Source organism: Carica papaya, chromosome 4 (assembly GCF_054855325.1).
Source record: "Carica papaya isolate Zhongbai chromosome 4, ASM5485532v1, whole genome shotgun sequence".
Classification (NCBI taxonomy): Eukaryota; Viridiplantae; Streptophyta; class Magnoliopsida; order Brassicales; family Caricaceae; genus Carica; species Carica papaya.
Window position 1 is genome coordinate 4,790,132 of NC_142312.1, and position 237,820 is coordinate 5,027,951.

The window sequence follows — 237,820 nt, forward strand, 5'->3', positions numbered from 1 at the left end:
AACAAATCCCAGGTTTGATTTTTCTTAATAGCTAACAACTCATTTTCCATAGCTTTATACCATTCCTTGTTTTTTGCAGCTTCTTCAAAGTGAATAGGATTTGAGATAAGCAGAGCAAAAATACAAGAATTATAAATTTCTTACAAGGATCTATATTTCTTTGGAGGAGTTTCACTTGATGAACTTGAAGATGACGATTCATTGCTTGTAGGAACAAATGAATTGGTACTTACAGGAGTGCTGGAGCTGGAAATTGTTGGTGTTGAATTCAGCGATGATGCAACATTATCTTCTAACACTTCAACGTGCTGCTCTTTGTTTTCTTCATTCCAAATCCATTTTGCATCTTCATTAAAAACTACATCTCTGCTAATGGTGATCTTGCCACTAGTGGGGTTATAGAGCTTAAATGCTTTGGATTGTGAGCAGTAACCAACAAAAATATATTTTTCAGATTTTTCATCAAATTTTCTAGAATGGATTTTAACCAAAGCATAAGCTATACAACCAAAAACTTTTTAAGTGGCTTATCGTTGGTTTTCTACCTGTCCAAGCCTCAACAGGTGTTTGATTACGAACAGCTTTTGTAGGAGACAACTTGAGAATATACACCGCAGTTGCAACAGTTTCTGCTAAAAAATAAATAGGAAGACCTTTTGCTTGCATCATACTTCTAGCCATCTCCACTACTGTTCTGTTCTTTCTTTCAGCTATACCGTTTTGTTGTGGTGTATATGGCGCTGCAAACTTTCTGCGAATTCTATTTTCCTCACAATAAGTATTAAAATCAGTTGAAACAAATTCACCTCCTCTATCTGTTCGCAATATCTTTATTAAAAGACTTTTGTTTCTTTCTACAAGTACTTTAAACTTCTTAAATATGTCAAAAGCTTCAGACCTACTTTCTAAAAAATAAACCCAACTCATACGGCTATAATCATCTGTAAACAGCAGAAAATATAGACTATCACCAAGAGATTTTGTATTCATAGGCCCACACAAGTCTGCATTCACTAACTCAAGGCAATTAGAGGCTCTCCAGGCCTTTCCTACAGGAAAAGACTTTTTGCTCTGTTTTCCATAGACACAACCTTCACAAAAACCAAAATTCTCAAGTTTTGGCAAACCAAAAACCATTTCCTTTTGACTCAATAATTTTAACCCATTAATATTTAAATGCTCATAACGTAAATGCCACAATCGAGTCTCACTATCACCACTAGCAACCATAGCACAATTCTCAATCATTGAAACTTCTAATGGAAACATTTTATTTTTAGCCATCGGAACTTTAGCAGTGATTTGCCCAGATTTCTTATCTCTAATAGTGCAACAATCATCATCAAATAGAATTGAGTATCCACTAATCATTAATTGCCCAATGCTAAACAGATTATAAGATAAATCAGGAACAAGCATCACATCTTGTAAAATCTTAGCATTCCCTTAACTAGTTTTAATGCTTATGGTACCTTTGCCTTCAACTCGAATCTTCTTGCTGTCTCCTAGCGTCACATCTGTTTTATCGGACTCATCAAGTTCCTTAAATAATGATTTTATTCCACACATATGGTTAGAACAACCACTGTCCAAAAACCAGACGTTGTTAAACTACTCTCTTTCACAAAAAAGAGGCATGAATAACTTACTTTCTTCATCAGGTTCCTCTGCAAAACTTGGTTGTTTGTTCTCATCTTTTTGTTTTTTCAAACAATAAGCCTCTCTATGACCTGGTTTGTTACAGTAGTAACATTTAAAGATCTTTCTTTGCCTCTCTTCATTAGATGCACTTCTGCCTGCACCTTTTCCTCGGCCTCTTTCATGAAAGCCACCTCTGCTACTGCCATTGCCACTGCCAGATCCAGCAGCATTTTCATGCATCTCCCCCTGCGCCTAAAAGGCTTTTTCTTCATTCTTTTCATATAACCTGAGCAATCTGTCTTCATGAGCTTGTAAGGAACTCATTAACTCATCAAATGAATAATTTGATAAATCATGGGCTTCCTCAATAGCAGCAACAATATGTTCAAATTTAGGAGTAAGACTCCTTAATACTTTTGCAACAATCGTTTCTTCAGAAATCACTTCACCATACGACTTCGTTTGATTAATCAGAGAAGAAACTCTAGACAAATAAACTTAAACAGATTCATCATTTTTCATAGACAGAGTTTCAAATTCACGACGGTATGTTTGCAACTTTACCATGATTACCTTCGAGGAGCCTTGGAACTCCTTCTTCAAAATTTGCCAGGCCTCCAAAGATGTTGCTGTTGTTGCAATTCTTGAGAAAATTGTTTCATGGACAGCTTGCTGAATTAGGAATAAAGCTTTGGCATCCTTCTTTTTGGTTTCTTTCAATCTCTCTTCTGCCTCTTCATCTGGGTCTTCTAAATCCACGAAACCATATTCAACCAAATCCCAAAGACCCTGAGACTTGAAAAGAGTCTTCATCTTAATACTCCAAAACCCATACTTTTCACCTATGAAAATCAGTACGAGCAGCTGTGAGGATGATGAAAAAACGTTTGCTGCCATTCTCTGCACTTTCTCTCGTGTTTCCCTACACTCCCCAAAACCTTTTATTCAATTGCCCAAAGGACCAGAGCCTGGCTCTAATACCAGATTTGATGGAAAAAGATAAAAGCAAAAAAAAACCAGAGCAGGAAAAGCAAACGTAGCAGAACCTGTAAACCTTTTCTTCTAATTCCAGTTTGTGTAAAACAAGCAAAAAGAGCCTCTATATATAGGCTTACATAAAACAAACAGAGATAAAAAAAGCCGTCATCAAATCCCACAACTAATCCCACTACTCTGCTACTTATTTCCAACTGTAAAATAAACTTACTTAAATCTAGGAAACTAACAGATAAGAAAAAGACTCATATAAGCTTTGAATTACATTTCAACAGCAACAATAAAAACAAGTGAAATTTGTCCAAGTTCCATCAACAGAGAAGGAAACATTATTTCTGTTTCCACAACCACAATACGGAAAAGTGAAATAAAGAGAAATGCAAACACCCCATCAACATCAAACATGCTTGAGTTTGACTATTTGAAGTCTATAACTCCAGTATAGAAGTCAACCCAGAAAGTTCCTTAAGAAAAAAAAAAAGTCAAGCCCCAGACACAGAAAAGTAAAGGACCAAAGAAGGTTCAAGTGCTGACTTAATACAGAAATCAAATTTCCTAATAAATTACTCATAAATTAAAATCCTGAAATACATTCCCATCCCAATCCATCTACACTGTCACAATTGATTGAATAAGAGAAAATTAGGGTAAAAAATTCTCACCGTTTGCGTCTCACCAGTTGGGTATAGCACATCCATTTTGAGATGGTGATTTCTTGAAGACTGGATGGGTTTTTGGATCATCAGCCAACCCAAGGAACTCATCCTTCAAGAGCATAAATTTGGTCTCTCCGTCATGCTCGTCGCTTTTTCTTTTCGTACTTTTCCAAATTTTGCACCCTCCTTGAACGATTACGTTAGCTCATGTTTTTGGATTTTTCTTCTTTTACTCACAAAATTCATCATCCCCATCAAATCTCTCTCCTCCGTAGCTTTGCATTCTTCCTGCCAAAGACCCTGCAATAAAAACCTCGTCTCTGAATTTTGTAGTGTACAATCAATGTACGCTACAGTGATATTAGAAAACAAATAGAATTTCATCATTCAAACATCATACTATAAATTAATTTATCACGAAATACTACCGTCCAAATAAAGGGGCAGCAAAACTAAATAGAGAGAGGAGAATGATATCCTGGTTTTTGGCATGTTTGTGAAGGAGAACAGAATTTATTAACGGGTTGATGAGTTTTTTTTTTTTGTTAAATAATAATAATTATTTATTTAATTTTATATTTTTTAAATATCAAGTAATATTTAATGTAATATTCAACTCACATTTAGATAAATATAAAATTTTTATATCTTAATAAGTTTAACACGTGATATTTTAAATTAATATTAATTAAATAAAATGATTAATTTAACTAAAAATTGAGACAAATGTTAATTTAAGTAAAAATTAAACTATTATTTTAATAATAAAAAAATATCAGCAATATAAAAACAGGAGACAGATTGAATCAGAATATTCATCAGTATGTATGTAGTTATTAAATTGCAAAGTTTCTTTTGGGGCATTCCATGTCAAATCCATACACCTGCCCCCAGGAGAAATCAAGACCCACAAAATATATATATATATATATATATTAACCGAAAACATTAATAATATATATATATATATGTAAATGTATATATAAAAGAGACAAAAAATATGGGTGATTTGCATGCAAATGGCAGTTTGGGTGATCATCAAGTATCCCATCTTCACTTTCAGAACTATTAGTCACATTGTATATTATAATGTATAATATATGATTGATCATTCGAGAGGCTAAATAGCGGAGAAGAGGACGTTGACGTGATAAATCTAATATAATATGCATGGAACTGGAAACTTCGGTATGAGGAGGTAGATTTTTAGTAGAGAAGATTGATCGCGTGTTGGAAAACATTTGATCCGACGGCACGTGCTAAACCACCTATAAAACAGACGTTGTCACCATGGAAATGCCTCCTTCGCTCCTTTTTCAACTCATCTCTCTCGCAAATCTCTCTGAGGTGCGGCTTTTTTTTTTTTTTTTTTTCTTCCATTCTTTCTGTTCGCTTTATCGTCTTCAAGCTGTCGGTTCAGTCATTGCGGAAAGAGTTGCCGTCTCGTCTCTTAAACTGAGTCTTGCAGGTGTTCTTTTATTGACTTTCAAGAAACCGAGAGAGAGCGACCGTGATTGCCGTCTCTTAAACTGAGTCTTGCAGGTGTTCTTTCATTGACTTTCAAGAAACCGAGAGAGTGATCCCGATCAATTGTTTCTTTCTGAAACAAAATCCAAGGTAATGGGGATATCATATAAAGATTTGGTTTCTTTTATCTTTTGAAACAAAATTAAAGAGTTTCTTGCATTTCAAGATGAGAATCGAGCATAGGGTTGGCTAAGAGAAGTTGTTGTTGAAGACGCTTGCGGGCGTTTTTATGTGTTTACATTTCTCGTAATTTACTCCCATTAGTTACCAGATCACTATTTCTTGTTCTACAGTTAAACTGAGAACATGTGCATGTTTGGAGGTCTCTTCTCCTTTTTCTTTGTTTATGCGAATCTTTTTTCTTTTTTTAAAGATAAATTTCTCTTAACTGCAATGATGTGATGCTTTTAATTATGAGAAATAATCTTTTAGGTTGCAAAGGAAGCTTCCCTGAATTTTCAATCGGAACGATATATAAAATTACTACTTGTGATTTTTAATTTGTCTAGATTGGAAAGAGAAGAAAATGTCGGCGTGCGCTGCCTGCAGGTTTCATAAACGAAAATGCGAAGAGGAGTGCGTACTTGCGCCTTATTTTCCAGCAGATCAGCGTCAGAAGTTCGATTGTATCAATAAAGTTTTTGGAACGAGCAGGGTAACCAAAATTCTCAACCGGCTGGACGCATCACAGCGTGAAGCCGCTGTAAAGTCTATCGTGTACGAGGCCGAGGCTCGTCTCCGAGATCCTGTCCACGGCTGTGCTGGTCTCGTCTCGAAGCTACTGAACAGGCTTCAGCTGGTGGAGGCTGAACTGTTAAACGCCAGGAGATTGTTGGATACTGTCATCGCCCCACAGGCTATCCTTCCCATGCAACAACCTCTTGGCATGGGCAGCTCGATCCATTATAATATTGTGCCCATAATGGGTAACCCTCCGGTGCATTCACATACGGGCGGCCAGCTGGTGATAAGAGAGCCACAGCATCAACAACAACAACATCGTCATCCCGACCAAATGTTTTGATGCTGTTTCTTGTTTCTCCTTCTGTTTTGTGCAGCTAGTATTTGGCGCATACATCGAGAGACTGAGAGTAGTTAATGTGGGTAGGTTTTAGAGAGATTTACATCTGATATTAGTTTTTTGGGTTTTGGTGAAGAATGTATTGGTTGACAAAAAAATAGAAACCTTTTTTTTTTTTTTTTAGTGCAGGATCTGCATCGTTTTCCCAGTACACTTCTTTTTCTATTTTTCCTATCATCTATATGCGTGTGTGTGTATATACATATACATATACATTATATATATATATATATATATATATTCTTATAATTTTATTTTCCACCAAATAAAACGTTAAACACAGTTCACATGCATGCTAATCAGTATTTGCCGGGGGAAATTCTTTCATTAGAAGCAAATTTACGAGTTAGCATCGTCTCTTTCTCATTTTCGTTGCGGTGCTTTATAACACCAACATTGGATGGTTTTTGTATTAGCTTTTTGTTCTGAATCTCGAAGTCTCATTGTCTACTTGAACAAGTCTGCGTACATTTATCTCTGACTACGAAGATGATAGATAGCAGGTTATACAGGACTTGTTTATTAGCTCATCAACTCCCCAGTGTGTATGTATATATCATGTTATGGAGGTGGGATTGATGTTGTTGTTGTTGATGCTGCGGTTCGAGTATGACCAGCTGTCCACCACCATGAGAAGGCACCACAGGGATATCCATCACGGCCATCATATTATCGTGGAGCATTGAAGAGGAAGACGTTTGCATTAATAGTTGATAACAGAGGAAGAATTTTTGTCATTAATTAGTGTAATTAATTTGTAATAATAAATAGTCCAATTATAAACCACTATCTATCATTTTATATACATTCCAATTATATATTCTTATAATAAAATCTTTCACCTCATTCTAAGAATCTACATACCTTGCACTGGTTTCTGAAACTCCAACCACATCGAAAATACAAAAATTCATCATATCACCAATGCTGTATTTTTATTCTTTCTGGCTTGAAAACTTAAGACTGGCATTAAAAAGAAAATCACTTTTTGAACTGACTAAATATTTAGTCATGGAATACCCCCCCTTAAGATTCAGGAGTCGACGAGGAAGAAGGTATTTCAGGATAATATGGCATCAAACTGAGGTGCAATCTCTTTCTTTGGAATTCATCTCAAACTTGGAAACCTTCACTTTTTCCATTTACAAGAATTCAAAACAAAAACATAGAGAGTACAACAAACACCAAGATCGAAAATTATCTTCTAGAAAAGAGGCATCTGCTTACCAAATGTCTCTCCACCGCCCCATCTGCCATACTCGTCATCTTTCAGTCATGTTCCTAAATGTCCACCTGCATCGTACTTCCATAATCCTACCAACACTAATAATTCCATTCAAACATTAGGAATCAACAACTTGCTGCAAGTTCTCAGATCAAATATGGGGATCAAGTTCCAGTAAAGGGCAAGAGAAGAGAGAGGCACAACTTAGCATCTGCACTTACCTAATCTGAATCTGAGGACACTTGAGAGTAAGGATCCAATGCTGCAACCATTTTAGACACTGCCTCTCTCATGTCCTCTACATCGTCGTTTCCAAATCCCCAACTCCTAAGCAACTCAGCCCCAGGGGCTCCTCTTTCTATACCAAATCGACAAAGATTCCCTAACCTATTCTGCAAAAATGGCAAGATAGCACTACTAGAACGCAGTCTAGCTGCAATGGGGATCGAATTGACGTCAAGTGAGCTCCTTGGACAAGAACCTACAATTGGGCTGTCCAACAGTTCACCATGTTGCCCCACAAGATTCCCAAAAATTGAAGGAAATGGCAAGGGTATTGGAAGGGGACAACGAGCAACAGATAATTGGCAAATCATTGGCCTTATTATTGCATGTTCATATGAAGCATGAATTGCGTTCCTTACTTCAGACACTAAAGCTTGATCACCGCCTGCAGAAAATAAATACCATCTTTGTCACTCAAATTGCTAAAAAACTACAAGGCAAACCGGTATACATGGAGAGAATTTGTAGATAATAGCAACACATGCTCTCATCTTTGGCCTACTATTTTTCTCTTTTAATTCTTTTGAAGATTTTTTCTGTAAAGCTCAGTAGGCAAGAAGTATTGTTCCCCAAGAGTCTGGTGATTCAACTAAATAAACTTTTCTAATAACGCAGCCCAACTTCAGACAAAGAGAAGAAGCCCGAGGGCTTTCTCTTTTAAAATATATTACTAAATTCTGAAGCCAAGTCTGCCAACACAGTATAATGCATTTATCTGCTGATCAGTACATGCTAGAGAAGAATATGGAAAACTAGGATACACAAATTAATTTTACCTGATGCAAGGGCTCCATGAATGGTCATCAATTCCAGTGCCTGTGAGTCCTCCACATCCTCAGCCACTTCTGGTGTCAATGGATGCAAGTTCCCAAGAAGGAAGTGTGCTCCTTGTTTCCCTGGATATCAGAATCCCAAGTGATTCATTAAATTCACAGTTGTAACTGATATGGCTTGGATTTAAAATGCATTCACATAACTGCAGTCAAATCTTGTTACCAGTCAAAGCAGGTGCCGGCATTGCAATGTCCAGAATAGTCACTTTGTTCTGCCTAGCTTGCTCTCCCAACAGTTGTGTGACACCATTTACATCAACAGCACCTGAAACATCACCAAAATCGGCAGCAGGTCCAAGTGGTTCCATTCGGAAAGGAATGCTATTTGAGTGCAGAGCAGCAGCATAAACTGCACTCGAGTAGTAAGGTTTCTCATCCTTGATGCAAAAGAATGATGATGCTTTACCTTGCAAACCAAAGGAACAAAAAAATAAAAGATTAATCAATATGAATCTTTAACACAAATAAGAAAAGAAGAAGACCATATTAAAGTTATAGGTTTATGAGGAACTGCAAATATAAAACCAAGCCAGCTAGTTGTCATAAATAAACATGTCAAAATCAAACTGTTTTAGAACAAAGAACCATTGTTAACAAAATGCAGCTTTCATCAACAACACAAAACTCGTAATAGATTTACATCATATACTCTGCTATCTAGAGATGGTTATTAACTCAATTTGAGAATATGTGAAACATTACAGGGCATCAGATAACAAAGAAGGCCATAAAACCATTATTATACCAAAAGGCAACACTGCTTACTTCTACTCAAGAAAGGTAGACCAATGGGCACAATTAATTTGCAAGATGATGATAGTCTAGTAAATGAAACAGCATCATGAAGATCCCTAGGCACCATCTGCTTCCGGCTCCTAAAAGTCATATGAGAACTAGGACTCCTTACGGAATACAGCAAAACTGGAGTGCTTGTGTAGTCATCTACAATATTCTCCAGAAAATCTGCAGCTACAGGTGAAAATCCTCCTGAGTCATCAACAATGAATTGAAAACCCTGTTAAAATCAGCACAGCAAAAAAAATTAAAAGAGATAACAAAGGATAATATATTCAATATTGAGGATCTCGATTCTCAGCATTTGAAAGGGTACACATTAAGGGGGAGCCCTGTCCAAATATAATGAATTACCACACAGTTTTCGAAGTTAAAGAAGTCTAAACATTAATAACAGAAACCCTTGGATGACAAGCCTTAGATAGTTACTCTGTAATTAAAACACATGTTCTCTACTGGATCATCATGCAAAGAGATTCAAACCTACCAAACAAATCCTCTCCACATTATCTGAGCTGCCAGCAGGATTATACCGAAACTTGCTCAAGATTTTAAAATTGATGGAAAATGATGCATATTCTCAGCCCTAATATATTTACTTCCACTGTAAAGCAAACCAGGCTATTGGTAATGAGTAAAAATGGACGGTTAAGATGCTGATTTAGTCCTTCAGAAGCATGTTATGTTCACAGCATTCTCTGGGGAAATTAGAATGCAGTTTTAAGTCTCTCACCAGGTAAGCATTTCAAAACCGTAGGCCCTCCCCCCAAGCACAAGAAGCAGACTCCTGTATCTTCCTTCTTGAAGATCAGAAAATTATCTAAACTAAATTAAAAAATATAATACTGAAGTTTCTCCATAAATCTTCCATATTACCTGTACAATCTTCAATCATTTCTTCATCAAGACACAGGCACAGAGCAAAGAGGGAAGTGTAATATAGTTTATTTTTCATAAGAATATAACTAATATTCTTTTTTCGGTTGAGGGGCTAGCCCTTGCTTATGGGGGGAGTAGCGAAATGTTTGACTCATAGGGAGGAAGACAAATGAGCTCAAAGGCTCTTGCTTTATAATATAATTTATTTTTCAGTCGAATAAGCACAACCTTGTAGTAAATAAATCATATGCTATGTGAAAATAAAGTTGCACCAACTTCCTAAAATTCAGGCGAGACACAGTAAGCAATCATTAATCTTTAACTTCACCGGAGTAAAGAGTTAGAAACAAACAAAAACGATACGAAGACGTACATTGCCCGTTAGTACCCTGAAAATCATCACAAGTCCAGACATTTAAAATTTACCTGAATATGATCGCACTCTTCCACAAAAAAACGAAGTCTCTCGCATATTTCTTCCCCCCTTGAACCTTTAGAAAAAACATCTCTTCCAATACCATAACTGTCAAACTCCTGACTGTCCACCCACAATCCACTCAATTCGTATAAACTCTGAGGATGATAGTGCACTTTTGAGTAATCTGTCCAACATTTGACACCATTATCTAAACATTCAACAATATCCTTATCCTGAATTTCTCTTCCAGAATTGCTCTTCTCAGTGCTACCATTTTTCCCCTGTTCTTCATCTTCCAAACTCTGCAAGAACAAATTCTTCTTCTGAGGCTCAGATGTATGAGTGGAAATAGTACCAGACCTGCACATTAGTTTACAAGAATTCAATTCAATGCAAGTTTAACAAAATAAGAGACATGCAGAAATTACAAATGTAGAATTTAGAATTATTTTCGTATACTTAACGAATAAGCCTTAGGGAGTGTTACTAATATCACCCTTTTAATGTCTAAAACTTATCAAATTCTGCTTCACCAATTGCTTTGAGATAGATCTCATCATGCTACTCTAAATATTATACCAGAGGTTGGAGAAGCTCATATTAACATTAGAATAACCAATTCTCACCATGTAACATCTGATGGTGCTGATAAGTCCTCATTATACAATGTGCCACATGAACCCATAGATCCAAGGGATCCTGCAATGACATAAGCTCTGTTTAATATAAGGAAAAAAAAAACACGCGATTAAACATGGTTATAGACTAAAGAAGTTCTGTTTGTTGATTGAGTTCATCCCCACAACATGGGCACCATAAAGAACAAGTGAAAGTGGTCCAAGTTCCATCAACAGAAAAGGAAATATTATTTCTGTTTACAATACCACAAAGTGAAATAAAGAGATAAATACAAACACCCCATTAAAACCAAAAATGCTTGAGTTTGACTATGAATCTACCACCCCAATATAGAAGCAAACCTAGACAGTTCTTAAATGAAAAAAAAAAAAAAAAAAAAGTTAAGCCCCAGACACAGAAAAGTAAAATACAAAAGAAGGTTCAAGTGCTGAATTAATACATAAATCAAATTTCCTAATAAAATATTTATAAATTAAAATCCTGAAAAATATTCCCACTCCAATCCATCTATAATGTCACAAATGAGTCTTAAAGTGAATGGAACAAGAGGATGAGAACATGTAAGTTATTGCCTAGAGCAGATGAAACTGCAAAAAGTATTTATTAGCACTGCATTAAAGCCAAGTACCTTGGAGTCCTACTGAAACCAAGCGAGGAGTGTATGTAAGAGTGCCCTGCATGCATTAGCCATTAAGCATCAATTCAACAAATTAATAGAAAGTTAAAGTTAGAGATTAGTAGTTAACTACCTTGAGAGCATAAATAAACAACCAGAATTAGATGGGAAGATGGTTCGAATTGACTCTTTGTGTAAATGGCTTCGAAATGCTCCAGGAAGGAGCAAGTAGATTTAGGAGAGAACCCAAGAGCACCATGATAACATGAAAAATTTCTCCTAGGAGCCAGAAGTAAGTCGCTCTTCAGTCATTCTTTTAAGTTCATCGGATCCAAACTAAGGAAAGTAAGCACAGATATGGGCTGAAAACATTATTATCAAATTGGAGATGGCTCCCCCATGTTCAGTCATGGTGATTAGAGGGTTCTTTATACTTAAGTGCTGAAGCAGAATAGTTCTAATATTGTTGCTGACTGAAAGCAATTAAGCCAAATTCGGTGGTGGTAGTAGCTTCAAAGGAATTGGAAGTATGTTCTTTACGTCAAACTATGCATAGTGACTCCACTCAGTGACAAATATATTCAAACATTTTCAACAAAATTCAACAGGCTTTCACTTACACAAAACTATAAGAACAGTAATCTAGGGAACAACTGATTGAATAAGAAAAAATTAGGGTAAAAAATTCTCACCTTCAGTGTCTCGCCAGTTCGGTATAGCACATCCATATTGAGATGCTGATTCTTGAAGATTGGATCGCTTTGTGGATCATCAGCCAACCCAAGCAACTCATCCTTCAAGAACATAACACGTTCCCTCAATAAAATTATAATTGAGTTGGTGGTACCGAACACAAAAGTAGAAGGGGCATGTGTTAAATGAGAGAAGCAAACTTACCCACTTTCTGTAATTCTATTTCTTTTCTCAACTTCTCATTCAATCAAAATATCATGTATTAATTATATTTCTTTGATTGAGTAGTAGAGGAATCTTCCGCTTTCCATCACCCCATGAAATATTTGTAATGGACAAACAAAATTGCAAGGATTTTGAATTGTTTTTCGTTGTTTACTAAGATTTAATAAACCAGTTCCAAAAAATGCATTAATATCACTAAATTCCCTTAACTGCAGCAGCATAAGATAATCATTTTAATAAACTCAAGCTTTTAAAAAGAACTGCATAAGCATGATATGGAAAGGTTAAGTTAAATTCAAAGGACTTTACAGATTGAAATGAGCATTAACCTGAAAATTCCAGAAATGAGAGCCAACAAAGTTTGCGAATTCTCCAACTTGAATAGTCACGAGTTCTCTCATAATTCCACGCAAAAACCGATAAGTTATGCCAATTACAGATGACGAGTGAGTTTATTAAGAAAGATTGTACCTTGGAAAAGTAATGGGATTTTATTCTTTTGGGAGGAAAGAACAAGGGTTTTTGGTGTGGCTTAAACCCTACTAAGAGAGCTGTTCCTAACAGGCGCAAAAGATAAAAGGAATGGAAAATAAAGGAGAAGCAGAAATATATTTCAACTTTGTAAAGGAGTTCTAGGGAGATGTTGATTCCCTCTAGAATGCAGAAACTTGAAGCTAAAAAACTCAGAAGCTTCCACCCTAAAAAAACAGAAAGCCTCACCAGCTCTTCAACAATTTATGACCTAATACAGTTTATAAATTATATTAATTTATTTATATAGTTCATAAATATTAATTTTATTAAAATAATACAAATTTTTAATAAATATAACTCTTAGAATATAGTTTTCCCATTAATTTATTTCTTCAAATTTTTTTAAACAAATTAAATATGAACCTTATAATACTAATTTTACTTTTTGATTTATTTTTTATCTACTTATTGAAAAATATCTCAATCTTTCTAAAAATTGAATATAAATTAGGAAATCTTACTAATCTATAGATTTAATTTGATTTATTTTAAATTAGTTTCCTATTTTTCAATAATAAGTGTATATATAGCTGTATTCATTTTAAATATACAAAAAATTCAGTTTTTTATTCTAAAAAATATATCTCACTGACTTATAAATGATACTCAGAATAATACAGAGTCTAAAATTTTTGAAGTTTTTACTTAAAAAGAGAAAGTTGTGAAATAGGGAAATGGTTTATTAAATTCGCAAAAGTTATAAACTTTTAATGAAAATATATATCTTATTGTTAGTTTTATTCACGAAAAGTAATTTTTTGTTTTCAAATTTTTTTTAATTTTTTAATAGTATTACTGTTAATATTTAATACGTCATTTTCATGTCATTTGCAAAATAAAAATTTAATAAATTAATAATATTTCTCCGTTAGATAAGAAAATAAAATCAAGAAAATTTATGACGGACAATAATTCTTATTTGAATTTGCTGCGTTATCTTTGTGAAATTAAAATGATTGTAACGCTCACTAATTTTTATAATTTTTATTATTATTAATTTTATTTAGTTTATTTTATAATTTTATTATTTTAATTGATTTATTTAATTTAATTTTTAATAATAATAATAATAATGATAAAATTGGGTAAAAATATTATTTGGATTTAATTGAAATTGATTTTAGAAAAAATGAGTGAAAATTAGGATTCTGGGGGTATTTTTGAAAAGAAAATCGGAAACCGGTGGTCAAAACGCAATTTAGAAAAATTGTGCTCCGTCAGCGCACGGACGGCTCAGATTTAATCAAGATGGACGGCTGTGATTAGAAGGCAAAAGGGTATAAATAAAACCCCCACACCTGACCACAAAAACCCTAGCCGCCTGCCCTTGCCGGAGAAGATGAACCAGACGCCGGAGGAGCCGGCCGCCGCCACCTGCCGTCGCACCGGAGAGTTTTCTGACCGCCGATCGAGGCAAATTTCATACCCCCGGCTCGTTTTTCAATGCTGAGTTCCCCTGTGGCCAAATCGGAGCCAAAATTCCGGCCAAACGGCCGGAAAACACGGCCGAAACCCAGCGGCGCCGCCGCGCCCCTCCTCGATTTTTGCCTCCGATGAGGCCCTTTCCGGCCTCCGTTTGATACAATTTTTATATCACCGTGATCACCATTATTTTCTCTACAGGTTGATCGAAGCCAAATCACCAAAACACGAATCTCGCCGAAGAGCCGCCGCACCCGAGAGTACCGCCGCCGGTAAACTTCAGTTTTTCGTATTTTTTTTGCCCCTCGAGGGCCCTAGGGTTGTTTTATCGCAAGGACCGATGCAAATGTGGTCGAATTCGGCCGAAAACGGTCAACCCGAGGCGAATCGCCGCCGCTTGCGGAGCCGCCGTCGCCGGAGCACGGCGGAGCCGCCGTCGCCGGAGTACGGCGGAGCCGCCGTCGCCGGAGCACAGCGGAGCCGCTGTGCCGAAATTGCGATATTGGCTGAAAGGGGCCCTGGGTCTAATTTGGGATTTTTTGGGACACGTGCAGATACCAGTAGTGCGTTTCAGTTCCCCGGAAAAAAATTTAGGAAAAATTAGGGACAGCCTATAGGCGCACTGTAGAGCCGTATTCGGACCCCGAAACAAGTAAGGACCCCTCACCCTATTTCCTATCACGGTATTAAAGTTCAATAAATAATAAAACGGTATTTCATGAATTAATAGATGTGTGAAATTATTTAAGGTCGCTAATGGAGTCCGAGTCTGGTGTGTTTGTCGGTTAGCTGTTGTTTGACCTATTTTACAGTTTTAAGTGCAATATAAGGTCTGATGTTTTCATTTCATAGTTTCGTGTGCATATATTACTGTTTTATTGATTATGGGTTGAATGACTGAGAACCCGATGTTGTATGTTGTCTTGTTTGGCATAAATTATTAGTTTGCTTGTTTGTGTGTGAATTGATGATGCTGACTGAGGAAAAGGGGAATGAAAGGTTATGTAAATTGCTAATTATATAATGTGGTCAACCTGACTAGATATTCTGGGAGATGGTGAACGGACCGGGTCCGTAGGGAACCCTATCGAGATTGTGGTCTCTCATACCGGACGGGGTATGGGGACGGCTCGTTTCACCCTCATACCGGACGGGGTATTGAGGTTTATAGTTTTGGCGCCCATACCGGACGGGGTATGGGGACGACCCTAGAATCTGATTACAAGTGTTAAGGGTTCACGGGTAGCGGGATCCTTATGGATCCCCATGGATACTAGTAGGCTGGTAAATGAGGAAAAATATGTTGTGTAATGATTGAATTGCAAAAGGCGTGATAAGTATTATGTTATACAGCTCATATGATTTCATGATGATGATAATGTTATTGCTTTCGTATATTGTTTTATAAATTTCGCCGAGGTAAGTGGATAGTAAAGGATTTTATTATTGATAAAAGAATTTGTTGTAAATTATGCTCCATTGGTCTTTTGTATTTTCTACCCACATTTACCTCCGTGACGGTGAGATAGTGTGATGTCTTTACTGGGCTGGTGTAACTCATTCCTTATTTAATCATTTCATATCAGAAAGACATTGTTCCCGAGTCTGTTCCGCAAGAAGACGGCGAAAGGGACGTCTGAAAACTCCGTAGTTATATTTATAGTTTTTATTTTCGAGTTTCTCTTTTAGTTAGTTTGTTCTTTTATAATTTGAACACGTTTTTGGTTTTAGTGTAAGGGATATTAATCAAAATTTTTATTACGCTTCCGCATTTGACATTTTTAATACACATATTCAAAGTATACAAGATATATTTAATATGGTAAAACTCAAGATAATGAACATGGATGAAACAGGAACATGAAGTGATTGACAAACTCAGTTTCTGTGAAAAAAGAAAGAAAGAAAAAGAGATTGGAATGAAGTGGGCATAATTTTGAAACATTCAATGGCTCAGAAGCCAAAAAATCTGAACGTGGGCTCACCGTATCTTCTCATAACTTTGTTGTTTTATTGTATGAGAAAGCGATTCTTTTGTCCTCCATTTCTGGTTTGCTTAATTGAGTATTAAACACCACCCACCTGATTGATCTGTCAACCAGATAATCTAAACAATACAATCCATCTGCATTATTAGATCTTTTGATTAATTTATTAATTAATTCACCGATCACTATAACTTTTTGTTGTTTTTTTTTTTGATTAAAATATAAGCTTAATAAATAATTGAACTTGGGAGAATCTGTGAAAGTGGTCTCCTGGGTTACAGTTCTCAAATCAATCATTTCATGTATCTTTGAGGAAAATACTGAAACTTACTAGTCCTGCAAAAACTTGGAAAATATTTGCCAAAAGTACTACTACAGATACTATGCTTGATGCAAAGCTCATGATCTATTCAAGGGATCGTGATTATAAACCAACGAGGTTGCGGGAGGGAAGATAGAAGCTGCTTTTTTTTTGTGTTGCAGAAAGCAAGGTCAATGGTTGCAGAAGTTTGGAGCTGGAATGCAAGTGAAGGGATATGGCCAGTTTTAATGTGTGGCTAAATGCCCATACATGACAGTGTTTAGAAATATATCGGTTTGAATATTAATGAATAGCAGGAAAATACACCAGAATAAAAATCTAAGAGTAGTTGGTCCTACATCAAATCATGTAGGAGGGAAATTCCATGAAACCCAGAAAGAATTGGTTCAGTCCTCTTCTCGAGAAAACCAGAAAGAATTGGTTCAGTCCACTGCACCAACAGGAAAATGCATCCTAATATCCCCAAGACATGGTACTATATATATACATATCTCCTCCTAAGGAATGGTAAATCAAAGATAATAGAAATTTTGCAATTCAGGTTTTACCCATCACCAGTCAGCAGAGAATGCATAACATGAAGATATTTTACCTGGAGCAGCGAGGAATTCGACAATATAGCCAATACAAACTATCAAGTTCAGGAAAGAAAAGGTTGATCATGATCGAGCGAGCAATCGTTTGAAGCTGTAAATATCTATCATTCATTGATGCTGAAAAGCCAAAAACCTCAATCGAATTACAGACGCAGACAACATATGAATCTGGTGTAATCCGCAGTTTTGTTTCACAAACAAAAACCAAAAAATGAAACCTTATATTCAGGTGTTAGAACAAAACAATTTTAGGACAACCTCCTACTTTGTCACAAAATCAACTATCTAACCATAGCAAAGAAACTCAAGTCACTAACAGAGAACTATTTGTCCATGACACCTGCAAAATCTCATAATCTCTAAGTACTGGCCTTGATACGAATCTCCTGATATAAAATCCCTCTTTTTTATCAAGTATTTGTGTTTGTATGCCTACAATTGGAATCCCCCATGACTATGTTTGTATCAGAAAAAATCATGGAGATCAGTTATATACATGGATCTCTTCTGGCCTGTGAATCCTCCCTCTCCAACTACGGCCATCTGATTTCTCATCCTCTTCGGTCTCCATACTATCAGCTCCATTACTATCAGCTCCATGTGAAAGGAGAGGACCTTGTGGAGAACCAGATGGTGAAATGCTTGGTTTTGAGCTGTCTCCAGAATGGTTTCCGGCTGACCAATGGCTGGTCGCTGCAGCAGACGAAGAAGCTGGAACTTTTCGGATATGAAGCCTGTATTTCTGCGTAAAAGCAAAGAATTCAAGTAAATCAAAAAGCAGAAGCCTAAATAAAGCAAATGAAAGAAGAATAAGTTGTGTAACAGGAACTTTACCTGCAAATGGCTCTTCACTTCATCATTGGTGAGCCCATCTACTTGCATCAGTTCTCTAATTTGCTTAGGAGTGGCCACTAGAAGAATAAATAATCAAACCCATCAAATTTTCATCACCAAAAGACAAATATAGTATTCAATTTTAGAAAAATAGCACACATCACAAGTCTATAAATTAAAATTCCTTGACACTTTGGAATAAAGACACATGGTAAAAGCTAAAAACTCTACAAACACTATATTCTCTTAGCAAATTATCACAGTAAAAGCCTCACAAGAACAAACCAAAACCCTTGGAATCATCCTAGGAAAACAATATTAACTGGTCCCGAAGTAATTTGCTCAGAGGAGATAGGACTAACCTTTTGATCCTCCCAGCTTTTGAAGCGCCTCCACAAACCGCCGATGAAGCTCCGGTGACCAGCACCGCCTCTGCTTCCTGGAATTTTGTTGTTGTTGGTGTTGCGGTTTGCTTTGCAACTCAACTGGATTTTGGTCGGCGCACAAAGATGAACCAAAACCAACTCTGCAACTCATAATACTCGCAGAAACTGTAGTGCAAGAACTCAATTCAGAGATAGGAGTCATGAGAGAAAGAGAAGGAACCCCTTTCTCTTGAAATCCAGATTTTCCCTTAAATGGCCCAATTGCGCCTCCTCTGCTACTGTGGTTGCTGGGTTGAACTGGGTGCTCCTCCGCAAAGGACCCATCTTCTTCACTTGTCTGTTATGAAGAAAAAAAAAAAAAGAATCAGAATTTCTATTCCGCAAAAATTTTCACTCTTGACTTGGAAAAAAAAGAGTTGAAGCTAGTTTCAGGAGTACCGATTTCAGTCGTGAGATTGAGTGTTGCTCCGGATCCGGGTTGACATTGTTGCTCCAGAGCTGAACAGAGCTCATCCAGTTCTTCTTATCGCACCCATCTCTTTCTCTATTTGCCGCTCCATCTTCTTCCGAAATTCTCTTCAATGGCAGGATTTCTTCAACCGCAGATCGATCATTTAACTCCGCATACTGCACTTTCTCCTCTTCTAACCTCGCAATCACTGCAACAAACCCATAAAAATTAAACCCAGAAACAAAAAAAGTAAAAAAGCAAATAAAAGAATAAAAACCCACCTCCAAAATCATAAAAGTAAATGGAAAAGAAAAGAAAAAAAAAAAAAGAAAAGAAGCCGGAAAATACCATCGGTTAAAAGGAGCATGCATAGAGGGAGTTCGCGCCTAAAAGCATCGATTTTTCTTCTCTCATCCTCCAATCTCTTAACGAAATCATCGATTTTTGAGACTTTAGCAGAAATATTCTTCGTCTTCGATATGTCTCTCGTAAATTCAGACATGGTTTTAGGGACATAAACCAAACTCAAATCCAAGCTCAGGTCCATATTTTGGTCCTTCACTCTCTCTCGAAAAGATTATCCCTTTCTCTCTCTCTCTCTCTGTCTCTCTCTGTGTGTGTATATATGTGTCTGTAATCTATATATATCTATCGACGTCTATCTACCTATCTTCTTTGTCCGTGACATTGCCCAGATAAGAACGATAAGAAAAGAAGGCGTTGTATATTTATAGAGGAGGGGACACATTGGGAGATTCACGGACGCGGAGATTCGGTGCTTTGCATTCGGGTCGTCGCATAACAAACAAGACGATATATATGAGAACCGGGCTAACTCGGTGGCTCGCGAGGCTAACTCAGTCATTTTCTATGCGGAAACTCGGTGAGTTGTCCGTATTAAACGTATTGGAATCTTTGGATTCCGTACATCACGCGGCGAATTGTAATTACCAAAATTTTATTTTTGGAATTTAATTAAATAATTTTTTTTTCGTTTATTTAGAAAGTAAATAAACGGTTTATTTGGGTAAAATCAGTTTTAAAAAGAAATTATATCTACACTACCTGTAGAATAAATAAATTATTTTTTATAAAGTTTATTTAAAATTTTAAACTATTTTTTTTATTAATTTTCAACTTTATTCAATTTTTTTAAAAAATTAAATTAAATTTTTTCAAAAAATTCTCTTTAAATTGACATCGAATTATTTAAAATCCTCTTAAATCCTAAAGCAAAATAAATAAATAAAATTTCCTATTTTATCAAGAATATATTTTTAAATTATAAAAATAATAAATCATATAACTAAATAGTGGAATATAATAATAAAAAATGTATATACTTTTTATATAAAGGTTTTGATTACTTATTTTTTAATTAACAAAAGTATAATACTTTTTTGTGAATATAAAAGGTACATTGCTTGGTGATTTTTTTTTTTTAAATATTTTAAAAACATTAAAAATGAATATTATTAATTTTAAAAAAACTAATAGTATATATAATAAATATATAGATATTTATTAAAGATAACAAAAATAATTGTTTAAGTAAAATTTTATATAATTTAAAAGATCATAACTAATCATATGACTTTAAAACATATTTATAATTAATATTTTTAACTTTATACCGTAATACGATGAATCTATTAAAATTTAATTAATAACTAATTATTCATTTATCAGTACTAAATCAAGTGAAAGATATTAAGTATCTATATACAGCGTATATATATATATACACACACAATTAATTACTAGAGAATTAGAGTAAAATAAATAATTAATTAAAATTATTTTATTATGCACTATTAGAACAAAACTTATTTTGATGACGTGTATTTCTCCGATCACTTTTAAAGATATTTACGATATAAATCTTTCTTTTGCAACCATAATATGTATATAAAAAATATATATAACTATTTACAAATTATTTAATATATAAATAGGAAATAAATAATAATTTATATATTTAAGGAAGAATGCGTTAATGTATTGGCATGTGAAAGATTCCTGATGACGAGAAAAAGCAACTTTATTATTATTATTATTAATTTAATTTTTTTTTAACTCCTTACCACAGAATCAGATTGCTTGTTCCGATGGATGATCGTGTGTTGTGCGGTGTTAAAATAAAGGATCTACCCGCAGAAACAACAGACCAGCTGTCACCACCAACCGGATGCCAACACGTGGCACGAAAAAATCATCACATGGGTGAGATTCTTCGAGCCGGGTACACCAAAATCGTTTGTTCCAGAACCGCTCGATTTTTACTTTTTTGGATTGCTATATTTTTGTTTTGTACTCTCCTGTGGGTAGCTGACACGTGTCGAGAAATTTCCCCACGTGGGATTTAAATTTTATTTTGTGTGTTATTAAAAAAATGTTGGATAAGGATTCTCGGGCTTTATAGATGAAAATGAACAAGAAGAAGATGCTCTTACATGCATAATGACAACCGTCAACTCTGTCTCTTTTGTTTTCTTTAAAATAACTAATTGAAAAAAATAATGGAGAAGTATGAAAAAGAAAAATTGAGAGGGCAAGACGAGACTTTGTGTGCGGTCTCAAATTATAATTCTTTATTTATTGGTTGTCCTTTGCTTGTGGATACGAACCCATGGCTCTAAATCATAAATGTGCCTTACTATATTTATCAATTAACATACATATATATATATACACACATACCCTTTTTGTTTTTTGTTTTTTTTTAAAAAAAAAAAAACTCATTTTTGAAATTTATTTTCTTTGTATACACTCTAACACAATAATATAAAATTTATTTTCTTATGTGGGATTATTTTCTTATTTCAAAGTACTCAACATAATTAATAATAAGTTGATTCGACTCAAGCTAACATCAATTCCGTTGTCGTCCAGCGGTTAGGATATCTGGCTTTCACCCAGGAGACCCGGGTTCGATTCCCGGCAACGGAAGCTTTTTAGTATCTTTCAATTTTTTTTTTATGCTTTTGAGGCCTTGAAAAAGAACATTTCGTTCTTTAACCAGTGTAAACCAACAATATCATGAATTAACCTAAAAATTAAATTTCAAATATGTAAACTTACAAGATATTAAATCCAAGATTATATACCATCAACATTTTCTTCTTCCATGAAAAACATTACTTTTAGCACTTTATTTCTGTCAAAAGTGATACCTGCTTCCATAAACTATCAAAATAGTGCAAGATATCGACTTTTGCGGCATTGTCGTTGTCCTCAAAATTTACCAGTGATGTGAGAAATGATGCCTTTAACCTACATTTTGACTCATTCTTACCGACGCCGTTCCCTTCCATGAAATTCAAGTGGAAAAGTGCAGATGGGGAATAATATTGAGAACTAGAGATACTCACAACTTGCAAGCAAAACAATGCTGAAATGACTTGAAACTTAAATTCCCCATTTATAAAACAAAAGGGGTTTTTGACTGGATATCAGAAGCATCAGAACTCCCAAAATTCTCTACTATTTAATGATAATTTGATAAGATTGATGTAATAATCACTTGAAATAGTATAGTTTGATAACCAAACAACTACGCAATGTTTCTGATTATTATATAAAACTATTAAATTAGTATATAAAAGATTAAAAAATTTAGCAATTAGAACCATGCAAATGACCAAGTTGTCAAGTATGATTCCTTCAATTAATTTAATAAATTCACAATTGAGATTTTATCGTAATGGACCAAAACAAAGTTAACATAAGCAACAGATGTTAGAGACTTGGTAACAGAACCTTCCATTTCTCTCTCTGAGGGTTTAAGGGCAGGCACTGCTAGGTCTTCACGAGCTTGGAAACAGTGAAGCCATCAAAAAGAGTCAACATCAAACAGTTGGTTTAGCATCTCATCAATAAGCAAATAGAACTGTTCAGCTACAGATTCACAGAGCCAAATCCAGAAAATCAAGTTTGTGTGTTTGTACAGCATAAAAATTTGAATGAAACAACTTGAAGTTTCCCTACAATTGTTTCCGTTTGTCGGTATTATATGTTATCAGAATACAGAACAAGCATCAACCCAATAATTGCTTATAATCTTCATGATTCAATCAATCCATGTTATGTCTTTGCTATGTATTTAGTGCCGGTGCGCTCATATACATCTAACATCCCTCCCTCCTTTTGTTAATTAATAAAAATTGACAAGATATAGAAAAGTTAAAAGAAGTATGTATTAATCAGAGTTAGCCAACCAAATGTCGGATTTACATTTACAGAGAGATAATCAGACACAATCTTGAATTGACGAAAGATGTCTTTGCAAGTGACAAATAACTCAGAACTCTTTTGAGTGGATGACAGATAGAGGAAAACAGGAAACACTGTTTAAAAGAAGGAGAATATTATGCGGGGGTGCATGCATGTTTATGTCAGTGAAATCCTTAGGTAACTGTGCATTAGCAATTTCTATAGTTTAGATTCGCCCCAATTAGCCACTGTTGTAAGTAGATATTCATAGAGGTGATAACAATATATCAATTCTCCCGTCCCAAAGGAATTTCACTAGGGCATCGGAGGAGGAGCAAGAAACCCTGATGAAGGGAGTATTAGTAACACCACACTTTGCTCATCAGAATTGATGTAACCAAAAATAATAGTCAATTCATAATAAGCCAAATTAGCAACATGTATTGTCGAGTGCTATTACACTACCTCCAGAAGGCTTAAAAAGGGAAAGGCTTTTCAAACTGCTTTGGAAAAGCTACTTAAGTATAGAAGGTAATTTAACCCATAGAAGCAACATGCTAAATCTGACGCAAGGGAATATAAATAACAACAGTGAAAATAAGGAAAAAAATTAAAAACTTTTGTCCAGTAAACAACCAGAGAAGCTTACTTTAATCCACGAAGAAAAAACGAGTCTGAAATAGACATGAGAATGCTAATTATGCATATCAAGACTTATACAACTGGACTATGCAAGAAATGGGGGAAAATATCTATTAGGTCCACGGATTGACACATATTCAACTTCTATGATTAAACATATCAAAATTCTCTAGGCATTTAGCTCACTGTTTTTACCTTCATTTCTCTCTTGCTTACTTTGCCTCTCCTTCTCGGCTGCCTGGACTCGAACAACAGTAAACATAAGAATAGCATAAGCTATTTGTAATAGGAAAAATGCTCAGAGTAAATTTTAATTGTACTTCAAAACAGGAAGATACGAAAATCCTTCTCAGAATTTAACAGTACCATTAAATTCCAGGAGATCAGTGTAGCATCAGTTTTGTAGGAATTGCAAAGATATTATTACATCTTTGAAAGGAGCATGTACATTTTTAAGGCAATGACAGTTTATTTTTGTTGACCCTAACAGAAGAGAAATGTGGCCTGTTGGTACTAGCAAATTATTTGTGAAAACAAGATCATAATGCCCTACACAATCAAAACCCAGTAACTTTTTTAACTGGAACTGCAAGCAAGCACTTAAATGATAACTACTACAGAAACCATCAGAAAACAATATCATTGTGGTAATCCAATGGCAAGATATACTTTGCTAGTGCCCTATTCGTTTGAAACATATCAATGAAGTCAACACGACAAAGGGAATTCAATGGTTTATTGCAAATTATATTCTGCCTATTATTTGGGTCTTGCAATTTTTTCTCTCTTATGAATGCCCATATTTGCTTGACGACCTAGAAAAAAGATGTAACAGACAATTTAAATATATAAGATTTCCTCACGTAATGATAGGGTAAGGAATAAAAGCCCAAAAATATCTAGATTTACTTCTGTTCTGGTTAATTCAGGCACCTGAATGAATTCTTGGAGTTGTGGAGACAAGTTACATAATTTGCTAAAACCACCTCCTCTTTTCTTCATTATTAAGCTCATTAGACCTGAACTATAAAATAAAGAAACTATAAGTTTCATTGAGATTCAGTTTATTTTAATTTCGATTCCATTGAATATGAATAAAAATGAATATATAATACAACCGAAAGAGAAATTTGAATGAAAATAAAATTTGGAGCGGTTCCTTCGTCATGAGTTATGGAACAGAATACCACCACTCTCTCTTTTAAAACCAAAATGAAAAAGAAAATTGTCACTTTCCAATCCAAATGAGAAAAAACAAAACTTCAAGATTTTATGTAACCAGATCTTCAAAAAATTGTCACTATAACAACTGAATTTCTTATGGCTGAATAAGAAAATCATCACTTTTCAAATTCAAGTGGAAAATGCAGAATCTTCATGAGTTAATCATATCTTCAAAAAATTGTCACTATGATAACGTTATTTCTATGGCTGTCATGAAAAGGCTCCTTTCACAGTGATTATAAATATCCAAGGCCTCTTTTGCGAAGATTAGAAATACCCAACGAGGCACATCTACAATCATTTCTGATGGCAACCCAAGAAAGTGATAAAAGGTCTTTCCTGTGAACCAAGGTTAGCAATATCAGAAACAAACTCCATTTTCTAAGAATAAAGCCTATATTTTATAATTAAAGGGGATTCGATCCAGGGAGCTATTGGCACTTCTAATTGTAAATAGTTTCTCTTTTCTTCTTTCAAATGAATGGTTATGAAGAAAAAGAGGAGAGCCAGCAACAACTGGAAGAGGAGAATAGCACCCCCTTAAGACAAATTCCTTTATCCTTATCATCGCAAACATTTCTGTTCTTTCTACAATGTGTATGGTAATTAGTAAACCTTGTAGTGTTGTATTCCACGGCATTGACAGAAACTGGAATGGATTAGTTTAAGGACCTGTTTTCAGATTAAAACATTTTGACAGGAGCAGGGAAATGCAAGCGATCACCAACAGAGCAAACATAACTTGCATATTTTCGGATGTACGAATTGCATATAAATTTTACCCGAAGAAAAAAACCAAGAACTACAGATAACTCTAGCAAATAAACATACATAAAAGATTCAAAAAATATATAAATCACAAGTTATGTAACTTAATGTTATTCCTAAATTCAATGGCCACAAACATGAAACTCAGTCATCATCAACTAACCGTCTTTTGTTGATAGTCTTCACATCACTCTCTCCCTCATCTTCCCGTCTCTCATCACCATCCTCCACCTCCCCCGAATTAGAATCGCTCATTTCCTCTTATTTAACCTTTTTCGTCTGACCATCACCTTCCTCATTTTCAAAATCTTCTTCAGCATTCTATATCTGATTTTTTAGGTAACGTCGACCCGTTCCCTAATTAATGAACCGCGAACTCCTCTTCCAGTTTCCGGCTCAAAAAACCAGTAGTCGTCGTCTACAGATCAGAATCGGAGAATCTCACAGAGAAGGGCGATAAACTCCTCTAATGAATATTTTTGTTATGTATTAAATAACAAAAATGGAAATGTAATTAGATGTGTATTAATTAAAATAAATAAATAAATAATTTGTGTATAATTAATTAATATTACATATCAAATACTCTTTTTTTCTATTATATAATTTATAAATTAAATAAAAATACATTGATTAAACATATTTTTCAGTGGCTCACAAATATTTTGATAAGCTTATAATTCTCAAATATACTTATAAACTAAACGACCCCATAATATATATATATATATAGCAAAACCAACAAAGCAAAGGTATTATTAATTAATAATTATACATTTTTGTATTAATAATTAATAATTATACATGTTTACAATTTATCGAGGTATTATGCGATATACTAATGTATTTTTATTCGTTTGCATGACTTATTTTTTATTATGAGCAGTTTTTAGTTTTATTTCTCTATTATAATATCGATGTTAGGTATAAATTATTTTTTTAAAAGAATAATTTTAAAGATTCAAATGAATTATAATTTTAAATTTTTTTAATTGTAATTATGAAATTAAATTTTTATAAGTAAAGACATATATGTATCAAAAAATTAATAATTCACATAGAAATATATATAATTTCTAAATAAATTCTTAAAACTTTCCTCCTATTACTTGTCTATTTTATGAATTATATTATACATTTTATAAATATATAATTAGGTTAATATGTTCGAAAAATCTATAATTTGGTTATTAAGTTCACAAGAGAATACAAAAAATCTTTTCTACTAGGGTATGCACAAAATTAATGTTGATTTTTTTTTTTAATTATATCCTTGATGAGTTTTGAAATTATTGATTTCCAAAATGTAAAAATTTTAAAAAAAGAAATTAATGTGACTTTACTTTTTTTTGGGTTAATTTGAGTAAAAAGTTAAAATTATTTTTAAAATATCTTCAACCGTTAAAAAAAAAAATTTGTTTGAGTCAACTAGTACTCGCGCGTTTGTTATGATACTAATTTAAGCCTCTATATGTATGCATTGTACTCGGACAAATTATATACAATGGACTCGTTTATTAAATGTATTTGGACCATATATATTACGTAGCTCTCATTCCTTATTTTGTGTTTATAATGAATATTTAAAATATTTTATTGTAATAATATTTAGTTTGTCATTAATTTTTTTTATCTCGTCACATAATTAAAAAGTTTGTTTAAGATTATCAAACATCTAAAACTTTAAGCTTAGACAAAAATATCCAATCAATTTTTTTAATTTTGTATAATCAACAATATTTTGATAATTTCTCTCTATATTAATTTATACGCATTAGTATATTGATTTCTTAGAATTATAATGTATCTCTTATCAGACCCATTTATCTTTTCTTACGCTATATTTAAATTAAATAAAAATTTTAATTTATATTATTTACCTCAAATAGTTTTCTTTATGGAGTTAATTAACATATAATTTAAGCTAATATAAAAATTGAAGCATTTTTTTTAATGTAAATATAAAAAGTTGATACACATTTTTAGAAGCAAATTGTAAGTTTCTATAAATTGTAGAAAGATAGAGAGGGACAAGTTTATTTTATAATTATATTTGTTGGTTCAAGAATAATTAATAGAAAAATTATCTAAAAAAAAAGGCTTAAAATCTCATAAATGTTTCTTTTTTTTTTATAAGAAATTATAACTGTGAGTGAAATTATACAATTTTTTTTTTATATTAATTAGAAAGTTGTATTATAATTATTATATAAATATATAGATGTTACTTAATTAATTAAATATATAAATTTTTATTAAAAATAAATAAAAAATAACTTAAATCTAATAATTAACTAATCATAAAAGTCAACAAAATCAACGGTGTGAATCGGTTTTGCTTTCTACAACACATACACCATTATGTCCTCTCTTCCTTGTTTGGCACAGTGTCGCTAGAAAGTCGGAAACTTTCCTTCGCTCAAAAGGCTGTGTGTGAATGGATAGACTTCATGTTACTTAATTGACGAAAAAACCCCTAATAATCAGTCTAATATCCATTTTACCCTCATCTGTTTGTCACGAAAGTCAAGGTGTTGACGCGCGAACCCCAACGTGACTGGATGCAACATCACCTTATGATGGACTGCGCCGCAGATAATTATCCTCTCCCTCGCACCAATCACGTGACTCGACAAAATTATCCCATTAAGAATATTTAAAAAAAAGGTAAAAGGTCAATTTGATCGACAAGATGCAGCATAGCAAGACAAGCAAAGCCAGCCATGGAGCTTAGTTACTTACAAACGCCGTCGTTTTGTACACTGGATTGGCTGATGTTAACGGCGCCGCTCTTGTCTTGCCATTATCCTTTTCCTCCTCCTCAAAACGTCCCGCATCCCTTCCCTGTTGCAGAAACAGAAACCGCATGTCGCTGATCATACCAGAAAATATTCATGTGAAATTTCGGTTACGACTACGGCGCACACTCTTCATCGGCTTTTAACATCCTCTTGCAACTCATTCAGTCCTGTCTGCGAGTTGCTTAGTCTCTATCGATCTATTGGACTGACTCGAGGATCTTTGTCCAGTGCTTGGCCGCTGGCGGCTCTGTTTTGATTATTGATTGAGCCAAGCCGGCACTAGCTCCGGCTCTCTGATGTCATCGCCAGTTTTGGTTCTTGTCAGGGCATAGCCGGAAACTTAGGAGAATGGATCGGTCGGTGATGACTGCGGGGCTTGGCATGGAGATGCCGATCATGCACGACAGTGACCGGTACGATTTTGTCCGAGATATCGGTTCAGGGAATTTTGGGGTTGCCCGGCTTATGAGAGACAAGGTCACCCAGGAGCTTGTTGCTGTCAAGTACATCGAGAGAGGCGATAAGGTCAGCTGTCAAATTTCCATCTGGACTCATAGTGCAGCCTCTTCGATAGTATTGTTTTGTAATGATTTTTGTTATCCATCTATTAAAAATCAGTGTGCTGTCGGTATTGATGGTCTTTAATGCGTAAGCGTTTTTGGTATTCTTTTGTTTCCCAAATACACCTCTTGCTGTGTTTATTATCTGTTGGCGTTGCTGAATTTAGTTTGAAAATTCGTGATAACTTAACCTTTTCTGTTTATTTAATCGTTTATAACTTCAATTTTGTTCAGTTTGGGAAAACAAGTTATCCTTTGTTTTTTGCTGGGAGTATTTTTTGTGGAATGGATATTACTTAACGAGTGTGTGTTTAATCCACTGGATAAATTCCAATTTTGGAAAGTGTTGCTCTGTCTCTTCCAGGCACTTAAATTCTTCCATTTTATATAATTGGAAAGATAAATTTTCTAAAAGGAAGATATCAGGAGTTTCAAGACTTCAGTGATGGTTTTTGATGGAAACAAGATGCGAACATTTAAGAAAGATACTGTTAAAACTAAGTAGAGAGATGGAATTCCCTTATAACACCTTTTGTTGAGGTTGCTATGATAAGCTTCGATAGAAGTTTTGTGAAAGTCAAAGGAGGGGTCTATATGAATAGGATTTGGTAGGAGTCATAACACACTTTTGTGCAGTCTGTAAATAAGCTCCGCTTTAAGTGACTTGATGGGCTCTGGGCTCTGAGGGCACTAATGTTGTCAAATGGCTAAAGGGTGAATGCTGGGTTTTAGAGTTTAAAGTTGCGCTTCAGTACTGAAACGAAAGGATTGGTGGTTTTAAGATGGGTAAGTGTTGTTTTTGGCAATCAACTTGGAAAGTTAAGGTGGAGACTTTTATGTTCCATTTCGTTCTATTAAGTTTGAATTCGAGAATGACAGGAGCACCAAGGATGCCTTGCGTTCTCATCATGGTGATATCTTCTGCAGATAGATGAAAATGTACAGAGAGAAATCATCAACCATAGGTCGTTGAGGCATCCCAATATTGTCAGGTTCAAGGAGGTGAGCTACGTCAATAATTTCTGAGAAATATCCCGTCAAATGGGATAATGGCATAATTTGCTTTATCTTCTCATTTGCAGGTCATTTTAACACCTACCCATCTTGCCATTGTAATGGAATATGCATCTGGAGGAGAGCTTTTTGACCGGATCTGCAAAGCTGGACGTTTTAGTGAGGACGAAGTTTGTACCCTAGTAATTACATCCATTTAATTTCCCGTGCATGTGTCTCTATATGATTTGTATGTGTTCTGTTGTCTGCTGCAGGCTCGTTTCTTCTTTCAGCAACTCATATCTGGAGTCAGCTATTGCCATGCAATGGTACTTGAAAAAGTTATTTCTATCTTTTGCACTTTCTGACTTTGTTCTTTGCCTTTCTGTGTTGGTGAATTAAATGAATTATGTTGCTACTCCAAATGTTGTGCCTTGGTGAAGCAAGTATGTCACCGTGACTTGAAGTTGGAAAACACTTTGTTGGATGGAAGCCCTGCTCCTCGGTTAAAGATCTGTGATTTTGGGTATTCCAAGGTACTAGTTTGTCTCTCTTTGTCTTCTCTTGTTGTTAAATCATGGTTGTTTGTCCAACCAGATCTATGGATCTCATGGTTGAGATAAAAGTTTCCTGGACTGTGTCACTCTCTTGCACTAGTTTGCAATTTTGGCTCATAAGGTGATACTCTTGCTTTAGATTCAAGATCTTTGCTTTGTCTACAAATTGTAAAATTGTTGCTGGGAACCTTCTATTATGATGGAACCTTGACTGCTTCTGATGCCCAAAACAATTTGTTTTATGATGAAATGATCGTTCAATTTTATGATAATTTGCGTTTTCATGGAAACATTGTCAATATCATATTTAAACGATGTATTTCATTTATGTTTTTCATGTTCATCTGCTCCAATTCTTGAAGTTGTTTTCTCTTAATTTGAGTTTTCTGCTTCTGATGTAAATTTTGTAATCTTCATTGCATCAATCCACTATTTGGGTTTTTTGGTTTTTACCATCTTCTCTTTCGTGTGCTTTGTTGAGGTTCTATTCCTTTGGTCCTTTGTCAAGAAACTTGTTAGTTCTCCATTGACTCTCACTTTTAAATTGTTTCACCATGGGACATAGGATTTTTTGGGTATAACCTTATCTTTTTTTTTTTTATTGTTGATAATTGTGTATACATGTTTTCAGTCTTCTGTGCTTCATTCACAACCGAAGTCAACTGTCGGCACTCCTGCATATATTGCCCCTGAGGTGTTATTGAGGCAAGAATATGATGGCAAGGTATAACCTTAAAATGTAACACATATTTACTTTTATGTTTTGAGTTTTGGTATGTAAGGAGCTTCACGTTGAACTAGCTATGGAAAGGGAGGTTATCCTCCCCCAATCCTTTTCTTTCAAATCTCTAACATGAGAGGATTTAAGTCCAAGTCTACTGCACCAACTAAACTAGCAGGCACCTGCAATTTATGGATTACTTTTTCCAGTGAAATCATAAAAAATTGTTCCTAGAGGGTGGAGACTTGGTGTTCTTTTGCTTGGACAACTAACTTCATTCGAGAGGGCTTGTGAGGTGCCCAAGAGCATTTCCAAATGGGTAGGAGCAGAACCGTGGAGATGCTATGGTGGGAAATAGTTATAGCAATAATTGGATAAGACTGTGTCTACCTTTAAGCTACTGTCATCAACTGGTTAAAGTTAGTTCCGTAGCCACTAAGATAGTCAAGAGGGTGACAGTATGCAAAAGTAGTTAGAGATGGAATTCATCAAGTGTGCTGGGGCAAATAATTGGTGCTCACACCAATTGAGGATATTGTCAGTTTGCCATTTAACATTTTATTTGTTTATTCTTTTTGGTATGTTGCAATTCTGATGGGCTTAATAATCTGTAAAAGGGAATAGGACTTACATCTGCGCTGCTAAACATCATTTCTATCATATCCATGGTCTTTATGATCCTTGACTCTGGTTGCTGGTCAAAACTACCAATTTCTCTGATATTAACTCAGTGTGGCAGTTGGTTACCATTAAAAGAGAGTTGAAGAGTTGCCTATAGATGAGTACCAGTTGCCTGAGTGTTGTTTGTTCTAATTTTATGAAATAGGAATGATACAATACAAGTATGATAAAAATTGAATGGAAATAACAGTCTAATTCTAAAGTCAGTTTCATGTTTAATTCATTAGGTTTTTGTTGTGATTTCTTACTTGACAGATTGGAATACAAAATTCAAGGTTGTAGAGTTGAAGATAGAGCGAAATCAATTAATTGTGTATCAAATGTGTAAATTATGACTAGCTACATATGAAATAACTAAGATTTAGGAATTAAATGAGAATAGAATAACTTTGAATCAACTGCAACGCAAGAGTCTGACCCAGCCTTTAGTTGGTGGCTTGGTACAGTCAGTGTCTTGATCTTGGCCACTTGGGATCTTAAACAGTTCCTTGTTTATCGAAGTTATATATTTTGCTGCCTAATTGACTCCAAGTAAGCACGGCTGTCTTAATATGGTGTTATTACCAGATTGCAGATGTGTGGTCATGTGGTGTAACCTTATATGTGATGCTGGTTGGAGCATATCCATTTGAAGATCCAGATGAACCGAAGGACTTTGGGAAGACAATACAAGTATATTAGCGGAACTTGCTATATACCATTACTTCCCTTACTTGGCTATTCTAATTCAAACATGCTTTACATGGGTTCCTTTTGCAGAGAATCCATACCGTCCAGTATGCCATTCCAGATTTTGTTCAAATATCTCCTGAGTGTCGGCACCTGATATCCAGGATTTTTGTTGCAGATCCCTCAGCGGTGAGTTTTTTTTTGTTTGTCTTTCTGAGAATTTTTGCTGATGCTTTAATTGTCCCTTAACATATTCCATATTGATGGTTAAGAGAGTTAACCATAACGAGATCAAATTTCAAACACCCTACTTTTTGGTGATATCATGCAACAGAGAATTACCATTCCTGAAATCAGGAACCATGAGTGGTTTCTGAAGAATCTTCCTGCAGACCTAATGGATGAAAGAACAAGTAACCAGTATGAAGAGCCTGATCATCCTATGCAAAGCACAGATACAATCATGCAGATAATTGCCGAAGCCACCATACCACCTGCTGGGACCCAATGCCTTAACCATTACATGATAGACAACCTCGACATGGATGAGGACATGGACGACTGGGATTCTGAATCTGAGCTTGATGTTGACAGCAGTGGGGAGATAGTATATGCACTGTACTAAGAAGAACATTTTAGCAAATGGATGCACGAAGGATCTGGCTAAGTGCTTGGTAAGAGTGCGTGATGCCATCGTCGACACTGTAAGGAAATGCTCAGCATTGATCTCATGTAGCATGATATGTTGTTGTTGCTGTAAGTCTGGTCATGTTCATGCGTTGTAGCTTGTGCACCATTTATGTGTTGACAACTTGATCTTTAAATGATTTGATGGTTGAGAGGGACGATAATTGAAAAATATTCTACATGTTTTCCCCTTTCTGTTGAAGTCTTTATGTTCTTGTGACTGGTGTGTGTGTGTGTGTATCTTGGCATAATATATATATATATACTTTGAATGAGAATTACCTTGGAAGCTTTGCGGAGTTTGATAATTCCTGTTTGCAGCAATGCTAAATGGCCAATCTGGTAGACGGCTACCTGATTTGAAGCTGTCAAATTTCTTCTACTCTTTTGGGCGGACAACGTAAATCCAAAATTGATCTGCTTTTTTCTGTTTAGCCGAAAAGGAAGTGCCTCATGGGATTGCAAGCTTATTGGGTGCTTTTAAGCGGGCATCTCTGTAGCCAATGCTTCTTCAGAATTTCACGAACTTCTTTCATTAGTTAGAAAATAATTTCTCTGTCTTAAAACTACTTTCGTTTTCACTTTGAATTTCTCTAAGAATTCTTTTCTACCTTTCGAGTTTAGCAGTTTAACTTTTTGTTATCAAATAATTTAAAGTGGGAATGATGTTCGTTTTAATAAAGCAAATTATGTTTTTACTAAATATTAGCAGAAAATTGAAGAGAGAAACCAAACTAAACTGAGCTTTAAGCATGCGGTATTAAGTTTATATATCTCTTCCACAAAATAGAATTTTTTTTTTTTAACTTTATCACAACAATAAATTATTCTCGTTGAATAATCATTAAAATAATAATAAGATAATAATTAATTTATAATATTTTATTTAATAAAATTAAAAATATGTCGAGACGAAAAAAAAAAAATTGTGACGGATAGATTTCTTTCGTTAGAGTATTAGATTAATATCATCGCTTAATCTTTTATTCTAATTAATTAAATTAGGCATATCTTTTATTGTTATTAATTTAATTAATTTTTAAAGTAAAAAAATATAATCTAATCATTTTATACTTTTTCATTAAAAATTATTATAAATCATATTATAATAAAAAAAATATTAATAATCTAATAAAAATAAATATTAAATTAATTTAATAATTTAAACAAAATAAAATAAAATAAAAAGTAACAATAATAAACATGAATAGGTAATAAAAAGACATGAACGAACATAATAGAAATAAACAAGAAAGTGCTTAGACGTTGATTTTCTTTTTCCTATTTCTTCTCTCCTTCTCTTCACCAGCGCAGCCATTTGTCAATGTCTGAACTTGCATTTGTAAACCATGGAGATTACTAGCTCGAGCCTTTCACGCTCCTTGTATCTACTTTATCTCAACAGAAGACTCTCGTCTTCTTCTTTCCCCAGAACCAACCTCCATAAACCCATTGTTGAAAGATCGTCTTTGAGGTCAAACGCCAGAGACGTTCTCATAAACCGCCTATGCAGAGACGACAGATACAAAGAAGCCATTGACATTTTATGTGAGCAAAACTGCTTAGCAGAAGCGCTTCAAATACTCAGTCACATCGAACAACCCATTGCATCCGTGTACTCGTCCCTTATCCAAGTTTGTTCCCGAAACAGAGCTCTCGCAGAGGGGAGGAAGGTCCACGAACATATACAGATTTCCGGTTTCTCGCCTGGGATTGTTATATCAAATCGTCTTCTTGACATGTATGTGAAATGTGATAGTTTGGTTGATGCACAGGAGCTGTTTGACGTAATGGTTGATAGGGATTTGTGTTCCTGGAATACTTTGCTCTCTGGGTACGCGAAAGTGGGGTTGCTCGAACAGGCAAGAAAGATATTCGACGAAATGCCTAAGAGAGATAGCTTTTCTTGGACTGCAATGATATCGGGATATTCTCGCCATGATCGGCCCGTGCAAGCTTTAGAGTTGTATGGGATGATGCAGATATGTCCAAGTTCAAAACCCAACAAATTCACCATCTCCAGTGCTCTGACTGCTTCCGCTGCGATTCCATGTTTACATGTTGGGAGGGAGATTCATGGTCACATGTTGCGAAGTGGTTTGGACTCTGATGAGGTGGTTTGGAGTGCTTTGATTGATATGTATGGAAAATGTGGAAGTTTAAATGAGGCAAAGAACATTTTTGATAGAATGGTGAATAGAGATGTAGTTACATGGACGGCAATGATCGACAGGTATTTTAGGGATGGAAGGTGGCAGGAGGGTTTCAGATTGTTCTCGGACTTAATCAGGTCAGGTGTAAGGCCAAATGATTTTACGTTTTCTGGCGTTTTGAATGCATGTGCTGATCGTGCTGCAGAGCAGCTGGGCAAGCAGGTTCACGGATACATGATTCGAACTGGATTTGATCCATTTTCATTTGCGTCAAGCACCCTAGTTCATATGTATTCTAAGTGTGGAAATTGTGAGAGTGCGAAAAGGGTTTTTAAAGGGAGTCCTTCACCTCATTTGGTTTCGTGGACTTCCTTGATTGTGGGATATGCTCAAAATGGTCAACCGGATGAGGCACTCGAGTACTTTGAGTTGCTGCTTAAGTCTGGCACTCAGCCTGATCACATTACTTTCGTAGGTGTCCTTTCTGCATGTTCTCATGCTGGGTTAGTTGACAAAGGGTTAGAATATTTTCACTCAATAAAGGAAAAGCATGGGTTAACACATACTCCTGATCATTATGCATGTATAATCGATCTGCTGGCTCGATGTGGTAGATTTAAGGAAGCTGAGGACATTATTAGTAAAATGCCCACGAGGCCTGATAAATTTTTGTGGGCTTCGCTACTCGGTGGTTGTAGAATTCATGGAAATCTTGAACTAGCAGAACAGGCAGCACAAGAACTATTTGAAATAGAACCTGAGAATCCAGCTACCTACGTCAGTATGGCTAATATTTATGCCAGTGCTGGAATGTGGGATGAAGTAGCAAAAACCAGGAAGACCATGCATGAGAGAGGAGTGGTAAAGAAGCCAGGATTTAGCTGGATTGAGATCAAGAGAAAGGTGCATGTGTTCTTAGTGGGAGATACTTCCCACCCGAGGTCTAAGGAAATACATGAGTTCCTGGGAGAACTCTCAAAGAGAATGAAGGAAGAAGGATATGTTCCTGACACCAATTTTGTGCTACATGACGTTGAGGAGGAGCAGAAGGAACAAAACCTCTCCTATCACAGTGAGAAGCTTGCAGTTGCTCTTGGAATCATCGCTACTTCTCCAGAAACTCCAATCAAGGTCTTTAAGAATTTAAGAACTTGTGTAGATTGCCACACTGCCATTAAATTTATCTCGAAGATTGCCAAGAGAAAAATTATTGTGAGGGATTCAAATCGGTTTCATTGCTTTGAGGATGGAAAGTGTTCTTGTGGAGACTATTGGTGATTCATACCACCTACTAGTCCTTCGGCTATTTATGACATGACCATACAAAGATAAAATGCACCCAGCCACGGAACCTGTGTCATCTTTGTCAACATTCAGGAAACTTCACATAAATCAATTTGAGCGAAGAAAGAGGTGTTTAACATCTTTTTAACTCTGAATCAGGATTTCCACGCATTCCAGCAGAGACGAGGGTCTCTGTGGTGCCTAGTGTTGTCTGCATGGGATCTTGTACGTGAACAAGAACATCAGTGTTTCCAGTTGATTTTCTTCGCAGCTGGGGCAAGCCATGCAGCAAAAGATATAAAGGTTTCGGTATTTTATAGTTTTTCTTTTCCTGAGCTCTCCATGAAAAATGGTTTAGCTTCTGAGGATGGAAAGGAATATTGTATTTGCTTTATTATTATGCAATTCTTTGCGAAGAGTTTTTCCAAATTATGCAATTCATCAAATCTGGATTGCAATTCGCTCGAGCTTCATGTAGATGGGCTTAATGAGTGATGAATGGAAATATTTTTTCCTTTCATGATCTAGATTTGTATATCTTCATATGAAAATATTTATAATGATAAAAAAAAAGGATTCTCAAAAATGATGAGAATTAAGCGGAAGCCAGTTCAAATTCGTATCTTCTTGAATCACCGTGATCTTCAAATTCTTGAAATATGCCTCCAGATTTGCCCACTGAAGTGCTGTCTCTTCATCACATAGCACTTCCAGGTGCTCAAGCTTCCCAATTGACAGAGGCAACTCACAATTTGTGCAATTGTTCATGAACAGCCTTCTCAAACTACACATTTCCCCAATCTGTGTTGGCAATTTGCCAATGCTTACACAGTCAGATATGTTTAGATGTCTCAAGTTTCTGAGTCTTCCAATGGTGTCAGGCAACTCTGACAAATCGATACAAGAACTTAGCCTTAATGTTTCCAAGTTCATCAGATTCCCAATTCGACCTGGCAGTGTAGAAATCTTATGGCAATTTGTGATGCTGAGCTTTTTCAGTTGGATGAGGTCACAGAATCCATCTGGGAATTCTTTCATGGCATTGCAATAATCAATGTCAATCTCCACCAAATTTGGAAATGAATCAGAAATCTCACTGAAACCCTCACCAGTATCACACATGACTAGACATATCTTCTGTAGATTCTTGAGACGTAAACTGTTGAAAGAAAATGAAGGGACTGAAATCTTCTCTAATCTGATTCTCTTCAGATTAGATAAGGATCCAACTAGTGGAAAATTACAAATTTGTGTGGGGAAGAAACCGTAATTTGTGACCACCAGAACTTTTAGTTCATCCAATTTTTCAATGAATACAGGTAACTTATAATTCTTTGACTGAAAATTTAGAACCAAAGCTTCAACGTGAGGCAGTTGAATCTTGTGCCATCTCGATGAGAATGCTTCATCCGTGGAGATAGACATGAGGCAGGCACTGGTGGATTGCTTTTGTTCTAACCACCATTCTGGAAATTTGTTTCCATTTATATATGCAATCAATCTTCTCCTCTCTGCTACAGGTTCCAAGCTGCTCTCCAGGATAATCAGCTCTCTCAGAAGATCATGCTGTGTGACAAAATGCTCATTGTAGAATCCATCTTCTTCGATTTCCTCGTTCCTTGTAGACAAACAGAAAAGCATAAATATCATTATGAAAAAAAGAAAACAAAAAACACAGAAGGTCAAGGTCTGGCACATACCCTAGGCTGATAAGATTTAGCAGATTCTGCAGAGAGAGTCTATGCAGGTTGGCCATGGCGTGGATACCATCTTCGTCTAGCTCATATAATTCGGTCCATATGTCAATAAGGGCAGAGGCTGGTATCCTTTGGTCTTCAGGAAATGCTCCTAGATCCAAATAACACTCCTTAAGATTCATATCAATATCCTTCAAGGCTTCAATGCTGCTTTTTAGGCAATTGCGTAGAATGTTGCTGGAATCAAAAACTGATGTACCTGTGATAACACTGATTCTTGAAAGAACTTTGGATATTTTATTCTTAGATGTAGTTACATTTATGGGGTTCAAACATACAATTCGAAGGAACGGAACATAAATCAGATTAAGAGTTCAAAAACAGAACAAAAGACAAGACAAGAATCCTAACAAATATTTTCTGGGTTTTTCTTGGCAGTTTCTGCTAGACTTCATTCCACATTAGGACTCTGGTTTCTGAAGCTGAACATAGAGTCTTGGGTTTCTGATTTAGTTTAATTTTTGTGTAATTGTGGGACAAATCCACATCTATATCCATTACAGTACCTTTGGACAATTTCAAAGCTTGACTCCTCCAGACAGCTCGAGGCTGCCCGCGGAGTGACCCGCCAACAACTTTAAGAGCAAGTGGGAATCCATTACAGGCTTTCACTATCTGCATTTTCAAAATATCACCAAATCAAAACTAGTCTCAAGATGTTAAACAAAAAACTTTGTTAATGTTACAAAACAGTTTGAAGATCAAGAAGAGTTACCTTTTCGACTGTGTCTTTATCTGGGAGATACGAGTTGCCATCGTTCAAGATTGCCGAGTGACTAAACAGATTCATAGCATCGTCATGATTCAATGGCTTCAGATTATATGGTGGACCAAATTTTGGAAAATCAGATCTTGATGTCACCAGAATTTTGGAATTATGGGGCAACTGACATACAAACTCATCGAGAAGAGACTGTGATCTATCCCAAACATCATCCAGAACCAGCAATATAGGACACTCTCCTATTTTCTGCAGCAATAATCCCAACTGGTTGATCGCGTCATTCTCATCAACAAGTTCAGGTACTTCCCAATTTTTATGTTGGAATAATCTTTGCACAATCACCTCTATATTGGGTAATTCTGAAAAAGTTAGAAAAAATATGTTCTGATTCCCAAATTTTTCTTTAACCTCTTCATCTTGACAAAGCTTCTTAACCAATGTCGTCTTCCCACAACCTGCTGGAGCAGACACTACAATCACTGATTTTTCACTCCCAAAAATCTCCATCTTCAATTCCTCCAAGGGTAAATCTAATCCAACTGTTAGTGGCGGAGGTAGAGGAGCAGAGCAGAGGAACCCACCTCCATTTTTTTGCTTATTGAAATCTTTCAAAACCAGTAGAGTCTCCTTCTGATCCCTGGCTTGCTGAAGTTGCAGATTTACCTGTAAGAGCTTAGTTATATTCTCATCTAGCTTTTCAAGCTTCTTTGCGTAATGGGCCTTCCTGAAGAAATCAAAGCTGCGAACTTTTGAGCACTTTCGAATAAGTTCTTCAGCTTCTTTGATCTTGTCTGTTAAAGCTTTCAGTTCTTCCTCCCGTTCCAACTTTTGGTTGATTGATTCTATTCTCTTGATCAATGGGTCTACTGCCCTGGTCGTGGACTCAAAGCGCTTGAAAGTGGATTTGAACTTGGAAGCAGAGTTTGCTTCCTCAAGTATTGCTGTTAGTGCCTCGCCGAACACTGCACCAACTGCTGCTCCTCCAAAGAGGTCCGCCATGAACGACACCTTCAATCTTTACCACCAAACCAGGAAATAGAACCCAAGTTTTTTCTTTTGTGCTTCAATCTGAATTCTGAGATAATGTTAACCAGACCAATAGATCAATATAACTATAAAAATTTCCTAGACAGTAAGTTTGGAAATTTTCTAACGTGAAAAACAAGGTGGTGGGGAGTTGTAAGAAATTTGTGGAAGGTGGTCTTAATGCTTGTTTGTAAAGTTTTAAACTTTTAATCTAATGATGATTTTGCACACTTTCATCACCAATGAAAAAGAATGGAAGAGAATGAAGATGAATATTGAAACAGAAGCCCTCTTGCTTGCTGAGCTGCATAACGTCTCTACTTTTGCTAATTTCCAGCATCGCAGTAAGAATTCATAGCCGATTATTATTATTTTTTTACTTGTAAAATTTTTTATTTTAATTTTATTTACTCCAACAATGATTATATAGTAAATTGCAAAATTTGGATATGTTTGGAACAAGATTTAATTTCTATTTTTCAGAATACTTTATAAAAATTACATTTAATTAATTAAAATAGCTACTTATTATGAAAAGCTAAATGTATAAAGTTTATAATTAATGATAATCAACAAAATGTTTAAATGTGTTGTAAAAACGCAAATTACTCATATAATCCCTTGATTAAATGAGCTTAAGTCAAATACGCAAGTTCATAAATTTGAAATTCAATTAATTCTAAGTTTATCAAATATTTGGATCTATTAATTCATTATATATTAAGATTCAAACAATATGATCCTACTATTAATTATAAAAATTAACAGTGATTTTAATATTTATCGAACAACTTTTTGTAATAATATTTTTTTAAAAAAATAAAAAAATAAAAAGAACAACTCTTCATATCCACTTATATGCATATAGAATCAGAAAAAAGTATTTTGTCAAAATATAAAAATTTATAATGTTTAATGCACCTATTAAATTGTTCTTTTATGAGGGTGTCTGATTTTGTTTTAGAATTTAGTGGATTTGTTCTAAGTTTTAATGAAATTCTATCAATTTGTTGAGTGTTTGAACTTTTAATATTCATTTTGCATTTGATCTACTAAAAGTTTTAATCATGAATATGTACATTTGATGTGTTGAATAACTTAGGTTTTGAATTCTCCTGCTTAACTGCTAGGAGATTTTGACCACGAATTTGAATACTTAATTGTTTTGAAACGATTCAAGAAATTGTGTCTTCTTGATTAAGAAATTGACAATTTTAATCACTTGATTGCTTAATATCCTGTTTGAATATATTTTAATGATAAATAATTCACGTATGACAATGACAGTAAGTAAACGATAATGACACATGATGAAAATGACAAAATTTTTTTATGTTTAAATAATTATATATTAATATATGTTAATGATAACTATTTGTTTGGATGATAGGATGATATAATTGTATTTTCAGTCAAATTACTAATTTATTTCTATCTATTATAAGTAACAGGAAATGATATATAAAAAGCATATAATGAAAAAAAAAATTATATAAGAATATAATTAAATTTGTATTTAAATAAATAATTATTATACATAATTAAATTAAAATTTTATATTTAATAAAATAAATAATTATTATTTATATTATTACATTAATTTAATTTTAATAAAAATAAAATTATTTATATATTAAAAATAAATAGATTAATTATATATTATTATATTAAATTTAATTATTCTAATAAATAAAAAATTAAAATATATTTGAAATAATCATGAATTAATTTGAAGAAATGAGAAGAAAAAAGAAGTTTTTATTTGAGGGTGTAACTGAAATTATGTATATTTTATGAGGGTATAATAAGAAAAAAAATTACATGCCGATCACGTACCGTCGATTTAATAGTTTTAAAACTCATTCTAAATTTACCGGTCGGATACTATTTATTACTATCTCATCTGGTTGAAAGTTGAAATAAACATAATTTTTTTATGCTTTTGAAATACCATACGTTAATTAATTATTATTTACTATGATTCAAATATGTCATAAAAATTTGATTCATGAACTCGCTTTTTTTAATCATAAGTTCATTTTTTCTGTTTAATTCAAACCTGCATCATGATATTTTGTTTGAATGCTCAAACGAAGATATGAGACAGATGATCCTTCTCGCTCTCTTTTTGCCATCGCCGTAAGAATGGCAAAGTTTCATAATAACATTCATTAATTATAAATTTTTTTTTTTTAGACTGAACTTTTTAGTAAATAATAACACAATTTTTTATTTAATTCAAACATTTCTTTTGACTGATTCAATGAAAGATTGTAAAGAAAATGTGATGTCTACAAGTTTGTTTGCCATATCTACATGACTTACTGGCCTAAAGATTACAGTGACGTAATAACTAAAAGGGTTACTTCCCTCCAAATAAAAGAAATAAACATGGTGCTGTAATATGTGGATGCGGATTAGGAATAGTAATTTAGGATTCTGAAAAATCATCACTCAAGCTAAAGCCAGTTTAAATTAATGTCTTCTTCAATTACCCTTATCTGCAGATTTTTAAAATAAGCCTCCGAACTTTTCCACACAAGGGCTGTCTCTTCGTCACATACAACTTCTAGATGCTGAAGCTTCATTATTGACAAAGGTAACTTACATTTTGTGCAGTCCTTCATGAAGAGCCTTCTCAAACTGTGCAATTCACCAATCTGTGTTGGCAATTCATTGATGCTTACACAGTCAGATATGTTAAGATGTCGTAACTTAACAAGTCTTCCGATGGTGCTGGGCAGTTCTAACAAATCAATGCAGTAACTCAACCTTAACGTTTCCAAATTCACCAGATTGCCAATACGAACTGGGAGGGTAGAAAGCTTGTGGCAATTGGTGATACTAAGTTTTCTCAGTTGGATGATGTCACAGAATCCATCAGGGAATTCCTTCATATCATTGCAGGATTCGATGTCAATCTCCACCAAATTTGGAAATGCATCAGAAATATTGATGGGGCAGTTCTGAAAAGCCTCGTTGATATCACACATAACAAAAGATATCTTCTGTAGATTCTTCAGTTGTTGATCGTTCATGCTTAGTGAAGGGATTGAAATCTTCTCTAATCGGATTCTCTTCAGATTAGATAAGGAGCTAACATGTGAAAAATTGCTCACTTCTGAAGGGAAAAAACCGTAACTAGTGACCACCAAAACCTTTAATTTATCCATCTTCTCCATGAATTCAGGTAATTTATAATTCTTTGACTGAAAATTTAGAATCAGAGCTTCAGCTTCGGGTAGTTGAATATTGTGCCATCTAGATAAGAACACCTCATCTGCAATCACCAATCTATATAATGTTACTGGGTGGGCTAGGAAGGAAGCACTTAACGTTATTCCTATATCCACTACGTGCATTTGACCCTGAACTTAAGTTTGTAAGGGAGTGAAATAAGTAAGGACATTGATTTTAATAACCTGTAAAGACAGAAAAGAGCCGGGCACTTATGGGCTGCTTCTGTCCTAACCACCACTGCGGAAATTTATTTTGTCTTATGTCTGCAAACAGTCTTCTCCTTCCTACTACTGATTCCGAGCTGCTCTGAAGGATAGTCAGCTCTCTCAAAAGATCATGCTGTGTGACAAAATACCCATTATAGAAGCCATCTTCTTCGGTTTCTTCTTTCCTGAAAATGGACAAAAGTGCATAAACATCATTATAAAAGTTTAATGGAAGCGAAGTGAGATATGAAGGTGTCGTACCCAAGGTTGATAAGATTAAGCAGATTTTGGGAGAAAAGTCTATGGAGGCTGGCCATAGCGTGGATGCCATCTTCATCTAGCTCGTACAATTCCACCCACATATCAATAAGGGCAGAGGCTGGTATCCTTTGGTCTTCAGGGAATGATCCAAGGTCCAAGTAACACTCTTTAAGCTTTGTATTTACAACATCCAAGATGTCTATGCTGCTTTGCAGACAATTACGCAGCCTTATGTTGGAATCCAAAATTGATTCATCTTTACACCATTTTAACAATTGACTTTTCCAGATAGCTAGAGGCTGTCCACAGAGTGATCTACCTACCACTTGGAGAGCAAGAGGGAATCCATTACAGGCTTTCAGTATCTGCATTTCAATACTACCAAATCAAAATTATGTCCAGTAGTCTAAAGAAGGAACATTATTATGTTAGACCATTTTTAATATTTCATTTCAGTTTTTGTGACAAAGGATGAAGCAGAAGTAAATTAATATTGACATACATTAACACAAATAGGCAGGCATGTACATAAACAGTGTGCGGTCATTTTTGCATAGATGAATGCTTCACAGAAAGGTGAATATTATAAGAAGAGTTTACGTAGATGCTTATTTGTTGCAGGTTGAAAATTGAGAACCGACCTTTTCAACAATATCTTTGGGAACGTAAAAGTTTGCATTTTGTGGAAATGCTGAGTGATGGAAAAGATTCTTAGCATCTTCATAATTTAATGGCTTCAAATGATATGCTGGACCAAACTTAGGAAAATCAAATCTTGATGTCACCAGAACTCTGCAATTATGTGGCACCTGGAACACAAACTCGTCAAGAAGAGATTCTGAGCTACACCAAACATCATCAAGGACCAACAATATAGGATATTGTCCGATTCTCCATAGTAGTTGTCCCAACTGGTTGATTGCATCCTTTTCATTCTTAAGTTCAGGTACTGCCCAACCGTTATCGTTGAATAACTTTTGTAGAATGACCGCTATGTCGGGTGTTTTTGAAAAAGTGACAAACAATATATCCCTAAATTTTACTGAAAAAAAAAAAAAAACATATAAGAGAGTTGGCTACGAAAGTTCTTGAAGAAAAACTATCTACTGTGTGCCTAAAGAAAGGAGGCTAACGCTCTAGTGAATAAATTTGCGAAAACTGATTTAACCAATCTTTTGAGACAGAAGTCTAAACAGATGTACAGCCTAAAATAATAATTGTCAGGACCTGCATCATGACAGAAAGGTCGATGTACTTGAATCATTTTGTTACCTTCTAAATCTTTAAACAGAAGAAAATTAGTTATCAATTATTCATCAAATGTAAAGTTTTAATCCACATGCATTTATACTCTTCAAGAGTCGAGTTTTCCAGAGAGTCTACTCCTATTGCTCTACATGGTTGGTATCACCTAGGAGGGTCACATACCCACCATGAAGAGTTTTCATATATGAAAAAATCTTCAACTTACTAGCCACAGGGAAGAATTTAGAGTCTGAAAATGATAGGCATATCATGTCACATATCCTTTATAGAGGCAAAAAGAATTGTGTATATACCTTTAATTTCATCATCTTGGCAAAGCTTTTTAACCAATGTTGTCTTCCCACAACCTCCTGGAGCAGACACAACGATCACTGATTTCCCACCCTCAAACAGCTCCATCTTCAATTCCTTCAATGGCACATCCAATCCAATAGTAAAATCGGAAGGTGCGGGAGCAGGGCATAACCCTGTGAACTCCATCTCACAGAAACCACCACCATTGTTGTCCTTCAAATTTAATCTCCTAATCTCCATACGCATATCTTTGACCTCCAAAAGAATCTCCTTCTGATCTCTGGCTTGCTGCAGCTGCAGATCGAGGTGGAAGAACTTACTGATCATCCGATCTAACTTGTCAAGCTTCCTCGAATAACGAACCTTCTTGTAAAAATCATAACGGCGAACTTCTGAACATTTACTAATCAGTTTTTCTCCTTCCCTCATACTGTCAATCAAAATTTTGAGATCTTCTGGGCGATCCAACTGTTGGTTCATTGATGCTATCTTGTCTACGATTGGGTTTATTCCCGTAAGCGTGGATTTCAGGCGCTTGAAACTGGATTTGAAATGCGAAGCGTGATTTGCCTCGCTAATTATTGCCTTCAGTAATTCACCAAATACTGCACCAACAGCAGCTCCCCCGACGAGGTCCGCCATGAACTCCCTTCACCCAAAAGACGAGATTGAGTCTGCAGGTCGGCCAAGGCAAGCCCTTAGTCCGCCCTTACTGAGTTCACCTCGAGTTCCTTGTAAAACTGCCAATAATTATATCTAACAATTCTTCTCAAGACAAACTCTGGTCAATTACAGTGAAAATTCATGAAATCAAACCTCTAATTACAAAATAAACTAACAGTTGAGAGTATGCTTTCTTATTAAAATCTAATAATCAACAAACAAACATAATTACGTACCGTCATTTGACATTAACTTGATTCTACTTGAGTAGACCGATGATTCAAACGATAAGAAATTTGTTTGAATCCACAATAATATCACCGAAGAAATTAATTATTTTTCAAAACGAAAACAGAAAACTGAGCTCCATGAAGTTTCCTTTTTCCCGGTTGGCTAATTGGCGAGTTGGACTTCGACGACGACTTCCAACAAATTAACGCCCGTCAATGAAAACAGATATGCTTCTACTTGTGTAACAAAAAACAGAATGTTATTCCTGACGTTTATCTAACGTGTCGTTACTGTTCCTGGCTTTTCTAGAATTATTATAAATGATTAGACTACGTCGTGCGCTTAAATTTCCAAAATTGAATTGCAAAAAAAAAAAAAAAAGTGTCTTCTTAATCAGTTTCGTCTCTGTACAAATTAATGCTGAAGGACCCAAGAAATTAAATCTTAAAAAATAGAACTCTTAAAATTTGTTTTCAATAATTTCACTTCATTAATTTTAAAAATAAATTTATTATTCCCAAATCCAATTTTTATATATTTATATAAATTAGAGAGATTTAGGAAAATGGTTTTTTGTTTCTACTGTGTGTGGAAGGGGTTGGTGGGTACGGTCCGTCGAAAAATGGAAAATACCAAATCGACTTTTCGATTCGTTCTGACTGGCTAATAATGGAGCGTGTATGAGGAAAGTAAAAAAATAAAAAATAAAAAAGGAATTTGAACCCGACGTGAATCGAACACGCAACCTTCTGATCTGGAGTCAGACGCGCTACCATTGCGCCACGGATCCTCGCTTGCTTATGATGTAATGTTATTTTAATTAATTATTTAGGAGAATTAAGAATGTAGATATAAAGGTTTTAGAAACTTGGGGATGGTACATATTCGTTGTCCATAAAATTATTTCATACTATTACACAAAATGAAATATTAACAAAGAAAAAAATATATATTTACATTAATTTTTTGTTAGAATTGTTCTTTTAATTTTACCATTTTTAGATTTTGAAAAAATTAAATACAACATCTCATATATGCATAATAAACTCCATTAACCATGTGTTTATAGTGAAAGTAAAATATTAAAATATAAGAAAAATTTTCCTCAAAATTTGAAGTCCCATGTTAGTTTTACCCAAAAGAAAGAAAAATATGGAAGGTCACTTTAGCATCCTTCCCTAAAAACCATGGTTTTTAAATAGATATGATGCGATTAAATCATAAAAAATAACACCCATTTTGTTCGAAGTAAAAAATTTACAAACCATGAAATATATGTTCAATTAAACTATACGTGTATAATTTGTCTTTAAAAACTTATAGTTTTAATATAAACATTTTAATTTATACCCGTTAAAATCATTCTTTTTTATATTATGTACTTAATTTTTTATTATCCAATTTAAAACAAAATAATTTTTTATATCCTTTTGCTAATTACTATATAATTAATTAAATATTTAAATATTCTAGTGAAATGATTATTTTTATATATACGCGAGATAAAAATATATTTTAATAGCAATTGATGAACAATAAAATTGTACTTCCCTTTTATGCGAAAGCAAAAGCGGCATTTAAAAAATGGCACCAAAAAACAGAGGGATTTGAACCCGACGTGAATCGAACACGCAACCTTCTGATCTGGAGTCAGACGCGCTACCATTGCGCCACGGATCCACTTGCTCCTTTAGGTGAGAGCAATCGTATCTATTAAATCGTAATATATTGACAACAAGAACATTCGTTGCTAAGGAGTCAAATATGTATTTTCTGTAGTTAATTATGAAAGGAAATCGAGCAAAGTTCCATCAAAACCCCCAAAAAAAAAAAAAAAAGAAAAAGAAAGAAAGAAAAGGAAACTGAAGCAAACTACTCCTTCTTCTTCTCCTTCTTATGCTCTCTGACAAGCTTCCTTTTCATGTTCATAATTACCTTCTCATCAACCATATGATAAACTCTTTTTGATTTCGCCTTCATCCATTCCCACCCCTTGTTTATTCTCTCCTCATTCTTCACATAAATTGCCGGCACCGTCATGCCCACAACGACACCTTCAACAGTACGAAGAAGCTTTCTTATATACCCATTGTTGTGTCTGTTAATTACATATATATGTATATATACGGGTTGATTATATAGAGTTATTAAGAGAACTTTACCTAGGTAAAAAAGTGTTAAGATATCAAAGAAGCTTCCCACGTAGGCTACAAACCACAAGGCAACAATCGTCCTCACGAACAAAAACCATTCTCGTTCAGCACTCACCCAAAACATCCATCTTATTGTATCTTCAATAAGCTCTCGGCAATAATTTGCAAACTCAATGTCAAATTGCTCGCTAAGCTCCAATCTAGACAGCTTCTGTTCTTCTCTGCGCAACCAGAACGTAAGACTTTTCAATTCTCATTTTCCACATATATATAAAATATCATAAATGTGTGATGCCCGGACAAGGAAATTAATATAATAGTGAAGAAGTTGGTGTATAATATATATATATGTATATATTACTTTCCAAGAAGTCTCCTTATGTTCCCCCAAAGGAACAGTAAAATAACAATGGACATGTATAGCCATGAAACGACAGTAAGGAAGTTGAATTGATAAACATCCAGCAAAATCCATGTGGCGGTTGACACGACGAGAACCGTGAACGCCACCTTCTTTCTCCTCCATATGATTGCGTCTCTCACAATATCTGCACATGATACTTGTGTGATTAGTCAACTTGGAAATTCAACTACATACATATATATGTAGATGCAATTAAGAAAAACGTTGAAGGAGACCTGATTTGGGAGGTCGGCGATGCGAAGTACTATCAGACATGTTGAGGATGAGTGAAAATTGAGAAAGTAGGATGTGGAGAGGCTGAAGTTTTTTGTGGTTGAAGATCGAGGTGGATGTAGGGAGTGGAATTGTTGTTATATTTCCACGTGTGGAGGTAAAAAGCAACGTGGAAGCCATGCAGTCCAGGTTGCAGACACGAACATCTCTTGCATGGGTTTACTCTCTCTCTCTCTCTCTCTCTCTCTCTCTCTCTCTCTCTCTGTTTTTTTCCCGTAAATCAACCAAATAGTTTACGTGTGGGCTTGGGTATACATTTAGAAAACTACCCGTTTCAAAGAACGAGGCCTGATTATTTAAGAATAAAAAGGACAATAATTAAGGACTAATTAATCAGAATTGAATGATTAAATTAGTTTTAAAAAAGATTATGTGATTAAATTGGCCGAATCATGAAGTTGATACCTTTGTGATGGCACGCGTAAATCATCTAAATGATTTCACTGATGTAATCATAAATTTTGGGGTAATAATTTGCACACATCATATCGGTTCACTTAAAAACGAGCTTTTTCTCATTTTGTGTCCTAGAGACACATCTGAGAAACAGCTCCAATCCCCTGAGAACAAGCTCTTTCTCGTTTTCTTATGGCTTCAATTACTGGAGACATGTTGCGAGCTCCATTTACGACGGAGATGCTTTCTCTCTATAAACACGATGGTAGATGAATAGGGAAAGATGATGGTGGAAATATATGTTTTAACCCACAGTAATATGTTGAAGCCTTAAAAGTGAATCACGACTAAACATCATTATGAAAACAAGAATTCTGTTCTCAACTGTATTGCATTTGGGAGTAGCTCATACGGAAGTTGACCGCAGTGAGCAACTAATATAATAGATGTATATAATACAGTTTCCTTTTTGGGTAGAGAGTGAAAAGACCATAAAAGAGGAGAAAGAGTATCACCGGCAAGGACAGGGAGAACATCATCATCAGAACCGATTAATTACATTTCCTTATCATGGCCACCAACTCAGCATACAGAACATCTGGATGGTTAATAGTTGAATTTGAGTCCGGGACTGTGTACCATAATCTTAGGACAAAGGATAAAGAAAGTAAAAATTTAGTACCAGAAAAAGAGAATGGCAAGTCAAATTGAGTAGGAATGGTGCACCGATCTGCCGTATTGGCAGCCATGGCTCTTACGTAGAGCCAACTTCTGGCTGCCCATCATTTGCAGGCCCTACTGGGCCACTACCACGTTCTCACCACACTTCTCTCTCTCATCTATAATTATAGCATTAACTCCATTCTTAAGCTTTGTTCATCTTAAGATGCTGCATATATACCACTACTGCATATAAACAAATATAATTTGTTTATACATATATATATATATATATAGAGAGAGAGAGAGAGAGAGAGAGAGAGAGAGAGAGAGAGAGAGAGAGAGAAATCTCACTACCATATTCATAATCGTGAAGCCAATAGTGGGTCAGTTACTAGCCCTTAAAAACTGATATATTTTTTGAAAACTAATTACTTACATATATATATATATATTCAATTTGGCAATAAAAAGTGAACCCACAACCAACTACTGAGGGGTCTCCCTCGTGGAAGACAGATTGTACATGTAGAAGGGAAGATTCGTTGACTTTGTTTAAATTTATCCACTTCATTGTCCAATAAATATATAAGCTAATATAAATTCTCTCGGTTAATATAAAATTATTATTGTCTAAAATCATATTATATTATATTACACAATTAGGATACGTAGATAGATCAGTTGATAAATTATAATATCATATAAAAAATTTTATTCTAAATTATGTAATGTTAGAATGTAAATTAGTTCAAATTTTCATTTTTTATCATATTTAATTATGAATTATCGATTGTTTGTTAAATTTTATAAATTACATGAAAATATAAATATTCTAAATTCGAGAATTCAAGATTTTTATAAAATATTTTTAATGAAAAAATGTGAGTGAAGAGTCTCACTAAATTGAATTGGTGCATGAATTTTAATGAATAGTGAAAATTCTTAATCTCTCCTAATATTTATCACACTTTAAAAATTCATGATTTAAATTGATATGATAAAAATTGAGATTTCTTATTAAATTGAGATTTCTTATTAAATTGTATTAATTTATCTTAAAAATTTTCATTTCAATTAGAATTTAATTATTCATCACGTACAAAAATTTTTACTAAATATCACAGTTAAATGGTTAAAAGGTTAAATTCATAATTGGTGAATTCATAAGTTCAATTTTTACTAAATGCATATCAATGAGATCATCTAATAAGTCCATTAGAATTGATTTTGTATCAATATAATCTTATTATCTATATGTAATGAATTCGTGCGATATATTCATTTCATAATACTAAAAGTTTATAAGCAAAAAAATAAATTCGTAGATTGAAATCAAATATATAGTATTTACAGACAAAAATTTTAGAGAAAAAAAATCAATATAATTCTAATTAAACACATTACATGTTTGTTTGGACTCAAACAAGTTGTAGCTGGATTCCAATGTAGAAAAACGAATTAAACAGATTGAGATTGGATAGATATTCCTTCTCCAAGATAAGACGATCATTTATTTGATTTCTGTTTCTCATTTTTTTTTCGATTAACGAGCTTTTTTTTTGTTTTTTGGTAAATTATAGCTGTTACCCATTTCTTAAGATTTCAGCGTCGTCATCATCATTCTTTTTGGAAGAAATGAAAGGTGAAATTAATTAGTTTGGATAGGAGATGTTCATGGGATGGTACTTTGTTCATATTGAATGTATATTCAAGCAATATTTGTCTCCTGCCTTCTGCTTGCCGGCTTTATTAAACATACCCATCTGCCATTTCCATCACTTGTTTTTTATAATTAGATCTTGTCGAATACTCAGAAAGTTAAGATCAACAACAGGCAACCCAGATTCGTTGGTTAGTCAAAGAAAAAAAAAGGAAGGATTTTTATTAAAAGGAAAAAGAATAATTGGCGCCGAAATTAGAGGATTTTTTTCTCACCTTTATTTAGTTTTTTGTTTAATGAAAGAGTGAGTAGGAACAGTTTATTAATTTTAAATGGGTAAAATGAAGTGTTAAAGCTTAAAACAATGCTTAAGTTTGAAGCAATTATCATAACGCGGAAACGCGTGAAGTGGGATCAATAAGAAGGGAAAAGTAAAAAAAAAAAAAATCCAATTTTGATTCCATCCAACCAAACACTCCCCACTGACACTGTTGTTGCTTTCTCCCGCTTTTCTGTTGTTATAAAACCTGGTTTTGGTACTGTCTTGAACTGTAACCGGGAGTGGCAGAATCCTTGATCTACAGGTAAATCTATTTATGCTTATGTTTTTATCAAGAAAATTAAAGAGCGTGTGATCTTGATATCCCTCACCATTTTCCTTTTCTCTTACGAGAATATTGATCTAGTGGGTTCATGGGTTATTGTCATGTTTTTAACAGGGAGCAGTAATGGGAAGGGAAGTCATGCTCCTCCCGCTCATTTTTGGAGTTCTGGCTATTTTCGATGGCGTATCGCTGGTTAAAGCAGATGACCCATATAGGTACTACACATGGACTGTCACCTACGGCAATGTTTTTCCTCTTGGTGTTCCTCAGCAGGTAATGTAATACAATTTTGTTCTTTGGGGAGCAGAATCTGATGTTCTAATGAATGCCACGTGTTTGATGTATTGCTGAATCTAAAGTTAAGGTTTTGGTATTTGGTTTTTGAAGGTTATTCTTATCAATGGTCAGTTTCCTGGACCAAGACTTGATGTGGTCACCAATGACAACATTGTCCTCAACCTCATTAACAAGCTGGACCAGCCTTTTCTCTTGACATGGTGAGTTTTAGCTTTCTCTGTTACTAAAATCTTTGGATCTGCTCAAACTTGACTGGTTGATTTTGTTGTCACTCATATTTTCTTTGCCCACAAGATACAAAGTTCCTAAGGGGAGGAAAAACCTTATGGCTAGATTGCCAAGACGCCCATCTACTGAATACAAATCTATTTCTTATGTCCTCTTGAATCTTTATACTTTTGAAACTTCTGGAGTGGGTGTTATTTTTCTCAGTTCTTTTGGGGCCTTTGGCGCCTTTCTCCAAATCTGTGTGTCACTCTTTGTAGCTCATTTTATTATTTCCTAGTGACATGTAATTGGACTCTTTTGACATGGTTTATTAAGAGTTTATTCTGTTACTTTTAGGAATGGAATTAAACAAAGGAAGAATTCATGGCAAGATGGAGTAGTGGGCACCAATTGTCCCATTCCTCCAAACGCAAACTTCACCTACAAGTTTCAGACCAAGGATCAGATTGGTTCCTACACTTATTTTCCATCAACTTCAATGCATAGAGCTGCTGGAGGATATGGAGCTATCAATGTCTATGAGAGACCTAAAATACCAATCCCGTTCCCCAACCCTGAAGGAGATTTCACTTTGCTTATTGGAGATTGGTACAAGAGTACCAGCCATAAGGTAAGATTTCCTCTATATTTCTTCGAGGCTTCAGTAAATGATCAATTGAGCAAAATTTTTGTGCTCTTTTATACTCTTAGAATGGTTTATTTGTGTATTGTTGTTCTGATGCTTCTGAACTCCTCAGAATTTGGAGCTAGAGGTTGTGCTTCCAATTGTGAAGTAGGCTAGCATGGAATTGAAACAGAAATGCTAAATATGACCTTGTTTCTTGTAATTTGATTCCAATTTGCTATCAAAGATACAATCTTTGTCTGTGTTTTTATGAAAACTTGGGAACTTGGAAAGATGGTTGAAGTGGCTGTCTTAGGTCTCCTAGTGAATTTGAAATATCACCCATGATACTAGAACGATGATTCTTGGCTGCATGTTACATGTATGATGTTGCTCCTATGGATTTTTTGATATTCTTGCTGCACTCACTAAGGTATTCGGACATGTTTTAATCAGTATTTACATAATTCATCCCAATGTTTTCAGACATTACAGCAATATTTGGACTCGGGGAAGCCTCTCCCATTTCCTGATGGGGTCCTCATAAATGGTCAGGCCCATACTACATTTAATGGTGATCAAGGTAATATGTCGTTATATTTATAATCCTTGAATGATCTTAGAATTCTGAACTGTTTTTGGTCGTCCTGCAATGTCTTACAACTGCTTTTCTTTAATACTTCCAGGTAAGACCTACATGTTCAGAATCTCAAATGTGGGTTTATCAACCTCTTTAAACTTCAGGATTCAGGGCCATACTCTGAAACTAGTTGAGGTTGAGGGATCTCATACAGTCCAGAATATATATGATTCACTTGATGTACATGTTGGTCAATCTGTGGCCGTCTTGATAACCTTGAATCAGCCTCCAAAAGACTATTATATTGTTGCATCAACCAGATTTATGCGGCGTGTTCTTACTGCAACAGCTGTATTACACTACACAAACTCTCATAGCCCAGCTTCTGGGGCCCTGCCACCTGCTCCAGCAGGCCAGTTCCACTGGTCTATGATGCAAGCCAGAACTTACAGGTACTAAAATTTTAGAAGATTTGACCTTCCTAACATGTGTGAAAATTTTGTAATTTAAATAAACAAGGTATAAACACGTTCTTCTGAGGCTTAAAAGTTAATTATCTGATTTCAAGGTGTTAGGTTCTCTAATATCTGCCCTTTTCTGAGTATTGATTGATGCAGTTCTCTCTCGAGATGAATATCTGTCTAACCATAAAGAGAACTGGATTAGAATTAAGTAATCCGACTGATCCTTTTAACTTCTGTCTTAAAGGTGGAATTTGACAGCTAGTGCAGCCAGACCAAATCCTCAGGGCTCCTTCCATTATGGAAAGATAATACCAACAAAGACAATTGTATTGGAAAATTCAGCACCTTTGATAAATGGAAAGCAGCGTTATGCAGTTAATAGCGTCTCCTACATTAATTCTGATACCCCAGTAAAGCTTGCTGATTACTTTAACATCCCTGGAGTTTTCAGTGTGAATTCCATCCAAGCCCTTCCTTCTAATGGCCCTGCAACTGTAGCTACCTCAGTTATGCAAGCTTCTCTCCATGATTTTGTTGAAATTATTTTTCAGAACAATGAAAAGACCATGCAATCTTGGCACCTGGATGGTTATGATTTTTGGGTGGTTGGGTAAGTTTCTTCTTTTACTCTAGTTGTCCGTGCTTCTGGACATTGACATTTCTGTCTAATTCTTCCTGTTTGGGACATGCACAGTTACGGATCAGGACAGTGGACACCAGCCAAGAGAAGAATGTACAATCTGGTGGATGCGCTAACAAGGCATACTGCTCAGGTAATGTATCAAAGTTGTAAGTTTCATTCGTTCCAGCTCAAAGTGGACATGGCCATATTGTTAATCTTTTTAATGTAAAATTATAGGATCCTTCATCCGTCCTCTAAGGAGCCAAGCTTTTGCTTTAACATGTTTTCATAGAAAACCTACAGTTCTAGTAACTTGGATCAATTGATTTCCATTTCTCCCGACTCTCAATTCCAAATACTATCATAAAAAATCCTCATAACTATTGGATTTGTTATAGGAAATGTCTCTGTTTCCAGTTCTTCAAGATTCTTGCTTGCTTCTTGTTCACTTCACTGATTCATGTTACTTGTTTGCAGGTCTATCCACAATCTTGGACCAGTATATTGGTTTCCTTGGACAACCAAGGTATGTGGAACATGAGATCTGCAGTATGGGACAAGCAGTATCTTGGACAACAGTTTTATCTCCGGGTATGGAATCCGGTCCGGAGTCTGGCCAACGAATATGACATTCCTCCTAATGTTCTGCTCTGTGGACGAGCTCTTGGTCGGCATTCTTAGTTTGGTAACAATATTTATGCGGACTATATATAGAGTTCAAGTCATGAGAGTTTGACTGAGAGAAAAAAGATCACAGGGAAGATTAGAAAAAGAAGGGATGAAATAGAAACAGAAGAGAGAAAAAAAAAAGTAAGAATTGTCAACATTTGGCTTTAAAAAACTGGCTTCTGCTGGGATTCTGCTCAATGATTATGCATGAATTCTTATATCTCTCTCTGTCTTTTTCTTTTTTTTTTTTGGGTGTGGTTTTATCATTTCATATTATCGTGTTTACTCAAAGAGTCTGTGTAAATAGTCATTATTTCGATCAGTAATGTCATAGTTCAAACTTATTGCTAGTAAAAGTCAGATTGCAGAACAGATTGAGGTTTTGATTATGAGCTTTGATCAAATTATTCTGATGAGAGGGATGATCAACTATTGAAATCAACATTGGTAATGAGATGAAAATTGTTTCAAAATACCAGCACAGTATCCTGAGATTACTAAAAGCAGTAATGTTGGCTCTGTGATTCTTCTCCAATTCAATCAGCCTCCTTGCATCAGTCACAACAGACACAAGGAAGAAGAAGATCATCATTGAGGCGACTTTCATGATTAATGCTTGATAAACCTGAAAAAAAGAAAAACACAATTTAATTGCATGCAGTAAATTATGATAATAATATTTGTAAGTGCATATTTTATATTATATTATATTATTATATATATATATATATATGTATATATATGGCGGGAATAATTTTTCTGTGTGTAAGTACATGAAGCAACTAAAGTGGGAAAGCCTCGCTATTATATATATAGGCGCCATGCACGCCAGCTAGCTCCAGTTGTTATTATTATTATTTTTTTAAATCTAGCAAATTGTCTGAGATGTAATTATGAATAAAAATTATAGTTTATATAGATAAGAATAATTAATAAGGTAAAAGTTTATTTTAATGCTTATAATTTTAGTTCATTAGCTATAAAAAAAATTTAAATAATAACATATAATTTAGTCTAAAGAATATAATTCATACAATTAAATAATACACATATATCAACTATATAACCCAATAAAATTAACTTCCAATTCGAGATATTTATATTTTGAACATAAGTGGTGCACCTACAACATACTCGCTCTTTGTTGCTCATATATATATATATAATATAATATATATATATATATATACAATATAATATATATATATATATGTAATATAATATCATATTATTTTAAATCTTAATTAGACTTGTATTTAAAATTTAATAACATATCATAGTCCACGCTCATAACCTTGTTAAATGCAATGTGTTAAGAGAAATAATTATGATAATAAAAATTTATTTTTATTCTTATTAATGGATCATATTTCTATTAGAGAAATTATTATTTATATTATTATTTTATGATTGGTAATATATATATCATTTAATTAATAAATATATGAATCTAATTAAAAAAAATATTTCAATAAAATTACTAATTGATAAAGCAAATTAAAAACATAATGAAGGCTTTAATGTAACACCCATTAATTTTATCATTTTTATTATTATTATTATTAATTATTAATTTATTTTATTTAGTTTATTTTGTAATTATTAAATTTTAATTGATTGATTTAATTTAATTTAATAAAAATAAAAATGATAATAATGATAAAATTGGGTAAAAATATTATTTGGATTTAATTGAAATTGATTTTGGAAAAAATGGGTGAAAATTTGGATTCTAGGGGTATTTTTGAAAAGAAAATCGAAAACCGGAGGTCAAAACGTAATTTAGAAAAGTTGTGCCCCGTCAGCGCCATGTCAGCAGCCACGTCAGCGGCCCATTCAGCAGCCCTGGCCAACCAGGACCTGCTGCGTGGCAAGGCCACGCCGACCCGGGAACGGGCCACGTGGGCGATCCGCGTGTGCGCGATCGGACGGTCCAGATGCGTCCCCGTGCGCACGGACGACCCAGATCAAGCATGCGCACGGACGGCCCAGATGCACGCGCACGGACGACCCAAATGCACGCGCACGGACAACCCAGATTTAATCCAAATTAAATCGCGATCGAACAGCTCAGATTAAATCAAGATGGACGACTGTGATTAAAAGGCAAAGGGTATAAATAAACCCCCCACACCTGACCACAAAAACCCTAGCCGCCAGCCCTCGTCGGAGAAGACGAACCAGACGCCGGAGAAGCCGGCCGCCGCCACCCGCTGTCGCACCGGGGAGTTTTTCGACCGCCGATCGAGGTAAATTTCATACTCCCGGCTCGTTTTTCAATGCTGAGTTCCCCTGTGGCCAAATCGGAGCCAAACTCCCGGCTAAACGGCCGAAACTCAGCGGCGCCGCCGCGCCCCTCTTCAGTTTTTGCCTCCGATGAGGCCCTTCCCGGCCTCCGTTTGATACAATTTTTATATCACCGTGATCACCATTCTTTTCTCTACAGGTTGATCGGAGCCAAATCACCAAAACACAAACCTCGCCGGAGAGCCGCCGCACCCGAGAGTACCGCCGTCGGTAAGCTTCGATTTTTCGTAATTTTTTTGGCCCCCCGAGGGCCCTAGGGTTGTTTTATCGCAGGGACTGATGTAAGTGTGGCCAAATTCGGCCAAAAACGGCCAACCCGAGGCGAATCACCGCCGCAAGCGGCGGCGCCGTCGCGGGAGCACGACGGAGTCGCCGTGCCGGAATTGCGATATTGGCCGAAAAGAGCCCCGGGTCTAATTTGGAATTTTTTGGGACACGTACAGGTACCAGTAGTGCGTTTCAGTTCCCCGAGAAAAATTCAGGAAAAATTAGGAACAAGCTGTAGGCGCACTGTAGAGCCGTATTCAGACTCCGAAAACAAGTAAGGATTCTTCACCCTATTTCCTATCACGGTATTGAAGTGCAATAAATGATAAAATGGTATTTCATGAATCAATAGCTGTGTGAAATTATTTAAGGTTGCTAATGGAGCCCGAGTCTAGTGTATTTGTCGGTCAGTTGTTGTTTGTTCTATTTTACAGTTTTAAATGTAGTATGATGTCTGATGTTTTTATTTCATAGTTTCGTGTGCATGTATCACTGTTTCATTGATTATGGACTGAATGACTGATAACCCGATGTTGTGTGTTGTCTTGTTGGCGTGAATTACCGGTTTGCATATTTGTGTGTGACTTGATGATGGTGGCTAAAGAAAAAGGAATAAAAAGTTATGTGAATTGGTAAACGAATAATGTGGACAGCTTGACTAGGTATCTTGGGAGATGGTGGACGGACCGAGTCCGTAGGGAACCCTATCGGGAACGTGGTTTCTCATACCGGACGGGGTATGGAGACCTTATGTGTTTTGGCGCCCATACCGGACGGGGTATGGGGACGGCCCTGGAATCAGGTTATAAATGTTAAGGGTTCACGGGTAGCGGGACTCCTATGGATCCCCATGGATACTAGTAGGCTGGTAAAGAGGAATTATGTTGTTTAAAGATTGAAATGCAAACGCGTGATAAATGTTGTATTATAAAGTCTATGTGATAACGTGATGATGATAATGTGTTGCTTGTGTATTGTTTTATGGATCTCACCTGGTAAATGGAAAGTAAACATTTTTATGAACAAATGGGTTTATTACAAATTATGCTCCATTGGTCGTTTTTGTTTTCTACCCATCCTTACTCCTGTGACAGTGAGGTAGAGTGATGTCTTTAATGGGTTAGTGTAGCTCACTTCTTACTTAACCATTTCAGATCAGGAAGACGTGGTTCCCGAGCCCGTTCCGCAGGAAGACGGCGAAGGGGACGCCTGAAGACTCTGTAGTTATATTTATAGTTTTTATTTTCGAGTTTCTCTTTTAATTAGTTTGTTCTTTTATACTTTGAGCACGTTTTTTGTTTTAATGTAAGGAATATTAATCAAAAATTTTATTATGCTTTCGCATTTGACCTTTTTAATACAAATATTTCATTTTAAAATTCCGGAATCGTTACATTTAAATTCTAGTCAAGCACTCTTTTACGAGGAAGAAGAGTCATACATAACACATAATATATATATATATGTATGTATATATAACAAATGAGATTAGTAGGAATTTTGCAATAATCACGTGACCGAAATTTAATTCCACATGGTGGAATGGAATTTCATAAACTTGGTTAATGATATTTTGCACATATCATGTTTAAATTTTAAACGTTGACTATTTGTTAACTTGTTATATATATATATATATATATGTATATGTATATTATACATATGCATGTGTGTATGAGATCTATTATTGGGATCCATTCTAATGTGCAATGACTTACCATGAAAACGAGTATGTACAATTACAAACGCACACCATCTCATATGTATGTATATATGCATACATTTCTCATGCAGGGTTAGAGAATTTTACATGCAAAAACAAACACAAAGGTGGAAATTTTCAAAAAATTCTGAAAAATTTACAGTTTAATAATGGTTAAAAATTAAATAATTAAACTGAATAATTAATATATTTATTTTTTTATAAGACGTCGTTGATTAATATTATATATTATATATGTATATTATTTAATTAGTAAATATAAAAATTAAAAATAAATACTATTTGATTTTCTATTGGGTTGTAAATTAATTAATTTTTATTAATTTTTTATGTGCTGAATTAGCTAGTTTTGAGATTCACAATTATTTTTAAATAAAGAAAATAGATAAGCTTCGTCTTCATTAAATTTCACATATAATATTTATATTGTGAGCTGGAAACAATCAACTATTTCTTGAAACTTTGAAAGTTGTGGATGTACGTAAACTAACGAGTATGAAGTAGCAGGATTTGCTGGATCTTGGTTTTCAAAGAAGAAGAAGAAGAAAAACCAGGAGTTTCTTATTTTCATGCGAACTAACCATCTTTCCCTAATTTCTTATTATATATTATTTATGTGTATATATATGTCCTTTTTGTTGAAGTAAACTCATCACGCTCACATCCAGTTCCTCTACGCGTTTAGTTCCATTACTTAAACTAAAAAATCAAGTTGGAGTTTTCCATTAAATGACGATCCGTTCTTGGCTGCGCCATCCGCGCTTCTTCAGATCTTTCTTCCTTCTCAGGTTCCCGCCGACGAGTTTAAGTAGAAACCAATTTTGAAGTCAAATCGATAATTATGTATTTTAAAATTAATTTTCTTCTGTATAATAATATTTTTTAATCAGAGCTCCAATGGAGAAGCATGTTAAGTTAAGCATTAAGTGCGCCGCAAATGACCTTCTGCTTGCATGGCTGTCATGGCTATCTCCCTCACCGCTCCTCTATCTTCTTTCTGTATATAAATAAAATCCGTTCTCCTTGTTTCTCATCCCACATTTTCCTGGAAAAGTGGAATTTACTAGACTTTTTACTTGCTATCTTCTGGTATGAGTAAGTAACTGAACAAAAAGCAGAGTAATCTGTTTTAGCTCTGTGTTTTCCTTGTGAAATTCTTGGAGCAGAATATCTGAATTTGGAGAAATGAAGCGAGATATTTCAATTCAATTTTTAGTTGGGTTAGTGGGTTGGTTGAGTTTTTTTGTATGGGTGAATAATGCAGAAGATCCATATAGATATTACGATTGGGCAGTTACATATGGTACAATTGCCCCTCTTGGTGTTTCTCAAAAGGTTGATTCTTACTTCTGTCTCAATTTCCCTGTTTTACCCTCAAAAGCTTATCACATAATCCATTGTTGGCTTCCCATTTTTACAGGGAATCCTGATTAATGGAATGTTTCCTGGTCCTCCAATTGAAGCAGTCACCAACGACAATTTAATTGTGAATGTTATCAACAAATTGGATGAACCTATTCTCATTACCTGGTTAGTTTTTGCTCTCAATTTGTGAAATTCTTTCTTTAATGGGTTTGTTTTGTTGTAGAATTAAAATTAGTGGGTTGATTTGAATTAGGAATGGGGTTAAACAGAGAAGAACTTCATGGCAAGATGGAGTTCTGGGAACCAACTGCCCAATCCCTCCAAATTCAAACTGGACATACAAATTCCAGTTGAAAGATCAGATTGGAACTTTCACATATTTCCTCTCAACTTTAATGCACAGAGCTTCTGGTGGGTTTGGAGCTCTCAATATCAATCAACGTTCTGTCATATCAATTCCATATCCCACTCCTGATGGAGATTTCACACTACTTGTTAGTGATTGGTTCAATGCTGGCCACAAGGTTAGTAACAAATATATTCATCATCAATTCATGATCATATTCATCTCCCTTCCTCACTTGCAAATTTTTAAATTTTCACCAACATATAGAGTTTTATTCTTGATGTGCCAAGGAATTACAAAGACAACTAGACGCAGGCAATCCTCTTCCGAACCCAGATGTCCTTCTCATCAATGGTGTTCAGAAATCTTTATCCTTCACCGGTATAAAAGGTAATAATTATAGATGTTTTAGTACTGTCTTTTTAGCTTTGAATTTTCCATAAATGTAACATGTATATCAATGAAATGTTTCAGGCAAAACCTACAAGTTTAGGATCTCAAATGTTGGAATTGCAACATCAATCAACTTCAAGATCCAAGGCCATACCATGACACTTATTGAAGTTGAAGGAGCTCATACTTTGCAAGAAGTTTACGAATCACTCGACGTTCATGTTGGCCAATCTGTGACAGTCTTAGTTACCTTAAATGGAAATCCACAAGATTATTACATTATTGCTTCTTCACGTTTCACAAAGCCAGTCTTCACAGCTACAGCAGTTCTTCATTATGCTGGTTCTAATACTCCAGTCTCGGCCCTCCCTCCTGTCGATCCAAATTTCAGACTACATTGGTCTATGAAGCAAGCTAGAACAATTAGGTACTACACCAATTAATCATTTTTCTTTTTTACTATATATTTTACACAAGTTTTTAGAATAATTGATCGTAATCTACAACTCATTTATAAAGTTAATTTGTACTAATTTCTCATTTCGTTTCAACAAGGTTGAACTTGACAGCAAATGCAGCTAGGCCTAACCCACAAGGGTCATACCATTATGGGACTATACCGATTGTTAGGACACTTATTTTGGCCAATGCAGCAACTAAGATCAATGACAAACTCCGATATACTGTTAATAGAGTATCGTATGTAGATCCAACGACACCATTGAAGCTTGCTGATTGGTTCAACATCTCCGGTGTGTTTAACTTTAACACAATTAAGGATACTCCAACTGCCGGTCCTTCATTCCTTGGCACCTCAGTTATTGGAGTCATACTTCATGATTTTGTCGAAATCGTCTTCCAGAATTATGAGGATACAGTCCAATCTTGGCATACTGACGGAACTAGTTTCTACGTTGTCGGGTATGATTCTAATCTATTCAGTATCCGATTAGAATTAGATCACTCGTATTTCTTGGATTAAACACTAATTGATATGAATTTTGTTGTACAAAAATTTCAGATATGGTAATGGAACATGGACACCTTCCATGAAAAAACGTTACAACTTGGTTGATGGTATTAACAGGCACACAGTTCAGGTAAAGACTGATCTCTTTTTTTCAAAAACAAAATTATTTTAGTACAAATATTTGTTTTTTTTTTCAAAAAAGAAAAAGAAAAATTGGGTTTGTGGATTTGGCACTAACAGATTATGTATATGTATACGTATGTGTGGTGTATGTATAGGTGTATCCAAAATCATGGACGGCTATATTGGTGGCATTAGACAACAAAGGAATGTGGAATTTCAGGTCTCAGAATTGGTCAAGAAGGTACCTTGGCCAACAGCTGTATGTGAGAGTTTGGAACGACGAGCGCAGCCTGTTCACGGAGACTGATGTGCCGCCCAATGCGCTATTTTGTGGAAAAGCTAAGAAGCCTTAAAATATATATATATAATATTTTCTTTCATTTTTCTAATTAAAATTTTAATTATTATTCTTTTGAATGTTGAAAATTTCAGTTACTAAGGGGTGACTGTTTGTCATTTGGTCTAAGAAATGTATTTTTATTTATTTTTTTAATGTTTATAGGAAGAGTCTGCTTCTACAATCACTGTTCTTAGATCTAACTATATTATAGTTCACAAATAAGAAATTCCCATTTCAATAATCTCATCTGATATTAATATTCAATTCTTCATCTTCTTCTTCCTCCTCCTCCTCACAAAATATATATGTATAAATATGTTAATGGGTATATGCACATACTGGGTTCGACTGGAATGGAGATGGGTTTCAGCCCATTGTGTATATAGATATATATATATATATATATTTACTTCGATTTATTAGCTGTTTGAAATTAGGAAGATTTTTTAAATTTGGTTTTATACTCACCTCACTGAGTTTCCACTTAGATAGAACTCAATTCAACTAGCTGCAATGAGTTTGAGGAAGTAAATTAATATGCAATTGATCAAAATTAATCACCTAATTAATATTCCCCATTTCACCAACTAATCTCGGACCTTTGATACATTATCTTTAGGTAACACACCTTAAATCACACATTAGAAAAAACAAAAACAAAAAAAAAGAAAACTTGAATTAACCTACAGCCATGTTCATATACCAGACCCCTACATACCCACAATGGAAATGTCAAAAAAAAAAAATTCTAAAAAAAAAAAAAAAAACTCAAGATTAGCATATGAACGTAATGAAATACTAAAATCATACTAGAATAAAGTGGAAAAAGGCAAATTGAAGGCTCCTCCTATAATGGATATGCACCATTAGTTGTTGAAAGATCAGCCCAAGAAAAGGCAGGATTGTTCCAGGTGTAACCCAGTTCAGTTGGAGCCATTGGAGCTGACTCCAATGTGTATGATGATGAAGAAGACGAAGTTGAAGATGAAGAACAAGCCATATTGCTGAGATGAACCGCTGCTGAATTATCGTTGTAGTAAGTACTTGCTGATGATCTGAGCCTCTGATACAGTTCTTGAATCCCACTACTGGTCTGTTCTTCCCCAGATAAAAACCCGTTTTGTTGGGTCTGATTTTGACTAGGGTTCTTCCACAAGGAGCTGGAAAGACCTAGAGAAGGAACCTGGCTAAGTGGGTCAACACCCAAGGCTCGAGAACTTAGCACAGCAGCAGCTGGTTCAGTACTTATCATGGGTGAATGTGATCCAATAAAACCCACCTCCTCCTTCACACTGCTAACTTGGTTGGATAATAATGTAGTAGTATTAGGGTTTTGAGGTTGTCTAAGCAAGGCTAGAAGATGGGAATTGTGTGGTGAGGCGGTCCATAGAAAAGGAGTTGATGGAAGCTGATCGTGATCGAACCCATTTGCAAGACCGCCTGATCTTCCAATCTCAGAAACCACGGATTTTAACTTGGCAGCTGCATTTGATTTTGTAATGGAAGTTGATAAAGTGGTGTTCTTGTTCTTCCTGCATCCACCTCCAATGGGAACATTTCTCAAGGCGCCTCCTTTAGTCCAGTAACGACGACAAGTTTTGCAGAAATGGCGAGGCTGAGTGAGATTATAGTTGTTGTAGTAGCAGAACTTGGTGTTTGAAGAATCACATCTGGGGCACCTCAAGTTTTGGTTTTCGGAGGTTGTGGAATTAGAATTAGTAGTAACAGAAGTAGTAGTAGTACTGCAACTATTATTTACAGTGGTAACTGTTGTTGTAGCTCCAGAGGAAGAAGAAGAAGAAGAAGAAGAAGAAGAAGAAGAGGGAGAAGGAGAAGAAGAAGGGGAAAGAGCGGCTTCTAAAATGGTAGGATTAAAGGATATCTTGTGCCTGTGATGATCTAGTCCTCCATTGATAAGACCAGTAGCTCCCAAGAGTTCTTGAATCATCTTTGAACCTAGATCTACTAACCACAACAATCTAAAAACAAGGGGAGAATGTTATTGGGTTTAGAGGAGAAAAGGTAAGAGATGGAGAAAGAATGGAGGATGGGGAATGGAGATGCTTTAATATAGATGTAGTAAGTAAAAAAAAAGTAATGGATGAATACATATATATATTTAGTGTAAAAGAAAAATAATAATTAATACCCACTAAAATTTTACATCCCTAAATCACTATTTGTAATTGAACCACACACACCCATGTTCATTAGGAGAAATGTATGATTTAATAGATTCTATGAATATAAATATATATATATATATATTTTTTTTTTCAAAAAAAATTTATAATTATGTTTCTGAAACAAGTAATAATTTGGCGTGAGAGAGAGGTGGAGGAGACACCGTATAGTTTCCTTACAAGATAATGTACGGGTGTATTGAGTAATTTAGAGGGTATTGACCACATTGTATCTCCATTTAATTATTTGAGTTTTTTTATACTGTAGAAACCTATATATATATATATGTATTATGATGATGGGTGTATATATATATATGTGTGTGTATATATATATATATATATATGGATAAAGGAGTGAATTAATGATGTGTGGAGTAGTGGGAGAATATATACGAATGATGGGTATATAGTTAGGATGATTAGGAGACGGGAGGTAATCACGTGGGAAAACGTGTAAAGTTCGAGGGCCCCACTTCGCATTTGTCCGAGACTTGTGGCTTCAATCTTGCTCTCAACCCCCTCGCACGCTCTCATTCACACGTGCGAACCCCTTCAATTTCCAATCAAATTAATTTATAATTAATCTATTAGGAGAAATTAACAAAAGGGATTAATAGAGAAGAAGATTCCCATGACTCATAAACAAGATTAGGGCAAGGCATGCGAGTGAAGAGAAATTAAAGAAGAGATTTTTTAACCAAATAATTACGAAATTAATCGAGTAAAATTACAGTCGAATAATTTTAAGTTAAACACAAACATGGGTTAGGATTAAACCAATTAAACAAGACTAAGTTTTGATTTGACAAAACAATCATAAAAGAATTTTGTTCACACTTGAAGATGAATGAACTTCATGATCGTGAGGGTAAATTTGGATTTCACCAAAAGATCCAAAAAAGAAAACCTCCCCGGCTGGTACTGAAACTGAGACCATAAACCTATTCTCATATTGAATACTGTTTAGAGAGAGAGAGAGAGACTGTGTGTATAAACACACACACACACACACATATATGTATATGTATATGTATATTATATAAGACAATTTAGAAATCAAGTTGATGTAATGTAATTCTTATCTGTTTCCCACCCAAAAAAAATTGCTAATAATGGGGTGGCAGGAATAGTTTTGAAGTATTGTGAGTGTGTGGAATTAAGTTGAAGTAGATAATATAAAAGAGATAGAAAGAAAGAAATGAAGGATTGTAATTGAATGAGAAGGTTAGGAGGGATGAGGGGTCTACATGTCTCATACTTTAGGGGACAATTGGTCAATCATAATCTTGGTCTGGGGATTGTTGATTATCTTCAACTTAATCTTTCTCTAAATTTTAATCTTACCTTAATAATCCTAATTAATCATTCATAATCTTTTAACTCTTCTCCTTTCGTTTCTCATTATTGCTACCCTCTTGGTAGTTGAATCATGGACCCAATTTACTATCAATTACCATCTTTTTTTTTTTTATTTTTATTACTAATTAAACCCAACTAAATTTATCAAACACTTTAATTCATTTCAAAACATTAAAATACAATGTCACATTTTATAAATAATTATTTTATACTAATCTTTTACGACATAATATCTCTCATAAGTGATTATTCTACATTGATCGTGTTATTAACATGAGTATTCTTAATAAGATTAACTTGTATCTTATACTTGGTGTTAAAACTACGGTGCATAAGCATATATATATTTGAGTAAATTATCATGTCACGAGTTATGGACGTAATTGGTTTGTATCAAATTCATTGGAAGATTGATGGGTTGGAGTATGTGTGATGAAATGAAATGAAATATTAAAGGAAGGTTGTTGGATGAATGTTTATGACATGAAAGTAAAAGCTGTGTAAATCAACATGAACACGATCAAGTTAGTTGTTGGAAGGGAGACAAAGTTGATGAATTTGACAAATGATTTGTGTTTATGATCTTAAAATTTCTCCAACAATTATAAAAAGAAAGGTTTTCCTTTTAAATTATTATTTTTTACAAAAAAGAAAAAAAATGCAAACCGAGAAAGATTTTTAATTTTTAATTTTTTTAGCTTAAAAATAGTTGGGTCGAGTTTTTACATTTAGATTATACGGTCTAACATTGATATTTTTTTAAAAAAAGTTTTATCGTTATCAATATAATAGAATTCATGATATTTTAATGAATTTTGGTGAGAAAGATTTTTAAAGTTAGTTTGTAACGATCCCGGAAATATCCAAATGAAATAAAATATAATTAAAATGTGGAAGCGTAATAAAAATTTAGGATTTACATTCTTTACACAAATAATTTAAAGTATCAAACAGTGTTACGAAATTCACTATTTTGAAAGAAATACAAGAAATAAGGAAATAAACGAAAAATAAAAAAATCTACCATCTACTCGTAATTCTCTTGCGGATCGGACTCTGAAATCTGACCCTCTTGATTTGAAATTATTAAATAAGGGATGAGCTGCACTAGATCTGTAATGGCCTCGAAAATTAAATGAAGATGTATGTATTAAAAATCTTAAATGCGGAAGCGTAATAAAAATTTTTTGATTAACATCCCTTACACAATAACAAAAAACGTATTCAACGTATGAAAGAATAAACTAACTAAAAGAGATACTCGAAATAAAAACTATAAATAGAACTATAAAATCTTTAGGTGTCTAACTCGCCGTCTTCCTGCGGAATGGGCTCGGGAACCCCGTCTTCCTGATCTGAAATGGTTAAGTAAGGAATGAGCTACACTAGCCCAGTAAAGACATCATACTATTTCACTGCCACAGAAGTAAAGGTCGGTAAAAAATAAAAATGACCAATGGAGCATAATTCATAACAAACTCATTTATTAACATAAAAACTTTTACTGTTCACTTACCTCGGTGAGATTCATGAAAATAACATATGAAAACAATAACATTATAACCATCATAAAATCATATCGACTTTGTAACAGAACACATGTCATACTTTTGCACTTCAATAATCAGACAACAAATTTCATCTTTTACCAGCCTACTAGTATTCATGGGGATCCATAGGGGGTCCCCGCTATACGTGAACCATTAACATTAATAACCTGATTCCAGGGCCGTCCCCATACCCCGTCCGGTATGGGCGCCAAAACTATAAACCTCAATACCCTGTCCGGTATGAAGGTGAAACGGGCCGTCCCTATACCCCGTCCAGTATGAGCACCAAAACACATAAGGTCTCCATAACCCGTCCGGTACGAGAGACCACGTTCTCGGTGGGGTTCCTTACGGACCTGGTCCGTCCACCGTCTCCTAGGATATCTAGTCAGGCTGTCCACATTATCTACTTATCAATTCACATAACCTTTTTGTATTTTTTTTTTAATCTCAATCATCCAATCATATACAAATATGTAAACTAGTAATTGACACCAAACAAGACAAAATAACATCGGGTTCACCATAATACAAACCATAATAAAAAAAAAACCATGATTCATGGATACGAGACCATAAAATAATTACATCAAATATCATGCTGTATTTAATACTGGAAATTAAATCAAACAACAACAGACCAACACTGTATCAGACTTGGGCTCCATTGGCAACCTCAATCAATTATACATATTTATAAAGTCACAAAATACCGTTTAATTATTTATTAAGCTTTAATGCCATGATAGGAGGTAGGGTGAGGGGTCCTTACTTATTTGGGGTCTGAAATCGGCTCTACAGTGCACCTACGGGCTGTCCCTAAATTTTCTGAATTTTTTTCGGGAAACTAAAATACACTACCGGTACCTACACGTGTCCCAAAAAATCCCAAATTAGACCTAGGACCCCTTTCGGCCAATATCGGAATTTTAGCACGGCGGCTCCGCTGTGCTCCGGCGACGGCGCCGCCACCTGCGGCGTCTGGTGGCGACGGTCGGCTCCTCCGACGAGGCACTGGCGGCTAGGGTTTATGGTCGGGTGTGGGTGAGGTTATTTATACCATTCTCCTTTTAATCTCAACCGTTCATCAAGATTTAATCTGTACCGTTCGATCGCGATTTATTTAGGATTAAATCTGGGCTGTCCATCGCGATGCGATCTGGGCCGTCCGTGCCTGATTGAATTTGGATTGTCCGTACGCGTGAGATCTGGGCCGTCCGTGCGCACATTTGATCTGGGCTGTCTGTGCGCGCGAGAACGGATCTGGGCTGTCCAATCGCGCGCACATGGATCGCCCACGTGGCCCCGTCCCACGTCAGCATTTCTTGCCACGCGGCGTGTTCTGGTTGGCCGGGGTTGCTGATTTGGCACAACTTTTCTAAATTGTATTTTGACCCCCCGATTTTCGATTTTCTTTTTAAAAACACCATCAGAATATAAATTTTCACACTTTTTTTTCAAAATCAATTTCAATTAAATCCAAAAATAAATTTTACTCTATTTTATCATTATTATTATTTTTATTTTCACTAAATTAATTTAAATTAAATTAAAATCTTATAAATTAAATATATATAAAATTAAACTAAAATTCTAATATAAATTAAAATAAATTAAAAAATAAAAATAAAAATAATAATTTTTTTGGGTGTTACAAGATCAGTAAGGATATCGCACTGTATCACTGACACAGAAGTAAAAATTGATATAAACTCAAAAATCATTAAAATGGTACTAAATTTAACAAATTCATTTATCAATCATAAAAATTATTTATGATGAAAATAAAAATAAAATTTAATAAATTTTAGTCAGAAAAATTTTTAGAGTTAGTTCAAATTGAATGTGACATATATATATATATATATATATATGTCATGTCATTTTCATATCCAAGAGGTACCGTCTTTCTCTAAAACCCACTTTAAAAAAAAAAAAAACAAGAAAAAAACAAAAGAAAAAGTTGAAACAACTAATCCGAAATTTTGCAGTGGAATTGTTTCACCTAATATTTTGAACTCGGTGATTAACATAATTAATACCAAAACAAAATGTATTTATGATATGTGAAATCTGAAGAAACCTTAATTTCGTTGTTGAACTACATACACATACACATACATACACATACACATACATGTATATGTATATGTATATGTATGACGTAAAGATGGCAATTTGTGGAGGTGTCACTATATTGGGTTCATGAATCTTATCACATATACACATTGAAAATGACGAGAGAGAAAATGCATACAGAAAAGAAAGAACACATGATGGCAGTGCTCAGAAAATAGAAAAACGTTATATAAAAAAAGAAAAAAGTTGTAGTACGTATAATATACTGGATATTTGTGCCCGTGCCCCCAGGAAAAAAACACACGTTACTGCTTCTCAAAACCAGGAAAACGAAATATGAATGCAGAAAAAGGAAAGCGTGTAAAATTGAAACTTCATTTTTTTGTTTTACAGGTATGTATATATATATATATATATATATTTCTCGTAAGTTGATGGGAATGCGGGGGTGGGGGCTGGAGCAGTAGAATCCATAAACGAAGCTGACCGCGCGTGCCGTCCGGAGCGCGAGAGCTGTCCGAAAAGAGACAAGAGGACTGCCCGGCTTTCTCTGGGGCAGCAGACCTTGCATGATATTTCTTGTCGGGTAGCTCGGGCAGTACGGGAAACCCAATCTAGTCGCCGTCAATGTTGGTGTGGGACACAAAAATTCTCCGCAATAATTTTATTTATTTATTTAAATTTCTTTTCCTTGTGCTTTATTCATACGATTCTCCACCAACTCGGTCATCAGAAGTTTCAGAACTTAGCATTTCGAGTAAAGAAAAGCTTTTGAGGCCGCCTTGTTTCTATTACATATATATATATATATGTATGTATGTATGTGTGTGTAAGTAATGGTATAGTAAGATTTACACATCTAATTTATACTTACATTTGCTAAACTGGGTCTTTCATTGTATTACATCTTAATGATGATGGTAAATTTTCATTTGAACATAAAAGATAAAAATGTTCAACAAAAATTTACCCAATCACAAAATTCAAACTTCTCTAATGTTTAAATTCGTAATGTTTTATGTTCAAGAATCAATGATCCACCAACTTTCAAATTTAAAGTGACATTTATTTCTAACATAATATCAAATATCACAATTTTTAACGGTATAATAATGTCTGCTTATTAAAGATTATATATTAAAATTATAAATTACAATCTAATAACTCACGTAACATATAAGATGTTACTAACATAAAATTATTAACCTGATACGTATTATGATTTTATTTGTAACGTTACATGCAAAAAAAAAACTTAAGATTCAATAATTTTTAAATCCAAATAATTGATTTTAAAAAATTTAAAATCAAATTATTAGTGTCACTTAATAATTACATATTTTTTAATATAATATTAGTTATAAAAATCACAATTCAGATGCTCATAAAGTTCAAAAATCACCGAGCTGACACATATTTTGATATCATTTATAATACCTTAGACCTAAAAATTAATAGTGTAAAAACTTCTAGACTTAAATCATTATCTATGAAAAGATCAAGTTCAATTTAATGATAGTATATAATTTGAGTTTTATATGTAACTCAACAATCACATGTTTTTTTGTTTTTTTAATTTAAGAATGGTATAACAAAAATCACCTTACAAATTTTTCTCAAAGCATACTGAGAATTTATTTTATAAGCAATTATATATTTTAATATTTAATCTCAAAATTTTCTAAATAACTAAATTTATAATTTAATTTCAAGATTTTTTTGAACAAATAACTCTACGACACACATAAATCATCAGTTCATCAATATGTAATAAAATATGTTATTAGATCAAACATATATATTATATATAAGTTTTATATATCAAGTATTCGTTATTTATTAAATAAAAATAAAATGTTTTTGAATTAAATGGAAAATAAGATTTTTTTTTGAATCAATAAAAAAAAAAAATCGATTTATCTAGAAAAATAAATAACTTTAAGGGATGTTCTCGTAAACTTTATTAATTACATCAATAGATGAATGGCATACTTATAGTGTTCCTTACACTCATCCAAAAAAGGGAGGGGGAAAAAACAATTGTTGAAAAGAAGAAAACTAATTAAGAAAAGTTTAACCCACCTAATCCATCACATTCTAGACTAATTAAATCAATAACCAAACCAATAATGATTTGAGAGAAGTAAATCAATAATAATAATAGTAATCAAACTTATAATCAAATTAGAAACTAAAAGTAGAAACAAATTATAACTAATTAAAGAAACATAAACAAACCTATTCCAGACATATTATAAAGGGGTAGGTAATGTGGTTAGTGAGAAAAATGTACTTAAAATAAAAGTGAGGAAAAGAGAAAGTGAACTCAACTTACATTTATACTATTTGTATTTAACATTATATTTCAAATACGTTACGTTAAGTTATTGTGTAATTGAATATATTATTTGAGTTTAAAGAGTCGTGTTAAAACTTGAATATATAAGTCTTTTAATATTTTTGAAAAGATTATGTTTTAGTTGAATAATGCCAAAACCGAAATTTCAGTACTTGGTTTTAGTATTGTGTTGAATAGAAAGTAAAAAATTTTGTATATGAGTTGAATTATAGTTACAAAAAGTTGAGCGTCATAATCTGGTAAGCAATTTTAAAGAGTTAGTACTAGTAACAACCATAGTTAAAGAAAACGAAAGTGAATATAAGAGGAAAGGGGTTTTTTGTACAACCCACAAGTTTATGTTCAGTAAGCATGAGAGAGAGAGAGAGGAAAAAAAGAAAGAATCTTGGTGGATGAAGACAGAGAATGTGTATGCATATATGATGCGTAGAGGATGATATGACATGACACCCATGCATGGAATGTGATACATTCTACATGGACCCCGCCTCATGTCTCCCCTTATGCGGCAAATACAGCTTTTGTAAGGCTTCTCACGTTTCGTCTTCTTTCATTTTTCAAGTGGGATTGCTACGTTTTTGGTGATGGAATATTTGTCAATAATGGAAATTGGTTGGTTTTTAGCTGCTCCAATAATTCCATCTCTCATCCCATTACCAATACCTTCTCCTCTCTCACTTCCCCTACTCAAACTGACAACCAAACAATTATCATCACATACATAGTTTTTCTCTTTTAGAAACAGAAAAAGAAATTTCTAATGGAGCTCTCTCCTGTGATCTATAGAATAGTTTTATGTGGGGGTTTTAGTTTCCTGTCTTCATAATCATGTTAATGAGCAATGAAAGTAACATGTCAACTAATCAGCACCCACTCAAAGTAACTACTGAAAACTAAGCTTCAATGGCATCTTAGTTAACTTCCTCAATACTTTATACCATACAAGATTCCCTACACAGTTTTAAATTTCTATGGCAAAAAATTTTCTATAAAATGCTAGTGTGCAGACAAGGTAAAACACTGAACTTAAACTTTTAACAGTCTTGAATTCCACTCTTATACAATATGTCCTATAAAATCTTTAAAGGACATTTTTTCACATTCGAATGGAACTGATTACAACTTATTACCTATCTCTCTATCAAACTCATAACTACACTTAATAATATGTTATTCAAAAACTTCAACAACTTATCTGTAAAATATACTTTAGACTGTGAATTCCCAGATCAGTTTTTGAGGGTAATTTCTCCATTCCAGGGCCCACTCTATATGAGCAACACAAGGAAGTATATATAGTAGGTGAGCAACAACGGGAAGCCCAATGGAGGTTTGAATTGAACCTGACAAAAGCTACCATGAACAAGATTCTTCCTGCAGGACTACCACAGATCATGTCTCTGTAAAAAGCTAAAATGCGGGATGATTCTTATTGGAGAGCTCCAACTTACGAAAAGTTTAGTGATGATGAGCTTCTTGGAACACACTATTTTTCACTGGGGACCCTCACATGACATGTCCAAACTTCGTCAATCCAAAATTTTCTGTTACCAAGGCAAGATTTGATTCTATATGTAACTAGAGCTTACCACTAAATAATAATAAAAGGTAGTATTTAATTGGGTTTTGCTCCGGCTTCACCATGACTGTAACATTCTAGTAATCTACATGGGAATCCCCAAATAAAATGAGTGAATGCATATTATCATATACTAGAAATTCATGTGCTAACAGTTTTAGAACAATGAGCTCTTGGGATGCCAAACTAATATTTATAATTTTACAAGGTCAAGTATTTTTCAAACATACTACTTTATTGATATAAGAGCAATCACAAGTATCATTACCAGACCCCACACAACCTAATTTGATGCTAACTAATATAATAAGGTTTTATAATTTTTTAAAGTTATTATCTTTTTTACTTTTGATTTTGGTTTCACTCAGTTTTGAACTTCTAAATTTTCATGTTTAGAAAATAAGACACATGCAATTGTAGTCCAAGAAGTAACAATATATCTAAAGATGAGAACAGGATACTGAAATGTCAAAAAACAAAACACAAGATTAAATTATAATTAGGTCCATCCATCCACAAGTAATGTGAAGTCTGCTGCTGTCCTAAAATTAACAGGAACAAGAAATTGTATTAAGCATGACTGTTAACATAGTACATAGGATATAGGACATATGCAAAACAAAAAACTAAAATTCTTTATTCCAAAACCATCTGAAATATCTGATTTTGTATATAGACCTCGAGTAGTGATGAGGTTAGAATGCAATGATGTTGAAATGTAGATTGTCAGAAAGAAATAAAATCCACATGAAGATCATAACCTCAGATTATGTCCCACTCTGCATAAAACTGGCTGTAACCAATAATATGCAATTTTTTTTTGTCATTTTCTTTTTCTGCCAGGAAAAGATTAAATAAAAAGACAAGCACCATTTTACAAGTTCAAAATTGAGTGCAAGAAAGTTGGCACAGAACCAATACTTCAATCAAAGAGAGAGAGAGAGAGAGAGAGAGAGGGAGAGAGAGGGAGAGAGAGAGAGAGGGAGAGGGAAAGAGAGAGAGAGGGAGAGAGAGGGAGAGGGAGAGGGAGAGAGAGAGAGAGAGAGAGAGAAAGAGAGAGAGAGAGAGAGAAGAATGAAATATGTTTGTTTAGACATTACATATACCATAAAGAACCCTTCTTCAGTTAGTTCCAAAGTCCCAGTTTTTTTCTATACCCTTTCTTACTACAGTTACCAAGCAAGGAAATACGAGTACAAGACCTAATGTGCGTGCTTGATTTGACAACATTCTAGACACATGGGTTTTCACTATGGAGCAGTACATTTAACCGCATACAAATTTATGGTGGTGGAAAGGTAGAAGTTCCTCGTCAAGAAGAGATAAAATTTTTACCCAAAATAAAACAAGATATGGGAATTCTTTTCTGAATTGATGGGACTAAATGACAGAATCCTATGAAGGATTAATTCTCTTTCACAAATTAGATTTGATTGCGTGATTAACTTTGCTTATACCATATTTCTACCATGATTAGATCCACTCCAACAACTTCCACGAACAAATCCAAATTCTACCATAATTTTCAAATCTGCAGTGTCTCCTTCCGGACATTGTTCTTCTTTTAAGATGAAAAAACAATACTATAATCCCAATTCTTGGTAATAAAGTAAGGAGAAATGTGGACTATCAACTTGACTACCTCACAAGCTTTTTCTGTTTTAGATATTTGGAATTATTTATTTTCTACTTATAAATGCTTTATTTTTTATATTACATTTGGTAATACAAGTACTAAAATAATGACTTAATTTCTGTACTTTTTTCATCTGTTTTAAATTAATTTTTAATTAAATAAATTTTTATATATTTTTTCTAAAATTTTTAATTTAATTTCTCTCGGTCATCAGCCGTTTTTATTGTTAAATTTATTTACACGTAACACCTTCTAATTAGTCCAAATAATAATTAGATACTATATCAAATGATACATAAATTAGTCTTTCAAATTATTCAACTTAGCACCTCTTGCTTAAAATACTAACTTGATACCACTTGATTATCACTTATTTAATAGCACTATAGTCACATTAACCAAAACAAAAGAACACTACTTTCTTGTTTGCCGAGGTGCCTTGGATCAATTTCAAGTCGTGATACGAACCCTTTAAACACAACATCACATACATAGAAAAAAAAAAGAGGCACAGCTGATTACTGATAAATTTAAATCGCTATAAAAAATAAATTTCATCTTGCAACTACAACAATAACAAACAAATAAATTCAGTTTTTTGACGAAATATATTCATCCAAAAAATAATTTAGAGCTATATTAAAATTAAGAGACATTACTATGTCATTCTAATTTAATAAATGTAAACAATTGACACAGTGATCTAATTATTAAAATTCTAAGACTGTACTTAAATATCACGAACTAGAATTTTAATAAAAATGTAGAGTTTATCACTTTGTGAATGTATCATTGATTAACGGTGATTAGATCACAATATTTTATACAACATTTCTAAAATTTGACTTATTATGTTTGGTGGGACTATTCTCTTAGTTGGAGTAAGTACAACAAGTTGATATTCAACCTAATTTATTATTTTAAAAAAGAGTTGGTGAATATAAAATTTTCTTCACCATGGCTGCTCAGCATATGCAGAACCCTACAGATAATTTCAAACACGAACTTCATTTGGAATTAGCATAATCACTTCTAATCTCAGCTTTTAATGGAAAAAAAAACATCTATATACACAGACACACACACACACACTATAATGCTCCTGCCATACCATATAATTCATTTCAACCATGCCTCGTCAAACTACCAAATACAAATGTCTGACCATGAGAAATCCTGCTCGATCTTAAAAGCACATCAGAAGCATAAATCTTTTCCTATTCAATCAATATAATTTTAATGGACACCCTGCCTGCATCATCATGATCAAGTTACAGATTATTCATCCTTTGTAAAGGCATCAGGCCTGTTGTGCTATTCTACTATCTCCTTACACATTGATGCCTAAAAATGTCACGAATAACTCCCATACAAGGAAAAATGACACTAGCACATGGAACACTGCGAGTTAGGTACATAATTGTTGGTAAACAGAAAGGTTGTGCAAATGAAGGCAGTCACATTGAATCAAGAATTCAAGAATCACCTGTGGGTCCCTTTTGAAAAACTGATTAGCAAATCACTGAACAGTACCTTGTCTCATGAAGGAAATTAATACTAAGAAAGCGAGAATGGTGTTAGGGTGGTAGTGGCTGTCACCTCCATTCATCAATGGTAGATTACTTTATTCTAGCATAATGATTGCTATCAATTTGAATAGCATATGTTAATTGTTATTTTATACTTTTCTCTCATTTGGAAGACTGTGCCATACCTAATGGTATCAAACTAAGCATCCACAAAAGTATTTAAGACGTAAAGAAAATGAAGGATTTGGCTCTGTGAATTACTTCACCTGTGTTTGGAGTGAGGGAAGTGGTGGAAAAAGAAAAGTATGAGTAACTCAGAATCACCAGTTTGGATAAAAAAAAAAATTAAAATATAATAACATAAATGGATGTCGGGAAAGAAAGAGTTCAAAGTTTTAATTAAACATTTTCCTTCCTTTTCCTCTAAAGACCCCTTCTTTTCCTTTCACTTCCTGTTCTAATTTTTATTTAACCATGAGATTAGTCACTAGGAGCTTATCCATTTTTCTTAAGAATCTCTAGAATAGGAAGAATTATCAGAAAGGTAATCTATAACTTGTTCGGTTCAGAGTCTTCAAGTTTTACATGAAGTAAGCAGATGCTTCGAACATTTCAAACTTTTTTTTTTCTCTGGGGACAGATGAAGATCAAGTTCATCAAAGGAAATCTACTTAAGCACAAAAATACCCGCTAACCAAAGACCAAAAAAGAAGCTAAAATTGAAGACTTGTCCTTCGAATAGAGGAAATAGCACAAGTTCACAAATTTCTATCAGATATAAGGGTTTGCAATCTTCTTCCATCCTGGAATCTACAGTTCATACCTACATCCCCAGTAAATAAGAACCAAGAGACCATACTAATACATAAATATATATATTCAAAATGAAACTAAAGTCATTCATGAGGCACCAAGGCTGTCCGACCCCTGTACAAAATATATACTATTGCACCGAGTTAATCAAAACCTCTACAATATCCATTAATTCTTTCTTCTAATCTATCCCCAAAAGATTTTAATAATAAATGATTCAGACCAAGAAATGTCAGAAGCATATTATAAAAGAATTTTAGTGGTTTCCGTTTCAGATGCTATGCAAGCTATTCCTCAGAGAAAAGCACCAGCAAAAATGGCATCCACCTCAGATACAGTATTTGGAATAGCCGTTGAAACTTAAAACCTTCAACACATGGCTAACCTTTAAATACATAGCACAGCTTCTTGTTTATCGGGTAAAGCAAATAGCTTTCTCCAACCTAGAAGATGAAGTTGGCAAATATGTCATTATCATCAAATAATCCATGAAAATTCCCTGAACCTGATGATTAGCTTTCATTTGGTTGTGATTGGCAGACAAAACTATTCAAGGAATCAGACTCCTTCAAGAATTATTATTTAAATAACTCCAAGTATTATAAAATGATAACAATAACACTACAAAAGAAAAAAGTAACGGACTCCTCTGACTCCAGTGAGGATAGATTATTCTGTTTTCCTTTTCAAAATCCACAAGGCATTACACAGCAATCACATCCAAAAACAGTAAGCTTTCACCCTAAATAGCAATCAGGTCCTTGAGTTAATTTCTAGTGGGTCATACGCACATTTTGCAACCAGAGAAGTACTCTAGCAATCAGTGATCTCAACCCCCAGGAGAAAAGAGACTAGGTATCATAATATGCAGTAATCGAATAGATGAAAGACATACTCGATCTGAACGCCCAAAAATTGAGATGAATTTGTGATCTCAAAACTCTGACCAACTGCTCGATTGCAATTACTTGAAAGCCACATCCAGCTAGCAAATTAGTTTTTGAATTCTTTTGGAGTTATTACGGCATTTGCAGATGATTTTTGAATGAGGCAAAATGATTTCACTTGAACAGCACAAGCACTTTGGTTGGTCCCTCATGGGAGTTACTAAATCTCAAAATGTACAGGCAAGTGTCTTCCTTATTGTGACTGGAGGACTATTCGATGCGAAAATTGGGATCAACAGCAGAATTTAAAATCTCGCATATACATTAATAATTAGAAACTCAAAATTCTAAGTAAATCTTCCTTACTTGACCTGCACTCCAAAAGAGAGTGAAAACCAAGATAATCGGGGTAAATATATTAATTACAACGTCACGAGAAACACCTTGATAAGGTAAAATTGATTCAAGAAAAGTATTGATGAAAATGTCATAAATTACTTTGATAAGTAAATATTAATTTTCCATTCAACAAGAAGGTTGAAGAAAATCTCAATAGTTAAAATTAAAACTTTATAATTCTATTATTCTCAAAACTTCAATTGAATAAAGCTGTGAACTGATGACTTATTTATAGGGTATGACATGTGAATAATAAGAAAAATAATCTCCTAAATTAATTACAAAATTACATAAGAAAATAAATATAAAATAGAATAGAAAACTTGCAACAATTAAAATAATTATTTTTTAAAATATGATAAATATGATCTCCTTATGAAAAAATCTTTTTAAATAGAAAGATCTTAATATCATTGTGACTGATTTAGGATAAATAATTGTAGAAGATTAAGGCCCCCCACAATCTTTCCAAAATCCATGAGATTCAATCTTCTATTAAGGCATGTGATTTGTTTTCTTCTTTCTCTTGATTTCCTATGTAGTTTAGGAAGGAAATCCACCGTTTGGTTGATTCTCCCTTTAAGAAGAAATTTTTTTCTCTTTACTTGCTCACATCATCCCCTTTCAACTGAATTGTAGTGTGTTTACAGTTTATGGTTAAAGGTCTTTATATAAGCTTTTCCTAAGATAGTTTTAGATAATTACAAACACTTAAAAAAATAATAACATAATATTATATCCTAATTTAGAATTTAAATTAAATAATTAAATAAATATAGGGCTATAATTTATATCAAACATTATCATAAAAAAATATTAAAATATGCAATATAAAAATATTAAAAGGAAGCCAAAGCCGGGCCGACCGAACGGCCCAGCAGCCCGGCAGCAGCAGACGACCCAGCAGCAGGTGGGTGAACTGGGCAGGCCGCGGATCTGTGAGGTGCGTGGGCCACGCGCACAGGCCCAGTCCATGTGTCGCGTGCGCACGTGTGCGAGCTCCCTTTGGCCGCATGGTTGAATTGTGTGGAGATAAGGCATTGGCAAAATTTTGGGACTCTTTCCACCATTTTTTCATGTGCTTTTTAAGGTAAAATTCTGCAGCAACTTATTTCACATTCAGCACATGGGAAAAAGGAATAATTATTCCTTAATTAATATTTTTAATGTATTTTAACTTTAAATTTTATCCCAGAATTAAATTATGTAATATTTTAATCTTAGCATTAACCTACTTAATTAATTTATTATGTAATTTTTATCTTATGATTTTATCAACATATTATTTTATCACTTTTCAAGTGTCTGTAACCATCTAAAACTATTTCGGGAAAAACTTATATAAAGACATTTGTCCATAGGTTATAAACACATTACAATTCAGTTGAGAAATAAATCAAAGCTTAGACTTTCTTCTTTAGTTTGCAATTTGCTAATTTTTTTAACTTCTTCAAATTCTTCAAGACGCAGAAGTCTTATCGGAGAGGAGATCAACTTATCGGTAAGTCCGTGATATTTTTCATTTCCTTATTTTTAATTCTATACTTCTTGTTTATGCATGCCTATTAGGTGTTGTAAATTCAAATAGAAAAAAAAATTTTATAAGTGGTTAAGTTTCTATATTAAATATGTTGTGTGGGTTATAAAAGTTAATTCGATCCTCCCGATATTCTCCTACATCATTTGGTATCAGAGTTTAGACTCCTAAAACCCAAAACTATCTTTATTATTCTTCAACATTTTTGTTATAAATTAACATTCCAAATTTATTTTGATTATTAATTCATTTGCATGTTACTTGAATCTATTCTATCAGTTCATTTCAAGTAATTGTGTGTTTGTTTCAATATTCAAAACAAATCTCTAAAAAAAATATCTCAATTGTACCTATAAGACAATTGACACACTATTTGCATATCAAAAGTAGAGTAACCAACAAAATAGATTGTTGGAAAACCGTCTGAGTGAAAGAGTAAGGCATCTACTAAGTGAGAGAGAAAACTTTTGTGTCCACATTTTGTTTGTATCATCCATTCTGCATTGCATAAAACACTCGTGCATGCACTCTTTGGGCTTCTAGAGTTTGTTAGGAATTTTTGCAAAAAATTTTCTAACTCGCAGGGACTCGATTAAGGAAAATTCCAACCCCGACGCTCAATCTGATAGAGAGATTGAGTGTGAATAGCATACACGAGTGGAGTGAGACAAAATGAGTTATGGAACCAAGACACTAGCTAAATTTCACTTACGGATGTGACCACGGTATCAACCAAATGCCTTCTATTATTTCTTAGCTTTTTTATTGTATTCAAAATCATTAAGCAACAGCGAAATGGATTCGAGAATGAATTCTTTGGAAGACAGGGGAGATGACATGACCATGGAAAAACTTTCAGGATATCCGGTAAACGGCAAGCAAAGTTCGCACGAGTCAATCGTGCAGGCAAGGGAGCCCACACGCGTGCGTAGGGGACGTGGGCTGGGCTTGCGTGCGAGGCCTGCACGCCTCACGGATCTGCAGCCTGCCCAGTTCGCGCACCTACTGCTATGCCAACTACTACTGCCAGGCTACTGGGCCATTCGATCGGCCCGGTTTTGGCTTCCTTGGGCTTGGGTTGAGGGCCAGTGTCCGAGCCTTTCCGAATGGGCCTCTCACGTCTGTCTCCTCGAGTGTGCAGCATGGGCTGCACGCTGGCTTGGTGTGAACGACCTACTAGTCCGCGGCTTGGGCCTAGCAGGTCAGGGAGCGGGTCAAGCAGCTTGGGTACCTGCCTGCAAGGTCTCCACCCATTCAGGCACGTGTTCTCAGGTGGAGCACGTGTGCGGCCCGTTTTCCTCCATCATGAGTGGTTTTGTGCGCATGGGCTTCAGGTCAGGTCTCTGGGTTTCCAGTCGACCATGGACTGGGATCTTTGGCTTCCTGGATTATTCTAAAGGCCCATGATTCGTCCTCTTCTGTGCTCCCTTGGGCTGATTGTCTTTACGGCTCACATGGTCTCCCTTCTTTGATGGCATTCAGGATCCATCTTACTCGATCTAGGCTTGCTCAGTCAGGATCTTTGGGCTTCAATGGACTAGACTTTAATCCCGGGTTTCAAATCCGTTTTATTGGTTGAGGCTTCTTCCTCATTTTGTTTTCGAGTTGGTGCAAACTTTGATTGTCACTTACCGGATATCTTGAAAGCCTTCCCACGGTCATATCATCATCCCTTTCTTCAAAAAGATTCATTCTCAAATTCATCTAGCTATTGCTTAATGATCTTGGATACAACAGAGAAGTTAAAAAATAATGGAAGGCGTTAGGTTGATGCTGCGGACTGACGGAACTCATATGTTAGTGAAATTGAGTTAGTGTCTCGGTTTCATAACTCATTTTGTTTCATTCCACTTGTGTATGCTATTCACACTCAATCTCTCTGTCAAGTTGAGCATTAAAATTGGGATCTTCCCTAATCGAGTCCCTGCGAGTTAGAAAATTTTTCACAAAAATTCCTAACAAACTCTAGATGCCCAAAATGCGCATACACGGAGTGTTTTATGCAAGCAGAGTGAACGATCCAAACAAAATACACAAAAATTTTCACTCTCATCTAGTAGATGACTTATTTTTCCACTTGATAGTTTTCCAATAATCTATTTAGGTAGTTACTCTACTTTTGATATGCAAAATGTAAATAACGTGTCAATTGCTTTATGGCGTGCAGTTGAGATTTTTTCTATACAAATTTTTTTTTTTTTTTTTAATATTGGAACAAATACAAAATTACTTGAAACGAACTGATAGAATGGATTCGAGTAACATACAAATGAATTAATAATCAAAATAAAATTTGAATGTTAATTTGAAACAAGAATGTTGAAGAACAATAAAGATAGTTTTGGATATTAGGAGCCTAAACTCTGACACTAGATGATGCGGGAGGATATGGGGAAGATCGAATCAACTGCTATAACCCACACAGTGTATGCAATATAGAAAGTTAACCGTCTAAAAAGCTCCTTCATCTACTTGAATCTACAACACCTAATAGCCATGCATAAACAAAAAATAGGGAATTAGAAACAAAAAAAGAAAAAATGTCACGGACTTACCAATAAGTTGATTCAAGCTTATTATCTCAACAAAACTTCTGAAAACTCTTACTTCTTAAAAAACTTGAAGAAATTCAAAAAAATTAACAAACAGCTACCTGAAGAAGAAAACCTAAGCTTTGATTTATTTGTCAATTGAGTTATAATGTGCTTACAAACTATGGGCAAAAACCTTTATATAGGCTTTTCCCGAGATAGTTTTACATGGTTACAAACACTTAAAAAATAATAAAATAATATATTGATAAAATCCTAGGATAACAATAACATAATAAATTAATTGTTTAGGTTAATCCTAATACTAAAATATTACATAATTTAATATCGGAATAAAAATTGCAGAAATTCCCATTAACTTTTTATCTAAGGTATCTGAAAGTATTTCCTTTTGCTTGTTAGCTTTACGTTAATCCTTCTGGTGGCCACTCAACGTCAATGCTACCCAGAAGCAAAGTGAAGCTTGAATACTGTGGAAATGAATGGACAAGGACATCTAGGGTTATGTTTGCTAATGCCCTGTTTGCCAACAACATCAACCAGAAAATGTAGCTTCCCCATGCCTCCTACAACCCCTGCCTATTCCTGAGAATATAAAGGACTAGTATCAGCATGAATTTCATCAACGGATTTCCAATCTCATGGCAAGGATTCCATTTTTCTTGTGGTGGACCATTTGACCAAATATGTTAGTTTCATGCCCCTGAACATCTTTATTTGGCCACCAAGTATGCTCAATGTTATTTGGATAATGCTTTTAACCTCCAAGGTCTCCCTACCAGCAACAACGGTGAACAGGAACCATCTTTCTAAACAAGTTTTTGAAAGACTTCTTTTGGTTATAGGGCATTGAACTCCTGAACTCCACAGCTTAATATATTCAAAAAGATGGCCAAATTAAAATCGTGAACAGCTGTTTAGGCACTTGTATAAGTTGTATGGTTAATGAGGATCCTAACCACCATCGGGATTTCCCCTGCAGAATGATGATATAACACCTATTCCCCATAACTAAGCCCATACAGTTCGAGATCCTATATCTTCCATATTTCCTGGGGATTCCACCACTAAAGCAGTGAACCTCTTCATCACGAACAGTGAATGCACTTTAAACCTTCTCAAACATTATGTGACCAATGCTTAGAATCATATGAAACAGCAACCAGAAAAGGTTTGGTCTGATCAGCCGCATTCCCCTGGCGACTATGTCTACATTAAACTTCAATGGTACCACCAATTATCTCTCCACAAACGACTCAGCGATAGACTATTTCCTATCTACTATGGTCCCTACCACATCTTAGCTAAAATCAGCCATGCTGCTGTCAAAAGCTCTGGACATTAGCTCCGACAGCATAGAGAACAGACCACAAAGCTAGAGAGAGATATAGAGAAGAGAGATAGATTCAAGGGAGGAATTAAGAAGGAGATTGAGAGAATTTGGAGATGGACTGTTTTAAGTTTTTTTGAATGTGAGATTACATGCTACTACCATCCAAGATCAACCTATTTATATTGTTCATTTGGAATCCTAATCTGTTAACAGAATAACAGATTGTTGGGCCCAAAATTTATTCCTTGTATACAACGGTAAAGTCACACATGTCCCACATGCATACCTCTAACTTCACAACACAGCCCTACATCTCTAATAAACTGTTAACGGCTTACTATTGGCATTGATAATACCCTCCCCTTGAACAGCAACCTTGTCCCTAAGGTTGAGATGTGGAAATTGCTGACATAGAAACTCCCGGTCTTTCCAAGTGCAATTAGTCCACAACCGTTCCCATCCATTACAGTAGTACTTGTTCTACTTCTTTTCCATTCCTGATAACTTTCCTGCTTTGCAAAATTCTTTCCGGAGTTACCACAATAGTCCCTTCTGAATCCATAATAGGAAGTTCTACAAAATATATATGCTTGCCTGACATTTCTTCAGTTGTGACATATGGAACATTTGGTGGAATCGAGAATTATCGGGCAGTTTCAGATTATATGTGACCTCTTCGATCTTCTGCAAAATCTCAAAAGACCTAGAGAAATAGGGAGATAGCTTGGATGTGTTCCCCTTTCAAACTGACCCTTGGAAAAAAGGCTACGTCGTCAATAACGCTAGTTTTTGTTCATTGAAATGCCTCCCACTGTGGTTGCTATTTGAAAACTGATTGATTCTCTGCTAAGCTTTAAATAATAGTTGCTTCCCCGGCTTATCCGCTGTCTTTCCATCAAAAACTCTTCCACTGTCTGAGATGGGGTTTGGATATACACAGTATCCAAGAATTGAAGAGGAGCATAATCATACAGTGCCTGGAAAAGAGTCATCTTTAAACTAGAATGATAAGTTTTGTTGTACCACCATTTCATTAGTGCCAAACACTTAGCCCAACCCTTCAACTTTTGATGAGCCATACATCTCAAATACATTTCCAAATATTGGTTCAAGCATTCTGTTGGCCCATTTGTTTGCAGATAGCATGCCAAACAGAAATGCAAGGCTGTCCCTGAAAGTTTCATTAATTCCGTCCAAAACAGGCTTGTAAAAATTTTATCCCAATCTGATGCTAACACCTTAGGAATCCCATGAAGTTGGTGAACATTCTCTAGGTAAATTAAAGCCTTAGGCAGTTGTTCAGTGAATCCAAAAAGACATGCATCCAAGCCTAGGTGGGAACAGTGTGGGGCTGCAACAGTCCTGTCAGGGGTACTTCTTCCGCTGGCAAAGCTCACAGCATTGTATCCATTCCATAAGTTGTTGCTTGCCAATAGAAATGTTGCTTAAGACGTTCATAAGTAGGCTTAAGGCAGAATGCTCCTGCATCACCAAGTTATAACGTGTTGCATGATTATCTCTCTGAGGTCCGGACTGGATCCTATCACCATCATGCTTTTATACCTTAGAATACCATTTGTAGAAAAGCGGTCGGCTCATGGAGCATAAGTAGTTTGAATGTGAGACTACATGCTACTGCCTTCCAAGATCAACCTATTTAGTGTTGACTTGGAATCATAATCTGTTAACAGAATAATAGATTGATGGGCCTTACATTTATTTTTTGTATACAACATTAAACACACATATTATGTATGCACATCCTCTAACTTCACAACACAGTTCTACGTCTCTGGTAAACCTTTAACAGCTTACTGTTGGCACTGACAGCTGCTTACCACCTTGACTTTCCCTCTTCGACATCAATCCACCTAGCTTCCATATGCAACCTTAATCCAAACCAGTCACCCACACTTACTCTACCCCTTCCAGAAGCCATAGGCAAACCCCAACCTACGAGGCCAAGTAGCTGCTATTCAACTTCTGGACTGCTATCCCTATCGAAGATGCCACATTGTCTATTTGTATGATCTACAAAAGATTATCCCAACTTCCATACCCTTGAGGACAAGGGTGTTTCCAACAGAGGGAGATCTGATGGGCAGGAATTGGAGTTATAAATAACAAACTGATTGTTGCTCAGGAAATAACAGGATTACTTACAACAGTTAAGAGGATTAATGAAATTTGACATTGTAATCGTTGAGTATAATACTGAACTAAAGCATATAAACAGCAAATCTATCAAAAAAAAAAGAATCCTCTTGCCTTTGTTGTCTTCTTCCTCTCTCTCCCTCCCTGCTCTCTCTTTTCTCCGGTTTCTGTTTGCTCCTACTAGCATCATAATACAAAGTAGCTGTATCGGTAACTTGGGATGGTATTTGCGAACACATAGGGTATTTTAGCTTTTTAAAAATAAAAATTAGAAAAAAGTTCTTCCTTTTATAGACTCCATCTCTTTTGAAAATCTAAAAACAATACCCAAAACATTTTTGTTATTAGGTTAAACCATTTTTTTAGAAGGAAAAACAGAAACAAACCAAAAATTAATAATGCTTAAAGCAAAAACTGTGAAAATAACCAATAATTGAACCGATTTAACTGAATAATCACGATTCATTTCGGTTTACCAGAACCAAATTCACACCATTAACAACATCTCCAATGCGGTAGATTCTCAATTTCTACGAAAACTAGAACGATCGTTCATTTAGAAAGAATAAGGGGAAAATCAACGATTATCTGAATTGATTAACAAAAAGAAGGCAACAACTCGAAGGCGGTGATATTCAAAATTTCTGCTACTAAACGAACCTCAAAGCGGTTTAATATCTTAACATAATTAGCTAAGCAGCTGGAATTAAGAGGCATGGCGAAAAACGCTTGCCTGGATCGCAAACGGAAGAGGAGGAGGTAGTATTTCTCTCACTCTTTCTCATTCCTCATCACCAAAACGTAGAAGAAGACCAACCAGGTTGGAACCCTGAAAAAAAAAAAAAAGCGCCGTTTAATGGAAAGGAGGGGATAGGAAGGGTAAAACAGTAACTTCACCTTCAACAAAGTCTAAAGCGGAAAGCTGGGCGGCGTATAAATGTATTAGAAAAAGGAATCTAACTCCAAATGAAGGATTATTAGCTTTAGGAGACCTTCAAGTTTTAATACTCCGATTAGAGGAAAACTTCCACAACCACTAGAATTTCTTAAATCTCTCAGCATCTGCAATTAAGGATCGATCCAGTAATCTGTGATCGTAAGTTTCAGATAATTTTCTTTTTGCCCGGTAGCAATCATGAACTGCGAAGCCTGCCAACTCAAAGAACTGGTAACCAAAATCAACGTCTCAATTTAACCTCAGATACGCTTTAATTACTTTCCTTCTTCTCAATTAAAGCTTTTTCTTCATTGATCATAAATACTCAATTAAATCATTTTTTTTAATTGTTTGTAGGAAGTAGAACACTTCGAGATACGCGAGGTTTTACGCTGTAAGTTCATATCTGACTGTTGGCTCTTTTGTTTTTGCTTTTTATCAACCAAGTTGTTCTTTTGTTGCTTCATAGTAGTTGCTTTTTTGAGTTTGTTATTGGTTCCCCTTCTACTTATATTTGAGCAACTGGAACCTGCTTGAACCCCAATTTAATAGTTTCTCTTTTTGGGTATCATTTTCTTAAGTGAAGAGGTTTCGTAGTTTTGTTTCTATTTTAGTAGCAACAATAATTTGCTTTGTTTCACTGCCTTATACATCATTTTGGCTGTATGATTTTTAAGGCTATCCAGTAGAATTGGATCCGTCGCGTGTAAGTCATGGCTTGTAGGCCTTCTAAATCACCTATCTGAACTTTTCTTTTCATTGTTGTAATCCTTCCATTTCCTTCATAATTTCACAGATTCATATTTGTTTGACATAATAAATTCTTGCAAGTAAACTGAGAAAGTGAAATTGGTTGCAGGCATACTGCACACGATTGTCTTTCACCGGGCTTTAGGTCTTGTGCGGCCCAAAGATATTGATTTAGAACTTTTTGAAATTACATATGTAAGTGGTTTCACTTCCTGACTCGTTGATGTAATGTTTGCCTACAGGTAAAAGTGAATACCTGTAACAACAATATATTTATATTCTACATTGTAATTTCTTATGATAGGTACAATGTGGTGATGCAGAACTTGAGAAGAAGATAGATGAAAAGATTGAGCAGTTTATAAGTTGGGTTGATAAACACCCAAACAAGAAAAGTCAGGTTTGCTGTTTGTTTATGCCTTTTGTTAACGATATCTTTCCTCTGCTTCAACACCAGATTCTGGTTTCTGTGTGTTATTTTTAGTGAAAATTTGAGATGTTGCTACTTTCAATTGATGTTGAAATTTTTTTGAAATTATCCTTAAAAAGAGGAGTATTATAAGTACCTCCCCTTTTTCTTTTGCTTGCTTTCTGAAACTTCGGTGTCCATCTCACATGGCAAAGGTGCCATTTCATACTTACATATCTATGATTCCTGTGTCAGGAAAATGGAAGTATTTTATCTTGGATTTGCCTTATTTGAAAAGTTCTGGTTCACAATCTGTTTTAACAGGTGACACATTAGTGTCTGCAGCTGATTTGATTATCTGTTTCTGACTTGGGCACTGATGATGCAGATATGTTTATCATTCTATGAAGTGAAAAGCAAACAACCTTCTTGGTTCACTAACAAAATTGAGCGGCTATATTGGGAACAGTGGTATATTAACTTGAATGTAACTCAACATCCAAAAGCACATTCTGGCAAGTTTCATCATTCCAAAATAGTAGTTGACCCAGGAGGTAGTGCAGATCTCATGGACAAATTGAATCATTGTTGAGATTTAATTGTTTTCTAATAAATTGTTTTCTTGTCGTTTTGTTCTCATGTCAATTGTAGAGAGTGCATCTGAGGAGAGAATTGCTCGTAGAGCTGCACTCGAGGCATCACTTCGTGAGGTTTTATTTCAAATTGTAAAATTTGTGAATGAGAAAAAGGACCATGTTCCACCCATAACTGATGCTACACATTTCCCCTATGAAATTACCATCCCAAGGTCAGCTCTCTTTTCAGATTATTTATCATTGATGGAGCGGATCTTATTGTGCTTCTTTTCAGTTTTTTGGTTCCAATTGCCTGCACAATGCTTTTCAGTATTACCTGCACGAACATTCTATGTAGTAGACCTGATTTAATTTGGATGATTTTTGTGGTGGTAAGCGGGAATCTTACACCTTAGAGTTTTGAGCTATACTGATGAGAAGTTTTCATTTGAGTTTGTTTCATTTAGACAGGTTTATGTCAATCAGGAGAAAGGCATGGATGAGTAAGTATCTAAGAGATGTGATGAAGATCTATTGGATGTCAATTCTATAAAGGAAAAGGGTACACTAGGATAGTTCTGCAGAAAATTCCTTTGATGCCATAAAAGAAACTTCATTGATATAAATGACATATTAGAAAAGGTTGGCGGTCTTGCTATTTTCTATTCGTCTTATATGAAGAAAGCTAGGAAATAATATGTTGATGAGATTGAATAGGGTTAATCAACTTGAGACAAGCTTTTAGAGGGGTGTTTTCTGGAGGATACCTGCAAAGTTGCGAATACCCAAGGATGAAACCTGTGTTTAGCGGGAAGGAGGATTGGATCTCTGTCAGCAAAATGTCTGTGAAAGTTTTAATATGGGGAAAGGCCTGTGAATGTCATAGAGGCAGATACTGAACCCACGTGATCCAGAAGTTAATTGAAGAAACAAGTAATTCACAGATATAAAAAAGGGGTTAAGTGTGCAAATTCCGGATAATTGAGACAAAGGCTCCTACTCTGATTGTTAGAAGAACATATATGACGGTCTTAATATAGAGGCTGGCCCCAATAATGAGCATGTAGGGAAACAAAAGTTTAGCTGAAGATACAGAGACAGATACAAACGCGGTAAAGGAGCTAGGAACTTACAGATGGAGAACTAAATCATTAGACCAAAAGTCTTCTTGAATGGGGTGCTGGAATCTTTGGAGTAAATTAAGTATATATTAGCATTTAAAAAAAATTATTGACTAGCCAGATCTGCCCTGGCCAACCACCAACAAGGCTGAATCTGGCCTTACCAGGCACCATAAGGTTTGATGATGCTTGGCCAGGAACCCAGCTAGCAAGGCCTTGGCGAAGCCAACCTGATTTCAAATGCTAGGTCAGCTAGGTCAAATGTCAGGTGTCAACCTGCTGGTCAAGTGGACTAGGTTTCCAATGATAAGGCCGAATGCCAATAGTCAGCCTAGCGTTCGAGTGTCCAAGCAGATTGTGATTGCATTTGTTTGGCTGCAGGGGGTAGGTGGATAAATGTAGATTTAAGATTAAAATAAGGGGATTTGCTTTGCTCATGTTATAAAGTTGGGGTTATGCTAGGGCAAAAGTCATGGGGCTTCTGCAGCTTACTTCGAAATGTTTTTTACCCTCCATTAATATGTGTAGCTTGTACTTGTGCTTTGATTTTGTATAAGGCCAAATCTTGACGTTGCTGTTAGGTTTCTTTAAGCAAACTACATGCACATCCCTGAGTTTTAAGGATAATTGCAGTGTGGTTCACTTGTCTCTAAAACAATTGATTTCTTTTTATTTATATACTATTATAAAACAGAAACTATTTAAAAGATCTCTGTTAATGGATGCACAATAGTAGAAACATCAGCCTTCAAGAAATATATGACTATTTGCTTTAGTGTGAGTTCGGAGATCTACAGTGAATTCAGAACACATTGAAGATTATTGATTTTATGTTATAATTACACATTATTTATGTTACTTTTTAGCAAGAGATATATGATTTAACAGTTTCACACAAGTTTCAAATTGTTGAAAGATAAGCAAGCTAAATATTCGTTTATGACCTAAACATCGTTGGAATAAAGATTCATCTATTGAAGACTCAGTTGATATTTTAAACAATAGTAGACTGAATTTATGCTCAAAGTTCAACGGTCTGCATGTAATTCATTTTATTTATTTATTTTGAACATCAGCATTAGTTTTCTTTCTTTTCTTTGCTAAATGAATCAGCTTTTTGGAATTTATCATCAAATATTAAGATGGTAAACGTAGACTAGAATAATGACTCTAATTTGATGTTTCAGTCAACAAAAACCTATTTCCTTTTGGTTAAGAGAATACCTTTTTTTTGTGGAGGGGACTATTGTACAATTAAAGCCTTTTGTCTATACTTGTAGAGAGACGGTGGTCTTTTAATGAGACGAACTTAGACTTTGTTTTCCTTGTATCAGAGACCTTAATGTGTATAGTTTCTTTAGTATTTTCCATTTTCTTAGAGTTGGTTTTAACTAGATACAAAACATAAAATCAATTTACAGTCGAGGCAAGGAACATCATTAATGTCCTTGATGCAAGTATGGCTACATTAACTACTTTGCTGCCCTAGCTAGGAGAAAACAGCCACTTCTTGTTCTCTGGCTACCTGGTTTAGAACGTTGAAGTAGAATGAGAACAATAACCGTTATGTTTGCTATCTATTTACATTTTAGTTTGCTCTCAAGTACGATGCACATAGTGTAGCAAACAAAGGAATAAATGAGGTCGGTTTTGCCTTTCCACTTCTGTTTGTTAGGTAATTTGTCTGAAGCTCATGATCTGACTGCTGAGTTAACATTCTGCTGCCCATGACTCAGTTCATCAGATTCTGCTTTTGGAATGGATATGTTCAAGAGGATGCTACAGACTGGCCATCCAACTATGCTCAGCTGATTCTCAGAATTTGGAACTTGAAGCAATTCGTAAACGAGTAAGATGGTTCCTTCTCTGGGCTCTAGTTATAGAACAATATTATAATGGTATTGGGGGTAAGAAGCAAGATGGTAGGGGTACTGGTTGCACACTTTGTAAAAGACATTACTCCTACATATGTGTAATTCCATTCTCTCTGTAAATATATCTTCCTTTTGTATATCAAGTTATTTTTTTTTTTACACAAATCTCTTTTTAGTCCTCAAATACAAATATTTGAAACCCATCCATTCGAATGGGACTCTTAAAGAGTGCTGCATTTCTTATTTTTGTGTTTGGGTTTTACTTGAAACACAGTAGAGTGACATTTCTGCCTAACTATAGCCTTATAGAAATTTTATCTTTCATTTTTGTTTTCAAATTGAAATTTATACATTTCATAGATATGTGATATATATATACATCTATGATAATATAACTTTTTTTTTAGTACATACAGAATCGAAATTATAATCTTTTAACACTAACCACCACTTGGTATAATATACCTCTTCCTTTTTGACACATGCTTCTATACATATATATATATATATATATATCCACATTGATCTGAACCTCCATAAACATTCTTCAATCTCAATGCTGCAAAAACGACACTTAAAAATTATTATTATTAATTTTTGTTCAAAAGAACTTTATTCATATATTTGCAAAATTTACCATCTCATCTTTGGAAGAATTAATCAAATTTTAAGTATGTTGAGCTTTTGATTCAATTTACCTCAGAATTAGGAACATGGTAAGTCTCTCTTCTTTGTTTAATCATACAATTTTTCCATAATAAATATTTTATTAGTCTTGCGGATATTTAATCATTAAAAAAAAATATATACAAACTATTTAGTTTTCTAATTCTTTTGTTTATTTTTAATTTAAATTATTTATTTTTTAGTTCTTTAGAATTATGTTTTTATTTTCAAATATTATGTATATTATATTTTAACGTCACGTCTATTTTAATAATATACTGAATTATGATAATTTGAGTTTCTGATATTTTAACCCCCAGGAAAATTGAATTTCCAATTCTAATAATTCAAACAAGGAGGGCATTCATGTAATTTCAAGAAAAAATCATCCCCAACTGTGAAGATAAAACCCAAATTTCTCATCTGACAAACCCTAAACTGCCTCGCTCAAGCTCCCGTTACAATCCCCTGCCCGTCTCCCAACCATGGGTCTTCTTTCCTGGTTCAAAGGAAAACCCCAACAAACTCAACCAAACAAGCAAAACCCAAAACAGGAAACACCAGCACCGGGCATGAACGGAGCCGTGGAGGTGCCCCGACCCGACAGCGTCACGGTTTTCGAGTTCGGCTCGGTGGCTAGCACCGCGGACAAGGTCACTCTCGCTGGCTACTGCCCCGTATCGGACGACCTGGAACCCTGCCGCTGGGAGATCCTTCCTGCAAATAGCTCTGATGCGCCACAGTTTCGGGTGGTCTTTTGAGCAGTTAAAAAGAAATTGCTTGTACGAAATTTTAGGAAATTGAAAAGCCCTACTACTAGTTGTATGTACGTTTAATTCAAAACTAATTCTTGCCCTGAATGGAAATGGAAAACAATCCTGTTTAAAAATTTAGCTGCTTTCTATTAATTTTCACTTCAAAAATAATTGGCAGCTTAGGCAGGAGAACAATTTGCTGGTCTCCTTGTGTATTTATTGTTGTTCATCTAGGTTTTTGAGTGATGGGTTTGGTACAACTAGTGGTATTTATGCGGATTATTTGGGTTAAAAGTGGGTTTGTTGCAATGAGTTTTGTGTAAAGATGACGTTGTTGCTATCCCTGCTTTGAAAATAATAAGCAACTGAGCTTTTGTTTGTTCTACAGAAAGATTTTGCCAGCTTTGTATTTCTTTTTCTGTAATGCGTTCTTTAGCTTCTATAGTTTGATTTAATCTCTTATTGCCTTGTGTTAGATATTGAATGCTGTTGAAAATAATAAGCAACCGACCCATGTGGGGTTCTGTAGCTTCTATGGTTTGATTAGTCGCTTATTGCTCTGTGTTAGATATTAGAAGCTGTTCTTTTGTTGAATTTTAGTTGTTGAGCTCGTGCTAGCTAATATGGTTTTTATTCCCTTGAAGGGTTCTTAGCTATGGGATTTGATCTCTTGTTGGACCTAACCTGGGTGTTGGCCTGGCTGGTTTACAAGTGACATTCCCGCAAACACCTTTTTTAGATGGCAGTGAATTATAAGATTTTAATGAATGGTATTTCACATGTATAAAAAAATTATATTTATAGCAGACAGTGTATTATCAAATTATTTTTTTTCTCTTTATATTTTTATAAAATATATTTAATTTAATTTTTATTTTTATAAATTATTATTAAATATAAAATTTTAATTTAATTATGTATAATAATTATTTATTTAAATATAGAGTACTTTTATTGATAAATAAATTTTTTTTTTATTACATATTTTTTATATATTATTTATTATTACATGTAATAAATATAAGTAAATTAGTAATTTGATTGAAAATATAATCATATTATCTTATCATTCAAATAAAAATATGTCATTAATATACAATTATTCAAATATAAATTTTTTTTTTTATCATTCTCATCTTATATCATTGTTATTCAATTACTGTTATTATCATATATTAATTAATTATCATTTAAATAAAAATATGTCATTAATATATAATAATCTAAATATAAATTTTTTTTGTTATTTTCGTCTTATATTATTGTTATCCAATCACTGTTATTATCATACATTAATTAACAATTACTAAAATTTATTTAAACTAAGTGTAAGTACTTCTTGTTAGTGTATCTGAGATATTTGTCAAGAGCTAAAGAGCCTCGTTATGCTGTGCATAGAGTGTGATTGCATGTTGTTCCTGGGTAATGAATGTCAACAATGAGAGGATGCGGCTGGAGTTGGCTGATGAAACACTTGATATCTCGAGGAAATGTGAAGCTCAAGTATAGCTCTTTCTTGAGGTTGAGAGTAAATTGGCCTACGAGCTCAATTTTAATTGTAAAATTAAATTTTATAAACAAGTTGAAGATGAATGAACGTTTCTCTTAATGATTATGTTTAATGGAATCATGTTAATAGAGCAGGAAACACAATATTTCAAGACTGGTTCAACATTGCTTGCTGAACATAAAAGTTTATGTAATTCAAACATATAAAAGTTTATGTAATTTCACATATAAAAATAATTTGCCAAAAGGACAAAATATAAATAGAATAAGGGTTTATCCAAATGGAACCTTAGGCGGTTTACAATTCTCTACAAGAAACATTTATCCCCAATCACACATAATAACACCCTCTTGAATAAAAAGCCTCATTTTTTCAATAGAAGATGTCTAGGAGCATCACAGAGGCATCAATGCACTCATGATATGGACAAAATATCACTCACTCGGCAGCAGAAATGAATAAATTTACTCTACAATACACACGTGTGCATACAAAGTGAGGCTCAGAAAATCAAGAATGTGAAAGCCTCAAGTAATGCACTAATATCCAGTCTGTTACATCAATCACGCCAGGCCCTTAGCCTGATCTCAGAGGATACTGTAATAAGAATCTTCATCTCCCATTCCAACGTAACACATTATGGCCAGCACAAACACAAAAAAAGAGGATAAGTCCATTGCTAGTGCTCCCCATCCGATAACTCCAGCGTGCTTTAAAATTACCGGTATGGCAACGCTCCCAACTGCTGAAGCTCCCGTCAAGAACTTGGTTATGTTGACCCAGCTATTAGCCATTTATTAAGAAGCAATAACACAAGAGTATTTCAGTTCCCAATCTTAGAACAAAACCATCAAATTTCACTGCCAAATAAGTTCAACAAGGAAATGTTCTGACCTATTCCCAGAATCAGAAATCAGAGCAGAAGTACCAGATCCGGTAAAGAATAATAAGGGCATTGGAAGAAGCACATATGTTATTACTGCAAATGACAATAAGCCATCATTGAAACCATTCATGAAATAAGCATATCATCACCATTATATATAGAGGGCTCTCACTTGCTTTCACTATCAACTGACTTAAGTTACGAATGAACTAGTAGAGGGATTCAAGGAAATAGGATAATCTGCTCTTTGTGATGACATGAGATTATTAAGCCATCAAAACACTTTCAATGAACATAAGCAAGTATAGATTAAAAGTCCCATTTAAAGTCCAAAACAGGCAAAAAGATATGCTTAATTCCAGAAATGAACATAAGCAAGTATGGATTAATAAATATTTATTAATAGCAAGAAGAACTCATCATCTGTTTTCACATCAGTTAATTCTTGAAATTTAGCCACCACTAATTGGCAGAAGTATTCTCTAAAAAGTAAAAAGAAAATAATCAACAAAAGTATTTTTGAGTTTCAGAGTTATATGAAACACTGAAAGATCCATTGACAAGAACTTAATGGCAGTGTATAGAAGTAAAAAGTTTAGATTCACCTACAAGTTAGCATTGGCCACCAATTATTGTACAAAGCACAGGCCTGGCATATAACAAAGAAAGAATGAGAAAAAGAGCAAAACTGGCTCATCAGAAGAATTGCAGATTTTTTTTTTTTTTTAAAAAAAAGAAATTCAAAGGTGATTAACAGGAAAGTACTAGTTACCAGAACTTGCAGTACAATCCCTCCAGAGACCAAAATTGCCAGAGAGGCAAGTTTTCCAGTTTGCAAGCAGAAACGCATATGACCAGGTAAGTCTGCCATCATCCAAGTTGTCTCACCTCATTGAGAGAAACAACTGAATAAAAATGATGCCAGAAAATATGCAAATGACAGGTCTTCCTAGAAAGTGAAAGAACCAAAAAAGCTGTCAAGGCAAATGGGGAGAATGCATCATAATCATGACCACAATGAAAAGTTCCTATGAAGTGGAATGCATTCGGTGACACAATCAAATTTCATGTTTCTGGTTCTAAAGTAGGTAAAAGAATTGAATGCATTCAGTGAAACAACCAGCTGTAGTTTAATACAAAGGACATATTGTAACCGTCATAAATCATCAATGCATTTCTTTCGTTTATATGAATTAGATCATCCAAAATCATAAAACATACTTTTTCTGCCACCTTCACCTTGTTACCAGAAGTTATCATCATCAAATTAAAGTCACTCTAATCTTGCAATGTCATTCATGGGTCACAATTAGATCCCTAGTTCCATGCTTTAAAAAAATATTCAACCAAAAACTTCTACCATATTGCTAAATTGATCAACTAACGTATTTTAAAAGGGAAATACTAGAACCATGCATCACTACCAAATTAAGTATCCTCTATATACTAGTCAAAATAGTAACTTGATGAGCTTGTGGTCATCCTGACCAATTACAGATATCAGATCACCTCCCAAGTCCCTGCCTCAAAAGCTTTCATTTGTAAAAGCAACGAAAATCATCACCTTTCCTAGACGTTTGTGCATATATAAGACGTAAATAAATTATGTGGATTCAACAAACAGGTTTTTGCAGAACATTTTAATAAGATCAATTTAGATTGAAAAAAATTTTAAACTTTAACAACAATCCAGGGAAGAGATCATTCTCCCTTCCAAATCGATTCACTTTAATCTCGAACTAATCCCTAGCTAAATTGTAGCATAATCCAAGATACTTCCTCACAAGTCAAGATTCAAGAGATATTATCTTACTAAAGATTTCAAACCCTATTCGTTGTTTTTCCAGCGAAAACATAATTAGGAACCATAAATAAACAACTAAATCTCAAAGGATGACATAATTCAAGGGAAATTCGTGAAGACCGAAGATAATTCAAAGGAGATTTCAATGGATTAGTTACCAGAGAAAAAGCTCGATAGGGTTCCAGGAACCGACGATGATTTTCAGGGTAGTATCTGTTGGGCTCTAAACTGCGGCCATTGAATTTTGCCAGAGAGCTTCTGCAAGCTGTTAAACTACCCTTCCATGCGTTTATGGAATTTCCTCTTTACTATTTTTTTTTTTTTAACTTCAACAAAGTTTATGTTTGAAAATATTTTAAATAACTTTTTTTTTTTCTGTTCAATTAAAAAAACGTTTTATTTCTCTCTCTATATATAATACATACATGTTTAACATTAAACTTTTAAATATAAAATAATTAAAAATAATTTTATTTATTTATAATCAAATTTTAATTTAAATAAATTATAAATTACAAATATTAAATATTATTTCATGTTAATAAAATAAATTCTAAATAGTAATTAAATATAAATTTAGATTTAGTCTTGATAGGAGTAAAATTCACGACAATTTAATAAAATATACAAATAAAAATTTAATGAAATTAACACTAATATAAATTATTATTTATATTTATAATTATTCTATATTGATTAAATACATTTTATCAATTTTTTTTTTAAGAAAAAGAAGATAACACTTAGAAATAATCACACACCCGGGTTTGAGCCGGTCTGGGCCGGTTTGGGCCGGCCATTAGCTCGGTACTGTGTGCTCTCTTGCATCAACTCTTCTAAAGGGAACTGAAAATGGGAGGAAAATGAATTTAATACTGAAGCGATCCGTCAGTAACTTCTCTCAGCATTCACGCATTCTCCCGTACAATTCCGGACCAGATCAATGGATCCGAGACCCAGGAAACGGCCGAAAGCTTCCCCAAACCGGCCCAGTCCCTCCTCCTCTTCTTTTCCGAGCTCAATTATGGAACCACCCGCTAGCTTGTTTCCTTCCAAGGGGGAGTTGTTGAGACTGATACCTGTGCTGGCTATCGCATACTCGGTCGCTTTCGCCTGCCATTTCGTGCTCAACTTCATTAACACCAGCCCGAAACCTTTCTGCAATAGCAACGTGGACTACGTTGATTCTGTCTCCGGTAAATTCACGTTCCATTTTAGTTCATTTTATCTTTTATTTTTGTTGGATTTTTCGCCTGCAAGAACAAAATCTTCGACAAGGAAAGAGAAGAAACGAGATTATGGATGCTTCTTAATTTGCTGTTTATCGAGCTAATTATGTGGCTTTTAAAGCTTTTTATTTTTGTTTGTTTGCTTGTTTACTAGTTGCTTGTTGGATTTTTATTTTAAACCTTATAGTTGGTTATGAAGAGATAACATTTTCTATCTATGGTTTTATTTTTATATGATCTCAGCTTGCATTTTCATGACATTCTTTGTAGACTAAACCTGTGTGCATTTGGTGAAGGAATGTTGGCTGTGTTTTCGAATCCAATGTGAATGGTTGAATTTGTCTTTGGAGTTGTAGCAAAAGCTAATTCTTTCTGTAGAATGTGTTTTTTTCCATTTGTTCAGTTGATGAGCAATTTAGCATTGTGATTGATCTTGGTTTAAGAAATCATGTGACTTATTAGGAGGTTGGGATTAATCTCTCCATCCAGAAATTGGGATTAGATCAAGGTATCACACCTAGCAGTTGTTAGGTATCATATAAAAGAAGTTTATATTAGGGTTTGACCGGTAGAAAATGATTGGAGAAGTAAATAGACATCATACCTATGATCTTTTAAACATCCAAGCTAAGGTGGTCCGTTAACCATTTGGCCGTTATTGCCTTGTCGAAGTCACCGAGATTCTAATGCCTAGGTCCTCTTCCCTCCTCTTAGGTCCCATAATATTGCTCATTCCTTTTTCCTGCTTGAGAGTCTTGTCACGGAAGATACGCTCGCCCTCCTCGGGAACTGCAAAATGTGTATTGTAGTGACCCAACTAAACAAACTGTCAACATACTACTTCCTGGAAAACTATTTCTAACAATACCTGAACCCTGAACTTAGCCAAATTTATTCTAGGTCTATGTTCAGTCATTTGCCTGCACTTCCATGTTTCAGTTGGCTAGTTTTGTACCGAAGATTTTGCAGAAGGCTCCTTTGTGAACTTGAAAGTAGGAAAAAAGAAAGCAGGCCGAAGAACATAGATTATGTAAATTATTACAAGGTTGTCTGTCTGTGGTCCAAAGTGATTTTAGTCTACTAGCTGGATTCAAGCAAAATGGTCACCAATTTTATGTCGATCTATTGTTTTGTTTCATCTTATCAGAGTCCTGAATACTATTTGTGTGTGTGTGTGTTTTTTGTTCTGCTTTATTTTATATATTTACTGGTTTTGCCCTTCTATTTTTTTTTTCTATATAAGTGTTCAATCTTTAACTTGATAGCTTGCAACCAATGGATCGGTATTCTAAATGACTTATATTATTAAGAAAAAGAAATCATGTTTTATGAATGATCCAGTTCATGAAATATAACTACCTGTCTGTTTCTCATTACCTGCAACCGTCACAATTAATCTGTGCTCAGCATTACAGATTTTTGTCAGCCTTGTCCAAGTAATGGAGAGTGTTATGAAGGCAAGCTGATATGTGCTCATGGATATAGAAAGCTTGGGAGCTTGTGTGTAGAAGATGGAGATATTAATGAAACAGCTAAGCAACTTGTGTGTTCTTATATTTAGCTCAATCTGACATATTGAATTTTTGTGAGACTGAAATGCGTGATTTTCTTCCTTGTCAGCTTGATTACATTTTTGTAATTTTCCATTTATATATGATAACATGATGCAACTACAGTCCAAGCAGATTGAAGTTCGTCTATGTTCAGCTTATGCTCAAGTTTTGTGCACTGGGATTGGGTCAATTTGGGTATGTTACTTTTTGGAAACTAACTTTGTGAGAGTTATTTCAAGATGATTTCTAAGTGTATATGCTGCCGACTGATCCTTCAGGATCATATGGGGCCAACTTTCTAATCCAAATTTTTACACCGGTCTTCAGATTCTAGAGGATGCTATATGGAAGGATTTAGATTGGTCTGACTTGAAGGTAAACACTGAACCAGACAGTGCTATCTACCAACATGTGAGAAACAGAACAGTGGAGAATGTTAGTAAATTTCTGGAGATGAGAACTAATTCTAACGGGTATGGCATTTTACCCCAAGCCTAATGTTCAAATTTGTCAAAGTTTCCAGCAAGTCCGCTGGTTGTATGTGAATTTAAGTAGTATAATTTGTGCAGTACAAAAAATTTTCTTGTCTTTTTTCTTTTTCTGATAAGATTGTTTTCTTATCTTTCTAAAGGACCAAAGAGCTGAAGTGCCCAGATTTGCTAGTAGAACATTACAAGCCCCTTGCTTGTTGTATCCGTCAGTGGATCTCCAAGCATGTTTTCATTATTTTTCCTGTTTGCACATTGGTACTCTATTCTAAGAAGCAGCCTTTGACTGATTTTAGTTTTAGTATCAACATCTTGAAGCTTGTTGACAATGTTGAGATCTACAGCTTGTGGGCTGTACATTGGTACTCCAGAGGGTTTCTCGTAGACGATATTTGTCAACTAGAGTTGAAGAGCTTTACCACCAGGTATACAAGAGGCATTTTGTTCCTTGTGCACATAATTAGTCTCTTTCTCTACGTGTCATTAGAATCAAAGTTACTTTTAACTTCTACTTGATTTTTAGATAATCATTTTCTTTTGGTGTTTAATCTTTTATTTATATTATAACTTGAAAAATTACTTTCTTTTGTTTAAGAATAAGAACATGTCATTCACAAGGCAACAAGAGGATACTGCCCTCGCATAAAGGAATTTGCAAGAGAGGATGAGTCAAAAACATTTAAAAAGTCCTTTTAAATCATATGACATAGAGTATGGCCTTTGAAACAGAATACACAAGGTTTTGAACTAGTGATCTCTAATCTTTTCAAAAGGTGAGCAAATGCCTGAAAGGTGTGGAGAATGAAGTATGAATTTTATTGGATAATAGGACCCTATATATACAGATGTCCTATTACATCTAGAATACTAGAAAATATTAAATAAGATCTTAGCTAAATAAGAAATAATAAACCTGTACTAATACAAAGGATATGCTGAATAGTTCCTAAACAAAGTACATATCCTTAATCATGCATAAAAGATTATAACTACATCAATATCATTAATATTGAAATAATCCCAATCTAGTATCTTCCTGTTCTATTCACTCAAATACTGGAATTGCTAACTGCTTTTGATTTTCATTTATTTGCATGTAGGTAAACAAATTACTTTTTATCATTGTTGATAAGTTATTGAAAATGAAAATGCGCAAATCGATTTGCTACCAACTTGACAGGTATGCGACACACTTGAGGAGAATGCTTTGACATCAAAAAGTAGAGGTGGTGAATTTGAACCCTGGGTTGTTGCATCGCGGTTACGGGATCATCTTCTTTTGCCCAGAGAAAGGAAGGATGTGGAGTTATGGAAAAAGGTTTTTTTTTTTGTTTTTTGTTTTTTTTTGCCTTCTTGATGAGCCATTTACTTCAAATAAACCGTAACTAACTTTTGATATCTATTTTGATATTTCCACCCTGTAAATTAGTGCATGCTTCATTTTTTAGTGTGGATCTAATCATGCTGCAGTCAATCTCATGTGGGATGACATAGTAAAATTCATTCATTATGACTTGTTGCAATGGCCATCATCATTGACATCCATGTTGCAGGCTAATATATTTTAGATACTTAGATTTGTTCTATCTGTATTTATGGCTTCTTATAATTGCAAATCAAGTAGTTAACCTCCATTTTGCCTCTGAATGGTTAGTGTCTTATATGCAAGTTTTAAGTTAGCTTGTATTTCTTTTTTTTTTTTCTGAGGGAAACTAATTCTTGCTAACCCGTAATTGATCCAGTTGGGTTATATACTTTTGGTATCTACTTTTTTCTTGCCACCTTGAGGCCTTAACCTATGTGTATGTTGGCCTTCTTCACTTGTTCTCTGGATGTTATCAACTTGCACCATTCTTCTGTATTTGTGCATCTCTTCCTTGTAGATTATCTGAGATTTCTATTTATTTTTTATTTTTGTTTTATAACTTTTTTCCCTACCTAATTAGAAGGCCTGACAAAGAATGTTCAGAAGGATCTGGATTTTGGTGTTTACAACAGCGCTTTTCATTCTAAAAAAAAAGTTTTGTGCTTACAATAGCATCAACTGTTTTTCTTTTCTCTTTTGACTCCCTCTTTTGTTTGCTATATTCCTTTTTTATATTCATTTAGCTTGTCCTCTAGTTAAAGCTATGTACATGATAAATTTCTGTTTTATGCTTCTTTAGGTTGAAGATTTGGTACAGGAAGACTCCCGAGTAGATCGTCATCCAAAGATTGTCAAGGGAGAATCAAAGGTGGTATGGGAATGGCAAGGTACATGAGGTGGCTGGTTGTTTTCACTTAATAAATCTACTGCCTGGTGGTTTTCCATTATTGTCATCATGAAGTTACAGATTAACATGTGAAATAAAAAGGTTTATGAAAATCCTTAAATCTGAGTTATACTTGTGATAATTGTCCATTCTGTTGAGAACTAACTGACTGTCAAATTGGCCACATAAATGATTCCATGTTTAGACATCTTCTTCTTCCAGTTTCTTATTCTCTCTGTAGAAGTGGTATAATCGACTTTCCTCTTCTTGTTTCAATTCTAATGTAAGTTTTTTCTTCTTTCTCTAGTTGAAGGATGTTTGAGTTCTTCCAGGTTAAAGAAAAAGAGAGAAAGTAAATTGAAGTCCAGTGAAGGCATGGACTTGAATTCGGAAGAAAAAAAATGCACAGTGATGGCTTGTGAGCTACAGATCTATCTTATCTTTGTTTATCATCCTTTGATATTTTGACTCATTGAAAAAATCTCTGCTTTCTGTGATCTTCTTCAGTTGCATCTTGCAGGTGGCAGTCCTAATATTGCTGAACTGATTTGTCGATTGTTGGTGTTTTTGCAGAGCCTAACAAACAGATGTTGATATGAGAATGTTTCTGAGTGATCAGTACAATCCTTTCTCAATCCCATGTCCCCATGCAAATTCTTAGTTCTTACCATTTCCATGTGCAGTGATTACGAGGGTATCCGATAAATGCAAGGCATGCAAGGAGACAGACAATCTGACTTCTTCACTGAAGCTGAAAAATGGAGAGTTTTAGAGATGACCGAAGTCGTCATGGAGACATCCTATGCATGAAACCTGTGGACGACATGAAAACATTTTCTGATTGGAGTACCTAACCAACTTGGAAGTAAAACGTTTTAGAAGTAAGAAATGGTGCACAGCTTTTCTTAACCCGGATTAATGCAGCTTCGTGGCGTGATTATCAGTAAATCTCGTTCTCTCACCCAAAACAAAAAAGGTAGGTACAGGAATTCTGGACTCTTTCTGCGAGAATTTGGAGCAATTCTTAGTTATGCTTTTGTGATGTCTACCAAATCCTAAACAGGTATTAGGATATCTGTGTTGCATAATAGATATGGTTGGGTTATAGATGCAGTGTTTAAAATATTTGGCAGTCTGGAATGATACTATCATAAAAAATAATAATTCTAGTCAGTAAAAATTGCGTAAATATAACAAATCCAGATTTCCACACTATTTGCAAGTGACTTCAATTAGTGGTCACCCTGACCTCACCCATGCCATGCACTATCATGTAGTTGTGAATTTATTCTGGCTTGTCTCCACAGAGCTTAAATTTTCTTCTTCTGCTGCTATTATTATCTTCTTGAAGCAACATTTTTTTTTTTCTTCTGCTATTTGAATTTGACATTTATGGGCAGGAGTTATATCTGTGTTGCAGGCAATTTAGCATAAAACCATTAATTTTTCTGCCTATTATCAGTAATTATTTGGTTACCCTTTTTAACGCTTATTTGTTTGTATTTGAAAAAGCTTAAACATGCAGGCGCATCTAACTAGTTTTCCTTTTCTGCTGCTGGTTTTGTGTCTGCTGTTATTTAATTTTATCAATAGACTATATATACTTTTTCAGAAAAAAGAAAATATGTACGACCATCATCCAAACATTCATGGTTTCATATAAAATAAGAAATCATTAAATCATATGTTATTAAATCATCACAAAGAACTTCAAAAAAAAAAAAAATTGTCAATATCAGACTGATACTATAATGTTATTATACGGGTACGAAACTATTCGAGTTTGAGTTATATCGTTTCTTTGTAGATTAATTAAGTGAAAGTTTATTCTAGTTTTATTTATTTACTTGAAAAGTAATTAAATAAAAAGATTGCTTATTTATTTGAATAATTTACATTCTGATTTTTCAATTATTAAATCTTTGATATTTAAAATAATTTTTATACATACTATGAGAAGATATATTTATATTTATATATATATATATATATATATAGGTCGTTGATAAACTTATGAATTGACAATTGGAAGGTGGGAAGCTACAAATTAATAATCAAAATAAATATTATTTATTTATGAACACATCACACAGTCACACAGTCTTTAGTCCTCGCCGACACTCACTACCATTGAGTTTGTAAATTTAAAATAAAATATGTTAATTTATATACGTTAGATTCTCCATAATAAATTGTGGGTAGATCTCTAAATTTAAGTAAAAACACAGATATAACCACGGGTATGTATATACATATATATATATATATATTTACCCACATGCAAGCACAGAATTTTAGTCACATGGTGATGCAACTAAAATTTGCAGTCCGATCTAGAAAGGTGGTAATGGTAATTTGCTACTCACGAGAATGTCCAGTGGATCCTTCGTTTGATGAGTTCGTTTTTTTTTAATAATATTATTTTTGACTACTAATAGATTGTTGTCGGCGGCAACCCTTATTAGTTATTAATTAGGACTAAATTTGTAAATTCATAATTAAATATTATCAGATTGAACAACGACTTACCCTGCTAAACTTAACCAGATATATGCCGAATTTACAGCGAAAGAGATATTTATCCACCCATCATTTCAGTTATTAAAGCTTCAACCTTTATGTTTTAAAAAGCTTGCTCTCTCTCTCTCTCTCTCTCTTCATACTACTCGAGCTGACTCCTCTACTTCGTTTTCCAACACCCTGTACAGATCTGCAGAGATACCCAATCTCAGAGTACTGAAAGAGCTCCTCAATCACCAGGTCATTTCTCATTACTTTCAATTTGTTCCGTCCTTCTTTCTCTTTCTTTTTTTTTTTTTTTTTTGACTTGGTCTGAGTTTTGCTTTTTTATGCTTACTCTCTGTTACCTTGTGATCTGTTTGTCTAATTGGAACTGTTTTAAATTCCCTTTTTATGTCTGTCTACGACTCTACGGTAGATTTAGCTGTTTGTTTCACTTTTGGTTCATGTCATGCCTGTTCTGAGTCTCCTCCCCCTTTTCAAGTAAAAACCAGTTGCTTACTTCTACACCCATTAATCCCTACTTGTGTGTTTTGAAGGCCAAGCTCTCAGATTATTTGTTACCATCTTTTGTCATGAGCAAAAGGGAATTATTTTTTTTTTGCATTCACTTCAGAAATCTTGATCCTAAGTTGTCAAATCTAGTATATCTTTAAATAAATATGTACACATTACAATTCAAGAAAGGATTCGCGAAAGGAAAAGCACTCTTTTCCCCAAGTAAAATGGAAACACTTGGGTGGATTATTAAGAGCAGACTTTTTATTGCCTAATTAATATTGATTATTATAGCAACATATTCGCTCAATTTTGATCCATGCTCTTTTTTCCATCAACGATCTGTGTGTACACAGATCCTTTTTATGCTATATTATGTGTCAATTGTTTCATCTTTTCTCCCGCCTTAACTAATCTCCTTGGGGATCTTATCTTATGCTTCTCTTCTAAAATGGAATCTTTAAACTTAATTATTGACTTTCTGATTAGTTCCCATTATTTGTCTACGATCTATCTGTCATATACTCCGCTAATATCTGGGAGTTCATGTGGCAAGGATCTATACATTTAGTTTTGCAGACTACTTTAACAAAAAAGTTATACTTTAAACCTTATAAGTTATCAGGTGTTCCATCCATGAATCCATATGAATCCTTTATCTTCTCTTTATCTTAGTTCTCACAAATCTTAGTAATCCATTACTGCTCAATGATGGGCCATTTTATTTACTCATAATTAAACTTAGTGAGAAATTATCTAAGTTTTTTCTTCCAATTGGCATCCTAATTAATTTAGGAAACCTATTTATTATGTCTGTTGAGGTTAAGATTAATTCATCCATATCGTTTCACAATATTAATAGAATTTCATCACATTTATTTTCATTGGCGTATATACAGTGTAATAATGGATGCTGAAATTGCTAAAAGATTATGATAAAATTCTCTGGAGATAAATGCTTTACAATAAGTGATAATGAGTTAGTGATTGCTAACTACACTGCATCTTACAGGACACTTCAGGGAGTTTCTCCCAACCATACTATGGGCTCTAAGCATAATTCACCTGGCAACAGAACACGTCCACTATCTATATTCGTGGTGATAGGTTTATGCTGTTTCTTTTACCTACTGGGAGCATGGCAGAAGAGTGGTTTTGGAAAGGGAGATGGTATAGCAATGCAAATAACAAAGCAGACAGACTGTAATGTCTTCACCAATTTGAACTTTGAAACTCATCACAACAACGTAGAGATTGTTGAACCTCCCAAGCAAAATACTGTAGTGTTCAAGCCATGTGATGCTAAATACACTGATTACACTCCTTGTCAAGAACAAGACCGGGCCATGAAATTTCCAAGAGAGGATATGATATATAGAGAAAGACACTGTCCACCTGAGGAGGAAAAATTGCATTGTCTAGTTCCTGCACCAAAAGGATATATGACACCATTTCCATGGCCAAAGGGTCGCGACTATATCCACTACTCTAATGTTCCTTATAAAAGCTTGACAGTAGAAAAGGCTGTACAGAACTGGGTGCAGTTTCAGGGAAATGTGTTCAAATTTCCCGGTGGAGGAACGATGTTCCCTCAAGGTGCAGATGCATATATTGACGAATTAGCTACAGTTATACCGATTGCAGATGGCTCTGTTAGGACTGCACTGGATACCGGTTGTGGAGTATGTTAATTCAAGAATTATTTTACCTTTATCTCATTGGTATTGCTGACATTTCTCTGCAAGCCTGCATCCGTGCTTGTCACGTCTTTATCCTCGATTATTTTTTAAAGCTCGATTCTTTTACTTTACTTTCACCTTCATTCCGTTTGCTATTTTTAAAGCTGTAATTTTTTTTTGGGTGACCCTTGAGAGTCCAATTAGTTAAATCCATTGTGGTTCAGTTTTTATTCACCTATGGTCGTGTGCACATGAGATGTCTTTGTCATCATCATCCTCCTAACTGTTGTTTTATAGTCACCTTATTTGAGATATTTATGGCTTTGGATAACATTTCATATAAGATAGTGAAGCAAGGTATCTCTTTGTGTGCACTGTTTCCCATAAGGAAACATATATGATGAATATTCCTTTAATCAATAGCCAAAAACAACTGATTTTTAGTTGTCTGGCTTCTTTGTTCACTAGGGTTTTATTGGAACTGATACGATAATAATGATGCAGGTCGCAAGCTGGGGTGCATACCTGCTTAAAAGAAATGTGTTGGCTATGTCATTTGCACCACGGGACAATCATGAAGCACAGGTGCAGTTTGCGTTGGAGCGAGGTGTACCTGCTGTCATTGGAGTTCTTGGATCAATACGCCTTCCATACCCATCAAGATCATTTGATATGGCTCAGTGCTCTCGATGTTTAATACCATGGACGTCAAATGGTGAGTGCATAAAATCACATTTTTCTTTTATATTCTCATGCTTTTTGGTAGCAAGATTTGCTTTAACACGAATTTCATGACACTTCCAAGCAATGTTTGAGTAGGGGAGAGGGATGGAAAATTATAGAAATTGTACAGGTTAAATATTTAACCTTAATCGGGAAGGATTTTGGTAACAAAATGGAAGGATTATTTGGGGGAGGATGGGTAGAAAGTATAATGGGAGTTAAATGTTAATCTTTTGATGACTGATTAACCCTGGATAAATTCTTTAAACCCAATTATTTTCCGAACTCTGTTCTCCTTTTGTTAACCTCCTATCCAAACAAGATACAGACTCTGTTTGGTTCTACTTCTTGGGTAAGTTTTTTTTCAATAATATTACTTTTAGAAAATTAATGTTTGGCAATTTATCTCTTACTTGTTTTTTTCTAATTTTCAATAGGAAAAAAAGATCTGAATGCTTTCGCTAAGTAACCAAAATTTTCAATTAACGTATTACATGGTTACTTTCTCAAATCAACAAAATTTTGCTCCAAGGAAAGCAAGTAACAATTATTTAAGAGGTTTAATTACTTATACCTGCAATCTTTCCAAAAGAGTAATATGGAATGTAGAATTATATTTTAATCTAGAAAATAAAAACTTTTCCTTAAACATAATGTAAATTATATTTAATTGTATTCTCATAATATTTTTAAATGTATTGTTAACAAGCACAAACATCTTGTACAGTCTCCAATAGTACTTTACCAAAAACATTTTACCAAACACTACCATTAGTTTTAATGACAACATCTCATTATTACTGGTACTGCTACCCTATTCAAACAACCTGAGCTTAAACATTCTGCTTCATTCCATTTCATTACTTACACCCTGTCCCAATAAAATCTCAAATTCTAGAGGAATCTTTCATATACAATGTTGAAATTACCTATAGTATTTACTCAAGAGGGCGAGGGATGCTACCAAATTGTCAATTTGGCAGTTCCTGCAAGAATGCAGGAGTAAAAATTCCTAGTTACTGCATGTATCTACCACTACCATTGTTGGCATTCTGATACCATGTTACAATTATTTGTTAATTACACATGACTTTAACTTCCTCAAACAAACAAAAGAATTTGAATAATGAGACCTAAATCCTGCTGCAAATTCTTTATACCTGCTGTGTGACGATGGTGTTTTCATCTCTGGATTTCTTATATAGATGGGAAGTATCTAATGGAAGTTGACCGGGTTCTCAGACCTGGTGGATACTGGATATTGTCGGGTCCTCCAATTAATTGGAAAACCTACTACCAAACATGGAAGCGCACCAAGAAGGATCTCCAGGCTGAACAGAATAAAATTGAAGAGCTTGCAGAGCTCTTGTGCTGGGAGAAAAAATATGAAAAGGGAGATATTGCCATATGGAGAAAGAAAATAAATGACAAGTCCTGCAAGAGGAAGTCCTCAGATATGTGCCAAACTGAGGACACTGATGATGTCTGGTGAGTGCTTTCCTGTGATTGATTTAGACTGTATTTCTATTTTTTGCTTATATTCTATTCATTGCCAAGTAGTTCACAAAGTAGTCTTTTAAATAAGATCCTGGTGCTGTGTTCATTAGTTTCTATTTTATTGATACTTATTCTGATGTTCGTGGATTACTTTGTGCGGCTTCCTTAGTAGCATGTATTGGGGGGCTTCCGCCAGGAGTTGATGTCTTAAATTACAATGTATTGATTTGTTACTTTGGTTTAGAATATAGGATGTAGGGACTGGTTGTTAGGAAGTGTAATTCAAGAAAAAATGAAGTAAAATTAAGAAATACTGAATAAAACAGTTTGACCCCTAATATCGTTAGTCATCTTCGAATGTCCATTCCCTGTTATTCTCTGTTTTCTAATATATTGGATGCTAAATAATATAATGGTTCGGTTGAGTATAGAAAGTTTTGTGGTTAAACTATAAGAAGATCATATTTCCATGTTATCAAACAAAGAATGTTCGTATTTTAGTAATTTTTTATTCTTAGTCTTTTAGTATTTCCATCCTAAGTTTTCTTGGTGATGTATCATAGGTACAAAGAAATGGACACGTGCATAACACCTTTCCCTGAGGTAACCAGTCGAAATGAAGTTGCAGGAGGTGAACTAAAGAAGTTTCCAGCAAGGCTTTTTGCAGTCCCTCCTCGGATATCTGGTGGATTGGTTGAAGGTGTCACAACTGAATCCTTCCAAGAGGACAATAAAATTTGGAAAAAGCATGTAAGTGCGTACAAAAGGATCAATAGATTGATTGGCACTACAAGATACCGGAATGTTATGGATATGAATGCCAATCTTGGGGGATTTGCGGCAGCACTTGAATCACCAAAGTCTTGGGTGATGAATGTTGTGCCTACAATTGCAAAGAATACTTTAGGCATTGTTTACGAGAGAGGTCTAATAGGAATCTATCATGATTGGTACGTTCCCTTCTTTCTATTATTTAAAATCTCCTTGTTGCATATCCTTTTTCTTGTGTTGGTGCCATTAATCACAAAATAAGCTAAAAAATTCTAAATTTTTAATCTATAAAGTTCAGATTCTTGCAAGCTTACTATATCTCCCTCTTCAATTAAAAAAGAGTGGTACAATTTGGGAGAAAACTTAAATTTTAAGATTACAAACTTGCTTTTGGCCTTTGTACTGATTCTACTCTATCATAAAGTCAAAAAGACCATACGGGAACCAAGGAAATAAATGAATCCTTATTGATTCAATTTGTTTTATATCACAGGTGTGAAGGTTTCTCTACGTATCCTAGGACCTACGACCTTATCCATGCTAATGGTGTATTTAGCTTGTACCAAAATACGTAAGCCTCTTAACTCGTGCACTGCTATGCTGTTGTCATTGTCTTCTTACATGCTATCATAAATTTATTTTTGGAGTCCTATAGTGCAATAATATAGAGTTTATCACTGTTTTGATCCTTGATGAAAATATTTTCCCGGAATGTATTGTTCAGGTGCAAAATGGAAGACATCCTTCTGGAAATGGACCGCATCCTGCGGCCTGAAGGGTCAGTCATCTTCCGAGATGACGTAGATGTTCTGAACAACGTTAGAAAAATCGCAGCAGGCATGAGATGGGATACCAAAATGGTGGATCACGAGGATGGTCCCCTAGTGTCGGAAAAGATACTGGTTGCTGTCAAGCAGTATTGGGTTGGAAGCGGGGGAAACAGCACGTCTAATGATGAATAAAGTGTTGTTTTACATTGGTTTACAGGTGAAATCTGTTGAAAATGATGATTAAATTGGTATGGCAAGAGAGGAACTGAAGAGTTCTGATCCCTGCAAAGATAGTTGTAAGTGATATAGAGCTCATATATACTTGGGGATGAAAGTAGGGTTATGGCATGTAACATTTTATTCAGAAGCTGCTTAAATAATTAGCAATTAGCAAGGAGCATATATTCTCATGTGTTCTGTTTATTTCACTAAAAATAAAATCAAAGAAGAAAACTGATAATTGATGTTATAAGCTTGAGCTTATAGAATTTACACATATTATTGAATTCAGTGGGTTTTAATGCAAACTACTTAATCCCTTATTCAACAGAAATTGAAAAGAGACACCTTATAATATAAACAAATAATTTTTTATATTTTATATAATATTTCATTACATTGAACAATATATTCATTGTTATTTAGATTGAACATATTATATGTATTAAAAAAAAAAATTAGATATATTCATAGTTGAATTTATAGTCTCAAATATAAAAATATGGTACCCCCATCTAAATCCTGGAGTTGTCAAATTATGATTTAATTAAAAAACAATAATTAAAGTATCCATTTATAGAGAAATTCTTTTTCTAAAAGAAAAAAGGTGTATATACATATATATATATATATATATATATATATAAACACACATATTTGAATTATGTAACTTGCACTAAACACATTTAGTATTGGAAAGTAGTGCAAATCAAGAAAAAGAAAAAGTTAATTGAAGCTTCTTTACGAGACAAGACAAATCAGATTTTTGTTAATAAAAATGTGTTTCATTTATTAAGTGATATATATATATATACACACACACACACACACATTAATTATAATATAATATTTTAATAAAAATATAAAACTTACTTAAATTCATATTTTTTTTATGAAAAAAATAAAAATAACATTCATCTAATTTTTTTTTAAAAAAAAAGTTAGTTGAACAGTTGAAGATTAGTAGTTGATGTTATAAGTTGAAGGTTAGATTATTGACTTAATGTTAAGAAGATTAGGTTGCTTAATTGTGGATTTCTAAGAATTTTAAAAATAATATCTGCAACAAACTGTGGATTTATGAATTAATATCCTTAAAACAATATGTTGATTAAAAAAACATTAATCAATAAATCCACTTTTAGAAAAGGCGTGAAAAAGTAAAAGAAGATACACTCAGAAAAAAATTATTAAATAATATATTTATAATATAATTTTTTAATTAAAATATTTGAAACTATAATTTTTTATTTTTTATTTTTTAAAAAGGAAATAAATGCTGGTAAGGAAAAGAAAAAGTTAATTGAAGCTTTCCTTAGCAGACAAGACAATCCGCCTAACTCCATCCATGACGACACTCTCAACTCAAAACCGTATATATATATATATATATAGATATATAATATCGAATTATATGCATAAGTATTCAGCATCCACTTACTACAAATATATATATATATATATAATTTCCAATACAAACGACGCCATTATTACTACTCCACTTCCTTCAGACAGATATCTGTAACATCTGCAGATTCTACACGTTTTAGGCTATATATAGAGATATATGTATGCACGTATGTATGTTTTTAAGGTATAGGTGAGACCTGCAATTAAGACGATGATGGGAGGAGCAGGAGCTGGCGTAGCTTACGCCATGTGGAAGTTGCATCAGGAGCAAATAAATAGGGAGCAAGAGAATTTGGGAAATGCTACTCGTCGTCCTCGCAAACCAAGCCCTAAGCCTGGCTGTTTCTTCTTCTGGATTTTTCGAATGACTGGTGCCGCTAAGGTTTCCTCCATTGATTCTCATCATCAACAACCGTAGAGAAACATTAACGCTGCGATTGATCCAGATCGTCCACATATCATTTTCGATCTTTGTTTCTGTAGAAGTTGGATTTGTGTTTTCCTCTTCCTTTTTCATTAAAGCTGAATATTTGTAAATACTGCTCCCCCTTTGAAACAGCTCATAGGTCTCTAGTAAATCTAAATTGTACAAAATGGTTTGATTATTTTTTTGTTTAGCATCCAAACCATACCTTCCTTTTCAAACTTTCACCACCAAACATTCAAGGGCCACAAATATATAACACAGTATCTATCTTAATCTCTTTATCAAGATAACAGGATCCTTAATCAACTTTGAAATCCTATGTTGAAACATGGAGAGGTCGAAGAAAATTCCACATAATTAGACACTAATTTTTATCATTCAAACTCAGGATTACCATAGTATCTTCCGCAGACAAACTGATTATGTTTGTCCTCAGTGCATCGCCGAAACGATGTTATATCAAATCAAACGTAACTGTCAATTAATGATTTCCTCATCTCATCCACAATCGCGCTCGGCTGTGCTTCTCTCAACTTGAAGATGGTTTCCACCACAGAAAGTTCTGTTGCCGTGGTGTCTGAACCGCAGAAAGCCGTCCAGTCATTTACTGTCATTCCAGCAGCTATTACTTCGCTACCCCGGTTAACAGTGCCAGCCACTAATGGAACCTGAAGAAGAGTTGAAAGTTCATCCAAATCTTCTACTGAGGTATGCGGATGAACCTGCTCAAATGCAAGAATTTTAAGGGGCAAGTTAAACAACGCTCAAATGCAAGAATTTTAAGGACCAAGTTAAACAACGATTATTGCTGGACAAGTTATAAAACAAACAAAATCTTTCCTATTGGAGGGACTTACCAAGCCACCTCTGTTGGAGAAGGCACAGTAGCTGCCCACAAGAATATTGCCAGCAATTGTCTGCCGGAAAACTTCCACACCGAGGACATCTGCAATTATCTCCTCGGTTTCCTGAGCATATTTGACACAGAATAATAGCATACTTTAACATCTCAAGTAACAATTTCAATGAGATCATGCTAATTTGCCATAGAAAGTTTTGCCAAAAGAATCTCAGAGCAGACAAACATTACACTCAAAATAAAAATCAAATACTGCCAAATTGTCTCCGACATATCTCAGAAGGTTCTTGACGGAAAATATCAAAATGCATATTACTTAGCATCCATTTCCAGAGCACAAGAGATGTGATGAACTGGCATACCCAAGATAAAGAAAATACAAACCAGTAGCCTGGGTAAACCGAAGTTAGTGGCAAAACTGAAGTTGTTATGATTAGATAAGTGAGATTAAAAGATTTAATACAAGGATTTCCAGTAACCAAGTCAAAACCCGTTTCACATGCTCAGGAATAACACAGCAATAATTTTATCAGTTCTTTAAAATAACATACTAAAGATTAATCTTAAGGAATAACAGAAATTTACCCGGTCCAGATCAGTGTGTGCAAGAGCAACATGGTCATTGCAAGCAATACAATTCCCTAGAGCAGATAGTCTCTCCTCTATCCGCTGAACAACAACTTGATCAGGTAGACTGTTCCTTAAGTGTTGAAGCTCTTCAATAAGAAAAATGCAAAAATAATCCTATCAACATCATGAAAAAAAAAATCCAAGTATGATACATATATACACACATATATCAAAACTAGATTAATTTTTTAGTAAAAATTTATACATTTTATTAATTAAATGATACACACACATTAATCATAATACAACCTCTTAATGAGAACACACAGGGAAATACAACCGACTTAAACCTACAACTTCTCATAGAGGGACAGAAGTACTAATTATCCAACCAAGGTAGTCATTGGCTGAACAGGTCATCACATATAGCAATACCAAGCTTTGTGCCATGGTAGTCACTGGTTCATAGTGAAATTTTCTTTTCAAGAGAGCTAATCAGAAAGTCAAATCTATAGCTACAGTGGGATTTAAATTCTTTTCAAGAGAGCTTTAATCGGTCTCTCTCCAACTTTAGGAACCATAGTTGGACAACATCTCAAAGGCAGAAAGAGGCCAAGCTCACCTCGTCTTCTTCGGCTGTCTTCTAATGTCGGAAGAAGTGTTTGTACCTGTTAATCCACCCCAACAGATCAACTGGGCAATTATATCTAGAAAAGTCTAACCTTGCAAATTTTAGCAACATACTTCCACCTTCTGTATCATTGTTGGAGTCAGCTAACTTCTTGTCTTTTCTTTTTTTGTTGAGCCAGTGGTGTCAAGAGTCTCCCTCCTTGTTGCCAACAATTTCTCAGATAAGCTTTCAACCTGGGCAGCGAGCTCGCGTTGCCTCTCTTCTGAGCGAGCACAGTCCTCCTGGTATTGCTTCATAAACATCTCAAACTGCTGCTAGAAATTTTTGAAGTCCTCCAAGACCACCTTGCTCCGGCACCAATTAGATACGGTCCTGGGATTTGGATCTGGTCATGGGGCCCGCTAGCGCGAATCCTAAAGCAAGCATTCCACTTGCTTCCCAGTTTTCCGACCTTGCCAACCTATAGTGAGACTCATTTAAGAGAACCTCTAATATTTTATAGAGAAACTAGTTGCATTAATAGTTTGTTGGTTTTATTTACGATAATAAATGTGTTTATAGGAAAGCTAATTGAATTACATCCTTATTACAATTCTAGGAATCATAATCTTAACTTTACTCCAGTTAGGTGGGGGGGGGGGGGGAGGGATTTTAGCCTAAAATGATCCATTTGACTGTTTTCTGAGTCATTGTAAGAGTAATAGTATAACACTAGATAGTGTTGAGAGTAGCTTAAATAGAATTAAAAATACGTGGATACATTTTTTTAGGTCAATTTTGTTAGGTCATGACATTAATAATGAGGTGGATTTTGAAAATATCACCGATACTTTAACATCATTATAAATGATTTTGTACATGGGGTGGCACCCCTGTCTTCTTGATACAAATTGGTAGATACTTAACACTTTTTATATAAAAAAAAAATCTTAGCTTTACTCCAAATCCTAATCTAAATCTAATTATAATTTTAGAAATCCCAATCGTAGTTTTATTCCAATTTCCCCTCATTTAAATCTATAACTAAATAATTACTATAAACCTTTAAATAATTGTAAATCCTACTAGTTCCTTAAAGAAACCAATTTTCTACTAGACTCAAAACTATTTCCTTTTGCTACTTCCACGGGTCCCACACCCTATTATTTTTTGTATTGTAACAACTGCCCACAACGGTTCCTACTCCGCTTATATTGCGTTTTATGCATTTCTATTTCCTAGGGAATTCTGTAGCAAAGAATAAAAAGTGCAGCAATATATTAATAGAATTCAAAACAGTTAATATATATATTGCAAATAATCATGGTACCGTTCAATTTCCAAGAAACACCTCAAAGCCAAATGCTAAGGGACAGAAAAGATCAAAAGAAGATAAACACTGACTTCACTAGACGACCTCAGGAACATTGTCTAACTAAAACAGAACGGTGGTCTCCAAACCAACATTGAAAGTAACAATTCTGAGATGAGAAGAAGTGGTGAAAGTAACACTGCTGAGATGAGCAGAAGTAGTGAATGGGCCACATGATACAAAATGGAGATAAAAAAATTAACTCCTAAAACATAAAATTTCCAGGTTCAGTGAAAGAAGAGAAAAGAAAGAAAGAATAAATTTCACGAACATCATCTACCTAAAATAGAAAGGAGGTTTCCTAACCAACATGAAAAGTAGTATTTTAGGATGAGAAAAAATGATGAATGTGCCACACAGGAAAAAAAAGGAGACAGAAAATAAACTCCTGATACACACTTTTTGAGTTCAATGGAAGAAAAGAAAAGAAGCTTTCTAAACATCATCTAGCTAAAATAGAAAACGGTTTTCAAACCAACATCGAAAGTAACAATTTTGAGATGAAATTGGTGAATGCACCTCACCCATAGAAAACGGAGATCAGAAACTAAACTCTTGATCCAGTAACTTTTTGTGTTCAATTAAAGAAAAGAGAAGAAGAGGAGATCAGATCTTCAGTAGTTCATAATATTACAAAGACATTTTTACACTGATTAGACCTGTATTAGAGTATACGAAGGTAAATAGTTTTGTAAATAAAAGAGTTGTAATATTATTTCTGTAAAGTTGGGAATTATTTTGTAAATACACATTAGTTCCATGTATAAATACCATCAATTAATGAGAAGAATAAACACTTCTCCCTCATTTTCTCCCACTCAATAGCACGACTCACACTAGATCTCTCTCAATGTTTACTGATTTAGTTGTTTTCTTCATCAACTATGTACATTGATAGATGTTAGATTGTAATATAGTATCAGAGCTCAAAGATTTCTTCCGATCATGTTTTTTTTTTTTGTTGAAACCAAAACCCTAGGTTCGTGATTTTGCAAAGAAATTTCTCCAGCTTCAAGTTCTCACGTCGATAGTCATGGATACAACTACTGCTAGCACAGAGCCGTCAACGTCTGAAGAAACTATAGCGAATCCATTCTATTTGCACCCGAGCGAGAATCCATCGCTTCAGCTGACTTCAACCATTCTCACAGGTAACAATTTTCATTCGTGGTCGAGGTCAATGAGAATAGCCTTGATTACTAAAAATAAGATGAAGTTCGTGGATGGTACAATACTAGTCCCGAGTAAAGACGATCCTATGTACAATACATGGAAGCGGTGTAATATGATTGTTGTTTCTTGGATAATAAAGTTGATTTCTCCATCTATTGCTCAGAACCAAATCAGGATAGATTGTGAGAGAGACTTATGGAAAGACCTCCATGATAGATATTCTCAAGGTGATGCAGTTAGAATAGCTAATCTCCAAGAGGAGATTTCACTGATGAAACAAGGAACCTATTCAGTCACAGAATATTATACACATTTGAAGATAATGTGGGATGAGTTTTCGAACGTGAGGCCTCTGCCTCCTTGTGACAGACCTTCTTGTGACAGTAAAACACAATGTTTGTGTAGTGTTGGAACAACAATTAGAAAATACTATGAGGAGGATAAAACCATTAGGTTTTTGAGAGGACTAAATGAGTTTTTCAGCGTTATAAAGTCACGGATCCTAATTCAAGATCCTTTACCTCCACTGAGTAGGGTATTTGCACTTGCCATAGAGCATCAGAGAAACCTTGACACGGGACTTTCAGAACAGAATTTTGATTCAAATGTTTTACATGTAAACAAGACTTTAGTTCCTCGACAAAATGTCAATCTTCTGGACAGAATGTTAGCAATAATATAAGAGGAAAGAAAAAGTATAATTCTGGAACTGATGGATTCAATAATGGTAAGAGGCTGACATGCACCTATTGTGGTTTCACTAGATATAGAGTAGAGAAGTGTTATAAGAAGCATGAGTATCCACCGGGGTATAAACCTAACCCTTGGAACATTCCAAGTGTGAGTCAAGCTAGCACTCAAATTGGTGAATTAGAATCTGGTGTAGCTAATTCTCATGTAAGAATTAATGCACAGTGCGGTGGTCCAGATGCATTGCCATACTCATTTACAAAAGATCAATATCACAAGATACTATCTCTTATTCAACCGTCAACAGCTCCAAATATTTCAACCATTACTCCTCAAATCAACACCCTCTCTGCTACATCCCAACCTTCCACTGAACCAGGTAACACTACTTTCTCCTCCGTTCCATCTACACTAGTTGACTGGATCATTGATTCTGGAGCTAGCGATCATATAGTGAGCTCGATTGAGCTGCTTACTTTACACATGCTTGTTGAATATACGTTCATTAGATTACCAAATTCATAGATACTTAAAGTCACATACATTGGTACAGTACATATTACACCAAACCTCATCCTTCACAATACTTGCTTTGTTCCCCAGTTTACACTCAATTTGATTTCCATTAGTCAGCTATTAAAACACTCACAATTTTTACTGACATTCATCCGTCATTATTGTGTCATTCAGGATGTTCAGAGCCAGAAGAAGATTGGTTTAGCTAGGGCAAGACATGGGTTGTATCATTTTGAAGTGCTAAAATTCAAGAATATATATAATGTAAATTATGCTGTAAAACCAATCTCTTGTATTGGTTCTGTTGTAAAGTCAATCTCTTGTTCGCTCTGTTGATAAATTGAACCTTCGTTACTGTTCTTCCCTTGTAAACAAAAATAATATGTGGTATTTCCGTCTTGGCCTTTTCCACCAAGACTACAAGTGTTGCATCAGCTGAATAATTCAATAACTCCTTGTTCTTCATTTGTTTGTGATGTATGTCATTTTGCTGAACAAAGAAAACCTTCATTTCTCACAAGTGTTTCTACAAGTTATTGTTATTTCGACTTAATACGTGTTGATATTTGGAGTCCCTTTTCTGTTGCCTCATTCTATGGTCATCATTATTTCTTGACCGTTATTGATGATAAGAGTCGTTATACATGGGTATACCCCATGAAGGCAAAAGGAGAAGCAATTGATAATTAATTTTTTTGTCAATGTTGAAACATAATTTCAAACCAAAATCAAATGTTTGAGATTTGATAATGGCAAGGAATTCAATTTACACGAATTTTATGCTAGTAAGTGCGCTATACATCAATTTTCTTGTCCATATACACCACAATAAAATAGTGTGGTTGAAAGAAAGCACTAGCATATCTTGAATGTGCCGAGATCGTTGCGATTTCAAGCCAATTTACCCATCAAATTCTGGGCAAATTGTGTTTTACATGCGGTATACCTCATCAATCGTATTCCGTCTCCAATCATCAACAATCAAACACCTTATGAACCTTTATTCCATACCATCCCTACATATCATCATCTCAAGGTATTTGGTTGCTTATGTTATGCTTCCACCTTAGACTCCAACCGTTGAAAGTTTGCTTCGCGCGCTATCAAACGTATTTTTCTTAGTTACCCTTCTCATATCAAAGGATATCGAATCTATGATCTTTATTCTCATAAAGTTTTTGTATCCAGAAATGTCAATTTTGTTGAACATGTCTTTCCATTCCATTCCATACCTTCCAATGATTCGGATAACTTTGTTCTACCCCATTCTGATAGTTTTACAACAGAGTTGTATAATGATACAAGTAAACATTTTGTACAACAAAATGATACAGACCATGGAAGTTTGTCTGAGTCAATCGCTTCTGGTCCTGTCTCTTCTCCCATTCTTACTTCGCCCTTAAATGCTTCTCTTATATACAATGAATCCACATTTACCACTTGTACACCAGAGGAGCTGACACATCCAGAGACATAACCTGATCTGCCAAAGAGAAAATCAGCTAGGCAAGTAAAGCAACCGGTTTAACTTAAAGACTATCATGTGTATGGTCTGAACTCCGGAATCAATGTATCCTCACCAGATTATATTTCTAATGTCCTATCATATGACCATATTCCACACAAACAACAAGCCTTTATCTTCGCCTTAAGCCAAGATCAGGAACCAAAATCATATAACCAAGCTGTTGTTTCTCTAGGCAATACAGGCTAAGATTAATGCACTTGTAGAAAATCAAACATGGGATTTGGTTACATTGCCTCCGAACAAACAGCCTATTGGATGTAAATAGGTTTTTAAAATCAAGAAGAAGGCTTATGGATCTACTGAACAGTATAAAGCTTGGTTAGTAGCCAAGGGATATACTCAACAGTCTGGTATAAATTATTTTCCTGTTGCTAAGGTCACTACTGTGCGCACTTTGCTAGCTGTGGCTGCAGCTAAAGGATGGCTGTTACACCAGTTGGATATTAATAATGCTTTTCTCCACGGTGATTTGTTTGAGGAGGTTTACATAACTCTTCCACCAGGTTTTAATTCCACTCAACAGAATCAGGTTTGTAAGCTTAGGAAGAGTCTCTATGGGTTGAAGCAGAGAAGTAGACAATGGAATTTCAAGTTAACTGATGTTTTGAAGCAACAAGGCTTCATTCAAGCTCATTCAGATTTTTCTTTGTTTATCATATCTACTGGCTCTTCCTTCATTGCTCTTATTATCTATGTTGATGATGTGATATTAGCTAGTAACAACATGGAAGAAATACAATCTGTCAAAGATTTTCTACATGATCAGTTTAAAATAAAAGATTTGGGGGAGCTCAAATTCTTCTTAGGTCTTGAGGTTGCAAGGTCTGAGGAAGGAATTAATATTTGCCAATACAAATATACCTTGGATTTACTTCAGGATAATGGATGTTTGAACAGTAAACCCACCCCAACTCCTATGGTTCCTTCTGTCCAGTTAGTGAAAGATCATGGCTCACCCAAAGTTGATTCAACTGCATATCAGCAGCTTGTGGGTAAGCTTTTGTATCTTACCACTACACGGCCAGACATGCTTTGCTGTTCAACAGCTTTCTCAATTTCTTGAAGCTCCTACTTAGACACATTTACAAGCTGCTCATCGGATTTTGAGATACTTAAAAGGCATGTCTGGGCAAGGTTTGTTTTATCCTGCACAGAATTCTTTGAAATTGAAAGGTTTTAGCGATTCTGATTGGGCCACTTGTCCCGATTCACGGAAATCTGTTACCAACTTTTGTGTCTTTTTCGGAAATGCTCTTATTTCCTAGAAAACAAAAAAACAATCAACTATATCTCGATCTTCCTCTGAAGTGGAATACAAGGCTCTTGCTGCCATCAGTTGTGAGCTGTAATGGCTCCGTTTTTTGCTTATTGATCTACTTGTGAATCTTCATCCAGTTATAGTTTTTTGCGATAATCTGTCAGCAATAAAAATTGCTGAAAATTAGATTTTTCATGAGCGGATGAAGCATATAGAAATTGATTGTCATCTCGTTCGACAGAAAGTTGCAGAAGGTATCATTTGTTTGTTCTCTGTTTCTTCCTTTCATCAGCTGGCTGACTGTTTCACCAAGCCACTTTCCATTTCAAAGTTTAAAGCACTGGTATCCAAGCTGAGTATACAAAATTTGTATACTCCAGCTTGAGAGATGGGTATTAGAGTATACGAAGGTAAGTAGTTTTGTAAATAAAAGGGTTGTAATATTATTTCTGTAAAGTTGGGTGTTATTTTGTAAATACACATTAGTTCCATGTATAAATACCTTCAATTAATGGGAAGAATAAACACTTTTGTTTTTCTAGATTCTTCTACTCTCTCTTCTTCCTCATTTTCTCCCACTCAATAGCATGACTCATACACTAGATCTGTCTCAATGTTTACTGATCTAGTTGTTTTCTTCATCAACTATGTACATTGATGGATGTTAGATTGTAATAACCTGAATTTATCAAATGAAAAGCCAAGGTACATTTTATATGCATGTTGCAGAGCAAGCAGTAGCTACAAACTTTTGATGATAAAGAATCAAATATTAGAAATAAGAAAATACTTCCCAAGAAAGGCTGGTTGCTTAAGCAAATATGAACAAGATTTGCACATAATGTCATAATAAGCAGAATGATGTTCGTACTTCAAGATCATAAATTACCTTGATCAGTTGTGGTGTGAGGAACAAGAAGACCATTTTTGTTCCCTGTCAACACAAAGCAAATTGTCATTTTGAGCAAAACCGGAAGCATTAGAAAGCTTATAAATTAGATAGGAACGAGAAGAATGCCCACCAGCACATAACCGCCCTATAATTCTAGTGCCTGCAATCGAGGTCTTAACCACAGGAATAACATCTGATAACTCTGCCTCAAAAGTACTAGAAGACACTCATAAAACCGTAATCCATTTAGAAGGATAGGAATAGATACATGGGTGTATAAATTGTGAACAAAAGAATACCTATAGAAATTTTCAGAACCTCCAATCGCAACCAGGCAATATGCATTTGTAAGCTTGGAGAAAACCCCAACTTCACATGAATTCTCAAACTGAAGTCCTGCATCCAGTCAAACTTCATTAAACATAAGCACAGAAAAGTATTCTGAATTAAAATTGACAAATGAAGATCCAGACAAAAATCCTTTACAAATCCAAACAGATATATTTGCATGTATATGTACAATCTGAGCACACACTCATATATGTATATAAGGACATTGATTCCTGTGTGCACGGACATATCAAGGAGAGAAAATATACATACATGCGTATATCAAGAGAGAGATAAAGTGAAAGAGAGTTTGATAAGCTGCTAAGAACGTACTAGTTGCCATGATAAAAAGGAAAATGGCCGAGCAAAAACAAAGACCTGTAGCAACAGAATTTCAATAGGGATCAGGAATTAACAGAACAAATATACCAACCTGAACAGTAACAAATCAAGAATAAATCTCCCAGTTGATATAGAAGTATAAAACACAAGATCCTAGAAAATATTGCAAAAGAAATAAATAAGCCCAAATCTTCAAGCCATATCACAAATTCTGAATAGTCCCGAAAGCCTACAAACACTAATCTATAGAAATATTTCTGGCACCATAAATCCTAGGATCAACAATTAAATTGAAGCGGACCAACCTTACCGCCTGTTGCATCCAAAATCAAAGCAAAATTTTCAACTCACAAGCACTAATTTCATAAATAGATAGTCTCAGTTCTCACAGACAAATTGAAACTTGAAACCATGAAAGGAAAAATTTAACATGTAATTTAAATAAATTTGTAAAGCATCCATCGGGATATTGAAACTCGAAAATCAACTCAACTGGGTTTCAAAAGATGGAGAATCAGTGAATCCGAAGCTAGATACTGATGATGCTGATGAGGGACCGGTGACTACAGAGAACAGCAGCAACTAGCGACGCCTATGGAGGTGAAAGTGAAGCAAAAAGGCTGAAGGGGGGCCGGAGAGGAGCAATTCAGGGATGACAAAGGAGAGAATTTATATTTTAGCGAAAAGGGATGCATGATATTTGTGTATTTTCAAAAAAAATTTGTATTTCATTTATTTAATATTCGGATAAATTTTAATTAATATCTGACAGTAATTAAATAATAATAATATAAAATTTTATATTAATATAAATTAATGATAATTATTTATTTAAATAATAAAATAATATAATTTTAACTTTAATTAAATTATTAATTTATTTTTATTTTATTATATGTAATAATAAATAACATATAATAAAAAAATATAATATATATAAATGTAATTAAATTTATATTTAAATAAATAATTATTATATATTATTATATTAAATTTAAAATTATTTTAAAAAATAAAAAATAAAAAAGTATTTAAAATAATTATTTATCATGAATTAATTTATTAATTAATTTTATTTAAATTTATATTTTTTTATTAATTTTTAACTTCTAAATTTATTTTTTTTAACAAAAATATATGGGATATATATGCATATGTACATATCTCATATTTATATTTAATGAGAAACTATTTATATTTTATTACCAAATTACTTAAAAATTAAATAATTATCATATTAAATCAAAACCACTTCAAAATATAAGTAGTAAAAAATATTGTCTACAAACAATTAAAGAAAGACAAAAGAAATTATAAATTTAAAATAAATTAATCAATCCAAAACAATAAATTAGTCCATTAGAATAATAAAATTCATCAATTTTCTTAATTATCTATTAAACATCCAACATAATTTAATAAATGTTTATAAATCCATAATATAGTTTTGCATTTTGACAACATCAATCTCTATTTGAAAATTCGAAAAAAATAATGAATCAAAATCAGCAAAATAACAAGTATAAAATATTCGAACTTGAGATTTAATATTAGTCATTACTTGATAAATGAAGCAAATTGATCATGAAAAAACTACAACGATCAAGAAAGCAAATCATTAAAACTTTAGTCATGTTTGATCTATTTATAAGTAGCATAAAAGCTTTTGTTTGTAAAAGGAAATCTAATTTTATATGAGAAATTTCTTAATATAGTTCTTCTACTAAAACAGACACTTTTGAAATTGTTAATATTTTTTTCACTGAATTTGAAATAATTCGAACTTTAGCCAGATATTCTTCTTCATATACTGTTGTCAAACGTCTCACTTTCTTCTGCATTGAAGACTATTGTATCTCAGGTTCGAGTTCTAAAGTAAGAGTTTCAGGTGTTGGAGCCTCACATGAAGTATTCAGACCATGAAAATTAAAATTACCACTTAAATCTTGAGTAAGTGGTGTCTCACTTGTAGCATTCAGACCATGTTCATCACCACTTATCGTCTTTTATCTTTGAGAGTTTAGGGGTGTCTCACTTGTAAACTCACTAGCTCTATCCCTTCCATACATTTACGACATTTTCTCATAATTTCTCACGCATTTATTTTTCAATTTCGATGCTTCGGATTGAGTCTAAGATTAATAACTATATTAATATTTGAACAGTATAAAATATGGCAAACAATATATGATAAAGTAAAAGATTGACTTTTATTAGTTGCACCCAAACTTCTTCTATTTCGAATCATTCAGCTGTTGGATTCTTGGCAAAACTACTCATTCCATATTTGAAAACATCATAACATATTGAGAATTGACTTTTTAAATTTTTATGTATTGTGTATCCGCTCTTTATCAATGTCCATATCTGGAAATGCATTCCTCAATTCTTTAAGTACACAATCGACGACGTGTGATGTGAATATCCTACCCAATCTATGACCACACAAATGTAGCGCGTAAAAAGAGTCTACTAAGGCGTCATCCACAAAATCTGTCTGCTGGATAGTTTTACTTCCTCTATTTGCATGTCTATTCCTCCTGACCATCTTTTAAAACACATGAAAATACTAAATATAATCATATGCAAAAAAAAATATAATATGATTACAACAAAATAAATTTCAAATTGTAACATTCAATTAAGATATTAAAGTTACACAAATATCATAAGTCATACAAATGTCATACATCATAAATTATACAAATGTTATAAACTCCACAAAATGTAATAAGCCCACATATCAATTGATATTGTATCTCTAATTACTTCACCTTTTCTCATTTCCTCAATATTATCCCTAAAATTACATGTACTTTATTCGTCTGGAGAAACGTTTTAGAGTTCTTCATCAACCTCTAAAAGAAGTTCATCAGTTTAATCTTCTTCGCGTAAATAATTATGCAAAATACAACAAGCAACTATAATGGTATTAATAGTCTTAATCTGATAATGAGGTTCAGTCGAGTTTTGAATAATTGGAGAACATTTCTTTAGAACTCCAAAGACACATTCAATCGCATTATACAAAGAATCATGTCGTAGATTAAATAGCTCATGAGCATTGCGTGGTGAATTCCTAGAGTATTCACTCAAATAGTAACGTTCTCCTCTATATGGTGCAATTAGTCCACCCTGCAACATGAACCCAGCATTTATAAGGTAAAACTTACCTACAAGCAATGAATAAATTAAATTATAATATTTTTTTTCAAAATATACATTAAATATTGAAGTTAAATATATTTTAATTACCTTCAAAAATTACTAGATAATCATCAATTTTGTTTACTCCATCTTTTATTATTCTTGAATCTGATGCGGTCCCCAAGCTGCCAACAGGTTTTGGGTGGAGAAATCTTTTCTCCCGCAAAACTGTGGAACATCTTTTCTAGACACTTTAACACATATATGTTTTCCATTAATCATATCAACACAATCCTGAAATTAATTATTTACTAATTAAGTAAACATACACTTATGTTAAAAGAATTAATTAAACGTATTTAACTTATATATATCTTTAAAAAATGAAAGAATCTAGGATTGTTAGCTATTTCTGGAGGCACTTGTAATATATTTAGCTGACCAATAAATTTATCGGCCATATGTATTATACATCATAGCACATTGTGAAAATTGCGACTTGTCGTCTCTCTAAATCGTCGAAAAATATAAGATATGACCCGATTTCTCTCATTGTGTCATAATAGGTAAAATATCTTAAGTACTTGTTTTTTTACAGTTACACGAATGGTATGTCTAAGTTCACCATCTATAACTAGTAAATGACATAAATTCATAAAAACTGAAGCTCTCATCCTAATTATATGCCGATAAAACTTACTTAATATCAAATTTTCAATAAGCTTATCTCGAGCTTTCTTTCCCTCTAATATTATTTCATGAGTAAGCTTATAACTTATCTTGCACCTTCTATGAACTACTAGCCCATGAACTATGATAAACTGGCATACTAAAATAACTACAAGTCTCAAAATATTAATTCTTTTACCTAATGTGTGATCAGAAATGATACCAAATACATAGAACAAAACTAAACAATGAGTAGAATATTATACAGCAAAAACATGCAATCATTTTATATGAAAACAATTCATCAATGAAATGCATTAATATGTAGAATATTGTATAATAAAAACATGAAGAAAAAAGATTTATAAGAGGCTAAGAACCAACGACATAAATATCAAAGGTACAACTTTACTACACCCAGTTAGCTTTCTAGAAATGACACAGGCAAATATAATTAAACCAAGACTTCAAAAGGCATCAAACTGGTACATGTTACCTAGCGTCAATATATAAAAAAAAATTGGAAAAGACTATAATCTATAAGTCTACGAAGCCTTAAACCCTACCATTACTTTAACCTCCACATATACTATAATCAGCTTAAAGAATCCACCATCCTCCCAATAAAACAAAACATGGTAAAATAACAGAGTCACTGCTCCACTATTTTTTTTGAAATAAAAGTAAGACAATATTATTAACAAGGTACCAAATAAGTATACCTATATACAAGTAATTACAAGCCAATCCAAATATTAAAGATAGCTCTAAAATCCTTGAGCTCTCTAATATCATAACCCAAAAACATAGAACCAAAAGACTAATAGTAATAAACTCTTTCTCAATACCCTCAAATGCTCCCAAGTTTCTTTCCTTCTAAACCACCCAAAAAATAGAAAGTGGAATTAACCGTAACAATTTGTTCTTTTTACACACCTCATCCCAAGCCCATAACTCCTCCCTCACACTCCCAGCCACCACCCAGTTTAACCCCAATAATTTATAAACCATAAACCAAATGTCAGAGGCAGTAGGGCACCACAGCAAAATATGATTACAAATCTCCTCCTATTTTTTGCACAAGAAGCATCTATTAGTCAGAATGTTCCCCCTCCTTCTAAGCATATTAACAATTAAAATACATTTCCTGATAGCTTCCCATGGAAAAAAAACCACTCTAGGTGGAGTAATGGCACCAAAATGATAAGTCCTTTCAATCTATAAGTTATGACACCTCAAATCTTATCATTACCTTATCCGTCACAGATACACCTAGCAGTTTAAAGAAATTATCATCCACCCAACAAAACATGGTAAAAGAACTAAGTGAAAACCTATAAACTACAAGATGATAAACAAAAAATTCAGAGCTTCCAGAACACAATATATATCATATTCTACAATATATAAAAACAAGCACATCTAAGAAATTAATGAAGAAGGTGAACAAATAATGCCAGCGAAGTAAACTTAACCCAGAAAGATTATGTAACACCCAAATAAAAATTAAAATTTTATTTATTTATTTTTATTTTTAATTATTTATTTGATTTTTAATTTAATTTAATTTAATTTAATAAAAATAAAAATAATAATAATGATAAAATTGGGTAAATATATTATTTAGATTTAATTGAAATTTATTTTGAAAAAAATGGGTCGAAATTTGGATTCTGATGGTATTTTTGAAAAGAAAATCGGAAACTGGGGGTCAAAACGTAATTTAGAAAAGTTGCACCACGTCAGCAGCCACATCAGCAGCCCGGTCAGCAGCCCCGGCCAACCAGAACGCGCCGCGTGGCAAGGCAAACGCTGACTAGGGAACGGGTCACGTGGGCGATCCGCGTGCGCGCGATCGGACGGCATAGATTCGTTCCCGCACACACGGACGGCCCAGATTGCATCGCGATGAACGGTCCAGATTTAAACCCAATTAAATCGTGATCGAACGGTCCAGATTTAATCTTGATGGACGGTTGAGATTAAAAGGCAAATGTTATAAATAACCCCACCCACACCTAACCAAAGAAACCCTAGCCGCCAGTGCTCGCCGGAGAAGAAGAACCAGACGCCGGAGGAGCCGGCCGCCGCCACCCGCCGCCGCACCGGGGAAGTTTCCGACCGCCGATCGAGGTAAATTTTCTCCCCCTTGCTCGTTTTTTCACGCTGAGTCCGCCTATGGCCAAACCGGAGCCAAACCACCGGCCAAACGGCCGGAAAACCCAACCAAAACCCAGCGGCGCCGTCGCGCCCCTCCTCGATTTTTGCCTCCGATGAGGCCCTTTCCGACCTCTGTTTGATGGAAATTTTATACAACTGTGATCACCGTTCTTTTCTCTACAGGTTGATCGGAGCCAAACATCAAAACGCGACTCACGTCGGAGGAGCCGCCTTACCCGAGAGCACCGCCACCGGTAAGTTTCGATTTTTCGGCCCACCGAGGGCCCTAAGGTTGTTCTATCGCAGGGACCGATGCAAGCGTAGCCAAATTCGGCCAAAAACGACCAACCCGAGGTGAATCGCCGCCGGAACACGGCGGAGTTACCGTGTCGGAATTGCGATATTGGTCGAAAGGGGCCCTAGGTCTGATTTGGGATTTTTTGGGACACGTGCAGATACCAGTAGTGCGTTTCAGTTTCCCGAAAAAAATTCATGAAAAATTAGGGACAGCCTGTAGGCACACTGTAGAGTCGTATTTAGACCCCGAAACAAGTAAGGACCCCTCACCCCATTTCTTATCACGGTATTAAAGCTAAATAAATAATTAAACTGTACTATGTGACTTTATAAATGTATAATTGATTAAGGTTGCTAATGGAGCCCGAGTCTGATACAGTGTTGGTCTGTTATTGTTTGATTTAATTTCCAGTATTAAATGCAGCATGATGTTTGACGTAATTATATTATGGTCTCGTATGCATGAATCATGGTTTCTTTATTATGGTTGGTAAATGAGAAAAATGTGTTGTTTAATGATTGAAATGCAAAGGTGTGGTAAATATTATGTTATACAGTTCATATGATTTCATAATGATGATAATGTTATTGCTTTTATATGTTGTTTTATGGATCTCACCGAGGTAAGTGGACAGTAAAGGTTTTTATATTAATAAACGAGTTTATTATAAATTATGCTCCATTTGTCTTTTTTGTGTTTTCTACCCACCTTTACCTCCGTGGCGGTGAGATAGTGTGATGTCTTTACTGGGCTGGTGTAGTTCATTCCTTATTTAACCATTTCAGATTAGGAAGACATTGTTCCCGAGCCCGTTCCGCAGGAAGACGGTGAAGGGGACGCCTAAAGACTCCGTAGTTATATTTATAGTTCTTATTTTCGAGTATCTCTTTTAGTTAGTTTGTTCTTTTATATTTTGAGCACATTTTTGGTTTTTTTTGTGTAAGGGATGTTAATCAAAAATTTTATTACGCTTCCGCATTTGACATTTTTAATACACATATTTCATTCTAAATTTCCGGGGCCGTTACAGATTAAATTGTAACGGCCCTGGAAATATTAAAATGAAATGAGTATTTAAATATATCAAATGCGGAAGCGAGATCAAAATTTCAGTTAACATCCCTTACACGAAAAACCAAAAACGTACTTAAAATATAAAAGATTAAACTAACTAAGAGAGAAACTCGAAAATAAAACTATGAGTATGACTACAGAGTCTCTAGGCATCCCCTTCGTCGTCCTCCTGCGGAACGGGCTCGGGAACCATGTCTTCCTGATCTGAAATGGTTAAATAAGGAGTGAACTACACTAGCCCAGTAAGAACATCACGATATCTCACCGTCACGGAGGTAAAGGTGGGTAGAAAAACACAAAAAGACCAATAGAGCATAATTTACAATAAACTCGTTTATTAACATGAAAACCTTCACCATCCACTTACCTCGGTGGAATTTATGAAAACAATATAAGAAAAATAATAACATTATCATAATCATGGAATAATATAAGCTGTAAAACATAACACTTATCACGCCTCTTGTAATTCAATCATTGTACAACATATCTTTTTCTCATTTACCAGCCTACTAGTATCTGTGGGGGTCCATAGGGGTTCCGCTACCCGTTAACCTTTAACATTCATAATCAGTTTCCAGGGCCGTCCCCATACCCCGTCCGGTATGGGCGCCAAAACCATGAACCTCAATACCCCGTCCGGTATGAGGGTGAAACGGGCCGTCCCCATACCCCGTCCGGTATGGGCGCCAAAACCATAAACCTCAATACCCCGTCCGGTATGAGGGTGAAACGGGCCGTCCCCATACCCCGTCCGATATGGGTGCCAAAACCATAAGATCTCCATACCCCGTCCGGCATGTGAGACCACAATCCCGGTAGGGTTCCCTACGGACCTGGTCCGTCCACCATCTCCCAGGATATCTAGTTAGGCTGACCCTCATAATACAATTATCAGTCTACACAATCTTTCATTTTCCTTTTCCTCAGTCAGCATCATCAATTCACATACAAACAAGCAAAACAGTAATTCATGCCGAACAGACAACATACAGTATCAGTTTTTCAGTCATTCAACCCATGATTAATAAAAACGTAGTATTTGCACACAAATCTGTAAAATGAACACATCAAACCTCATTTTGCATTTAAAGCTGTAAACAGGCTAAATAACAGTAAATCACCAATCACACTAGACTCGGGCTCCATTAGCCACCTTAAGCAATTTCACACATTCGTTAATTCAAGAAATACCGTTTTATCATTTTGAACTTTAATACCGTGATAGGAAATAGGGTGAGGGGTCTTTACTTGTTTTCGGGATCCGAATACGATTCACAGTGCGCCTGCAGGCCGTCCCTAATTTTCCCTGAATTTTTTCCGGGGAACTGAAACACACTAACAGTACCTGCACGTGTTCCAAAAAAAATCCAAATTAGGCCCAGGGCCCCTTTCGGACCAAATCGCAACTCCGGCACGGCGGCTCCGCCGTGCTCCGGCGACGGCGCCGCCGCTGGCGGCGGCGAGTCGCCTCGGGTTGGCTGTTTTCGGCCGTTTTCGGCCGAATTCGGCCACACTCGCATTGGTCCTTGTCAGAAAACAACCCTAGGGCCCTCGGGGGGCCAAAAATCACGGAAAAGCGGAGCTTACCGGCGGTGGCGCTCTCGGGTACGGCGGCTCTCCGGCGAGGTTCGTGTTTTGGTGATTCAGCTTCGGTCAACCTGTAGAGAAAAGAATGGTGATCACGGTGATATAAAAATTGCATTGAACGGAGGCCGGGAAGGACCTCGTCGGAGGCAAAAACCGAGAGGGGCGCGGCGGCGCCGCTGGGTTTCGGCCGCGTATTCCAGCTGTTTGGCCGGGATTTCGGCCTCAATTTGGCCATAGGAGGAATCAGCGGAGAAAAACGAGTCGGGGTATGAAATTTACCTCGATCGGCGGTCGAAAATTTCCCCGGTGCGGCGGCGGGTGGCGGCGGTCGGCCTCTGGTTCTTCTTCTCCGGCGAGCGGCGGGAGGCTAGGGTTTGTGGTCGGGTGTGGGGGTTCTATTTATAACCCCTTGCCTTTTGATCACGGCCGTTCATTTCGTTTTAATCTGGGCCGTTCGTTTTTGATTGAATCTGGGCCGTCCGTGCGATTGAATCTGGGTCGTCCGATCGCTTGATCGATCTGGGCCGTCGGATCGCACCCACGCGGATCGCCAACGTGGCTCCTTTCGGAGTGACGCGGTCTTGCCACGTGGCAGGCCCCGGTTGGCCGGGATTGCTGACCGGGCCTGCTGACGTGGCTGCTGACGTGGCCCCCCCTTTTTTTTTCCCTCCTTTCCGGGTGCTACAACTCTCCCCCCCATAAAGAAATTTGGTCCCCAAATTTGCCTCATTACTCTTGATCAAACAGATGAGGATATTGGGCCCTAAATTCTGATTCCAGCTCCCAAGTCGCCTCCCTAGGCGTGTGGTTCTGCCACAAGACTTTTACAAATGATATTTCCCGGTTACGGAGTATTCTGCTTTCTCGGTCCGTGATATTGACCGGTACTTCTTCATAAGACAAGTCCTCTCGGAGTGAAAGCGGTTCATGAGCCACGACATGAGAAGGGTCCGGATTGTACTTGCGCAGCATAGATACATGAAACACATTGTGAACCCGGGAGAGCTCAGGGGGCAGTGCAAGTTTGTAGGCAGTGGTACCAATCTTGTCTAAGATTTCAAAGGGTCCAATGTATCTGGGGTTTAATTTTCCCCTTCTGCCGAACCTACTAATTCCCTTGAAGGGGGTGACTTTAAGAAACACCCGGTCACCTTTCTCAAAGGCCAGGTCTCTCCTCCGGGTATCAGCATAGCTCTTCTGCCTACTCTGAGCTGTCTGGATGTTCTTCTTGATCTTAACTATCTTGGACGTGGTTTCTTCCACCAAATCCGGGCCAAACAATCTTCTATCGCCCACTTCCTCCCAACAAATCGGTGACCTGCACGGACGCCCGTATAGCGCCTCGTATGGGGCCATGCCAATGCTTGCTTGGTAATTGTTGTTGTAGGCAAACTCTATCAGGGGTAGATGGTCGTCCCAATGGCCTCCGGAGTCAAGGACACAAGCTCGGAGCATATCCTCCAGCGTACGAATTGTCCTCTCTGATTGTCCATCGGTTTGGGGGTGGAAGGCAGTACTAAGGGACAGCTTTGTTCCCATAGCTTGCTGGAAACTATTCCAGAACCGAGAAGTGAATCTGGGATCCCTGTCGGATACCACTGTTACTGGGACCCCATGCAGTCTGACTATTTCCCGGACATACATTCTTGCCAACTTGTCCAACGAATCAGTCATTCTGATGGCCAGGAAGTGGGAAGACTTAGTGAGTCGGTCAACAATTACCCATATGGCATCGTGTCCCGATCGTGCCTTGGGTAGTCCCGATACGAAGTCCATGGTGATGTGTTCCCACTTCCATTCTGGAATCGGTAAAGGCTGAAGCAACCCCCCTGGGCGTTGATGTTCTGTTTTGACCTGCTGACATACCAAGCACTTAGATACAAAGTCGGCTATATCTCTCTTCATCCCATTCCACCAGAATCGGGGTCGCATAGTTTGGTACATTTTTGTACTTCCTGGATGCATGGCGAACCTTGAACTATGGGACTCTGTCATGATGTCTCTTTTTAATTCATTGTCGTCTGGGACACACATTCTGTCCTTGAAACGAATCAATCCGTCGGCAGAGATCTGAATAACAAAAACAAAAAATCCAACTTAGGATAATCTTAATTCATGCAAAAAGTCCACTAAAGGCTACATGGTGACCATGATTTAATCTTTATTTAAGTCTTCAAAATTTTTACCTATTAATCTTGATTTAAAGTCTAAAACAATCCATGTTTTCCTATTTATTTTACTTATGGACCACAAGTAACACATCATCATTTTTTCAGTTTAACCAACATCAAGATGCCCTCCAACATGTAGATAAAACAATACATGTAAAAAGCACAAAACACTCCCCAGTTACTTCATTTCCACACAACAAGCAACATATTAATTTTTTACCGTAAACCACCAAAAAAGTTCCTAAATTTGGAGACCAAAGACTAAATAAAAGCTAAAAACAGTTCTATTTTCCTCATTAATTTCATTCTAAACAGCATTATTTTCTAGTTTTAACACAAGAAAAAAGAAACTCCTAAATAAACATATCAAAACAGTGGACTTAAAATAAACCATTTTTTTCATTTATTTTATCTTTCCCAACCACCAAGTAGCAGACCAACTTTCTAGTTCAAGCAACACTATATAGCCCCAAACATGATGACTAAATAATAATGCAAAAGCCTAAAAAAATCCCTATTTGTTTATTTCCTGCACAACAAGTAACACTATTTCCTACTTCAAACAATATGCAAACAACCCCTTAGAATATGAAGTAAAAACAAAGAAAGAAAGTAAAGGAAAATACAAAATAGCTCATCAAGCCTTAAAACCCTCCGTTAAATACCCTGCACAGTACCCAAAATGGCCCCCAATTTTACATTCACTTCCTTTGCAAACAATGAGAAAATATCTTATTAAACAATAACTAAATAACCCTAAAAAATGAGCAGACCATAACAGTGTGAAAGAAATAGTAAACTGAGATAAAATACTGTGTGCGGCGTAGAAGCAAGAGATAAAATCATAGAATATTGATAACAAAATAAATCACAAAATATTAATAATAAAATAGGTTAAAATCAAATAAAAAGAGATAAAATACTTATTGATCGAGAAGGTGAAGAACGCAAATAAGAAGTAGAAGCAATGACTCAATGTTTGGAAGCAATCGAATAAGAAGAACAAGCAGAGATCGAACAAGAAGAAAAAGAAGCAGAGCAGTCGCTCTCCCCGTGTGCAGCATGAATGTAGAAAGGAGAAGAGAAATAGAGTGTTTGTTTAGTATATTTTATGAGAGTATAGTGGGAAAAAAATTATCTACCTGTCAAATACTACTGATTCGATAGTTTTTAAAATTCGTCTCAAATTTATCAGTCAAATGCTATCTGCTACCATCTCATCAGGTTAAAATTTAAAACAAACATGATTTTATCACGTCTGTAAAATATCATATATTAATTGACTATCATTTATCACCAAACAAACAGGTTTTAGAAAAATTTATATAAAGTATATAATTTAGTTAATACTTAAAAATAATAATAATTATATTGTTAAATTTTTTATAAAAAATTATTTTCAATATTTTAAAAAACAAGCAGAGATCGAACAAGAAGAAAAAGAAGCAGAGCAGTCGTTCTCCCTGTGTGCAGCGTGAATGTAGAAAGGAGAAGAGAAATAGAGTGTTTGTTTAGCATATTTTATGAGAGTATAGTGAAAAAAAAAATTATCTACCTGTCAAATACTACTGATTTGATAGTTTTTAAAATTCGTCACAAATTTATCAGTCAGATACTGTCTGCTACCATCTCATCATATTAAAATTTGAAACAAACAGAATTTTATCACATCTGTAAAATAACATATATTAATTGACTATCATTTATCACCAAACAAACAGGTTTTAGAAAAATTTATATAAAGTATATAATTTAGTTAATATTTAAAAATAATAATAATTATATTGTTAAATTTTTTATAAAAAATTATTTTCAATATTTTAAAAAATAATTATCTAATTATGTGTCTTAAACAAAATATTTAAATTAAGTTGATTTTTTATTACTTAAAGTTGTCCAAAATCAATTTATATAACAAGTTATTAATAATGTTAGTATATACTTAAATTAAGATACATATAGGTTTCCGATGTGGGATTTGCACTGCACTTAAAAAGAACTATCAAACTATGTTCCTCTTTGACTGTGGTAATAACATATGGCAAGTTAGCTGCCTGGTTTCTAAGATCTTGGTGCCCAAATGTTTGCTTTCTTCCTTACTAAAAAGGATTTTTCTGAAGTAAAAATGAAAGTTACACTTTAAAGGGTCGTGTTAATTTGAATCTGAGAGAATGCCATGGCATTGCTTAGATCGAAGCCATGGAACATATGACATCGTGCAGAAGTGAATTAGTCTTTTTCAAATTTAATATATATTGGAATTGGAAATTTTTTCTTTTATCTTTAAAAAGAGAACATCATTTGTCCCAAGTAAAATGCTTTTTTTACCTGACAAATTTTGGATAAGATAATATTTAAACTCAGACCATAACAAGGCAATTTGTGAAAGTATGTAAGATTGAAGATTTGACAAAAGTCCAAAGTTAAAAGTGGCTTCAGTACTATCTTACACTGTTAGAACTTGTAGTCTTTATACCGGTAAATCTTGTTAGAAGAGGCAATAAAATTTAATTCAGAATGAAGATTAGCACCACCATAACTTTTATCTTCCATTACAGGTCCACCAGAAGCAATGTCAACCCCAAAGGAAACTTGGGCAAACCTCTCATGCTTTCTATAAACCCAAGACGCTGCAATCTGCAAATCTACCGATAAATTTCTCTTCGATTCCTCTCAAGTGACAAGTTTTCCCACAGAATACCCAGCAAAACCGTATATAATTTCTACAACAGGAGAAACCACATGAATGGGTTAAATACAAAAATGTGGTTATAACCTTACTTATTTTTGCCTTTCGGAACACGTTTTACATGCTTCTGATATTCAGCCAAGCATAGTATTCAGCTGAATTTTCTAAACTCCAGTTACAACTCTTCTCTTCTTCCTACTACTGCACTTTGTACTCTAGTCACCATTTATGCATCTGTGATACTGATTAACAAGTATTACCTTGCAACTTTTTACCTTGGGGTTTCGAAATCTAGCTGCGCCAGCTATTCTGCTTCTTGGCTTCAAAGGCCGCCCCATCATTAAGCATGTCTTGAGCATCAGTTTCCATTCCAAGCTTCGAGAGTGCAAGGGCCTGCAGGTAGAATGCAGTTGGCCACTCTGGTATACACACTTGAGCCTGCATGGCATCCCTCAATGCAAGTTCAGCTTGGCCATTCATCAAATATGAGAAAGCTCTTCTGGCAAATACTGTTGCCGAGGGGACAGACATCGTGACAACCAACTGTTTCAGAAGAAAAATCCATGAAATTCTGACAATCAATAACTTGCAAAAATGCTTAACAAGCAGAATAAGAGCTAAAAGAGAAACAGCCATGCACTGCAAATTGTTGGAAAATAATATGATATCTTACAAGTTGATTTATGAGAACATATAGGAACTCAGAATTTGAAAGAACTCGATAAATGCTGGTATCAGTTCATTCTAGCATATCTAAGGGGGTAAAACATTAATGCAGCAAATAGGAACATCCTATCACTCATAGATAAAGCCCTTGCACTAATTCTATTCTCAATATGGCTTTTGATTTGTCTTATTTTATTTGGGATAGACATTCAGAAAGAGAGAACCGTTTTCCGGAAGTAACATGACATCAAAACCACTTTTCGGCAGTAAAATGATGTCACTCATAGCATTGGAGGAACAAACATTATGCTCTATTGGAACATGCAAGTGACATCTAGAGCTCATGCCCAAACATTTTTCAAGGGAAAGAACAAAGAACCCATCCCCGAAAACTCCAAAAAGTGCAGATTAAAATTTAATCCCCTTAATCCTTGCAAAGAAAAAGAAAGACTTCTAAATCCCTTGAGTTATGCAAGCCCATAAATGAAATTAATGTTAAGATAATCTAACTAATCAAACTTAATGTTGGAAATAAGTTCTAGCAAATGTTTAAATAATATAAACAAAGCCATAAGCATTTGGACTGATTACTATTCAAAACGCAAGTGCGTAGTTGGCAGAATTACCATAAAAAATCCAGGAGAAGATCACTATCTAATTTTGGATTAACCATGACAGGAATAGGATAAGGGTTTAAGTACCTTTGAATAATATTCAATTGCACTCTTGTAATCTTTGTCCCTGAATGCAATATCCCCAAATTTTTTTGTGTTCAACATATCTTGCACTTGTTGTGTCCATTCTTGAAATGAAAGCTACATGTAGATCTCAAATAATTTACAATTAGATCAGGTAACAAGTCAGAGAGAATAAGGAGAAAGATCAATGGAAGCAGGAATACACTGATTCCCCAAAGAACATCTGTTTTAAGGAAATCATTTAAGACATAGTTAATCATTCCTAAAGAAACTAAATATCTTAATAGTACATAAACGTTATAATTATATAAATATCTCTTGTTATTGAAATATGTCAATTTTAATATCTTCTTATTTGGCATCATTTTACTCTCTTTAGTAAAAACTCAGTGTCAAGTTTTGAAATGGTGAAGTAGAAACAATATCAAAGTTAGGACTTGTGTTCCTAACAATTAAACTTGCAAAACTTGGAATTTTCGTAAGAAAAATAAGAATATATCCAAAATCAAGGATTCTGAAGATATAGTCAAACAATTAGGTATGACAAAATTCATAAAAGAAAGAATAGCAAAACTTTTCTCACTACTGTTAGGAGCCAAAGAAATTTTTGAGATAGTAAAATCAGGTAGCGCCTCTTTTGTCTTAAAATTAATGAGAGTATCCTTGTTTTTCAGACATAATAACATCATTGCTTACAACTAAATCGGAAACCCATAACTAGATGACTCAATTTGTCTAATAGAAAATACATCTTCACAATCTCCTCAATTGTCTTCTCTATTAACTTGCTATCATTAGTTGAATGGTCAATGGTGATTTCCTCCATTACCTTAGTTACTAACTTGCTCTCATGAGTCGGATCAACAATGTTAATGACATCGTCTTGCTCCATAGAAAGAGATAGATTGATCGGGGCATATGATTGTCAACACATCACTGTAATCCTCTACGGTGACATAGTCTAATTCTTACACCAACTTTTAGATTCTCTTTTATTTTTTTTGAAAATACAACTATTCAAGAATTAAGATCTCTCTAATATGTGACTACCTCGTCCAATCACTTAATAATTTAAATATACAAACAATTAGCTCAAAATCCTTTTTCATCTGTGTATCATCATAAGGAATATCTAATGCAATTATTCTAGTTAGCTCACATATGCAATAAGCACCTTCAAGTCTTACACTGATATTTGAGTGCTTAAGAAGTTGATCACTGATGAGAACTTTTAATAATGGTTGAAGCGCATCTCACATTGACTCAAATGGCCCTTGATATTCTTTTGAGAAACGGTACTTAACTTGGTCCAAAAGACGAAGAAGTTCATTAGTAGAGCAAAGAAGGTTAGTAAGCATATGACCAATATCCATAAGCCATCATTCAAGCCTTTTACAATATGATGCCAGAAGACTACTAGCTTTACCTTCATTTTTTCTTTCATCGATCCCACTTGAAGACTTAACATACATCTAAACCAAATAACTTCTGATGGAAGCAGGAATAGATATTAACTCATTTGTCCAAATTACAACCCACCAGAACAATTGAGTATAGAACATGAATTCAATCAAACTTACTTCAAAAAGTAAGAGAGCACATCCAAAAACCTTAGGCATACCAGTTTGAAAATGTTGAGAACCAGCTTGGCGGTGATGGGAGAGGAAAAATCAAATCAGATTAGGTCAAACATATTCAAAAAGACAATAGAAGTCTTTAGAATTCCGAAACCCATGTGCATTGGTCAACGGTGGGAATCATGTTTGCTTTCCAGTAAGTTTTCGACGTCGACTTTTCAGCAAAGGATTCATTTGGAGGTGTTGGTCACAAATCTAGTGTCAGTGTTATTCATGGTGGTCACGAATGAGGTGATTTCACTATTACAGCAATGTACGATGGTTGTCTGACAACTTTGGAGGCTAAGATCTAGTGGAGGCACTGATCAAATCCTTCTGTATCCAATGGAATGGGTTGTGTTGACCATCCTTAGGTGGGAAGAGATCAATTGAAGCCAAGGGTTGTTGGGATTTAGGCTTTCCTTTTGGTTTATGAAGAAGAACGAGAAACCAGGGTTTTATGCAAGAAGCAAAGGCTACATTCTCGGAAGGAGGATAAGTAAATTAAGGCAATGTGATGAACCAAATATTATTCTGATACTAATCAATATAAAACAAAAAGAGCTTGAACACAATACTTAGAGAAAATTTACTAAAACCAAAAACTAGATATCTTGCATCTCGATAACTCAATATTTGACTAACAATCATCTGAATAGCCCACCTAATAATTAAGCCAGAGCATCCTATTTACAATTACATAAATCTATCTTATTATTGAGATATGTCAATTTAGTATATTCTTGTTTGGCATCACTTTAATCTTAGTGTTGTGCCACGCATGGCATCGAGGCATAACCCAATCAGAACTACAAGGCAGCCCATAGTAAAGACTCAGGCATGACGTGATCCAGCATTTCCTGGGCATAACCAAACTCACGTGTCACATCTAGGGCACAACCAAAGGCATGGTCTAACTTCTGAAGTACATTTGGCTTCGACTATCTTAGGCATCAGAAATCTATTAAAGAAAGTAGCTTATAAATAAATGTCCACCAAATGAAATATAAACATTTTAAAAAAATAACTACTGACTTTCTTGTCATATTGAGTCCCTCAAGCACAAAATGCAAAGGAACAAAAAAGAAAAAAAAAATTCTCACATGCCGTTCTTGTACTATCCTATTTTGTATTGTATTACCACCAAACAACACTGAAAAGAATAAAGATATCGGGTCAGAAGTTTTGACCCTCCAAATCAATTTACATTGGAAGATTGCTCCAGTGCTTGTCCCAGGTGCATAAGACCCTCAGATGGATTTGGATAAACCATGTTGGAAATTTAATCAAAAAATAATTTTTTGGTCAAGTCGTACTACAATCATTGACGGCTAGTGGCATTATTATTGAACACTTCCTAGGAGAACTGTTTGGAGGGTCAAAGCTTCTCATAGAATTACCTTCTTTTCTTGGGAGGCGGCGCGTGGATGCATCCTCACTACTGATAATTTGATCAAGAGTGGGAAAGACCATTGTGAATGGATGCTATTCATGCAAAACAGCAGCAGAATCAATCAACCACCTTCTCTTGTGGTGTTTTGCTTATAGCCTCTTGGGGCTGAACAGGGTCATGGCTGATTTGGTAAAAGAAGAGATTTGGGTTGGAAGGGCATTCATGTGGATAAGAATTGTAACAAGAATCTTAGTCTTATCCCTTTGGCTACCCTATAGGTAATATGGAAAGAAAGGAATAGAAAAACTTTTGAGGACATAAAAGGTCTTTTGATGGATTGAAAAATTCTTGGTTTAGATCTATCTTTTTTTTATTCAGGTTATCCCCTCTATTCTTGCAAAGATTTATTGGACTTGATTGACTTGCTGAATAGACTTGTAAAGCTTTTGTATACGGGTTGCATCCTCTTAGTCCTTTTAGTACCATACTTTATATTTCAAAAAAAAAAGGAAAGACAAAAGATATATCTACCAAGAAGGGACTAAAAGCCTTAAGCTACTCAAGAGACAATCATCTAGTTGTCCAGCAGGCCAACCCATCAATTTGCAAATCAACACCTCCAAGTTGAAGAGATATAGATTTTCTAGGTGATTACCAGCAGCTTTGACACCATAGTAATAGTGAACAGTTAAGTATACCTCATTCTCTGCACCCTCATCATCTTTATAACCCATCTTAAGCAAAATGTCATGAACAGCAGTGAGATCCATCTTTGCACAGGCTTTTCCAAGGGGAGAAAGCATTGTGGGCGGGACTACTGTATTTTTAGGCAAACCCATCAAAACAGAGGATGCCAGCTAAACAAACAGACAGCAGAAAGCATTAGCTTAACCTGACATAAACAAAAAATTCACAGGAAAAGGTAAATCATTAAGAGAGCTTAGCATTTTCATGGTTAAATGATAGCATCAAGAGTCACCTCTTTCTGTTTCGGCAGAGGTGCAACTGCATTGAGAAGAAACTTTGTGTCAGGTCGATCCCGAGCCTCTGACTGAAGACATTTGGAAGCTAGTTCAACCAACTTGGTAGCATCTTCATTAGCATACTGTCCTTCCAATGATGAATCCATTAATAGCAGGACATTTTTCCCTCTTATTAGATCAAGAGCCTGAAGATAGTATCACCCATTAAGACAATATTTGGTCGGAAGGCCAGAAAGCAATGAGCATGCAGTTTAGATCTAGTGTCATTAAGACATTGTGTTTATTGTCGACAGCTTTAAAGTATTCTTAAGCAGGCCATGAAGCCAATGAAGATTAGAAAGTGATATTCCTGAAGTATTACAAGGCTTAAGCAAGGATTAGTCCCATTTCTTTTTGTGTTGGCCCACCCCCGGGGAGTGAAAACATTCAGAAGACACTGAAACCATATAGAAGCTTCACATCCCGGGAACAGTTTCACATGTAATACAGCATCTACACCCATGCAGCACAGATAATGTGATGCATAGTTTTAATGATGTAACATTATGGTTCATGAATTTCAGTGAACAAAAAATCTTTTCGCAACATATCAGGAACAATTTTAAGGTTGGTTTTGATTCAATTCTCATTTAGTTCCTGCCTGATTCCTAACTATGGTCTTCATACTAGTCTTGACACATAGAACTAGGACATGGCTTATATGTTTAATCTCACCCCTATCCCCAATTTGAATTCCTAGGAATAGGAATTATATAAATCAAAATGGGAATTATCGCCTACAAGGACTTTATATGTGGGGGAGGGGTGAAACCGAACATAAAACAGGTTTTATATTTACATGTTAGGAGTAATATGGAAATTAGAAATGGAAATTAAGTGGGAATGGAATTGGAATTAAACCAGAGGCAGCATAGAAATTTAGATAATTTAAGGAAACATACATGGCTTGGAGGAATATGCTTCCCACTCAACAGATCCAAAAGAACTGTACCGTAACTGTAGATCACACTCTCAGGGATGACTCTGCCTGCAGATATTAAAAATAATCAAAATCAATGTATACAGGTTCTCTTTGACCACAATCAACTATATTGCCTGCATTATCAAAAATTAGTGTTGCACTAGCAACAGCCTATGTTAATCTAAAATTGAATTTAAACTATAAATAGCTCTTAGATAGATTGTCAATGTGTTATATACAAGACAAATGTAACTCCAGCTAAAAGCTCATGTACATGTTCTTAGGTCAATACACCAGTTCATGCAACATTTTAGTGAGGAAGCAGAAATTTAGGAAGATAATTACTTTCCCCAGTTCTCTCCAATCTAAAACTGATATATTGAGATTCTATTCCATGTTCCTGTTGAAAAAAATCTGCCTGTAGATTTAACAAAAGAATTTCATATGCTAACCATAAATAACTACATGTAGTTTCCATCTACCAATTTGCTAGAAACTCCTGGATGACTTATAGCAATTATTGATAGATTACAACCAGATGTAATTCGCTATGGGATACGCAGACAATGAAAGACTTTATGGTCAGACTAAACTTTAACTTTAAAGACCAAGCACTTAAAGCAGCATATATAGTTCTCTTTTGGATACCATCATCATATGAAAGACCTCAGCGTCAAAAATAATCCCAACAGGTTAACAGATATGCACAAAGGCATTCATCATCTGCTGTCCAGAGCACCAATTCTGAAGAATCCAAAAGCAGATAAATTATTCCCAAAGTATAAGCTGATAAGAAAACACTTTATGTATTCCAACGTGCTGCAAGCACATTATCTAGCTCAGAAGGTAGACATGAAACATGAACAGGCTTTGCATAGTGCTCCGCTTGGACAATAGATGGGTGAAAAACTTTAAGAAAGAAAAACAGATGGGTGGAAATAGAGTGGGGGCGAGGTTCTTATAATTTAAGGACCTCAAGCTTTGTGATGGGTTTAATCCATCATCAACTTTAGCTAGACTGCCATTTAGCCGGTAACTAATACTTAGCTAACACCAAGAGTACATGGTAATACCTAGTGTTGCCCATGCTTACCTAGATAGGAAAAAGTGCTATCAGTGACCTAAAGGCACGTCCCTACCTAATGCTATCTGATCACCCAAGTAGTACCCAATGCTTCATGACCACTCAAGTAGTACAGATTGCTATTTTTTTTTTTTATATAGAAAAAGAAATACTAGTAAGAAAAGGAGAAGGAAGAGAAGCACAAAAGAAGGAGGATAAGAAATCCTCATATAAAGAAAAAAGAACAAAGCAAAAAAAGAGAAAATTAACTATTCTCAGGATCTAATAGCTAGCCAATCTATATGTAAAGCAGACAAAGATAAGTTTGAACTGCCCCTGTGCCTCTGACCAAAGGAAGTTAAGAAAGTCAACTTTGTCCGATGGATCATAAATGTTGAACAGTACTCCCTAAAATTCTAGCATTTCTTTCAAGCAAATTACTTTTTTTTTTACAACAAAAGGGAGTAGAATATAAATAAGACAGTAACAGGGTACAACTCATAGACAAAATATCAATAAGATCCCCAAGATTCAGGAAAGAATAGAAAAGATGACTCTTAATTGAAAAAGACCCAGAATTTTAATTACAAATCTTAAACTTGTCAAAAAGTAGTTTCTATGCCTTCAAAAGTTCTATTTTTTTTCCCGTCAAATCACACAGAAGGTAGCCAAGGGGATAAGAGATAGGGCCTTTTTTGTGACGCTTATCACCACAGATGCCTCTCGAAGCACATATCTCGTCCTCTATAGAACCAGCCATCACCCAACACCTCCCCTGAAAAAGATCATATGTCATAGTCCAGAGACGAAAGAAAGGGGACACCAAGGAAGAAGATGATTGCCTGACTCTGCCTCTCTTTTGCAAAAATAACACCAGTTCACTGTAATTTTAATCAGGTTGTCCATGGTAAGTATGCTTTCCCTCATCACTTCCTAGAGCACAAAAAGCCATTCTAGAGGAGGAATTAATCTCCTAAGTTTGTTTTTCTACTGATGTCTTAAGATAGTTTAGAAAGCCATATACAAAAAAAGACATAAAAGCCACTTAAAGTTTGCAAAAAGGATATAAATCGAAAATGCTTCTTTACCTGTCCGCAAAAACTCAGGCGGGGTATATGCTAAGTTTGTACTGTAGCTTTTTCCATCTCGGCTATTTTTCATAAGGCCAAAACTTGATAAACACGGATCACCATCCTGAAACATGGAAAAGCTAGGACAGAATCTCAGAACAAATTCATAACATAAAATAGACAATAGAAAAACAGAAACTCTTTCGAGTGAGAGACGGGCACTCTAGGAGATCAGCTAATGGACTGTCAAAACTGGCAGTCCTGTCCACCAACCATAGCACTCAATATATTCATTTCTCAATGTGAAAAAGAAAATATGAAACAATTATAAAGAATAATTGAACACAACCACAGAGGATCCTAACTTACTAACACAAGGATCAATTGATAATAGAAACTATGTCTCATCAGATAACTAAAGAAAAAATTGAAAAATAAGTCCGAAACAAGCAACCAGTGAATGCAGATATAATTTAGAAGCAAACATTGGACAATTCATGAACAAGCTCCAGAGTTTGCTATTTGAACGTGCATCAACATCCTAATATACCAACTGTTAGGGATTCTAAACATCTAAACAATCATTTCATTTGCCAAAGTATATCAAAGAAGGAAAAAAGAATCTCTTGTTCAGAATTAAGACTTCTAGTTTTAGGTGTTCGGGTTTTTTCAGGTGTTTATGGGTATCTTATATCCCAAGCGTCAGAGTTTACTATCTGAATGTACATCAGCATCCTAATATACCAACTGTTAAGATCCTAAACACCTAAACAATTACTTCATTTGCGAAGGAATACCAAAGAATGAAGAAAGAATCTGTTGTCAGAATTAACACTTCTAGCTTTAGGTCTGTATCTTGGCAGTATGCATGGGAATAAATTCTGTTAAGGATAATGTAGTTGTTTAACTCGACTAAGTCCACGAAAGTCTAGGAAAATAAGAATAGGCAATTGTAGCAGTCACTACATTCTGCCAAGAATTGAAAACTTTTCTTATATTAGGAAGTAGGAACAGCAGTTACCATATTCTGCCACAAACAGGAACTGTTCCTATCGTTGCTTTTTTTTTAAATAAAAAGTATGAAAAGTATTATTATATACATTCCTACTTCTGATCCGTGAATGTTATTCAAGAAAATTGTTAAAGTACTGAGTACTTATTTCCTCATGACAAAGTAAGGTTCTTTCTTAATAGGTCCTGATTCCACTAGAATAGGTAAAGACATGAAAACTCATAAACACTTAAAAATTTATACAGATTCTATGTAACCTCTAACTAGATCTATTGATAGTGGACATATCAACAACTCATATGAAACCATCAACTTCTAGTAATTCTGAATGCTTACCTCATTGAAAAGAACTCTATATGCATTCAGATCATGATAGATCTTCCAGTTTTCTGAATTGCAATGATCAAGGGCCAGTGCAATATTGTATGCGACTCTAACACGCATTTCCCAGGGAAGTGGCTGTTTTTCCCCTATAAGTCAACGAATGTATTAATTAATTGCAAAATTTTCATGGATAAAAGTTAATACACATATATGAAACAAGCAACATAATCAATCACAAGACACAAGAAAAAAAAAGACACAAAATCAGCCTCTAGAGAGAGAAATCCACACGCAAATATCATGATAAATTTGACAGGAAGAGCTGCAGAAAATAGAGAAATAAAGAGGGGATCAAAGAGCCTAATTCCCTCAAAATTGCTACCACAATAGTGATAAAAGTACAGTCTATTATCTTGATAACATGGACAGGCATATGGGGAAACGAAAGGGGGATCAGAGCCCAGTCCTCACAATTGCTATCAAAATAATAATGTACATCATCTCCACCAGCAAGAAACTATTCTTCAATCTGGAAGAAATAGTTGGTCCATTAGATATTAATAGAAGCATCATTTAGACTGTTATGAAAATAAATGGCACAAAAATTTTGAAATTGTTTAAAAAAGTGCCCAAATTTAACTTGCTTACAGTAACATAGATGTAAAGCAGATAAGAAATAGCGAGGTCAGTATCTCAATATAACTTCTTTGATAGTTCTGTCTAAGAAAAATTTATCCCATAGTTTGTCCAAGGTGCAACAAACTCAGATCCTTGGAAAGCTTATGATTCTAACAGCATACATCCGAAATGGTGGCAACAGTACTAAATAAATCTACATAAAATCAAATGATGATTATAGGAAAGCAAAAAAAGAAAAAGAAACGGCAAAGAGAAGAGTGGTACAATGAAAGAGATGCTTCGAAAGAGTATCATTGGACATGTACTCAGCCACCAGAAGTCTCTCTTCTCCTTCAGCACAGCAACCAATCAGATTCACCAATCTCTGGTGCCTCAGCTTTCCAACTCCGGCTGCCTCTGCCTAAGAAACCATCAAATTAGCAGCCATCAAGCTCCGTACTGAATTTCCAAACTATCATAAGCTCAATGAGATTTTCAAGATGACAAAGGGATAATTTCTTTTCCAAGACCAAAAAAGTACCAATGACATTTTCAAAACGGCGGGAAACCAAAATCCAGCAGTTCTCTTTCTCAGCATAAAGTGGGGAAAAAAAACAGATTAAATACAATTGGTACCAGCTAAGACTTGTCCCTTAAACATCGGATAAAAATAATTTCTTTTTTTGAAAAAATAAAAAAAGTACACAAGCTAACGACCTTTTAGAATCATCAAGAGAAACTGAAAAAGCCCAATCCCTGTCAAGTCTCCTAGAAAATAAAGAAGCAAGAAAAAAGAACAAAAAGAAAGAATTATTATATTCTTAGAATTGCATGTGCTGAAATCACTGATCTTCCAATCAAAATCGTCTCTTTCATTTTCTCATAAACCAAACAGAATAGTTGACTTTTCTTGCCCTTACCACAAACTGCTGAGCATCAGGCCAAGATTGCTTAGAGAAGCGTTTGATGGCAACCAAGCGATTATTATCAAGCTTCCCTCTGTAAACGACATTGGGGCCTTTCTCTCCACTCTCTGAGACAATGTACTCTGAGCTAAACCCATTAGTTGCCTTCCTTAGTTCGTTAAGACCAAACTCTTTGAATGCTGGCACTTGGTTCTCTTGATCACCCTCTTCTTCATTTGCTGCCAAAGAGAAGAAACCCACGAATGGTTAACAAAATCCACCAATAAACAAACCCATTTTAAGAGGGAAAAAAACAGGCCAAAACAAATGACATAAATACAGACATACGCGATCCACATTAACCCAAAAAATGCAAAACCCACAAAAGTTAAACAAACTCCAATGAGAAAAGGAAGAGAAACACGCAGAAAAGCAAGCAAAAGTGTATACTACATACTTACATAGGTGCAGATAACAGAGTTTGAAAAGAAAAAAAAAAGAACGAGAGAAAAACCTGATTCAGGTTTATTGACAGGGGGAAGCGAAGAGGGGTCGTCCGGTGAGGAGAGATGGGCAGTTTTGGACTGAAAGCAACCCATGATAAACTCTATCTGCCAGTATCTTACATAGAAAGGAGAAGCAGTTCTGTTTGAGGCTGAGTTCGTAGGGGACACGAGTATATTTACACGGTAGAGGACCCAGCTGCGAAATAAGTGAAAATGTGGCGTTTACGAAAGGATGAGAGAGTGAGAAAGTAAGATTAAGAATGGCGTGGGTATTTGTTGGAGTTGGGGAAGCAGAGGGAACTTAAAAAGACTTTCTTCCAGGGGGAAGAGAGAGAAGACAGAGACACAGTAAATTTGTGAAAAGCGACAGGGAGAGAGAGAAAGGAGGGAGACTCGCTTCACATGATGAGTCTATCATGGGACACGTGCTCCTGTCTTGGAGACTTGAGGGTATTTTAATAAATTCACATTTCTAGGTCTGAGTCTATAAGAATTATTGGATGCTGAAATGGGTCGGGTTGGCATTCGGACCGGATTGGGCTCTGATAAGATATTATATGGATATAATTATTTTTTAAATACTGGTTTCTGTGGCAATTATAAATTCATATTTTTCAATTATAATATGTGTTTAATAAATTATTAATGTAGTTGAAACATATACTATTGGAATTTTTTAATCATATTTTACTGTAATTTTTTATTTTTTATTATAAATATTTTATTCATATATATTTATTTAAATTAATACTAATTTTTTTAAGCTACTCTTACAATATAAAGATTTAGTTTAAATATATTTTTTTCTAACTATTTTTTTTTCTCACGTTGCTCATATATACTCGATCATCATAAAGAGCTTAGTTTCTTACTTTGACATCAATGAAGACGTTGTATTTATACTTTTTGTTTTGAGAATAAGTTACTTAAAATGATACTTTTTTATTTTTTTCATAAAAAATAAAAAATTTCAAATATTATAAGTATTATATAAATTTTTTTTATATAATGCGGCAATAAAAGTTATTTGATATATTGCACATATTTATGAAAATAATTCTTTATTATTTAGAAATTCTTTAGTTGTTGAGAACTTCATAATTTATTAAAATCAAATTGAATTTGCTTTCTTAAAATTTTTTTCAACATGATTTTTGTTTCCTTTTCCCTATATTAGTTGTGGATATTTATAACTATTATTAAACATTTACAAGACTGTTGTTGAATGTGGTAAGACATGTTTTATTTTATATATTTGTTTATAATATCTCAATATTTTTATCAATTTAAAATTTTAAAATAGTATCTATAGTTTTGTTAAAACGATAAATAATTTTTTATTTTATTATATACGTGTTAGACAAATTGAAATTTTACATAATATAACTCATATTATGGAAGAATAAATAATTGCACGAGGTTTCATGGTATTTAGGTTTAAAGATTTGGAGCAAAGATTTAGAGCTTGTTTGATTAGATAATTAATTTATTCCTCATTATCCCAACAAAGTTAATATGATTAGGGTTTAAAATGGTTAGAAAATAGTTGCAAATATTATGATCCTCGAAACCAAATCTATAGGTATAGGAGGGCAAAGGGCCATGGATTGATGTTAGCAAGCTCTTGTCACTTAATAGTTTAAGGAGTTGTATTTTTTAAAAAACTTTTTGTATTTTTCTAAAAGAGAAAAAAAAATACTCAACAAAATTTTAGAGAATGATAAATTTGAATATAAGGAATTTGATTTTAAATAATCACTTAAGAATGACAGAAAACTTAAATGTTTTGCGAGTGGATAATTTTAAAGAATACATTTGAAAATTTCATGTAAAAAAATGAATTTTAAATTTTAAAATTTTCAAAATATTTAATGAAATTTTATATAACTATATATATATTTTTAATTTTTTTTTTAAATTAAGTTAAAATTTTATAAATAACTCCGAAATTAATTTAGATTCTATTCAAATGCAATATTAACAATTTCTATTCTAACTTTTTCTTAATAAAGTTTATACAAATAAATTATTTGATAAAAAAATGTTAATTATAATATAACAAAAACTTCAAGAAAAAACAAATGAAAGTATAATGCAATTTAAATGCGTAGTATATTATAAAAGAAAAAATGTACTAAACATCAAATTAAGTAGTGATTAATAAATTTTAATCTTACAAGTTTATGACTTACTAATCATAGTTAAATTTTCTGTATAGATGTGGCATAAAAGTAAACTTCCCCTAAAGATTCCCCCGAGATTTTCTTAGAAGGGGGAAAAGAAATCCTCACGAGAAAACCACACGCACACACGCCACTCCTTCTCCCTCCTCTCTCGCTTGCTCCCTTCGCTTGTCCCTTTCTGCATCCCACTTTCTCTCTGTTCCTCTCAGGAGGTCTGTTCTGTTATTGCGCCCCGTCTGAACCTGCAACAGCATTAACAACCTGAAAAGAAAAAGTTCTCTTCTGTTTCTCTTTTAAAATGGCGGCGATGGGCCATATCTCAACGGGAATACCAACAGATCGCGTCTTCACCTCGCCAAGGAACCTTAGCGATGTTTCTCTGTTTAGTGCCAAAATCAACAGCGGAAGACGTTGCGGCGTTTTTCAGAAGCGAGCTTTCGCGGTTAGATCCATGAGGATTGCCGAGGATGACCAGGGAGGAAAACTCACTACTCAGAACGGTCCTTTTAATGTGGTAAGTTTTCTTTTCTCAGTTTCTCTTTTAAGAACTTTTATTTTCTATCTTAGTTAGTCTTTCTTCTTTTGATCTCCCTTAAAGATAAGGAAAAAGGAGAAGGTTGGTTAATCGGATAATGGGAATGATCTATATTGTGGTGCGCTTTTCCTTTGTTTGTTAGTTTCTTCTGCTAAAAGAAATTATACCCTGCATTCTGATTGGTCTATCTGAGCTTTTTCAATCGCGGTATCACTATTGAGACCGTTATTTTGTTTGGCTTCTTAGATTTGAAGGAAAGAAAAAAAAAACGATTTAGTTTTCAATTTCATGAAGCCAATCTGGATTATTTCGGTTCATTTTCCAGGTGTCTTACCATCTTTCACTTGATTCTTCTTGTCATTTAGTTGATAGACGAAGATACGGTAACGAATTCATTGATAGTCAACCAGGTGGATTGATGTGGTTCTGTTGTTTCGTAATTATGTGGCGTGGTTAATTGCTAAAGTAACTAGTTCGTCGAACAGGTTATTTGAAACTAGACATCTTTTGAACGTTTTATCTACACTTCAGAGAGTGATTGGTTAGTTCTTTTGTAAGTAATTGCATGCGGTTACATTTGGCTGTTAATTTTGTTCTCCTTGTGAACTTAAAAATTGAGAATTTACATGTAAATTAAACTTAAAATTATTCCAAAGAATTGTTTGATTCCAAAGCATTTAATGACTTTCATAATGGTACTAGAGAATTTTTTTGGAAAATAAAAATAATATTTATTTCACAAGGGGTGTAAATCATATACAAAAGTATTTATAAAAGTTTACAAAAATATCAACAAGGTCTCTGAGATTTAATGAAGATGATCACTCTTAATAAAAAAATATAAGGTCTAAAACCATGTGCCCTTAATCCCTTTCCATGCCTGAATTCATCTCTCATTATTTCCAGTCATCATTCAATTAATATCCAGGACATAGTAATCATGAATTGATGTAGGACAAATTAGAGTTAATTTGACTGTTAAGAAATTGGGGAAAAATTTAGATGTCACACTTGTGGTTATTAGGATCACACTTAAAAGTTGATTGAGTCACACAATCAATTATGAAAAATTCTCAAAATATTATTGGATCCTTGAATGAGGTTACAATCTTATTTAATAGGATGCTAAGTAGAACTTTCTGAACTATATTAGTACATACCAAAACAATTGAGGAACATTTTTTGTAATAAAATAGGAATCTAAAAATTAAAAAAAAAATAATTATAATAAACTGAAAAATGACAAAACGGTAAATTTCTTAAATAATAAATTCCCATTATGGCTATAGGCCATCGATTCTCATCCAGGGTAAGTCAAATCCCACAACTTAAACAGCCACGGAGGTGAGCGTTATGACCATTTGGCTTAATGCATCTATTTCTTGATTCTCTACTTCTTACCTATATTTGATTACAAAAGTGTACAATTATAGGAACATTACCCAGCTTGCATGATGGTTATTAAGTTTCCTCTGAAAATTGATATATTTAAAAGTCTTGTGATCAAAATAGAGGACAAACTCGTCTCAGAGTTGGTAATAACACCAATATCGAAGTGTTTTAATGATGACATAAAATTCTTTATCATATGTGGTATACCATTGTTTTGCATCATGAAGCTTCTCACTAAAGTAATTGGATGTCCTTTTGACTAAGTACACCACCAATACCCTTTTAGATGCATCACAAGTCATTTCAAGTACTTTGGAGAAGTCTGGAAGACATAATAGTGATGCTTCTTTTGCTTTCCTCTTGCCAATCTCAAAAGCGATAGACGCTATTTCGGTCCAAGCAAAATTCAATTCTTCATGCAATTCATAATAGGAGTTATTATATTGTTAAAGCCTTCAATAAACCTTCTGTGAAAGATGCCAACACGTGGAAGCTTTATATCTCATGTAAGGTCTTGGAAGTTGGCAATTCTTGAATAACTTTAACCTTTTGTAGATCAATTTTTACTCCTTTGGAAGATACGACAAATTCGAAGAATACAACGTTGTTTATCATGAATGCATTTTTTTTAATGTTGATATAGAGTTTTTCTTGACGGAGTACTCATATAACTTGTTGTCAGTGAAAGATATATTCTTCTTTGGACTCACTGAAGATAAGGATCTTACTAAAGTAGACAATACGAAATCTCCAACTAAAAGCTTGGAATACTTGATTCATGAAACGTGTGAAAGTACTTGGGGCATTAGACAATCCAAATAGCATGACTAACTATTCATATAAGCCAACTTTTGTTTTGAATGCTGTCTTACATTCATCTCCTAGTATTATGTGGATTTGGTGATACCAGTCATTCAAATCTATCTTGGAAAAGTATGTGGAGCCTGCCATGAGATCTAGCATATCATCAAGACGAGGCATGAGAAACCTATACTTAGTGTTAATCTTGTTGATTGCACAACTATTGACACAATATCTTCTAGATCTTTTCTTTCTTGGGTGTGAGTAATGCTGGCACAACATATGGGTTTAAACTTTCTCGTATAAATTCTTTGGAGGGATTGAGAGGTATAGGAAGAGAGGAGGTGGAAAGTAGGGAGGGTATTTGACTTGAATTGGCCAATTTATTGATTATGGAGAAATTAGAGTGGTAGTAGAAAGCTATACCAAAATGGATTAAAGTGGGGAATAAGAATGCAAATTTCTTCCATAGTGTCACTAGTCATTATAGAAGAATAAATTATATGGAGAAGCTAGAGGGCAAGGAGAACGGTGGTTAAAGAGAATGAGGAATAGAGAGGGGGAGATCATGTCATACCTGCCAACATCCCTATTTACTTGGTTTCCCTGTCCACTATGCCATCTAGCATGGCAAAAGGCTAAAGAAAATCCTATATAACTTCCTTTGGGGCGGATCTATGGAGAAAAAAAACGTATCACTCGGTGTCTTGGGACAGAGGAAAGCAACTTTTACAAAGGGGTGGCTTGGGTTTGAGATCTTTGGCAGGTCTTAATAGAACTCTTCAAGGAACGTAGCGGTGGAGATTCATGACGAAGTGAGGAAATCTATGGAGGAGGATAATAGAGGTGAGGTATGGGGTGGATGGTCATGGGTGGTTCTCCAAAATCTCTAAGGGATCACACGAGGTAGGTCTGTAGAAGAGAATCAATATAGGGGATAAAACTGAGTTTTTGGAGAGATGATTGGATGGAGAGGGGGGCTTTGTATTATCAATTCCCTAATATTTATGTCGTTGCACACAATACAGATGTTATTATAAAGGATTACTTGATAGGCTAAGGCGATAACGAGGATTACTAGACAGGGTTGAAGAGAAACTTAAATGATTAAAAGGTCTAGGAGTATCTGAATCGTATGGAGATGCCATCGCTCTACAAGAGATAGGCCATGTTGGAAGTTGAATCCTTCTAGTGTTTTCTTTGCGAAATCCTATTATGACCATCTGTATAATGGTGAGCTGGAGGGTGAGCCTTTTCATGCTAGACTGATTTGGAAAGTAAATGCAACCTTAACGATAGCTTTCTTCACTTGGGAGGTTGTTCGAGACTCGCATTTTAACGTTTGACAAACTTATAAAGATAGAGAATATTTTAGTGAATGGTCTACCTGTGCAAGAGAGAAGTTGAGTCTTCCACTTATATTCTTTTATGGTGCTTGTTTGCACACGGTTGTGGAGTTTGGCTCGTGGTGCCCTAGACTTGAATTGGGTCATAGCTGGATTGGTAAAGGAGAAGTTATGTGCTCAGGAAGAAATTTACGAGAATAAGAGATTGAGACTTATCCCCTTGGCTACCGTTTAGATGATTAGCAAGAGAGAAATAGAATGACTTATGAGGACATTGGATCTAATTTTGATATATTCAAGGATTCTTGTTCCATACCTTGAGCTTTTTATTTAGAGATTACTCACTTTATTTTAGTGAGGATCTTGGAGACCTTATAAACATTTGGTATATTTGTAAATATTGTATACAAGTTGCACCTTTTTAATGCTTATGAATGGATTTATCTTTTATTTTTTTTAAAAAAAAATCTTTCAGAAAGTAATTTATCAATTTGTCGCTTAAGCTCAACATGTTCACTAGGATTCATATGGCATGCTGGTAGGTTTGGCAGTTGAGATCCTAGAATCAAATGAATCACATGTTGAATGTTATGAAATGGAAGAAGTTCATTTAGTAAATCTAGTGGATCAATATTAAAAAAAATCAATAATAGTAGCCTAGTCACTTCTGGTGATGTTGTTTTTGTTAAATAAGTTACTAGTTCCTTTAAGTCCTAATTTACACCAGTATAAACAACTTTTAATTCTTTGCTTTTCGCTTCAAACTGCTTTCTTGACAAAAAATAGAGTTGTTTCTGTTGGTCACTTGTAACTTTGTAGTCTTTGGCTTTAAAGTTCTGAATCTATGTGTTCAATGGTTGCAAGAGAATGTTTTTTTTCTTATGGAAAAGAATATGTGTTTTCTCTTCCATTATGGTGTACATTATGATCATATAGCCAAGAGTGACCAAGAAGAATATAAGTTACAAGCATGGGAACAATGTCACATAAGATGACATCTTTGTACTTACTACATCAGAAAAGGGACAAGACGTCGTTGAGTTACTGGAATTGTTGTCTTATCAATTTATGCTACCTTGTGCAATTGTAGATGTGGTTTGGTGGAAAGCCTGAGACGCTCTATGGTTGAAGCAAACACTACATTCATGCAACTTCATCCATTGATGATAAGCTTTTTCGCTTTTGGTCCACAAATTACAAGGCTTTCAGATATACTAGTACAATGCTGATCTTCTTCCTCAACCTTAAGTATAGCAAGGATACGCCTAAGTACAATCATAAGGGAAGCATCCACATGATAATCGTTACAAACTAAGTCATCATCTTCGAGGGAAACGTCATCATCCCAATTTGTTGTATTATCTTCTTTTTCCTCTTCCTTTATTCCAATATGCAAGATATTTCTTTGAGGGCATTGATAACCCATATAGCCTGGCCTTCGACATCTGAAGCAAACTATTCCTTAACCTCTTGTATTGGAAACTGATTTTTCTTGATTTGAAGTTTGTTGCATAGAACCTACTTGGACATTATGACTTATTCCAAAGTTCCTCCTAAAGAATGGTTCTTCAGGGCAGGCTTCAAGTTTCCCTTAAGTTGAATAATTTAAGTAAATTTCTATATCTAAGGTAGCTTGTTAAGTTTGGGATGTGGTTGCAGGAGATTGTCGAATGAGCTCTCTTTTGATCTCAACTTTTAATCCTGCTTTGAATTCAGAGGCTGCTTGACTATCAACGTCCACTAACAAACTGCAAATTTTTAGTTCTTCAAATTTTTGGGTGCACTCAATCACTGATATGTGGTCTTGAATTAAAGTATAGGTTTGGTCATGAAGTTTGTTAAAGTAGCTGGGGGGTAGATACATTTTACAAAGAATGGATTTCATCTCATCCCACATTTCAATTATTGGTTTGCTTCTTGTTACATTTTCATCAATATTATACCCCTATATTTTTACAAGTCCAACCAATTTTATCTTTGTAAATCGAACTCTTAGTCTATCCGACATATAATACCAATTGAAGGATTCTTCTATTGAATTAAATCAATCGAGAAAGAAATTGAGATTTCTTCTTCTATCAAAACCAGGGGCTTTGACTACTACCTTCTTACAAATGTCTCCAGTATTATCTTTAGCATGTCTTTTAGCAGGATAGACTACTTGAGCAACATGCAGATTTTGAATCAGTGGACCTACTTGTGTTGCATAACTATCTCAGTTCTTCCAAGATCACTTTGGTGTTGCTTTGCATTGCTTTCGATATGGTATTTGTGGTTACCTCATGTGTCTCAAATTTAGCATTTAGTTCAGTATTAGTTACCATTATAAGCTAAATTTCTCTTTAAAAAGTCTGGTGGAAGCGAAAACCACAGGAGTCGACCGTGTCAAACTTCAAAACAAAATAGGTTGAACGAGGGTTATTCTTGGCAGGAAGTCTTGGCAGGAAGTGCATGGAGTCCACGCGCCCGCTTCCAATCTCAAGATGGCCATAGCCATTTGGCAGTTGGCTCAGCTAGAGTTGTTGGTCTCAGATTGGAGACTTGTGTAGGATCTTGACGGTGCAAGAGTTTGGATTTACGAGTAACAATGATTGTGGGAGCTTGCGGTAGTGAGTGTGGAGATTTTTGGTAGAGTTTCGCAGCGGGACTTTATGGTCGGCTGATTGGGACCTTTTGGAGCTGGTGGTGGTGGCAGTGTCGCCACCTCGGAGTAGTGGCTAGTGAACGGTACTGGTGGCCGTTATAGGGTTTCTGTGAACTATTTTCTAATTTTATTTTTTCGAAATGAGAATGAGGCCATTTGAGTGTATGATTATTTTATCTTTGATACCAAATTTATGTAGGACAAATTAGAATTAATTTGCCTATTAAGAAATTAAGGAAAAACCTAAATACCACACCTAGGATTCTTATGAATCGCATCTAAATCTTAATTGAGTTATACAGTCAATTATGAGAAATTCTCAAAATATTATTGAATACTTGAACGATCCTTGTAAAACGTTACAATCATATTTATGGGGTGCTAAGTGGAACTTTGCTAAACTAGATTAAGATCCAGATAGGTGGACTCTTGAACTGTCTGGTTTGTTCATAACCAAGTGTTTCTGCAGTCAGCTCATCAATAATCCCACTGATGCACAATTTCATATTGCCAAGGTATTTTGGAAAGCTGTAGTTCCTCAGGAGGTGAAGGTATTTTCATGGGCCGCTATCAACAAAAGACTCAACTTAAATGACCTGCTTCAATTCCGTCACCCTTACTGTGCATTGTCTCTTGAAGTATGCGTTTTGTGCTTTAGAGATGGCTAGATCCACTCACATTTGTTTTTAGACTATACCGTTGCATGGAGGTTGTGGGCTGATCTGATGAATAAGTTCAGGCTCAGCTGGGTGGCTCCTCCGCGGTTGACAGTTTCATGAACTCCTGCATCCACGGCGTTGGGGTGAGAAAGGAAGCTAAGACACTCTAGTAGAGTGCTACTTTTGCTGGTCTTTGGTGCATTTGTCTAGCGAGAAATCATTGTATTTTTCATAATTGGAAAGTGTTGATTTATGAGCTAAGTGACAAGGTCTCCTTCATGGCTTCCCTTGGGCTAAAGCTCACGGGTACGTCCCGAACATAAGCATCTTAGAGCTCCATTGTAATTGAGATGCCATCATACATAGGGATCAGGGAAGTGCTTTTTTTGTGTACTTGTTTTGTTTTGTTTAACTGTTTACGGAGTATGTCTTATTCTCTATTCTTGTAATTCTTTTATCGCATCTCTTTGTTAATAAAGCTTCTTTTTTCATTAAAAAAATAATAAATTCGAAATTGACAAAACATTAAATTTCTTAAATAATAAACTTCTATTATGGTTATGCCTCATCAAGAATCCACAACCTGCAAGCAAATGGACACCACAGGAGGATATCATTGCATGATTCTGTCTCCCTCTTGCACAAAAAGCAACCATTAACCATACGTGAAATTTGTTTTCAAATTTACACTTAGTTTGGTAATGAGAAGTTGTAAATTGTATTAGTATGATAAAAAAATTTATATATGGAATCCTATGCAGAATTGAAATACTACCTCTGAAATTTCATTAATAAATACATGTTTTATCATTTAAGTGGAACTGTCACTCAATTTTTTAAGTTAAAATAAGTATGGACTAGAAAATAGATGTTGCATATATTTTGAATTTATTCCAAAGATAGCCTCACCAAATAGAAGACAATTTTGAAAATGATTGTGTTAGATGTAATTTGGGTCTGAAAAAAAGTGAAGGCATAATTTCCTGTGAGTTATGAACATGTGGTATTAGCCAACACCAAATATATTTTGTGGGAGGACATTGTCATTTTAAAGACTTTTGAACATATACTCTCTTCATGAATTTGAGCACTGATTCTATGTGTTAGGAATTTTGTTCAAATGGTTTAGAACATTTGGTGTTTGTTTATTGTTTATGTCCTGAAACCTTGAAAATTTTATTGTTTTAGGATAAACTGAAGCCTGTTGTTGAGCATCCAAATCGTGATTTCATTCTGACAGAATCAAGGATTGGCTCAGATATTTGGAGAAAAACAAAGATAGTATGTACTATTGGTCCATCTACAAGTTCACGTGAGATGATATGGAAATTGGCAGAGGCTGGAATGAATGTCGCCCGTTTAAATATGTCACACGGAGACCATGCTTCGCATCAGAAAACAATTGACTTGGTTAAAGAATACAATGCTCAATTTGAAGAAAAGGTCATAGCCATAATGCTGGACACCAAGGTAGGTTGGTTGCTAGCTCATTTACTGATTGCTGTTCGGTTACAGAAATATTTATTTGTGGAGTATCAGTTGGATATATAAATATAATTATACCATACATCATTTAAAAGGATTTATTTGTTTCAGTTGGATATCATTATTGAGGTTGTACTAAAAACAAAATGGTCTTGAGGTATTATATTACAGCTTGGATCTTTAGTCAGATAGTTCCACTGTCTTCTTTGTGGAAATGTTTTCCCAATAAGAGAATTTCTTTTTCTTTTTGGCTATTTATCTGTTCCATTTTTGAACGTGGAGTGCAACCAAGTTAATGGTGAAACTTGAAATACTGATTGTGTTAGGATTTTATGTTTTGATCTAGCATGCAATAAAAACTGGTATACTCAACTTAGAGTACCATAAACATAGATACATATGTATATTATAGGCTTTGGGTTGAAAAATAATGTTATGTAACAAGTGGAGTTTAGTGTACTTGGGTTCAAAAGTAGAAAAAAGGGTTCAGTGAGCTTTCTGTAAACCACAAGATAAGCTTTTGGAGTTTGAAATATTCTGGACAAATATAATATTAAAGTTGAAAATTAGAGTTAAAGTCTTCATCATTCTTCTCTATTTCAACATTTAAGTTGAATTAAAACTATTAAAAATTTTAATAAAAAACTAATATATGTGTGTACTACATATATACTGACGTAGATATGTGTATATTGGAATATGTAATAAACAGCAAAATGGATGCAGAAAAATACATTGATGATGAAAACAGATCCAATCCATTATGTAGCATAGAACTGGTAGCTATCACAAGTCATGAAAATATTAGAATATTTCCAGATTGCTTCTGTTGTTTTACTTAGCATAAAATAGGTTATCTGAAAATTTATTTCAATAAAAAGGTTATCTGAAGATATACATGTATAAATCTATATATATGCATCCAGAAAAATCTTTTTTAATGCTTAAAACTGGTGCTGGAAACCTTTTCTTGTTGCATGTTGCAAAATAATGGTTTAAAGGCTCATATTACAAGCCGACAGCCATTGGAATTTCACAAGTCTGACAAATAGCACGTTCATTACTTATGAAAGCAACAACGAAAAATTTAGGTTGATGCACTTAATTTAGGCAGAGGATTATAGAATGTATTGAGAAATTGAGAAGAAATTATGATTATAAAAGAGATTAACAGGGCAGCTATTACACGACAACTTTCACCATTTTTTATAAAGACATTTTAGTTTTGAACAAAGAAGATGAATGCCACTTGGAGAACATGTGAGATTAAAACAAATACAACTTGAAAGTTATCAAAAACATTGTGGTTTTGTTACAATAAAAAAAAGAAGATTAAACAAATGTCATATGACAGTGTTTGAAGTTTTGAAGCTTTAGTATAACTAATATTTATAGTATAGATGTCTTGCTTAGTTGTTCTTCAAGTAATTCAGAAATTTCAATTTTTATTCTCTGGCATTGATAAAGATTCCTCATTCTTTGGAGTTAGCATACCAACTGATTATGGATGTCACATGTTAAGAAGCAATCCATAGGAAGAATGAATTGATAGTGTAGATGTTTTTTTTAATTGAGAGTTTAGATGTTTATTCTTTTAAAATGGTAGTTTTTTAATTAATATATTTAATATATTTGATATATTGCTAAGTTTTTCTCTCGATGTACTGTTATCAGCAGGCTTCATTCTTTTAAACATAATTTGATATTTGTTTTTCTTTGTTGTTCATGCAGGGTCCTGAGGTCCGAAGTGGAGATGTGCCTCAACCAATTTTGCTCAAAGAAGGTCAAGAATTCAATTTCACAATAAATAGAGGAGTCAGTTCAAGTGACACAGTCAGCGTAAACTATGATGATTTTGTGAATGATGTGGAGGTTGGAGACATACTATTGGTAGATGGTAAGAATAGCTGCCTCTAATTAGCAGCTCAGTTAACACTTAAATGTTTTCTGCAGTTTGGAGCTTTTACTATTTCGATTATATGCTTGATATTTTATTCTACTCAACCCAAGTAAGCTGTAACCCTAACCAGTTTAGTTCAGCTACATGAACCCATTGCATATGGGCCTGTATATGCAATCTGGTTCATTAATTCTTTATATTAAGTTTCTGTTTTATGAGTGACGCTTACCAGAGATTGATTTAGTGAGAACCAAAGTATGTTGCTATCCATGTGTCTAGAAACTAATAATTGTTAGAGTTGTTAGATTAGTTAATTGTTCCTTTGATTACTGAGAATTAGGGAAAGATAAGTTAAAGTCAGTTTGATTAGTGATGTTTTCAGCTACAAAAGCTGTATTTTGTAAGGGCTTTGACATCAAGGGAAAATATGAATAAAAGTTAAACTTTTCTCTCTGCAGATTTCTGCAAAGTTTTTATTCTTTCTTCACATCCTTCTTCCTTTATTTCTTCTCAAATCAGGTTACTGACAGAATGGTACACATAATTGCCATCAATGATCTTATCTTAGAAAGTAAAGGTTGTAGGTTTTGTCTTTTGTATTATTGACAGCAACCTGAAATATCTGTTCTGCCGTTTTCAACTCCTCTGTTATTGAATAGTGTTCCAATATGAGTCTTCTGGAGTATATTGAACTGTTCACTTGTAATTGGGAAAAAATACCGCTCTAAAATTTTTAGGTTATTGTTCATGAGATAAAACAGCTTGTCTCTATTTGTATGCTAGGTGGAATGATGTCATTAGCTGTGAAGTCAAAGACGAAGGATACAGTAAAATGTATAGTTATGGATGGTGGAGAGCTCAAGTCAAGGCGTCATCTGAATGTACGGGGCAAAAGTGCTACCCTGCCTTCAATAACAGGTTATTGATGTGCAAGTTTCTTTGTATGTTCTCTTTTACCACATAATATCTGATATTTTGTGGTCGATATGTGTCATATTTCAGAGAAAGATTGGGAAGATATCAAATTTGGGGTAGAAAACGAAGTTGATTTCTATGCTGTGTCTTTCGTGAAGGATGCTAAAGTTGTCCACGAGTTGAAAGATTATCTCAAACGTAAAGCGCTCAGCAGTATAATCATGCCATAAATATAAATACATAATGGTGAGTTTTTAACTTATCCTGTATCTACTCATATGTTTTGATTTTTTTCATGCAGGCTGCAATGCAGATATTCATGTGACTGTAAAAATTGAAAGTGCGGATTCTATACCAAATCTTCATTCGATACTCTCTGCATCTGATGGGGTCAGTTGAATGGATCACTTGCAATTTGTTTCATCCACCCTTTTCAAGCATTCAAGTTTTCAACTAAACCAAGGAGTGGAATTTAGTGTATGCATGTGTGTGTGTGTGTGTGTGAAAATATAAATTACAAGTGCTTATCACTTTTGTTTATAGTTATCATATCCAATTGCATCTTGCTTTGTTTCTGGGACACTACAGGCGATGGTTGCTCGTGGAGACCTTGGAGCTGAGCTTCCAATTGAAGAGGTCCCCTTGTTGCAGGTAATTTGATGTTATGAAGAGGTCCATTTATTCACACATCTTTAAAAGATTCCTCCTTAGCTTTTGATTTCACTAGTTATAATATTCTGTGTGAAATTTAATTTATTATCCTGAAAATTTTTGTTTATGAAATAAATTGTGATACATTTTGTCTCAAAGTAAGTAGATCAATTTCATTAAACAAAATGAATCTTATACCATGAGAACGAGCACTCAATTGCTATCAGTGGCGTGAATTGTTTTGAAATTTATAACTATTGAAGAGAAAGACCAAATGATGGAAAAGTAACATTTACAACCCAAAATAATATAGTTATGATTTAAATTATTAGTAATATGTTATGTTCCCTTATTAAGGATCGAGTCACCGAATAGTTAACAATAAAGTCGTATTCAAGTAAATGATTAACACTCTTGTTCCTATTGCGAGAACGATCTATTTTATAAAAATAAATTACAGTTTATCAAAGGAAGTTGCCATTTTGGATCTCATTAAAAAAAGTTTCAATCTTGTAGTTTAAAATAATATTCTAACTTGTTTTTATTAATATTAAGTATACCCCTTTATATAGATATTACAATTTTTGTTTAGAAATGTTAATTTAATTTGAAATCCTACATTATTTAGGAATCAAGTACTAATGGAAAATATATATTATTTAGAAATCTAATATTAATTAGAATTCTAATTATTTAGAAACCTAAAGTTAATTAGAATTCCAACTATTTAGGAATCTAATACTAATTAAGATTCCATATTTAATTGAACATCAATTTCTTATTCTTGTTGCACCTTCTATATTTGCATCCATAACATTACTCCCCTAGTTTTCAAGTTTGTCCTCAAGTTTGAAGTGTGGATATAGCTGCCTTATTGGTCTTTTGTTATTGTTCAGGACCAATGTTACATTCAATCTCGAGCCAAAACAGTTGTTTGCATTGGTGATCCGGAACAAATAGCTCATCATAGTTATAACACAACCCCTAATCTCCTTTATATCGCAATTGTAGTACCAAAATTGAGCATCGCCTAACCAGTGGAAGGCTACCATTCCAACCTTCGTTTTTTGTCTTTTTTTTTTATTAATAAAAAATTGTTCGAAACGATGGAATCAAGCCAACTGGTTGTTCGATCTATCGTAGATGAGAAAATCAAGCTTTGTATAACGAGAAATCCATCTATTGTTATGGGAACTGATGTTGGATTCTTTGCGTTTTGGTTTAGTGTGCTGCCTTTCCCCTCCCTAATTCTGATTTGATCCACCGTTATCAGTTTCTACGTTATTAATTTCTTCTTTTTCTTGGACTTGGGCGGATTGGTTGAGAAGAAGTTCTAATTACTGTATGATTTGGCGCAAACTCTCTTGCAGCTTCAGAAGCCGTCATATGAGATTTTAGATTCTACAACTCTTCGCGTAAATTTTGGTCACCCATGGTGCCTTACTCTGATACCAAATTGTTATGTTTCCTGATTAAAAATCAAGTCACTGGACGGTTAACAATAAAGTCGTATTCAAGTAAAGGGTTTAACACCCTTGTTCTTATTGCGAGAGTAACTTCTTTTGTGAAAATAAATTATAGCTCATCAAAGGGAGTTGCTATCTTGGATCTCGTTAAAGAGAGCTCCAATCTTGTAATTTAAAATAATATTCTGACTTGTTTTTATTAATATCAAGCGTACCCCTTTATGTAAGATTACAATTCGTATTTAGAAATGTTAATTTAATTTGGAATCTAAATTTAATTAGGAATACTTTACTAAAATATTAGAAATCCTACACTATTTAGGAACCAAATATTAATGGAAAATATATATATTATTTAGGAATCTAATATTAATTAGAATTCCAATTATTTAAGAATTTAATACTAATTAGAATTTTAAATATTTAGAAATTTAATATTAATTAAGATTTCATATTTAATTGAATGTCAATTTCTTATTCTTGCTGCGCCTTTTATATTTGCATCCATAACATAATATGAGGCTTACAGATAATGGATTGGAGATATCTTGGATGTTCAATAGTGGATCAAGTTGCATCTTAATTTCCTTGTGGAATCTTTTTTGTTTTGTCATAATTTGTATGAGCATGGTGACTTTTGTTACTACCCGGATAAGTTTAAAAACTCCTGAATTTCTTATTTTCTTTGCGTTCTTTGTGCCATGTTATAATTCCCACAGGAGGATATCATAAGAAGATGTCGCAGTATGCATAAGCCAGTAATTGTTGCAACAAACATGCTAGAAAGCATGATTAATCATCCTACACCTACTAGGGCTGAAGTATCTGACATTGCCATTGCTGTGCGAGAAGGTGCTGATGCGGTCATGCTTTCTGGTGAAACTGCACATGGAAAGTAAGTTTTGAATTTTTTTCTTTTGTGGGTTGAATTTCCGAATGTTTTCTATATGAGCATATTTTTTCTTTTGAGGACCTTCTCTATCGAGTATTTTGGTTCAAGTGACAGTGTGTATATTCTCAGTAATGTGAGTTTAGTCAAATAGTTAAACTCATGTTTGGTTCAAGATATGATAAAATTACAGTTAGCAAATGTAATCACCTAAGGGAGTTTATTCCTGGAAGTGAATTTCAGATATCCACATCCAAGAATGGATTTTTTAGGTTTATGTAAGCTCTCTCTCTCTTTTTGAGAGAAAAAGGAAATCTCATTAACAAGGCACCGAGGAGGTGCTGCCAGTAGATACAAAGGAATGACTTTTCTTCGTATTAAAATGTGTTATATGCTAGTTTATTCAAATATCTAATTTGCATATACTGGATGGATTTTTAGAAGACGATATGGACTTTTGACTAAGGATTATATATTAATGGATAGGAACCCTTGCTGCTTTATGATTGTTCATGCAATCAACTAAATTGCCATCACATATGATTAGTGAATATTAATGCTACAGAATTATTGTGATTACCTTTTTTCATTAATTAAAATTTGTAAAGATAAGGAAGTAACGTGGTTCCTCCTTATTTCTTTGGATTTTTGTAATTAAGAAAGCTAAAATTATAAATATATTTAGATATTCCAGCTAACCAAGATAACCTCTAGAAACCTCCTTAGCTCTTGGCCATAGAAATCTCTCATCATACTCTCTAGCGTCAGCCACTTCCACCTGGAAACAGAGAAATATAGTATGGAGGGATGCTAGACAAACAAGTCTGAATGAGTGTGAATCGGCCCCTAGAGAAAATAAGGCACCTTTCTAACGATTTAGATGTTTAGAAGTACATGCCAAAGATCCAAGAAAGATGTAGATCAAGGATTACCACCAACAAAAACTCCCAAATAGGTAAAATGCTTAGTCATGATTGAACCCTGACAAGCTGAAGGTCCAAGAAAGATGTAGATCAACAATTACCACCAACGAAAACTTCCAAATAAGTAAAATGCTAAATTATGATAGAATTCCAACAAGCCAAATGTCCAAGAAAGATGTAGATCAAGGATTATATCTCCAACTAAAACTCTCAAATAAGTAAACGCTAAGTCACGATAGAATCCCAATAGAATCAACCAGACACCTAACAACCTGATTGTCAATATTGATTCGAGCTAAAGATACTCTTGTCTAAGATTATTTTCAATCCAAATTGATCTCAAACATTTGAAATATAATATGCATTTATTATTTTTCTTATTTGATTGTAATTAGTGCCTACATAAAGCTCGCTAACATAGATGTTAGTAGACAGTGTAGAATTTAGAACTCCATACTAGGGTTTTATTCTCTATTCTATCTATGTCGAGTTTTCTCTGATTCCCATTTGTAAATTCCCATTCTTATTTTTCTGGCACCCCTCAGTGCCCTTAATACATTCTCACTTTCTTCTTAAAGACAAGCTAAAACTATACCAATCTAACTTCTTTCATTCTGAATCAGTTTTGACTTGTGAGGTTAGGGTTGTCCATTATTTAAGTATTACTGTTATTTTTGGTGGTTGTTATTGTTAATTAACTATTTTTTTGGATCAGTCTATTTGTTTAAGGTTCTTTGCATTGTGTGGATACGTTAACATTGACAGGGTTGAAGTTAGAGTGTGACAATTCAATGGGTTGGTAGTCTTGCATGGTTACCTATTAATTAGTCAAGCTTTGATATGATAGTTGTTGAAATGCTCAAATCAATAATCGATAATGCGCCTAACTGACACATTTTCTCTTTTACTGCGATGTAGAATTAGTAGGTGTTGTCCTGAAAACTTATAGTAGATGAAAGTTCTTGATTATTTTTGAACCTTGGAAAGTTACTCTTTCAAACTTTGCTATAATTTCAATCACATCAGGTACCCATTGAAAGCTGTTAAAGTTATGCATACCGTGGCATTGAGGACTGAGGCAAGTTTACCGGTTAGCACTGTGCCTCCAATCCATGCTAGCGCTTACAAGGTATGAGACTCTTAAAACTTGAAGTGGTTTCCTCTCTCTCTCTCTCTCTCTCTCTCTCTCTTCGTTGTAATATATGTAATTCTGGCCTCTGGGCCTTTTTGGGTGTTATGGAAGTTTTTTTTAATATGAATATTTAAAATACCACTTCTTTGATGGTTTTGATTCCTGATGCTAAATGTTGCTATTTCCCTAACCGCTAATTATCAAATTTCGTTTTACTGTTTCTTTCATAATCTGACTACTGCAAGGGCATTCTTCTGCAGAGCAATATGGGTGAAATGTTTGCTTTCCATTCTACGATTATGGCTAACACGCTTCATACACCAATTATTGTGTTCACGAGAACTGGATCAATGGCTATACTTTTAAGTCATTATCGACCTTCCTCTACCATCTTTGCTTTTACAAATGAGTGAGTTTAGTGCGACCATAACTCGCTTTTCTTTTTTCCCTTTCTAAGATATATCTAAATTTGGTTTTGAGATAAACTATGCTAGTGACACATGAACTTCGTATCAACAGGATAGGGACCTTAGTATTTGAACTTGGTGACTGACGGATGTTGGACTTTTCATTTTGTGCAATAAGCCGCCTTGTTATCTTTAAGTTTCAATCTGGTTTTTGCAGTTCGTAAACGTTCAGTTTGTAATTTGTACCTAGGCATATGAAACATTGCAAAAATTGGAAGTTATGTATTGCGGTCACTTGATTGTAGTGTTAGGGTTTTAAGTAATGCTAAAAATTTATGGATTGCATAGGAAATAATTCTCTTACTTTCTATATGCCGTTCACTTAAGAAAAGGATGTATGTTGCTGTTAAATATGATATAATGGCCTAGCAATGATTTACAAGACAATGGAATTAAGCAACAAAACATAGAGAAACTCACAATAGGAATTAGCAACATAGAAGTCTGTCAATGGAGATAGTTTCAACCAGTTTGTGATAGCATCAAGTCTCTATGCTTAATTTCATGACACTTTTTTATGCTCAACAGGAAAAGAATTAAGCAGAGATTGGCACTTTATCAAGGAGTCATGCCCATATATATGCAATTCTCAGATGATGCCGAGGAGACTTTTTCCCGAGCTGTCAAGCTATTAAGGGTATCATTTCTTGAAAATCTTTACCACACACATGACACGCCTACCTTTAAGAAAAAAAAAAGCAATGAAGAGAAAAGAGAGATTATTACATTGTTTCACATGCTTAACAACTTTTACCTTTTTCCTATTAATGTTTCAGGATAAGAATCTATCGAACATAGGGGAGTATGTTACTCTAGTACAAAGTGGAGCACAACCAATCTGGCGCGAAGAATCTACTCACCACATCCAAGTTCGTAAGGTCCAAGGCTGATCTTCCAGTTTCCAAGAGGCTTTTATTTCCAACAAAATTAAATATTCTTTTATTTTAGTTTCTAATAATTTTATAACTTGATTTTCCCAAGCTTGCTTTAGATTTTTCCTTCCATTTTAAATGAGTTAGTTGGCATATTTTTATATAAAAAATTAATTTAATTTATAAAATCTTTTGGATGTTAGGACTATGAGGTCAATGACTATTTCTTTCTGCATGTAGAAGTTAAATGCTAAACTTTCTCTTTTGTACTGCATTTGCTTTGACACAGATTTTCCCTGTACATAGCAAAGTTTATTTGTTCGATAAATATAACGGTCAGTTCTTATCATCACAACTTACGTTTATTGTCTTTATGTTTCTCTCTAATAGATGTTCATTGTAGTGTCATTCAAGCTTTATTCTCACTCAGTTTATTCAGTAGTTGAAAATATATTGTCATTTATATTGTAATAGCTATGTGTATGCATAGTTTGCAGAGTAAATTCCAAAGGAGATATTTTGACAATTGAGGTATTTTTGGGTTGTGGCTAGATTACACTTGGGAATTTCTTTGTCAAAAGGAAGTATGTTATAGATTTGTTGCCTAAAGAACCTAACTTCTTGTGGTTCATTATCAAATCCAGTTTGAATCAGAATATCAGTTGGAAACGTGAACTACTTACACAGTTCCTAGACCTGATATTTTATTTTCCAAGAAGTGTGGTTAGTTTCTTTATGCTCCAAGCTTCCATTTATTGGACATCGAGGCGTTGTTTATTTATATTTGAGGTATCTCATAGGTGAGAGAATACTTGGTACGACCAGAAAAATGCTGATAAGGTATTAGTATTTGCTATTAGTGAAAGAAACAACTGCGGTAACTAATAAGATTTATGATTATGCCACAGATAATTAAAAGCAAATAGTGTCTACAGGAATATGTTCGAAGTCGAGGTTTGTTGTGTAAGAGTTTTGGCCAATATTAAGGTAACGGGCTCTATCTTGACTGCTTAAAAATATGATTTTTATTGTTATTAATAGGTTAGAAGTAAAATATTCTAAATGCAATAAGTCTGACTAAGAAAAATTAATTAGGAGAATGCATGCTCACTTAATGAAACTATTCTTTGTTACCAATATGGTTTGTTTAATAGAATTCACCAGTATATTATCTTATTATAATTTGTATTTATGTTATTGATAAATTTGTTATAAAATAAAATTCATCGATAAAAAGAATATAAGCTGTGATATTTGGTTTTTGAATCTCTTATCCTATAACAAGGAATATACAGTTTAAAGTTGGAATCCATGAATAGATAAAATTATTAACACGTAAACCAAGAGATGGTTTGTGGAAGTTTCCCTAACTTGATATTAATCCAAATTTTACTCTAATTTAATTTTCCTGATAATCTGCACAAATTACATGATACAGAGCTTAAAAAAGAAAAAACCGAGACTGTGTAAGCTGCAGGGTAAAACACTAATTTTCTTATTTTACCAAGAAAAAAACCTTTTCCACTCATTCTCAGCCACAACAATCTTCTTATTTTTATATGGTGAGGAAACTCTATATATATATATATATATATAGATTTTGACACGTCTTTCTTCAGTCTCTCCAGTTTATATGTTTCATTAGATACATGATGATCAGACCTGTAGTTGTTGCTGTTGTTCATCTTCTCCGCACTTGCTCTCCAATTTGATACATTTATACCACTTGGCACATACAATATACACTAGAAAATCTACTGTTGTCAAGGCAGCCAATAGGAAGTAAAACCTATCTAGATGACCTCTGTTCAAGTTTCCGGGTATCCATCCCGCCATGTGATCTTCAGTTGAGATCTTCATCACCATTGTCACCAGCAAGCTACTCACGTAGTTTCCCAGAGAGATAGATGTCATGCACAGTGCACTCCCGAAGCTCTTCAACCCATCTGGGGTTTGAGCATTGAAGAATTCCAGTTGACCCACGTACATGAAAACCTCTGATGCTCCAATGAATGCGTACTGAGGAATCTGCCAGAAGATGCTCAATGAGCTTGACCCTTCGCAGTGGAGGCAATCGGAATTTGCGTACTTGAGTCTGTAGCACTCCACGATTCCTGCAGAAACCATGGCTAAGATTGCTATGACAAGACCTATTCCCATTCGTTGAAGTTCTGTAAGTCCTTTTGAGCCCTTCTTTCTTGTTCTGCTCACTAATGGGTCGAGAACTCGACGGTAGAGGAAGATAAAGATCGCCACGCTGAGAATGTCGAAGCTGGACATACTTGCGGGTGGGATTCGGAAGTTTGAGACTGTGATTTTCATGGCAGCACCTTGTTCCACGAACAGAGAAGCCATTTGAGTGAAGACAACGGAGTAAATTATAGTGCAGAGCCAAATTGGAAGCAGTCTCAATATACATTTAACTTCTTCCACTTGTGTGATTGGACAGAGACGCCATGGGTTTGGATGGATTTGTCTTTGATCATCCATATCTCTTGAAGAAATAAAAGCTGCTCTGTCCAAAAACCTGCATACCCAGATGAAGATCAATCAGAATCTATCTTCCCACATGGTGTACTTAATTAATCTTGGAATTTCTGAAATGGTTTCAGGATCATGATGTGATATACTTACTTGAATCCATGGGTGTGGAGTATCTTTCTGTTGCCATTCATAGAGCAGTCATTTGCATCAAGATCATACAACTCTTGTTCTTCTTCCGGTATCTCAATTTTCCATTTATTGATTGCAGAAACCAAGACTTGGCAAAATCTGAAGAAAGGGTTTCCACTGGGCCTGAAGTGCCTGTATCTAGGGATTCCCCCAAGAAAGAGGACTAATGCCAAGAAAGCAGAAGCTGTAGATGCCCAAAATCCAAGTGCCCACATCCCCTCATCCTCAAAGTAAACCAAGATAGTGTTGGAGAAGAGTTCTCCAAGGTTTAAAGCTAGGTAGAAGTAACTGAAAAATGCCACCTTTGAATGCCCTTCCCTAGGGTGCTCTTCATCAAACTGATCAGCCCCAAAGGTGGCAATATTTGGCTGGTACCCTCCATTTCCTAAGGCAACCAGATAGATAGAGATGTAAAATAAACCAATCTCCATGTTTGAATGACCACCACAGGGGGTTTGTTCATCTCCGCAGCCTTTGGGTCTGATCAAGAACAAGTATGATGATAGTGATAGGGATGCCAGACCCTGTAATGAACCAGTCATTTACTTGGACCCAATATGAAACGAACAAATATTTCTCTGTTGTAAACATTACTATCACTAACGTATACATATAGAATATATGCTTACAATGACAAAGATGACTTGGAAGATTGCACAAGTTTTGTATCTTCCCCAGTAGGAATCACTGAGAAAAGCGCCGACAAGAGAGAAAATATAAACAGTTCCAGTCCACTTGCTGACATTATTAGCAGCATCAGCATTGTTCTGTTGGAGTACCCTTGTCAAAAACAGCACCAGGTTCACTCCAACTCCAAAGAATGCAAGTGTTGCCAACCCTTGGTTCACTGTTCCATGGTTAATTACTCTCTATCATTTTCCAGAAAGATGCTTACAGTTGATACGTATATGTATTAATTAGAATATGTATAATTTAACAACTTGAACTGTCCATGAACATGGTGAGAAACATGCAGACCTTCATAGCTGTTTGTGTGCAGATAGATAAGTAGAAATAAAAGCATTATTAATTCCACTACTCAAAAAGTAGAAGTGAGCTGATGGAAGGGGGAAGAATTTACCACCAAAGTGGATTTGGTAAACATCTTTTTAGTTTCCTTCCACTAAATTTGGTATCCATAAGTAGTGATTTTCGTGTCATAACCCTTTTCTTTTCTTAATTTCCCATACTTACATATAAATACACACAAAAACATATATGTAAATTTTGTATGGTTTTATATAGAATACAAAAAGTTTTGGGTATCATAATGTGGTGACCTAATTAATTGATAAAAAGTGACAGAACTGAAGTTAGAAAAAGCTCTTCTATTTTCTTTTCTTTTCTTTTATTATAAATTTCAGCCTCCAGAAAAAAAAAAAAAAAAAGGTGTCCTACTAAATTTTGTTTTATTGAAATGTCATACTGTCTCTCTACTTTTATCTTTCTTTAAAATAGTAAACCTTTAATTAGTGGATTACAAAAGGCATGTTTGAATTATTATTATTATTATTATTTTTAGGTTTTCTATTTATAAAATTCTCTGGCTATTGTTTTCTTGAACTAACCCTAATTTCTCCTATCAAATCAACTTAATAATTTTTTATCCAATAGTTATTAAAAATCATGGATTTTTATTAAAAATTATATTATAATTAATACACATATCTTATTTAATTAATAAAAAATATATATTTTCATTCAAAAATCAACATAATCATCTGGGAAAGAGCTTAATAACTTCAATAATTTAGGTGACGAAAGAATTATTGGCTGCCTTTCCTTTATAACATTAAAGATGACACGTGGAAGAAACCCAGTTCATGCAACCAGGTCTTGTTTACGTGTCAAACAAGTCTCACCCTTCACCATGCATTTCCCAACACACACTCCTCATAGTAAATTTTTTTACTAAATTTAAAAAATAAATTAAGAAAAAACTCTCCCCCTTTCTCTCTTTTATCTTCTTTTTCTTTTTTTAATCGGTAAACTGTCTGTTTCTGTTCGAAGCACATGTGTTTCTCTGACTAAGAGTCGAATATGGTGGCTACTATTACAGTTTTGCCCAGAGTGGGACACGGGTTCGACACTTGGAACTTCTTCACCTCCAAGTGTCGTATACATATACCGTCGTCTCTCTAATTATCTTCTTCTCAAAAAGAAAATATAACTCGAGAGAATTTTTTCCTAGCCGATGATAACTTATCTATGGCGGCCCCACCTCAGAGCTCGCAAGAAGAAAAGTCCCTTGGCAGCTCACAGATCTTTACCCCCCGATCTTTCTCAAGTCTTTTATATATCTACATATCACTACACTATATATAGGTAGTGGTGCGTGTTTGTAGGTATTATTCATTGGCATATATATATATATATGTGTATATACTGTAATAAGTTGGGCCGAGCAACAAGGTAATTAGAGAAAGGTGGGAAACGTGAATCCATTACGTATCCATGAAGCCAGGAGTCATTGAGAAAGTGATTACGACTGTTTTAATTTCTCAAAGAAGGAAAAATCTAAAAGAAAAATGAATGGTAAGAGGAAGTGTAGATGGTGCTTTTATGTATCTATCTATCTCTCTCTCTCTCTCTCTCTATACATATGTATGTATGTATTTAGGAGAGCTCAACTCAAGTCATAAAGGAGTTTAATTTTAATGGGACATGAACTACTTTAAATCCACTAGAAAAAAAATTTAATAAAATAAATGTGAAGTAATATGAAATGGGTTTAACTAGCTTATTCATCATGATGAGGATTTCTCCCTTTATTTTGAGATTAATTTAGGCATGGAGCTTACAGAGTATGATAAACCCAGCAACCCAATTTCCAGATTTTCCTCTGATTGCAGGTCGACCCTGAAAATCAACACTTCCATCTTGAGTGCGTGACTCTTCCTCCTCCTTTAACTTGCCCTGCATATTCATGTTTTCCAACCCAAAAGAGAAAAAGCCAACTTTATATGAGCATCGCTATAGTTATACACTATATACCCATATGAACAACGGATTAAAAATGTATAAGTAGTAGCTAAGCTATCTTCAAAATATTGAAAAGTAAAGAGAAGAAATACAGGGGGGAGGAGTGGTGGGACTGGAATAAAGATATTTTTTTGTCAGTTTATGAGTTGGATTTTGCAAATGATGGTTTATATGTATATATACACATCAGACTTTACCTTACTAAGAATATCTAAGCTAAGGCAAGCCATTGATTGTAGTGTTGAGCAGTTTCAGTCTGTAACATATAATGTTGGAGAGAAAAGTAAGAGGAAGAGAAAAGCTGGCGGAGGAAGAAGAAGAAGGAGAAGACGTTGATGCAAAGTGAGAGAAGGCAGGGGTTGTGAATAAATAGGCAGAGAGGAGATGAAATGGACGGTGGAGATGTATGGATAAAAGAGAATAGATGCTCACATGGCAAAATCATCCAGATTTGTTCAAGATTCAACTTTTTAATTACACTAGAAAAAAATTATGTACATATATATATATATATATACACACACACACATATATTCACATAGAGCTGGACTATGGTGATATTTGCTTGGGTATGTGGAGTTTTAAAAAAATTTTCTGGGAGGGATATAATATTTTTCTTTGCTTTTCTGTTAAAAAAAGTGTAGAGATATATAAACAGATATAATATATACATATATATATATGTATATATGCATATAGAGATAATGGGTCGTTTGTATAAGAATCCAAATATACATGTGTGTATGTGGGTGTGTTTGGCTTGACACGATGGGATTGAGACAGTACCTTAAATGGCTTCCTAGAATTTTGAGTGACTGACTTGCTACATAAAGATACCCTTTACAAATTTGACAAGTCGGACTCCAGGGATTTATTGCAATATGTACACATAGACTGTGAACTTTTAGTCACTTATTTACATTATGCATTTTTGCAAACTCCTCTAATACATATTCTAGCTTTCTTTTAAATATATTATTTTGTGTACTGTTAATTCAACTAATAATTTTAATTACCTATTATGTTTTATGTAAAAGTACATTTACAAGTGACATGATAAGTGGTAAACAATCATGCTATATGAGAGGTAAATATGAAGATTGGTTATTATATATCTCTTATTAAAATATACCACTTATCAACTCTCAAATAATATTTACTGTTGTAATAATTAATTTCAAATAAACAATCACGCGAAATTAAAAATGATATAAGATTTGTGTGATTTAGTAGAGATACTTACGTTTTAAGGTTAAAAGCAAGAAGCGATTTTTTATTACGATGAAAAATAAAAATACGTCATTAATAGAATTGTAAATTTTTACGTACACAAAATATTAAGATTTTCTTTGAATTATTTCCAAAATATTCTTAGAATATACATACAATCAAGCCACATCAATATTTACGATTTAGATAAAATAACTCTCACAATTTTTTTTTTTTTTAAAAACCTACATCTTTTTCTGATATTATCTACATTTGCAAATTACATTTCGTGGTTAAATCTTTTAATGGCATTGTTATGACATTTCTCTATAAAACAAATTAAATGGTATAATGATTAAGTTATTTTTCATGGTACAAAATTTTCTTTCTCTAAAACTATTTGATTTCTCATTAATTCGAATTTAACATAATTTGAGTGATAGATATAGAATAAAGAATTATCCTTATTCTAACAACTTGTTCATCCTTAAATGAAGATCAAGTTTCATAACTAGAGCTGATAAAAGAGTCCTTCTAGTAATATAAATGCAAATTCTATTAAGTATAAGACAAGTTTTCTAAGAAGACAATCTCATCTACCCTTATGGAGGATGAAGTTTAATACCCTCAAGATGAACAATAAACTCTTTAGAAATAAAAAGAACTGGATAAATCTATTTAACGAGTTCAAATCGAATAAGTTATGAAGACTAGTTTGGTTGAATCGGTTACCGGTTCAATTGATTAGAAAACTAAAAAATCACTAGTGTGGTCAAGTGGAGGATATAGATGACAATTAGAGGAATATATAGCTCATATAGTCATCTTTAATAATGTTTATTAAGAGAAGAGAGAAAAATCATTATATTCTATTAGATTGTTTGATAGTTCTTCAAGGCTAATGACTTTACAATAGGCTTTGATCGCAACCGTTAGCTCTTTAAAGTTAGAGCCAATACTATAAGAATATAGACTGTAATATGAAATTGAGGTTACTATAATAGATACAAATATGTGATAACATATTTCTCAAGCTTTAATAACACATCCTAAGATGTTTTTTTAAGGAAGTAACGAGGGAAATAATGGTGTCTCTAACATACTATAATGACATGCAAGTCTAAGAGATGATCTTGCCAAATCAAGAAAATTGCGATGGGGTTTTTAATTTTGTTGGTCATAGGGAGTGCAGGTCCATGACAAGGGTTGTCAGCATTAGCATACCCCACAACTTCAATTGATTTGGGTGGAGTCGTTAATTATGAGAAGTGTGAATGGTAATAGAGTTAGAATTGAATATTGAAGTTGTAGTATTAGTGGATTTGAAAGATTTAAAAAATATTTAAAAAAATAAAAATAGATTAGAGTTATGATATTATACAGAGGATAATCGTGGAAATACTTTTTTTTTTCATTTGATTTAAGATGTCAAATAATTGCAATAATATTAATATAATAATAATAAATCATATATGACACTTGTATATCAATAACAATAAAATCAACATTCGAATAAGAAAATAAAGTAATCAGTTTCTTAAAAAAGATATACGCAGCATGTACAAACCGACTCAGACTGACAATTTTATAGTTGAAAATACACAATCAACTTCTTAAAACTGATACACACAGAATGCACTTATCAACTCGAAATAACAACTTTATAATAAAAAATATACTGACTATCCAGTTAAAAAAAATAATTTTGAAATACAAACTATATATGAAATGTGGATATATACATAACGTTTGAAATTCAAACTGAAGTTCATAGGATAAGAACAAGGTTACATTTATAATTAAAGGCTTATTATTTCTAAGAAATGATAAAAATAAAAAAAGTAAATTTATAGACAAATCAAGTAGAAAATTGATGAAATTATTTACGGCTTTAACTTTTTTTAAGTATTGCAAAGATTTTGTACATTCTCATAATTAAAAAGGTAAATTTCAACTTTAAATATTAATTATATATATATATATATATGAAACTAATTGCTGAATTACTGTAAAATAGAACTCAACATAATCAAAGTGAATATATTAATGTCGTGCCCTGAAATATTCTTTATTCTTTATGTTGGGATCAATACCGAAAATACTTGGCTCGTCACTTCTGATTAGGTAACATGCATGCAACCTTAACGCAACCATTTAATTTTAAGATAATAAAATATTATATGTATGTATGTATATACACACACACACAAACACACATATATTCTTGGGAATTTCAAATATATTCTATATATAGTTTAATTCTTTTTCTAATTTCTATTTTTCTCATTAAGTTAATTATCATCATATCCATAATTATTATTACATTTTTTTTTTCATAGTTTCTTGGTGTTCTTTTATTAAAAATTAAAAAAAAAAATTACTCACTCCCCAAATAATTCAATAATTAAGTGAAGCAGATAAAAAAAAGAATTTGAGCATCAACAAGGAATAGGAAGATGATTCCATAACATCTCATGATTTTACTACACTTGGAATATTTGATTTAATCACTTTTTTTTAAAAAAAAAAACATGTTTAATATTCGACGAGTATAATTCGATGGATTTCAAGAACTCTCTCCATCATTTGTCACTGTGTAAGCATAGATTACATTAATAATGTCATGCATATTCCATATAATAATGTCTGTAAGTTCATAATGGAACATAATTAAAAGTCGTGGGAATAAATTATTTAAACCTAATTACATTTTTAAGAGCTTAATTGAAATACTAATTCACCTTTCGCAGCCTTAATTAATTAGAAAATATGAGAATATTCGACCAAAATTATATTTGGATGTCTTCCCTTTATGGAAACGTTAATAATAACATGCATGCATGTTGGTTATATAATACACTTTCATTTCAACTTATTTTATGCCACAATTTGCTAAAACATTCCCCAACAGATTCTAATATCCCAAACTAAAGCATCTTTCATTAGATATACATATGTGTGATATATGTTTTTGCTATATATATATATATATATATCACTTCTTATTATATTTATGCATGCGTATATATATGGTTTTCTAGTATTTGTTCCGTTAGTCACTCATTTTTTTAAAAAAAATTCTCCATGCCCTTGATGCTAATTAAACATTATCTTTATATCTATGATAATCAGAATATTATTGTCAAGAGCGAGTAGTTTGATTGCAAATGAATGAAGTTGGAGACTCTCCAAAAAAAAATAATAAAAATTGCCCGTGATTCAAAAGTCTTTGATAGAGTTCGTTGAGAAATAATTCTTTGATACTAGGTATTGTTACGAAGAATAGTTTTCAGTTGAAAATATCGAAAGGTGTTTTTTTTTTTTTTTGAATTTGCACGTTGATGTTTGTTTTTGTAAATTAATAATTATATAATCTATAACATTAAGAAAACAATAAGGTTGGAAAAAATGTGACTTATTAAAAGGGGTGATGAAAAATTTGATTGTTGAAAATGGACTAGAGTGACAGTGGTGCAAGGGAAAAAGCCTGTACTATACAACATAAGAAAAGGTAAAAGATAACAGGAAATATAATATGCAAGTGTCAAGAAACCAAGTTAGCAAGAGTGAAAAGTGAGAGGGGTTTGTAAATGCATGAGGGGAGGGAAAGAATGGTATGAGAGATTAGATCACAAAATAATTGCATAATTTTCAATTGAACTCGCATGGTTATGGAGTTATTATAATGTTTAGGCTTTTTATGCTCATTAACCTCGCCTAAAGCTTTGCTAGTTCTTTGGAAACTTTGAATTGATCCTAGATGTCTATGGGTAAAAGAAGAGGTGTCTAGAGGGATTCAACTTCTTCAAGTTTGTTAAGTATGTCAAACTTGATTAAGCTAATAGAGCAATTAAATTCACATATTGAATCATGTAAGGTGCCAAATAGTTTTCTATTAGAATCTTTCGAAAAAAAAAAAAGCATCATGTTGTTCTAATGCTCATTCAGTAAGCTTTAAATCTAATAATATAACTTTCTTATATTACGAATCCTAAAGCCAAAAACTTCTCTTTGTTTTCTTTTGATGATTAAATTTCCCTATGCCTATAAGATGAGAACTCCATTTCTTCTCATGAGAATGAGATTTAAGCTAAGCAACTCTTTAATGTATCACACATAATCTAAAATACTTTCCTAATTTCAAGAACTCTTCTTAAAAGTATATCCTAGACGATAAATAGTAAAAGATATTTAATAAATACTAAAGAGAAACATTGAAACCCTAACCACGGAAACTTTTTTATATGGAGGAAGAGGACACGATGGTAAGGTTTTGTTTGTGAAAATTCCTAAAACCAAATTTTACTTTTTATGGAATTCTTATATTTGGTTTTGCTAGAAAATATCCTGATCATGAAAATAATTTTCATGGAAGATGAGCAAAACATGATCATGGAAAATGTTTTTCATGGAGAAAATCATCCTCTCACTTTTAGTTATTGTCTTCACTGAAAAAAAAAATATTCTCTTAGCCAAAACCCTAGGATAGCGAGGACTAGTGAGAATTTTTTCTCTTTTTTCCTATCTTCTTTCATCTTATATTAAACTCATCATTTAATTAATTCAGATTCCTAAAGGTGTCTACATGTGATTAACCTTATAGAATTAATTAATCTTATTACCTAATACTTAATATTCGCGTAGATACTAATTATAAGGTTCCTATATTATCTTCAAACGAGTAAAAATTCGATTAAGTTAATATATTTGACCTATTAGACTTAATTTTAAGGTACAATACCTTTTTTCAATCAAGAGTATCAATTTGCAACATAAGTAGATAAATCATATACATTAATTATGCTGAACATATAGATAATGAACGACATCTAACTATGCAATATTGAAGTTGTATTATGTCTCTATTCTCTTGATTGTTTTGGTCCTTGCCTTTGTTTCTTTTTCTAGTTCTGATTAAACTATTTGTGTTTATGAGATTTTGTGTTTGGTATTGTATATTTATTTTTCTCAATAAAATCTTTTACTTTTTTTCTTAAAAAAAATGGCATCTAAGAATATACCATAACTCCTATAATATAATGAATTTACTTCTTAAAGGATGAACTTGTTCATCAACAAGTATTATGCAAATCCATACCTTCTATATGTTATATTTCGAGAAAGACTAACTAAGATATTAAACGTATCGAACTTTTTTAACCAATTTTTAAAAATATTATATTATTTTAAATAAATTTTATATGATTTATAAAAAGATATTATTTAAGTCACATCATAAACTCTTAAATTATCAATATAACTTTTTGTTCATAATTTTAAATGTATTAAAATTGTAACATACTTATCGATTGTTATCAGAAACTACCAACGAATCAAAACTAGTCAGAATAATTTGATTTTGATATTTTTCACAACATTATAAGCTCGAGGTTAACTTAAATTTCAATTCGAATATTTTTCCAAGTTTGAGTTTGAATCTTTGGAAAAATAAAGAGTCCAAGCTTGATTAAAAAGCTCATAAAAAATCAAGCATCAACGCAGAGCTATAACACAAGAAGTAGCAGAAGCTTATTGTTCACATATAAATATGTGGGTACGTATATATATATATATATATATATATATATACGTATATATATATATATATATATCAATTGCGGGGCGTCATATCATTACCTAATTAAATTTTTATGGATCATTTAAGGGAATTATCTATAAAAAAAAAAAAGGTTTTGTTTCTTGCACTCCTCCATCTGACTCCATATCGTTATCATCTACATATTGGATGTTAATTAAATACATCAATAGCATCACTTTCTATTTACATATGACTCATTTTTCTTTTTAAGAATATATATATATATATATATATATATATATACATACATACATATATCTTTAATAGGAGTCTCAAACGTATTATATGCTATATTAATTAATTAATGTATCCCAAAATCAGGTTACTTGTAAATCATCAAACATCTAACCAAACATATATATATATATATATATATATATATATATACCTTATAAGAGTCATTTAAAAAAAAAATTTCTTATAATAGTGCCCATTATTTTTTTATTGGAAATTTCTTATTTTCTATTTAAGTATTACTTTTTTATTAAAAAATCATAAATTTTATTAATTATGTCACACAAGTAAGACATAATTTTCTTAAAAAAAACTCATATAACTAAACTTTTTGATAGTAATTCGAAAATATAATTCAATCTTATATCTTTATAGAAAAAGAAAAAAAAAATACCCAATATCTATCAAAGAATAATTAATATGTCAAGTATACATTGTGAGATTTAATTCACAATAACAATGAATTACAGATCTGTATATGTATAAGTATATATACGTATGTATGATTCGAAAATAACATAATACGATATCCTTTTTTCATAATTAAATAATACAAAATTGGTTTAAAATAATATTTAATTGGTAATTAACCTTAATTGGTTGCACGAATGATATAAACTGCTGATATTAGCAACAGGTAGAGAAGAAATTAGAAGTTGTTTATTAGTATCTTAAGAATCATAACTTTTTATAATGGTGTAGTACTGGAGAGAATATATAATTATAATACCACAAGAATAAGACAAACTATGAGTTATTCATTTATGGGATGACCTAATTGAAAAGATCATATGGCATATACATGGAGTATGGACCTTCCATACCTCCACTCCCGATGGTAAATTCGAGTCCATGTCTACCATTAGGAGGAGCTAAATCTTTTCTTAATATATATATTATATATATATATAAGTCGATCAAAGTATAATAAATATATCTATATCTATAGACACATATCTGTATGTCGTTTTCTTTTCATGTATGGATGAAACTGTATCCATATCTAGATATCCTGACCAAAACCCAAAAGCATGCGTCCAACATTTAGTGCTCAGTAAGTTCTCCATTAAAATATCTTATATACCTAGCTTCATTATATATATACATATATATATATATATTGCAGCAAGATGAGCAGGCTGAGGTTGAGACAATCTTGTGGTTGTAAATGAATTCAGTGAAATTTACTTGTCCATTTTTAGTGGTTAATGACAATTAAAGCAGTATTTATTTAACCTCCAATGTTGATCAAGTTCCTGTCTACTAAAAATAATGATTATAATCCAACGTTACCATCGGTAGACAAATTATAACACCAGAAATGACATCGCCCTTGATTACAATCAAAGTGTATGATACTGTTCATAATTAATTATTTATTTTTAATTAAACACACTAATCTTTCAATGAATAGAGATTAGTTTACTTAAGGATAAGGTATGTTTTTAATTTTATTTTTATAATTCGAATTTACTTTTTTGTAAGTTACACTTCAAGAAAATAATTTTTTGATGCAGATGATTTGCAACAGATAAAAAACCACTGCAAAATAGAAATTCATACTATATCATTTTATAACGTTTTTTAAGCGGCTGTCGGTCATAAATATGATTTTTAATATTTAAATAAAAAAAAAATTCATAATTTCATATACTTAGTCGCTTCCTTTAGTTTTCTAGCCATCTATTGTTTTATCTTGTTTTGTCTTCTTCCTCAGTGTCTCTTTCCTTAGCCACCACGCTTTATCATCATTATCAGTCGCACCTCTTTTTACTTCATTAATTCCTCGTCCATAGCCATCCTTTATGACTGTTGTGCCTCCTCTTGACTCATAGTCATTTGCCTCTTTCTTTAGGCCTACTTCTTAAACTCACTTCTCTTCTCTTCACCTCAAACTCATCTTTCATCTTCATATAATGGGATCATTCAATCTATTATAATCAAGCCAACTCGATCTATCTATTCCGTCATTTATCTCTTTTTCATCAGTCTGTAGAATTAGTTTTTTAAAGTATAAAAGTTATTTCCTCTATTAATTTTTTTTTATTATTATTTGTAATTCTCATATATTTTTTGTTTCTTCTCTGAGAAATTAAGAGGAAGTAGGAAAAATTCAAGACTGTTGTGCCTCCTCTTGACTCATGGTCATTTGCCTCTTTCTTTAGGCCTACTTCTCAAACTCACTTCTCTTCTCTTCACCTCATACTCATCTTTCATCTTTATGTAATGGGATCATTTAATCTATTACAATCAAGCCAACTTGATCTATCTATCCCATCATTTGTCTCTTTTTCATCAGTCTCTAGAGTTAGTTTTTCAAATTATAAAAGTTATTTCCTCTATTAATTTTTCTTTTTTTATTATTATTTGTAATTCTCATGCATTTTTTGTTTCTTCTTTAAGAAATTAAGAGGAAGTAGGAAAAATTCAAGACTTATATTAGAAGACAATTGAAACAGGACTTTGCAGAGTGAGATTAAGAATGTCACTGTTAATATTACATTAAATTTGTTAGACATTAGTATGATATAATTAGGATTTGCAAAAACTCAGTTAATAATATTTTGATATTTTTGTTAAATAACATATTATTTTTGTAGATATTAAATATTTTCTCATCTTAAAAAATATGAATTTGACAATATACATATATATATATATATATTTATGAAATATAATTATGGGCACTTGTAAGTGGTGCGAAAAGACTGTTGCTAAAATTGAAATGAGATGCTTTTACTGCAATCCTTTCGCTACGGAATTTCATTTCTGCCGGTAAAAAGTCAAAGTGAAAACTTTAAATGGAATTGTGAGATATGTTGACGAAGTATTGTTTAGTAAATCAAATTCTTCTAACAAAATCTAAAAATATCTCTTAATCAATGAAATTGTATATAATAATGTTTAAATAATTGATTATCTTAAAAAATTTAAATAAACGTAATCTAATTAACTCAAAACATTATATTTAAATAATTGATAGAAAAATCACCATCAGATAGCATACATTGAACTAATTATAAGTGTAAATATTGATTGATAAGCGACTTAGTTGAGTGGATATTCAGTAAAAAGGTGAATAAAAAAGATTGAATATAAATTGGGTAATGGTGAAAACAGTAGAAAAGACATGAACCAAATTAAAATCATAGGTTATAATTGAACTGTATTAATATATATATATATATATATATATACATATGGAGGAAAATAAAATTAATTTGTTCCCCTCAGGTATGGCACCAGACCATCTGCAGCCAATTAAATGGATGATCAGTGGGTTGTAAATATGGACTAAAACGGGTAAGTGTCTGCCTCAGTTGGATTCCATGACCAATATACATATGCATATACATATATACCTATACATATACATGTACATATACATATTATATTAGGGTCAGATTATTATAACTTGGGGCACCTTATCAATAATTTGGTAACGATGTTGATGTTGGGATCAGTGGAATCTGACTATTTCCCAGACCTCACTCTTTACTCGTAAAATAAAATAAAATGCAGAAAGCCATGATAAGTCATTGTTTATATTATATCATATGTGTGTGTGTGTGTATATATATATATATATACACACACACACAATATATTTACATGTCAAATAAATAAATAAAGTGGATTTCATGACGTTAATTAATTGGGTCATGATACGTCCGGTCACGTTTCACAATTGACCTACTTTGGTTTTGGCAACCCTTGGCTGCTTCGCATTAACGTTTCACCCCCATGCTCTACACACACACACACACACATATATATATATATATACAAAATATTGTAACATCAATGAGGTTAAGTACACGTAATTACATTTCTAATAAGTATATCTAGGTATGCGCCTATTTATATATAGGTTGTCGTTTATTGTCATGCATTAAGTACTGGATTAGTATTTCAAGAACTGCACGTAGCTCTAGCTCTATATATATATATATATACACACACACTCTTAAATACATATGCATATATATCGTTAAATAATTAGATACGTGTTCCATACAAATTAATACATGAAATAAAAGTGAAAAATAATATTATAATTAGCAGGCTAAAAAAAAGGTGGTACGTTTAATGTTGGTGATGGAAATTAATTAGTAGTATGGTATATACGTATCATCAATATAAACTTTATTTGTGATGTAAGCTAAATCTTTTCATATAGTTAAATTATAATTAAAGGATCAGAGATAGTGCTGCCCTACAAATATATATATATGCGTGTGCGTGTGTGTGTGTGTATATATATATATATATGTATATATTAAATTGGTTTTTGGTCTAAATTTAATTTAATGAGAAATTAATTAAATATTATGGTTTGTGGAAGGAGGTGTTAAGAGGTCATGCTTAACAGTTGTATTCCTCCTACGTACCAACCCTTTTTTATTTCACTTTATAACTTTACAATTAGTTTTTGCACTTAATGCTTCTGATTAAGACTTGTTTGGAGGCTAATGGATCCCTCGAAACGTGAACAATTTGCCTTCACAACAAATTATACATACACACACACACACACACACACACATATATATATATATATATATATATATATAACGATCGAGAGAAAGCTGCAAAAAGCAAGTCTAGTATGGGGTTCAATGGGTTGGTAGCACGACCTAAATATAATCCGGTCTACCATGAAGAGAAGTAGATATACAAGAACGTATTTAATAATATATATGCGTGTATATAGAATATATTAAGGAACATTAACAAGAAAAAGAGAGAATTAGGACAAGCAAATTAACGTGACCTAATTTTCTCACATGCTACAAGCTTCAGTCAGTCAGTCACCAAATCCATTGATTATCATAAAAATAACGATTAGTTTCTGTCATGCATGGCTATATATATGCGTATGATATGTATGTATGTATGTATATTATGTTCACTTGTACTCTATGATAAGAAAAGATAAGATTTTAGATTCGCCAACTAAATATTGTGTGGCTTATTATTAACTATAATCTACCTGATTATGTTGTAATTAAATTCACGTAGATCAGATTTATATAATGGAGAATGAGATTGCTTTCAAATTTACGCATGCTTGATTGATTGGATCGTTCTCCTCCCTCGATTTTACAAAAAAATTGAGGTTAAATAATGCATAATATAATAAAATCAAGTATTTATTCCATGATGTAAATTAATTAAATTAAAATTTTAATTATATATTTATTAACGTATTAATAAAATTATTATATTTTTCTTTCTAAATTTGATTATGAGTAAGCATAATCATATGGTACGAGAAAAATGTTTCTCTCCATTGATTTTCTTATAAAGCAAGCACAAATTATTGAATTCATCGTTAACGTCGTGACGTTTTAATGTCTTTTTTATCATTGATTGTAAAAGTTAATCACGATCGTAGAATATTTTTTTAATATTAAAAAAATAAAAATAATTAACATATTTTATTGAAATAAAAAGATTTAGATAAATGACATAATATTTTTATTATAAAATTAAATATTCATGTTTAAATCATTTTATTCACTTTGTCTAAAAAAAATTATAACTTTCTATAAATATGAATATTTATCTATTCATCTATCTAAAATGGATTATTGTATATATATTATATTATTTTTTTAAAAAAAAAGATGGACCATATAAATTTTGGACTTTATTGGTTTAGATTGAATTTGGATTATATTTAATCTTTGATCACTATTTCTAGTATAAGATTTTGTTGTTGATGTATAAATTAATAAATAATATGATAAATTACAACATCATTAAATATACTTAAAATTAATATCTTATTAAAAAAATAATTTTGACTTTTATCATATATAAATTATGTTATATTCAAAATTAAAATCTTGTATTCCAACAAAACATAAATAAAAATAATTACTTAAAAAATTAAATTATATATTAACTTGCTGTAATTAATTTAATTAAACGAATTTAATCATTATGTTATTCTTCTTTGACCCCTTAAATCGTAATAATTTGTTAAGATTAAGTTTAATTCGATAATTATAATATCAACAATATATTAATAAAAAATAGTTAAAATTTTAAATTAAAAAAGAAGAAAAAGAGATTGAAAAAAAAAAAAACCAGAAACTCGTAATTACAGTAATTACAGCGGGGAGTCATCTTCCTGAAGCAGAGCCAATTGGTTCCAGAAATCCGGGGAAGAGATGAAGATATCTCTCAAGCTCCAAGGTGACCAGCAGCAACAGAATCCAATCCTCAAAGCCAAATTACCTTTAACCATCTTCAACCGTCCTTTCGTTTCAGCCCTCACCACCACCACAACCACCACTTCCTCCTCCTCCTCCACCTCCACCTCCAAACCCCAACCCAACTCTTCAGATCTCTGCTTTTCTCTCTCCACGCACTTCCCTTCTGGTCCTTCCCTCAAATTATCTTACATTCCTTCCTCAACCCCTTTCTCTGTTTCCCTCAAATCTGGCCTTGGCCTCCTTGGTTCACCACGCGACTCTCCTCTTATCTTCTCTGCCACCTTCTCTTTCTCCCCCACAAACCCTACCACTCTCATCCCTTCTTTTTCTCTCCACTTCAAACCCTATTTCGGCCATTTCTCTCTTCACAAGACTTACTCCTCAAACCATAAATCCGACTCCGATTCTGCCTCCCCCTCCGCTTCTCCAGTCCCTTTATTCTCTGGGTCATCATCAAATCCTGACTCTGCAAATGGGTTGGTCTCCGATGTTCCTTCGGGTTGGCAGGAATTGAAATTGGAACCTTTTTCTAGCAGTGAAAGCGCATTTGGAAACGCTAACCCTAATCGTACGGATAGTGGAATTGGGTCTTTTACAGAGAGGTCGTTGGTATGGGAAAATACCAAGAAAGGCGGGTTTAACTCCGGAGTCTCAGTTATGGCACGGACGGTATTACCGGTGACGAAGAGGGTGATGATAAATTTGCGATGGGGGATTAACGGTAATGTAGATTCATGGTCCAAGATGCCATATTTGACGCTGAACAAGATAGGATTGGAGCGGGTTGAGGCGGTGAAGAAGGTGGAGAAGAAGGAGACGAGCGATGGTGAAAATATGGGTGATATGGAGTTGGCGAAGGGAATGTGTTCTTTGTTGAGGAAAGATTTGGAGGCGTTGGAGGAAGAAAATAAGGCCATGAAGCAATGTTTAGAGGAGATAAGAGTAGGACTTCATCCAGGAATTTTGTGAAGAAGAAGGAATCTACGCCGTTGAATGGAAATTCAAGCGAGTTTGAGAAGATGGAGGGGCAACAGAAGTGTTGAAGAGGAGAAGGGTCTGAGAGAATGGAAGAGACCTGTAATTCATACGAGCAGCACTGAAAGTGAGTTGCAGAAAGCTATTAAGGCTTCCTCTTAACTAATGTTTAAAAAGTTTGCAGCTTATGATTTACTTCCTAGCCGTTTCTTGGAGATATATGTACATAACGATGGATCTTCTGCTTCTGAATTGATGATGACCATGTTTTCCTTGTATTCTATTGCAATGATGTTCGAAAGATACGATATAATTTGGTTTTCAAGCATTTCTATATTTACTTTACAAATCTTGGGTAAAGCTCAAGTAAGTTGTTTTTCTGGGAAAATTATAATTTCAATGGCTTTGCATGGCAAGGTGCATTTAGTTGGTCACCTGTCCAAAACTTCTATGCTTCCTTTTTTCTTATAATGTTGGTGAAGAACAGTGTAAATACTGGTTGTAACACGTATTTTGGATTATCTAAACTAGTTTGCCGGATTATGAGGGTAGGAGAGATCATCAACTTCCATCTAGGCAAAGAAGGAAAAGAAAAGAGGGTAGATATTGGGAGTTTGAGAAGGCTTGGATGTAAGAGTTGATTATAAGAAGAATTTAGTGGACTTAGATTAATATGTTGACGGAATTGTAAAGCTTTTGATCTTCATGATATTCCTTAGAACATACTTTTATTCTTAAAAAAAATTATCATTATATATTACTCGTTTTATATGAAAATATACAAAAATACATTACTCGAACTCATAATCTTTTATAAAATGAAAAAAAAAAATATAACAAATATGTAATCAACAAAGTAAAAGATGGAAGGGAAATAATTTTGTTTTGATGATCATCAAGACCAAAATTGTGCCTGCAAATTAATTAACTAAAGTTATTATGAAAACTGTGTAAATCCTTGCAATCAGCAACTTAAAAACCCAATTCTCATCTCTTTTTTCTTTTCTCCTCCTAATTTCTAATAAAGTTAAAGCACAAAAATCCCACATTCTCACATCAACAACATTCCAGAATACATAGAAAACTAAGCTTCAACAAGATTGGAATTGCTCCTGTTGTCTCGAGCAGAGCTTAATTTAATCTGCTCGATGCGTTTGAATGCGATAAGAAGTTTCGAACCCACTAGTACCTAGAGCCAACGACCCTAACAAGGGATTAATATTGCTATTATTGTTAATACTACTGTTATTTTTTTGGCCGAAACCAGTTGTGGCCACCGACCCAGTCGACGTCTCAAACCCACTGTTGCTAAAACTCACAAGCTCGGCCTGCTGATCATAACTCCTAAACATCTCCTGATGCTGATGATGATGTTGATCATTCACCCCTTGCAATTCAAATATTTGCTGCTGCGTCTGCCCACCACCATGACTAGTCTGATCCATCATCGGCATCATCATGTTATGATTCATCAAAGGCGACGATCCGACACCCAGATGGGATTGCGGCCGAAATGCTGCTCCCGGAGGAGCTTGGATAGTAGGAAGCATGGCCGGTAGACCAATGTAATTAGACAAGTCTTTCTTGGCAATCAATAGATTGTTCTGAATTTGTTTAAGCCTGTGTTGGAGAATAGAGATGAGACCGACACAACCGTAGACAGGGTCTCGGAGCCTTGCCTCGGCCTCGTAAAAAAGAGAATTGACGGCATCTTCTCGGTGGGCGGTATTGAGTTCGTTGAGGATCTTGGCGACATTGCTTGCCCCAAATACTTTGTGGACGTAGGCAAATTTCTGAGGCTGATCCGGTGGGAAATATGGCGCAAACACACATTCTTGCGTACATTTTCGTCGTAGAAACTTGCACGCAGCGCATGGCGAGTTGGACGAGGACGATGACATTTTCCTTTTCTTCTCTTCCAAATCTACCACAGTTCCATAACTTTTTATATCATATATTGATGAATGTATAAATTTATTCACAGAAAAAAATCTACAAAAATTTTTCCGAAATAAAAATTATCAGTGCATTAAAAATGCTTGGATGGTTATTGTTAATTTATTAAAAAGAAAAGAAAGAAATAAGATTTTATTATGATAATAATGGAAAGCAAATAAGAAACAGATACGATAAGTTTAATAAGGGAAAAGGAAAGATTCGCGGAAAACAAACAGGAAAGTTGAATGGAAATGAAAAATTTATGATGATAAGGGTAATGATCTGACCAGCAGAAATATCGCCAACCTCCAAACATGGCAGACTTCGTCTCTCAGTGATAGAGAGAGAAGCAGAACAGAAAATAGTTAAAGTCAAATCACTATTAAATGCAATAGAAATTTTGGTCTACGTACAGATCCGCTTTTGATTCCAGAAGAACAGAATGACAATATCTAAAACCATATCCTCACGTATATATACATACATATATATATATATATATGTCTTCTTAGAAGAACTGAAATAAAGAATGTCTTCTTTTTTGTATTGGGATTATAATTAATTCTTATGGAACGTGGAATATTGATTACTATATATATATATTTTTAATGTTTCAGTTGTATTTAGTTATTTGGTGAAATAAGCAGCATTCGTATATCACAATATACATATATATATATGTATGTATATTCAATAACAAGGATGTTGATCTTAGTGAAAGACGAAATAGAGAGATAAGGATTGAAATCTTCAAACAGATGGTATAATATCTTTAGTATATTAAATATAAAATTTAATTTAAAAATTTCTTGAATTTACTTCTCAATTCTTGAGATATCTTATACTTAACAAGAAAGTTCATGAAGCTTTTTATTCAGCTATAACCAAGTAAAAGAAACATATCTGAAAATTTTGGGTAATTCTGAGCATTATCAAACATTTCTTCAATTTAGAATGATCATTATATGTTTGCTCCTTTGGAACAAGGAAAATTGTTGGTCCCATTTCATGAATAAGCTAAATTACTGTGTGGAAATCCTCTTCCCCTACTTCACAAGAAAATAAAAGAAATTTGTAATCATAATGAAAGCAATATTTTTTTCTTAGGTGCCAAACAACAAAATGCACCATAAAAGATACAAAAAGACAACCAAAACTTGAAATTCAATCCTCCTGTATCTACCAAAAAGGTAATATAGAAGTCAAACATTGTAAGATTTCTACCATCCAACTTAAGAAAGAGAAAACATAACTTGAATGACCTTTCCACGATCCTTACTTGGAGATAGACCTGATCACTGTGAAGCACAACTCCAAGACAACCCGTATAGGAATTTAGAAAACACGATTTGATGTACCCATTGTACTCTTCAGATACAAGCACCTGACCTGCATTCCCCATTGAATTCTGATTGAAATGTACAAAGATGCAAAAGGAAATTTCACCTAGAAAAATAACAGAGCCAAAGATTCAACAAGAGACACGAGTTTATTCTAAACTTACATTTTGCCAATTTTTCTTCAATAAGGAAACAAGGAAATTGACACTCATCTGAACATTCTGAAAAATCTGTTTCTCTTCCATAGCACAGTTCCCAACAGCTACTCCCATGCAGAGAACCTTCTTCAGCTGGAACTTCACTGTGGCCTTGATTTCATTGACTTTAGACTCAAGAGATTCTTGGTGAGTAACAAGAGTAGGGAATTTTCCTGTTCTTGAACATAAATAGACAAGTTAACAAACAAAGATGTCAATTCAAATAAGCTCAGAGAGAATGATAGGGAGGTTTATTCATAATATCCAATTTGCAATGCATTCATGAAACTTGGCCTCCCTTCAAGGTGTGCTATTCATGCATCAAATTGCAACCCAACCAAGGGGGCAACAAATTTTTAAATCAACAAAATTGAGAGAAAATTCCACTAACCTAGCATCACAACATTTAACATGATAGTGCTCTGCAAAATCTGAATGATAACATCAACAGGTAACAGACACCAGATATGGTTATACTTGACACTCTGAAAACAGACACTTGCCTGCCTTGTTGAGACCAGGGCCAAGAAGACGTGGAATTTGCTTGATAACTGATTCTGATGCTAAGAATGCATGGTACTTCTTGGCAAGCTTCTTAACCAGTTTCTTATTCTTATTTAGTTTCTTCAAGCCTTCCACATCCATATAATCCAAACCTGTCTTTTCTGCCTGCAGCGTTTGCATCAAAGAATAACCTTCAATTTTCATTGTACATACATTGAATATAAGAACTAACTCTAATTAACACAAATTTCTCTTTATGGTTAAAAGACAAAAAGATAGATAGAAGGCTTAAAACAAAAACAAAAAATTTACAAACACCAAAAACATAGCCATGTTAGCCAACAATCAGTGGAAGAGAAATCTTAGAAAATATAGAACAGAATACACCAAAAAGAAAACATTACCAACCCAACAGAAGAAAGAACCATCATAAAGAAAAGTTCAATGTGAAACCAAAACTTACTGCATTAAAAGAGAGCATAGTGGAGGATAATTTGAAGTGGAACCAACAGTTTAATCATATCCAAATGGAGCAGAATTTTACCTCTTCCACATGTTGAGCGTCTCCAAGCATGCAGACCTTCATCTTTGGGCGGGGAATGTGTGGCAACTTCACAGAACCACTGAAACGTTTGTCCTTTTGGGGATCATAGTTCTTTAGCCCAATCTGGAGTTCAATGGTCTCAGTGAAGTTCCGCTTCTTCTCTTTTGAAGCATTCACGATAGTGGAGATTGCTTCCCTCAGTGCATCACTCTGAAGCTTACTATAGTATAAGAAGCAGAATATAGATTTAAAACATGAAAATCACATTAAAAGAAAGTCAGAAACATGAAGGTTAATAATAAATAATGAAAGAGTGAAAAAACACAAAGCAAAAATTATCACAATAAATAAAAAGTCATCAGTTTAGAAACTTCAAGGATTCAAACTTTGGGAACAACAAAGTTTTGGAAAACAGGGTGTCATAAACCAGTGAGATAGAAGTTTATTAATTCACTTCCTTTTAGTTTATAACCTCAAAAATTTGCTGGATAACATAAACTTGACAAGTTAGCAACTCAATAACTACCTTAGTGTAGGCACCGCAAGGACTATCCTAATAAAAGTAGCAGAACTATGTTCCAAATAAAAGTGTTACAATAAAGGTCAGCAAACGTAAGTTCCACATGAAAGTATTACAAGAAACATCAGGAGTTTATTCGTACTAAAAATTTGTCTACGCAATGTGAACGTATCGTTGCTGCCTATCAGCAAAACACAAAAACAGTGGCATTCTTGACTTCTAAACATCAGGAGTTTATTCGTACTAAATATTTGTCTACGCAGTGTGAACGTATCGTTGCTGCCTATCAGCAAAACACAAAAACAGTGGCATTCTTGACTTCTCCATTTATTATTCATATTCACTAATCACCATGAAAAATATAATAGATGTAATAGTAGAAATGAGATAAAAAGCATAAACCATAAGGACTGTGACTGTGTTTGTACATATATATACACACACAGAGTACAATGAACAAGGGCAGAGTAAATGAAGAAAACAAGCATAGCGTGCGTACCTCATACTGAGAATTTGGATTTTACAAGCCCAATCCTAGTGATCTGCTTTCTGTTAACAAATAAATCAAACATGTAATATAATGAGAAGATCTCTCAAAAGCAAATTCAAGAAATCTATTAACACCTTGATAATATTTTCTTTGAAATAAATCTATTAACACCTTGATAATATTTTTCACTCAATCTTGACTTTTTCATCCAGCTCTTATCGATTTGACAATATATCTACCATTATTAAATAAAACAACTACAAGTAATATTTTCTTAAATTTACATAGACTTATCATATATATAAATACACATGATATTAATAAACATCAAGCAATTCACAGCATGGAAACACAACTTTAGGAAACACAAATCTGACTGCTAACTGACGAGTATTTCCCCTATTGCAATGTAAAGCATGAAATGCGAAGTAATATATCTATATTGATAAACTGACAAAGTTCAGTGATGTATAACTTTCTTTTAGTCTACAGCAAGCACACAATTTAATGCTAAAACAATAAAATGGATGGCTGATTAAAGAGGGACTCCATTATCAGGCAGTTAGAGACCAATCACCTAGAATGCCACCAATTAATGAGTAATCCACCACAATATCAAAGCAATATGCTATTTTTTTTAGATAAAAAGTATAAACAATATATAAATACAATAGCACCAAGAGGATGCAACTCATGTACAAAAGATATTTACAACTCAGTTAAACTATCTATGACATGTCCAAAATCTTCTACCCTATACATGTGCCCCAAAAAAATATAGTCAAAATAATGATACCAACTATCTTTAATTTTTGCCATATCGCTCTCCACCCCTTCAAAATCTCTCATATTTCTCTCTTTTCAAACCATCTATAGAATAGTCAATCAGATAAGTTTTAAAAATTTCTTCTTTTTACAAACCCCACCCCAACCCAACTAAGGTCCGGCAGACTAGACAATGGACCATAAATTATAAGCAATGGGACACCATAAAAAAAGGATGATTGCAGGTCTCAGCCGCTCTTTTACATAAACAACGAGCATTCACTATTACTCTTCCCCTACTCATCGGCTTGTTAATGGTCAAAGCAATATGCTAATGTTTTGCAAATAAATATCAACAAGTACATATGAAAATTTGAATCAGGGAAAAGAAAACTTCTCTTTTCTTCCTCTTAAATCCCTTCTCTGATTATCCTCAAAAAAATTTCTCTAAAATAGCAAAACTGTTAGAAAAACCTACGTTTTGCTTCCTCCCAATTTCTATTCTTTCTCGCCAATCGCCATTTGTCAACAGTTCTGTTTTCTTCTTTTTTTTCCCTTCATTCAATGCAACTTCATCTTCATCTTCATCATCACTAAACCAAATTTCCCTTCATTCATAATGACACCCAGCCTTGTTTTTCATTTCCTTCCATCTCCAGATTTATATAGATACATATATATATATATATATCCGGCATCTCTGCTTTTGGGCAACTAATCCCTTGTTTTCAATATCCTCCCTCTGTTTTTATAAATCTTTTGATCAAACACCCCCGCCCCCATTTTGTTCGTCATCATTCATAACCTACCGGTAGTACTCAACCTGTTTACAAAAAAGGCAAAAAAAAGAACGAAAGGGATTTGGAATCTACCCTTTTCATTTCGAACATAATGCAAGTTACATAAAGAAAAATTAAAACAATAGCAATTAGATTTCCAATTTTCGAATAAAATGCAAGTAAATAGCAAATATACGAGAATAAAAAGACTGACGAAGCGGCCAAAGGAAGAGGTAGCTGACCTCTGGAACTTGGATTCGTGCTCGACGGGGTTGAGGTCGGCGAGAATTTGATGCTTGCTCTTAACGTCGACGGCGGGAAACTAGTGAAGAATAAGCAGAGAGACACATGGAGTGAAATAAAATTAGGGTTATTTTATTTATTTTTATTTTTATTTTTATTTTTATTCTATTTTAATATGTAAAAGACTTTTATTTAGAAAATTGCCCACAAATTCTCTTTCTTTTTAGTGTAATAAATATATTCATTTAAAATAATATTCAGTACTTACACTATAAATTAATTTGAAAAAAAAAAATATTTACTTTTAAATTTTAAGTTTAATTTTATTAAAAGGTAAAAATAATTAATATTTTTATTTTTCAATCAAACAGTTACTTAACTCTTTACGAAATTTATTAATTAAAAGTTTACACAAAATGTTCAATCATTTTTATTAATTTAATATTTTATTTTAAAATTAAAATAATGAGTTAAACTAACACCATTAACTAAAAATTAGTCATAAATATTATGAATGAATAATATTTAAAGTTAAACACTGTTAATATTATGAAAGGAAATTACTATTTTATCCTTTAAACTATTTATTGTGTTCCAATTATATTCTTAAAATTTTGTTTATTATAATTTGGTGCTTAATCTTTTTTTTTTTTTTAAATTTACAATTCGTTTTACAAATTATGAAAATTCTATTTTATTTCAATTTCTTCTTTTAATAAAAATTTTATATTTTTAAATACTTTTGATATCATATATAACATTCAAAATTTGTCTTAATTTAATATTATTTTTGTGACCCGCACTAAAATAATACTTTACATCTAAATGTTCTACGCTTTAACGTATTTTAAAGATAACTAATTAGCTTTGGGTTCGAGTGAGGTGAAACTTCACCCATAATTATAATTTATCTGTTGATTTTTCAACATCACTCGGTTCGAATTTTATTATTCAAAATAAAATATTTTTTATTATTTTTAAATTTAAAAAAAAAAAACTAAAACCATTCATATTTAAAACAATTCGCGGATCACATTATAACAAAACTAATTATTGTGATTAAATTGAAACATGATTCCTAATTTAGAAACTAAATTAATAATTTGTTATTATATGATAAAAAATATAAATCACACTTGATTTGTTTTTTCTTAATCAAATTAGCTTCACAATTCTTAACAACTATAAGTAATTGTGAAATAACAAGATAAATAGGGTTATTCACAAATAAAATTACTGAAGCCAAACAACATTTTTTACATTTACACTTTCCATTCTAATTACTAATGTGAAATAAAATAACTTTTACAGCTTTGCTTTTCTTGTTGAATTCTCTCCAATTTTGTATTATTTTTTCTCAAATTTTTTTTTTCATTATTTTTAATTGTCCTAATTTTTCTTAAAAATTATTTTATATACTTCTTATACTTACAGTGCATAAAAACATGTAATAAAGAATCAAAAACTACAAATTATTACTAGCAGAACTCATTTTAATGAACTATTAACAGTAGTATAAGCAATTTTATACATTGCTTGCTTACTCATATTTTTGAAACATACCAGTTTTCTATCAATATCATATCAAGCAATTTCAGCTTACAATTTTACCATTATCATGTCAAACATTAGTGTCATTTCCCCTTAATAAGTTTTCATCAAAATAAAAATCTAAATAGATCATATCAAAATACAAAGTCCAGGGACAAAATGATAAAATCCGCAGTTCTTTCGATTCACTATGAAATGGAAAACAACAAAACCCCATAAAGAAAGTTTCCTCTCTAAATATGATAATGTAGAACCTACAAAATGTGATTACCGAAGTAAAAACCTTGCTTCTAGGTGTGAGACCAAAACAAACTAGCCAAACATGCTTCACTTCTTCTTCTCTCCACCTCCTGCAGCCCTGCGTGAAATATTTCCGTAAGAAAATGCTAAAAAAAAATTAATACAACAGCATTTCTTCCCTAACCATCCATCAAAGATAGTGAGAAACAAAAAAGCTTGTATTCTAGAACATGTACATGCCTGTAAATAACAGATGAGATATTGGTATATATATTATCTTGGAAATTACCTGCTCTTGCGGAGTACATTGGACATCTCCTCACGCTTCTTCTTTGCCCTCTTGTGAGTGCCAAGCTTTCTTTTGGCTACTTTCAGTGCTCGCTTGTCCTTGCCAACTTTCAGAAGCTCAGTGATTCTCTTCTCGTATGGTGCAAAACCAGCAACTTCACGGATCAAACTCCTCACAAAGTGAACCCTTTTGCTGGTTTTCTGCGAATAAACAAACCAGAGGGCAACAGATGGAAAACAGGAGAGAGATCACATAAATATCAGAAGTTAATCAGAAGCAAGCTAAGAATTTCAATATTCACAACTGCAACAAAGAAATTTCAACTAAGTCTCCTAAAAAAATCAACTGCAAAATAATAGCACAGCAAAATACATCAATAAGAAACCGAACTCAGAAAAATAAGTAGGTTATGGAAATTCTGCGGGCATAGAAAAAACTTACTCCTTTACGAAGAGAGGGTCGAGGCGCCAATTCCTTCTTGGTTACAATGTGGCCTTTGTTTAATCCCACAAAGAGGCCGGTATTTGGCTGTTTTGAAGCCATTACCTGCTTCAATCAGACCAAATAAGTACAAGTTGATTTGCAAAAGAAGCTTAGAAATGAAACCAACTACAATAAATAGAAAGCAATTTCAAAGTTCGTATATTGATAAACTGACAAAGTTCGGTAGTGTATAACTTTATTTTAGTCTACAGCAAGCACACAATTTAATCCTAAAACAATAAAATGGATGGCTGATTAAAAAGGGACTCCATTATCATGCAGTTAGAAACCAATCACCTGGAATGCCACCAATTAATGAGTAATCCACCTTAAATTTCAAAGCAAGATGCTAATTTTTTTTTTAGACAAGAAAGTGTAAACAATATATTAATGCAATAGCACCAAAGGGATACAATCTATGTACAACTCATCAGCTTGTCCATGGCATATATATATGCCATTCACTATCACTCTTTTACAAAAGATATGCACAAAAAGATATGTACAAAAAGGTCTCAGCCTTCTTTTACATAAATAACAAGCATTCACTATCACTCTTCCCCTATTCATCAGTTTGTCAATGGTCAAAGCAATATGCTAATGTTTTGCAAATAAATATCAAGAAGTAAGTAAATGAAAATTTGATTCAGGGGAAAAAGAACTTCTCTTTTCTTCCCTTTAAATCCCCTCTCTAATTATCCTCAAAAATTTTCTCTAAAATAGCATAACTGTTAGAAAAATCTAATGTAACAACCTGCATTTACACCACATTATGTCAACGTAGTCATTCATCTACTAGTGTCAACGGATACATCCCAATATTAACAAGAGTTTTCCCACTGTAACAGGTACTAAGTACAGGTATATTAACACAATATAGACCAACTACTTTACTCATCTACATTTCCCAAAAAAAGTGCTCATAACTACTATGCCTCTCAACTCATAAACAGTTTTCATCCAATACAGCAAGTAAACTCATCTGATTAAGCTGACACTTCACCAAAACAAAAAAAATAAATCTATCAAGTGAATCCTCCCCCAGTTCCACAAGTAAATTCTGCACGCATTCCAGCTCATGGTCAGACTCCGGGAGCTCATGAAATCAGTTCCTGCTTAATTATTTCTGAAATATGATAAAGGGATGAGCTATACAGCCCAGTAAAATCAATTCAAACTAAAACCAACAGAATAGAAATAAATGTAAATAAATTCCCCATTTTCCTCAAGAACAACTCGCAAACTCGTTTCCTCCCCAGGCCCATGTTATTTTCTGTTCAATACTTACCCTTTCCTCAAGTCACTTCTCCTATTTTCAAGACAATTTTCCTGACAGCACCACCTAGTTTACACTCAATTCATTCATTCCTTTGGTTGGGATTTCCCTCTACCCAACCTCCCTCTTCTTACTCGTTCTTGACTTGAACATCCCCCTGCCTGCAAAATATTCTCATCACTCCCGGCTTCCTCCATCATTCCGCAACCACCACCTCTAAACCTCTCTGATTCCTCTTCTCCCATCTCTCCATGTTCATCTTTTCCTCACTGTTTCACTCATCATCTGTCACTCCTGCATTATCCCGAAATGACCCAGCAAGTCTGCCCTCTCTCTGTCTCTGCTTCACCATTTTTCTTTCCTTACTGTTTCACTCCTCGACAAACACTCACTCGTCTGCACTAACCAAAACAGCTCAGCAGGCCCGCTCTATCCTCCTGCCACCCCCAAAGGACTGCTCTTTCTCACTGCCTCATTTTTTTTCTGCTCAGTATCTTCTTTCCCTTACACACACCCTACAACCTGCAGACTCAACAGGTCTGCTCTCTCCATATTTTTCCCTCACTCAGTTTCTCCCTTCACCTGCACATCTGCTCCAATTCTTTCAATTAGCCCGAGTCCCTTTTTCCCTGTTCATATTAATAATTCTCTCACAGGCAATCCCAAATTTATGCTACTTATTAGGCTCAACATCCACCCAAATTTCTGTCAATTAATTCATCACGCAATTATTAACTCAACACTTACACTCAACAACCCAATTACAGGCCACGCAGATTCTGCATTTTATGTTTTCAAGAAGCCGTCATGCAACACACACACACACCTCACGACCCAACAATAGGCCACACACACAGCTCCTACCAGAGCTCATAATTCCGCAGGTAAATGTAAACAGGTTAGTATAAACAACGCATATGCATAGACACCATATTTCATCCGAAACCTCATTACCTAGTTCCACTGTACACACGTACACATCCATAACAGCTCACAGTTATAAAAGTTAACAGCAAGGTTTAAAGCACTCACATGCAACCATTTCCAATATCTATCACACACACACACATTCAGGCAAACACATTTACAACGCAATTACTCAGCGCACTACTTCAGCAAGTCACTGCAGAACTCGTACTAGAATTCAATTTCCGCAGATGCAGAGTTGGTTGGCCATCTTCAACAAAATACACATCACCAGAGTACAGATCATAACACATATATTTGCCAAATATTGTTTTCAATTATGCTGTTTTATCACTCTTATGTTCATTCCCCTCTGGTTCACCCTAACAACTTTCTTCTCTTCTCTCTTCTCTTTCTCTTCTGTTATCTTATCTCTATTATTGTTCAACACTGTCATTGACCATATTTCTCTTCTTTTCCCTTCTTTGCAAGCCTTTAATCTCCTTGATTATTTATTTATTCCTATAAGTGTATTTAATCTCATCTTGCTCCCTTGTAAGCTCTCCTAGTTGGTTCCCCCGATCTGCATACCTGAAGTCTGACTAAATCTCAAAGTTAATTCAAACCAGAATTCATGACTGACCCTCCTAATTTTACCCCAATCGGCACTATCCCTACGACAAAACCTTTTCACTCCACCAGGTCGACAACTCCTACACTCCTCCACCATTTTCCCTAATTTGTCTTTTTCAAGAAAAAAAAGACCCATTTTGTTCGCCAATACTATTCAAAACCTACTGATACTACTCAAGCTGTTTACAGAAAAGAAAAAAAAAAGACGAAAGGTATTTGGAATCTAACCCTTTTATTTCGAACAAAATGCAAGTTACATAAAAAAAAAATATCAAAACAATAGCAATTAGATTTCCAATTTTCGAATAAAATGCCAGTAAATGTATGAGAAAAAAAAACGATTGACAAGGCAGACGAAGGAAAAGGTAGCTGACCGCTAGAACTTGGATTCGTACTTGAGCTGGGTGAGAACTTGATGCTTGCTCTTAATGTCGACGGCGGGAAGCTGGTAAAGTATAAGCAGAGATACACAGAGAGTGAAATAAACTAAACAGCAAACAGATAAAAGAAGAATGCAATCAAAGACGCGAAGGCACTACCTGCTACAAGAACCAGATTTGGCGGCTGAGCAGAGAAAGTACGAGAATAATGAAATTTTAGGGTTTTTTTAAGGGGAGTAGGGGAGGGAAGGGGATGTGGCGGCTGACAAGGAAATAGAATGGAGAGCGGGACAGTTAGGGTTTAGGGAAAAAATGGGTTGGAGAATTTCTTTAGAGTGGGCTTTTGGGCTTTCAAATAAAAATGAATTTCGATTTAAACTTAAAAAATAAATAAACAATTTAAATAATCAATTTATTATAATATGGACTATAAATAAAATATTAAAAAACAAAATAAATAGAAATAAATATTAAAAAATTTAAATATATATATATATATGTACTTAAAAAAGAAGAGCATCGAAACCCACCAATAGTACTTTCTTACAAAATAAAAAAAATGTAAAAATGTACTTGAAATTTATAATTTGGAAAAAATGAATAATATATAAAATGTACTTACAATTTATACTTTGGAAAAAATACATAAAATATAAAATAAAATTTAGATGGTAGACCAAAACCAAAAATATTAAAGAAAATGTGTACTATTGAAAAATGATATTTTTACTTTTAAACTATTTTCTTTTTTTTTTTCTATTATCACTTCTTCAAATATTATTTTCTATTATTGTATTTTTCCAAATATTTTGATGCATATTAAAAAAAAAGTTTACACTTGTTAAAATACATATTTATTTTTTATTTACTATTTTTTTATTTATATTTCTTTTATTTACATTGTCTGGTGAGATATTATTTAAAAATATCTTTTTTTTATTAATTAAAAAAATCAAATTTTGCATTCTCTTTAATTATGTAGTTTTTTTCTTCGAAAGTCTTTTATATAGTTATTATGATATCAATTCATGAAATATAATACATATTTAATAACAATTGAATTACTAATATATACGTATCTATGTATTTAGATAATATTTATTTTTCATAACTTTTATAAAGGTCTGAGACCTTAAAAGAAATGAATTTATAATTTAAAAGTATAAGCGAATAATAAAGTTAGGTTTTACATTTCTTACACAATAATTTTGATTTCCCAATAGAACTACGGGTATGTCATTTCTAAACGATAAACGGTAATTAAAAAAAAAGTAAATAAATAAATATTTTATGACAACTTTCACTATCACTTGAAAAGAGTCCAAAAAGTGAACTACTCATAATTCTTTTGCTTATTAGGATCTCAATCTTGGTTTTCTTAATCTGAAATGGTTAATGAAAATGTGAGCTAACCCAGTAAAAATATTACATTAATTACGGATACGAAAAATTGAAGGTTAGTAAAAATCAAAAAACAACTAATATAACTCTTACTTTAAGTAAGTACATTTAACTTTAAAATTTTTTATTTGATACATTCTGTTACGGTTTCTCCAAAATCAACATAGGAAGACAAATAACTAAATAACATTTTAATTTATCCATAGGATCACAATTCTTCCTTTTTTTGACCTACTTACTGGGATCCCTGGGGTCTATAGGGATATCTTTTCACTCGTGGACCTAGTATCAAGAATTGACAATTAATTTCGTTGTCCCCATACTCCGTCTGGTAATGGGCGCCAAAAACATCATCGTCTCGATATTCCGTCCAGTGTGAGAGTAAACTAAATCTCTCAAAACCTTTATGGTATAGGACTTCTCAATCTTGTCCAACTGATGTAATGTTCAGTAAGCTTTTATTTATTTAGATTCTATGAACAGTCACCAAAGTATACCAACGTCCCATGTCATATTCACTGATCAATTTAAACGATATTTAAGCAAGTGATTTAATTTATCATAACTAATAATCAATTAACCAGATAATTAGATAAATCAAGCAGGAATGGACTAAATAAATAAGATAATCGAGAAAATCATAAAAACTATCAATATAAACATGCATAGTACAATAGTAAGCAATTTAGGCAGTACATAAAATAAACAGGAAATCAGGACAAATGTAAACTAACTAGTTCCAGTTCCACTAATGACTTGTAATGTTTTTAAGGTTTTCTAAATTTTTACAAAATACAAAATTATCGATTATTAATTCTCAATTTACCATAACCGAGAATAGAGTGAAGGATCTTTACCTGAATCGGTGATTCGAAATGTCAAACTGTCCACTACGCCTCCCAACAGGTCTCAGGTTTCTTGAATTTTTTCTGTTGAAATCCAAAATACTCATCATGTACCTAAAAATACCAAAAAAAGACTCAAAATCGATGTTGAATACCCTTTCAAACAAATTTTAAAGTTATAGCACGGTAGCGCCGCCGTGCTCCAACGTCGAATCCTCCATCCACGGCGGTGGTTTACCTCAGCCTAGCTGATTTTGATCGGTTTTAGCCAGTTCTATATGCATCCCCGCAAAAATACGTTAGGAAGTCTCGATTGACCAGAAAAACCAAAACACTGAACCTACCGGTAGGGGGGTCTCCTAGTGCGGCGGCTCCGCCGGTTCTCCTTCGTGATTGGGGATTCTTCTCCGGCTAACCTACATAGAAAGGAACGATGAACACAAAGGTCAAAAAATTGCGTGAAATAGGAAACAGGAAGTGGCTCATCAGAGGGATTTGAGTTTTGGCCGCGGCGGCTCTGCTGGGCTTTACCCGCAGTTTTCAGCTTACCTGTCGTCTCTCTTACTCCGATATGGCCACAGGGAGGCTCGAAATCAAATTTCGAGTGGGTATGAAAATTTTTTATCTTTTTTGGTGGTCGATAATGGCTTCGGTGCGAGTCCGGTCGACAATCGACCTTCTTTTTTAACGTCTGATTCTTCTTCTCTGGCGAGAGTTGGCAGTTAGGGTTTGGGTTCCCTTGCGAAGAGAGGTTTAAATACTCTTTTCCTCTTTGATTTGTGTCGTTCGTTTATATTGACATGGAGTGAGGAGAACCGATCAATCGTTTCACGTTTTTGCTTATGGTGCAGTCGAATCTTGTCCGTTCATTATATCTGATCTCGTCTGTCTGATGAAGCCTAAAAGGAGAATACATTTGGGCCGTCCACGCGCGCGAGTTCAATCCTAAGTTGTCGGATTGCTGGGCACGTCGATTGCTTATGTGGCCCCTTACGTGGCTCCGACATCAGTGTGTTTTGCCACGCAACAAGCTCTGGTTCGTCGTGGCTGCTGACTAGACTGTCCCATGTGGCCGAATTTCTTCTATTTGTATTTTGACCCCTTGTTTCTAATTTTGTTTTTCAAAAACACTCCCCAAATTTAAAATTTCACCCATTTTCCCCAAATTTGTTTTCAATTTCGTCCATAATTCATTTTTTTCAAAATTCAATAAAATTAAAATATAATAAATTAATTATTATTTTAATATAATTATTTTATAAATTAATTAATAAAAAAATTATCTCGGGCCAATTTTCACGTTCGAGTATTACAATTCTCCCATTTAAGAAAATTTGATATCTCAAATTGGTCACTCCCTCACTCACTCGAACAGTTGGAGGTACTGGACTCTAAAGCTTGATTCAAGTTTCTAAGTGGCCTCTTTCTACGTATGGTTCTGCCATATGACATTGATGAAGGAAATATGTTTATTTGATAGCTATTATTGTAGACAAACTCTATCAAAGGTAGATGATCATCCCAATGACCCCTAAAGTCTAGCACACAAGCTCAGAGCATATTTTCTAGGGTATGAATTGTCCTCTCTGATTATCCATCGATTTGAGGGTGGAATACGGTGCTAAGGAATAGTTTCGTGTCCATGACTTACTGAAAACTAGACCAAAATCAAGAAGTGAACCTGGGGTCTCTATCAAATGCCACTGTCATTAAAACTCCATGTAACCTAACGATCTCTCGGATATATATTCTTGCTAACTTGTCCAATGGGTCAGTCATCTTGATAACCAAGAAGTGAGAAGACTTGGTGAGCCGATTGATAATTACCCAGATAGCATCATGTTTTGAGCGTGCCTTAGGCAACCCTATCACGTAGTCTATTATGATATATTCTCACATCCACTATGGGATGGGAAATGGCTGAAGTAGCCCGTCTGGGCATTGATGCTCTGTCTTAACCTGTTGATATACTAGACACTTGGAAACAAAGTTGACCATCTCTTTTTTCTTCTCGCTCCACCAAAATTGAGGACACACACTATGATACATTTTAGTACTTTTGGGATGTATGACGAACTTTGAGATATAAACCTCTATCATGAAGTCTCTTTTCAGTTCACTATCACCTAAAATACACACTCTTTTTTTAAATTTGAGAAACCTACCGGCAAACTCAGAATTCTAGATTTACTATCCATTCTGCATCCTTCTTGATAGCTTATAGGGTGGAATCGGTGGATTGAGCTTCCTTTATTTTCTGGATCATTTTGGGTTGGATAGTTAGGTGGGTCAAACATGCAATTATCTTCAAGTCCTGAAGTCGTATTTGTTGTGCAACTTCTATTGCCCTGCATTCAGAAACCATTATGTGAGCCAACATACCTGCACTTTTTCTACTGAGTGCATCAGCTACCACATTACCTTTACCTGGGTGATATAAAATATTACAATCGCAGTCCTTAAGGAGCTCTATCCAATGTCTTTGACTCATATTTGAGATATTTCTAAGTGAATATATGCTTCAAAATCTTATGGTTAATATAAATCTCAAAAGTCTCATCATACAGGTAGTGGCGCTAGATCTTAACAACGTAGATAATGGCAGCAAATTCTAAGTTATGGGTAGGGTAATGTTTCTCATGATTCTTCAACTATCTGGACCCATAAGTTATCATATTCTCATACTGCATCAGAACACGACCCAACTCTAGGTAGGAGGCATCACTATACACTGTGTATTCACATGTCCCACTCGGAAAGCCAACACATATGCAGTAGTCAACCACTTCTTGAGTTTCGTAAAGCTCCTTTCGCAATCCTTGTTCCAATCAAATTTAACGCTTTTCTTTGTGAGTTGGGTCAAATGAGCAGCTAGATTAGAAAAATTTTCCACAAACTTGCGGTAATAACCTGTTATTCCTAGAAAGTTACGAATCTCCTTAACCAATGTCAATTTTTCTCAAACAAGCACTGTTTCAATTTTTTTGGGTTCATAATACTCCATCCCTTGATATGATATGCCTTAAAAAAGTGGTCTACTCGAGCCAAAACTCACACTTGCTCAATTTTGTATATAATTTTTTATTCATGATAACCTGCAAAACTTGAGTCACATGGTGAACATGTTCCTCTTTCCTCTTTGAATAGACTAAGATATCATCGATAACTCCAATGAGGAACTAATTCAGGAATTATTTGAAAATCTTGTTCATCAAGTCGATAAAAATAGTTGGTGTATTGATTAATTCAAATGGCATTACCAGGAACTCATTGTGTCTGTACCTGATTCTGAATGCTGTCTTGAGAATGTCCTCTATCTTGATCTTTATCTTATGGTAATCCGAACGTAAGTTTATTTTGGAAAAGACTTGAGCACCCTGCAATTAGTCAAAAATGTCATCAATCTTGGGGAGGGAGTACTTGTTCTTGATCGTGATCCTATTCAATTCTTTATAATCAATACATAATCTTAACGTCTTATCCTTTTTCCTTACAAATGTGACTCAAATACCCCAAAAAGACATATTATGTCGGATGAACCTACTATTCTGTAATTCATTAATCTGTTTCCTCAACTCTTCCATCTCAACACGACTCATGTAGTAAGGGGCAACTGAAATAGACTGGGTGTCAGGCTGAAGATTTATGGTAAACTTAATTTCTCTGTCCACTGGCAGTTTGGGTAGTTCATCAGGGAACACATATGAGAAGTCTTGGACTACCAAGATCTATTGAATGCAAATTTTTTTCTTAGGTTTGTCTAATGTAAAGAAAAGAACCGAGTTAAAGTATTATGTAATAAGAAAATTGTCATTTGGGAATAATATTTAAAATATTTATTAACGTGAAAATGACTTTTTATTATGAGGGTTGAATACAGGTTTCTTGTGGAAACAATTTATAGTAGTGTGATACGCTGCTAATTAGTTCATTCATAGAATTACATCAAAGTCCCTAGTGTCAATCTCTATTAGGTCCACACTCAATTTCTTATTTGCTATCTTTATGATACAAGTTTTGTATATAACCTCCCATAGTAGTATCCTACTCCTAAGAGTAGACACAAACAACACGGAATCAAATCTTTCAGGTAATACATTCAAGTTTGGTGTAAAAGCATGTAATACAAATGAACGTGAAGCACCAGTATCAATCAAAACATATGCAAGGTGATTATGAATAGTGTACGTACTCTAGATAAGAGGTCCTATCTACTTTTATTTTTGCGGATATTCTCTTGCGTAGTGTTGGGCACTCCCATATATACGGCAGGTATTATTGAGATGATAGCATAGTCGATCACCATGATTTTTGCCACAGTGCTGGCAAGTCCTACTGCATCCTGTTACCGGACCTTGAGGATGAGGTTGAGTCATTGGTATAGGCCTCTTATTCTACTAAACCGGTGCAGTGGGTGTTGGTCTGTAGTGTGAAATTGGGAGCCCAGAATTCCCCATTGATGGAGGAAAGATGCGAAGGTTCTTCTCCACTAACTATGCCTTTGCTAGAATGGTTGAGTAGGTACTGGGCTCAAATATATACAGCTGCTGTATGATCTCATGACGGAGGCCCCATTCGAACTTCCTTACCTTTCTACCTTCATCCATAATGTTCTCAGAAAAATACCGGCCCAACTTTACGAATCTTCGAGTATACTTTGATACAGTCATATCACCCTAAACTAAGTGCCCAAACTCTATTTTCTTTAAATACCAAAGGTGCTATGGGGATACTTTGCATTAAAGGCCATCAAGAACTGTTCCCAAGTGACTGGAACGGGACGGGTGGCCTGTTTGAGCTGCTTCCAGCGACATACCTCACCCACGAGCATGTAGGTAGCAAATACGACCTTTTGTTTAGGAACCACCCCAAGAGTCGCGAAGGCCTTCTCTGTCTCAGATAACCAACACTCAACCTCTTGAAAGAGGATACCCTTGAAAAAATATATAAGTTTAGTCTTTTATACATTTTAATGTAGTCTGGGTCCATCATGGGGTGGAACTCGGTCTCGTGGAAGAAGGACTAGATTATGTTGTAGAGGGATTGGGTGGCCATGTGGCAGTGTCGAATGATACAGTAGAGGCATTGGATTGTACTGTGGTGGTGCTGGATGATATGGTGGAGGTGCAGGGTTGTACTGGGGTGGCTCCGGATATTCCCGGTGCAAGGGTAGCCCAAATTGAGGCAGCAGAAGAGGGTCAAGTAGCTCCCTCATTTTCTGTCGGGCCTGTTAGGTAGAGATGAATCTCTCCAACATCTCAAAAAGTCAGTCAAAATCCTCTCGAAGTGAAACATCCCGGACTACTCAGTTTAGTGGGGACCTTCCTCTCCTCATATCCTTGTACTTTTATTTCACAATGAAGAGTTGAGTGATATTTTCTATTTAGTATTTTTAAGTCTTTGTGTAAGGATTGGTTTTGAGGAACATGGTTTTAATACCAACTGAAAATGCCCGAGACCTTAAAGGAAATGAATTTATAATTTAAATACGAAAGTAAATAATAAAGTTAGGTTTTATATTCCTTACATAATAATTTAGATTTTCTAATAGGGATATGAGAATGTCCATTCTAAAAGACATACGGTAATTGAAGAAAAAACGAATAAATAAGCATTTTAGGACAACTTTCACTAGTACTTGAAGGGAGTCTGGAAGTGAACTACTTACAACCCTTTTACTGATCGAGATCTGGATTTTTGTTTTCTTAATTTGAAATTGTTAATGAAATGATGAGCCACAATAGAACAGTAAGAATATCACACTAATCACACTTCATTCGTAGACCTAGTATTAAGAATTGACAATTAACCTAGTCGTCTCCATACCCCATATAGTAATGAGCGGCAAAAATATCATTGTCTCGATATCCTGTCTGGTATGAGGGTAAACCAAATCTCTCAAAACCATTATGGTATGGGACTTCTCAACCCCGTCCGACTGAGGTAATGTCTGCGGTAGGATTCTCTATGTACCGAGTCTGTCCACCCTTTCCCAGGATGCCTAATATGCTTTTATTTATTTAGATTCTCCAAATAGCCACCAAAGCATACCAATGTCTCATGTCATATTCACTGATCAATTTAATCGTTATTTAAGCAAGCGATTTAATTTATTATAACTAATAACAGAGTAACCAGATAACCAAATAAACTAGATAATCGAGAAGACTATAAAAACTATCAATGTAAATATATACAGTATAATAGTAAGTAATTTAGGCAATACAAAAAAATAAATAAAGAATTATGACAAATATGAACTAACTAGTTTTGACTCCACTAGTGACTTATAATATTTTTAGGATTTTATTAATTTTTTAAAAAATACATAATTATCTTTTATTAATCTTCAATTTAGCGTAACTGAGAATAGAGTGAAGGATTCTTACTCGGATCTATATTTTAAAATGTCGAACTGTCCACTACGCCTCCCAATAAGTCCCGAGATTTCCTGAATTTTTCTTGTGGGAACCCAAAATACTCACCACGTACCTAAAATAGCCAAAAAAACTCAAAATCGGTGTTGAAACCCTTTTCGATAATTTTAGGGTTCCGGCACGGCGGTGTCACTGTGCTCCGGTGTTGGCTCCACTGCCCACGATGCCGATTTGCCTCGGTCTAGCCGATTTTGACTGATTTTACGAGCATTCTTGTAAAAAAATACGCTAGAAAGCCTCGGCCGGGTAGAAAAACTAAAAAACCAAACCTAATGACGGGGAGGGGGGGTCTCCAGGTGCAGCATCTTTGCTGGTTCTCCTTCACGAATGGGAATTCTTCTCTGGCTAACAAAGAAAGGAACGACGAACACAACGGTCAAAGAATCGTGTGAAATAGAAAACGAGAAGGAGCACATCAGAGGAATTTTAAAATTTTAGCCATGACGGCCCCGCTGGGCTTTGCTCGCGATTTTTAGCTTACATGTCATCCCTCTTACTCCAATATGGTCATAGAGAGGCTCAGAATCGAATTATGAGCGGCTAAATTTTATTTTACCTTTTTTGGCAGTCGGCGGTGGCGGTTAGCAGTCGGCTAAGGTTTGGGTTCCCTTATGAGTAGGAGTTTAAGTACTTATTTCCTCTTCAATCCGTGTCATTCCTTTACGTTGACATGGAGCGAGGAGAATCGTTCAATCCTCTGCTTGGGCTAATGGCATGACCGAATCTCGTCCGTTCACCACATTTGATCTCGTCCGTCTGATCAAGCCTAAAGAGAGAATGTATCTAGGTCGTCCACGCGCACATGATTAATCTTGGGTCGTCGGATTGCTGGACGTGCAGATCGCCCACGTGGCCCCTTGCATGGCCCCCTATGTGGCGTCGATGTCAGCATGTTTTGCCACGCAGTGCCCTCTAGTTCGTCGTGGCTGCTGACTTGGCTGTCCCACGTGGCTGAATTTTGTTTATTTATATTTTGACTCCCTATTTCTATTTTTTTTTAAAACACCACCAAATTCAAATTTTCATCTATTTTTTTTAAAATTGTTTTTGATTTCGTCATTAATTTATTTTTTCTCAAAATTCAATAAAATTAAAATATAATAAATTAAATAATTATTTTTATATATTTATTTTATAAATAAATTAATAAAAAAATTATTTCAGACCGATTTTCGGGCTTGGTTATTACAACTTTGCTCTCATGTATCATAATAATTTTTAGGACAGACAAATAAGAACAAATTTTGTTTGAGTGCATAATGAGGATATGAAATATGAAGAAGACAATTTCAATTTCAAATATGGTTATGCCTCCAAATTCATCTTATATGAGATAAATTTGGCATGGAGGAGCATATTTATGGAATATATTATTTTGAATATTTCAATATATAAATTGGAGAAATTAATTTTTTATTTGGTAAACTGCCTTTTTATTCTAAGCTTGTGATTTTTTTACAAAAAATATGTATATTTTTTTAATTTTTATTAACGTGATTAGATGCATTATTCAAAATTGCAAATGGGCATTTGAATTAGTGAAAAAGAGGAGGTAAGTTTTATCTTAAGATTTTATGGTAACTTCCCATAAGGATTTAATTATTAATTATTAGTTTGTGACTGTAATTTGATGAATCTTTAAGTGTTTATAGGTAATTATCATATGTTAATATAGGAGAGTGTTGGTTGATTTAGGAAAATAGATTTCTCTTGAGATTATGCTTATTTCAATTTAATCTAATCAATATTGATACATGACATTACTAAAGTAAAATGGTCTAGTATTTTTCCTCATAATAAAGTGTAAAGGCCCGGAATTTAAATGAAAATAAAGTCATAAATTAAATGTGAAAGCAAAATAATAGAGTTATGATTTATATTCCTTACACGATACTTTAGAATACCCAATAGGGATACGAGAATATCCCTTATAAAAGAACAAATAAAAATCAAAGAAATAAACGAAAGACAAATAACTAAGTAATCCTATGATGACATTTACTAGCTCTTGAAGGGAATCTAAGTAGTGAACTATTTAAAACTCCCTTATTGATCGAGGTCTGAATCTTGGTCCTCTTGATTTAAAATAATTAATGAAGTAGTGAGCTACACTAGTCAGTAAGAATATCACACTAATAACAGATATGAAAAACTAAAGATTGGTAAAAATAAACAAAAATAATCAATGGAGCTCTTAATTTAATGTAAATTCATTTACTATAAAGAAAGTCATTTATTCCATGTTGTGTAACAAGTCTTTCCAAACATAACTTATAAAAACTCATATTCATACACTATTATTTATCACATATAAAATGACAAGAAATGATCATTTTATATTTTTACCCACTTATTGGTACCCTTAGGGGTCCATATGAATGTCTTCGTACTTGTGAATCCAATATCTAAGTAAATAATTAATCAATCGTCCTCATACCTCGTTCGGTAATGAGCGCCAAATATTTCACTACCTCGATACCCCATCCTGTATGAAGGTGAACTTTATCTCCCAAACCTTACTGGTAAGGGACTTCACAGCCCCGTTCAACTAAGGTAACATTCACGGTAGGGTTCTCTATGTACTGAGCCCGTTTGTCCTTTTTCGGGTACCCATTAAGTCTTTCCCAAACAGATTTTCATCAACATAATAATCAACTATGCAATAACTATATCTCATTTTATACTCATAATTCACTTAGACAACAATATAGTTTAACGCAGCCAAATAACATAACCGAAATACCGACACGTAATACAGGAGAAACAAATAACAGACAAACCAAAGAGACCATAAAAACCATCAATTGAGTTACATATAGTATAATAGTAAATAAATATAGGCAATGTAGAGAAATAAACAAAAAATTAGAATGACTGTGAACTAACTGGTTCCGGCTCCACTAGTGACCTGTAATTATTTTTAAAATTCTCTAATTTTTTATAAAAACACACAATTATTAATTATTAAGCCTTGATTTAATGAGTAGCCAAAAAAAAGAGAGGGAGAAGAGAGAGGAGCGATTGGGAAGGGAAGGAAGAAGAGAGGGTCGTGCGGGAAAGCTGAGAGGAAGAAAAAATGAGAGAAAAGGAAGAGGGAGGTCGGAAAGACGAAGGGAAAAGATAGAAAAATGAGGAAGGGGAAGAAAAGAGAGGAGTGGTTGAGCGAGAAAGAAAAGGGGAGCCAAAGAGCGACCGTCGCGAGGGAGAAATAAATGAAGACAGTGGCGGAGGTGGGAGAGGGTAGAAGCAGAACCGAGAAGTAGGAAGAGGAAATGACTCGAGACACTGTGCGAGGACGGAGACCAAGGCAAGCGAGGTAAAGGTTCGTCCTATTCATCTTTTCTTATGTTATTTTCCTTTCAATCTATTTATATTTTGTACTAACCAATTTTTAGGCATAAAAATCATCATTCCAATCACAAGCACGCAAGGGAGCCGCAAGGTGACCGATAGGAGGCGACCGGGAGCCAAGCCGAGGCCAAATCGCCCACGTCGAAAGGTGAAATGGTTTTTTTTTCATGTTTTGGTGGTGGTTGAGAGGTGGTGGGGCAGGGTTGGTGTCGGGCTGGCCGTGTGGGCACGAGAATGGGAAAAGTTGACCCATTCGGGAAGTCGAAGGATCTTCGTCGAGCATGGGAACTCGGTCCACCATTTTGGGGTTCTGACTTTTCATTTAGGAAGCTGAAAAGTCTTCATCAAGAAACAAGAATCCAGTTTCCTGTCCGAAAAATTGAAATGTCTTTCTCGAAAAACAAGAATCTGATTCACTAAACGAAGAGCCAAAAGGTTTTTTGGATATGAATCCCCATAATTTTAGGTATTCCATTGGGTGGTCGTTGGAATCCATAATTTGATTAAATTAATTTTTAGTATTTTAAAGTATTTTAATTAATTATGTCGTGTGTATAAGAAAATTTATACATTCAGGCAGATTTGGAAAGATGCGTAGGAGTGTAAGTATTTCTAAATCTCAACCGAGTTAAATTTTGAAAAGTGCATTCATTTTATAAAAATTATTAATTTTAAATTTGAACAGACATTGACCCAATTTCGATGGAAAAACAAAACCCAAATGATGATTAGTAAACCTAAGCAATTAGAACCCTGTGAGGAGACGAAACCAAAAAACAGACTCAATGATCTTGAATTATTTGGACTGATGAAATATGAAATTGAAAAGAAAAATTTTCAATTAAGAAAAAATTAAAAAAGAAAAAGAAATAAAATACAAATATAAAAATAAAAGGAAAAATAAATAATTAAGGTTAATAAATGATCATTTAAACAAATTAAGAATTTTGGAATGAGAGGGTAGGTGTGAATAGGGTAGGGATCCTAAATACCTTCTCGTTTAATATGAATCGAGGAGGGTAGTGTGTGTGTATGGCTAAAGTTTAGCAGGCATGGTGAACCTACATATGGATAGAGTCTGAAACTTAATCCCAAAATTCATCCGATGAGTTCCTTCCCAATTTTCGTTTCACGTAATTTTTCGATCATTGTATTTACCGTCTTTTTTTGTACAGGATATTCAAAGAAAGAATCTCAGCCACAAAGGATGACCGGCGGAGCCACTGCACCCGAAAGTCCCCTACCGGTAGGTTCATTTTTTTGTGATTTTTCGGCCAACCAAGACCTCTAACATATTTTTCTGTAGGAATATGACTAAAACTGATACCCCTATAATAAAAAATTTTTATTTATGATTATAAATTAAAAAAAATTTGAAAAATTATCAATCGTATAATATTTATCATTATTTTTTTATGATATATACAAAATATATAAATAAATTTTATTGATAATAATTTTTAATTTTGATAATTTTTAAATAATAAAATATTTACGTACATTTAATTAACTTACCTATTTAAATTATATTCTTATTTATATTTTTATTAATAGTTAAGATTCTTTAAGGACTTTGACATGTGAATAATATGTTTTTTTTACGAAAATTGTTATATAATTAGTTTTTTTTTTTTTTGTGGTATGTGTTAGAAGAAGCTTTTCTTTAAGATATAAAATGAAAAGTTTTCTTTCTTCTAAATATTTTATTTTTCTTTTGTAGAAAAAAAAATTAAATTTTCCAACTCAATATTTTCCTTCTTAAAATCTTAGTTTATTTTTAAAATATTACAATTAATTGTTCAATATAATGTTTTTCAATTCAATCTTTTTAAAGTCTTTATATAATTTATCATATAAATCATACAATTCATCATATCAGAATGTACTTATATTGGATTTATTTTCAAATAAATTTTAGAAATCGATTTATAATAAAATAATAAATTTAGACTATGTTAAAAAATATTTCAAATTCGGAGTGTTAAAATAATAATTTATTCTAAATTTATCCCAATGGTTTGAAAAAAAGAACAAAAATATCAACTTTGGAAGTATATAATTGACCTAAATCCTTTCTCTGGCTTATCAATCATGTAATAAAAGTTAATTTTGTCTGCTTATAATTTTTATGGAATTAAATTTCTATTAAAAATCATTATTCAGATGCAGTTCTCTTTTATTTTTAAATTTTATCATTTGTTTAAGAACAATCACTCTTAGTAAACAGTTTTAGTTTTTCTACATAAAACTTATTTATATCTGGAAAAAGAGAAAAAAAAAAAAAAGGAGAGCGACAAGAATTCTCTCTTAAAAAAGGCAAATCAAGAGAATAAGACGCATAAAAAAGTTGTCCTTTTAGGAAAATCCCATAAAACTAGAGTAATATAGGGAAATACGAAAAAATGACAAATCCATTTTGGCTCAGTCGCACACTCTCCCTCTGTGAAGCTTAATTTCAGGTGTTCATGTCCTCTTTACAAGGCTCAGGGCCGGTAAAAGAGATTGTAAAAACATCTTCACTAACAAAATTAAGTATGAAGAAGAAGTGTAACTAGTGTATATAAATCATGCAATGGCAGGGATCCTAAATACAAAGAAGGGTTATTTGGAATGATTCAATATCTTTGCTTTAACAAGACAATTCTTTTATTGCTGCAGCCAAATTTGCAAGCAACATAAGTGATTCCAGTAAGGTTTATCAATCAAAGAATGATGCTAAAAAGTGAGATTCTCATCTAAGCACGAGCAGCTGCATGACCAGGATCCTAGAAGATTAGCTGATGGTTTTGCAAAACAATCATCAACCTGTTTTAAGATTTTTCCTGACAGGCCAATCCAAGAAACCAAATTTCTGCCATAAGTTCCCTGAAAATCCTAGCCTTTCATTTGGAAGGATGGGAACTAGGCATCAATTGTGAAGCAGCATTCTGTTAAGCACCACACTTGCTGCATATATAACAAGATCAACCAATGGCTGTTAATGGCTGTGATTGGGTTTTCTGAATACGAAACACTCAAACCAGTGTTTTAGAGCAGCAGGGTGGATTCCCTGACGGTGAGCTACAAATTCTTTTCACTAGTAGCAACTATGCTTGCAATAGAGTACTCTCTGGTACACTCCGTAAGCCATTTGTGGAATCTGTACCTGGGCTTAATCCGGTTATATAAGTCAAAACACAGAAAAGCTGGGAAAACATAAGTAGTCCAAGGAAACATCCATCTCTTGGCAGAGGAAATTTACTTTCCGTTCTAAAGTCTCTGACTTTTTGATTCATGATTTTCGGTGATAATCTAATAATCATACAAAGCTTGAAGAATTCAATCCCAGTTCCAAGTAGACAATCAAAACGGTCCTGTAACTCACTGCTAGTGTCATGCATATGTTCTAACACCTTCATTGTTAAAATATTATGTCCAAACCCAATGCCATGCAGAAAATTCAACTTATTCATTGTGTAAAAGGGTGTTGTTGAGGATTGAATCTTATTTAAGCTCTCCTTGAGTTCTTTATCTATGTCTTCATCGGGATCGGCTAAGGCATAATTAGCTAATAACTTATGATTTCCATTCTTAATCCTATTGAAGAACCATTGATGAAGATTCAAAGCTCTCATGGAATGTGGCAAATTAACCATTTCGTTTCTGCCAAGTACGTAAGGGTAATTTTGAGCAACAGGTTTGAGTTCTTCATCACTCAGTCCAAAATGCTTCAATATCCCCATGATTGAAATCACTGGAGTCTCCAAATCAAAACTCAGAATCTCCAGACTCCAAAGAAGCAGAAGACCAACATTTTCTTTCTTCACGCCAAATCTACAGAAATACTCAACCTTTTGGACCAAAACGTCTTCTGGATATTTAAGAAAAAGATCTTTACTCTTACCCATCAATTCCCCGATCTCTCCCTTCTCACATCCCAAATTACAGAAAACTTTAGTTTTCCTACAAATCTCATACCAAGCATTGACATTGCTGTCAACACAACTTGCCAAATCAAAATCCATAAAAAACCTTCTCAAATAATCTAATAAGGAATCAATCTCGTCTACCAATTCACCATCTCCAGCCAAGAGTTGAGGAAAAGCTAGACTAATGCCTACCAATTCAAAAACAACCTATATGCATTTCAAAAACACAAACCTAAAAATAAGAATATCCAAAGCAAGAAGCAATTTAATGATTACTTACCTTGATTGAAAAAAGGAGAGGTAAAGCAAGACAGAAGTAGAAGCAGAAGATGGAAAGATGGAAGCAGAAGAAGAAGATGCAAGCTGATGTGAAGAAAATGGAGGTGGGGCTATGAAGAAAAACAAAATTGGGGTTTAAGGGTAAAACTGGAATTAATAAAATATTGTGAGGGTAAAAAAGAAAGAAAAATATTCAACCATAAAAAACCACAGAATCAGTGGCTTGAAAATTTTTTAAAAAAAGGAAGAAAAATTTACCACCAAATACCACCCAAATAATCATACCATCTGTTTGAAATGATTCAAACAAAACAAAACTACATAATTACTATACCGTACATTAATTATCCATCATCCAAACCCACTATAAAAGTAATAAGCAGATTTATACATGGCTTATTCAATCTTAATTCCATATATTTTGCACAATTCAATTATATTTGAAATTATGAAATTTCAAGTATTTATTTTTTACAACATACTATTTTTCTATCATTATCATATCAAACAAATTCATATAATTTCTCCTTATAATTTACCATTATATGTCAAACATTCAGATAATCTTTTTCCTCATAATTTTTCATCCCAACTGAATAAATCTAAATAGATCATATCAAAATACATAGTGCAGGAACAAAATATTGAAATCAGCAGTACTTTTGATTCCCTATGAAATGGAAAATAACAAATTCCCACACAGACAGTTTCCTCTCTAAATATGATAACATGCTGCTTACAAAATGTGATGACCAAAATAAAAACATTACTTCTAAGTGTGAGAGCAAAACAAACTAGCCAAACCTCCTTCACTTCTTCTTCTCTCCACCTCCTGCAGCTCTGCAAGGAACATTACCATAAGAAAATGGTCATATAAAAAATTAATACAACTGCATTTCTTCCCTCACCATCCATCAAAGACAATGAGAAACGCACAGGCCTGTTAATAACAGATGAGATATTTGTATATATTATTTTGGAAATTACCTGCTCTTGCGAAGTACATTGGACATCTCCTCACGCTTCTTCTTTGCCCTCTTGTGAGTGCCAAGCTTTCTTTTGGCAACTTTCAGTGCTCGCTTGTCCTTACCAACTTTCAGAAGCTCAGTGATTCTCTTCTCATATGGTGCAAAACCAGCAACTTCACGGATCAAACTCCTCACAAAATGAACCCTTTTGCTGGTTTTCTGTGAATAAACAAACGAGAGCACAACAGATGGAAAACAGGAGAGAGTCATATACATATCAGCAGTTAATTAGAAGCAGGCTAAGAATTTCAATATTCACAACTGCAACAAAGACATGCAGACCAAACCCCCTAAATGAAATGAAATGAAAAATATACAGCAACAGTTAAATGCATCAACAACAAATCAAACTCAGAAACATAAGTAGGTTACGAAAATTCTCTGGGCATAGAAGAAACTTACTCCTTTGCGAATACAGGGTCGAGGAGCCAATTCCTTCTTGGTTACAATGTGTCCCTTGTTTAACCCCACAAAGAGCCCGGTATTTGGCTGTTTTGAAGCCATTATCTGCTTCAATAAGACCAAATAAGTACGCGTTGATTTGCAAAAGAAGCTTAAAAATGAAAGCAACTACATAAATGGAAAGCAATTTCAAAAAAACCAAATCATACCAGTCTTATTACATGTTCAATTGTCTTGAGAAACATATTATCATGACATACAATAGTTTTCAGACACTCAAATTTTTTCTATTCAGAAAACACGAATTGGCAAATTATTGTAATCACTTCAGAAGACAATTTCATGTCCCAATATCTTTTCTTTGAGAGTCAAATGTTTCATTATATGTTGAACTAAACAACAGCATTAGACTCTCTTTGAACCTGTAGATACTGGCAGAAGCTCCAATAGCTTCCCGTCCTCTAAGCCAAAAAAAAAAAATCTTTTAAAGAACTGTGTCCAAGATACAAATATGGTCAATAGACTGAAAAGGTTTCCATAGAGAAGCCTGGTATGCTGAGATAAGGAGAAAAACAGAAAAAAAAAAAAAGCTGTCCGTCAACCAGATCCTTAGTCATGATTTTTCCAAATGGACATTAAGCACAAAATCATGATAACTAAACAATTTCCTCATATTTAAAATACGCATCATAATTTACCATTCCGTCATTCGTGACTACATGAGATATATCCTCAGTAACTCATAAACTATGGATAATCAATACATGGGAACTAAAAGATGATAAAAATAAGAGTGAAACATCAATCTATCTGTATTGGAAACAGATGTAAAGGTATTCAATTTATTCCGTATTGACTATCTTATCCATTCACCCATACACCACTAAGTGCTACCTGGCACACTCGCTCTCAATACTCAGTAGCCGAATATAAATTGGGCAAAAGCATACATATTGAACCAAGCACATTACGTTCGGCTCTCTTTAACCTTTAAGTATATACTGGCGGAAGCTCTAATGGGCTCCCATCCTCCAAGGAACCAAAATCTTCTTAAGAAAAAAATGGAAGACAGCCGAGTAAAATCAACGCACTGAAAATGCTTCCACAGGAAACATTTCTATTGAATCAAACGAAGAAACAAACAAATCAAATAATAATGAAATTAGGGACGTGAAAGAGTTACCATGCCACAAGAACCAGACCTCGCAGCTGCGCAGAAAAGCTACGAGAAGAAAGAATTTTAGGGTTTTCTGGGGGTGTGAGGAAAGAGAATGGGAGGTTAAACAGGTAATAGTAATGGGCCAGTTAGGGTTTAGGATACAAATGGGCTGGATTATTTGTTTAAAGTGGGCTTTTGGGCTTTGAAATCAAAATGAATTTTAATTTAAACTTCAGAAATAAATAAATAACTATTTTAATATAGACTATAAATAAAATGTAAAAAAATAAACTATTTTTAAGCCACTGTAATTTGTAAAAGATCCAGTCAGGCTTTTAGCCTTTCTGCTATGCTGTGCAACAATGGCAACAGCGGGAAACGTAAGGGGAACAAGCACTGTAGATGGCACCGCAAAAGCAACTGTTACTGATCAGATTTCTCAGGCCGTGCAGTCCACCTCCAATCTCCTTCATCTCATGCAACAATCCTCCCTTTCTCAGGTTTTTTTAAGATCTACCTACTTCTAACATTTCAAGGCGATATAATTAATCCTTGTTAATTCTGATTGTTCCATTTTCTTTCGACTCGTGAATGTAATGTGTAAAGTTAGCGCCGGTGAGACGAGTTGTCTGGTTTAATTTCGAAGGAAGGAATAATTTGCTCGGATACATTTTAGACTTGTCTATTTGTTTTCTCATTATCTGAGTTGCATAGTCCGTTTTAGAAGCTGCTGAAATTGATCCCGAGGAAGGTCAATGAGGCATTTGTGTAAAATTCCGTAGTTTTACTACTTTTCGTTAAGAAATAGGGTCAGGGTCACGTCTAGGTGTAGGACAGTAAATATACATATGTGAGTGGTGCAGTTCTATAGAATTGAATTTTGGACAATGAATTTATTAAAGCCATGTTTGAAACAAATTTAAAATTTGTCTATTTTTTTCCTAAACTTACACTTGTTTAACTAGAAAACATTAGAGGAACTAAGATGATAAGAGTTAAGTTTATATGAAATTTATGTAGCATTAAAAAAAATTCTAAATTTTTTCAATTTTGATGGAACTAACTGATAAAATTTAGAATGCATTGTTCGAATCTATATGAGATTCTATATATGTTCAAATATTTTTTTCATCCTAATATAACGTACAGCTTTTCCTTATTAAACTAAGTGTAAATTTGCAAATAAGTTCCATATCATTTTTGAATTTGTTCCACATGTGGTCTATGTTTCTTGTCTATTTTAGTTAAGTCTGATAACTCATTGACTTTTGCTCTCTGGTCTTCAATAGCATTATTCTGATAAACTAGGTTCATGATGGAAAGTTTTATAGTAATATCTCCTGAATTTTAAGAAAGGGCTGAGTGACGTTTGCTGGTAACATATGGATATAATTAAAATATAATTTTAATGTTTATCTCTCTCTTTGAATTATCTGAGAGTGGAATTCAAGATGGAGGTGGGTCAAGCATAAAAATTTTGTGATTCTACATAGCAAGATAATATCAAAAGTATTTTTGGTAATGGAATAAGAACAGAACCAAACATGATAAGAGAATATAGTAATGCTCCTATCTTAACAATGTAAAGGACCCTGGAAATTACCTTTATCCCCTCCATTTTGACTAGATACTTGAAATTTGTATGAGTAGAAATTGACACTTGATATTTTTGTTGGCTGTCCCAGAAGGAACGTGCAGAGGGACAATTTGACAGTTGTTCAAAGGAATTTGATCTTATTATTACTAAAACTGTCCTAGTCCAAAATGTGGGTGTAAATTGAAGTATCAATAAAATTGAAGTATCAAAATCAACCTAGACAAGTCTAACTTAGTCCCTATCTGCAGTGGGATGGATGGAAAGGTCTATGTTAGTACTATGCGATGCAAGGTTTCCTCCATTCCGATTAAAAATTTTGGGCTGCCTTTGGGAGCCAATTTAAACGATAAGACCATTTCAGATCTGGTGATTTTATCTGAAAAAAATATTGGGATCTAGTGATCTCTAGATTTGAAAAGAAGATTGGCAGGGAAGAGAGGTTTTCTTTCTAGAAAGAACAGGAAAACTCTTATTATGAGTAGTTTGGCCAATCTTCCTATCTGCCTTCTGTCTATTCTTCAAATTCTGGCAAAAAATATAGCTAAGAATGGAATTCATTCAATGTCAATATCTACGGGGTGACTTGGATGAGAAGAGAAGATTCACTTGGGGGGCTTGCCATGTCGTTAGCCTTTGAATCTAGAGATCTTAGAATGAGATTCCTAACGAGCTTTAACAGAGCACTGCTTGGAAATTGGCTGTGGAAATTTATGTACAATGAAAGGATTTTGGTGGAGGATAATCGGTCCTGAGAATGGGTTCGAGATACAGTGCAAGGAAAAGGGATTTTTTAAATCAAAATTTCTGGATGCCATTTTTCAGGGTTGTATGGAATGCTTGATGGAGCTTGTTGGTGATGATATCCAAATGCATCGCCAAAAAGGAGCATTTCAAAATGAACTTATTATTTCCTCATATTTCTTTAATAAACCATGATATCTTTTACATGAGATGGAAAACATTTGCTTGATGATTTGATCTGCATGATCCATCTGCATAAGCACTAAAATTGCCTTTGTTATCCATCTACAGGCCCAACTGATGAAGCTACCAAAAAACCTTTTGGCAAAAGCCTCTACTATTAAGAATACTGGGCAGGTTCGTTGGTTTATGTACTCCGTACTTACGACCGAATGTCAAGAGTAGACATCATTGCTATGAACTGATTATTCCTTGTTTTCCTCAATAGTTGCTTGAGCAGATGCCGCGAGTGATTTCATCACTGGATGCACATATTGAAAGTGGACTACAGAGGTTGTATTCATGTATGTTTTTGCTATTTTACGTGCTGACTAACACATGCTTGTTTTACACTTCATAACTTGCGTAGAGTTATGGCTTTTTTGATTAGTTTATTTCTGTTATCAATGTCAGACAATGGCCAGGTTGAGTTGTTTTGATTAGTTTTTGTTTTCAGTAATCTGGCGTTTTCTTTTCCTTAATGTGCCTTCACCCGAGAGCATAAGTTTGTCCCTTGTCTAAAAATAAGATGACTTCCCTTGGCCATTTAACTTCCAAGGAGAAAGATGACTTCCTTTTATTCAGTGCATGAGTAATATTTGACCACAAAGCTACACCCTTCTGCAACACTGGAATTGGTATTATACATTTTAGACAAGCTGCAAAATGGTATATTTTGCAAAATAATTAGATATTCATTGCAAAATTGATGAATATATTTCATTCATTAGCTTCATCTTGCCTATTGCTTTGCCCCTACCTACAAAAGGATAGTAAAATGATAGACCTAATTCACCACATGTACTTAATTTGTACAATAACTTGCCTTGGGATTTGATTTTCAATGACCAAATGTCTGGGGATTCTGTTCCTGGCTTTCTTGGCTTATTTCAGTGACAATTTTTGCAGTGTTCCTCATCTAGAAACTGTAATCCAGTTACTGAATCATATGGAAAGCTGTCAACTCAGTGCTCTATCTCACCAGGTATACCTCGCCCCATGCTTCCTCCTCTCTGTGTGCCTCTTTTTTTTGTGGGTAAACCCTAGAGAAGTGGGTCATGGATCTTGAACCCAGATTATCAAGCTCCACTGAGGGAGAAGTCTGCTATTGTGGGTTGGGCATCTCCCTCTCTGCCTCACAATTGTGGGAACTTTTTGTAAAGCACAAGTAGCTATCTCATAGTGTTATTTGGTGATCACTTAAAGTTCAGAGCTTAATTTGATGTATCCTTGTTTTCATCTCATTTCTTTTTCTTTTTTTCTTATAGGAACCTGAAGAGAATAATCAACCACCTGGAACAAGTTGACTGACTGAAACTATAACTCCACTTTGGTGGATGTCTCAAGTTGCAGGTCAATTATCTGACCTGGACATTGTCGTTTGCTTGTTGAATTTCAGACAAAGAAGAGAATAAAAATGGATTGCAGGGTCTTCTGGTCGTCATATGAAAAAGAGTTTTTGTGCATGATAGCAAAGATAAACAAAACAAGAAAAATAGTTTTCTTAAAGTTGTAAGCAACCTAAGGATTACATTAACCTTTCCTAATACAGGTTCATACCATTACAAGTTTTAACCAACTGGTTAAGTAGAAGACAAATATCTAAACTATGATAGAAAATAAAACCATGAATTTCACAGTAAAAAATTTTCGAACTTCAGTACGTGGCATTTTTATTGGAAACACCAAGTCTACTCTTTAGTGTTTCTATGATATTTGATAGTCGCTCGGTAAAGATATTTGCTAGTTGTTTTTCACCAGCACACCCTTCTCACTTCTCTCAGAAAATGGTAGTTTATCTTGATCTACTTTGTCTGGTCATGAAAAACGAGGTTGCAAGACATCAATTATTAAAAAGCAGTTGTACAAATCTTTGCTTTTGATTCAAGTCAACTAACAATTTCCTTAAGCACAAAACCTGGTACAGAGCGGCAACAACAATAATGTACTCACTTCTATTGTTGATTGGGCAATCCTTCAATTCCAGCTAAATGTACCTGAGCCACAATGAAAAACGTATTGAGATTTATTTCTCATGTCATCCACTGATCCAACAGGGTTACTCTATGAATCTAATCAACTTCGCACCCGAACCTCCTCTGAGCAAGATGCTAAAATAAATTGTTCCTCTTATATACGTCAATAATATTTTGCTTGCTCTTAGAACATCTCCTTGGGGTGAGCATCAATATAGATAGTGGGCTTGCAGGATACATAATGTCTAGTATTGAACCTGTCAACGAGAGCAAACAACTCGCTGGACTTCTCTAGGCTCTAGCTTCAATTTTCTTGTCATCATCTTTTTTGCTTAATTTTTTTATTTTAGCAAGAGTTTGATTACCTTGTAGTTTTCAATTCCAAATATCCTTAGGACTTTCTAGCATATGTTTCTTGATTGATGAAAATCACTTCCCCAGTTTGATGCACTTCCTTCCCGAGGAAATAAGAAATTTGCTTCTAAGTCATCCATCTCAAATGCACTTTGCATTTTGTCCTTGAACTTGTCCACAGAATTTTTTCCTTTTCAGTCACAGAATTGTCATCCATGTAGTGTGAAATGATTAGAACATCATTGCTCTCATGTTGCACGTTGCTGTAGCCTCACTTAAGCTTCTGCTAAATCTCAATTGTAACAAGGGTCATTGGTCCGCCCATGTCAAGCTCTTGGAGCCAACTTCAAACTGTAGAAGGTCCTCAGTAGCAAAACACACTCTTTTCTTTCAACATCAAATTTTGGTAGCTGTTCAAGATATACCTCTTCGTTCGGGTAGCCATCGAAGGAAAAATAATGTCACATCAAGTTAGTAAATTTCCAACTATTCAGTGCTGCTAACCCAATGATCAATCTCACTGTTGCACCTTGCTGCTGGTGTTAAAAGGACCAGCAAAATGGCACCAAATTGTTTGAGTAACCTTTGATGACAAGCTTTGCCTTATTTCAAAAAAAAAAAAAAGATAATAAGCTTTGCCTTGAATTTGTTAATTGATCCTTTGGGGCTAAGCAACCATATCATATTCTTATAATCATCCTTAATTCTTCCTCCATAACAACTTTCGGCTCAGGTGATTTTAGGACTTCCTCTGAGGTAGTTGGCTCTAGCAAAGGAATGTTGCACCTATTATATACATTATAGAGTTCTTGGTCCTTGCGTGCAATTTTGGATTTGCATCACTCTAAGAATATGATCCGTCATTGCAGGTGCATTGTGGTTCTAAGTAAATATCTCTGAAGACAAACTGATTACTTGAAACTTCAATTTGTACCTTATCCCAGTTCTAGTGAGCTCCTTCATCTAGCTTCACATTTCTTACAAGACTCACCCTTTATGTTTTACGATTGAAGACTCAATGGCCCTTAGCATCAGTGCTACAACCCAATAAAATTCCAATCTTAGCCTTCCAATCCAACTTATCTCTCTCATTTCTTGGACATGGACGTGGTAAATGCTGCCACACATATTCAAATTCTTAATTTTGAGTCCCTACCATGCTTCATATGGAGTGAAGCCTATTAAGCAGGTACATTGTAGTGTTTACTGCTTATCCCCAAAACTTCTTTTCAAACATCAAACAGCTAGCCATCTTCACCATGGTTTTCTTTTCTTCTCTCACTCACCCATTCTGTTGAAGTGTGCAGGAAACAATGAGTTAATGATGAATTTCTGCATCCTTACAAAACTTATCAACCTCTTATTGGTGCATTCTGTGCCATTATCTGTCTTGACAATGAGGTATATAACTCACTATCAGCTTTTTACCTAGGTCTGAAAGCCTTTGAACGCCCCAAATACTTTTTCTTTTGCTTCATGAGAATACACCGGACACATTCTAGAGAAATCATCAATGAAGATCAGAAAGTACCTACTTCCAGTTAGGAATCAGGTGCTTGTAGGTTCATTTAGGTCAGTGTGGATGAGCTGCAACTTTTATATGGCTCTCCATGCTTGGTTCTAGCAATAAGGCTCCTTAATTTGCCTGCAAAGTTCTCAAATTTCATAAACACCAAAACGTTTTTTTAACAACTGCCATGTTATTGACCTACTCATTTACGCCTCTAAGGGCTTGTATATTGTAAATGCCAAACTTTTTTTACTGCCAACAAGAGGTGTCATCTATCCAACCTAATGCAAAGAGAAACTTCGAGTCTGATATTCGTTGTCATTTAGTTACAATCACTTGGATTTTCTGTAATGCAAGATTTGCTTTTAATCAAGAAGGAATATTTTTTTCTATTAAGCATTTGACCTAAACTCAGCAAGTTTTTATCAAGTTTAAGCCCAATAATGTCAAAGACGGAATTTGATACAAACAAATTGCAATTGGTTTCTTTTCCTTCCACTTTTAGATACTCTTCACCAACACCTTTCTCATCCTTGAGGTGCAGGATTCATCAGGTCTCAAACTTGTCTTGGTCTAGTGCCATATGATAATTGACACCACTGCCAATCAACTGTTCACGATCTTTGAACTGGTTGAGTAACAGGTGGCAATACCCTCTCCATCTTGCTCCTGATGATCAAGCTCTTTGCTCAGCCTGCGGTCCCTTGGATTTGCTAACTTTTTTCACAATTCGAAAAATTTTCCATGACCTGCTTGAGTTCCATGTTTTAATCTACAAAACTTCTTAGAATGGTTGGTCTTTTTGCAGATTGGACATGTAGGGAATTTGCTCTTCTTGTCCCCATCTCAGTCCTAACTGACTTTTTGCTTTTCCTTTTTCCTTTTTTTTTTTTTTTTTTTTACATTTGCTATGTTTTCCCAATTGCTTCCTTAAGCCTGCCTTTGTTCTTCATTTCAAGGTATCTTCAGTAGCTTCATTTTGTAGGGACCTCCTTTGTGTGGTGATTTGTTGGGCATCTGCAACACATTTGTGAGGACACTCTTCAGAAGGGAAGATCTATCCTGTTCCACAATCTCCAAAAGATCTATTCTTTTCAGTAAAGCTTTAGTACTACAAGTCTAAAGCTGATAGTTTTCATCATCGAAGACCGATGTTAAGGAGGAACTGAACAATTGCAATGTTCGGTATAGTCTAGAGCTATTTGCAGCTAGTTTCTCCTCTCTCTTGTTACCCTTTCTAAGAATGATGAAGCTCTAATGCGATTGTTGGTTTTTAAACAAAGAAGAGAAGAAAAATGGATTCAATTTCTACTAATATTTCATTCATCATAGCTTAAGTACGTGAAAAACATAAGTTGTTGTGCATGGTAACAAAAATAAGGAAAGGAAGAAAGATGTTCTGCTTAAACTCTTAAGCAACCTGAAGACTACATTAACCTTGCTTAATGAAGGTTTATACACCATTTCAACTTTTGAACAATTTGTTAAGAGGATAGAGGTCTAATTATGTATAAAACACAACCATGCATTTGACAAGAAACTTTCAACACTGCTAGTATGAAATCTATGTATTTGAGGTCAATAATTTATTTTTTTTAAGAGTTTATTGTATATATGTGACGCTCCTGCTCTCTCATGAAGAGATTACAGTCGTTAAATACTAAACATGTCGCAAAAATATAATTAATAAAATATTTATAACTTCAAAATATTCATCATTTATCTTTTAACTACATATTATATTGTTTACAATACATGAGATTCATATAGAGTGAAAACAAAATAAATACCCGTTCGGTTACAAAATATAATTTCTATCACGCGCGCTCATACAACTTCTTCTTGATCCAGTTTAGAGGTGAGATCTTCTTGATCTACAACCAGATCCTCTTGATCTGGAATGATGGTAATTAAATAGGGTGAGTAATTTCAACGCGCTCAGTAAGTATAAGAAATAAGTTACACCTTAAGCATACAACATACAATCAAACAATTTATCAAATATGTAAAAAAAAAAAAAATTATTTAAAAAATATGAAATGCAAAGATATTTCATTTCCTATTTTATCTCTCATTGTTCCATTAGTCCCTTCTATCTCTCAAAATTTTTTCCTAAATTTAGGTATTATCTTTATAAATTCTCTTAAACTCATTTTTTCTCAAAATTTCTTTAAATTCATTTTATTCTACTGTTTTTTCTCAAATTACTATTTATCCCTCATAATTGCTACCAGAATTTTTCATAAGTTCCGGTCAAATCAAGACATCTGTACCTCCTTAACGAGTATATCTGATTCTCAATTTGTCCCAACATAATTACCAAATTAAAGTTATTAAAGTCTTTGAGTTTTGATTTGATATTGGACGAATCTATTCATTATCCAATTGGTACCATTATGGGATCGGGATTCTCACTATCACAAGGAGATGCACTCACACATGCAAAACACTCATTGGTCACAGCAGTCCGTCGCCAGGTGATGCAGAACATAACACACACCCCAATCATATCTGAAAGGGTTTTCATCTATCTAAAAATATAGTTCACTACACTGCTGAATTTCAGTCATATCAATTTTAAAAGAGTTATTTCTAAATTTTTACTTCTTCCAAATTTTTATTTTGTTTTCTTTTTCTTCCTATTCTATTTAAAATTGATTCTTTATTTATTTATTATTTTCAACTGAAAATTCACTTATTATTCTTCACTTCCCTTTTCTAACCAATTTCTTCTAAATTTTACTTCAGAAATTTTTATTTAATTATTTGTGTTTATATTTATATTTTTTGTTTTATGAAATTCTTTGTAATTTATTAATATATTATATATATATATATATTTGTTAATATTTTCTATTATTATTATTGCTATTTTATTTTATTAATATTACTTATATTATTAATATTATTTAATTTATTATTAATTATTTTTTTATTTTAAAATCTTATCCTAACTCTAATTTGTTTTATCTATAACTTAGTTAATCTATTTTCTCATCTAGCAACTTGAATCTAATTTCTTTTTTCTTGGTCTCTAATTTATTTCAGCATCTACCTTTTTTTTGTCATCTACTTAATCTCTTAATTTAAACAACCCATTTTTTATATTTTTGTTTCAAACTTGTTCTTTTATGCAATTTATACATATATACACTATATACATATTATACATACATTCAATTAATTCATTTAAGTAAATAAAAGTTTAAAAATATAATAAAATTATCAAAATATCTAAACAAATACTTTGGAGACATTTCTGAACAGTTTGAACTGTCTAGATAGATTCTGAGACGGGTTTCAAACCCAGTTCACCAACTCCTTTTTGTAAGCTTGTAACTTATCCGGTTAACAAAATTCAATAAACATTTATGTTATGTAGATCTCGGGTTACTTATTAATTATAGTTACAATTTGGAGGTCCTTATGAAATGATTTGAACTCCCAAAATGTCCCCAAATTTGAGGAAAAATCTATATGGAAAAAGTTCTTTTCAGGTCAGTGATAAATCCGCAAGTTACATACGAATTTTCATGCATGCATGCCTTGATTTTGGTTTAATTTAAACTTCAAACATGTTTTATTACACGTAGGCTATCGTTAAAGCATTTTGTTTAATTAAAATAATAAATGGAGCTCTAGAAAACCACTCACCAAAGTGTCAGTTTGATCATGCATTAGAGTCGCGAGTCATCGGAAAATTCAATGGATTTTTGCGATTTTCGGCACTGGTTCGCCGCGAAAAGCCATTCCCTTGGCCTTCGGCCCTTCGTCGGCAATCTCTACCACCCTTCTGCTCTTTTTCCTCCTTTGCTCCGTCGAGAATGACGGACATTTACCTCCATTCTCTTCTTCTTTCTCTCTTCTTCCTTCTTCTTTTGTTGTCTTTTTTTTCTTCTTTTTTTTCCGAATTGAGCTGGGTTGAGTGGCATGGATGAGTTTTTAAACCCACCACTCAAAAAATCTATACCGCACAAGCCTCACACACATGACCGCATGCAATCTGTTAGATAAGTTTTCATTAATAGCAAAATTGTAATTTTGTTATCCTATTCATCAACCGTTAGCAATTCACCATTAGATCTGAATTATTCAATCGCATGACTGTTGGATTACCTCAAAACACATACAAACCGTCCGATTAGCATCTCACACGTGGATCGTCGGATTGTTATTATTTCCTCTACATGTTTGCACACCGTTGGATCTAAATACCGTGATCTCACCACTAGATTTGCCCAAAACACTCAGGACCGTCTGATCTGCTTACCATGGGTGTCAGCATGGATGATCACATGTGTGGGTCAATGCTTTGCGGCTCTCTTTGATTGGGCGGCTGTCATGTCACCAGTTTAAGTGGCCCATTTTTCAAAAATTATAAAATGGCCTAAATTTTGAGTGTTCTTTATATTTTGGCCCCTAAATCAATTTTTAAATTTACAAAGATCATCCAATAAATTTAATTTTGTTCAATTTAGTCTCTAATTTTATTTTTTGTAACTTTAAGGGTAAATTTTAATTTTATTTATTTTATACATAATTTAATTTATATATAAACTAGTTAATTGAATTTAAATCCATACATTAACACTTAAAATTTATATGTGGTGTAACAATATATAAGTCGAGTATAGATATATGTGTGTGTGTGTACTAGTGGTTGTATATTGAATGTACTAAGGGCAACATATACATTTATTGAATGGATATAGTGAGTATATTCAGAAAATAAATTTGAAATTGGAGAATATTTTCTTATTTTTGCTTTCTTTGTGTTTTAGATCCTTTCGATGGAAAGACAGTTGCATGGCCACTCCACTTTGGAGGGAATGAATTCCCTCGACCTTCTTTTCACCATTTTTTCTTGATCTTACACATCATGGTGATGTGACCAAATTCCTGGCTGATTATGTAGTTATATTCAAGCATGATTCCAGTCGCATGTTTATTCCTATTTCTCTTTTTCTCTCTTGCTTCACCTCTCTCCATTTCTATATGGAATGATCACATTCTCTGCCTTTCCCCCCCATCAAGGTCCTAATTGGTGTTATTTCCCCATCTGAAACCAAATCATCAGCTATAGTGTAGGGACTCCGAAAATTTAAAAAGAAATACATATAATAATTTGAGTGCAGAAGTGAAATAAAAATTATGGTTAACATCTCTTACACGATAACTCAAAAGTACTAACAAATATCACGGAACAAATTTTCTAAAAGAAATACGAAAAATAGAAAAAATAAAGGAAACTATAAAGTATCTAACATCTACTCATAGCCTTCTTGCGGATCGGGCTCGGGAATGGGGTCCTCCTGATCTGAAATGGTTAAATAAGGGGTGAGCTACACTAGCGTAGTAAGGACATCACATATATCGTTGTCACAGAAGTAAAGGTTGGTAAAAAACCAAAAACAACCAATGAAGCACAAATTTTAAACTAATACATTCATTAAAAATAAAACCATTTTTCCTTTTTCTTACCATTGGAGAACCTGTGAAAACAACCTATAAAGACAATAACATCATACAGATCATAACTTCATGCACAATCAGTAACACAGAACATATCATAAATTCATATTCATTAACAATAACTAATCATCACCATTTCTCGTTTCACCAGCCTACTAGTATCCATGGGAATCCATAGGGGTCTCCCCACTACACGTGAACCATTTCCCTTAACAATCTTACTTCCAAGGCCGTCCTCATACCCTGTCCGGTATGAACATCAATATATTAAATCTCAATACCCCGTCCGGTATGAGAGTGAAGCGGGTCGTCCCCATACTTCGTCCGGTATGAGCGCCAAATGACCAAGTCTTCATATCTCGTCTGGTATTAGACAACGTTCACGGTAGGGTTTCATATGAACTCGGTCCGTCCACCATCTTTCAAGATATCTAGTGAGGTTGTCACATTATCTGTTTATTATATCACATCCCTTTCCTGTTTATCCTTAATCTTCGTTACCAAATTAGACACAATCACATAAATAATGAACATGCACATAGTAATACAATCATATCTTAAATATCAAAATCACACAGTGGTCAAGTAATACAGTAATACATGCATTTAAAACTATAGAATAGATAAACCAGATACCATCATACATTTAAACTATAAAATAAATTAACAGGAATCAACAGAAAATAATATATGATTTTGGGCAACATTAGCAATCTGTAATTAATTATGCATATTTATCTAATTTGTACAAATGACCGTATTATTATTTATTCAAACTACACATCTATGATAGGAAATAGGGTGAGGAGTCCTTACTTGATTCGACGCTGAAAACTACTCGACCAATTTCAGAATTCCGGAATGGCGGCTCCGCCGTGCTCCGGCGACGGCGCTGCCGCCCGCGACAGTGATCCGCCTCGGGTTGACTATTTTCAACGATTTTTGGCCGAATTTAGTCGAACTTGCACCGGTTCCTGCGAGAAAACACACTTAGGACCCTTGGTGGGCCCAAAAAATGCAAAAAAATCGAAACTCACTGGCAGTGGGGTTCTCTGGTGCGGCGGCTCCTCCAACTCACGTTACGGTTGGGTGTTTTGCTTCAGTCAACCTGTAGAGAATGAAACGGTGGTTACAACGGTGAAAAAATTACATTGAATGGGAATCAGGAAGGGCCTCATCGGAGGCATTTTTTGAAACACCCCGCGACGCCGCTGCCGAGCTTCGACGGCGTTTTCTGGTCAATTGACCGGTTCTTTCACTACGATTTGACCATGGGTGGCTTCAAAATTGAATTTCGTACAATATAAAAATTTTTTACCTCATTTGGCGGTCGAAAATTGCTCTGGTACGGCGGCGGGTGGCGGCAGTCGGCTCCCTGGCTGCTGGGCTGTCTTCTCCGGCGAGGGGCTCTGGCGGTTAGGGTTAGGTTTTAGGTGTGGATGGGGTTATTCATACCCATCCACTTTTGATCTGGGTTGTCCATCGCTTTTAATCTGGATTGTTCGATCGCAATTAAATAGGGAGTGAATTTGAACCGTTCATCGCGATTCAATCTGGGCCGTCCGTGCGCAATTCAATATGGGTTGTCCGTGCGCGATGCAATCTAGATTGTCTGTGCGCGTTTTCGATTTGGGTTGTCCGTGCGCGCGGGAACAGATCTCAGTCGTTCGATCGCGCGCACGCGGATCACCCACGTGGCTCCCCCCATGTGGCCTCCCGCGTCAGTGTCTCTGCCACCTGGAGCGTCCTGGTTGGTCGGGGCTGCTGACTGAGCAGCTGACAAGGCGTAATTTTTCTAAATTCCGTTTTAATTCCCGATTTCTGATTTTTCTTTTAAAAATACTCTAAGAATCCAAATCTTCACCAATTTTTTCCAGAATTGTTTTCAATTAAATCCCTAACTAATTTTTTTATCTTTTTTATTATTATTATTTTTATTAATAAAATAAAATAAATTAAAATTATATAAATAATAATTATATTTATATAAAAATAAAAATAATTAAATATTGGGTGTTACATGTAGTCTGTAGCTTAGCTTATGAAGCTGATGCCATTAATGTTTGGCTTAGTAAGATGCATATTCCGGATTTCTTGTTAAAAGATAAAAAATCAGATTATGAATTTAAATAATCAAACATCAAATGTGAACGTCAACTAGGACCAGATTTTTTTGTTGAAGAACTTTTAGCAACTGTTGTAGTTCTTTTATTTTATCACTCAACTTGATGTATGTATATATTCTTTTGAAGGTATTGAACAGTTGGTGCCTGAATTATTTGGAAAGATACTTATTTCTTTCTTGTACCAATAAAATTTTTTGAGAGGAGTAGAATGCACCAGCACTTGGGCAGTCTGTACTTTGTCCCGCAGAACATGTGGACGGGGGGAGGGGGGGAGCCTATCCATAAATATATTGAACAAATCTACCTGCAAATCTAGAATTTTAAACCACTGTCATCTAACATTTATAAAGGATGCTTCTTAGTTGTTTTTTCTACTTTGATTATTGTATTAATCTTAATGCAGACAATGTGAAACGAAATATCCAATTCCATCATTTTCATGGAGGTATTGGTGACAGAATAGGCTACACTGTAAAGAAAAAGATGCATTAGAATTGCTCATATATTCTTCTTAAAGAATGTTATTAAGATTAACATTTATTATTTTGGTTTCACTTAAATAATCAATAAGAACAAACCCTAATATTCATATATATATATATATATATATGCTGTCAAT

General features: G+C 34.2%; 25 protein-coding genes, 2 long non-coding RNA genes, 3 other non-coding genes and 2 pseudogenes across 53 annotated transcripts; 13 read left to right on the forward strand and 19 right to left on the reverse strand.

Moving 5' to 3' along the window:
• The first annotated feature begins 4,389 nt into the window (after positions 1-4,389).
• On the forward strand, positions 4,390-6,022 carry LOC110822545 (LOB domain-containing protein 36-like). 2 transcript variants are annotated; one of them, XM_088219062.1, is made up of 3 exons: positions 4,390-4,640; positions 4,762-4,910; positions 5,330-6,022. In XM_088219062.1, exon 3 carries the CDS (start codon positions 5,347-5,349, stop codon positions 5,842-5,844), a length of 498 nt encoding a protein of 165 aa, XP_088075188.1. In that variant the 5' UTR covers positions 4,390-4,640; positions 4,762-4,910; positions 5,330-5,346; the 3' UTR covers positions 5,845-6,022. The 2 variants fall into 2 exon arrangements, with proteins under 2 accessions (XP_088075188.1, XP_021908382.2); XM_022052690.2 differs by lacking the exon at positions 4,390-4,640 and having other exon boundaries at positions 4,654-4,910.
• Positions 6,023-6,972: 950 nt separating this feature from the next.
• On the reverse strand, positions 6,973-13,241 carry LOC110822365 (plasma membrane, autoregulation-binding site, misato segment II, myosin-like, tubulin/FtsZ protein). Its single transcript, XM_022052468.2, has 9 exons — positions 12,839-13,241; positions 12,284-12,385; positions 11,604-11,649; positions 10,963-11,035; positions 10,345-10,696; positions 9,010-9,259; positions 8,408-8,650; positions 8,188-8,307; positions 6,973-7,796 (listed from the first exon to the last, which is right to left on the reverse strand). Exons 1-9 carry the CDS (start codon positions 12,908-12,910, stop codon positions 7,348-7,350), a joined length of 1,707 nt encoding a protein of 568 aa, XP_021908160.2. The 5' UTR covers positions 12,911-13,241; the 3' UTR covers positions 6,973-7,347.
• A 4,395-nt stretch (positions 13,242-17,636) lies between these two features.
• On the reverse strand, positions 17,637-19,729 carry LOC110822400 (transcription factor HHO5). The gene is made up of 5 exons (XM_022052512.2): positions 19,391-19,729; positions 19,030-19,250; positions 18,568-18,928; positions 18,206-18,282; positions 17,637-18,113 (listed from the first exon to the last, which is right to left on the reverse strand). Exons 1-5 carry the CDS (start codon positions 19,587-19,589, stop codon positions 17,856-17,858), a joined length of 1,116 nt encoding a protein of 371 aa, XP_021908204.2. The 5' UTR covers positions 19,590-19,729; the 3' UTR covers positions 17,637-17,855.
• Positions 19,730-21,919: 2,190 nt separating this feature from the next.
• On the forward strand, positions 21,920-21,991 carry TRNAE-UUC (transfer RNA glutamic acid (anticodon UUC)). Its single transcript has one exon. It is a non-coding gene; the product is annotated as a tRNA-Glu (tRNA).
• Positions 21,992-22,679: 688 nt separating this feature from the next.
• LOC148266217 (uncharacterized) lies at positions 22,680-26,395 on the reverse strand. Of its 7 annotated transcripts, none has more exons than XM_088217522.1 (4): positions 26,052-26,395; positions 24,830-24,920; positions 24,092-24,134; positions 22,680-22,855 (listed from the first exon to the last, which is right to left on the reverse strand). In XM_088217522.1, the coding sequence occupies exons 1-4, from the start codon at positions 26,141-26,143 to the stop codon at positions 22,710-22,712; spliced, it is 372 nt and encodes a 123-aa protein (XP_088073648.1). In that variant the 5' UTR covers positions 26,144-26,395; the 3' UTR covers positions 22,680-22,709. The 7 variants fall into 7 exon arrangements, 3 of the variants coding, with proteins under 3 accessions (XP_088073648.1, XP_088073649.1, XP_088073650.1); XM_088217523.1 differs by having other exon boundaries at positions 22,680-22,939; XM_088217524.1 differs by lacking the exon at positions 22,680-22,855 and adding an exon at positions 23,219-23,598 and having other exon boundaries at positions 26,052-26,394.
• Positions 26,396-28,572: 2,177 nt separating this feature from the next.
• SNRK2.3 (sucrose nonfermenting 1(SNF1)-related protein kinase 2.3) lies at positions 28,573-33,759 on the forward strand. 2 transcript variants are annotated; one of them, XM_088217521.1, is made up of 9 exons: positions 28,573-29,214; positions 30,177-30,251; positions 30,332-30,422; positions 30,518-30,571; positions 30,690-30,778; positions 31,431-31,523; positions 32,769-32,873; positions 32,961-33,059; positions 33,205-33,759. In XM_088217521.1, exons 1-9 carry the CDS (start codon positions 29,038-29,040, stop codon positions 33,493-33,495), a joined length of 1,074 nt encoding a protein of 357 aa, XP_088073647.1. In that variant the 5' UTR covers positions 28,573-29,037; the 3' UTR covers positions 33,496-33,759. The 2 variants fall into 2 exon arrangements, with proteins under 2 accessions (XP_088073647.1, XP_088073646.1); XM_088217520.1 differs by having other exon boundaries at positions 28,574-29,214; positions 30,332-30,433; positions 30,686-30,778.
• Positions 33,760-34,752: 993 nt separating this feature from the next.
• Positions 34,753-37,412, forward strand: LOC110822207 (Pentatricopeptide repeat (PPR) superfamily protein). The gene has a single exon (XM_022052234.2). The coding sequence runs from the start codon at positions 34,907-34,909 to the stop codon at positions 36,986-36,988; it is 2,082 nt and encodes a 693-aa protein (XP_021907926.2). The 5' UTR covers positions 34,753-34,906; the 3' UTR covers positions 36,989-37,412.
• Positions 37,413-37,486: 74 nt separating this feature from the next.
• Positions 37,487-46,961, reverse strand: LOC110822206 (uncharacterized). The gene is made up of 11 exons (XM_088218128.1): positions 46,668-46,961; positions 45,768-46,549; positions 44,850-45,250; positions 44,209-44,573; positions 43,924-44,132; positions 42,962-43,781; positions 42,827-42,854; positions 39,467-40,483; positions 39,258-39,366; positions 38,695-38,950; positions 37,487-38,612 (listed from the first exon to the last, which is right to left on the reverse strand). The coding sequence occupies exons 2-11, from the start codon at positions 46,408-46,410 to the stop codon at positions 37,574-37,576; spliced, it is 4,887 nt and encodes a 1,628-aa protein (XP_088074254.1). The 5' UTR covers positions 46,411-46,549; positions 46,668-46,961; the 3' UTR covers positions 37,487-37,573.
• Positions 46,962-47,380: 419 nt separating this feature from the next.
• TRNAW-CCA (transfer RNA tryptophan (anticodon CCA)) lies at positions 47,381-47,452 on the reverse strand. The gene has a single exon. It is a non-coding gene; the product is annotated as a tRNA-Trp (tRNA).
• Positions 47,453-48,270: 818 nt separating this feature from the next.
• Positions 48,271-48,342, reverse strand: TRNAW-CCA (transfer RNA tryptophan (anticodon CCA)). The gene has a single exon. It is a non-coding gene; the product is annotated as a tRNA-Trp (tRNA).
• A 71-nt stretch (positions 48,343-48,413) lies between these two features.
• Positions 48,414-49,610, reverse strand: RTNLB13 (Reticulan like protein B13). The gene is made up of 4 exons (XM_022052694.2): positions 49,455-49,610; positions 49,177-49,363; positions 48,825-49,036; positions 48,414-48,716 (listed from the first exon to the last, which is right to left on the reverse strand). Exons 1-4 carry the CDS (start codon positions 49,492-49,494, stop codon positions 48,535-48,537), a joined length of 621 nt encoding a protein of 206 aa, XP_021908386.1. The 5' UTR covers positions 49,495-49,610; the 3' UTR covers positions 48,414-48,534.
• A 3,045-nt stretch (positions 49,611-52,655) lies between these two features.
• On the forward strand, positions 52,656-56,672 carry LOC110822311 (L-ascorbate oxidase homolog). Its single transcript, XM_022052396.2, has 9 exons — positions 52,656-52,815; positions 52,951-53,109; positions 53,224-53,333; positions 53,698-53,971; positions 54,452-54,548; positions 54,652-54,997; positions 55,254-55,619; positions 55,704-55,782; positions 56,109-56,672. Exons 2-9 carry the CDS (start codon positions 52,960-52,962, stop codon positions 56,310-56,312), a joined length of 1,626 nt encoding a protein of 541 aa, XP_021908088.1. The 5' UTR covers positions 52,656-52,815; positions 52,951-52,959; the 3' UTR covers positions 56,313-56,672.
• A 4,534-nt stretch (positions 56,673-61,206) lies between these two features.
• LOC110822355 (L-ascorbate oxidase homolog) lies at positions 61,207-64,806 on the forward strand. The gene is made up of 8 exons (XM_022052455.2): positions 61,207-61,932; positions 62,018-62,127; positions 62,216-62,486; positions 62,599-62,698; positions 62,783-63,128; positions 63,257-63,622; positions 63,723-63,801; positions 63,950-64,806. The coding sequence occupies exons 1-8, from the start codon at positions 61,783-61,785 to the stop codon at positions 64,145-64,147; spliced, it is 1,620 nt and encodes a 539-aa protein (XP_021908147.2). The 5' UTR covers positions 61,207-61,782; the 3' UTR covers positions 64,148-64,806.
• On the reverse strand, positions 64,678-66,284 carry LOC110822278 (uncharacterized). The gene has a single exon (XM_022052350.2). It carries the CDS (start codon positions 66,080-66,082, stop codon positions 64,982-64,984), a length of 1,101 nt encoding a protein of 366 aa, XP_021908042.1. The 5' UTR covers positions 66,083-66,284; the 3' UTR covers positions 64,678-64,981.
• A 12,986-nt stretch (positions 66,285-79,270) lies between these two features.
• Positions 79,271-89,111, reverse strand: LOC148266219 (uncharacterized). 2 transcript variants are annotated; one of them, XR_015818340.1, is made up of 3 exons: positions 88,984-89,111; positions 80,120-88,915; positions 79,271-79,667 (listed from the first exon to the last, which is right to left on the reverse strand). It is a non-coding gene; the product is annotated as an uncharacterized LOC148266219 (long non-coding RNA). The 2 variants fall into 2 exon arrangements; XR_015818339.1 differs by lacking the exon at positions 79,271-79,667 and having other exon boundaries at positions 79,772-88,915.
• LOC110822229 (meiotically up-regulated protein) lies at positions 89,032-93,889 on the forward strand. Of its 2 annotated transcripts, none has more exons than XM_022052284.2 (7): positions 89,032-89,254; positions 89,381-89,417; positions 89,883-89,968; positions 90,078-90,173; positions 90,571-90,736; positions 90,834-90,990; positions 93,554-93,889. In XM_022052284.2, exons 1-7 carry the CDS (start codon positions 89,222-89,224, stop codon positions 93,555-93,557), a joined length of 579 nt encoding a protein of 192 aa, XP_021907976.1. In that variant the 5' UTR covers positions 89,032-89,221; the 3' UTR covers positions 93,558-93,889. The 2 variants fall into 2 exon arrangements, with proteins under 2 accessions (XP_021907976.1, XP_021907975.1); XM_022052283.2 differs by having other exon boundaries at positions 93,615-93,889.
• Positions 93,890-94,832: 943 nt separating this feature from the next.
• Positions 94,833-95,564, forward strand: LOC110822306 (allyl alcohol dehydrogenase-like protein). Its single transcript, XM_022052390.2, has one exon. It carries the CDS (start codon positions 94,904-94,906, stop codon positions 95,177-95,179), a length of 276 nt encoding a protein of 91 aa, XP_021908082.1. The 5' UTR covers positions 94,833-94,903; the 3' UTR covers positions 95,180-95,564.
• Positions 95,565-96,910: 1,346 nt separating this feature from the next.
• LOC110822518 (Vacuolar protein sorting 55 (VPS55) family protein) lies at positions 96,911-99,702 on the reverse strand. Of its 3 annotated transcripts, none has more exons than XM_022052652.2 (5): positions 99,532-99,702; positions 98,342-98,518; positions 98,179-98,218; positions 97,578-97,662; positions 96,911-97,466 (listed from the first exon to the last, which is right to left on the reverse strand). In XM_022052652.2, the coding sequence occupies exons 2-5, from the start codon at positions 98,441-98,443 to the stop codon at positions 97,271-97,273; spliced, it is 423 nt and encodes a 140-aa protein (XP_021908344.1). In that variant the 5' UTR covers positions 98,444-98,518; positions 99,532-99,702; the 3' UTR covers positions 96,911-97,270. The 3 variants fall into 3 exon arrangements, with proteins under 3 accessions (XP_021908344.1, XP_021908343.1, XP_021908342.1); XM_022052651.2 differs by having other exon boundaries at positions 98,342-98,457; positions 99,532-99,700; XM_022052650.2 differs by having other exon boundaries at positions 98,342-98,543; positions 99,532-99,700.
• A 525-nt stretch (positions 99,703-100,227) lies between these two features.
• On the forward strand, positions 100,228-106,110 carry LOC110822459 (Man1-Src1p-carboxy-terminal domain protein). 4 transcript variants are annotated; one of them, XM_022052587.2, is made up of 10 exons: positions 100,228-100,569; positions 102,018-102,145; positions 102,288-102,350; positions 102,483-102,628; positions 102,787-102,901; positions 102,988-103,068; positions 103,824-103,961; positions 104,809-104,896; positions 105,203-105,313; positions 105,579-106,110. In XM_022052587.2, the coding sequence occupies exons 1-10, from the start codon at positions 100,317-100,319 to the stop codon at positions 105,665-105,667; spliced, it is 1,212 nt and encodes a 403-aa protein (XP_021908279.2). In that variant the 5' UTR covers positions 100,228-100,316; the 3' UTR covers positions 105,668-106,110. The 4 variants fall into 4 exon arrangements, with proteins under 4 accessions (XP_021908279.2, XP_021908278.2, XP_021908280.1 ...); XM_022052586.2 differs by having other exon boundaries at positions 100,229-100,569; positions 102,279-102,350; positions 105,579-106,004; XM_022052588.2 differs by having other exon boundaries at positions 100,230-100,569; positions 102,279-102,350; positions 105,416-106,004.
• Positions 106,111-107,492: 1,382 nt separating this feature from the next.
• LOC110822215 (putative methyltransferase PMT14) lies at positions 107,493-113,763 on the forward strand. Its single transcript, XM_022052256.2, has 7 exons — positions 107,493-107,655; positions 108,926-109,595; positions 110,097-110,307; positions 111,521-111,803; positions 112,376-112,762; positions 113,077-113,154; positions 113,308-113,763. The coding sequence occupies exons 2-7, from the start codon at positions 108,957-108,959 to the stop codon at positions 113,543-113,545; spliced, it is 1,836 nt and encodes a 611-aa protein (XP_021907948.1). The 5' UTR covers positions 107,493-107,655; positions 108,926-108,956; the 3' UTR covers positions 113,546-113,763.
• A 1,803-nt stretch (positions 113,764-115,566) lies between these two features.
• On the reverse strand, positions 115,567-126,252 carry LOC110822188 (eukaryotic translation initiation factor 6-2). 3 transcript variants are annotated; one of them, XM_022052210.2, is made up of 8 exons: positions 126,043-126,250; positions 125,541-125,585; positions 125,177-125,273; positions 125,008-125,093; positions 124,875-124,919; positions 116,854-116,984; positions 116,267-116,377; positions 115,567-116,131 (listed from the first exon to the last, which is right to left on the reverse strand). In XM_022052210.2, the coding sequence occupies exons 2-8, from the start codon at positions 125,548-125,550 to the stop codon at positions 115,874-115,876; spliced, it is 738 nt and encodes a 245-aa protein (XP_021907902.1). In that variant the 5' UTR covers positions 125,551-125,585; positions 126,043-126,250; the 3' UTR covers positions 115,567-115,873. The 3 variants fall into 3 exon arrangements, with proteins under 3 accessions (XP_021907902.1, XP_021907903.1, XP_021907904.1); XM_022052211.2 differs by lacking the exon at positions 125,008-125,093 and having other exon boundaries at positions 126,042-126,252; XM_022052212.2 differs by lacking the exons at positions 125,008-125,093; positions 125,541-125,585 and having other exon boundaries at positions 126,043-126,252.
• A 12,930-nt stretch (positions 126,253-139,182) lies between these two features.
• Positions 139,183-151,516, reverse strand: BSK2 (BR-signaling kinase 2). The gene is made up of 10 exons (XM_088217525.1): positions 151,171-151,516; positions 150,672-150,895; positions 150,037-150,172; positions 149,146-149,279; positions 147,816-147,921; positions 145,645-145,730; positions 144,700-144,888; positions 144,419-144,577; positions 140,715-140,828; positions 139,183-139,890 (listed from the first exon to the last, which is right to left on the reverse strand). The coding sequence occupies exons 1-10, from the start codon at positions 151,253-151,255 to the stop codon at positions 139,639-139,641; spliced, it is 1,485 nt and encodes a 494-aa protein (XP_088073651.1). The 5' UTR covers positions 151,256-151,516; the 3' UTR covers positions 139,183-139,638.
• Positions 151,517-153,418: 1,902 nt separating this feature from the next.
• Positions 153,419-174,749, forward strand: PKP3 (plastidial pyruvate kinase 3). 2 transcript variants are annotated; one of them, XM_022052473.2, is made up of 13 exons: positions 153,419-153,859; positions 161,911-162,192; positions 163,939-164,104; positions 164,891-165,025; positions 165,110-165,220; positions 165,324-165,412; positions 165,611-165,673; positions 167,859-168,034; positions 169,978-170,080; positions 170,344-170,492; positions 171,079-171,187; positions 171,327-171,428; positions 171,712-174,749. In XM_022052473.2, the coding sequence occupies exons 1-13, from the start codon at positions 153,644-153,646 to the stop codon at positions 171,823-171,825; spliced, it is 1,815 nt and encodes a 604-aa protein (XP_021908165.1). In that variant the 5' UTR covers positions 153,419-153,643; the 3' UTR covers positions 171,826-174,749. The 2 variants fall into 2 exon arrangements, with proteins under 2 accessions (XP_021908165.1, XP_021908166.1); XM_022052474.2 differs by lacking the exon at positions 171,712-174,749 and having other exon boundaries at positions 153,420-153,859; positions 171,327-171,633.
• On the reverse strand, positions 172,895-177,441 carry NRT1.5 (nitrate transporter 1.5). The gene is made up of 5 exons (XM_022052628.2): positions 177,275-177,441; positions 176,897-177,011; positions 174,725-174,942; positions 174,057-174,619; positions 172,895-173,949 (listed from the first exon to the last, which is right to left on the reverse strand). Exons 1-5 carry the CDS (start codon positions 177,305-177,307, stop codon positions 173,079-173,081), a joined length of 1,800 nt encoding a protein of 599 aa, XP_021908320.1. The 5' UTR covers positions 177,308-177,441; the 3' UTR covers positions 172,895-173,078.
• Positions 177,442-190,209: 12,768 nt separating this feature from the next.
• Positions 190,210-191,643, forward strand: LOC110822554 (uncharacterized). The gene has a single exon (XM_088217526.1). It carries the CDS (start codon positions 190,299-190,301, stop codon positions 191,310-191,312), a length of 1,014 nt encoding a protein of 337 aa, XP_088073652.1. The 5' UTR covers positions 190,210-190,298; the 3' UTR covers positions 191,313-191,643.
• On the reverse strand, positions 191,325-193,219 carry LOC110822325 (protein ASYMMETRIC LEAVES 2 pseudogene; annotated as a pseudogene).
• Positions 193,220-194,318: 1,099 nt separating this feature from the next.
• LOC110822149 (large ribosomal subunit protein uL1z-like) lies at positions 194,319-198,774 on the reverse strand. The gene is made up of 6 exons (XM_088217527.1): positions 198,638-198,774; positions 196,861-196,910; positions 195,842-196,061; positions 195,297-195,462; positions 194,761-194,966; positions 194,319-194,645 (listed from the first exon to the last, which is right to left on the reverse strand). Exons 2-6 carry the CDS (start codon positions 196,863-196,865, stop codon positions 194,592-194,594), a joined length of 651 nt encoding a protein of 216 aa, XP_088073653.1. The 5' UTR covers positions 196,866-196,910; positions 198,638-198,774; the 3' UTR covers positions 194,319-194,591.
• A 1,516-nt stretch (positions 198,775-200,290) lies between these two features.
• On the reverse strand, positions 200,291-204,715 carry LOC110822250 (large ribosomal subunit protein eL36y-like). The gene is made up of 5 exons (XM_022052310.2): positions 204,556-204,715; positions 204,391-204,461; positions 201,160-201,264; positions 200,719-200,918; positions 200,291-200,547 (listed from the first exon to the last, which is right to left on the reverse strand). The coding sequence occupies exons 3-5, from the start codon at positions 201,259-201,261 to the stop codon at positions 200,517-200,519; spliced, it is 333 nt and encodes a 110-aa protein (XP_021908002.1). The 5' UTR covers positions 201,262-201,264; positions 204,391-204,461; positions 204,556-204,715; the 3' UTR covers positions 200,291-200,516.
• Positions 204,716-218,765: 14,050 nt separating this feature from the next.
• LOC148266220 (transcription termination factor MTEF18, mitochondrial pseudogene) lies at positions 218,766-221,003 on the reverse strand (annotated as a pseudogene).
• A 126-nt stretch (positions 221,004-221,129) lies between these two features.
• LOC110822167 (large ribosomal subunit protein eL36y-like) lies at positions 221,130-223,381 on the reverse strand. The gene is made up of 4 exons (XM_022052183.2): positions 223,231-223,381; positions 222,048-222,152; positions 221,605-221,804; positions 221,130-221,457 (listed from the first exon to the last, which is right to left on the reverse strand). Exons 1-4 carry the CDS (start codon positions 223,231-223,233, stop codon positions 221,427-221,429), a joined length of 339 nt encoding a protein of 112 aa, XP_021907875.1. The 5' UTR covers positions 223,234-223,381; the 3' UTR covers positions 221,130-221,426.
• A 114-nt stretch (positions 223,382-223,495) lies between these two features.
• On the forward strand, positions 223,496-230,929 carry TOM2B (tobamovirus multiplication 2B). Of its 6 annotated transcripts, XR_015818341.1 has the most exons (7): positions 223,497-223,706; positions 225,836-225,901; positions 225,993-226,057; positions 226,673-226,748; positions 227,032-227,116; positions 228,963-229,494; positions 230,589-230,929. XR_015818341.1 is itself a non-coding variant. In XM_088217528.1 (6 exons), the coding sequence occupies exons 1-5, from the start codon at positions 223,569-223,571 to the stop codon at positions 227,068-227,070; spliced, it is 384 nt and encodes a 127-aa protein (XP_088073654.1). In that variant the 5' UTR covers positions 223,497-223,568; the 3' UTR covers positions 227,071-227,116; positions 230,563-230,929. The 6 variants fall into 6 exon arrangements, 4 of the variants coding, with proteins under 4 accessions (XP_088073654.1, XP_088073655.1, XP_021908208.1 ...); XM_088217528.1 differs by lacking the exon at positions 228,963-229,494 and having other exon boundaries at positions 230,563-230,929; XM_088217529.1 differs by lacking the exon at positions 228,963-229,494 and having other exon boundaries at positions 230,573-230,929.
• Positions 230,930-231,281: 352 nt separating this feature from the next.
• LOC148266221 (uncharacterized) lies at positions 231,282-234,052 on the reverse strand. The gene is made up of 2 exons (XR_015818343.1): positions 233,258-234,052; positions 231,282-231,498 (listed from the first exon to the last, which is right to left on the reverse strand). It is a non-coding gene; the product is annotated as an uncharacterized LOC148266221 (long non-coding RNA).
• Positions 234,053-237,820: the final 3,768 nt, after the last annotated feature.

Excerpts from the sequence above, each read along its gene's own strand:
- LOC110822365 (XM_022052468.2), bottom strand. The coding sequence starts at position 12,910 with ATGAGAGAACTCGTGACTATTCAAGTTGGAGAATTCGCAAACTTTGTT. Across the intron at positions 11,036-11,603 it reads GGTTTCAGTAGGACTCCAAG|GATCCCTTGGATCTATGGGT; the intron begins GTACTTGGCTTT and ends ATGTCATTGCAG. Across the intron at positions 7,797-8,187 it reads TCATGGAGCCCTTGCATCAG|GCGGTGATCAAGCTTTAGTG; the intron begins GTAAAATTAATT and ends TATTTTCTGCAG.
- LOC110822167 (XM_022052183.2), bottom strand. Across the intron at positions 221,805-222,047 it reads GACCCTGTATTCGCAAAGGA|AAAACCAGCAAAAGGGTTCA; the intron begins GTAAGTTTCTTC and ends GTTTATTCACAG. Across the intron at positions 221,458-221,604 it reads AATGTACTTCGCAAGAGCAG|AGCTGCAGGAGGTGGAGAGA; the intron begins GTAATTTCCAAA and ends TGTTCCTTGCAG.
- BSK2 (XM_088217525.1), bottom strand. The coding sequence starts at position 151,255 with ATGGGTTGCTTTCAGTCCAAAACTGCCCATCTCTCCTCACCGGACGAC. Across the intron at positions 150,896-151,170 it reads TGTCAATAAACCTGAATCAG|CAAATGAAGAAGAGGGTGAT; the intron begins GTTTTTCTCTCG and ends TCTCTTTGGCAG. Across the intron at positions 140,829-144,418 it reads ATGAGGGTGCAGAGAATGAG|CTTTCATTTCAAGAATGGAC; the intron begins GTATACTTAACT and ends ATCTACATGTAG.
- LOC110822229 (XM_022052283.2), top strand. The coding sequence starts at position 89,222 with ATGAACTGCGAAGCCTGCCAACTCAAAGAACTG. Across the intron at positions 90,174-90,570 it reads ACCCAAACAAGAAAAGTCAG|ATATGTTTATCATTCTATGA; the intron begins GTTTGCTGTTTG and ends CTGATGATGCAG. Across the intron at positions 90,737-90,833 it reads AATAGTAGTTGACCCAGGAG|AGAGTGCATCTGAGGAGAGA; the intron begins GTAGTGCAGATC and ends TGTCAATTGTAG.
- LOC110822215 (XM_022052256.2), top strand. The coding sequence starts at position 108,957 with ATGGGCTCTAAGCATAATTCACCTGGCAACAGAACACGTCCACTATCT. Across the intron at positions 109,596-110,096 it reads CACTGGATACCGGTTGTGGA|GTCGCAAGCTGGGGTGCATA; the intron begins GTATGTTAATTC and ends ATAATGATGCAG. Across the intron at positions 113,155-113,307 it reads TTTAGCTTGTACCAAAATAC|GTGCAAAATGGAAGACATCC; the intron begins GTAAGCCTCTTA and ends TGTATTGTTCAG.
- LOC110822278 (XM_022052350.2), bottom strand. The coding sequence starts at position 66,082 with ATGATTCAAGAACTCTTGGGAGCTACTGGTCTTATCAATGGAGGACTA.
- LOC110822206 (XM_088218128.1), bottom strand. The coding sequence starts at position 46,410 with ATGGCGGACCTCGTCGGGGGAGCTGCTGTTGGTGCAGTATTTGGTGAA. Across the intron at positions 40,484-42,826 it reads TCACTGTAATCTTTAGGCCA|GTGTCGTTCATGGCGGACCT; the intron begins GTAAGTCATGTA and ends TAAAGATTGAAG. Across the intron at positions 38,613-38,694 it reads CTAAATCTTATCAGCCTAGG|GAACGAGGAAATCGAAGAAG; the intron begins GTATGTGCCAGA and ends TTTGTCTACAAG.
- LOC110822355 (XM_022052455.2), top strand. The coding sequence starts at position 61,783 with ATGAAGCGAGATATTTCAATTCAATTTTTAGTTGGGTTAGTGGGTTGG. Across the intron at positions 62,487-62,598 it reads GGTTCAATGCTGGCCACAAG|GAATTACAAAGACAACTAGA; the intron begins GTTAGTAACAAA and ends TGATGTGCCAAG. Across the intron at positions 63,623-63,722 it reads ACTAGTTTCTACGTTGTCGG|ATATGGTAATGGAACATGGA; the intron begins GTATGATTCTAA and ends CAAAAATTTCAG.
- LOC148266217 (XM_088217522.1), bottom strand. The coding sequence starts at position 26,143 with ATGAGCGATTCTAATTCGGGGGAGGTGGAGGATGGTGATGAGAGACGG. Across the intron at positions 24,135-24,829 it reads AACTCCAAGAATTCATTCAG|GCAGCCGAGAAGGAGAGGCA; the intron begins GTGCCTGAATTA and ends GTTCGAGTCCAG. Across the intron at positions 22,856-24,091 it reads TAAGCAAGAGAGAAATGAAG|CTCGTGAAGACCTAGCAGTG; the intron begins GTAAAAACAGTG and ends ACTGTTTCCAAG.
- TOM2B (XM_088217528.1), top strand. The coding sequence starts at position 223,569 with ATGGCAACAGCGGGAAACGTAAGGGGAACAAGCACTGTAGATGGCACC. Across the intron at positions 225,902-225,992 it reads CTATTAAGAATACTGGGCAG|TTGCTTGAGCAGATGCCGCG; the intron begins GTTCGTTGGTTT and ends TTTCCTCAATAG. Across the intron at positions 226,058-226,672 it reads ATTGAAAGTGGACTACAGAG|TGTTCCTCATCTAGAAACTG; the intron begins GTTGTATTCATG and ends CAATTTTTGCAG.
- RTNLB13 (XM_022052694.2), bottom strand. The coding sequence starts at position 49,494 with ATGTCTGATAGTACTTCGCATCGCCGACCTCCCAAATCAG. Across the intron at positions 49,037-49,176 it reads ATAAGGAGACTTCTTGGAAA|AGAAGAACAGAAGCTGTCTA; the intron begins GTAATATATACA and ends CTGGTTGCGCAG. Across the intron at positions 48,717-48,824 it reads CTTAACACTTTTTTACCTAG|GTGTCGTTGTGGGCATGACG; the intron begins GTAAAGTTCTCT and ends GTACTGTTGAAG.
- SNRK2.3 (XM_088217520.1), top strand. The coding sequence starts at position 29,038 with ATGGATCGGTCGGTGATGACTGCGGGGCTTGGCATGGAGATGCCGATC. Across the intron at positions 29,215-30,176 it reads ACATCGAGAGAGGCGATAAG|ATAGATGAAAATGTACAGAG; the intron begins GTCAGCTGTCAA and ends TATCTTCTGCAG. Across the intron at positions 30,434-30,517 it reads GACGTTTTAGTGAGGACGAA|GCTCGTTTCTTCTTTCAGCA; the intron begins GTTTGTACCCTA and ends TGTCTGCTGCAG.
- LOC110822250 (XM_022052310.2), bottom strand. The coding sequence starts at position 201,261 with ATGGCTTCAAAACAGCCAAATACCGGCCTCTTTGTGGGATTAAACAAA. Across the intron at positions 200,919-201,159 it reads GACCCTCTCTTCGTAAAGGA|AAAACCAGCAAAAGGGTTCA; the intron begins GTAAGTTTTTTC and ends GTTTATTCGCAG. Across the intron at positions 200,548-200,718 it reads AATGTACTCCGCAAGAGCAG|GGCTGCAGGAGGTGGAGAGA; the intron begins GTAATTTCCAAG and ends TATTTCACGCAG.
- LOC110822207 (XM_022052234.2), top strand. The coding sequence starts at position 34,907 with ATGGAGATTACTAGCTCGAGCCTTTCACGCTCCTTGTATCTACTTTAT.
- LOC110822554 (XM_088217526.1), top strand. The coding sequence starts at position 190,299 with ATGAAGATATCTCTCAAGCTCCAAGGTGACCAGCAGCAACAGAATCCA.
- LOC110822188 (XM_022052210.2), bottom strand. Across the intron at positions 125,094-125,176 it reads GGTTCTGAAAATTTCTATAG|TACTTTTGAGGCAGAGTTAT; the intron begins GTATTCTTTTGT and ends AGTGTCTTCTAG. Across the intron at positions 116,132-116,266 it reads TCTCCAACAGAGGTGGCTTG|GTTCATCCGCATACCTCAGT; the intron begins GTAAGTCCCTCC and ends GCATTTGAGCAG.
- LOC110822545 (XM_088219062.1), top strand. The coding sequence starts at position 5,347 with ATGTCGGCGTGCGCTGCCTGCAGGTTTCATAAACGAAAATGCGAAGAG.
- LOC110822518 (XM_022052652.2), bottom strand. The coding sequence starts at position 98,443 with ATGATGGCAGACTTACCTGGTCATATGCGTTTCTGCTTGCAAACTGGA. Across the intron at positions 98,219-98,341 it reads GGATTGTACTGCAAGTTCTG|GCCTGTGCTTTGTACAATAA; the intron begins GTAACTAGTACT and ends GTTATATGCCAG. Across the intron at positions 97,467-97,577 it reads ATTTCTGATTCTGGGAATAG|CTGGGTCAACATAACCAAGT; the intron begins GTCAGAACATTT and ends AATGGCTAATAG.
- LOC110822149 (XM_088217527.1), bottom strand. Across the intron at positions 195,463-195,841 it reads ACGCTCAACATGTGGAAGAG|GCAGAAAAGACAGGTTTGGA; the intron begins GTAAAATTCTGC and ends CAAACGCTGCAG. Across the intron at positions 194,646-194,760 it reads TGAAGAAAAATTGGCAAAAT|GTCAGGTGCTTGTATCTGAA; the intron begins GTAAGTTTAGAA and ends TGGGGAATGCAG.
- LOC110822306 (XM_022052390.2), top strand. The coding sequence starts at position 94,904 with ATGGGTCTTCTTTCCTGGTTCAAAGGAAAACCCCAACAAACTCAACCA.
- LOC110822400 (XM_022052512.2), bottom strand. The coding sequence starts at position 19,589 with ATGGACCTGAGCTTGGATTTGAGTTTGGTTTATGTCCCTAAAACCATG. Across the intron at positions 19,251-19,390 it reads CATGCTCCTTTTAACCGATG|TGATTGCGAGGTTAGAAGAG; the intron begins GTATTTTCCGGC and ends GGTTTGTTGCAG. Across the intron at positions 18,929-19,029 it reads CAATCTCACGACTGAAATCG|ACAAGTGAAGAAGATGGGTC; the intron begins GTACTCCTGAAA and ends TCTTCATAACAG.
- NRT1.5 (XM_022052628.2), bottom strand. The coding sequence starts at position 177,307 with ATGGCTTGCCTTAGCTTAGATATTCTTAGTAAG. Across the intron at positions 177,012-177,274 it reads GCTTAGATATTCTTAGTAAG|GGCAAGTTAAAGGAGGAGGA; the intron begins GTAAAGTCTGAT and ends ATGAATATGCAG. Across the intron at positions 174,943-176,896 it reads TGCTGGGTTTATCATACTCT|TGAACCAAGGGTTGGCAACA; the intron begins GTAAGCTCCATG and ends ACCATGGAACAG.
- LOC110822311 (XM_022052396.2), top strand. The coding sequence starts at position 52,960 with ATGGGAAGGGAAGTCATGCTCCTCCCGCTCATTTTTGGAGTTCTGGCT. Across the intron at positions 53,334-53,697 it reads CAGCCTTTTCTCTTGACATG|GAATGGAATTAAACAAAGGA; the intron begins GTGAGTTTTAGC and ends TGTTACTTTTAG. Across the intron at positions 55,620-55,703 it reads TATGATTTTTGGGTGGTTGG|TTACGGATCAGGACAGTGGA; the intron begins GTAAGTTTCTTC and ends GGACATGCACAG.
- PKP3 (XM_022052473.2), top strand. The coding sequence starts at position 153,644 with ATGGCGGCGATGGGCCATATCTCAACGGGAATACCAACAGATCGCGTC. Across the intron at positions 165,026-165,109 it reads TACCCTGCCTTCAATAACAG|AGAAAGATTGGGAAGATATC; the intron begins GTTATTGATGTG and ends GTCATATTTCAG. Across the intron at positions 170,493-171,078 it reads ATCTTTGCTTTTACAAATGA|GAAAAGAATTAAGCAGAGAT; the intron begins GTGAGTTTAGTG and ends TATGCTCAACAG.
- LOC110822459 (XM_022052586.2), top strand. The coding sequence starts at position 100,317 with ATGGATCCGAGACCCAGGAAACGGCCGAAAGCTTCCCCAAACCGGCCC. Across the intron at positions 102,146-102,278 it reads ATGAAACAGCTAAGCAACTT|TCCAAGCAGATTGAAGTTCG; the intron begins GTGTGTTCTTAT and ends ATGCAACTACAG. Across the intron at positions 102,351-102,482 it reads CTGGGATTGGGTCAATTTGG|ATTCTAGAGGATGCTATATG; the intron begins GTATGTTACTTT and ends ACCGGTCTTCAG.